We start from the raw sequence: 259,236 nt of genomic DNA on the forward strand, positions 1-259,236 counted from the left end.
ATAGTGATCAAACTTACATTTTCATCTGTAGGTATTAGCTCAAGGCTTCCAACACACCAACAGTATTAAGCTAAACAAAAAAATGGAACCTTAGCAACAAAAACTCACATTCCCATTTGCCTTTTTTTAATTTCCCCATCCTTTTTTACAGAGGGGCTATTTTAATACCTGGCCTTTTCTGGAATGCAGTCTGGGAGGTGATTTCATTTTGCTCTGTAAGGAGGAGCAACACAACCCCAGCAGTGACCGCATCCTGCCAGCTAGTGCTGCAACCAGAGCATCAGCAATCCCCATCAGCCTGAGGACTGGCAATTCCCTAACAGCTATAGATTGGAGAGAGCAAAGAAGCATCAGATGATCTGACCTACAGCATTTTAGGACATCTGCTCACTTCCCAGAACTCTGGGAGGCTCTGGATTCCTTGGCATCTGGTTGAGCCAGGGAGATAGATTAACTGAAGGACTGTTACTGTTTTGTCTTGGGTGAGGCCTTCTGGGCAGCCAGCTGTTTTGTTTTGTATGTTGCACAAATGGTTGCTTTAAAACTGTATGTTCTGGGGATGAGGGATTGGAAGCAAGAGGAGAAGCTGGGGAATATTTTTTGTCTTTACACAGCAGTCTTTGCAAGCTGAAATTGTTGGCAAAAGCAGAAGAAAGAAAGAAACTCCCCTTAGTGTAATAGTAATGCACATTGCCCTGTCATGCAAAGTTTAAGTCAGAGAGGTCCAGTTCAGTGTGGTGCTAAAGGCCTGATTTTGAAACGATTTAGCTGTTGGACTCTAGCTGCTACAGGTTACTCCTGAAGTACTTTAATAGCTTCTGAAAGTTAGGATCCAAAAGTGTAATGCTCTAGCTAGACTGCAATTACCACACTTCTGTGTACACAGTGAGTTCTACTGACATCAGTGGGTTTTCCATAGGCAAAAATGTTCACCTGGAAATAAATGTCTGTCTGTTCCCAGATATTAGATCATCAGTATCTTACACGCTATCCTGAAAGAGCCTGAGCAAAACCGGGAGAAACTGTAAGGTCAGCGACATTTGTGTAAACCACAAGACAGATACTTTCTCAGATCATCCTTTTTTAATGCAACGTGCAGCTCACTTCTTAGTCTTTCCCACATTTGAAAGGAGAAAAATTATTGTGTACTTCTGGCAGTATGTCCCTATCTGCTGAAGCTGACTCAGAACAGAAGAAAAGACAGCTTTATTTTTCCAGCTATAGCTTTTAAAAATATTTTTGTCTGGTTCTGTTTAGTTTTCAGAGAATGTCTCATGGGTATGTAGCACGTTATGTTACTACTTCAGTACATCTGTATTAAACCTTTTATCATTCCACAGCCCTATGAAATGGCTTACAAATGAGAAAACAGTAGCACTGACCTTAACCCATATAAGATATCTCTTAAGCCAAATTTCCACATTGGAGGAGACTGATGTTTTCTTTGTTCTTTCCTCAGACCGCTAATGTCAGTGATGATGAATGAACTTTGTGGGATCGGGTCCATCCTGAGGATGGGGGGGAAGGCTGTAACTCCCACTTCAACCCGAGCCATGAGCACACAGTGCTCTTGAAAGGCAAATCTGAAGTGATGGGCAGTAGACATCCTTAACAGCTTGGAAGAAAACTGCCAGCAGACATCTCAGTTAAGTTTCTTCCTGACTGGAAGATAGGGATTGTAGTACAATTACAGATACATCATCCAATTTGTGGAACCAGGGAAGGCATTTGTAAGTTATGACCTACCTTTGTTATCTTATGGAAACAGTAATGAACAAAAATATATTTGATAAACTTATTTAGAAATTAATGATTAGCTTCCTTAACAATGTTGGCCTTCAAATTACTGTTAGGAGGCATTTGAGCTGATGTGTGTCTCAGAATTCATATTCCATGTTCCTTGCAAACCTTCCTTTCTGCACTGATGCAGTTCATGAGGTTTTCCTCACAGCTGTTAAGAGCTGGAAACCTTATTTAGTAACACGTATGCATGTGTTGTGTGACCGGGTTAAAGTCCCTACTGCTAAAAGAAACATAGGTATCTCAGATTTCCAGGTTTCTGTATAGATTTTTCTGATGGAATAAAACGAAAAACACTCATAAAGCATTTGGACACAGTCCCAAATTGGAGGTGAAAACACTTTAAACCCCAAGATCATATAAACAGAAAAATGTTTGCTGTCCTAGATTTACCCAGACAGTTCCAAACTCGTTTTGTTTTTCCTGTTAAGTTTAAGGATTTAATTAAATTCACCTGCATCTCCTTTATCTGTAACATGAGATGCGTAATGTGAGAGAATCTCATCAATATGACTTCAGATGTGATGTCAGCTTAAGAAATAGCATTGTAATGATGACCATAAATCTGCAGCTCCTCCATTGCTTCACTCTTTGCTGAGGAGACTCAATCTAAAACTTGGTAAGCAGGTGTCTCTTTGCACCCAGGGAGCTTATGTTGCCTGCCTGTGGCTCAGACCTTGCAGCTCAGTGGTAAATCGTGACTTATGGGAGTCCCACAGGTTGTCTGCAGAAAGAATGCCAGAATTTTGCCATTTACCCACCAGTGATAGATTCATGAGACTGAAAGGACTGCTGTGTTTCACATCTGTCAGATGTGTAGAATCTGCTTTATCATGGGAGAAGTTTAAAGGGAAAACAATTCTTAAGAATGAAAGATTTTCAGTAATGGAGAGAAGGTACAAGATGTGTCACTAAGACACATTCATAGCTTCTCCAGTATCTCATGCAGTATGAGGATGAGTGACTGATCAGTGTGTGCCATTTATGTCAGATTTGATGCACCCAGAAAACATCAGAGCTGTATTTTTCATGTCCCTATTGATAAAGAGGGTTCCTAAAATCTTATGTAACAGCCAGTTAGGCCTAAAGCAGACTGTTATCACTTACCCCTGGTAACACTTTCATTTCTTTTCTCTTGTGGTTGGACACTCAGACTCACGCTAATGAAGGAAATGAGGTCACTTTTGTGCACTACTCTCCTTAAAGTGCTTAAACTGGCTTCTTTATTGTACACTTTGATTAGAACATTTGTGGATTCAGCTGTGAATTGTTTGGTTTTTTTTTTATGAGCCCCTTCAGACAGTTAGCTAAATTTTTCAATCACACCTTATACGTATGTAATATGCAATTCATAAATGATGTATTATTATAATCCCATTTCAAATTAGCTCAAATTAGCTCATGTTTAGCAATTTAGATTCAATTCTTAAGTTAAATGTATATTGGAATTGGGTGGTGCAGCGCTCCTGTAAGTTATAGAAGTTTTTATCCTCATACACTCCTCACACTGCCGTTTGGCAAAGAGATGAGTGAGCTTAGCCACTAGATCCATCGAATGCTCCAAAAAGCTCTTAACGTGTGCAGGAGTGTACAGTTCTCATACTTTTACAGCTCTGATTTAAGCTCGCTTAGGTGCTTTTTACCTCTGTAAGATTTTGAACTTGGGACAGAAGGAACGTGGTCTCAGCACAGTGTGATCACGTAGAATACAGTCCTTCTTGCATTAAAACTACCTCGTATCTGACACAACAGTACAAAGTTCAGGCAGTTTGTTGAAGGCTGAACTGGACTGTTGTGATTTGATTTTCCTTTATCTTATCAAAAGTCTCCCCAGAAGGCCAGGCATGTCCACACTGCTTGGGTTTTGATTCTTTGCCTCGGTGTCTGCCTGTTTTTGGTTGCTATTCTCTGGCTACCATTCTCTAATCTTCTATCCTGTTTTTCTCTGGCCATTTTCATCTTGAGCATGTGTTAGGAATGTTTTGGTTCAGGAATCTCTGATTTGCCCTAATCTATCTTGAAATAAAACACTTCTCTCTCACATTTCCTAGCTCTGCCCCTGAATGTAGCTACACAAATTTTGATTGCTGTGTTTACTTTGCCTGGCCGTTTTGGATTCCCTGCCATCTCATTTGTGATGTACAGAATGACATTAAACTTGCTTGCAGTTTCCCTCACTGTTATCATTTCTAAATCCAGAAAATGAGGATTGTATATTAAATAGCAACTGCATCTCCATGGGGATAGTCACAGCTGCAGTAGGCATCATAGCTGAAGAAATGGCCCACTGCATTTATGGCATCTCTGATCTGAGCAGTTCACCCAGTTTTAAGTGAGGCTGATGAGGCGTAGGTCAAATGCCTGTCTTGAACTGGTACAAAATAAAAGTCATGTTTCTCTCCTGTTCTGTTTTCCGTTATGTCTGTCTAGTGGCTTCTTTTCCTCAAAGGCCTTTCTTTGGTCAACTTATTTTCCAGCTGACCTTATAAGACTGCAATATACATCTGAAAAAATCAATTACAAAAGAACTGAAATACACTCCTATTATATATTAACATGTGTCCTTGTAAAGAAAGACTGTGATCTGGGTATGCAAAAGCTAATAATTGACCAACTTGTGCTGCCATAATATTTGATTTATTTATTCTCTTTGCAGAAAGCATGCAAAATGCTTTGAAGGAACACTAAAAACAAAAATAACCTGCAAAATACTCCTACCAGGTTTGAATAGGCACATTTCAAAACGTTGAATAATTATTATCAGTAGTTACCTCCAAGGGCTCCAAAACTCTTCTAACAAAAGAGCAAATGTAGATTTTATAGGTTAATGGTAATCCATGAGAAGTAGGTTTACTTTGGCTGTTTATAACAATATAGAAAGAGCTGAAGATCTAACGTGATAAGGGAACACGAAAAGGCTGGCTTGTGGTTTTCTGTTACTCACAAGAGACGAGTTCAGCATTTGATTTCAGGAAGTTTCTAAGGGCTTTGCAAGGTGCTCACCATTTGCACAAGTGTGTCAGCAAACCGCTGTAAAACTAAAACTTAACCATGACGTTTTACTTGGAGGTGAGACTCTTGGTGACTGGCGGTGTTTGAGGGTCAAAAGGGACAAAGAAGACAATGCATTCCTCTGTCAGTACTGATGGCAGAGAGCATGTAGCCTGTAACTCCCTGTCCAGCCCCTGAGAACTGATATGGCCTCCACTCTTGTTTGTCTTCCTTAATTTGTATGTTAATGTTTTTTCGTTATTCACTGATTATGCTCCTTTTTTTCTCCAGCCTGAACTTCCTTGTGCCATGCAAGTATTCCACTTCCACAGATTTCTTGCCACAGGATTGTTTGTTTTCTACAATGTTCTGAGCTATTGCAAAAAAAAGTTTACTTTCATTACAGTAGTTTCTACTAGAGTAAGTGATATTTGCTGTGCTATTGCTGTATAAAGCCAGGTGGTGAAGTCATTTGTGAGTTGCTGCACTAGTGGCAGTGCCATACCATCTTTGGCTTTGTCTTCTGGTGTGCATCTCATAATGTTCAGAATTATCTCACAGTATGCAGGACTATCATAAAATGAGTCACTGCTATCCTTACCCTGTGAATTTTGGAACAATTCAACTTTTCTTCTGAGCAGGCACATATATTCAGAGGACTGAAAAATAGCTTTTCTTCTACTTAAGGAAGTTATCTTTCACTCAAATGAGTCATTTCTTTTACACGTAGTTTATTGCCCAAGGTAAATTTGATAGATGCGATACTTTCAATATAAGCTTTCCAGCAGAGGAGCACCAAGGTTTTAAAGTCACATTTCCTTCTCTGAGTAAGAGGTAAGCTAGGTGCAATATCTGAACAATATATTGACAGGGAAGTCTCATTTGTGGCATCCAGCTGTGAACACAACACTCGCGTAACCATAATCAAACCTTGTTGGTCCCTGTTCTGAAATTAATGTTTATATCCTTTGTGGGAACATATTCCAATCATCTTTTATTACTCTATGATTCTATGATTGTTCACATTGGATTGTACAATCCTTTTAATGAATATATTGCACAGTTGGGGTTTTTTGGTCCCAGTTTCTCATTGAAAATCTCTTGCTGGTCTTCCTTGCTCTTATAGCTTAGAAAGCACTTCTAATTCCTCTGGTAAACATGTATAAATCAATTCACTTATATTTCTTCTTTCATCAGCTTTAGACTTCAGATTAATGAGTGGGAGCTGGGAACACTTTCAGAAGCTGATACTTTTTGAAAGCCCTTATAAATATATAATTCCAAAGCTCTTCAGTTTTCTTTGTAGAGAAATTGTGTTTCCTGCTGCCCAGCAACAGAAATGCTTTGACACCCACAAATTGTTTGAGGCGCTTCTTCAGTTTTAGCAGATTGTTGCAATTCATCTCTTGTGACTTGAAATACCTAGTTAGTATCTTGCAGAAGATATTAAAGAGGAAAATAATGGGGCAATAAATAATTAAATGGTTTACTGTGATTAGAATTACCGAGGCTTAGGTTTTTTATAGATAAGAAAACGGTATCCTTCATTCCACATAACCCTTGAAACAATAACTTTTTGTATGATTTTGTGCTAATTATTTCTTTGACCTTTGACATGTGTTTGCTTGGCTATTGGGGTTTCTTCGTTTTTTCTTTTACTGCTAACAGAAGGATATACTAAAATGTCTTTCCTAAAGTTGTCCTAATCACTGGCACATCTGAGTTCTGGTAGCACCAAGCCTTTTGCTAAGGGATTCCTGATAGAGTCTGAAGAGATGAATGAGAAAAGTTGTCCTTTCATCTTCAAACAGTTTTAAATGAAATGTCCAAGTTTCCACTCTTAGGAGTCAAGTCCTGAGGCTGAGTTGAATGGTAACAAACCTTAACAGTTTGAAGAACAGCATAATTGTTAGGCCACATACCAAGAAACTGAGTGCTAGATAGCAATTGCCTGAGTGGCTCTGAATAGCAAATGTGAATATTCCAGAAAATAAATGTAAATGTAAAGTACTTTACATTTTGTGCTGGCTGTGAGATAATAGTTGTTTAATATGAATTCTGAAGACTGGTTAAAAACAAAACTTCTGTAATGATAAGATTGCAGGGTTAGTCCCAGCTTTAGTAATCATGGCCTGCCTCCAGCATGAAACTATCTACATTTTCTCCCTTAGAAAACACAGTTACCTTGGGGCCAGTTTTGTATGGAATGCTTGAAATCAGTTTGAGGTACATTGGCTACATATGCACCTATGTTTATATCTGCATATTACAATTCTGTGTTATTACTTTGGCATTGCTTTTAGTACAAACTTACATTTCTTTCTGGAGATTTTACTATTTTATTATTATTTAATTACTCTTGTAGTGAATGCTCCTCAAAATTCTGCTGTGATAGGGATATGATGGCAGTTTCCAGGCACAAAACACTTGCCAGTATAATCTTCAAGATATTGATTATCAATTCAGGTAACAGAATAATGCTCAGCACAGACAACTACTGTGTAACAACAACAAAAAACCCTTATGCATAACATGTTTGCATCTCAACTGATATGGACTTCTAGTCTTACATAAATTTTCCTCTTTCTGTCTTCATTCTGATATTTATTCTCTTCCCATATACAGGTTCTTTTCCTCTCATACTGTTTCCTGATTTTAGTATTCTGTTATGTAGCAGGGCTTTTTCACATCTGTGCTCTGCCACAGGATTTTAGCAGTTTGTGGTATTAAGCATCACTAGATCTAGCTGCTTTGTGACTGGGGAAGGGGACAGGAAGAAGAGAAAACATGAGCCAGTGTCCTTTCAACCGCTGCACTTTCAGGTTATCAATCAGTTATCCTGCTAATTACACATCTGATGATCTTTGTCTCCAAATTCAGCTTGAACGCATCTCTCCCCTCAGGTTTGCTGTTGGACTGCCAGTGGGTACTTCAGCAGCACTTTTTAGGACTTCTGTAGTTGCTCTTTCCATGCTATTTGGCAAGACTTTGACCAAGAGCTGCCTTTCTTTGAGTCCTGGTTGGCAGCTGTCTGTCATGTATTTCAGGTGAGAGATCTTCATTGCTTATTGGCCAGCATTCTCCCTGTCTGAGTCTCTCACCTTGACATCTGTTCATTCTAAGCAAATCATTCATATCCCCTCGCTCCATGGTTCCTGCAGGCAATTGCACTTTATTGATTGCACACTTCCTATTGTTTTCCACCCTTCTGCAGCACTTTGTGTGAGTTTCTGACCATGTGCTCATTCACTAAAAGAAGAGGTGCTCCTGCTGCTCATGCTTCTATTTGTTTGATTCTGTAAGATGATTGCTGAATAGGAAGTAAACTAACTGCAAAAATGGGGAAGTCAATAGGACTTAAAATACCATAACAACGAGACTTTGCTGTGCTCTCCCTTCAGTGCTGAGTACCCAGAGGAAGACTGTTTTCTGCTGAAAGCACTCAGACTGGCCCAAAATAGGGGCCGAAATGGTTACCAGTTACAAAGGTAAGAAATGATTTTTTCTTGCTAGTCTTCATTTTGTGGGAGGGCATTCACTAGAAAATACTCTGAGATCTGTGCCAGTGAGCCTCTGAAGATTGGTATTTGCTGTGCTTTGTGCTTTCTGTGTGATATTTTGTACCCTTCCTAGTGACATCACAACTATAGACTCTTCATCATTGATAGGACATAATCAATTACTGATTCTTTTGGGTTTCATTTTTATCTTGAAGGGCTAGGCTTTCTCCTTGAGCCATTTACTTAACTCCCTTTTCATACTACGTTATCCACTGACTTATGCACACCTCTACAGTGTTATCTCTTCAATTTCAATTTTAGATTCTGAAGTCCAGGTCATTTGCACAATTAGACATAATCTGAAGTTCTACAGAGAAAAAGTTAATAATCTCAATGAAGCTACACTGAGTCAGAATAACTAAATTACCTGCTTGGAGTTGGTTGGAGACAGTGTAGGGAGCACCTTTATTGTCTAGGGCCATCTTTAGACATTTGTTACTTCTAAAAGTCTTCTGATAAGCTTTTAGACCATCAACTTAAGAACCTGATACAGTTATTTGTAGCTATTTCTAAACTAAAGCTCTTTCTGGCATGAAATTATGTAACTATACATCTTCCCTTGCTGTCATTTTTTGCCATTTTCTAACACTGAGGGACCTAAAGCAATTCTCCCTGCTTTAGAATCTCTGAAGTGAAAAATGAAATGCGTTAAATCTACATTATAAGTATATACTTTTGGAATTACATCGTTGCTATGGCAATACACAATCTTCAGTCTGTAACTGGATGTATCCAAGGCCATTCACGTGACAGAATGATTTGCTTGTAATTATGACTCTTGGTACCTCCAGCATTATACACCTCAGTGCGATGTGAGGAACGTAATAGGACATCATGTTTGTCTCTTCTGTGGACGTGGTCTACTAACAGACCTGAAAAAGGCTGAGAGCAACTTGATTGCATGGAATCTACACGTGCAGGAGAGCAGGTGTGTAACACTGCCAGCCTTCAGTGCTGGTCCAAGGTGCAGATCTCAGATGTGATTTTCACATCCCAAGGCCACCTGGTGCAGCAAGGCTTGGAGAGAACTTCTATCTGAAAAAGAGCAGCTCTGTCCAAACTTCCTAGTAGGAATGATCCCAGACCAGTGTTAATTCCTGTGACTTGACAGCATCTTGGAGAGTTGTAGTTGGCCTGCTCCAAAAGTGCGTGGAGACGGCATAAATAATTAGACAGTATGGGCAGTCACAGGGCCACTTTGGTTGTTTGCTAGTGCAGATGGAAGAACTGCATCTGAGCAACTTTCCCAACATGTCACCTTTTGTTTTGATCAGGTGGGATCTTGGATCTGCATCAATGCACACTTTGCCCCTCCTCTGCTTGCCTGTGCTCATCATGCATGGAGAAGCATGAAAATAATTTCTGCAGCGCCTTAGGTTTAAATGGAATAGGTTTAAATGCCAGTCCAGAGAGAAGCACAAACACCTGACCACACAACCTTTCCTTCAGCATAAAGATTTGTCAGTCTTTGTTGTTATATTGTCCCACCAGGCACAGACATTTCTCTCATTAACCTCATTATCTCACTTTTGTCCAACCTGCTCTCGTGGAGAGTTTGTAGTTTTCCCTTCAGATTTCCCTACAGAAGGCCATTCTAATTGCAGTTTTGCTGCAAACAGTGCAATTTGTGTGTCTGCAAATATTTCCTCATGTTGACTGTATGTTAGAAAACCCTTCCCTGCAATGTGATGAGGTTCTGCATGTAGAAGGTAAGAGTGAGTACAGGGGGACAGGTGTAGATGTGTAATAGCATTTTAATTATGGCAACTACAGTTGATACAAGCAAGGTTTTAAAAAAAAAAAAAAAAGTTTGATGGTTATTTCATAAACTTAGGAATGTACTGTGATGATTTATAATGGAAAAATGGATTCAACCAGTATTTAAGGAATATCTAGGGCAAGTGCTGTGATGGGGTGTAGTCCAAAGTATGTGCTGTTTGTGCTGGGCTGTAGGTAGGGCTTGTTAATGAGGAGCACTTGCATTGTGCTACGGAAAGACGTGGCTGATGTGTTTGTGATCCTCTTCTGCTGTCTGCCTCTGAGGATGCCCAAAACCTTTAAGTATTTAGGGTCATATTTTCAAAGGTATTTAGGTGCCCATTAGTCTGTGAAATCAGTAATTTAAATGCCTGCATCTCTAAAAACGTGGCTGTTGGCAGCTGAACAGACAGGACTGAACACGGGAAAAATAATGTGAACTCTCACGGCAATCACAATATTGCTTGTCCACGAGATGTCTGCATTGGCATTGTTTAGAACAACATGAAGAGCAAAACCATGATGCCTTACTGGAGATCTGGTGGCACTGTTACCCAGCAGTTTCATTTCTGGGGTTACTTCCTTCCATGGCATCCTGAGGGGATGTATGGGACACTTACATGTCTCAGAACCATAGAATGGTTTGGGTTGGAAGGGACCTTATCCACTTATCCACCTTATGACACTTATCCAGTCCCAACCTCCTGCTGTGGGCAGAGCTGCCCCCCACCAGCTCAGGCTGCCCAGGGCCCCATCCAGCCCAGCCTTGAGCCCTCCAGGGATGGGGCACCCACTGTTTCTCCAAGCATTAAAGAAGTGTCTTCATATCTTTACCTGTGTGATTTTAGAACGATGACTGCAGATCGTTCACCTGAATTTGTATCTGTATAATTCCTGAGACTTCCATGAGAACCAAAATAAATCTGAGCTTTATGTTTCTCCAGGATAGCCATCACATTTCAACTTTTCTCAGAGGATAAGGATAATTCTATGGAAAACACTGCTCCCTTATCCCCACTACTTATAAATCATGTTTTTTTAGGGTCTCCTGGGGGTTTGTTTGCAGTGATTACAGCATACGCTCTGTGAACACATGGATGCATGGATTTGAACCCAGCAAAAATCTGCATTTAAATGATGCGAGCAAAGAAGAGGGGCAGCTGCGGGACAGGCTGGATGTGATTGCCAACTACGGACACCTGTATGTGGGAAAGAGATTGCTAAGGGAAGAAGAGCCACTTCTATACCCAAAACTTGTGTTCTGATCCAGAATGATCGTTTCTAAACAGATGAAAGCCGAGGGCTGTTTAAGGCAGAGCCCTCGCGCTTGGATTTGCTGCCCGGAGTTCAGCCCTCAGCATCTCCACGGCGTAGCGCCTTTGGAACCCCTTTCGTTTCTCGATACTCTGTAACACGAAAATCGTTTGCCTGAAGGGTGCGATCTGCCCCCATCCCTCGGCTCCTCTCACGTTGGCAGGCTTCTGGGGCGGGCAGGAGTGGAAAAATGCCGTCCGGGAGAGGAGCGGGGCTCTGCCCGGGAAGCCGTGCCAGGAGGGTCCCGCTCCTCGTACACGCGGAGGGGCTGCCGGAGGAAAGTTAGGCTCTTCGCTCTGTCTGCACTTCCTGTGGAGCCGCCCGAGGCTTTCGGCAGCGCCCGGGCACCTCCTCCCGCCCCACGGGGCTCCCGCCCGCCTCAGCCCGGCGCGGGGCTCCGCGGAGCTCCGTGTGGAGCGGCCCGGGCCCGGCAGCTCGCCTTACGCACTCCTCCGACCTCGGCCCTTTGGATTTGTATGTAATGATTATTAATAATAATAATTGAGGAGTTAATTTCTTTTAAGGAGAGCGCGAGAGAAGGGGAGGAAACTTTCTTACCTTTCCCCCCCCCCCCACAAGGACACTCCGGATACTTTTGAAAGGGCGGAAGGGTGAGAAGCAAAGCGAGCAGCGCTGCTGAGGACATCTCCCGCTCCGCAGAAGGGACCCCTGACACCTCGCTGCTGGATTAAAGGCTGGAGCTGCAGAAACTCCTCCCCTTCCCCCCTGCTTCTTCCCCCCCTTATTTCCTAAGACCATTAGAAAAAAAATAATAATTAAGGAGCACGAGAGCACGGAGTGACTGCTGCCGATGGGATAAGTGGAAGAGAGCCCACCTCTCCGGGCCGGGATGGGCAGCACTGCCATGGACACCAAGAAGAAGGACTCGTCCGGCGGCGGCAGGAGAGGCTCCAGCCAGAAGAAGCTCGTGCTGCGAGTGCACATCCCCGTAAGTGGTTCTCTGCTCTCCCTCCTCTTGGCAGCCAGCGGCGTTGTTTTTCCCTGACACGGGGCTGGAGGCACGGGACGGTGTTTCTGCTGCGGGTACCGCGGTCTGGAGGTGGGGGTGTTGGTCCCAGCATCCTCACTTGTGGATCTGGAAACTGTCCGTGCTTTGTGGTTGACGGAGTGCATTTTATCCGACGGTTTCGTGTCTCAGATCCAACTCACATCTGAATCTCCCCCGGCACGGGGACCCAGAGCTCCCTTTGATTTTGTCCCACACGTCTGTTTGTTGCTGAAGAGTCAGGAGCAGTTGTATGACCACGCTGGAACAGAAAAGCGAGCCATGCACTCGTGCCCCAACTCAGTTTTGAGTCGTATGTTCACACAGTAAGGAAACATGCAAGAATCTGTACTATATATGTACCAAATAATCTCAGACCAGAAGTTTCTCTCTGTTCCAATGAGTACTCAGAAGCTGCCTCATTATGTGAGCCTGCAGTGTTTACATCCCTTTTGATTATTGCTTTCTTGTTGTTTGCTTGCTTTTGTTATTATTTTGCTATCAGGGCCTTCTTGTTATCTATTTAGTTGTTTTATTCTTAGTACATGGTTTTGCTTCCAGTGCTTCTTGCAGGAAATGTCTGATATCTTTTTCTGTGCACTCTGTTTCTTTGTTGAATATATTTTTTAATTTAATCTCATCATATAAAAGTGGGAAACAGTCCTGCACATGTGTCTGCCAGGACACTAAGGAGCAAAAACATATTTGTAAGTTTTTCCTTTCTTTTAGAGAGAAATAAGAAGTCAAAAGAAGTGCATTAGGTCTTAAGCATGTGGAATAAGATGGAGGAGCAACTCATGGCTCTTCTGCAGATTTCATTTTTCTCTGGAGATGACTGCAAACCCAGGAGCCTAAGCCAAATTTCTGCTGTTCTGTGTGAGTGCACTCAGTGCTGGGAGAAATGGGTCTAACGTGGTGCTGCTGTGTGTTTGTGATGGGAGTTTTTGAGCATTAATCTTTATCACGTAGTACTTTGCAGCTGAGGTTCCTTAAGCTTATAGGCATATTTCTTCACAAGTGTTACTTCAGCTCTGTCCTGGATGGAGCACTGTGAGTCCTGGACCTTAATTTTCCATGTTACTTTATAGTTTTGTTTCTTTGCTCTTTAGTTTGTCCTTTAGCTAGTGGTGGTTGCTCAGACACAAGCCTGATGTTGCACCGAAGCCCATGTGAGTTTTATTGTTCACCCAGTTGGGAGCAGTTCAAGACTTGGCAACACGCCTTCCATCCCTCCTTCCTATCCTCCAAATGTGATCCCTCTGTTCCATACTGCATTATTTTATCATTCCCAAAGTGAGCTATTGGGCCCAGATCTTTACAGGTAGTACCCTCCTTTTTGGTGGTTTTCTGTTATCTGGCAGTTTAAGTGTGACTGTGCTGTAAGGAAGAACATTTTTGTCATTCTCCTCATTTGACAGTGGAATCTGCATTTGAAAAGATCCATTTAGACTGTTTTTTTTCTCTTTCATAACGTTTTCTTGGCTGTTGTTTTGAAGCATCATTCCTGTTATTTCAGCGGCGCCTGTCAGTGTAGCTGTAGTTGTCAAGGGAGCTTTCACCAGACAGTCATTTTTATTTTGTTCATCCTCTTCTTTGTTTTATTGTGAGATCGTGTTTATTGCTGAGACATGTAATTCCTGCTCTTTGAGATCTTCAAGTTAGAAACGGGAAAGGTCTGAACAGGAAGAGAGAGAGGAGTCAGTTGCAGCAAGAGAGAAAGGTGCTGTTGTGATGCAGGCTGTCCTAAAGCATCTTTATTAACCGTGTAGAAATTCTGACTTTGAAAACAATGACAAATACTGTGAAAAAGAAAGGTGAATAATGCAAACTGCCCTCCGTTTGGGTTAGAAAACTGTGGAACAGTAAGCATGTCGAAATAAAAACTTGTATGTTTTCCATCCCTCTCCCACGCAGTCTTATTTTTTTTGGTTGGCCTCTGACTATGGGAAAAAAAAACCCATTTAAGAAAGCTGGTTTGTGTCTCGCAGCACCCCAGGACATTTCTCAGGTACATCTTTCTTGAGCAAGAGCATCAGGATATTATTAAAAAAATATATAAAACAGTCTATTTTTGCTTTCTTTCTGTGTTGAATCTCCTTTGGGACAAGTTGGTGGTGCCCAGGCTTTGCTTCTGGGAATAGCAGTAGACCTCTAAGTTTCTGCTAGTTGAGTCTTCTAGACTTGTCATTCGGTAACCAAGAGTGAAGTGGGGGACTCAGTGTTCTGGTGGCATGGCAGGGAAGTATTTGCTGAAGTGCTGGACTGATTGACCAACTTTTTAGTTCCTTTGTTGTTTTCTTTGCAAATGCACAACTACCAACTACTGATTTGGATGGACCACAGTACGACCACAGGAGCCTTTGTGAGGTAGTGGTCGTGTCAACCTCTGCCTTTCCCAGCAGCGTATTTTAAAGCCTTGAATTTAGAAATGCCCAAGTGGAAATTTCTGATCCGTTGCCATTGGAATCCACTACAGATTTGGATACAACTTGCTCTCTAGATGTATCACATCTTTCAGATGAAGACATTAGCATTATAGAACTCCTTTTTAAGCTATTAGAAGATAATGCTTCCACATTGCTTTGAACGTTTTAAGACCTCTAAGATGGGATGCAATTGTCTACTGAGTAGGAAGGAGCTCACCATAGTGAGATCAGCATGTTCTTTTGTCATCTTGCAAAATCAGTCTGTTCTAATGTTAATATTATCATTCTGTCCCATGTTGCTATAAAAAGGAGAGATTCTGCTCTTGCTTGCTTTCTATTACAGCTGGGATAGTTCAGTCAGTGCCAACAAAGTTCTGTTGTGTTTACACTATTGTGGCTGAGAGCAGAACATGTCTCAAGAGCCTCACCATGGCAAGCTCCAAGCACCTGCTGTTCCTGGCAGGTGAGAATTGCAGAGCTTTGGCACTTCCTTGGTTTGTACCCAAATATGTCACAAGGTGACATTTTATGCAAAGAAACAAAGAGGTTTTTTTTTCATAATAAGGACAAAGATTACATCTGCACATAAATGTGAAAGCATCTTCTTTCAGTCCAGTGATGTGGCCACTGTCTCAGATACTTCAGCCCTGACAACAAAGCAACAAGGAGGCTCTGGAAGACCTTTATTATCAATATCACACAAACGTTTCTGTACACTCTTGCATATTTCTCTGTCATCTGCTGTATTTCTGAGCAGATTCCTCAATTTGCAAACTGATTACTGTTTCCAGGCCTGTTATTATGTTGGAATGCCAGGCTGAAACATCAGATGGCTTAATATTTTCTGACATGAGAAGTTACAGTGATGTTCTGACAGCTAGTGTTGGCTCAGGCTTTGCCCCTCCATCTTCCTTGCCACGCTTGCAAAGTCATTACTGACTGTGTGCCTAATAAGTCACTGTGAAATGATTTTGTTCAGTGACAGTTTTTGCAGGGTGAGTCTTGTCTCCTGGTGATTGTTGGTTGGGCTGGTGAGAATTGCACGTAAGTCTAAGGAATGCTTTAGAAAGCTGCAGATGAGAAGTAAGGTTGTCGGCTCTTTCAAAGAAGTTGGAGAAATCAGCTTTCGATGGGATCAAAGAATGAAAAAAGGTGTTTCTTTTCTTGTGAAGAGGAGATGGAGGGAGATGGAGACAAAGAGGAGAGAGAAATGTTTCCCTAAAATTAAATCTGCAGCTGTCCTCCCTCTTGCTCTCACAGGCAGACTCTGAGTTGTCCTGAGCTTCTGTGGCCTTGAAGTTTACGTTTGGACTCCTGCCTAAAGGGCTGATATCTTAAACATCTGAAGAAGGCAACAGGTATTTGCTAAGGAGCTTTGAGTCTGTACTTTGAGTCTATCTGAAGAGTAAAGGATTCCTGTTTGCAATCAATAGTTGCTACTGTGATTAAAGAAGCTGTTAGTGTTTTTAGTTTTAAAGCATAACACAAAGTGGTCATCGTTTAGTTGAAAAGTACTGCTTCTTTAATACATCCCATTTCTGATAGAAGATTCTATTCCTAAATTATCTCATCCTCCTTCCATTATTTATCCCTGAGAGCCCTGTGAGGTCTGTGAGCTCAGAGGAAAGATGTGAATTTCATAGTTGGAATAAGTCGTGAATGTAGAAGAAAACTTACAGAAACGTGGATATTGAAACTTGGTTCCTGGGAATGTTGTTCACACCATGCTTGTATTGGGAATTACTGAAATAGAAGGAGGTGTCACCCTCCTGGAGAGATCAGGACTAAGCAAAGTTCTTCTGAAGATTCATGATTTTGTAGCCCTTTGAAGGACTACATGATTTTGTAGTCTTCTGAAGGTGAGTTCATGATTTTGTTGTCCTTTGCCAAAGAGAATTCATGTTGTTAAGAGTTAGTTCAGTTTTAATATGTAAACTGTAAGGTCAGTCATGCTACTTTTTAGAGCCCAGATGACACGGCACCATGTTATGTCTGCCTCAGTGAGTCTGTTCCCAAAAGCTGTTCCTTCCTTTTCTCATATGCCAGTCTAAGAATATCAGGAAACCAGATACATTCTTTCCTTGAGTCATTTCCAGTAGCATCTTGTGGTTACCTTGTGCCCATATTAACACAGGATGAGAGGTTCCACTATTTGCTCACAGATCTGCAAGGTCCATATTACACCCAGTTTCACATGGGTACCACACTGCTTTCAAGGGAGCTGTTCAGAGGTGACTTGAAGAATTTAGCCTTGAAGACAGGGTTAAACAGTTGTGTTAATGATGTAAACAGTTGTGTTAATGATGTATGTGGACTCACAAAAGTTGGTTGATGTGCCCCTGTGCTGGCTTAGCATGGCTAGTGGGAAAGGAAAGGAGTAAGTAGTAGGAATTCAAAACAGCATTGGCATGGTTGTTGGTAGACCGTTATGGGCATACATGTTGATTGAGTGCATCTTAAATTGTCAGCTTTTTGAAGAAAAGCTGAATTTATATCAAAAGGTGCTCCTTTTTCCATAGGGAAAAGTGAAAGAGCAGGGTCGGTTACGAGAAGAGTGAAGAGCATGTCTGTCTGGCATAAAAACAGACCTTTTGTGGACTACACTACCCTGGGCTGCTCATCAGGCTTCGACAATTAGCCTGTTTCAGAGCCTGATCTGCTTGCAGATGTCTGCTGTCTCAATTTTCTACCATTGTTTGCACTGCAGATATACTGAGAAAGCCTTGGAGCCTGACAAGTCGGGAGAGTTGTGTATGACCTCAAAGGCAAAAAGGGAAAGTAGCTTGAGTATGTTTTGCATGTAGTTGGAATGATCTTATGTGTAAGTGAATATAAGATGTCACTGGTAACAATACAATGTTATTCGTGGTTTGGTGACTCAGGACTTTGCTTCCACTGGAATACCTCCAGTATTAGCAGTGAGTTGAAATGGTGCAAAAGACTGTTTCTGCTGCAGACTGATTTTTGTGTGTATTCTTTAGGCGGTTTAGGGTTTGTAATGTAATGCATCAATTCAGTGCTTGCTTCTGTAATGCTGTCTCTGAAATTGCTAGCATAAAACTACACACGAAATCTTTATAGCAGTAAATTACATTATGTAAGCATGACTTACTGGGATGCATAGCAATTGCATAGCAGTCTGTGCTTCATTGTTGTCATTTATATGACATACTGTGATTGTTCAGACCTTTTGGTCATTATTATACAGGGAACTGATGATCTTCTGTTCCAAAAACAGAACCTATGTCATAAGCTGAAGACTTAATCTATTTTTGAAGGCAGGGTGATTGAGCTATATACCCATTTTAAGCTGCTGGAGAGCATATTCATAGACCTAGAGTTTCATTAGAAGGAAATGTGTGCATTATAAACATTATCAGCCACTCTATGAAACCTTTATCATCATTTATTTACAACAGGTGTCAGGCAATTTGCAGTCAAATTTTCATGTTGGTAATCATGCTGGAATAATGACACTAAAATACCCTGTTTCTGAGAGCAGAAGAAAGATAAGCTACCACAGTGGTTGGAGTGCTGGAGTAGAGCACTACAAAACACAGGATTTTCCTGCCTGGTTCTAGATTTCATATTAGTCTTCAATGAATCACTGTTGCACAGGTCTGATTTTCAGAAGCTACACGCCTGTCAATTCCTTTAGAAAAATTTGGGAACCCATTTTTTATGGCATCAGAGAAATCAATACCTGCTGAGGTGGATTAGGATTGAAGTGATTGCAATATAGAAGTGATTGCAGTTCTTTTTGGATTTGGATCCAAGCATGTGGAAATATTTCAATGAAGACAAGCTCTGCTTAGAAAAAGTATAAATATGAGATTGACTGAACAGATGCCATTAATATTTCCTATAACATATATGCTGGGAAAAATGAATTGTTACCTGCATGACACTGATTTTGAATGGAGTCTGTACAGTGTATCATGATGTCTCTAGTTTTGCCACCTAGGCATAACCTTTGCCAAATTTCTTTAGATTCAGGACTTTATATTCCTTTAAATAATCGAGTTTTCAGTAAGCACCTCTATGTTGCCTTGCTTTTTCATGATGTTGCCTTTATGAGGTGCATCTACCAACAAGTGTTTTTTACAGAATCATGAAGAGTTGAAGTCGGAAGAGACCTCTGGATATTTCTGGTCCATGGCTGCTGAGAGCAGTGTTGGATGAAGTACGTTGCTGAGGACCTTGTTTCCTCACATTTTGCGTAATCTCCAAGAATGGAGATTGCACAGCTTCATGTTTCTGAAATCTCACATTTGGGCATGCGAAAGGTGATTGAGACTAAATATCGTTTAGACACTACCCAAACAAACGAGTGATACACTCCACAGTTGGTTGGATCTGATCCCGAAAGTGTAATGTTCATTTGGGAAGTGAAACTGGATTTGGTCATGTTGTGTAGACTTCTGACAAAAGCATACAGTCAGACGGGAATGAAACGGGAGGCACAGAGGTCCCAGGAAGGCTTATGGAAAATAGGGAGAGTAAGGAAGAGATTAGGAAAGATGCTTAGTCAATGTTATCACAATATTTATGGGAGCTTGCCAGCTTCTCAGTAGAGCGTTGTGTCCTCTGGATTGTAGTTTTCATCATGCGTTGTCATTCCTTCTGCATAAATTAATTAGAGGGGGATTTGCTGGTACTGAATATTAATCAGGGCTTCTGTGTTGGAAGTATGATCTAAATCAAGAAGCATGAGGAAAGGCAGTTCAAGGATAAGAGCATGAAATCATCACCTAGCTATCTGAATCTCTATCTGCTGTATTGCCTCAGGTTGGACAAAGCAGAGTGCTATATGTAAGCTTTGCACTGGTGAACGTGAACCTTGAGACCCACAAATAATATTCCATGCATAGAGTGCAAAACAGTAATACTTTTTTTGTATCACCTTTCCGTCATTTTGACGTGGTGGCTGGTAAACTATGAACTGCTTTTAACTTATCAGTATGCCACATTGAAAGACCACATGGCTAAATGTTGAGCTAGACATTCATGCTCACATGGGATCTAGAAGTTGGTAGAGAAGAGCTCTCTGAAGACTTTGAAGATTTGAAAGATGTTATAGAATGCAGGTGTGAGAGGAAATGTAATCCCTGCAGTACTGATATTCAGGAAGATGGTTCGGGTTAAACAATTTGCCCCATGTTGTACAGGAGCGGGTAGTTGCACTCATGAGATCTTGAAACCTGGTTAGTTCATCTTAATAATAACCCTATCCTGTTTCCTATGGTGTTTCTCACATAAGGATCCCTGTACAGGACTGAGGTAGCAATTACTTTCATTAATTGCTTTTTTAAAATATGTGTGAAGTTCAAGGATTCCCCTTTCATTTCTACAGACAGTCATTCTGTGTTCTAAAATAACACTGTTTGGGCTCTTTTGACCACCTGATCAGGAAGACCATAGAGGAGATTAGATAAGTGAGGGAAGACTACATGACATTCGACATCCAAAGTGAAACATCAATGAGATTCCCTCCATGTGGTTCGTGTGGATGTGGAAAAATCAGGTTTGGTTTTTTTTTTTTTTTTTTTTTCTGAATAGGTGGTGGTACATCAGCTGTAGAGATCCCTTAACAAATGATCTTCAGCTGTTTATTGCATAATCATCCATAAATGCAACAGGGTTTGAAGCATTATAAACAACACTGTACTGATCGTGTTCAACTAAGAGCACCTTCCAAAGAGTTTGCGGGCAACCGGCCTCCATTCCCACAGTCCATTGACTTGTTCTTCCAGTTGCCCCATTTGGGTATTCCTCTCTTCTTCTGCCAGCTTATTGTAAGACAGGGAATACCAGCATGGGCTCAAACTATTCTTGGATACTCCCATTAACATCCTACATCTGCTCAATGCTCAATACCAGCTCTATATTTTCAGTGGGAAAATGGAGAGTTTCTGCCATTTGGAGAGTTGAGCCAACACTGTTCATGGACGTAAGATTTATAATCCGAGATGAATGGGAGGTAAGAAACATTACTCAGCTGTTCTCTTTGTCCTTTTATTTTAGCTAGTTGATGTTAAAGGTAAACACTACTTTAGTAGGTTTCTTTTAGTCGGATGATGATTAATTATACATTTTCCTTATTTTTCTATCTTCCTGAGAATGACTGTACACAGCTCTAAGCTATACAGAGGCAGGAGGGTACTTGCCAACATTTTTCTTTATAAAATAATACCAGTAATTAAAAAACTGCAATTACTTCAATTCTTTTTTCTTTGTTATGAATTTAAAGAGTTCTGGCTCCTTTTGCTGAAACAGACCTGTGGAGGCATCATCAGCAGGCATGCAGAAGTTGCTGTTAAATGAACAAGTCTGATTTTCATTAAAAGAGAGCACATGCCTTGCTTAACCACGCACAGAAGCAGACCAGTCGCTGTTACTTAGGAAGGCAAAAATGTGTCTCACCTTTGGGTAATGCTCCATTCATCAGCTGTCCTGTTGTACTTCTACCAAGGCAAAGCAAGCTGCTGTTTGCCAGTTTGACTTCATTAGCAGACATGAATCCTCCTGTCCCATTGAGATAGTGAGTAAAACATGTCCTAAAATGCTTTCTTCAATATCTGATGTGATTCATTTTCATAGTGGGCACTGTCAGCTAAAACAGATGAGCAGTGAAGCAGTAAGCCACAGTAACTCATTCACTTTTGATGCCCTTCTGACTACAGTCTGAGATCCCCCAAACCCAAGAATAACAGATTACTCAGGTTCACTTGAAATGCTGTTCAAGCATTAATCCTAGAGAAAAAGCATTAGGTGCTAAGAATGCTGGAGTTCAGAGACTAGGTTTTCATAAGATGTTAGGCACATCAGTTCCCCTTGCAGTATTTGAAGATCAGGAAATCCTGAAGTACCTACATTTGAACATCTAGCCTCATGTCTTTCAGGCTTTCAAAACACCGTTCTTCCCATTCCGTTTTATGCATATGTGTTACAAAACAAAAGCTGATTTTCTACTTTTTCCACTCCCTGTGTGTTTTCAGCTTAGAATGGGGAAAGCATTCTCTTGCACCTGATAGCTAAAATAAAATTTAAAAAAATCTCGACAAAAAATAACAAGAAAACGAGTCGTTAGCTTGGTTTGTAATGGAACAGAGATGGAAAGTAATACCAGGAAGTAATTTGGGGAGAGATAAATAGCAGCTGTTCTCTTGATGATAAAGACTGACACCAATACCAATACTTACACTGTGTGCCATGGTGGACTGCACTACATATGAAGTTACATTTGATGGAGTGACCAATTACAGCAGATGATGAAGACTTAAAAAAAAAATTCCTTTTCTACTCTCTTTAATTTTAAATTTAACTTGAGAAAAAGCTGCACTCATTTCAAGTGCAGCAAAATTCTCAAGGGAGAGTTTTTTCTTTATGTATTTCTACCTGTGCAGCTTTTAAAATCTGTCATCTACTGCAGGCATTTAGTGCGTTCAGACTCACTGTGGATAGTTGTTTTGGTTGTATATTGCATACAAGAAATATACAATCATTGATTGCATATTTAAAAGTTTTTAAGAGGAAAAATACCTTTCATTGCCACAGTCTGCATATGCATTCTTTTCAAATAGTCTAGGGCTGAATGTGGAGGTTGGTGGCCCTGCATGTGGCAGCGAGGTTGGAGATTCACGATCCTTGAGGTCCCTTCCAACCCTGGGGCCATTCTGTGATTCTGTGAAATGTTTATGAAACAGATATATTTGGATTTAGATGTATTTGGAGATGCTGGAGCTTTGTGGTGTGCTGCTGGTTGTGGGCACTGGGAAGAGAAGAGCAGACACCTCAAGTTGTCAGAAGATGATGGGGAAACCAGCTTTGTCTTTGAAAGCTGGTTTCTTTGAAAAGAGACAAGGGAAAATGTTTTCAAACCAAAAAAAGGACTTAAGGAAGAAGTTTTTTGTAATAAAAGAGTTGCAGAACTCTGGCACAGATTGCCCAGAAAATGTGGTGGATGCTCTGTCTCTGGAGACATTCAATGGACTCAGAGCACCAGATGGAGCTGTAGGTGTCCCTGTCCACTGCAGGGGGGTTGGACCAGATGGCCTTATCAACTCTTTGATAAGGGTAGATAACAGCAGGACAAGGGAAATGGTTTTAAGTTGAGGGAGGGAAGATATAGGTTGGATGTCAGAGGAATTTCTTTTCTGTGATTCTGTGGTCTTTAAGAGTCCCTTCCAACTCAAATGCTTCTATCATTCTATGAAATTTCCATGTGCATGTCTGCTGTATGACAGCTTATTGCCTTGAATGTGTAACAGTTAAAGTAACTGAGGCTAACACTGCTAATCTAATTAGCAGTGTACATGGATGTTGATGGATGAGAGCTGGAACGCACGAGCTGAGCATCTGTGGACATTCATGTGGAGATCACCTTCTTTCACAGGAATGGTGAAATCTTATTTCTGTGCATTTCAGCTACAAAACAACAGGAAATATTAAGTGTATGCTTTAAGGGAACATCCCTTTTTGGATAAGAAAGTTCTAAGGGTTCGTTCCCAGGGAGCAATAGTCTACCGTTATGTTTTATGGTCTTGAGTGTTCCATGCACTTGGCTGGGTTGATTTAAAAAAACATGGAAGGACACAAGTGCAGAGCCTGTGTGTGTATGGACGAAAGGAAACTGCCCTGCGTGCAGCTGTTTACTATAAGCTGAATACTTTCAGTGTGCATGTACAAGCTGGCAAAGTGCTCATGTTCCAGAAAAATGAACTGTGATGCAAAATGCAATAGATATTTAACGATCTCAGAAAAAAAAAACAACAACCAACCAACCACCCACAACACACCACATTATGAATTTGCTTTTGCCTGATGTTAAAACATCTGGACTTAGTTTCCAGCTGTATGGAGATTATTTTCAATTTCATATCCTGTTTTAACGTCACAAAACAAATGGAACAGTGAGCTGACTTTGTGTCCTGACCTTTACGCTGTCTTTCCTTCTTTCTTTTTCTCTTTCTTTTTTTGCAAGATGAAGTGAATTAAAGCCCAGTCCTGTGGGGCAGCATGGTCAGGCAATCGGGTATATTAATTTGAGTCCTGCTGTCTGAGATGGTTGTAGTCTCACCTAACTTTCTTTCTCGTCTCTGCTTCCCTGCGTGCAGCTGTTGCTGTAGAAGTACTCTGAGTCATGTCATGTCAAATAATGCATGGTCTTCAGAGCTCACCGAGGGGGGGAGAAAACCCTGGGAACAACGTGAGCAGGCGCAGCCAGCCGCTTCCACTAATTGTTGGTGTGGACGATGGAATACAAAAGCAGAAGGAGGGAGGGGGGGAATGGAAATGTGTCTTAGTGTGGAAACGGCTGTGTGAAAACAAATATGCCTGGACTTGCTCTTTGGGAATGTACGTGGAGCACAGGAGAACTCCCACAGCAGGAATCCTGCGCTCTAGTCTGCTCCTGCCAGATGAGTTTAGAAGCTTTCTTTTTCACTTGTATACCTGTAGAGGCTTTTTGGGTATTTGGGGATGTGGATTTTAGGAGCCATGAATCGTGAGAGGTAGCGGCAATTTCCTGCTGGGCTGGCTTGAAAACATGCTAATTTTTTGGTTCTAGTTATCAAGCGCTGCTACATATTGGGAATGTGAAATTTAAATGGATTAGCTACTGATATAACATGCTAGTGGCATTTTGAAATGTATCATGCCAAAGCAGGTTCAATGTCTAAGTGAATCTTGTTCTTACTGTGTCCTCAAAGTCAAAGCAGCCCAAAGTGCTTTGCAGATCAATTTTATAATGCATAAAATAGAATAAAATCGTATATTTGTGATTTTTTAATTTGTAATGAAACAAAAGCAGAATTTGCTCTCAAGAATTGCTGCAGTAAAATGTCTAACCTGTGTTTTCCTTAAGCTCTGACAATAGTTAGGTAAAGATAACTATTTGCTAGGACAAGCTGCAAAAAGAAATATTTATCCTATACGATGGTTGCAATAGCAAATAATGGACAGCTGAAAAGTTAGTGAAGTTACTGAGATTCAGACAGTGAAATGAGTGAATTTGTACTTTGCTACACTTCAGCTGCACAGGGGAAGCCACCAGCTCTGTGCTTTGTCTTCACTTTGCGTCAAGGAAACACAGAGCTCAGGTGATGCACGGGGAAATTGCATGTTCACCTGTGCCTGCCATCATTATCCTTACGCTGAACAGTCGGTGTTTTTGCAGTGAAATGTAACGACTGCAATTAGTAACTGACACTGTTGGTAAAAATCCAAAGGCTTACTTTATCCATTTGCTAAATGAATTGCTGATGTCAAACTGAACTAAGAACTATTAAGGAAGAGAGAGAAAAGGGAATAGCCAGCAGAAACACCAATTTGTTGATTATATAATGGACCTATCGTTAGTAATGTGATTATGCCAGTGCCATTTCTTTTCCTCCAAGACAGATACTTGTTCCTGCTGGGGCTGATTGATGCTGAAGAGCAGCCTGATTATGCCATAGTGCATTTTAAATGGAAAATGGTAACAGAGTTAAGGAAGATGGAAAACTATTTAGCAGTAGAAATATGATTGCTAAAAAGCGAGAACATAGAAGGATATGATGGTTTATCCAAAGAGTTAAATTTATCCCTTTTCAGTGGAAATTATTTAAATTACAGTTATCATCAGGACAGCCTTGAAGACTGGTCGTGGCTCAGAGCACAAACCAATTCCATCAGAGAGAATTCCTCACAACAATTCATTGTGACACTTCTGTTTTGACAGGCAGGATTGGCCCGCAAGCCATTATCGCTGCAGATATTTATTGTTGCAGTGAGGAAATCTGACTTCCTGGCACTGGATTGGGAACTTCATTTCACAGTGATCTCCTAAATGTTTTTGCTGACTAAGACTGATTTTGAACCTGTTGCCAAAAGATTTCTCAGTCTTTTTGCCAAGCATTCCAGTTTTCACATCAGATTGTTCTTTAAAAAAGATCCCATTTTTGTAATCCGTTTACTTCTGAAGGCCACTGTACCCTCTGCAAAAAAATAATAATAAACCAATTTCTTAGTATCTTCCCAACCAAAAGCAGTGGATGCTTTTGAAACAGTTTCTAAAAAAGCCACCACACATGAAATACATGCACCATAAAAGTCATTCTCATGGAATTATATCTCCTGCCTTTAGTGAAAGGATTTTTTTTGGTTTCATTTGTGTGCCAGAACCATATGTGGACAGTGGGGATGAATGGCAGCTTTTCCAAAACTCTGACAACCTTGGGTGCTTAAATTTGGGCAGAGTATTCCTATTTCATGGAGGATACCCACAAGCAGGGTTTTAGGAGATGTAAAGAGTATCTTTTAGCCTGAGTTCCTGCTGATTGCTGAGCAGGGACTTCCAGTTGTATGAGCTGTTTACCACTTGGTGTGTGCTGGCTCTGATTCTGGTTCCTTGCCCTCATTTCCTGTCACCTTCCAGAACTGCTGCAGTCAGCAGTCAGTGCTGAGGACCTTATTTCTGCATAAGGTTAAACTATTCAGGTTTCATTAGGGGTCTCTCTCAGATGAGGAAGATGGCAGAGGGAACCACCTCAACTTGTGAATGCTCCGATAGCCAGCATAGATGCCAAAAGTGACAAACACCTTGCTAAGAAATACTAAAATCTGAGGGTGCCATTTAGGAGGACTGTGCAAAATGGACAGTGTGAGAGATGTGTGATGGAGATGGGTGAGTGGTAATGCATGAGTCACTCTCTCTGCTGCTTGTGTTACGATGGTAATTCTGTAGCTGTGATTTCTTCCAGTGGTCTCAATGGGAAAGTAGGTAAGTGGCTGAACTCAGTGTCAGCCAGAAACCTGAAATATCTCTGTGTGCAATTTGCAGAGAGCAGAACAGATGCATTCAGCCTTTCTCTTTCACATCCATGTTATGGAGACGAAGTACAAAAAGGCCAGTCAGAACTCTGACAGCTCAGATTTTGTTTAAATAGAGACCTGGAAATAGTGTGCATCATGAGACAGTTACAAGGCTAAATCCTGTGCTTTTAATGGACTTAGAAGTCATTTAAATTAAGTATGCCTCAATGCATGGGCTGAAAATAGGTAAATTCCAACTGTTTCCTTAATACATGCTTTTGTATGTGCAGTACACATGCTTGGTGAGGTGTTTTATGTTGGAATTGTTATGGTGAGTTAGTTAATATTTTCTTTTCTGAGCATCACATTGGAGTTTATCATGATCTATTGAGTACGAAAAAAATATTTTATTAGTCCCAGTTTGAACACAAGGCTGGTTCTGAGGAAAGCTTGACTTTTCTGAGAAGCTTCTAGAAGTTCTGAGGAAAAATGGTTTGTTTCTTTCTGGCAATTGATTAAAATTAGGCCTTAAGAAGTTAGATATTTTTTTTCCTACAACACTCTGCTATTTAGGCCTTTCAGCACAGCTGTCCATGGGTCTGACTGTGTCACTTTAGGGAACTGCTCAGAGGAGGATCCAGAATACCAGTGGAGACGTGGAACTTAGTCCTGGAGCTGGAGCTCTCTCTGACACATTGGTTGGGCTCTGCAGAATGCTGTAACTTTGGGAAAGAAATGTATGATGTGGTTCTGGCAATGGCCTTAATGTTTTCTTGCTCTTAAATTTTTATTTTTGGAAAATTGTATGTAGAACAACTGCAACTGGTGCAATGTGTTTGTATATTGTATGTATATTGACAGAGCAGGTATGAATGTGCATCTTGTTTAGATCCAAGTATATGCATTCCTTAAGCTGACCACAGAAATTCAGTCAAATATAAACTCAGCTATAGCTGGTAATTCATTAACAGAATCATCTGAAACTTTGTCCAAAGCTTGGCCATGAATGTCTAATTTCCTCAACAACTCCAAAATACACAGTTGATTTAGTGGTTAAAGCAAGTCTAGCTAGACTGCTAACGAGAGCAACCTCCTAACCACAAGCTTGCTTTATCTTGGATGCAGCTGTGCTTCTCCTTCCATGTGTCAGGAGTAAAGATGAAAAGGATTTCCTCTTGGTAGTCTTGACCATAACACCCTGATGATTTTGTTCTGATCCTTAGAGGAACATGTACTCAAACTGGGCACTGGCTCCACAGACCTGTTGGCACTGGCTGGGTACAGCAGACATGGAACTCTGAATCTGTTGCAAGGCTTCAAATAGGAAGCTACAAATACGGATCTGCAAACCTTCCAACTATGAAGCTACAAAAGCCTTTAGAAGTATTTTGTAGAATCATAGATCACAGAATGGCTTGGTCTGGGAGAGTCTTTGAAGCCCATTCAGTTTCAACCCCACTGCCATGCTGGCTGCTATCCACTGGATCAAGTTGCCCAGGGCTCCATTCAACCTGAGCTTGAATTCAGCATCACAGAACTGTAGAATCACAGAATCCAAGGGGCTGGAAGGGACCTCTGGATATCATCGAGTCCAATTCTCTGCTAAAGCAGTTCCTTACAGTAGATTGTACAGGAAAGTGTCTCAGTGGGTTTTGAAAAGGAGATGCACCCCAGGATACCAATGGTCTTCTTGGCTACAAAAGCACACTGCTGGCTCGTGGACAACCTGTTCTCCACCCAAACACCTACATCCTTGTCTGCAGGTCTGCCCCTAACCTGTACTGACACATGCAGTTGTTCCACTCCACGTGTAGAACTCTACACTTGCCCTTGTTGAACATCATGAGGTTCTTCTACACCAAACTCTCCAGCCTTGCTAAATGGCAGCACAGCCTTCTTGTGTGTCAGCTACTTCCCCCAGATTTGTATCATCAACAAACTTGCTGGGGGTGCAGTCTACCCCTTAGTCCAGGTTATCAGTGAAGATGTTAAACAAGACTTGACTCAGTACCAACCCTTGGGGAACACTGCTAGCTACAGGGATAGGGCAGCCACAGCTTCTCTGGGCAGCTTGTAGCAGTGCCTCACTGCCCTCCGAGTAAAAAATTTCCTTCTAACATCAAATCTAAATCTTTCCACTTTTAGTTTAAAGCCATTTTTTCTAAAGGAAAGCTTCATGAGATTTTGAATGGACGCAAGCAATTTATTTCTCTGTATCTAGAGAAAAATATATTTTTATTCATTGCATTTAAACTCAAGTGCCTCTGCAGCACACTGGCTGCCAGCACTGTCTTGGGAACTGCCTATCCTGGTTTGGAGGGCAGAGTAATTCCTAGTGAACCATTAATGCTATCAATGCTTTAATTGCAGTGAACATGAAATGGAAAATATCACCAATCTGACCTGAGCATTCTCAGATACCTGCAGCGTCCTAATAGTTGCCAGTATCATCTTGAACGCTATTCAGTTTGTCCTCTGTAGATCACAGCTCTTATCAGTCAGCTGGACCCTCTAACATCAACCTTCTGTGCACTCCAGATTTTATTTATACCTTAAACACAGCCAGACCAGCTTTATTTGAACTTGCCAAAGAAGTGGACTCCTGGAAGGTGTCCAAGTTTATATTGATTGGGGGATTTGATTCAAATATTTGTTTTAAAACTCTTCTGAAAAGAATATCTGGTGTCAGAGCCAACATAATGTAATAGCCCTAATGCATTGCCCTCTTCTGTCTCCCTCCTTCTGCAAATTTCAAAATGTTCAGCAGAAATGTATGAGTGTCTGTAAGTACAAAAGCAAAAATATAAAAGGTAATTTGCCCAAATCTATAGCAAGATGGAAAATAGAGCTGAAAGGCTCCCTAATCCTGGATGTCAGCTAAAACATTGTGCCTAAAGCCAGACAGTTCCAGGTAAATCAATGCTGGCAGTGCTGATTCTGCGTTGATTCTGTATAGAGCGTTCTGTGTGTAAGATCAACAGTAATAAGGCTCCTTTTGGCTTCAGGGATTTACCTGTGATGAGGTTCACTGCTCTGTAAATAGATTTACAGCCTTCCATTGTGGATGATATGAGTTTGACCCAGCTGAGGCAAAATCAGATAGCACCATCAGCTTGTGGCTCCCCATAAAGCATCCATTCCTTGCCATTAGTTGTGAAGAAATAAGCCAGTGTTTAATAAGGGCTGAGAAAGTAGAGCCTTGACTTAAACTGAGCACAGCTGCTTGTTTGTTCCTTGGTTGAGCGCGAGGGCAAGCAGTGTTCTGGCATGCTCTTGGTTCCCTAAAAGCACTGCTGCAGGAGCTCACTATTTTAACAGGCAGGTCACCACGCTCCCAAAGTGACTGCAGCTGATGCCTCTGGAGAGCTGGCTGTTCCCCAGGCCTTGGGGAGAGCAGATGCTGGGAAGGATGCCCTCACCGTGGGAACCACAGTCTGAACCTGGAAGTGTGGTGACAAATCAGTTCAGCTGTCTGCAGGGGAGGGGCTGGGCTTTATTTACCTGGTAAAAGTGTCTGCCAGGAGGCTGAGGTGGGTGAAAGCAGGGACTGTGGTGGCGGCTGGTCAGAGCTCCCAACTGACAAAACCAATGTTGGTATGTTTCATTTCTAACCCATTTTCAGGAAGATTTTTTTTTTTCTCCCCTTTTCTCTCTCCGTCTTGTTTTAGTTGTAATTTCACTTTTAGAGCTTTCCCTTCCTCTTTTTGTGCTCGTCTTTTAAATCTAGCTACAAATACATACTTTCAGATTTGCAGAGCCATCAATGGTTTGCTTATTTGCTTTTCTAGGCTATTCAGTAAGTTACAGAGATTATTACTGCTTCTTGGTTAGTTTAGGTAAGTAGAATCATCTTGATAACACTTCAGAGCCATTATACAGCTCCTCGAATCTGGGGGTACTTCAGACCCTTGTCTGAGCAGATGAAATGTTTTTATGAGCAGTATCCCAGTTTTGTGACATGTACCTGAATGTGGGTGTGCCTGCATATACCCATATTTCCATAGGCACTCTTGTGTGTAATGCGTGCGGCACATCTGATGTGAGGTTTCTGAAATGCATACAGCAAGGACTTCTTACAACAGGCTTACCATGTTTTGCTGCAGGCCTTGCTAGGAGCTATGGTTGGCATGCTCTGAGCACTGGAACAGTTGTTCTCAGAGACACAGACACATGTTGCATACCGGTCTCTTTGCAAATTTGGGAAGTGGTCCAGAATTAACCTTCTTAATCATCCTATATTTTTGTGTTGACCCTCACGTTATACATAGAATGACTTTTTTTCCAGATGTCAGTAGCTTTTTCTGGTCTTCCAGACCAGTCATCAGACTTCTGGGCTGTTTTTGTCTGCAGACCTGTCAGCTGTGGGGCCTCCACAACAGAAGCAGAGCTTCTTAAGGCTGGAAAAACTGCAAGTAATAATGATCCATTACTTTCCTGCTTGTTGTAGAAAATGCATAAAGCAAGAAGCAGCCTTCTTTTAACTTCCCATTTAGTTCCATTTCCTAATTCTGTAGGAAAATCTTGTAGGCAGATTCATTATGTCTTTCCTGTAAGAAATTTCATCAGTCTGAAGAGCCTTTATGGATTTTGTCCCCATTTCTATTGCTAGAATTTTGCTCCAGAATGTCGTTTCCCCCCCTCCTAACATCTAATTGGAATTTATTCATGACCTATTTCCATTCTCCAATGGCACCCAAAAGTGTCCTTTATCTTCCTTCTCTCTTAGTGGTGTTTGTCCATCTAATGTAGTTTTGAAGTGCAGTCACATGCACTCTCAGCTGTCAACTGCAAAGCAAAGCAAGCAAAGCTCTTTTAGTCACGTCCCATAAGAGAAACTGTTCCTCTCATCATCAGAATAGTCTTTTGGTGCACTTGTTCCCAGATGAATTAACCTTTCCTGAGCACAGATGACCAGAACTGTACACATTATTCCAGATGAGTCTTCACAGTGCTAATATATATATGATATTAAGGTTTTTTTTATCTGCTCTCAAGGCTTCCTGATGCATTCTGTAAGCACACATGCTTAATCCATAGCAAAAGTGTGATGACAGCTCCTCATTAACCTTTAGAGACATGGACATTTTGGTTAGTCTCTATCCAGCTGTTAAATTCTCAAGTTTTAGACAAAATTATAGTCCATAATTATGTGAATACAGGGGTTAAACTAAATTCATTAAATTGATTAAAATTAGCCTAAGTTCTTTTCCCTCACTCAGCAATGTAATTCATTGAGATCTGCTGCTGTTAGCAAATGAGCCTGGTAGCTTTGTATCATTACCAAGTTGTCTGCCTCAGTTTAGAGTATCTGGAGGGGACTCGAGCTAAGATTAAAAACAGTAGCTGGGGGAAGAAGAAAGAAAAAACCATGTTGTTCATCTGTGTTGTAATAAATCGTTTCTTTGCATTAGTGACTTGCTGGGGTGCCAGCAGGAGGGAGTGGGGCAGAAGAATAACAAAGGGATATCTGCCATCTACCAATTAAATCTTGGAAGAAAAAATAAGAAATTGAGGAGATCGAAATTAACTGGCTTGGCACTGGGGCAGAGCTGGGGAGAGTCGCACAGATGGCCAAAGACAAATTCATGTACCCTGTGAGACCCTCCCAGACCTCATGTCTTATTGCAAATGATAGCTCTCTTCAGATTAATGTTGTATTGGCTTTTTAATTTGGCAAAATGTTTATTTTTCTAACTTTGCCTTTAGCTAAAGCTTAGTTTGAAAATGTGCATTTGAGGTGAGCATCTGACAGTTTGTTGAATTGTAGGCCACTAGGACAGGATTTACATTTGCAAGGTATTCATGTAGCACTTGCTGTATTTTGTATGACTTACAGACCCCTTGCTGCAGATGTACAAGTGAAAATAGAACAATTCAATGCAGGAAGGCAAATTAACTGCCTAACCAAGTAGCTAAAGATGAAACAGAATTAAACGTTTAGTTAGAAATAGTTCTGATGTCTGTGCAGCAGTAATAGCAATATAGAACTTTACTTTTATGGTAGAGTCATCAGGGCAAGCTTATAAGCTTGGTGGTTTGGCTAAAACAGCATGATCCTTGGAACTAAGCCTGCTTATGCTTTGGTCTCCCTCTATTTAGGATGACCTGATTCACAGATTTGATGGGATATAGAGTTGCTGGGAGAAACAGAGCTCATTTGAAGTAGAAATTGCTCAGATTCTGGTTCGAGGTCTTCATAGCTGACTTGAGAGGCTGTTCTCTTTTTGCTGCCTTTTTCCACTGGTCTGTTTGAAAGGTATGAACTGTACTTTTTCAGTGGTGATGTTCATGGAAAAGAAAAGGTTAATATGAGATCTGGACAAATAATGATTTGTTTCCAGCAGTGCTACCAGCTGAATTTGCTTTCAGCTGCACGGTGTGCTGAAAACTGATGACTTTGAATTGGCTAAAACTGTCAGTGGGGTTGGAGCAGCTGTTGTGTTGCAGAACAGCAGAAACTGTTTTGCAGAAACAAAACCAACACTTTTCCTTAAAGCTGAAACAGAATGTTGTTTTCCCCACCCGCTCCTCGCCTTCCCATGTAAGGTTTTCTTGTGATGTTAGATACCCGCTGAGAAAGTAGCGAGATTTCAAGAACAAAGCTGTTTGCACTTGTGTGTACTAATGCAGTTACCATTTGGTAACACTTATGTTTTAGTAAGGATCTTTTCTTCCTGTGGATTTAGTGTTTTCAGAACATTTGCTGGATTTACAGTCCTGTAAAGAGAACAAGTGCTGCCTAGAGCCTAATTGGGCATTGCCTTTAGCTCAGCTGCCAATCTGAGAGGATGCTGAGCTTCCTCCACTGACCATTTCAGTGCCTCTTTAGCCCCCAATCAGCCTGCAGAGGCTTCTGAAGTTATGCTTTGCTGAAAGCTCTGCGAGTTCCATGTTGCAGACTTTGGGCCATTTGAAGCTCAGCTGGGTACTTTCTCACCTGGTGGCTGTGAAGGTGATTGCTGAGGGCACTCTCTGGGAGGGCTGCGTGGCCTTTGTCATGCCAAGGAAATTGTGTCTGTATGGTTGGTGACAAGAGAAACCATCTCCTGCTCTGGTGACCATAATTCCTATCAGCTCCTCTCCGTGCTGTGCCACTGCTATGGCAACGTGGTTCCACCACAGAGGACATCTTCTGGGTAAAGGTACTGGGTACAGTCACCTAGTGGCTCTTCACCTGTGCTATCAGTGTTACTGCAGCTTCCCCTGGGGCTGCAGCGTGTGCCCTGAAATGCGTCACTGTGTGTTCAGCACTGCCATAAACGCTGAGCACTGTGTTGTTTCCTTAATCCATGCTGACTCCATCATTTGTGGGCATTAGCAGAAAAGCACTCACCTCGATAGCAACTGTGCACAGCCCACTTGGCATTTTGCTCTGGCCTGCGTCATCACGTGAAGGCTGGCCAGCTCTTCCCTCTGAAGAGAGGGGCAAACAAAGGGGAAGGAATAGCGTAAGTGACTCTTCTTATCAGCACCAAAGAGGATTTGTTTTCTTGCAGCCTAAGCTGCTAATGCTGAATGACATAAAGAAAGAGATAAAGAGAGCTGCTAAGTCTATGAGGAGGGTTGTGGGGACAAGGTATGATCTCCAAGAGGATACAAAAGGCAAAACAAAGCAAAACCAGCACGGCTATGGAAATTAAAAATAAGGCCCTCCAAGAGAAGGCTTAGTGGAGGAAATGAGCAGCAGGCAGCAAAATGGTGACGTCTGCACCAGGGAACCCAGGGCCAATAGAGGCTGATGAAGATCATCCTCCAAGTAACAGAGATAAGATCTGTAAGTAACAGAAAAGGAATTTAAAAAGGGTTAGAGGCCTAATTTTCCCTCCTTTCCTCCAAAAGAATTTGTTACATCTGCGCCGCTTAAAAGAGATTCTGTGTCAGAATCCTATATTTTTTCCTATATAAACTTTTCTGGCTTCCATTAGTTGGTAACAAATAAGCTTCTGCATAGATAGGTGAAAAATGTTTTCCTGCTTACTTCCTGAAATAGGTAGATATGAAATACCAGTGAGATACAGAAGAAAGAGTGTCTTTCTTGAAGAAAAGTACCAGAGAACTCAGAAGTGGGTCTGAGTGGTTAGCGAGGAAGGCTGAATCACCCTTCCAGAACTCTGAAAGCAAAAATAAAGTAAAATGTTACAAAAATCACAATATTAAGTGAATAGACTGAAAAAGAAGTGGTAGAAACTGTAACCATTGCTGATGGCTCAGATCCCAAGGAATTGCCAGTGGAAAGAGGGACTCCTACCGAAAGTTGTGCTATTCCTGACAAATCCAAGAACTTCGTAATGGTCAGAAAAGGTGTTCTGAGTCATGGCAGGTCTTTGACACAGTGAAATTGATGGGTGGAAAAAGCCAGGCCAGCAAGACTGTTTTGCTTTAGGCATGTACCAGGCCTCTGGAGTTGCATTTATCTGTTAATAAGTCATTTTACCATTTCCCAACTTCTAGCAACAGTGTGAATGGAAATATGAGACAGCACAGCCAAACGCAGCCAAACGCAGCCTTGCATATCTTGGTATTTCTCCTAAATTAAGCTTCTTTAATTGAAGTGAAATGTCAGTGCTTTAGAGAACCAGAAGTGCTGCTGATTATTGGCATGTTCTTAGTTTTTGCCACGGGTTTTGCTGTATTGACCATCTGAGCTTCTTGTGTGCTGGACAACACAAAGCAGAGCTGCTTTAAAACAGAACACTTGTTATTAGTAGCTTGTTTGTTTGTCTTTAGGCCTATTTATAAAAACAGCAGGGAATTCTGCCAGCAGCCCAACCACTGAACAATTACAGAGCTTTTCTTGGAGCTGTGTGCGCAGATCCACGCTATAATCCAGCAGCAAACCTCAGCCCTATGCACACATATAGGGGAGTTGTGATTTTGTGTGCAGCACAATTCTTTACTCAAAACATAATCTCAAAATGTATTCATGTTAATGCATGTAAAAATCCAAAATTTGTCTGAACGGGGATCGCTGCCAGTTCAGTGAAGCCGGGCCCACAAGTCAGATATGCAGAGCTCAAAAGGAAGTCAAAATGGTCAAATAAATATTAACCAAATACTATACATAGGCTGCAAACTCAGACAAGGCATTCAAGAGTCTGGTGCTCACAAAGAGCTCAGCTGTCCAGCTCCCTCCACTTACCTAAGTTTACATGAAAAATAAAAGGAAACCCTGCTGCAAGAGAGGAGGCTCATCCTATTTGGAAAGGACACTTGTATTGGTGGTATGGTATTTCATGCATTTCTGTTCATGATTGTGGTAGAGGGTTGGTGTTTTTTTCACTGCTAGTGCTGTAATTCAGTTAAAATGTATTCATTAGTGAATGTAGAACTGAAAGGACTGAACAATTGTCCCTTGATGGCAAAAATACACGGGTACTGGAAGGAGCCTTAAGCATTTGGATCTGGCTTTTGTTTTTGTTCCGACTGCTGTAACAGCATAGCAAGAGGATTTTGTGAGTATCTTGTTAAACAGGAGACAGTAAACAAGGCTCTAGTGAGCCTTATGAAAGGTGGGGATGTTCAAGTGAAACTCTGGGGGAAAAGGAGAGTGCTAGCTGAACAAATCTATTTAATGCAGATAGCAAATTTTGCACAAGGCTGCCTCAGCTGGGTCGCTTCTCAGTACAAAGTTCAGGAGCCACGAACTGGAACATCTCTGCTTGAGGAACACGCATTTGTTAACCAGGCTGGTTGTGTGTCAGGGGGCTGAAATGCTTTTTATGCACTCCAAAAATCTGTCTGCATTTGATAGATGTGATGCAAGGTTTTGACAGTTTGGCATTTCATTTATAACTTGAGCCTTAAGGAGGAGCTAGAATTTGGGATTAAATCCCAAGTCATTGTGAAGTTCGTTAGATCTTTGTTTTTTCTGTTTTTGTTTTTAATTGTTATATTCTATTATTCCTTGGGCAGAAAAGAAAGCAAACCTGCCTGGCTGCTGCATGGAGAGGTGTGGCACGGGCAATCTATCCCAGGGATACCTTAGGCTCAGATTATATAAATGCTCCCTTGAAACATTTAATGCCTCCATTCATGTCTGAAGATGCCTGCAAAAATCCAAGAGGCAAGAAGTTGAGGCTGATCCTGAAGTAGCTTCAAAATCAATTGCTGTGCATAGGACTGGAGCTGGAATCCCAGAAACCTCATCTCCTTTTCTTCTGTGCATTTATTTCGGGGAAACATCCTCTGTTAAAGGTATGACAGAGGCAGAGTCATTTCCAGCACGTACAGCAGATTGAGGGGATGCAGGGCATGGATGGTGGAAGTCCACAGCATCGTTTGCTTCTCCCTTGCAGCAGCCTGGTAATGTCAATGGGAAAGACTGTGTTCTTAGGAAGTGTGTTCCATCCCTGTTTGCTGTTCAGGTTGATGGAAAAAAATCTCAAGGTATCAAATTTTGGATGCTCAAAAGTGAAGTCATTCAGTAGTGGGAAGTGTGTATATTTTGCTCTTGAACTAGGAGGTGAGGGAATTGGAAGGAATCCTGTAGTATTTGTGTAAGCTTTTTTCTTGCAACCTGTTTACTTTGCTGTATGTGAGGTAATCTGCAATCTTGTGCTAAGGAGCAGATAAAAATGTTAAGGTGTGAAGTTCTGTTAAGTTAGTGACCTTCTGATTCTTTTCTGTCTTTTTGTTTTTCTTCATCAAGTTTAAAAATGGGGAGCTGAGCAGGCATGCAGTCTCAGTTCCTTCTTTCTGTTTTCTTTCAGCAGAGCCCTTGGTGAATTGCCCTGCTCTCCCTTCCCTACACACAGACTTTTCAGCCGCTGTTCATTATACAAAGGGTTAAGGTCCAATGATGTTGAAACTACTCTCCTGTTTACAATCATTGCAGAATTGTGGTATGGAAATTTCCATCTCAGCAAGATTAGGGAGAAAAAAAAAAAAAATCCCCACTGATTCTGTGAAGCTTTAGTTCCAAATAAAGAAATAGAGGCTGAATCAAGCAAATTAATTCTGATTAGCACATACAGTGTGTTTGGCCAAAGAAGTCTCAGGCAACTGTCCCCCATCCTCTGCAGAAATCTGCTTGTTTTGCTCCTGCAGCCAGCAGAAGGTTTTCAGTATCAACATAGGAATCAGTTTCACTTGCAGAGGTACCCAAACTGCTAACCTCTGGTGATCTTTTAATGAGGTCTTCTCAAGTGCAGTGCTTCCTTCTTTGGGGAGATCAAGGTGAAAAGTTACTGACTTTGCAACTATTGCTGGCAGTGGGTTAATTTTTTCTTGTCACACTGACATAGATTGCTCTGCAGCTCTTCCATCTGTCTGGGCAATGACGAGTACAAGGATGTCAATGCTTCTAGAGTGCTGAGCTCATCGTGCAAGATGTCTGTGACCGATTATGATCTGATTCTTTTGAGAAGGGAAAAAAGATCTGTGGGTCCTGTTGGCCTTTTGAAGAAACTAAACAGATGCTTAACTTCTCTGAAAGTAAGAGCAGTGCTGTCTTGGTTTCACATGCTGCATCTTGCATGTTACTAGTATTACTAGGGGTGTCATTTCTTGTAGAAGTCACGTGCTCTGTACCACTCCTGAGCACACATCAAGAAAGCACCCATCTGCCTGCAGCCACCACTGCCTCTCCTGCTCCAGCACTGTAACTGTCTGTAGTGTTTTCATGGGGCACAGAACAGTGCTTTTGTTTAAAACCCTGGAAACCTTAAAACTTGCATTGAGATTTCTGGTAGTGATCTTTTATTTTAACCTCAGAATTTAAATTAATGTTTCTGTGTTGAGTTCCTGACAGTAGCATGACAAAGCATGACGAAATTTGCAGTTGTGGTTTCGGGAAGAGGATCTTTCCAAGTTGTCACTTGTAAGTTGTGTACATGGCAAAGTTTCTCACTGGGACAGTTTGAGAGACAGCATTTTGTGCCTGTGAAGCCGTACTGCCAGTCTGTGTGCTGTCAAGAGGCAGGAACCAACTGATGCCTGTTTAAGGGCTGGGTGCTTAGTGCTCCATTGGACACTTGTGTCCACACTGCTGAGCTTGGCAGCCTCAGCCAAACGCTGCTCCCAGGTTAGCTGCAGGCTGCTGTAAGCAACTGCCTTCATGAGAGCAAAATTGAGTTTTTCATGAGAGCAAAATTGAGGGTGTTCCACTTCCTCCTATTTTGCATTTAGGACAAGTTATAATTAATCTTCTGTTGCCTTTCTAAGCTCCAACCCAAAGTTCTGCATCCGCAATAATAATGAAGGTTAGTAATTCAGTGCTCGGGTGATTTATATTTTCAGAGGCTTTACAAGAATTGCATAGTTAACTGTCACAATGTTATTGTTATAAATGAGCATGATGCTCATTTTATAGCTGGAGAAACCTCTTGCTGAAATACAGCTGTGTTGGAAGACAAGTCAAATGAACAGTGGCAGTGGGACAGGCTTCAGAAATGCCTTTTGCAAGAATAAGGCAGGATCACAGAGCCATGGAACACCCTTAATTGGTTGTCACGCAAACATGGATCATTGAGTCCAACCCCTGGCTCCACACACAAATCCAAGCCCAATGTCTGAGAGCGCTGCCCCTCTGCTCCCTGTGAGCAGCTGTATGGCCTTGAGGATCCCTCAGCATCCTCTGCTCTGCACCCAACAACTGCTCACCCTTAGCTGCTCCTCATCTTCCCCTCCAGACCCGTCCCCATCTTTGCCCTCCTTAGGACACTCTGCAATATCTTTATATCCTTCTTATACTGTGGCACCTAAACCTGAACACAGTGATTGAGTTCAGGCCAGAACTTGCTTTTATGTGACCACTTCTGAGCTGGTCTCGATATCTCCACAGGAAATATTATCTGTGGACAAGGAGTAATTAATGGCCCTGCAATGATTGCTTTTAGCCTGGTTTATCTGGCCATGGAGCTGTTGCTGTGGTAGCATCCTGATGGAAAAGGCAAGTGGGCAGTAAGAAGGAAAATGTGAGTTTCAGAAATATGGATTGTCTTTGCTCGCAGACACAGTCTTCCTAATCTGTACATAAATAATCTACAGTGGAAGAGAGACAAACTGCACAGCTCCGAGGGAGATCACAGAAGGATTTTTAGGCTTTAATGTTGTATAGAGATGCCCTTGTAAGATCTGTCTGGGTTGGCATGTGTGGGTCTGTGTGGCCACGTTAGTAAAACACGTTCGCTTCGGCTTAGAGGTGAAATCCTGGCAGTGGTCAAGTCAGTGGGACTTCTGCCAATGATTTTAATCAGAGCCAGAATTTCACCCTTGGTCTATAATCTTGTGTAATCTCCCTTTGAAGTCACATGGATTTTTAACCAACGTCTTATATAACACCAAAACAATTCATTATCCACACAATATTGTCTGCTTTCCCACATAACCAAAACTGAATGTTGAAAATGTCTTCTAGAAAAAAAAAAAAAAACAAAAATCTGTTGATGATGGCGTTGAATTAAATCTGTTTTTTGTTGTTGTTGTTGTTGTTGCTTTGCTTTTTATAATTTTTGAAATATTCTTTTTGAGTCATCAACCTGAATCGTGTAGTTATGTTTCTGCAAATCCCCCATTTGACCACATAGGTAACTGTGCTTTAAGCCAGAAGTTGGAATAGAAACTTGCACCTATCACTTCCAACCTCAATTATTCTCTGATCTTGTGATCCTGTTTTGGATCTTAGAAATGCATTTTAGATCTATCTGCTGAGTAAGGAATTGATTTGTTACTGAACGTGAAGATTGTCTCCTTCTGTGATATAATTATCAACCAGTTTCAGGTAGGAAATCCTGGGTTTAAATTTACATCTGTGTGTGTTTGGGAGCCTGTATCCAAGGACTGGCTCTACTGAAAGCTGGGAAACTCCATCTCCATCTTACACGGAGTCTCAGTTTGACTGTGACATCGATACCACATCTGGGAGTTTTAGCACTGCAGAGAGAAGTTGAGGTGGAAACCCCTTCAATGCAATAGCCCAGTGTTTCTGTTTCACGGTGAATTAGGTGGGTAGAACAACTTTATTTTGGGGGAGAACTCTCTGGGTTGTTTTGGAAGGGGCTGCTTCTTTCAAATCTTAAGATAACTTTGAATCCTTGGAGATTTTAAAAACGAGACCAGCCAGAACCCTTCACTACCTGGTCTGAGTTCAGTGTTTACCCTGCTTCAAGCAAGAGGTAGAACTAGAGATCCCAAAGTCCCTTCCACACTGAATTATTCTGTGATTTTGAACAATGCACAATTCCCCTCAAATAAGTCCTTAGTAGGTCCTTACCAAACACAGGTGATTGGTTATGCAGTGATAATACATGAGGTGATCATTCCAGTGCAGGTTGTTTTTAACTTCTTTGCTCACAAGGGATGCACAGCTGGATGTTCTACCTGGAATCAGTGTATTTGAAACTTTGGTGCCTGTTGCATTCAGGTCTGCAGGTCACTGGCAGAAGGGGTACAGCAATTCAAACACAAGTGCTTGGGATGAACGGAGAAATTATGGTACAGCATTCCTTGGCCTCTGCAGAAATCAAACTGTGAGAAGAATGGCCTTTCAGGGATTATGAATCTTTGTTGCTGCCTGCATTAAAGTAAAATCCTGTTCCATTAGATGCTAAGCCCTTTGTAGACATACAGTGAAAATATTTTACTCTGGGGAGTTTGTATTATTTATGGTAAAAGCTGAGGAAGAGCTTCAACAACAACAAACAACAGAGACATTTTGTACTAAAAGTCGAAACGTCAGCAATGGAAGGGACAGTTGAGCATCCTGTTCACTTGATCGTCTGATCATTCAGAATTTAGGAATTCTGTTGCAGTGAATATCTGGGAAGATGTTATAATCTCTGATAAATATTGTGATTCAAGGAGTAAGACTGCCGTTGTCCTCAACATACAAATATTACATGTTTATAACATATAATATTAAAAACATTTAAGGAAAAATTTCTGGCTCTATTAATTCATCTGTACCTCAGTTTAATAATGCACCTTTTTCAACCTTATCTCTAGCTATTTGTGGTTTTTAATAAGAGGACTTGGCTGGCAGCTCCTGTTTCTTTGCAACTTCTTCATTCCTGTAAGTTTTTATTTAACTTCTTTATTTTTAACATTGACTTTCAGTTTTTCCCCTCTTAAAAGAAAAACCTCTGTCTTTACCAATCAGCCAGATCTGAACGAACATGCACACACTTCATGCTAACTCTGGAGCACATCTTTTTGGGGCTATGAGTTTTCTTTGGTGAGGGTTAACTTCACAATACTTGGAGGTGACTGTTCCAGCCTGGGAATTGTTTCAAGTGGCACATTAAGAGGTTTATGGAGAGGTTTGTCTAAAGCACTTAGGAATGCAGGCTTTGCAATAGAAGGTGAAATAATTTGTCATTGAAGTCTGGTAACCTGCCTCCAGCAGCTGTCAGTCTCTCATACCATGGTGAAAATCTGTTCTCTTTTCTCAGCCTCCCTTGTGCAACTGGGCTGGTTCCTCATGCAGTGCATCGTAGTATGACTGTGGGAAAACAGGCTGTGTTCTACAAGAATAATTAAGCTCCTTATGCTGCAAATATGACCCACATTTTTAAAATATAGAATTCGGTACAAAAACTTTTGGACTGTAAGTAATCTGGTTTTTGTTCTGCAAATACATAGGACAGAAAGCTTTGTTCTCCAATTTCTCAGAAGTATTGTGTTTTCCTACAGAAGCAAATACAATCTGAAGCAAAAGAATGACTTAGGCTTGGTGATGCCCCAAAAACTACTTTAAGAAAACAGATGGTAAATGGGAAGTCCAGAACAAGAAATCAGTGGGCCAAAGCTTGTTAAAGTGGAATTAAAGCCCCATTTCTAAATATGAGCAATGAGAAGAGGAGCATGCTGCTCAGTACTGCTTTCTGATTTCCATCATTGGTGATGAGAGGCAAAAGCTCCATCTGGTATTTGGGGAGTGCCTTATATGGGGGAATACTGGGGGCTAACGAAAGTTTGTTCTGCTATTTTGGCTGCTGAGTTGCTGTCTCTCTATCACAACACTGGGCCTTTCTTGTCACCATCCCAAGGAATGGCTTCAGAGGTCTGGGATGGAAACAATGTGAGAGTACCATCTCTTTGTCTCGCTCTTGAACTCCACCTGAGCAGGAAGACTTTCTCCTTTTGATTTATTTTTCCCCATCCCTCTTTTGTTCTGTGTCTTCAGAGAGCATGTGCTGTGGTTAGCCACGTGGCTTTTCTTTTACCTTAAGACTCAGCACCTGAAGGAAAACCTTAAACAGGCAAATTTTGCTCTAAATTGAATGTTTTACAGTGTGGCTGGTTAAGCATGGTACCATGCCTGTGTTTCTCCAGGTAAAAACTACAGGAATAAAGTTGTTGAAGTTTCCATAGCTCTGTTGCCTGTTGTTTCAACAGTTGCCTGTGTTGAAATGAAAGCATGACAGCTTGGGATGCTTTACATTCTCTTTCCTCATTTCTGCACCTGTAATAAAACTTTTTTAAAATAGCATATGTTGCTTTGACACTAATCAGGCCCATGTTTCTCTATGTTGGAAGTTCAAAATTTGCTTAATTATTAAGTGCTATACTGTGACAGAGCTCACGTTTGCACTCTCAGCACCTATTTATTATAGGAATATTATCTGAGCAAGCCCATGATTGTGGAGCAGGGCTTTCATTTTTGCTTCTGCTCTGTGTTACCCACCCACCTGTGTCATACACGCCTCTGTCCCATCAAGGAAAGTCCAGAAGCAGCAAAGCAACCAAGCTCAGTAGCGTGACAGCGCAATAGCAAGCAGTTCACTTCTTCCAGTTTTCACCTTCTCATGGGTTATGGAGTGGTTGCAAAGGGTGTGTTGATGGAAGAGCATTGAAGAATTAGGACAATTTTTGCTCTTGAATCTGTAGTTGACTTTGTGGGAATGTTTTGTACTGCATTCTCACCACAAGTGAAATGGAACGTGCTTAAGTACTTTGCAAGAATGCTGAGATGAAGCTAGAGTGTTTGGTGAACAGCTTTGGTAGGATTTTAGCCTGGTTTGGGAATTTTACAATGCAAATACAGAATTAAAAAAAAAAAAAAAAAAGACCTGATCAGAAAATCTACTCAATGTGCCTGTTAGTTAAACTGTGCTTTTTTTGGAGTGCTCTTCCACAAAAGCGATCCCTTGTTCTTGATGAAAGGGAGTCATGCAGATTCTGCCAAAATAGAGGTGTTTTGGGGACCAAAGAGCAGAGGGGGCTGGGTGGATGATGAGCTGGGAGACAAATGTGTTAACACTGAAGGAGCCATACCATTCACCATGGGAGTGGAGGACTGGCTACATCCCACTCCACTGTATGCCCATCTTGGTTAAAGCTCTGGATGCACAGGGAAGAATTCCTCTTATGGATCATCAGATGGCTGTGAATTATATTGGAGGGAATGGATTCAGCCTTTATGAATTCAAAGGCAAGTAGTTTCTTAAACTTTGTCACCATTAGACAGAATGTTATCCAACCAACCTTTCCTACAAGTAAAGTTGATTTATTTTTATTCTTGGATCAGTGGCCATGGAGACCTGTTCGCATTCTTAGGACAGCCACAAACGTGTCCTTTCTTGTCTTCTCTTTCCTAGTCAACACCAGATCACAGTTGATACATTTCTTTTTGTTCTCTGGACTGTTGGGTTTTGGGGCACTGTATTTTGAAAAACCTCTGGACAGGGGTCTTGCGGGAGTCTTACAAAGGCAGTAAATAAAGACACTCCCTCCAACCAGGCCAACACTACTGCTATGCAAAAGCCTTCCAGCCTTAGTGGCAGGCCATCTCTAATTACTGTCTTTTATTTTAGGGGCATTTTTTTTTTTTTTATCACAGTGATTTCATCTGTGCCTTGTTTCCCCAATTTGGTTATGAGAACATCCTGTGGGATAAAGTAAGAAGCTTTACAGAATTTAAGATGTATCTGTTGTTTCTTCTTTACTCAAAGGCTGTTTACTACTTCGGGTTAAATTAGATTAGTGTGTGATTTATTCTTGACATACTCATGTAAGATACTTATTTCATTCTTACTTAAGTAGCTGCAGTAACCCATGGATCCCCCAAAAGAACCTTAAATTATAGAATAGGGCTCTGCTTCCTGCTCTGTAATTCCCTCATCCTAATGATGTAAAGTACCAGTCAGAGAAAGAAATTACAATTTGTTATATACATACATATAAGTATAAAAATATGTATTTTGGGGTGCATTTGAGTATAGATTGGGGAAAAAAAAGAGATTCCCTCTGCAGATCCTGTTGTTCATACTGGTGATAGTATGGTGATTGCTTGGGAAGAGTGCAAAGTGCTTTTTGTGCTGGCAGATTTGAGAGCAAATTTGCCATTGCCTATAGGCATGTTTAAGAAGCATCTTTACACCAATTCTCTCCTCTCTCTGTGCTTTAATATGACTGAGCTTTGTGTTATTGTAAACTTAAAGACTGTTTTATCATGTTTATATGCCTTTACACCTTTCTAATTTGTACCTTCTCTGGCACCTGGGAGTTGAAACTAGAAGATCTTGAAGGTCTTTCCAGCCCAGACCATTCTTGCAGCTGTGTTTTCTTCACTAGATTTGTTTATTTTTCTTCTAGTGCAGTACGCATGTGTCATTGATAAACTTCCGCTGGCTCCAGGTACACAGAGTAAGGGTCTTGAGAAGACATCCTTCTCTGCTTGTTTGTGAGGTTCTGGAATGTGAATATAGAACTGGAGAGTGTGGGCCTGGTGGGGCTTTGGTGGGGGTGGGGAGGAGAGCAGTGGTGTGACCAGCAGAGAGGTGGGTTTTGCAGACCCAAAGTGTCACAGTAAGTCCTGCCTTGGGCTGATCCTAGGTGTGTTTGGGAATAAGACAAGCAGAAGGAAGGTGCCATTTGCCAAAATCTGGTGCATTTTGCCACGTTGAAAAAGAAAATAAAGATGTGTTCACGGAGTACACCTTCATCCCTCTGGGCAGTTCTTTGCTGCATTATGAGCTTTGCATATTGTTTTGATTAAAGTCCTTCATTCTGTAACAACACCCAGTGCTCACATTCCCAATAATCCAGGTGTTACCATTTCTAAAGCCACCCATCCTCCCGACAGAGGCAGCTCTGTCAGCAGTGCTGAATACAGAAGATCTGTATTTGTCTGAGAACAATCACTGCAAACAAGAAAGCAAGTAGGAACAAACGTCTTTGGACGGCATCGGTGTGGGCAGGGAGGAAGTTGTTGAAGTGGAACGATTCAGTAATCCTGATGTTGACTGGTTTAAGGCTCTAATCGCTTTCCATTGCACACGAGTCTCATATCTGTTGTTAATTTTAATGAGCCTTCTGTGCCAAGCCTGCAAGAAGAAAGGGTCCTAATTTGTCCCACTGCCGAACTGTTCCATTGGAAAGTATCCTTGTGTCTTTCTGTTGACATGTTGGCTGACAGCTCTGACACAGGAACAGACCTTGCAAGAAGGAATTCGCCACAGATCCAATAGCTGCGGTGAGAAAAGGAAGCACAGAATCACAGAATATCCTGAGCTGGAAGGGACCCACAAGGAACAGTGAGTCCAACTCCTGGCTCCACCAGGACCACCCAAAATCAAACTGTGTTTCTGAGAGACATAAGCAGGCTGGTGCATGACTAGAGATCAAAACCCATTGGTTTCTGTTTGCTCCCTCAGTGGATCTCAGTAAATCCCTGACAAGCTCCACTTTCTTTTCTTGATTTCTACAAAGGAGGAAAACCTGTCCTTATCTCCTTAATAGAATTATTGTAAAGATGAGCTGGATCATGCTTGTAAAACTCTTTAGGCATGAGAATTTTTACTTGCATGTTATTATTACTGTGAGCTGCCCTCCTTGTTAACCTGGTGAGCCTTTCTTGACATTAAGCATTAGCCTACAACCATCTTACATAAAAATGAATAGCAGGTGAACAGATTCACCAAATATTTGCGATGACCTAATGAATATATTTATAGTAACTACCTTATAAACACAGAATAATTGAAGAACAACCCACAAACCAGTTGCAGCCTGGAAAATCCTAATTTATGACTACTTTCTGCCTTCATCTTCATAGCATTTTTAATTTGTTGCACTTCTTTTTTCATGCAAATTTGCACTGCGGGCTGCAAAAGCCATTTGCGCCTGTTGGCAGCGGAGGAATAGGAGCCAACCTGTCACTTCAGCAAGGAGAGAATGCCTTGCCCCTTGCAGAGTCATGCACTCTTGTGTTTCCCTGGCAGCTGGCAGTTCAGCCAGACCACTTTGCTGCACAGCTTTTCTGGTGAAAATTCCTTACTTAGTTTCAAACTTCTGAATAGCATTTTGGCTTTGGAATTTCTTTCTGCTCCCAGCACCTGGGAGCTGCCCGCTGGGCTGCCTTGCCTCCCAGATTTAGACATTTTGTCTTGAAGGTGGCATTACTTTGGAACTGCTCAAAGGGATTGCAACTATGTGGGGCAGGCAACAAGAGCTGAATTCTCTATTACGGTGTTGAGGTACTTGAATAAGGTAGGATAGTTTTTTTCCTGGAGTCGCTCTTGGTTGCTATAATTATCTAAATATTTCTTTATGTAATAAGATGTTGCTCGTAGTCAAAAGTACTCATGGATCCCAGCAGGGAAACATGGCCTGTGGAGATTGCTGTTGCTGCTACAGAGTGCAGGTTCTTGACTATTATTAGTGTTAGTATCTGATATTTGTTAACAAACACTACTTGAGAGCCATCAGGCTCTAGGAGGCCTGTGATCATTTTGGGTCATTAGCAAAGCTTAAGAGCTTTGTTGTTTGGGATAACAAAAATTTGTGTACTCTAAACTAACCCAGTGCTTCTTCAGCTGAAATTACAGTTACCATGAGCAGAGCTGGTGATAGTTCTACAGCAAATATATGTTTTTTTTTCACTAACTGAGATCTCTTCAGTGAAAAACACTGAATTATACGTGGACTATCAGTCGTGGTTTCCTTTTCCTGCTCTCTTGCTACATTCCCACTTCCCACTTTGCTAAGCAGTTGCCTCCTTTGGCCCTTACTCTTCGACTCCTGTGACATCTCTGTGCCTCTTTTTCACTCCTGTGCTTTCCAGAGAGACTTCACCTCCCTTGTCTTTGTTTGGCATCGGTGAGTGAAGCACAAAGATCTTTTTACCTCAATTTGTGTGTTGGAGACTCCCCTGATCACAAGAGATGCCAAGAACAATTTTGGGGTCAGCCCTGGCTGTGCACCGTATCTCTGCGGCAGCATATGCAGAATAACCCAAAACTTAGAATATTTTTCTCTTGCAGTTGTGTGAATACAAATAAACTATGGTTCTTTCTTACTGATGGTGTTTAGCTACTTTTATCTGAAATGCATGATTTGTTTTAGCTTTGGGTAGATCACCAACACTAAACATCTCAAGTATTTTCCGCCATTAATGCCAAAGATGGCAAAAAAAACCCAACAAACCAAAAAAGTTGGGTACAACATTTCACCTGCCCCTGCTGCTTTGCTGAAGGGCTTCTTCAGTGTAGATGGATGTGTGAGATCACCTGAGAGTTGAGGAGTCACCTATGGTTACCCAGAGGGACTGGGGAGCTTGATCACTGGTGGCTCTATGAAGGACCAGGTAGCCCATCCCTGCTGAAGAGGATATGCTGTCAGTTTTCAGGGGTAGGACTGAAGCTTTTGTTGCCTTTCATAATTTAGTCTCATAGGATTTTTTTTCCCCAAAGTAAACTGGTGAGCAATAAATCATCTGCTTTTTTTTTTTTCTTTTTTAGGTTGACAGCTGATTTCCTTCCTCTTCCTCTTTGAAGATCTCAGCTCTTCTTTTGTAGTTGTTAGTTAAACTGTTGGCCCAGGGTCTGGTAGAGTTCTCAAACCTTTGCAGCTCGGTGGATGCATAAAATATTATAAGATCTCAGGAACTGCAAACTCTTGCCAGAAAGTAAACAGCTAGGACAGAAGTACAAAGGGCAGCATTTGCTTTATTCTTTTGCGCACAGATAGCTGATTGCCAAATATCCACATCGGGCTTGGGGCATGAAGTGCTTGATCTTATGTTTGAGATTTCAAACAGGAAGTACTCATAGCCAACACGGTGTGAAACGCATATGTGTGTTTTGTTGTTGTTCTGTGTTTCTGGTTGTTCTCCTCCATAACCTTTTTATAGTACTTCCAGGTTCCTCTTTGCTCTTCACAAGTTACATGCAGTTTGCACTGTGTTTGAGTTCCCCAAGCACGTAAGGGCAGGAGGCAGTGAAGTAGACCAGGCTGGGCTTTCTCTCAGTGGGAGAGCTTGCCTTGCTATTGACTTTCAAAAATAATTTTTTTGATCGTGTTTGTCTTTGGTGGTTGGGAAAATCAGCACTGGGGTTGCTTTAATTGGCAGAGGTACTCAACAGCAAAGAACATGCTGTTTATTATGTATGCAGAGTGCTGTTTTAATGGCTATTATGAATCAAAGAGGATTTGTATTTATTTCATTAGGTGTTTTTGACTATTCCAGACCAAATTAATGTATACAGATTTTATATAAGCTTACTCACCCATGAAGTGTTGAAAGAATATTGGTAAGGTTACAAAGTGTGGGCCAAAGTTAGGAAACGTTTGGATGTAAGTAGTCTATCCAGCTTACATTCCTTTCTACAGATGCATTAAAATACAGCTTTGATATGCAAGCCTGTAATATAGCATTTGAGTTGTGCTGAGGTAACCTACCAGGCCTTCAGCCTCCTTGCACCCATACAGACACTGGGCAGTGCTACCAGCTTCAGTCCTCTCTTTGCAGAAATTGTATCAATCACAGAGAAGGACAACAAAATTCCTGCCAAGGGATGCCAGGCATATTGGTGAAGCATTCTCCTGTGGAGCACAGATCATGGGAAGATGCTGTGGCAGATCTGTCAGCCTGTGTCTTTTCTTCTGTTCTCGGGTGGCAATAGGGATGTCTGCTCGGGCAGCTGAATGCCACTTTTAGTATCCATTTGCTATCCCATGAGTTTAAACACTGGATCACATGCAGACACATATGCTGAGACACCTAAACTTGAGTTGGGTGGACTCCTGCTGATAATGTCAGATTATCCAATCTCATACCTTTATTTCTGCAAGAGGATTCCAGCTTTTTTCTTTTTTTTTTTTTCTTTTTTTTTTTTTCCTGCTTTTTTTTTTTTTTTTTTTTGGAGGTAGTCAATAGTGAGCGTCAATCTGCCCATTGACTGCAAAGTTGCCTCATTCCCATCCTGTGAGAGGACAGGGTCCCTCTCTGCACTGACTCTACCTCATGGCTGTTTCTTAATCCCAGTTTCCATTTTAGGGGTGTCTGAGCTCAGTTTCAATCCCCTTGCCCAGGCCAAGATTCTTTTCTCTACCTCTGCCTCCCCTTGCTCCAGTGGTGATATTTCCAGATGCGTGGCTGCTTGTTAGCTAGTTTTGTCAAACTCTTCCATCCTCCTTCTCCTTTTTTTCCTCTTGATGATGCCAATTGTTCAGCTCCCAGTGCCAGTACCAGTGCTGCCAGTGCCTGCCCAGTGTTTGTGTCGGCATCCCCATGTAAAGCAGCTGCATTTAGGTGTTTTTTTGTAAGAACAGAAATGTTTGTGTGGTGCAGAATTTGCCCTGCTGAATTGAAGCTCTCCGATTAAAACCAAGAACAAGCTAGAAATTTCCCACTTGAAGTCACCATCAAATTGTTTTTGCTACTAAAAAAAAAAAAAAAAAAAAAAAAAAAAAAAAAAAAAAGAAGACATTTTCCTGCAGTGTTTTTGAGAAATGGCTGAAATATTTTGGCTGAAGTTTCCCCAGTCAGTTCCTGTTTAGGGCAGATGCAGCTTTGAAAAACTTCTGCTCTTTCTCATTACTATTTGGCAAGGCTTAAAGGCAACTTAAAACAGGTTGTTAAAATAGAAATTGCCAAATAGTTGATTCAGATGCAATTCCAGTTTTGAATATGTGTCTGTAGCTGAAGCCATATATCAAGTTTATGACCTTCAAACTAGTTTTGTAAGGTATGAGAGCTGCTGACTTGCACTGCAGCATTCTGGGCAGCTGACACAGGAACTGCTCTTTATGACTTTTATAAACCAAAGAACTTCAGTAGTGGGGAAGGCTCGCTGTGGACTGCTCTGTATTGTCCTGCTACCTCATTTCCTCTATGAAAAAAGAAACAAATTTGGCTTGAAAGCATCATTTAAGCAGCTGAATATTTGTGGTTACATCTGGAGGAACGAGCTGAGCTTGGTGGTTGCTTGCAACAACAAATTAAGTTTCTTAAAATTGTGTGCAATGACACTTGTTGCCAGTGAGCATATTGTTTATGTGTGCATTGAGAGAGAGAGACATTGAGATATAGCCCCACAGTGCTGCGCTTGTGTTTTTGGATAGAAATGTCTCCAGTTCTTTCTTTCTTTGAGGTGTTCACCTGCCAGCATTGGTGCTAGCAGCCTTCAAAGGCTTCACACTACAAGGATCAGGAGAACACTTATGACACCCTGTACACCGAGCCACAAGCACACAGTGGTCCACATATTTCACAGCATCTAATGACAAAGCCTAGACCTGTCACAAAAACCAAAAGCTGCAACCATGATCTGCCACAGGAAAGGGGCTGGAGTCATCAAGTATGCTACCAGTTTTTTATTTTGAACTACACTTTCCTGGCAGGAAGAATTAGTTAGATAAATTTCCCAGGTGGCCCTGGAAAAGGGACCACACATCAAAAGATGAAAAGCAGACAACCAAACAAAGCACTTTCACACTGGAGCTGGAGGGAAGGCAGAAGAGGAAATTCTTCCTGTCCCAAAGCTCTCCGTTTGTTTTGACCAAATTTCTCCATCTGCTTTAACCTTGAGCATGTGAATCACCTCTTCTTCTCCCAGTGATCCTCCATACAGCCCATGCAAGAGCATTACTTTTATCCTTTCAGTACAAGAGCTTCAAACTCTAGCACTAACCAAGATAAACCTATTTATTTTTGCAAAACTAAAGCGAGTAATATGTTCAAGAGGAAGGTTAGCCACGTAATAACAGATGATGCTGGTGTCCTGTTTCTCCTGATGGCTCTGTGTGAGCCAGCTTTGTCTTGGAAGACCACAGCTAGCATTATCAAAGGCAGGTGGGTAAAGGCTATTGCCTTGGGTGTTAAGCTCCATGTTAACTTTAAATGTAGTCAATGGTCACTTTCATCCTTGACTTTGAAATCTGTCATTTGAAATAGCATACTGCAGGCAGTTCTATGGCTTCTGTTTTAATCTCCTGGTTTCTTTTTGCATCCCTTCCTTCCGCTCTAGGGAAAATAGAGCAAAATAGCTCAGTATCTACCACAGATTGAGGTGCTGTCACCACACTACACAAAAATCTGACTCCCAAAAGCATTGAAACATTATGCTGCAAAGTTTAAGATGTTTCCATATCCTTTTCCTTGAAATTGTGCCTGCCAATAAAACTTCAGTGGAAGTCTGTTCTGAGGCTCTGATGAGAAGCAATTGGGCTCTGACACCGAAGAGAACATTCTGCAGAGAAAATTCTGCACGAAAGCCATGGCTGGGGTGGAAGGCAGCTTATTACACGAGCCAACATGCTGGCAGCACCACAGCTGGAGGTCCCCACGGACCCCGCAGTCTGTTAAATGTTGGTATTTCAGGTGTGTGGGACTGGAAGGCCAAGGGACTGGGGAATTTGCTTTTCACATTTCTTTGCAATCAAGATGAGAATCAGTGGTCCTGGAGAAACAAATACCTCAAGCCCTGTGCGGTTGAGAATGTTTATTTTGTTTCAGGACTTTATAACTGGTGTATTATGCCACATTAGCAGTGTTTTAACTCTGAGGGCTATGAGAGGGCAATCCAAGAGTATTTTGGAGCTGCAGTTACTCCTTCTTTTCCAAAACAGCTGCCACCTCGTGCGTTCTCTAAAAGAGCGTTGCCAACAGTAAGTGCACATAGCAATTAATGTATTCTAAAATACAGTTCTCAGAGTATTTTAATGAACTGTAGGGGCGGATTGTCTTTGGCAGGAAGCACTGCAGAGGTATCCAACAGAAAGGGCAAGGTTGAAAGGCTTGGAGAGGTTTGCACAGCCCTCAGCCAGTGGCTGTTTGTTGATCCAGCGGCGCTGTTTGTCACACTCAGCGCTGGTGTCCCACCAAATGCCACCCCAGGGTTCCTAATGCTGCCTGTTTAATGCTGTGCTATCATCGCTGCATCCAAATCACACCAACTGGTGCATGCTGATACATGCTGTTCTGTAAGAAAGCACTGTGACTGAATAGCACATAGTCTAAAGAAGCAGAAAACGATGCATTCAATTACAGAATGCTCCCCAAAAAAACAAGATTTAATTCTTCAACCTTCCAAACAGGTGATGCTGCTGTTCTAGGGCTTCATTCCTGCTCAGAAGCTCGCCTGGCACTGGTAGCTGCAGGGTGCCTCATGGGAGTTTGGGTTTAATTCTGGTTAAGCAAAATATCTCTCCAATTTTAAAGACAGAGTTGAGTATTCTGGTCACCGCTGTATTTTTTCAGCATAATTATGTTTTTGGTTAGAAGTGATGACTGAAATGAAATCGGGGCATCCCTGCTGACTTCTGGTTTTCTCCAGGGCTGTTTCTTCAGCTGTGCTGCTTGGTTTTAGCAAAGTGGGGTGCAGCTGGGAACGAATCTCAGGTGTCCATGACTAAGAAAGCCAATGAAAACTTTCTCGATGGGATTTTAATATCAGCAGACCTTGTAATTACAAATACTGTCCTGGGAACATTAAAACAAGTGCCAGGAAGATGCCCATAAAGCAATCAGATTGGCTGATTGGATTTCATCTGTAGATAATGAGCAGTAGCTGTTGTGTAGAAAATTGAAAGCTTGAAAGACAGAAGAGCTGGTGAGGATTGGGCAGCTTGGTAATGGCCAGAGGTCGCTTGCTGCTTCAGGCAAACGGGTAAAGTTGTTCATTATTTATTTACTGTTTATTGTTTGCTCTGCCAAATTTGGGACAAGCATGCTAAAAGGGAATTTCAAAGGGACGGTTCACAGCTAGGCTGTGAAACCAATTGGCTGGAAGCGCTGCTGCCACTCTGCTCCTGCAACCACTGGGAGAGGTTGTAGTGTCAGCCTTCTTTTTCTCACACAGCTTAGCCTTCCAGGAAGACACTGATGGGACATTTGTTATTATGGATGCACCTTTCACTCCTTTATTGAGCACATATAACAGAGAGTATGGACTAGGAAAGATGGGATGGCTTGAAAGCATTCATGAGCAGCACTAACTTTTATATATGTATCCATAGCTTTACGTGGGTATGTGTTACTAGGGAGGTATATATCTTCATACACATTATTACTCTTATTACTCAGGCTCTGATTATGAGTAAGGTGAATTCAGTTATATCCTCTTATTTGCTGTGTGTGTAGGTTTCTCCCTCCATAAGGCTGTACCTTTTCCTTTATTTCATGAATCTCTCAAGTGAAAATCCCTTTTGATGGCCTTAGTGACTGTTTTGTGTGCAATGCCCCATCGCTTCTTTAACAAAGCATAAAAAAGAATGCTAAAGAAATGCTGTAAGCATTTTCTTCTGCAACGATCCTTTGTGGTTGTATTTGTGCTTATAAATTATTCTCATTATTTTGTCGGCTGGCTATTTGTTGAGTTCTTTAAAACCAAATTACATTCACTTTTCTTTAGGCAAATCGTACTTCTAAGATGTGTTTAAAAAGCTGTTGCCCGTGGTCAGAGACTGGGAGAACATGTTTTTCTTTCTGATAGGGGTAGATTGCTTTAAATTATTATTGACACGGTAAAAATAGGAAGTAAAGCTTGCACTCTGAGTACTTCATTTGTTAGTTTTTTTAATTGTTATTTTGATATTTTTTTTTTAATAATTCCCTGCAGTGGAAATCAAACATTTCTTCTTAAAATAACTGCTCTCTCACCGGATGCTTCCTATATCCAAACTGTTCTTTGCAAACTTAAATAAACACTGGGCTCTTATCACAAATGGCATCTATTTCAGAGCTCCTTACCACAGGGTTCTGCTGTGCCAGTGGATGCTGCAATGAAAAAGCAGGGCTTTGCCTCCAGGCTTTCTGCTGCCCTCTGGGGAGGGAACGTGGCTCTGTGTGAGGCCCCCACACCTGGCATTGCCCGGCCACTCATCAGCATCTGTAGAGCATTCTTCTCCAAGAGCTCATGGAGTCATGGAAGGTTGGAAAAGACCACCCAGGTCATCAAGTCCAACTGTCAACCCATCCCATCGTGCCCACTGACCACGTCCTCAGTGCCACATCTCTGTGGATCTGGAGCACCTCCAGGGACAGTGACCCCACTGCCTCCCTGGGCAGCCTGTGCTGCTGCATCACTGCTCTTAGAACTGGGCAACTCGCAGGTATTGCACTGGCGATGAAGCAGCCTTGCTCTTAGGCAGGTAATCCCTCTCTTTACAGTGTAAAATGTCTGACTGCTTTTTCTGATATGAACTGCTATGGTATTAGGGTTAAGACTATTCCTCAAGCATTCCTGCCAGTCTGCAAATGTTCATGTTGCTTGTACCCATGGTATTCAGCCTCCCACTAAACTGTGCCTCTGCAAATGAAAATGAGCAGATAAACTGGTTTACTTTACTTTCATTAAGATGACAAATATGTGTACCACATTCTTTGTGATGAGTTTTTGACTCTTTGCCAGCTGTCTGCATCAGAATACGTTTATTTAAAAGCATTTATTTTCTGACTGTGCTTTCTTTAAGTGCTGCAGGGCAGTGTTACCTCCATTTTTTTTTTTTCAGCAGCCAGTTGATACCAGTGGAGATCTTTGTACTTCACCTTCTAAGCCTTTGATGCCATTTTAACTGCTCATTATGATATGTAAGCTTTATCCTTTTCTAGGTGGGCTCTTGCTTCAATTCAAAGTTAATGGTTACTATTTATTGCATACTTCCAACTAGCATGCAGCAAAGTTGGTATGTGCACGTAGTGCCTTAGAAAACCCAGAATCCCTAATATGAAGAACATTCTGTCCCTAGGCAGGCTGTGCAAACATGGGAGTACATGAGCAATTTACCTGTGCCCTGGAGTCATGGGGACAACTTAGGTGAAATAGTTCGGTGCCCAGCATGGCTGAGCCCACAGATGAGTAATGAAGAGTCATAAAGCTCAAAGAAAAGAAAACAGGCTGTGCAACCTGCAGGAACATCTTAATTCCTGGGTGGTGCTGCCATGATGTTACTGCAGTGGGATATTTTCTTTTAGTGCTCTTCAGAGAGCTGCAGGTGTGCTATAACTTCTTATGTTCTCAGCCTCAGACTCTAAACCAAAGGCTTAAAATACTACAGAGAGTTCTGGTGGGGCAGGTTTTAGGTGGAGCTGATGACCATCATCTTTGTCCCAAAGCATTCCCTGGCTTCTTGGGCACTGATTCCCCCATCCTTGTGGGGAGAGGTACCTGAAGCACCTGGAACAGAGGGAACAGCAGAGCTGAGGCATCTCCCCTGGATGCATCCACGCTATGTCCTCATGGAGCACTCATCCTTGGAGGTCCCACTTTAGGACCGTTGAAGCCAGAAAGTGACACTGCAGGATACAGGTTTCCATACATTCCAGTTAAAAGCCTTAGTGTGCATACAGAAGCACAGGGCTTTGTGCTGAAGCCCACAGTTTGAGCTTTTTGTTGATCCACCAGTTCCTACTCCCATGTGGTTTTCTCCCATTTCCAGATGCCACAGTGTCGTCCTTCATCTATTCTCTTGTGGGACTATTTCTGTTCTTTTCTACATGGTGTAATTCAGGACGTACTGATTCAGCGATAGCTTCTGTCGAGTGCTGCACAATTCTGACTTAAAATCTCTCAGTACATCTATTTCAGGCAAGGAACCACTGAGGGACCACTGAGTCTCCTACACTAATTTTGCTCTCTGATTTATTTTTCCATGGAGATCAGGATATTTCTGAAGGACTTCACCCCTGTAACAGAAGATTAGAGTCCAAAATGTCAGTCCTTCATGAGTTATTGGGCACCACAACCCAGCCCAACCCTCATAATTCTCCTCTATCACTCAGAAACCGTCACTGACCCCACAGCCCTACTCTGACACACCTCCTGCAGTGCCTCCTGCCACAGCCACGTAGGAAGCAGGCTGCGTCTGTCTCCAGACATGAGGATGAGGTGTGAAAGGCAGGGGGAAAGGTCAGTACAACATAGGGCACAGGGCTGCAATTTCTCAGCCTCCAAAGCTGTTTCTGTATGAGCACTCAGTCATTTCAATATGGCTGTGGTTTGGATATGCATGTAAATACAGAGAAGATAAACAGACAGTGAAGAATTAGGCATATTAACCCGAGGAGGTATCAGCTGTATGCATCTGTCCTGTTTTTGGTTCAGGGCATCCCTGGCACAGGGCCTTGGCTGCAGAGGTGTGTGGGGAGCCGACTCCAAGAGATGGGCGCTCACTCACCAGGTTTTGGTGGCTCTCACATGGATGCTCTGCTTCTGGCTTGTCAACAGTGAGTCACGAATTCCAACTGTTTGTTTCATTGCTTGGTAGATCATGCTGAAAAATTGCAAAGAAAAAACTGACTGTTTGAGATGAATAAAAGAAGAACTGTGGATTTTGTTTTGCATGGAATGTTTCTCTCTTCTCTTTCCTTTTCATATCATCCCCATCACCTTTATTTTCCAATTTTTATTATTTTTGGTGATGAACTCCACAGTTCATTGCTCCCTCTTACTGTTGGGGTGTCCTGCTTTTTTCCTTGTATTCCCTTTTCGAGCCCTTGCAGATCACAGCTGCCCTTTGCTGAGAATCTATTCCTGAGAAATCTCATCCTACTAAGAACTGGTGTCATTTATGGTGCATATTGGCAGTATTCAGTCCCCGGTTCATTTTCCACTTGGGCTCTCCTTGCCTTCCAACCACTGCTGTGGTTTTTCATGCTCTTCAAGGAGCTTCTCCCAGCTGTGCTGCCTCCTTGGCTGCAGGCTGTGGTGCACATCTGTGCTGCATGCTGCTTTTGGTTGCTGCTCCCTGCAGCATTTTGCAGGAATAAGGCAGCCATAAATATGATGACTGTATTCCGCGTAAATAGGTGTCTGAAAAAGGACCCACAATGAACAAATGCTCTGCCCTACCTTGCAGGCCTCCAGCTCAACGGTATGTTTCCATTTTCTAAGGAGCTTCTCCATAGATTTACTCACTAAGACTTGCTTAGTAAGTCAGGACAAGAAAATTTTAATGGAATCAGGCCCTATAAACTCATGTATGTGGTACTTACAAAACCACTGTATCTTTGTGGAAATTATAGCATATAAAGAGCACCAACCAATGGCAAAGCCTTTCAGTCTCCTCTGGGACATGGTGGAAGGTTGCTGTACTGCCAGTTGGAAATTCGTGATATTTTAGGCTTGTTCTTGGCCCAAAAAGAAGAAATAGGATCAGTGTTCTGGAACAGTGTGAGCAAATTGTGCAGGAATTGTGTACAACAGAATCTGAAGCTGATTGAAAGCCTGGCTCTGAAATTTTTTGTTAAATTCTTTGAATGGAAAAACAAGATACAGCTGGTACAACAGTGACTGTTCCAGTTAGGCAGCCAGCTTTGTATCTCTAGGCTGGTGAGAACGAGGTGCTCGTGCATTTCCTCTTGTTTTGATCTATGGACTGCAGGTGAGAGATTGACTCACCCTAGAAAGCACAAGTAGGTTCAGAGAAAAAGAAATCACACTGAAAAATCTACTTGCATGGAAAGTTGATTATATAATACATTTTCTGGAGACTTATAGGATTGTCCCTAGTGTATAAGGAAAAAGCTAGTGCACTAGCATAGGGAATTTTGGATCTGTATCCTTACAGACTCCCAGAATTTGTTAGAAAAGGATATTTGCAAACATGCGTTGGTGGCCTTCTCACATTGTACAACCTCATGTGAGATGATGTGCATTAACTCAGCCCTACTCTTTGTCACTCAGGCTGCTGGATTTCACTTCTGAGCAAACACAGCCTCACCATCTTACACCAGAGCACAGACATGGGCAGTCACAACTGACACCTCAGGCCTGTGGGTTTAGGAATACCTTGGGGCTCTTGGGCAGGATGCGTGCCACATGAATGCAAGCAGTCATTTAGTAACTTTAAAATAATAATGATAAAAATTCTTGCCTATTTTTCATCCCAGAAGGGTGAAAGAAAAATGGCAAATTACTAAATGTTTTTTTGTGGATGTCAGAAGCTGGATGGAATCCAACAACTATTTCAGCAAATATTTATGAAATTGTTTCTAAACCATTAACTGTTCTGCTTATCTCAGTTGTGGTTGTGCAATGTGTTTCTCTTGCTTCTATTCCTTGTCCAAAGGTGGGGGAGGAAAGGGGATATTTTCAAGGAGGAATTTGTGCCATTTCAGACTATGAGAATTGATTTTGAAGATTGAATTAATAGAAAAACCCTTTAATAGGTCTTGGTGTTCCTTTAAATTGGCTGTATCAAACTGAGCACTGCGAGTGATTTGAAAGGAATGATTTAGGGATATGAGACAGTTTCCTGGCTTTAATACCTATTTTATTTGATGTGATCTTTAATCAGAATAATCCCTTTAAGCTGCCTATGCACGGAAGTGTTTGAGCTGATCCTTGCCTTGTGGCTTCGTTGGTAGGAGAGCCTCTTTTACTCCAAGACTGCGACTGCACCAATCTTCCTTTTTGCCCTTTCTAAGAACAGTCACAGATGGGTCCTTTCTCCTACAGCTGCGGTGGGACAGGCACAAATGTGTTTTTCTTGCCCCAGCTGGTAGACTGATTTCTCTGGTAACACAGAAACAGAATTATAAGAGGAAGCTTGTTTATTTTCCCAAACTATTTGTATGTTCTGCATGCATAAAATATTCATTAAGCTGGGGAAAAGCCTCCTAAACACTAAATATTTGTTCATTTCTGTATTGAAAGAGGCAGATGCTGAGCTTGTCTCCAAGTGCTCCAAGCAATAGCTGCCATTTGTGAGCAAACACCACGTCTGCGTTTTATCAGATGGACGCACACCCAGCGTGCCTCTGGTGCTGCTGAACAAAAGTTCCTTCCTGGCTTTGGTAATGTTTGTTATTTGGTTTGGGCAGAATAAAGGACAGCACTGGTTGCACCTGAGTGCAAAGGGGAGCAGGCTCCTGTGATGTGTTGTTCTGAGTTCTGAATAGTGTGAGAGTGGTATCTGAGCCACGCTGCTCACACTATAATGATGTAGGAACCAGTAGCCATTAATTAAAAGCAAGCCCCCTATGTTAAAAACTGTTTCAGTCCATGCTGGCAAATGTTATTCTGAAATGGGCCAAGAAAGGGTTGGCAAAGCCTCACGGCTCAGGATTTGGCCACCTGTTTCTCCAGAGAGGTGTCAGTTCATTGCATGAATGTTTTGATGCCTTTTGTTAAAACACTGGATGCTGCAATAGGATCTTTCTGCTTTTTGCCCTAATGTTGGTGTTGTTCTCCCAGGGGTGACCTGATCCATGGCAGACTTCACCAGTGTCTCAGCCAAGGACAGGGCCGCATGGCTTGGAGGTGCTTTGCCAGTAAAGGACACTTTATGAGATTGCTTGGTGGATTGATCATAGAACCACAGAATGCTTTGGTTCAAAGCCTATCCAGTTCCAACCCCCCGCTGTGGGCTGGATGCCCTCCACCAGTTTAGGCTGCCCAGGGCCCCATCCAACTGGCCTTGAGCACCTGCAGGGATGGAGCACCCACAGCTCTCTGTGCAGCAGTGCTGGGGCCTCAATGCCCTCTGAGTAAAGAATTTCTTCCCAGCATCTAACCTGGATGTTCCCTCTTTTAGTTTAAAGCTATCACTAACTGCCTACACAAAATGTCGGTCTTCCTCCTGTTTATCAGCCCCCTTTTTATCAGAGCTGGATGTGATTACAAAGAAAGATTTTTCAAAGACCTGTTGCTGAAAAAGAAAATTCAAGTCCCCCATCGCTCAGCTCACAGTCGGAGGGTTTGCACTGCTGTTTGCACATAATTCACATGATATAATTCCAAAAGCTGCGTTGTTCTCTTCATTTCTAATGCCAATGTCATACTCTGCAGTCAGACAACTTGTTTTCCCAGCGAGGTCCTTACAGCAAATTACAAAGCAAATTAAATCTTCCTCTGTTCACGTTGCGGAAGGGAGAAGTGGAGCCCAGGGGCACCTTTGGTACCGGCACAGAGCGGGCCCACGGCTCCAGCGCAGCACCCAGCCCTGCTCTGCGCTGCCTTCCCCGGTGCACCGATGCAGATGCAGCCTCAGTTACGTGAAGCTCCAGCTCCCAAAAATAGGCTCCCTTCTCTCCCGATCACGCTAAAAACCTCTGCGGTTATTTGAACTCGCAAACTTCCCCGCTGGACCCGCAGCGTTCAGCTAACGCAGCCGGTGCGGCTCTTAATGACCCTCCTGCGCAGGCGGTGCTGCTGGAGCCACCGTGGCGGGTCTCCGCAGCCGGGTAATGGAATCCTGCGATGGTCGGAGCATCCCTGGCACGGAACCCGCGTCGCCTGCCTTCTCCTCAGTTACCTCCGCTCCCGCTGTCCCCGCGCAGCGCTGCGATGGGAAGGAGGAACACACCCAGCCCCGCTCCCCATCTGTTGCAGCATCGGCTTCAGTAGCAGAGCCTGAGATGTTTAAATGTGCTTGCCTTTAGGGAAAAGCCTTGCATGCAGTTCTTCAATGGACGTTTCCAGCCAGACTGCGGGATTTTTCAGAGCTGTAAGTCAGAATGTGGCTTGCCCATCTGTGGGTTTCTTCAGGTTCGATTTTCTTTTCGTTTATTTGTTCTGACGGACTCGAAAAGGGAATAGCTTTTGCATTCATTTAAGTGGAGAAGCCTGAGTGCGCTGCAGGACTCAGCTGAGAGACATTCTTCAGGCTGTGTAAGAGATGCGTGGTTCTCGGGTATTTTGTTTTTTTTTTTTCATCTTGTTTTGTCTCTTTTGTATGCATGGCTGGCACAGGGCTGCTGTCCTGTTTTTACAGCATTTAGTTACAATAGATATTTCAAGGCTGAACAAAATGTTCTTTTATGCAGTTAAAGAATGCAGTCGGGGTTTTTTCCTTGCATAACTTTTCCTTAATGTTTTGGAAAGACAGATTATCTTTTTGGGGTGTTTATTTAATTTCAGTCTGAAACCATCTGCTCTCTGCATCCTGCAATGCCTGTTTTCTCATCCTGATCATCACAGAGCAGCCTGAACTGCTGTGCAACCCCTTGCTGTGGCTAGGCATTGCAAACCCCAAATTGCAGCTTTTTGGTAGGCTCGTCGATTAGAGCTTCTATTTGCTGTTTGCCTGTCTTTTCATGTGATATTTGACTCGATGTCAGGGTAGAGATACGTACTGCAGCCTTCACATGTTCCTTTTGCATTTTTCCCTTTCTGCTGCTAGACTTAATGCTGAGCTCACTGCAATTCATGGGCCTGTGAATGAATGAATGTCCAATAATGATGATGGCTCTTCTTTGGGATCAGATGCAAAGCTTTGGGTGCCCTGTTAGCAAGGTGATGGGGGGGTTTCAGCGAAGGGTAATTGGAATTTATGCTGGTATAAGATATAGGGGATTTTGCCAGCTCTTCTCTGCTGTGCTTGTTGGTCCCTGTGTTGTAGCTGTTCTTACGGACCACATTCCAGCTGCACAGAGTGGGATGGATTAGGGTGTCTGCTCTGGGGGAGAGATTTCAGCTCGATCCCTGTATGGGAAGGAGTCAGGAGTCCAGGAGAGGTGGGGCAGCAGAGGCTGCTCTGAATCTGGAAGAGAAATCTGAAGTTGGGAGTTGGGGCCTGGAGCATCAGTGGAAAGAGAGAGTGATTGGCAGGAGGATTAAATGGATCCTGCTGACACAGGGCCAGCCCACTGTGTTTCAAGTGCCGATGGATTGAAAGGAAGGCAGCAGGAAAGCCAGCCCACAGGGCTGTGCTGCTCCTCTTTTCTGTGTGGGGTTACTGAGGGTGGAATGAAAGGGTATTCATCCTGAAAAATGACACAATTTGAAATACAGGCTAAAACCACAGAAAAAAAAACAAACAAGCAACCATTAATCTGTACCAGGATGTCTTACAGCCATCAGGAAGAAATTAGGAGAATACAAAGCAATACTGTTGTAAACCTTTAAAGGTAAATCACAGAGCTGGTGGAAGCCACCTGCAAGCACAATTTGCTGCTGGCTGTATGCAGAGCAGGGCTTTCCATTGGGAAGAGCAGACCCCTGTGCCATTTGGGCACGTTCCATCGCCCAAGTCGCTCCAGCAGTGAGCTGATTTAAAAGGCAAGAAATAATAAATCATCTGAATTTAAGAGAGCCAGCAGTTAGTGAGCTTGTTATGCATATGCACACACAGAAAATGACTATACACGTGTTTACCATACATATTCTCACATATGAGAGCATGCACTACATGTGAGTAAAACAAGAAGAGATGCCCTATGAGGTGAGCTCTGCCACTTCCAGTCCCTGGAGGCCACAGTCAGCAGTGACAGTCTGCTCCTGTTTCTCACTGTAGGAACTAATGCTTTTGCTTGTAGAACTGATATGTTTTGGTAAACGTATCCTCTCGCTCCTATGTAAGAGATGCTTTTCTAATTGGTATTTAACTGCTTATAATGACTGTGGGCAGTAAAATTTCCATCCTAATGAAACTCAAAAGAGGTGTAACTGCAGCATGCATTTGAATGCTTACTGATAGCAGTGCAACCACTTAATATGTACAGACAGAAATTATTGTTTTTAATGAGAAAAATAACCAATATACTTTCAGGACCATATTGCTCACATTAACTTAATTTTTGCTAGTATTGTCTCTCTATAAAAATAGAAAGCCAACCAAAAATAATATATGTTATTCTGAGTCAAGGTTTTCTGCTTGTGGTTTTAATTCACCTTGAGAAGCAAATGGTGTACTTCTCTTTGCTTAGTTTTGTTTCCTGCTCCACTGCTTATCTCTTCTATGGGAGGATTTTGGTGAAGCCCCGTGGCACAGTGAGTAGCTGAGATGGGCTGAGCTGCAGGCAGAAGCTCTCCCAGTGCCCCTGGCAGAGCCTGGATCGCTGATCCCAGGAGGAGGTTTATTTTGTTGTGAAAACTGCTTTGGGACTGTCTGTCACACATCTTGAAGCAACAGCCGCGTATCAAACAGCCCCAGCCATGCCAGGCTGGCACTCTGTCCGTCTGTCGCCATGGTCAGGGAGCCCTCCTAACATGGAAACGTATCCTGCACTCTCTAGGCAGGAGCAGATGCTTTCTGAAACATGGTCATGTACCAACTGCCAGCCAAACCAAATGCAAATTTGCCTGTTTTGGCTGGCCAGTGTCTGCTGGGTTTAGAAAACAGTACATTGGGCAGAAACAACTTTCTGGGAACACAGGTGTGTAAATATCATGCTTAAGTTTTGGATTGATTCACCGGCATATAAGAGTGTTTCCTGGTCGTTTCTCCACAGCGTATTCAGACAGGTCCATTGCAACCATCGTGCTTAATGGGTGCATGAGGATTGAGATGGCTGAAATTGGAAGACTTCTTAAAGGAGCCGAAAATGAATATAGCTCACTTCTAAGAGGTCTGTCCTGCACTGGGAAGCCATAGACCTTGAAAGAAGCCCGCAGTTTATTTGGGGAGACATCCAGTTTAAAATGTTAGCATTGCATGTAGAGTATTAGAAATACACTTTTGAGTAACGTTTAGAAATACCAACAGAGAGTAGGACCTCATCGTGCTACCTGTTGTATATGGATGCCTACAGTGTGTCTAGACTGCGGGAAGAGACGTGATCGAAGCTTGCCTTAAATTAGCCCGGCTGAGTCCTGACAGCCATACAGCAGCAGGAGCGAGGAGCTCCAAGTGAGCTAAATTGTGGAGTATTTACTCAGCCTCACACGGGGATTTTACAGCCTACGCTCACTGGGTGTTGTCATGGCTACCCTTGTGTCGGAGCGGGGTGAAAGCGAGCTGGCTGATGCCACGCTTGTGATTGCTGTGTAGACATGCCTGTAGTACGACGGGGCTCCTGTGGTGAGGCTTCTCATCGGAAGGTGGTGGGCATGGAGCTGGCTGCCCAGGGCAGCGGGCATGGCCCCAATGCCAGAGCTCGTGGGACACCACTCTGAGACACAGGGTTGGGTTTGGGTGCCGCTGTGTGGAGCTGGGGGTTGGACTTGGTGATCCTTATGGTTCCTTCTTGCTCAGGTTCCATCCAGCTCAGGATGTTGTGTAAGTCTGGAACTGGATATGCAGGCCGTAATGAAGTTTGGATTCTCACAGAATGAATGATTTAATGTCATTTGTTGCTATTGAATGGCACCGCTAACCAGAAAAAATAAGAGAGGTACCAGTTCTATGTCTGCAGCTCTCAGCTCAAAGCATACAGTGGGACTGAAGGACACACAAGCTGATTTTAAGGCAGAGTATCACACTGTGACTGTGACAATCTTTTCTGTATTGTCTCTGAGAACTTGATCTTCCTTCTGTCCTTGAGGGCTTTTTATGTTGCCAGCTTCAGCAAACTGTACAAGGAGCTATAAAGTCATCCATTCTTTTGGGAAAAGGAAAACAAATAGTCTATCCTATGAAATTAAGCATCCTGTATATAATGGTCTCTTTATACGTGTGGTGCTAAAACTAAAACAAAAGCTGTAGCAAAGCGACTGTATATTTTGTAGATTGGAATGTTTTTTTCTGCTGCAGAATTACAAAGGAGAATAGAGCAGGAGAACAAACAGGGAATCTTCCCTCGCCATAGGTTCCAGGTACTGTCCCCTCTGAGCTCCCATTCTGGTCTCCAGTACACCAGACACGGAGCCATTCTGTTCTTCCTTTCTTTTCCTCATTTTCTGCTTCTACCTTTTTTCTTTTTTACTTTTTTTTATTTTTTGGCTGAGGCCTGCTTGCTCAGAGTACATCCCTCCCTCACCTGACTTTCCTGCTAAAAGCTTTCTTCTTCTTGTTAAGAGTATCCACAATTATTAACTGAAAACAAAAGGAAGCAGTAGGCACCTGTCTTCCTAAATGCACTGCAAAAAATAGTTGCAGTTCAAGTACTTAAGGCAGGGATTTTCTGTCTGCCGTGAATGTCACTTCTTAAAGTCATATACATGCAAGAGAGAACCCAGCAAGCCCTGCTCAGACAAGGCCATCAGCTGGAGGGTTTTATTTCTGATTTTGTTTTGTTTCCCTCTTCCTTCCATGGTTTTCTAAGAGATCTGGCCTACAGAAATTGGGAAAAACATTCAACTGCAGTGACTTTTTGTATAGTGCAGAGATGATTTACTGGCTCCTGATGGTCCTTGCACTGAATCCATTCAGATTGCCCCTGTGCTACAGTGTGTCTCAAGTGTTTTCATTGCATTACGGCAAAATCATCCTTTGTTTGCTGTGGTTCTGCTATTTTAATGTGGCTGATGTTCTGTTTTATAGAAAATGTGTGCTTTTCTCTGCAATACCTTGGAATCCTTTGTTGTGTTTATGTAAGTATTGGAAAGGAACTCTGTTGGCACGGAGTACATGCCATCTGAAGGGTAACATTTGCAGTCTCTTGCTGCCTCTCCCCATCGCGGTGTCTCATTTTGTTGTTTTTTAATTCCCTCATCACTCATCTGATCACGTTCACCAGGTCTGAGGTACCTTATCTTCTGCTTTCACTTTATCTGTCTTAACTTGTTCTTCTTGGAGGAAATGTCTCGACAGAGAAAGTTGCCTGAGCACCCAGGAAGGGGCTTAACAAAGAGCCTGTACCCAGCAGGGACTGCAGAGCTCTGTGGTGATGGTCAATCCACTCCCCACTTGGTACACAGCTCCATACATGTAAATCAGGCTGCAGTATTTAAAGGCAGCCACTTTCTCCCACAGGCTGGGAATACTTGGGAGCTTACTGCTGCAGGCATTGTATGTGGATTGTGGTGTCACAGAGAACATTGAGAATTTCTTTTTCCCCGTTGACTTGCTTTCTCTGCTCTTCTCTCAGCCTTTCTCTGTCTCTTTATGGGCTGTGATTTACTGCTCAGGGGACAGCAGTGTACCCTCCCAGCTCTGTGCATGCTGTGCACAGGATGGGGCACCAGGCAGAAGTGGCTGCATCCCACCCCAGGTCCACATACTGCAGGCTACACTCGGCTGCTTTGCAAAGGCTGAATCCTGGCAGGAGAGCACAGGCTTGAAAGAAAATTTAATTTTTTTCCATGAACAGCACAGTAATGTGCTCTTGCAATTGAAGCTGACACTGAGAGACAAACAAAAAACCATCCATGGGTTCTTGACAGTGTTTTTAGATGAATCTTGTCTACAGCCTTAGAAGAAAAGGTGCATTTGCTGTAGGCTGCTGGAGCTTAATGACCATTGAGAGCTTTAGAAGGGTGTGCTGCAGACTGCCAGTTTGCCACCCAGCTTGGACAGCTTTTTTGAGGGAACTATGACAGAATTATTGGTTTCATTGGTCTTTTTATTCCCATACCTGGGAAATTCTCAGTGTCAGCAGCTCTTTCAGATCAAATAGCGACAATTTGAACCATCAACTCACGAGTGAGAAATGGAGAAAAGTAGCTCCAGTAGCTCTTCAGTTCTTGGCGTGTCTGTTGTCGCCCATGAAACTGCCAAGTTTTTTAATGTAGGACATTGAATAATTACCAGATGGATGGCGATTTTCACTTATTGGGTTCTGTGCTGGAGTTCAGCCAGCAATAAATCCTTAACTTTTTAGATCGTGTCTCTTTGGGACTGAATATTTCCATTTCACCCAGGCAGGTCACTTATTTATCTTGATTAATTTAAAAAAGGTAGGGTGATTTATGCTTTGTTATTTCAAGCCTGGTGCTCTATCCACTTTGGTGCACGTGCAACTCCTCCTGCACAATCACCCAGCTGACTCCTGGACCACGCTGCCTCTGGCACCGTCATGCTGCACACAAACTCAAGTCTCTGTGTTTCATTTCTACCATCTCAAACCGTCCAGGTCCGCTTGATTGTTCTTTTTAAATATGAACAGCCTTAAAACGAATAGCACACAAATAAATTACAATTGCCCTGTGAAGTACAAAGCTGGCTTGCACAAATCTAACCAGCTTTGTACATCTGTTACTGCCCACTCCCATTGAGTCATACTGAGACTTAGTCACCAGCATCCTATGCCTCACAGTGCGATTTATGTCTCTTTCTCCAAAACACATGCTGCAGTCTTGATGGCATGGGGGAGGGAGAAAAGCAAAGCAATGAACAACCTACTCTTAAAGGAATAAAGCCATGTAGCAAGCCTTATTATATGCTACTGTGCCTATTACATCAAAACAACAAAATCAAAAGGACAGAAATTCCTGTATATGTCAGTTTTGAATAATTCTTTGTGCAATAATTGAGTCATCTGATATAAATCCTCAAAGGCTTCTGCACAGGATTGTTCTGAAAAAGGTAATTTTTAATTCAGTCAGTGCTGCCAAGCTACATACCCTATTCCATAGAGTTCAAGCTTTGGATTCTATTCACAGCCTATTAGCATATGCAGTATATTTACTATTCAGAGTTCTACATCGGCTTGTAATAAGTACAAACCAAGGTTGATCTAAAAAAATCCGCTGGTGCGCAGATTGAGCTGAAAGAAGCAGTTCACAACTGACATTAATAAATATTGTGACTTTCTTTGTCCTTGGTAGGACAGCTGACGGGCTCGTGGCTCAGTAACATTAGCAGAGGGGGAGATCCTGAGAGCACTGTGAACACGTGGTGCTGAGGAGTGAAATTTCTAGCCGTACTCTGTGGGATCAGGGATCTCGCCAGCACTCTTTGCTTAATTTCTCAATATCTTGTTTTATTTACTTTATCAAAGGAGCTGCCTCCCCATATTAGAAAGCTTAGTAAAGTGCCACCTTCTGCTTGATTTACATTGCACAAAATGACTGTAATGTCTGGCAGGCGTGTCGCATCCTTAAATTCAGTGCAGCACCAGCACATACACAGCAGTTATTGAAACAGAAGAACGATGTCTCACAGCCGACACCATCAGTGATCAGAACTGCGTGCTGCTGACACCTACACCAGGATTCTGGAGCTGCTCAGCAGAGGTGCTCAGCCTTCCAGCAGGAATAGCCAATGGTGTTGCCGTGAATCCATCCCAACCTGAGGCACCTCTGAACCACGCCAAAGACTTGGCCATGGCCTTGGGGCAGGGACCCACCACCACAGATGTGAGCGGACATGTTGCGTGGCCGTGCCTGTTGTTTGGAAGGCCTGGCAGCAGGGAGCTGTGTGTGAAATACTCTTTTAATACCCACCCCTGAAATTCCAGACGACTGCTGGTTGGGGCCATAAAAATGTCTTACTCCCACCCAAAACACCTCGGAAATGGGTCTGTGACTTGTAAATCCCCGCACACCCCGGAGTGCCTGGCTGGCTCCTTGGCTTCAGCTATTACAGAGGAGCTTTAGTAGCCTGGCTCCCAAAATAGCCTTGAAACAAAACCATAATAAAAAGGAATCCTTTTTTATTCTATGTTGTTTACTGGATTCGAGGCTTTAGTGGTCTGTTACTTAAGCTTCCTGCCTCTGCAGCAGAACTGCTGGAAACTCTTCTGACACCGAGGTCCCCAGCTGCAGCAGCAGCCAGAGCAGCGTGTTTGGGCAGGCTTTGTTGGCAGGAATTCTCTCCGGTAAGGAAAGAAACAGGGAAACTGACTGGAAAAGGTGAAAAATAGCTTAGCCAACCAGATCTTGCTCCTGTTGCTGTTTGGCTACGTTTTGCCAGCCAACGTATTTGCTTTCCATATCCTAAAGTGTGGTTTTCTTCCTTGTTCTGCAGAGCACTTCTGAGAAAAAGATTTTGTTTTGGTTTGTTTTCCCAAGATACCAATTAACGAAACTTTTATTCTTCTTTTCGCATCATTCCAAGTATTGTGATATGAGGGCTGTCCCAGGAAAAAGGGGACTCAGGAAGGAATGATGCAGCACTGTGTGTGTCTGAATATTAACCTGGAGCAGCCTTGTGGATGTAAAGTCAATCTAAACTGCTCAAGAGTTCATCTTTTCTAAGGGGGTGGCAGGATTGATGTCTGACAGTCAGACTGCACTGGGCAGTGTGAAGGATCTGAGCAACATGAGCACGACAGGAAAGCCAACAGAATTGTACAAAACAAGCTTTGCATTGCCTTTATTACAGGTTAGCATCACTAGGAGCTGCAGCTGCTGGTGGCCTTCCTTCCTTACAAAGATAGCCATAGACTTTGATCCCAACAGAAGTTTTCTATCCAAGGACGTGGTGCAGAACTGATGGATACAGGGAGTGATGCAACTCGTTCTTCAGACAGTGTTTTGCAGTTTCAAATGAGAAGGTCTCTTCCCCTACCAACACATCAAAGGATTTCTTTGGCAAAAGATTTTTAATATCTGCCCAGAACCATGTAATTTCCAAGGGCACTTATATAAAGCAAAGCACAGAGAGCCCCTGGAGAGGGCTATTGGAGAATATCCGCACCAGCTTTTCCTAAGACTGAGAAAGCTGTCCAATAATGGTTTAAATTCCGGGTTAATGGCAGAGCAAGTGTAATAGGTGCATCAGCTGGAAGCAGATCAGAGCACACAGATAAGCACTAAAGCTAGGGCCACACCACTGACCTGTAAAGAACCACAGGTGTTTTGCAACACTTTGAAAGTTTTCAGTACTTTCAACTCTTTGAAAGGGTAGGTAATAGCAGGACAAGGGGAAATGGTTTGAAGTTGTAGGAGGGAAGATATAGGTTGGATATCAGAGGGAAGTTCTTTACAGAATGAGTGATGAGGTGCTGGCACAGGCTGCCCAGAGAGGTTGTGGATGCCCCATCCCTGGACATGTTCAAGGCCAGGTTGGATGGGGCCCTGGGCAGCCTGGTCTAGCATTAGATATGGAGGTTGGTGGCCCTGCATGTGGCAGGGGGTTGGAGATTCATGATCCTTGAGGTCCCTTCCAACCCAAGTCATTCTGTGAGTCTGTGAACACATTTGAAACTGTTCCTATCTTTTTCTTTTTTTTTTTTTTCTTTTTCTTTTTTCTTTTTTTTTTTTTTTTAAGAGATGTTGGATCATCAACCTTGTAGCTGCATACTTTTCTGAATGAAGAGCAATAAAAGAAAGAAATAGATGTCTGGTCTGTCTTCTACAGAGAGTCACGTAAAGAACAAACAAGCACGCGGTTATTTCCTTGTTTAACCAAGTGGTTGGAACTGAGAGAGCAGTGTTTGTAGCTCGGCTTTTCGTCTACCCATTCTTTCCTTCAGTAACTGCAGTCCCATGAGGAAGTAGAAGACGAAGAAACTGTTAGTAGCAGCTGCAATTACAGGCTTTATCAGAGCACTCAAAATTATCACGCTGTTTAAAATGTTCTCCAGCAGACTAAGAGGGGTCTTGTGCTGCCCCACTGGGCTCTGGTATAGCTCCAGTAATTTCTGCTTAGAAGTAGAGATCTCCTATGTCAGAAATCTCCTGCATTTGAAAACGGATGAAGAAAGCACACCTCCGTGGTATCTAACAGTTACAAATTAGAATAAAGTCATCAGGTGGGTTTCATGATACGTTTAGGCTCTAGAACATAGCATGCATCCATTTTTAAGCTTGGAATTGTAACTGGCAGCTGAAATTTAGCTCACTGGAAAATAATTCTGCCTGCCTACCTCTTCCTGTTTTTGAAAGCTTCTGCTCAGAAGTGAAGTTCTGGTTTCATTCCCAGCTGTTCCAGGTTTCTTGGGCAGCTTTATCTACTGTAATTGCTAGCTATATGTCCCTTCAAAACCCACTTTCTTCTCCCAGGCTTCAGCCTTCCCAAGCTGCAGGTTTCCTCTCTGCAAATTAAAAAAGGTAGTAATACAGGGACAATAACATGTGGAGCTCAGAGATTATTTGCTTGATTTATTGCATGGAAAATTACTTAGCACACATCAAATTCCAGCTTCTTCACTACCAAAGATGGATAGAGGAAAATGTTGGTAAATCCTTTGGCTAAATTAAAGTAAACACAAAGGGATGTGTTTTTGTGTAACTTTCCATTTGGCTCTTAAACTTCTTCACAGAGATGTATTATTTAAGTCTGGCAGTAATATATTAAGTATGAATATACTAATTCATGTATTGGCAATGTTTATAAACACTGCTTATGGCTGATTAATTTTATTGGAGCATGTAGGTCATTTTGCTCTTAATTAATGGTAGGAATTAGCAGATTAATACAGAAGTACTTAAGATCCTCTGGTGCCAGGGCTAGCCTCTGTCAAATCTTGACAACAGTGAAAACAAAAGCTGAAATTGATCAACTCTTCTTTTGGTTTTGAGATATTTGCTTTCATTTCCATTTCCACTGAACATGACCTGAAACACATGTCGAAGTGTGGCGATGAGGGTGACACTATATAGCTCAGTTGGTGCTTTGAATTTGCATGAGTAGAGCTCAGAGCACACTGATATGTCGTGGATGCTTTGGTTTGTGGCCTAGGGACTCAAGGCCAGTTTGGCCAAGTGGGGTTGCTTTTCTTTTTCCCTTTCCAGCTTGGCATGACTTACTCCCACATGCTTCGCTTCCAGTAATTCAATATTTTGTTCCTTATTTTTGTTGTTTGTTATGTAACTAGAATATTTTCAAACATTTGCAAGGATTACGCCTGAATTATACACATTTTTGAGCAGTTTGGATTTAGTATGATTATACAATGTGATGTGATTACACTTGTGGTTGTTCTGAATTCTGCAGGCCTTTGGCAAGCAAACCTTGCAGACATCCCAGCCTGTGCTAATTCTTAATTAAGCTCTATTTAATCTCAAATTAGGTTTACGTGAAATTGCTATTTATTTTTGTTTTGAACAGTTTTAAATGAGATGCAGATGTGGTGGTAGAGAAGCACTGAATCATTACATTTAAAGGGTGATGCTTTGCACCAGGCAGGTTCTGCGCTGGGCATGTTTTCCTGACATTGAGATCAAGGTTTGGGATCCAAGCCTCAGTTCTTCAGCATACAGTGCTGCCAACCCGTGCTTGTGCTCATACAGTTACTCATTATCTACTTTTCTGATCAAACAGATGCTAAACTTGACACTAACACAGAAAACTTCATTAGGAGCCCTAAAAATCCCAAGACTAGGACATGAGGTAGCATAAACAGAACAGACGGCAGGAGGTAGAACATAATTGCATCTTGTTTTTGTTAGTTAAAGATGAGCATGTGTGCCTCTTTTATGGCTTTGTTTTTGTTAGTAGCACAGAACAGGGGGCTCCTCTCTGCCTTGTGAAAATGAGTTGGTTATTGCATCCTCAGACACCACGTCTGCATTTGAGAACATCGACATATTCTCATTCAGGTTCTGTTTATTGCCATAAATACTCCTTGAAGGAAAACTGCAGTCCCCACTAAAGGCCACATTGGTCTTTAGCTGAGCAAGGGGCTCCAGTTAGACTGTAATTTCCTGCTGTATTTTTCTGTGGGATTTGGGTTCCTCCCTTTGGAAGTTTCAGCACAGGACCTTCCACTGTGGCTGTGCAGATACTGAGTGCTTTTTGATAGTGATGTACTAGGAGTGCTTCTAAGGGCTCTCTAGTCACAAGTTACTTAAATCTGTTCTCCTTGCCATGCAAGCAGAAATGTCAGATCCCGTGTTATCCTTTCCAGCAGTAGCTATGGGTAAGGCAGCAGGCACTTTGGAGGTAGAACTGTGGGCTACAGACATGGGATGCTCTGATATAAGGAAGGAGACATTGCTACAGGACGTCATTTTTTCTTCTCTCTCCCATCAGGATCTCAGCTCTTTTGCCATGCCATTCTTGGACGGTGATGTGGAGAACGCAGACAAAAATGCTTCTCGCAAGGTAGGGTATTTCCAAGCCTTCACCTTCATGTAGTTGCTGAGTCCATCGGTGATAACCACAATTCCTTAGACTTGGAGAAGTCTCAGGCTTTTAACCTTTCCTGCCATTTACCCATTGAAAGCGATACTCTCAGGCAAACACTGTGACTTCTGTAGGCCTTATCATGACAGTGCTTAATGCTGTCACCTGTAAAGAACAGTAACCTCGGTTCCTTTAGATACTGCAGATGTGTTGTATAACACTGTAATTTGATGGAGTGATACTGGATTACTGTATTCTCAGGAAAACAGCTGCCAAAATATGTGGTGTTGCTACAGAAGTGCAGTGCCTCGTCTTCCTGGCCTCATAATTTTCACAGAGCTTTGACATATGAGTTGATCTGCTAAACGTAGACCTCCTGCCAACCAAGTTACAGACTTGGTGACGAGTCCCTTCTGAACAACAGTAGATATCTCAAAAGCTGATCTGTAGCTACACAGCAGATTTGTGGCAATATTTACAAGGATATGGACCTTTCTGTAGGGAGGCCGTTTGTCAGTGAGTCTGCAGTTATAGTTCAAGGCAGGTGAAACGATAAATATCTCCTTAGTGAAGCTAATCTGCATCTAGAATGATAATAATTTAACTTTGCTGACAGCATGCATCTCTATGCCTTTGCACCTCATGGCAAAGGACAGTTGTTTAAAAAAAACTTCTGCAATCCATCAGTAACTGAATATGTTTATAACATTGGCCTTGTCCTTTTCTGCGCTGGACCTTTTAGGACTGTGATGTAGGAGTCACTGACAAACACAGAGCAATTCTTGTAGATGCCAGGGAAGCTAAAATACAGTGTTACCAAAATGCTCTTGTTTGATGGGTCTGAATAAAGTGGCCAATATGATGACATGCTGAAAGAGTGCTGGTGTTCCTAACTGGAGCTTGATTTTTCCCAAGGAAAGGCGAAGAGGCTGTATGAATCTTGATCCTAGAGAAGAAGATATATCAAAGCCGATGTTGCTCATGTGTAATATTTTGTGATATTGTTAAACAAGTTCAGTTTTACCATTTATGAACTCCTTGTTTTTTCTCTTACCAGTCTTGGAACAGTTTTTTCATGAGCGGTTTTCTTGGGAAAAACTGGAAGAGCATTAGATTAGTCACCCCCTTTTGCAGTTTCATAGAATCATAGAATCATAGAATCATAGAATCATAGAATCATAGAATCATAGAATCATAGAATCATAGAATCATAGAATCATAGAATCATAGAATCATAGAATGGCTTGGGTTGGAAGGGACCTCAAGGATCATCAAGCTCCAATCCCTTGCCATATGCAGGGCTACCAACCTCCATATCCAGTGCTAGACCAGGCTGCCCAGGGCCCCATCCAACCTGGCCTTGAACATCTCCAAGGATGGGGCACCCACAACCTCTCTGGGCAACCTGTGCCAGCACCTTTCCACTCACTTTGTGAGGAACTTCCCCTTGACATTGAATCTAAACCTTCCCATCTTGAGATTAAAACCATTCCCTCAGTGTTTTTTATGAATACTGTTTTTTTTTCCCCAAAACTTGGGTCAAGTTCTGCATGTGGGAGTGTGGATTTTGGAATAACAGTGCAGCCAGGCTCTATATCCAAAATGGTTTATTTACCTGACATGTAAGGCCTTTCACCATTTTGTTGCATGTGTTGAATAGAACTCACTGTCAGACCAGCTGACAGTGCCCAACTTCCAATCAGAAACAAATCATCAAATAAAATGTATTGCAGCTCATCCTAAATAGCATTTTTCTCCTTAATGTGAAGGATGGGATCTTTGTAGTTAGTAATTGATGGCCACCATCAGATTGCAGTATCTTATTTAATTTAAACTCAAAGTTTTCCAGGTCCTGCTGGTGCAATATAAAGAAGTTCCCAATTTTTACTGTTCTCCTTCATGTAAAATGGGTTTCCTTTGTCCAAGTCTGAAATCACAAAGTGTTGTGTACCTTTTGTACACCGTAAGTCAGTATTTCATCAGCAGCATGGCTTTTCCATTCACCAGTAGTGTTGGAGACTGGCAATTAATCAGGGACATCTCTCTTCCTTCGCTGAACTCTTCTGTCAGCTGTGCTGTATGTCAAGTCAGAGAAGAGTAGCTCACAGCCTGCCTTTCTGATCTGCCATTAATTTAGTACCACTGATCTTTGTGAAAACCTTTTAGAAATTATATTAACATTTTTCACAAGGATTCTCAGCACTTCAGTGTGTGAGTGCCTCTCAATCATTATCCTGTGACAGTAATCCTCACTTTGCAGCCAGGAAACTTAAGTGCGGAATTACTTGTTCAGATTCACATAGGAATTTTTTGACAGAGGTGGGAATGTGTCACATATTTCCTGAAGCTCAGCCTTAATCACTTCTCACTGGCATGGTTATTATTATAACCGATGTATTTTTCTTTCCTTTATGACCTGAAGGAAGGAGGGGGGCAGTGGTGGTTTTGACCTTCCTCTGTTGAAGGCAAGGTGTAATACTCTGCAGGCTCTCGCACGGAATGTTTGGCACAATGTGATGCAGCACAGTAGCTCTTGTGTCAGCTGCAGGTACTCTGACGCTTCTCGTTGCCTCACAAAGAGCTTTAATACTTGTGGTGGCTTTGTCTAGAATAACTGGTATTGCTGATTGCCCCGTATTCAAACTGAGACTCTCCAGAAATGGCATGAATCATTGAAGGAGGAATGGCCTCACGGGATCATTATAAGATGTTTGTCATAAGCTATAGATGGAAGCTTGAAAAAGAAATATGCATTGACTGTTCTCTGCATGTGAAGAAGTGGGTGAGGTGTTTATCTTATGTGATAATGGCAGCTCTATCTCATGAAATGACTTAAGTGTGTGTAAGATGGAACATGCTACAGCTAAACCCAAATAACTCTGATAAAACAGCTCTGAAGGGATTGGCAGAGCTTTCTGTGACCAACCAGTGCTAATTTTGAATAAACTTTGGAGCAGAGATGAGGTTGCAAAAGACTGGAAAAAAGCAATTATTTTGTTAATATTTACAATATCTGCAATTAGGATAATTTGCAGATTTGTCAGCGTGACATTACTCCTGGGTATAACAGTGAGATATCTAATGTTGAATAGTTAATGATGCTATTATAGTAGACTCATTTTGATTGGAATTAATGGCAAACAGTTCTTAGTGAGCAAATTTGGGTTTTCAAGGAGATTATAAATTTGGTTGGAAAATGTAATGATGTTGGTGTCATGTATATAAAAAAGAAGCACAGACATTTAGATTTAAGAAAGTGGAATGATGCTGAACAGACCTGGGAGCCTATGAATTGAGTAAAGCCTGGATGATTAAATGAGTTGGGATTCATCAGTGGAAAATCTTGTTTCTAAACAGGGAAAACATACTGTTATTATACTGTATAATACTTTATCAGTGACTTGAAAGAAATACAGGCTCATTACTGATACAGTGTGCAGTTCTTACAAAAACGAGGGGGGAGTAAGTAATAAATTCTGAGCAGGAAACTCTTGAGTGCAAAATGCCCTGAGTCACTAAAACACATTTTGCAAGTGGTTCAAACGGAGCAGTTGCACCTGGGAGCAGACCTGGTTGTTTGGAAAGTCTGCCACAAAGCTTGGTTAGATTTTGAGAATAGCTGTCGATAATCAGCTGTACATGGATTCTGGATGTGACACAGTGGCTGAAGGATTACTTTGGTTTTTGGATGTGCAAACAAAGGAATAGGGCAAAACATAGGCTTTGTTATGACTGCATTTGTCATCATCCCACAGTTCTGGGGTAATGCAGGACGATGCTGATGGGCTCAGGCGAGCACTTTGTCCTGGTTCTGCTCCCAGCATTGTTTTTGTTTTGTGTAGTGACTCATAAACGGTGGAACAGGGAGAAGAAGCAAAAAATACCCCATTTTTACCCCCTTTCTCCTTCGCTGGATAACAAGTCTCCTTTTGATCTCTTTTTTCTCAGCCTTTAATTATCCGTTTCTTTGTGATCAGTGAGATGGCCTCAGCAGGAAGGACAGGCAGCGTGTCCCAGGCGGACATGGGGCACCGGCAGTGGATGCAGTGAGGCTCAGAATGAGGACATAAGTGACAACTGCTGCACGGCCCTTCACTGCTTTGCCACAAACACTTTGTGTTAGGAAATGGAGCCTGGAGCCATCCTGCTCTCACCTGGAGCCAGACCTGCTCTTCCCTCCCTGCCCTGCTCCTACCTTTGAGCAGGCCTGCTTGCTGTGGGAAACCTAATCCCAACCCTACAGCCATGCCAGGCACTCTGAGCCTGCCAGATCAGCCAGCCGCATCCCATTGTATTTTAATTTGGGAAGTGTCACTGGGCTTTAATTTTGGGAAGTGACATCTCTGATCCTGTAAAACACGTTGTCATATCAATTGTTTTTGCTCATGCAGATCCGAGGGAACTAATGGGGGTGAATGTAACCACATGGTGCCCAAGAGAGTAAGTCCTTCATTACCTTTTGGTCTAACGAAGTCAGCTCTTGTGATTCTGTGAGCTCTTTTATTCCACCGTAATAAGGGAATCATCCAATTAAGTTTATTAAAGGGCTTCTTTGTTGAGATTCAGCACAAGGGCAAGAAATAAGTGCAGACATCTATCTCGTGTGTCGTCCTTAATTGTGCTTACTGTCCCTGACAAGGGAGGTGGGAGGCGATTTTTGCTTTCTGGATTTTTCTAAGCAAAGAAGCAAAATTAATGTGAAATAAATCACTGCTGTAAAAGCATAAAAAACTCAAATGCTTCATAAGTGTCCTAACTACTTAGAGCTGGAGAAAAAGGAGCAGAGCTCAGTAGCATTTAATAACTTTCATATAAATTCAGAAACAGTTTGAAGCTTTCAGACAGTTTAGCTTGAGCCCATTCACATTCCAGACAGGTTTTAATTTGGTCTGTTCTGAAAGTGCATCTAAATTCCCCAGCAACTGAATCAGAGATGGAGATTTTTCAGGGATCCTGAGCTGCGTAAGTCCCATGGCAGACAGGAAGGGATCACTGCAGGAGTTGGTCAGCACAAACAGGAAAGATGGCACATCCAAGGAGAGGAGAATTTGTCCAAATTTGGAAGAAAAGTGGAAATCCAAGGAAGTGCCTTATCTTCGTGTTGCCTGAAGCAGGTAATGAAGGAATCCTCTGAAGAAGGCTGTGTGTCTATGGAAAGGCCTGGGGAGCTGGCTGCAGTGAGGTGCTGCAAGGGACAAGGACAGAAGCAGGGTTCCCTGGCTCTGGCCCAGTCCACCTATTTGTGGTTGGTCTTCTCAGCACAGCTCATTTATTTTTCTGTCCATGTCTCTTTGGCAGGACTCTTCTCTTCCTTGTAGTTAAGAAGTCCTTAAATTTTAAGTTGTCAGCACAGATGCCTTCTTATAGAAGGCTACACTTTGCAAAACAGAAAAGGGATTGGATTTTCCATACAAAGCATGGGAAAGAAAAGGGCAGTGTGGAGAAGATTTGTGTGCTTGAGTGAGAAGAGGCAGGACTGAGATGGATTTTGTGTGGGTGACGAGAGAATGGTTTGCAGTGAAGTGTAAATAGTTTGGTCTCAGTTCACTGCAGTGGGGATTATCATATGGTTGTGATTAAACGTGATGCAACTTGCAATTCTTCATCTTGCAAGCAAGTTAGGTGAGAAAACAGTTGAAGTTTTCTCACAGTTTGAAGGGAAAGATGCCAGGCTGTTGTCAAAAAGAAGACTGTTGGGTGGAGGGACAGGAAAATCTGGATGATCTTCAGGACAGGTAATTCTTAACAGCACAAGATACGTGGTTGTTCACCTGGAATACATCTAGAGTAGCAGCATGTAGGAGAGGTTAAGGGTTGTGGTCCAGGATGGGCTTAGGCACAGTCCTGCTGTAGAGTCAGATTCTCATACCCACTGAAGCAGAGTGGCCATGTGCAGTCTGCCTTATGCTGGGATTTTGTCATTGAGGAGTACATTGAAAAAAGACAATGAGAAATGAAGATGCAGATCTGCCGGTCCATCAGTGGAAGGCTCTGAGCCATTGATGTGCATTGCTGTGAGAAATGAAGAGGAGGTTAGGGAGAGAGCCGTGCACCCAGGTGAGATGACCAAGAAGCTATGAAGATGCTGCTTCCTGAGATGGAATCTTCCAGAGCTGTCCAGCTCAGCCAGGTGCCAAGCTATCACTTTACATTTTACTCAGGAAATTGAAAGCAGGTCTTCTAGATATAAAGGAGTCTAAGGCACCTCTCATTTTATTGCTTTATTTTCAACAGCAGCCAGTTCTAGATACATTTTAGGAGCCTGACGAAGATCATTCAGTTTGTAAAACAGAGCAGTTTCTCCCTGGTCCGCAGCTGAGGATCCTTTTGTGCTCCAGAGATGGCAGCCTTGCAGCATTTTTGTCTATATTTACTCAGCGCTATGTAAGGTAACTGGGTTAACCTTGAACAACCAAAGCAGCTCATATAATGTACTGTGGGTGTCTGCTTGGCTGCCCAGCCTCCCTGGGGAACGGATTGACATAGGTAGGGTTGCACTTGCACTCATGTGTTCTTTTATTACACTCCTGCTGATGTAGCTTTATTCCAGCATCTCCATTCCCTGCAGACCTGTGCTCAGAAGTTGACTTTTCCTTGTGCTCATTCCCTGTGATAGCTTCAGGGAATGAACCCAAAACACGTGAAGAACAGGCTGATGATCCATCCAGCTGTGCAGCCTTCCTCCAGCACTCCTGCAGGAGTCATCGTGCAGATGCTGCATGGGTTGCTACAGTTTATTCCACGGCAGAGATTCTTCTGCATTCCCAGCTGATGCATGGACATCAATCATCTTTTAAAACTCACAACCATTGGCTTCAATTAAGATTCCAAGAAAGAAATACTGATATAATTCCCAAAGCAAAATCATAGGTATTTATCCTCTTTGTCGGCGGGTGTAACCTGTGTGTAATTAATGTGTGGAACAGCTGGAGAAGAATTTGTTGTAGTAATTTCCTTTAATTTAGTAGCATGCACATGTGTATTCAGTAGCGTGCCCCTGGTGCTCTAGCAATTAACTAATTCATCTGCCTGGCACGATAGAGAGAAAGTAGCGGGTTGTGATTGCAGTAAAAGAAAACATCCTGCTGCTTCTGCTCAGAATTGGAGAACGATTTGCTCCATATCTGGCTTGTGCGTGCAGGAGAACACTGATGTTATTTGGCAGATTGTTTCTTGAGGATGTGAGGATAGCATGGAACTTTTGAAGGGTCTCCTACTGGTGTTTTGTAATTACCAAGTAAGCATGCAAAAAAAGATGCATGAGATATTAAAGGTGGCACCAGAAGGACGTCCTTCTCTTAGCTTTACAACTTCCATGGCGTGTCAGTTTAGGAAAAAATGATAATGAAATTACATTCCTGGAAACAGTCTGAAATTACAGAGGTAGCACCGGATTTACATTGCAATTAAAATGAACTTGAAAACATACTTCTTGCTCCCAACTTTCAGGCAGTAGATTTGGCAGTAGACCTGGTTGCATTGCAGTGAGTGGAGATGCTGCTGCACTGCATGGTTGTTTCCTGGACTACATAGCTGGGCAGAGAACACTGTGTAGGTAGGTCTCAGGTGATCTACAGATGCTGTTTTAATAAAGTTAATGAGCTTTCATGAAGAAGTTATCTTTTGGGGGCTATTTACCCATAACAAAAGTGGAGTTTATTAATTTATTTATAGTCTGTTAATTATTCCAGGTCTCACTTGAGGGACTGTGCTCAATTCTTCTTGACTCACTGTGAGATGGTGTCTGTGCCAGAGGACGTGGAGTGGCACTGAAGGAGATTTGCAAGCCAAAGTGACCTGTGTTTCATTATATTGATCCCAACCCCTGCAAATTAAGACTCAGAATGGAGTCAAGGCATTGACTGAGCAAGAGGGTGTCTTTATTTATTAAAAGACAGGAGAGTGAGAGTGGAAAAAGAAAAGAGAAGAAAAGGAGACACTGTATTTTTTTCTCTGATGACTACTGTCAAGAGTCTGTTGTTGTTTCTGGTACCCAGTGCTTTAGTTAGAATTGATTTATCCTTTCCAAAAGGGCGACTAGTCCTATAGTTCTTCTGCAAAGGCAAAGGTAAATAAAGAAAGAAAGAAATAAATGTGCAGAGATGAAAAGCAGTTGAGTGTCTTGCCAGACATCTCCACGCTCCAGCTGCTGTCCCTGGCTGCTGGTGTCCATCTCTCGGACCAAATGCCACCAGCCTTTCAGGTTGGAAATTTTCCCAAGTGAGGAACCACTGCAGGCCCTTCTGTGGTTTCCACAGAGCAAGACCCAGCCCAGCTTTCATCTTTTCTTTCATCTTTGGGCCACGAATATGATCAAGAGGCTGAAGCACCTCTCCTACAAGGAAAGGCTGAGGGAACTGGGCTTGTTTAGCTTGCAGAAAAGAAGGCTCTAGGGAGACCTCATTGCAGCCTTCCTGTGCTTGAGGGGAGCTTACAGACAGGAGGAGGTGACTTTTTACATGGGACAAAGGGGAGTGGCATTAAACTAACAGAGGAAACATTTTGGTTAGATGTAAGGAAGAAATATTTTACTCAGAGAGTGGTGAAGCACTGGCACAGGCTGCTGAGAGAGCTGTGGATGTCCCATCCCTGGAGGTGCTCAAGGCCAGGTTAAATGGGGCACTGGGCAGCCTGGTCCCATGGAGGGCAGCCAACCCACCGCATGGAGTTTGGAATTTGATGATCTTTGAGGTGTCTTCCAACCTAAGGCATTCTATGATTCTGTGATTCTAATATATTATTTTCCCTACCATTCTTCCTATGGCAGCAACACACCCAGCTTCACTGACATATAATGTGCACCTTGCAGACAGCAGTTGTTTAATGCTCCATACATACATGCATCCCTTTTGCTTTGCATATTGGGAGCGAGGAGCAAGCATGCAAAAGACTCAAACCCCATCAACCTCATGCAGAAGGCAGCGTGCTGTGCCCATGGCTTTTGATTCCACTTTCACTAAGACCTGAAACCCACTGATCCCCAGGAACAGGACCCTTAATTAATGACCCCAGCTAAAAAAAAAAAGCTTTGTGCCCATAGAAGTATTCTGTGCATCCAGGAGGAAATAAACTCTGCATATAGCTCAGGCCTGGGCACACAGCAGTTTGTGTAGGCTTCTGTTAATTGTATATGGGAAGAAATTCATCTTTGCTTCTTTTATTGGTTTGTTTTTCTGGGCTTTTCCCCTTCACCTCTCTAGATGAGCCTGCACGGTGCAGTGCTGTGTTGTGTGTAGATATTCATGCTAGCTGGAAAACCAGCACAGGTCACTGAAGAGACAGAGCTGTTAGAAAGGTCGTGCCCAAGCTGGAGGCTGGGCTAATTATCTGTAACATTGCCACTCTAGAATGATTGCTCTATTTTGGGACTAGAGTTAAACCCCCATGGCAGTGTCTGGCGCTGAGAACTCATGCTCTCTGCTGAGCCTCATTGTGCAGTAGAGATTTCTACAGAGTACTACAGATGGGTGCTTAAATGCAGAATGGAGGCTTCAGGGCGCTGTGTTAGCTTAAAGGAGCTCATTCATTGCTCTTAATAAATTTATTGCCACCCACCTTTCAGTTTTCTAGGGAAGGTAAGGGAATGTGCAGCAAATAAATCTGGTAAAAAATATCCCGCAGTGTATGTGTGATAATAAAGTTCATGCACATAGGTTAAAATTTTTGTGAAATTCAAGACATCTTTAACAGCAATGAGCCCAGTGAGGTGGCACAAAACACACATCTACATAGCAGTGCAGGCTGAGGGTGGGAAGGTCTGGCTAACCCACAGCTGGAATAAACAGGAGTGACCATGTTGAGACAAGCTCTGCGATCTTAATGGCACAAACTGAACTGAATTAATGGTGATTTCTCTTTCTCTTCTTTTTTCTCTCCTCCTTAGGTGGACGAAAGCTACTCTGCAGGCAGTCCTTCAAAAGGCATTTTCTCAAAAGGGCTCCAGAACCGACCTTCCAGCCCTGTTTCTGCCCCTGTGAGATCCAAACACAGCCCTGGCTCACCCAAAACTGTCTTCCCCTTCCCCTACCAGGAGTCTCCCCCACGCTCCCCACGTCGAATGAGCTTCAGTGGGATCTTCAGGTCCTCCTCCAAAGAGTCCTCCCCCAATTCTAACCCGTCTACCTCTCCTGGGGGCATCAAGTTTTTCTCCAGATCAAGAAAAAGTAAGAAATTGCTCATGTTATTTCAGGAAGATACACAGTACCTCTGGGCTTGGCCCATTCTTTACCTGCGGTAGTGAAGTAAGTGCAGAAGAGGCATGTGCTAATTGTTCGTTATCGCTTTCACTGTGTTTGGGGGTTTTGTCTGGCAAGTAGGGAATGACTTTTCCAGGACACCCATAACGGCTGAGGAGGGAAATCATGCATCAGAGTGTTGCTTAGAAATCCTGCTGCTGTGGCACAGGCAGTGTCCACGCAGTTTCATCGAGGCTGGTTGGACATCAGCTCCCAGGCTCAAGAGGAGCAGGAGCAGTCATGGGGCTTGGGGTGGAGATGGGCACGGACAGGATGTTGCCTTGGGAGCTCAGGGAGGTTTGCTTGGGTAGACTCCATAGAGAATTGTCTCGTTTTTGGGTGAAAAAGAGGCCTTGACTCGATGGTTATAAATGATACGTTTACAATCAAATGACCACTAAGAGAGTGTTCGGGCTGCTCTGCTAGAATGTGAAATCATATGAAAACTGCTCTGACCTCCTTGGTTCAGAGCATTTGCCTGCTTCCTGCTTTGTATTAGGAACAAATTTGGCTTCTTCAACAGCTCGTGTGCTAATACAACATTTCTACAACTCAGAAATGAGGAGAGCTGAGAAAAGGCTTCGATTTCAATACTTTCTTGTTGAATGAAGATTCCCAGCGCCAATCTACAAAGGGTTGTGGTTGCTCTGCCTTGGGGACAGTAGCTGTAGGAGGAGGATTTGGTTATAGGGGTAAGAGAGGAATGACTCTGTGCCACTGAGGTTGTTGGTTTGTCAGAACACAGTGTGTTTTCCTTCCTGGGAACAGAAGAAATAGCTTAAAGGTAATTTTTTGGCAAACCTTCTGAAACAACATAGATACAGAGTTAATGATGCACATACCCAAGTTTGACTGTTTACTGCAATGTATTGATAGCTTTCTGTGACTTACAAACTGTGAAGAGGCACTTCCTTTTTCTTCAGCAAAATTCCTCTTTAAAATGTAGGTTTTAATCAGAACAAATCATTTTTTCATTACTTTTGTGTGCACTGACACAGCTATACAAACCTGTAGTGGATTTTTCTTTTAGTTGACCAGAAGTTCTGCTGCAGCTTAGTTGAGATTGCATCTGTCCCAGTCTTTGCCTCTCTCTGGAGCACCATTAGCAGACTGAAAGAGCCAGTGTTTCTGGAGGACTCCGAGTGGACTGCAGGCATCATTTCTGCTCAAGGACATTTTTTCTCCTCTATTAAAAGTTCAAACCTGCTTTTATGCACCTCTCTGTTTCAAGCCTCATAGTAATTAAAGTCCATTTGAGCTCTTTTTGCTAGTCTAGATAGGCTTAAATGCTGCACAGGCAATAAGCTGCTGATGCAATGCACCAAGAAGAGCTCTGTGCTGCACGAATAGCAGTGAGACACAGCGCACAGCAAAGCCATCTTGTGACATCTTAAAAAAGTAATCCCATCAAATAGCACCATTTTAATTTTTCCTAGCTAGGTACATCGGAATGTTAAATAAAGGAATCTTTTCAGTAGTCAGCAAAATCCTTTTGATAAGGTCACATCACAGGAACAGGCTTGGAATGGGGCCATGCTATTTTTGAGCTGGTGGAAGATCCCCATGACCCTGCTGCTCCAGGGAGGGTCGCAGGAGCTGTGCTGGGTTTGGCTGGGTTTTGTTGTTAAGGCAGAAGGAACTGCCTCCTGTGAGGGTGTGATGGTTGAACTGTGTATAAAAACAATAACTTGCCCCATTCTGCAGCTTTTTGAAGATCAGCGTTTCATACCAGGTGCTTTCACATAGTTCAGCTCGCTAATGGCAAGGCTCGTGCAGACACATGTGCCTCACTGTCACATTAAAGCAGGTTTTTTTCACACTGTGCTTAACACTGGTTAGTGATGAATTGCACTCTTAGGATTTACATATTTGATTGATTTGTCTTTAATTGTATTTAACAAAACCTTTTCAGGACTTCACAAAATGTATGAAAGTTAACATTTCTGTTGCATTGCTTAGTTTTTCACAGACCAAACTTTTACATCCTGCTACTTTGCAAAGACAGAATAACCCTATGTATTATGAAGCACTAGCTTAATTGGTTAAGTCCCACTCAAAACAGAGTCTCTGTATCCTTCCCACCATTTTCTGAGTGACAGGAGTTCTCAGTGACTCCTCAGCTCAGAGACCTCAGATCTGTGCAGATGCTGTGCTGCAGAGCTCTAAGAGCTAACGCAACACATGGCTACATGTTTCCCAAGGTATTTGAATGCTTCTGTGATCAAAATTGTCACATCCTTTGTGATTAAAATCCCATTTTCTCAAGCAGCTTGGGATAGCTGTGTTAAAAGTGAATGGGGCTTAGGCTGCTTTATTTCTTTGGAAAATGACAGCGTGCTGAAATCACATGGGCTTGCTGTTCTTGCCTGCCCTTGCAGCCGATCAGCTCTTGGCACTGTGTTAGCACTATTAAAATGAAAATTACTTGCATGCTGGGCTGCATTAGCAGGAGCATTGTCAGCTGGCTGATGGAGGTGATTCCCTTTTGCTTAATGCTGCAGTGCTGGCTCCAGCACTTGGCTCCACTGTATGAGAGACAGGGATGTACTGGAGTGAGCCCAGTGAAGGACACTGGGTTGGTTGGGGGCTGGAGCACAGGGCTAAGGAGAAAAAGAAGACATTTTCTTTTCATTAGTTAACTAATGAGAGGCTATGGAGATGGCAGAGCTGGGCATCTCAGGAGCTCACAATGAAGGGACAGGAGGCAGCTGCAGGCAGACATTAAGAAAAATGTTCTGGGGGGGGGTGGGTGACATAGCATCAAAGCAGGGGACCATAGAGATGCCTTACAGCAAATCTGCACTTTATCCAGGCAATCCACAATTGAAAAAAGCACCGGGCTGAAGTCCACAAGGTTAGTAAGGATTTTTTCCCCAGCTTTACCTGAGTTGTATCCATTCTGCACCCCTTTTGCCTGTCATCTTGGAGCAGTATGTGTGGGAAGTGTATGCCATCTCTGCTGTAAATAACATCCCCCATCTTTCCTCTGCCTTGTTCAAAACACACACTAACCTGTTACTCTGCGTATTCCTTGTTTTTCTTGGAAGCAACCTCTTCCTAGCTTGTTTTCATTTCAAAGACTGTGTGTAGCATTTGCAGTGTTTTCTTTCCCGTGTAGCTGTTCTTTTCCCAGTGAAGGTATTTTGCCATTCGAAGATACACAGTTTACATGAACTGTTTGGGTAGGGCAAAGTTAAACCAAAAAGTGATCTGCAGACATGAGTTAAAACATTTTCCAGTTTGATGTAAGGGGTTTAATGCAGTTTTTAATATTTTATTTTGTGTTTTGTTGATAGCCTAAAGCTCACCTTTTGGGTCTTTTCCTTTTGATTTACCCCAGTTCAGCATCCAGCCATAACCCCTTGCCCTGACCTCAAAATCTATTTGCCTCGAAAGGAAAGATGCCTTCCAGCAAAATGGATGCGAGGACGCTGCATTATTGGCTCACAGGACAAGGAATGGTTTTAAGCTCAAGGAGGGGAGATCTAGATTGGATGTCAGAGGGAAGTTCTTTACAGAGAGAATGGTGAGGTGCTGGAACAGCTGCCCAGAGAGGCTGTGGATGCCCCGTCCCTGGAGGTGTTCAAGGCCAGGTTGGATGGGGCGCTGGGCAGCCTGATCTAGCATTAAATATGGAGGTTGGTGGCCCTGCATGTGGTGGGGGGTTGGAACTTGGTGATCCTTGGTGTCCCTTCCAACCCAAGCCGTTCTATGACAAACAGGGCCCCGTGCTCCAAAGCATTACTGAGTCTTGGCTGTTTAAGCTCTGCTAGCTGTGAGTGCACACCCTGAAAGAGAATGCATCTGGTCTCTGGGTGAGTTTGCACGAGTAGGTATAAAGCTCAGAGAAACAAGAAATGGCACACGTTTTCTCTCAGTAGTGCAAACTATGGTGATCTGAAGAAAATGTGGGAGGATGATCTGCACTGCAAGGAAACACAATTCAAATTTCATTTTTCTGTGGTTTTGCATGAGTTTTTGCTTCGGAAACAGTATGTTCTCACATCAGAAACAAGACATACAAATAAAAGAGGAGAGCATTCTTTCACTGAGTGAAAACTAGGCAGCTATCCCTGTAGACATATTAACGTCAAGTACAGTGAACATTTTATTAAAAGCACATGGTTGTAGGAAATTTAAGTTATTAGAAATCGAACTTTCTACCAAGGGCTGAACGCTGTCTCTGAAAGGCAGCAGGGCATTTTCCAGACCTGTTTCCCCTTCCAAAAATACCAAGGTGATAGCAGTAATCACAACACATCAGTGGTGCTGCCAATTTTGCCAGCAAAGGAAATCAATTAAAAGGTTTCCGTTGACCTAAAGCTTTGGGCTGTGATGGACAGAATCAAAACATAAATTAGCTCAGGATTAAAGGTTGTTTAACGAATGCTGTATCTAAAATTACACAGCTTTCCAACACCTTGAAGCTGGTGGTCAGATTTGCGTAAAGGTGAACTTGTACTGTATTTGAGGAAGGAAGTATTTTTCAACATAAAACGCTCATTTTCTGCTTTCTCATCGTAAATAATTTTTCTGCTTTGGACATTCAGTGCTATTAACTGTGGTGCCCCACAAAATCCATAAGGTGGAGTCCTGGTGCTCCAGTAATAAAGGGCCAGATAGGTGGTGGTGGTGATTTTTTTTTTTTTTCAGAAGAATGCGAGAAGCAAAAAGGAAAGGCTGCCAGATATTGTATTTGTCCTATTAATTTATATTTTCAGAGAACATTTTGTGGTAAGAATATGCTCGCTGTAAGAAAAGGTTATAACTATACTGGTTTCTACCCATAGATGGAGCCAGCAGCTTTCATTTCCCATAGGCCATCCAGCTGGGCAACCTTGTAGGCCTCCTCACAGTAGCAGATCTGTACTGAATCTTTTCTTCAAACTTCCAATTGCAATTCATGTCTGCCAGATTGTGCTCCGTATTCCTGATGTTTAGGTAATAATTTCCAGTGAAGCAGCAGTTTTTCAGTTTGACACAGGCATGGGATGCCAGGCACAGGCATCTTGTGTACTATTGGATCAAGCTGTTTGCCTACTGCTGCTCTTAACCTTCCCATGCTGTACAGGTTGGTCTGTCCTCCCTCATACCAGCTTCTGGAATCTACATCTGGATTTCTAATCAACAAATTCATCCCATAGTCTCCCACTCTTCAGAGCAGAGCAGGACAACCCCTCCACTTGGTGGCAGCGCTGGGCTGATGCACGCAGGGCATGGTTGGCCCTGCTGGCAGCTGATTCAGATCCAACTGTTGTCAACCAGAACTCTGATTTCTGGTTGTGACTCTGCCCTTAAATCTGACTAGATGGTGCAAGGGATGGGGTGTGGAAGGATGGGGCTGCTTGGCTGCAGTTCACCTTGGGATGCTGGCAAAGGCTTTTCCTACTTCATCCCATAAAACCTAGGGAAGGTACAGAGCCATTTCTGTCTTCCTCCACTTCCCAGTACTGCTGTGCAAGTACATCTAACTGTGATTGCTCTAGCTTGCTTTGCCCACCAAGTCAGACAGAAGGCTTAACACTATTCATTTCAATCTTATCTACACTGGAAAAATGACTTTCTGCAGACAACATGTGTCAGCAGCATGGCTGCATTTGAACTGCTGCCACATGGAGCTTTGCATGGCCACGGACCAGCCATGTTCAGCCCTGGTTCCTCTGCCAGTTACTGACATCAGCTGTCAGCAGCAGCTGATTTTTCTGGTTAGAATGTGCCCGTGGTGATTGGCTTTACTTAATTTGGAGGGATCTCTCAATGCATTTCCCATTTCACCTTTGTTTCCCATGGTCAATGTTATTTGTAGTTTGCATATATGGAGTACAGCCAGCGTACTTTTGTATACTTTACCAATCTTTCTAGGAAATAAGAGTTTCTCAGGCTATCTTCAAACTGCTAGTGATTCAGATGCAATGATGCAAAAAAGGGGGTAAGTTTTCAGTCTCTGACATTCATCAGTGTTATGGGATGGACGTGGGATCAGAGTCATTCTCACTTTCAGTCTTTCCTGGGATTTGGACTATGGAACGTGCTATAAATGATTGCTTTTGCTAACTAACCAAGGTATTATTTCTTGTAATGTATAGATGAGAAGACAGTGACCTTAGTTCTATATTGACTCTTGTGGAGACTCTTACTGGCATGCAGGGGAAAGAGAAATCCTCACTCGGTAAAATGATGCTCTCCCTATTTATTTGTATATCAAATGTACAAATAGAAAATACACACTTTGAACACCCGAGAGGTTGATGAACCCTGGTGCTCTTTCCCTGCCAGTCTCTTTCAAGTCCTTGTGAAAGAGAGGTCTGCAGGGCAGTGCTCACATGCAAGCGACTTTGTTTCCCCATTGGCAGTAAAGCTAATGAGAGAGTTTCAAAGTCTCAAAGTATCTAATGACAGCAAAGTATTTGGAAATAAAGTGCGACTTGGTTTGGTTTGGGTTTTTTCTTTTTGAAAATATTTGCAGTTTGAAAATCCAGGAAAACAAGTATGGGGAGCTTTTCAAACATATGGGGATTTAATTTACATAGAGATCAACCATTTCAGAATTTGGTTCCTAGGCAAATACTTGGTTTTAAGTAATAAAGAAGGCGTGTTTATTTTAGTAGCTTTGTTCACATCCTTAGTATTAAGTGCACTGCTTCACCTGAAGCTTAGTGAATGCTAGTCATGATCTCATGGAAGCTGCATTGTGTGTTCAATCTCTTTTGAAATGCGGTCTGAGTCTGAGTGTTATCATTCTCTTAAAGTATTAGAGCCAAACTTGATGTATATCATAGGTTCACAGAGTCCTTTCTTCTTAGATAAAAGCCATGGAAAATGCCTCAAAAAATGATGAATAAAGATGATGTTTTGTTGTGGAATACTGAAACCCCAAAAAACAAAAAGCATAAAACCGTGACATAAATGTTGAATCAGTCAGTTTTCTGATCTGGAAAAATATGGAATGAAAGAACCCAATCGCAGGGCAGAAAAAATACATTGTTTGGGGAATATAATGTGTGTTGTATAGGAAGCATAGAGAAACCCCAGACTCAGTCCAGCAACCTGCAGTTTATCACCACATCTGGTTCTGGATGAATAACCTGGGAAGATGAGGTAGGACTTTTGATTGTGCAATGCCTTTAAGGACCTTCTTAATCTTGCATAGTAGCCCAGTGGCATGAGAATGACCTCTGACATTTGGTGTTGGCTGGCAACCATCAGTCATTTTCTAATGTGCCCTTGGTGAAGGTGGTGAAGGAGACTTTAATACAGCAAGATGCACGACTTCACAGGCTGAGAGCTGTGGACACTCAGTTTGACTGCTGGTACAATGAATGTCAGTTATACATTTTCTATGGACTTTCAGGGAAGATGTTTCTCCGATTTCTAGTAGGCTGCTTGCATGAGAAGTAGGCATGGGCAGACACTACAGACTGGCAGCTGAGCTGGTACAAACCACCATGTCAGCTCCCAGCACTCGCTTCAGCAGAAGTGAATTGGGCAAGGTGAGGCTGTAGCACCCATTTTAACTTGGTCAGGAGTTGGAGCACTGTAGAGCAGCTTGTGTAGTTGTTCTGCAGCTATGGAGTTGTTGGCCCATTTCGTGTAGACAGAAAAATGAAATGCATGTTGGTTGTCGCTGGGACGAGAGGATGTGGAGAAGCACAGAAGTTTTCTTTCAGTATAAAGCTCTGAATTTTTTTTCCCTATCACCACACTAAGTCAAATGTCAGAATGGATTAGGAGACCTAGAGTAAAGTCGTGTTGTACTTGCAAGTTTACAGAGGTGAAAACGCCGCAGAAATTGTCTAGTACCAAAGTTAAGTTAATGCCACTGATCTAATTCATTTCTCTGTGTGTCTGTGTAATGGAGGTAAGTCCTCCCATGCTGCTTATTATTTGACTAAAGTAAGCTTACATATTTGCTTTTGTCAAAGCAGAGAGCAATGGTGCCACTTATAAAAATTAATTAATAGCCTAAATTGATTTAACCAATTTGGATTTTATTATTCTTAAAATAATCAACATGTCAGCTGGAGGAGGCTAGAAGACTTGTTCTTAAAATAAAAAGAGGACAGGCAAGGTCTAGCCATGTCAGAATATGAGCTTGGGTCTTCTCATTGAATCTATGAATGGGTCCCAGCTGTCAGGACCTTTGAAGAAGTTTGTTTGACTCATGTATTCTCTAAGCAGGATAATGTCTGTACTGGAGCCAGTAACCATTGCTGTGGGTGCTCTGATAACCCAGCACAACTTCTGGCAGTTTTCCCTGGCACAGTGTGGGACAGACATAGTGAATTAAGGGCACCACTGTGCAGAGGACCCAGGACCTCCTTTCAGGTCCAGAAAAGTGTTTTAATAGTCATAGGGGTGCATGTGCACATCAGTTGGAGCTGCGTGCACCATCTGAGGGTTGTCAGGATGGAGTTTATCCATCACTCAGAAGCTCTATCAGTGGATTTCCAGCCAGGATATGCAAAGTGAGTGTCTGTGGGTGTTCTACAAAGTGCACAGGATGGGACAACAAGATGAGAATTAATTATAGCCTCATTTATAACTGTGATAAGCAAAAAACTATCTTGTTGTAATTTAGAGAGCAGTGTCCTGCAGAGTGACCTTTCTGAAGGGAAGTATTGAGTCTGTAGTTACCTGCACACTATGAGCAACAATCCGTAATTCATATTCTCTGCTGGTTACTTTTGCTTTGGTCCACTTTCAGTATGCTGGAATGCCCAGCAAACAGCACCCCTACAGAGCACTGCTGGAAAGGTTCACATGTCAAAAACTGTCTTATGGCAATCATAGAAACACAGAGCCAGCAGGGTGCTCTGGGATGGGCCAGCAGGCTGGCGGCCCTCCCCTCCCAACAGAGAACAGAGTGTTTGCTGAAATCTAAATAGGATCTTTCTGAGACTGAATGTAAGTGCAGCTCTGAGAGCCCCATGGAGGCGTGTGGTACAGCACTGTGGTGACAAGTGTGTGTGTCAGCATCAGCTGTATCTCCCTGGAGCTCATACCCAACCATGAAACGTAGGTGCCCTTCTGTGGGCATCCTGCTGCTCCTCTGCTGTACTGAGAGCCGGGATTGCTTCGCATACCTGTGGGTGCTTTGCTTTAGGTGTAGCTAAGGGCCCTTTTTTATGCTTATTTTTGCTTTGCTTCTAACCCCATTCAAAGAGTGAGGGATAAAAGCAGCCCTCCATCCAAGATGTGTAGCAGTAGTAATTTCTGGAGTTGTTCAGGGAACCAAGTTTTCATAGTCTCAGGAGGGTTTGTCATTGCCAACAGTGGGGTCAGAACGTAGCTCTCAGTATGAAGGACATTTCATGGTGCTGACATTGTGGCACAATTAATTGCTTCTTGGGAAGCCATATGAAGGTAAGCCATTCATTCATCACATGTTGTTTAACGACTGGCATTATTTGGGAAGCCTGAGCATCTCATTTCAGGGTGACTGAATATTTCTGCTTAACCACCTGCATGTGTTGGGCAGAAGGTTTGGTGTCAGATTTGTTTGCTTACTCTCGGTATAAGGTTTCCATAGCTCATAATGTTCACGGTCTTACTGCAGATTGGCTTATTGAGGAGTGGATTGCACATAGCAGCCTGACTCATGACTCCAGCAGGACATTGCTGGTTGCAGCTATTTGGTCTTGTTTGCAGAGCCTCCATCTCCAACCCATGGAGGTTTCTGTCTCCAATTCCACCTAGCTGCCTCCATATCAGAGGCCAAATCTGTGTTTAATCCACGTTTTAACCCATGCCCAAAATTCACATCTAAATGCTGCAAGGGCAGGACTTTTGGATCATACAATTGTAGAAGGGACCTCTGAAGGCCATTTAGTCCAACTCCCCTGCAATGAGCAGGGACCCTATGGCTAGATCAAGCTGCCTGGGGCTTGATTCAGCCTCACTTTGAAAGTCTCCAGGGACAGGGCATCAACCACAACACTAGGTAATCTGTTCCAGTGCCTCACCACCTTCACTGGGAAAGATTTTTTCCTTATATCTAACTTAAATCTACCCCCCTTCAGCTTGAATCTACCCTCCCTGAGCTTGAATGATGGATGATGGGGAAAGAATCACACATGAATATGTAGTACTGAAATGAGAGCATCTACACGTGGCAAATAATACCCATGCAAAGCACCTGCTGCCTTGAGTTTGCTGCAGAAAGGGTGCACAGGGCTGCATTAGGCACATAGGTGCAAAGAGGAACAGTTTGAAACTGAAAGAGGGAAAATTTAGGTTAGATGCTAGGAAGAAATTCTTTATTCAGAGGGTGGTGAGGCACTGGCACAGCTGCTCAGAGAGCAGGCACAGCTGTGGATGCCCCATCCCTGCAGGTGCTCAATGCTGAGTTGGATGGGGCGCTGGGCAGCCTGAGCTGCTGGGAGGTATGGGGTGCCATCGGATGGGCCTTGAGGTCCAATGCAAACCATTCTGTTATTCTATGGTAGCAGCTGCCTTACTGCAAAGGATTTTTCAAAGGCAAAAATCACAAAGAGCACGTAGCAAGGTAATAGCAATGGTGTTTTGGCTCAGCAGTGCATGGGGCCTTCTTTCAGCTGCACATGGTGCCAGTGCAGCTCTGGCCTAAACTTGTTTGGGAAAATGAACTTCAAAAAGGGTTCAACATAAGCGCTTAGATGAGCAGTTAGCTGATTTTTTTTCATCTTTTACAAGAAAGCATTTCTCCTTCCTTGAAGCTGTGTAAAATGTGGTTTCTATCCCCGTGCATGTTGAATTCTGCTATATTGTGCGTTTGACAATCTCCAGACTTGGCTGTCTGAAGTTAACAGTGTAATTCTTTGCTGAGGCACCCATGCTAGGAAGTTGATTCACTTGAAAGAAAGAAAGAAAGAGAGAGAGAGAGAGAAAGAAAGAGAGAGGGAAAGAGAGAAAGAGAGAAAGGAGGGAGGGAGGGAACAACAGAACTTTTTAAATTCAATAAAGCAAACATGGAGAGGAGATATTTTGCATAATTTCACTGTTATTTGCTCATCACTTGTATGAAGGTCATGAGCAGTAAGGAACAGTTTCCTGTGCAAGCACTTAAGCATTGGTCTAAATCCATCAGAGCCAAAGGAAAGCCCTACTTCCTTTACAGTCAAAGGCACTCTGACAAAAGCCTCGTTAACAACCATTCCCACCTTAAAAACATAAATAGTAATAATGAGGCTTAGCACCTACCTGGCATCTTCTATGTTCACTGGCAGAAAGCTTTCAAGCAAATGGTGGCAATTAGTGCAAACCAGTTTGTACAGCTGTCCAGATTGCGTTCAGTCAGAAGCTCAGTCTGCAGAAAAATACACGACTTATCAGCAGGTTCTTGCTAATGCTCAGCAATGACAGGCAGAGATCAGTGCTCTGAGTTCAGAGAAATGACCAAAGCCGGGGCTATGGGGTAACAGCTCAGGGCTCTGTTGCACTGGTTAGGAATATTTTTCTTTTTTCCCTGGTTTCTTTTGTGGTTGAAACAAAGACTAAGAAAGAAACTGAGGTTTAGCATTCTTAATTTCATCAACGTATGTGATTAATAGTCATCACAGAATCAGAATCACAGAAACACCAAGGTTGGAAAAGACCTTCAAGATCATCCAGTCCAACCATCCACCTATCACCAATAGTTCTCACTAAGCCATGTCCCGCAACACAACATCCAAATGTTCCTTGAGCATCCTATTCCTATTCCCTAGTGATGGGCCATAATTCCTACATGTTTGTTTAACCACAGTTATTTATGCTCCCCTATTATTATCTGGACCATAGGGATGAAGAATGTGTAAAAATCATCAAAGTATGAAAATGCAAAAAAAAAAAGTCAGGTTGTCACACTTTTGCAAGTTATGCCGAGCATCTCCATGTGCCACAGTAACATGTATCATCAATAAGATGATCTGGATGAGAGGATTGAGTACACTCTCAGTGGATTTGCAGATGACACCAAGCTGGGAGGAAGTGTTGGTCTGCCTGAGGGTGAGATGGCCCTACAGAGCCATCTGGGCAGGCTGATCAATGCACTGAGGCCAGCAGTGAGAGCTTAGCATGACCAAGTGTCAGGTCCTGCACTTTGGCCACAGCAATCCCATGCAGTGCTACAGGCTTGGGGCAGAGTGGCTGCAAGTCTGCGTGGAGGAGAAGGACCTGGGGGTATTAGTTAATAGCTGGCTGAACTGCTGTTAATTAATAGCGGTGTGCAAGAAGGCCAACAGCATCCTGGCAAGGATCAGAGATAGGGCAGCCAGCAGGAGCAGGAGGTGATCATCCCTCTGTACCGGCACTGGTGAGGCTGCACCTCGAGTGCTGTGTTCAGTGTTGGGCCCCTCACTACGAGAAGAAGACATTGTGGCCATTCTGGGAGTGCAGTTTAGGGTAAAGCACCTTGTTATGTATGGCTGTAGCAGGAGGTGCAGGCGGTCAGAGTGGTTGCAGGCACCTGGGAGATCCTGAAAAGCTTCTTCTGTGGCACCAGGGGCAGTACGTTAGAGCACGGGGTTGCGTAAATTCTTGGGAAAGTGGCCCTGGGTCAGCTCTTACTCCATCTGCAGTTTCTTGGCATGGGATTTATTATTAAGGCAAATTACTGCAATTAAATCGCTTTAAAGTCAAACATGAAATGCTTGTGAAGGCAGCACAAGAGACAGAGGCACCAAACAAGCCTGCTCCAGCAGCGATCATTCTTTCCGCTGTGTGTTGCTGTGGCTTTGTCCTTTCCAATTTTAAAGTTTGAAAATAAGCAAGGTGATATTTATAGGGACGTGTAGGCATCACTCAGAAGGAGTTAAACTATTGAGGCTGCATGTCTTGACTTAGAAAGCATGCTCTGGTATCATGGGTGCTGCCAGCTGCTTGCATATTTGAATCCAGAAAAGTTATTAAGTAAATAAAACAAACTGCACTATGGAAGTGCCCAAGCAGCATGTCATTTCCTTGGGAAAATAACCCCACAGGGTGCTGAGACCTGCTGCAGCAGAGCATGAGGATAACTCCATCATTCCTCACATAGGAAACATCAGGGACCAGACTGGAAAATGATCTGCAGAGGATTTTTTGATTCTCTGTCAGCTAGCTGCCAGGATGAGCGGCTTTGTGATTTTGTACTTGCATTTCGGTTCTGTTTCTGTTCTGCCCTAAGCCCTCTCTCAAATCCTTCCAAATTCTTTACCATAAAAGATTATAAAACACTGCAGCACTCCACTAAATGGCATCGAGACTTTTTGTGCACACTGTATATTTGGAGCAAGACAGCAGTAAAGAGAAAAAGTGAGAAAAATTTACTTCCCCTTGGGGTAGCTGGATTTTTGCCATCAGCGAAACCTGGAATCCACCCACTGTAATGAACAAATTAGCAGGTTCTTGGTAGTGCTCTTTCTCCCAAGGCTGTATGGGTACCCAACATAATGATCTACTGCAAGCACTCTGAAAAGCAATGTTAAACGTCGCTGCTCTGGAGGTCATGGAGAGATGGCTGTGGGAGCCTCGGCAATGACTGCAAAGCATACGGTGCTGTCACTGGGACACACTAAAGAAGGAGCCAAGTCTTAATCACATAAACAGATTCTCATATACTGTCCCCGTGCTATTTTGTAAAGTGCTTATATAACTGAAAAGATTAACCTTAGAGAAAGAAGGATAGAAAAATATTTTTATGACTTCTTATTTATGGCTTTACTACGGTTGAGGAATTAGTTCGTATTTTACAAAGCCAAGAACTGGAGGAGGAGAGAGGAGCAGAGCTCTGAATAAGGGCAGATATTTGCACGGCTATCAGAATATTAAAGAAAACCCCAAATCCTGAGGAGTTATTGCTGTCAAATGCAGACATGCAAGCAAATCCTAGAGTGGAGCAGAGCTCAGTATCCAAGCAACGTCAACAATTTTTTGCTAAACTCCTGCTGACGGCTCTTGCCACTTTATGGTCACATTAAAAAAGAAAATGCCTGACATCACTGAAATTCTTAGAAATTAATTTCTCATCCATCCAACAGATGCGAGGCTCGGCAGCACAGAGCACATGCGCGTCTTGCAAAAAGTCAGAGTCAGGCAGGGGAAGAAAAGCCTTTGGTGAATGTGAGGCTGGGAAGGAGTTGCTTTGTTTCTCTGTGCCTGAGGCACTTTGTTTCTCAATTCCTGGTCCTCTCCCTTGGAGACAAGGGATGACTCTGTCTCTGGTCATGCAGCAGCTCAGGAACAGAAAGGAGAATAAAACTGGAGTCTCTGAACTCATCTCTCAGTCCCATTTCAGTATTCCTTGCTCACCTCCTCTGCCCTCTCTGCCAGTATTTTATTATGACTGGAAACAGCCTACCTGGTTTACAGGAATATGTTGCTTGGAGCCATAATTTCTTTTCCTGTCTGTTAGCACAGAGGTTCTAATATAATTTTGCTCCAGTTGCATGCAAATAATATGACTATCAGACATGCCAGGCCTTATTGCTAGTTACAAAGACCATGGCAGGGAGTTGTGGTTTGGTTTTGCTTTTTTTTTTCCGCACCTGTATTAATTAATAATAACAACAAAAGCATTCAGTCTGGTAGGGTTTTCCAGGCTTTTTTAAGGTAAGCTGGACTCTGAGAGCCAGGACCAGAGCAGCCTGCACCATGCTGGACTATGGATGCGTGGTGCTTTCAGGGCAGAGCAGGAAATGCAACAACAGGGTTTTGTGTTGTTGTAGGTAACCAGATCTTTGTAACCATAACGTTGAGTCTCTCCTTTGATTCCCAACTTGGAATTTAACCCGATTAATTATGTTTGGGCTACTTTATAGAGTGCTTTCTGCTTTAAGCACTCAAGTCACTGCACAAAGTCGGTCCCTGGACAAGATTTGGGAATCTGATGGCACTATACAATGAGTTCTGGTCATCTGTGGTACTACTTTAGATCATTTTCAACAGAGCTTTACAAGGTAAAAAAAGGAGTATAATTGGCCTAAAGCACTGCTAAGCTAATTCACTATTTAATGAGATTTCACAGTTCCAGAAGTTTCTTTTCTAAAGCATTGGTCTGGGAACTGAGTCAAGCTGGGGTCAGCCCAAGCACTGGTACCTGCCCTCTGACTCACGAGGGCGTCTTAAAATCTAATACCCAAGGAAGAATTACACAAGGAGTTACTGTTGCTTCTTGCCGTTCCATCTCTGGGATGCTCTCCCAAGGACATGGTCCATGGCTTTTTCTTTCTCTCTATTGGGAATATTGGGAATGTTTGTTGAAAGGTTTCATACTTTCTTTTTCTCCTCCTGCCAGGTACTGCCTGTGCAGAGTGTCAGGCTTGGATTTTCCAGCAGTATTTACTTACTACCACATAGCTTCTAAGTTTCCAGCCCTCCTGTCATTTAGGCAAAAAGAAGAACTCAGAACTCCTTCTCTAGTTCGTGTCTGCATTGGTCCTGGCCAGCCCACTGAGATTTTTCACACAATCCTAAATATAGCATCTCTGAACTTGACACTGCTTGGTCTTTCCACTTGCAAAGTAAATAAATATGGAGCTTTTTACGATCCAAGACATCCCATGCTGTTCCTTCACTCACTTCCATCACAGGAGTGGCTCCAGCAGTCACAGCAGCTTATAAACTGGATGCCGTGGGTGCATTGGGTGCTTTTTCCAAGTTATGTCTCTGCAAATTGCACAGATCAGTAGAATTATCAAGAAATTTGGGTTTGGGTTGTTTCTTGCTCATTGCAGACATCAAATCCATGCCAGCTTTCCATTATACACACACTATCTCAGGCTTTTTTCCTTCTGTACCATGGCAGACTGCTGAGCTCCCTAGATTGCCATGTCAGTAAGCTGCAGGGTCTGTCTTTCTCACTGTGCTTTCATCTCTCTTGAATTCAGTGAAGTTTCTTTTGCCAACAAAGTTGCTGTGTTTTTCATGGGTGTAAAAATTAAAATTAAAAATAAAAATAATAAAAAAACCCACCATAAAACTGGAAAGAAAAAGCAGAAAGATGTTGAATGATTTATGTTCCAGGTCTCATGCATGTGATTATGAGCACTTCCTCTTCCATACTTCCATCTGCTTAGGCAGATCTTCAGTAATCTAGGCCACTAATTGCAATAATCTCTTTGGAACTTGGGGATGTGAGACATCTCACACTGCAGTTCCAGGCAATATGTTATGTTCTTGCACAGGAAGGGGCAGAGCCACCATACCCAGCACACCTCCATCACCTTCTATTCCTTTCCAGCCTGATGCCAGCCTGCTGTGGGACTTTGGGAAAGTTGCTCCCTGCTGTGCAAAGGTGCAAAATACGGTGCTCACCTCATCCTGCTGGGGATCCAAAGGTGCTTTGAGAGGTGGTCTTAGTAGTGGTGTTCCCTGGTGTAAGATCAATAAATATACAGATGTTGTAAAGTATTGGATGATCAGTAAGTATACAGAGAAGTTAGGCTAGTCAGATTATCATGTTGGAAAAGATAATCAGAGATAAATGGAAAGTGCTCACTGGTGTTGTAGGCTCACAAGACACTTCACAAGGAAAAATCTCCAGAGAGAGATCCTTCCTCAGTGGCAGTCAGCCCTTAAATGGGGTCTAGAAGAGGTGCAGCCACCCTTTCTGGTCACACAGCTGAATTGCTTTCGCCTGTGCTCCTATATCTCACTCAGTACTTGCTTCAGGTGATCAAGCAGTGATCCAACAGTTCCCCTACACCTAAGATGTAGTCTCAGGACGTTAACAGGGCCAGTTTGCCAGCTGTTCAGTTAGTCTTGATGTTGAAGCATGCAATGCGCTTGGTTTTATTCTCTTATTTACAAATAATGATGCTTTGGAATCATTAATTTGTAAAAAAATGTCGGGGTAGGAAAACTAGGGGTAGAAATGTGAAAATAGATCTTTGGATTTTGTGCAGTTGTTGGTTTTTTAAAGCCACTTGTATTATTTGTTAATCAGCAAATGAAGATCTGATCTATCTGTTTGGGATGGCTTAAACATGCAGACTGAGGGAGCTGGTGCCACGCAGGGGTGGACTTCAGTGCTGTCCCTGCCTGCACGTGGTGGATTCCTCTTTCTATTCTAATCCCCTGGCTGGAGCCCAAGCAATCCCTCTGCAATGACAATGCAGGGTTGGATGATCCGTTAGGAATTTCACCTCCTGGCGTTCTGCCTGCGTTTAGTTCACGAGACTGGGATTCATGCCAGCGTGATGTCCTTAGTGGTTCACTGAAGTACACACTTGGTAGCTATGCAGTAAGGAGATGAAACCCTTCCTGTAGGTACCCCAGCTGGTCACTGGGATTTTGTGAGCACTGAGTTTGAGTTTAGTGAGTAATTCAGATCGCCTCTGCTTTAAAGCTGTAAGACCCTCTTATTCTGTTGACAAAACTGGGTTGTCAGTAGTTCAGTGTCAACAGAAAATGTCCATTCTGCATGAATACCATAGTAGAGGAACCTGAGCATGGTCCTCAGGCTCTTGTGCACCAGGATAGCAGCTAAGAAAAACAGAAGAAGCAGGCTTTGGGAACTGCTTTGCTCCCCTCAGGCTGGAGGTTGGGAACTCTTCAGGAAGGTTTGTCCCACCAGGATTTGCTGCATTTTCCTTTTCAAGGTGTGGTCCAACTTTCTTTGTAGTCATCATTGTCCATGTTGTCTCATGTGTCTACTGGGATGCTGTTCACTGTCTCTATTTTTGCGTTTATCATTTATATAGTCTCTATTATATTTACTGTGACAGAGGAGTGGGTCATCTGTGGGATGACTGTCAGCCCAAAATTACACTGTCTGCATTTTTTATTGTTAGGGAACACTTAAAATTATTTTCAACTTAAAATAGTAGATAACAGTAATACCAAGCCAGTGAAAGAGTCTGTCTGTCATCTTATTTTATGTGTAAGTAAATTTCTTGGCTTTTGCTGTCAGATTTGTCTGCTTATTGTGGGGACCAGAGGGATACAGAATTTGAAATGTCTTGGAAATCTCATCTCCCTGTCTAGATTTTAGGATGAGGGTGTTGCTTCAAATGTGCGTGTTTGTTTCTGAGAGTTGTATTTTGTGACAACTGTGCCAGCACAAATGTTAAAACTGCAGTAAGATGTGTGTGAAGTTGTTCTCTCAGTGATGCTCTTACCAGCTTTTGAATTGCAAATGTTGGAGCTGTGGCTGTGCAGGGAAGGAGTGCCACCTGTGTCAGTGTAAGGCTGATGCTTGGAGATGTCTCCTAAGGTAAATTCAGTGCAGGGCTATGTTTCTGAGGAGCTGTGGTGCTCTGATTTTCAGCCTTTTGTATTTTGGGGCATTCATTTGAATATTGGTACACATTTCACTCTTGTGATGCTGGCCATCCCTAGTAAAGGTCCCTTCCAACCCAAACCATTCTATGATGCTGTGATTTATCCATTTGTTGTTCAATTTATGGCCTATTTAGTGCTGCCTGAAAGACCTTTTCTGTCATTTAAAGTGAAGGGAATATTTTGTTCAGCCCCACAATGCCCAGCACAACTTCAACGTCACTCATTCTGCTCCACTCCTGCATGAAGAGTGAGGAAGGGGGAAAGAAAAAGAGCAAGAAGAAGGCAAAGAAGAGATACGTCAAGTTCCAGTGAATCCCATCTCCTTCTCAAGGCTTTGTGGGTGGATGTGATTGATAGACTTAATGACAAGAAGAGACGAGAAAAGCACGAGTGGAAAAATACTTCTGTAGAACTTCATTGCCTCTACTGTTCTTATCTTGTACAAGTGAATGCTGAGATATTTTCCTTTTGTTGAGAACTTACTAAACTTTAGGATCTGCATTCATCGCACCAGACATCCTGTGCTTACTGGATCAAAGACTGTTTGGCTGTTTTGAGCATAGCCAGATAGTGGTGTGTAGTAAGAACAGCTTCATTTTTCACATCACAAACTGAAATCACCAGAAACGTGAGCACTGCAAACATAGCACCATGGTACATTAGAAGGATGGGGGAAATGGTAAAATTATCATTTGGATAGGATCACGTTCATCAGTCCCAAATTATTGCTCTTTTGGGGTAGGTGCTGAGCCTGAAATACAGTATTTGCATTTCTGGAATCAGCACTATGCCAACGCTCCCATCACCATTCCTCCTGCTCCTGCTGCTTTGTATTATAAGCTCTGGAAAGAAGGGTTAGAAAAGCACCACAAAGCTGCCAGCATGTAATTTATAAGTAATTTATCAGGCGATCTGGGGAATCCAGAATGCACCTTGAGGACTTTGAAAGAGAAGTAAAATTTCACTTTCAGATTTTTCAAAACCAATTTAGTTCCAGCCTGACAACTTCCGAGATTGAAATCTTTCTTAATGCACAGTGAAAACAACATGAAGTGTTGTAAAAAAAACAGGGATAAAGGCAAAAACTCATTACACTGAAACACTTGGTTATGATTATGGAAAGTAATTGAGCCCAGCTTGGAGTCATAAACTTGCAGTCCTTTTATGGGGTGTGAGCTGGACTTGGACCAGATGGAGAAAGTGCTAGTTTGTATTTCCCTTTGAAATGTGGCTGTATGGTCTGCTCAAATGGTGTGCAAATGTTCTTAGGCAAACATACATTTTATTATTGTGCATTGCATCACTTGCAGTCTTGAGCATCATTTTACATATGCATATACATAGCAGAAATATCTTTTACTCATTTCTCTATAAGTTGTTTTGAAATACTTTCCAAGATCACTATTCTGATGAAATACAGTTGCAGTTAAAACTATTCTGGTCTTCTGAGAATTGTGGCTGGGTACCAGTGGCAATAGCCAGTAATTACAGCTCTGCAAACATCTGCCTGTAGAACTGAGAAGAGAAATTCAGAAACATTCCCGTTTAGGGAAAATTTTAAGGAGAACAAGGCAGAGAAACTTGATGCACATAGAACTGCAAAATGTTGTGTTTTACTTTTCATAGAATCATAAAATCTCCTGGGTTGGAAGGGACCTCAAGGGTCGTCAAGTTCCAACCCCCTGCCACATGCAGGGCCGCCAACCTCCATATCTGATCCTACACCAGGCTGCCTAGACCCCCATCCAACCTGTCCTTGAACACCTCCAGGAATGGAGCATCCACAGCCTCTCTGGGCAGCCTGTGCCAGCACCTCACCACTCTCTTTTCTGAGGGTAGATCTGAACTTCCCTTGATTTCTATGAGCAAAGACAAAACCAGAGGGATTTTTGAACGTGGGAAGTTTCAGCAGCAAAGGGAAACGGCTGGGTTTGTTGACTTGCAGTTTGAAGCCTGCTGAAGCTTTAATTTCACTAAGGGGATACACTTTCTTTTTAGCCTTCTCATTTGGTAGCAGTGAAGATCTTTCATTTGGAGGCAGAAAATATTGCTTTTTTCTTCATTTTCACGCCGCAAAAACCCCTGATAAGACTCACTGGTTTCCACCACTTTCCCTATGCTCTGCTGCTGCATTTGTGCGTTGGGTCTCCATTAAAAAGGCAGGCAAGAAATGGTTCAGAATGTCAGCATTTAAAGTGTTTCTAGCACAGAATTTACATCTCTGGGAGAGGGCTGAATTAGTTTGTGTCTCAAGCCTCCAATGGGTGGTCAGACAGCACGTGCTGCTTGCTATGAGTTCATGCAGTGCCATCATGGAATACGGTTGGAAAACCATAAAACCATGACACCCCTGTTTCCTATCGGGGGGAGACCAAATCTTCAGAAATTCCAGTTGTACCTCATTGAACAAGTTTTCACGTTGTGTTTAGAGATAGAAAGGTTTTAGCTATGTTTGTGCCTGAAGAGTCTCATTAAATCATTTATCTGGCTGCTTTCCTCATGAGAGAAGGGAAACTGAAATGCAGGAAGCATCGAGCAGAGGGAGCATGGCCGTGGATGGGGCTTTGTTGGGTTGGATTGCAGATGACTCCTTTCCTTATGTGGCCTCATGCATTAGGGGAAAAATAGAAAAGGAGGTTTGTTTTTTCTACTTTATGTGCTCCAGCCTCTCTGTTAAAAAGGATACGTCTGGTTTAAGGGGGTGGAAGGCTGGGCTGAACAGTGGAGGACATTGCGTGGCAGGTTGCTGTGGCTGATGAGAGAAAGGTAAGAAGTGGTATAAGGGAGATCTGCAAGAGAAGTGGCTCTTTTTTTTTTAGCTCCAGAGCCTTTTTTTAAGGCTCTGTTGTAGACCTGACTGTGGGTGTCAAGGTAGACATGCCAGAGGAACTGATGATTTGTGGCAGAAGGGCAGCGGGTCAGCATGCAGATTGGTGAGGTCAACCCAGCTTAGTAGAAATGGGGAACTAGGAAGGGGCTGAGATATGGAGAGGGGAGAGGGGAAGCAGGAGGAATTAATGTGAGGGAAATCTGCTGTGAAAAGCTGATCCAGCATCTTGATCTGCAAGGACAGTCTGTTAGCACAGTGCTGCTTCAAGGCTGGATGTGGCTCTGGGCAGCCTGGTCTAATGGTTGGTGACCCTGCCCACAGCGTTGGAGTTGAAACTAGATGGTCTTTGAGATCCATTTCAACTCAGGTCATTCTATGATTGTGTGATTCACTTGGGTTGCTTGATGTTATAGAAGACCATTGGCAGTGGGAGACAAAATCATTATACTCAAAGCACTTTAGTGCATTTTTTTAACAAATTGCTCTTCAAGTTAAACACCGTTGTTTCATCTGCTGGTAACTGTGCAGAAGCATTAGGGTCTTGCTGCTTTCCTTAATAAGGGGGAATGAATCCTCCCAGTGCAATGGCCCTGTACAAAGAGGTCATCAGCTCCTCTTTAGCCTTGGCCTCTACTGAAAAGGAGGCTGTTTCTGCGCTGAAGCAATACCAATTTTTATCTCATTAAAAAGGGATTTAAATTTTTCGGTTTCCAATGACATTAAGTCCTTCTCAGCAGTCTTTTGGCTACTGAAGAGGAAGGAATGCTTTCTGAAGGAGGGGAAACTTGAGGTCCAGATTGTTTTGGTGTTGTGGGAGCATTACTTGTGTCTTTGGGCAAGGGAAAACTCAAAGAGAACTTGATAACTATCTTCAGACACGTAGATGGCTGTTCCAGAAGGGAACAATATGTTTTTCATGTGCACAGTGAACAACACAAGAAGCAGTGGGCTTGAACTGCAGCAAAGAAGATTCGGTTTTGCTGTAAGGGAGATGTTTTTCAAAGAGGAATGTCTGTGAAGGTCACAACTCTCATGGAAGGAGGTCGAGAACTGGCCCATGGCACATGTTTGGGGACAGCCAAAGCCTGCCCCGCTGGGTCTGCTTGCAGAGATAAATGTGGTGGCTTCACAAGGCCAGCAGAGTGCAAAGAGCTTGACACTTGCTGCAAGTATACAAATATATACATATTTAGGTAACAGTGAGTCATTCTTTCCCCAGTCCCTAAACACTTCTCATTGCTCCCCATGCTTCCCCTCTGCAGTGGGTGAACAGTGAGCCCCAGGGGAGGAGCTGCAGAAAGGGCTTCCTTAAAGCACTGAGGTGATGGGCTGTTTTATGCAAAGAACTGTTGAGAAGAATGGGGATCTTCACATGCAGAGCTGAAACACGTGGCCAGAGCCACAGAGATAGTGCTCAAATAGGAGGACAAGTCAGGAAGGGAAAGACTGGGAAAAGCCTTAAAATGATTTTTGTGATTCTTCACTTGGATATCAAAGAGAGCCTTACAAACAAGATGATTGACTTGTTGATAATTTCATCTGTTCTTTTGTTCGGTAGGTGGAAGGACAAAGGCGCCATCTGTACTGGCTTCTTCCATGTTCTCCACAGGGGAGATGGAGGGAATCCCTGGTGGCTGAGGGACCTGCTGGCATCTTTAGTGTCCCTCTGGGTCCCTGAAGTCCCGGGATGCCCCTGTGTGGATTCCTCAGTGGCAACAATATCCCTGAGAGACCACAGCTTGCAAGCAATCTGCATTGATGAAAGTCTTTTTCCCTGCTATTCCTGGCCACTTTATCTTCCTAAGGATATTAAGACCCATGAGCAATCATGGGCACAAAGAGAAAAGTATGTTTCTTCGTAGAAATAAAATGTGGTAAGGCCTTTAATTCTTCCTAGATATTAAAAAGATAAGACTCTATTAGTCTAGATTGGAAGTGTAGGATTTGATTTTTGAAAGATCTGAGCGTCAGGTTCCAGTGACGGCTGGAGGAAAGGCTGGCACTGAGACTTTGAGATAAAAGCTTTCTATTTAACACAACTTTTGCCATGATTATGATCTGATTTTTGGGTGGTGCTGTGTGGTGCCAGGTTTTGGACTCAGTGATCCTTATGGATCCCTTCCAACTCAAGATATTCTATGATTCTGTGATAACTGTTGCAAGGCTGGCTCCGGTAGTTGGATTATGACTTGGGTAATGCCTGCATCCCCTCCCACCTGCCCAAGCTCTAGCCCACACTGCTCATCCCTTCCCTAAAAACCAGCACAATACAAGCAGGCACAAAGCTTACCATAATACACATCTGCCTGTAGGGAAGAACAACAGCCCAAGGAGTGCTTGTCTCATTGGAAAGGCCACAAAGCAGATTTGTGCTGCACATTTGTGCCGGCTGTCTCGGGCGCTTTTTTGCTTTGCAAATTTGAATAGGGCAACCTATGCCAAGCATATAGACATGCATAGCACAAGGAGGGCTTGTCGCTGGAGAAAGTCCAGCCTGTAGCTTTGGAAACAGTTTCAGTTCTTGTTATGAATTGGCAGATGCTTGTTTCCATTCAGCCATTCGTCATTTGCTGCGGAGGGCTGGGCACGTCTGAGCTCATCAACAGGCAGCAGGGCCAGGCTGTCCCTGCGAAGACCTCGCGCTCATGAATCAAAATAGTTGGGTGATGTCATGGCACGGTGCGAGCGTGCCCGGGTCGCCTGGTGCCAGGAATTGTCTGTACAGGGGTGGTTTCCTTTTACAGCCTTTTAAAGAGTCATCATGCTGCGCTGCACATGACTATCCCCTTCAAGAGGGCTCGTGGTGCCTCTGCACGGTTAGTGGTTTTTAAACAGGGGAGCTTACCGGGCACTCACTGACCCTTTCTGCATGAGTGGATCTGCTGGGAAATGTTCCACTCCCTGAGGTTTCTGACAGCCGTGGGCTCACTTTGATCCCATCCCACTACTCACAGCTGCTTCCTGCACGCCGGAATTACAAACCTGCCAGGTTGGGCATCCTGCTGGGGACCCTCTCCCTACCAAGACCACTTCCAAGTGCCTGGGGGCTGGATTTCCAGCAAGCTGCCCTCTTTTCCTGACTGCACGGTCCTCCTGGAGTTTTATCTTCTTGCCCGTTCTGTGTGGGTGCAGGTGACACGTTTCTGCCCCTTGTGCCTCCTTTGGATTACAACTGTGATTTCTTTTTGCGACGGGGCATGACCGACAGCTGCTGCTGCACGGCTGTATGCTGCAGCTCATGAAGCGTTTCGGGAGCTTCAGGGGGAGCAAGAAGAGGAAGGAGCAGTACAAAAATGTGGAGAGACGCTGGTCTGACCCTCATGGCCTCTTAGGTAGGGATAAGCAATGCTTCCCATCAGGATGTGGGGATGTTGGTCCTTGTGTGTGGGGGTATCGGGTAATTGAGCAACAATTTTGTGGTTCCTAATTCCACTGACTGAACTGTGCAGCTGTTGCAGGGGGTTATATGCATGTTATTTTGCACCAGGGGTGGACGCCTGAGCTGACACTTCTAACACACAGAATTTACCTATAGGAAAAGACCAATACGACAGCTTTACAGCAAACCTTACAAAATCCATTCAAAAGAGACTGTGAATAATGTGCTTTTCACTGGAAAACAGTGACTAACTGCTGAGTTAGGGCCAACACTGTACATTCAAAGATGGATTTTAAGTAAAAAAGAAATGCATATCAATCTAAGTTACTTGTTTAAAATAAGTTTATCTTATTTTAAATAACTTATAAATAAGTTACTTGTTTAAAAACGTATCTTTCTGATATCACCGTCTGCTGTGTACTTGTGTTTGAGATGCACTTCCATGAATCAAAAACTTTTCCTGGGCACGGAGAGGTAACTGCAGTGCAGGGGCTGAGCTGGGGAACATCATACTTTTGCTGGGACACAACAGGATCTGGATTAGTAAAGGGCAGTGGAGAAATGGTGATGTTCAATGTATTTCCTATATTGATTAATGGTAGCTGATTCACGGCGCTGTGGTTCCCCGAAGACCATGAGTTCTGCTTGAAAGTTTCTGCCCTGTGAACAAGAGGTTTAAAAATGAGTTACAGTGTCAGCAGCACCAGGCAGAGATTAGAGAGACAGACTCATTCAGCAAGTCTGCAAGGCTCCTGAGTCACTCTGGAGTCACTACACTAAATCCAGCAACCAGTGCTGGACCGTATGGGTGGTGTAGAGAGGTGCATACAGATGTAGTGACTAGGAGATAGTATTGATGGTTGGAGTGGCTGCCCACCCAGAGAGCTGGTTTTTCTATCATTTGATGTTTTGTGATTTATCTAATGGCTAACCATGATGTATGTAAGATGTCCTACTAAATGCTTCTCTTTTTCTCCTGTTTTGAGCAACTAAATTTTTAAATCTAAGGTATACTGTGTCTTGTTCTGTGTTGACCTAAAGCAACTTGAGGGTTTCTGTTGGCACCTTGAGCTTCCCTTCTTCTCGTGTTTCACCACTGGGATAGGAATAGCCATCTGCAAAAGGATTCCCTGCAAGGAGCAATGGTCACAGCTGCAGGTCTGCTTCCTGCAGTCAAAACCTGTTGCTTCTCCTCCTCCATAGACAATAGTCCATCCTGTCCCAAGAACGCTGTCTGTGTGAAACTGCAATGTCTGTGACAGCTCTAAAAAAATAGGTGGAAGGCATAATGTTCACTGCACACCATTTGCACTACTCATCCTCACTGCTCTTGCACAGTGAGGCCTGGTCAGCTCTGCCCCCCGTGTTCGCAAATGGAAACCCCACAGGGTCTGGACTCCTTTTTGGGAACCAGGTTAACACTTACAAATGATTAATGTTTTTTACCCCAAATGGCCTTAATTATTTGCAGGAAAATGTCACAAAGAAAAGCTTTGTGTTATTTACTAGTTTTAATATGTAGCTTGCTGCTATTACACCTTGCAGAATGCTTTCTGAGCAGCTTTTCAGGGGACTGTAGCAGACCCAGCAGAATTTCCTCCTCCCCACTGTTGTCTGTAGGGCAGGATGGCTGTTGGCTGCTGCAGGGCGGTGTGCTGTAATGGATAGGCTCCCTGGCATTTCTGAAGGGGAGAGTTTTCTGACCCCAGTGAGGCTCATTGCTCTGCCCTTTAAAGGACACCATCCATTCCACAACAGATTGAATAACACATGCAAAAGGTGCAGTGTTGAAAGCATTTCTTCCTTGTGTCCATCACGGAAACCCCTTCGCCTCACAGGCAGCTGCAGTGACGCCAGAGCTGCTACATGCAATGGTGTTGTGCCTCAAACTCCCTTTGGATGCTTTTGGCCTCACTGAGCTGCCCAGGAGCTGCTCAGCCTGCGCCTTGCCTCTCTCAAGATGTGTAGATTTGCACTGTAGAAGATGGAGATGAGGCCCACTGAGCCTGTGCCAAGGCTTGAGGCACAGGGCTCCTTTCCTATCATGTGTGCTGGACAGGTATTTGGGTCCAAATTAGAGCTAAATTAAGTGTTAACTTGCTGAAATCAGTCTCAGGCCCCATACATACAAGTGCAAATGTGCATCCCTGCTACCCCGCTCTGTCTGTCTCAGTGAGAAGGGCTGGAGCGCATCCCCAAGTTGCTGTGGGTTAGAACAACTTTAAAGCAGCTCTGAGGCTCAGCCCATGTGGAAATGTCTTCTCCTCTAGGTCCGAAATCACAGAATCATTTAGGTTGGAAAAGGCCATCAAGATCACCAAGTCCAGTCATGAACCTGACCTATCTGATCCCATCACTAAACCGTGGTCCCTAGTGCCACATCCATGCATCTTTCAAATACCTCCACCGATGGAGACTCCACCACCTCCCTGGTACTGACTGTGAATGAGAGCAGATGCGACATTAACCCTTGCTGAATGCCTGCCCACCCTCTCCATGAAGAAATTCTTCCCAATATCCAATCCAAACCACCCTTGGTGCAGCTTGGGCCCATTTCCTCGGCCACTCAGCAGTGCTGTAAAAGAACTGGATAAAAACCTAAAATCGTGCTTCTCTTTAGAAGCAGCTAAAACCATCAGGCATGAGAAACTGAGACTGCTTTGCTTTGTTAATGATTTTCTCTCCTGGTTTTCATGCTCTGTTGAGCTGACAGGGATTTTAGATAATGTGCAGCCCTGGCTGATCAGTGCCGATTAATCTTGTACTGCAGAGAGCTCCAGGATGTGGAAGCTGTGAAATTTCTGTGGTTGATTGTCAGGAAGAAGAAAAGCAGTGACAAAGCGTGGTGAAATGCCTGAGACCTTATTTTTAATACCAGTTTCTGCCCCCCTACAGTCTCTGTGCTGCTGCTTTCTGTAAATACTCATTCTGAAGCATTTGTGTCTGCAAGACCAGCGGAGCCAAGCTCCCTTTGGGCAGCCTGGCTTAAAATCTGTAGCTGGTTTTGGCAGAGAGCTCCTGTTTTGGGAGTATCTGTGGCTGTGGTCCTTATTGGTGCAGGGCTTTGTCTCCCACACACAGATCCATACATACTTTGTTTCTTTCCTGTCTTAGGTATATTTTAATTCTGCTGCAATTCAAATGGCATCATTCTCTCTGAAGGAGAGAAATTAACAGCAAAGGTTGGGATTAATGCTGCGTAGAACTGCAGAATGCAAGTGTGAGAGGAAAGGAGATTCACTGAGGTGGAAGAGGAGAAATTGAGATAGAAGGCAGCCTGGTACTGACTGTGAGTGAGAGCAGATGCAACATTAACCCTTGCTGAAAGCAGATGATATCTATAGGTACATGAGTCTGGAAAACCATCTTAATTACTTTGCAATATAATAATTTATCTTATTTTTATGAGAAAAGAAAATAATGCAAATAGAACTTGCATGTATGATGTCACAGCTTAGCAAATGCAGCCTGAAGTGTCTGCATGCCAAATGGGGCAGGAGCTCTATTTACATCCCCAAATCACAGAATCACAGAATTGCAGGGCTTGGAGAGGACCTCAAGAGATCAAGTCCAGCCCCCACTGAAGCAGATTCCCTGCTGTAGTTTGCACAGGTAGGCGTCCAGACAGATCTTGAATATCTCCAGAGAAGGAGAATGCACAGCAGTTACTGATTTCCACACATGATCAAAATTGCACTCTCATCCTTTCTGCCTCCATTGGGAGAACTATGGTGCTCTTTTGCCTCTGCCTACTTTTACTTTGCTATTCATGGCTCTGACTCTCAGAAGAATAACTACACGAGAAGCTGTTATCCTAGACTGACTTCTGCTGCAATTACAGTTGCAGGAGTGCAATTTAAAAGATGCTGCTAAGGCAGTTTGTTTGCTGGGCTTATGGGATCAGCAGGTCCCTGGAATTGCTGGGATTTGGCTGTTCTCCACTTTCAACTTTATTCTTGTCCAACCTAAAAGCAGCTCAAGGACTCAGAGATGCCCTGAGAGGTGTGATTTAACACCACAAAATTGTTGGAGCTGTTTTATTGTCATTTCATGTCATGTCAGATTCATGCTGAAAGGTGAAGGCTTAGGTCTTGAGAGCAAGACACTGCTCCAGGAGCAATCTTTGTGCAGGTGGCAGGAATTGGCTGGGCTGGAAAGGTCACGCAGCCGTGCTTGGCTCAGGAACACAGCCCAGCACACTGGCACTGAGGAGTTCCCTTCTTAGCTTGTCCTTTCTCTGCTCCTCCTTGGATAAAGTTAGGGTGACTTAACTTGAAGAGAGATGATAGGATTAGCTGATATTAACTAACAACATCCTGTTGATTCTTCAGAGTTTGTTCCAGGCATCGGAAAACAGCTGTTTCCCCAGGCTGTGTTCTCAGCAGGGGAACAAGGGGCCTTTTGAAACGCTCAGAACTACAGTAGCTGGATTGTTCAACAGACGCTGCCCGTCTGGCCCTGTGGCTTTATTTCAGTCCATACAAGATCCATCATGAAGCATAAGGGACTCCCGGGACAAGTCCTGCCTCTCTGGTGATGTTGCTGGGAGGAGTGGAGGACATGTGAGGTCTCTGCTGCTTTCTGCTGGCATCACGCTGTTGTGGCTTGGAGCATCACAGGCAGTGGGAGGAAGATGTAATGAATCACAGAACCATAGAATATCCCAAGTTGGAAGGGAACAATAAGGACCACCAAGACCAGCTCCTGGCTCCAAGCAGGAGCACCCAAAACTCAAACCCTATGTCTGAGAGTGTTGTCCAAATGCTTCTTGAACTCCAGCAGCATTCAAACCTCAAGAGATGTCTGTCCTCTGGCATCCAGTTGGAGTAAGAGGACACATTTCAGAGCAGAGAGCAGCTGGAGTGGGTTTCCCTTCAGAGAACATCAGTGGACGTATATGCACAGACTGGTGAGGAGCTAAGAGACATCTGCAGTGAATGATGTCCATAGACTATAGTCTATAGGAGTAGAATCTAGTGGATTTCTGGTTAGTTGCATAGTTCAGTTCCATTTCAGTGCTTTTGTATAGTTTTATTTATCCTACACAAAATATAAACTCTCTTCAAAATTACTCCATAGTGTATTAGAGATGTTGAACAAGAAAGAATAGGACAAGAAACCAACTGAAGGATTTCATACAATGGAGAAATGAGCATGCAACAACTGGAGAAATGAAGCAGATGAAAGCTTTGCAGAGGAAAGATTCTTGCTGCAATAGTAGCATCAGCTCAAGGAAGCCATGGCTGACTCACTCCTAGTTGGTAACAGGCCTGCTTGGAGGGGGAGCTTGGAGGAGGGGCCCCATAGGTCTGTTCTACCCATGTGTCAGGGCTTCAGTGAGGAGTGAGATCTGTTCTTCACAGAGAGAGTGATGAGGTGCTGGAACAGGCTGCTCAGAGAGGTTGTGGATGCTCCATCCCTGGAGGTGTTCAAGGTCAGGTTGATGGGGCCCTGGGCAGCCTGCTCTAGTACCAGATCTGGAGGTTGGTGGCCCTGCCTGTGGCAGGGGGTTGGAACTTGATAACCCGTGAGGTCCCTTCCAACCCAAGCAATTCTGTGATGATTCTATGATTCTATGATTGCGTTTCAAGCAGATGGCACCTAGTATTAAAAGCTACCTTCTGGATGGTTGATACAAATGAAGCATGGCCTGTTGAGTCCAGGACATCCTTAAGGCAGTCCTGAGCTGAGCAGTGCCCCGTGGGGTGACATCCCCACTGATCAGTTGGAGGAACCACAACAGGACTGCATCTGTATTAGCAACCTGTCACTACAGCAGCTCCTCACATAACCTGCCATGACACTAAAAATAGATAGCTTTGGTCTCCAGTAGAGAAAACCAAAGGAAGTCAGAAGGGACAGTGATATCAGAAGCTGCACAGCCAACGATTAATGGAAGGATGGAGCATTTGAAACTACTTATAAATAATCTATTGTGTAAAGCAAATATCTGAGAGGAATCTATTTAATTCAGGCATTCCACAGCATCAGAGAATTTGAGGCGTTAGCAGAGGGCATGCATTGCATTTTTATCAGAGGGAAGTGTTTGCCATTGCCACTAAGCACACAGGGGTGCTGCTTAGGGGGATGAAAGATCTCTTCTTCCGAGTAACCAAAGTGGCTGCTGTTTCATGTTGAAGTTGGTGGGAGCTGAGTTTTGGGACCTGTTCCACACTCAAAGGGCCGCAGAACCAACTGAAAATGCCTTTGGTGGGAGAAGAACAGCATCTACTCAGCTCACAAATCCCACCCAGTGTGTGTGGCACTCAGCTGAGCTGTCAGAGGTGGCTGCAGCCAGCATGGTGTTCAGCACTGTCAGAGAGAGTTTGCTCCTGATAAGAGGCCAGATTGTTTTAATGACCCGTTTGGGCTGATGGTTTGTCAGCATGGCTGATATATGATATCTGTAGGCTGCCCCTACCCTCTGCTCTGTGAGCACTGTTTTTATTTCATATTTTTTTATTGCGTTTGTTATCATCTTCATCTTCACCTAGCACTGAGATAAGCAGTCTGCTATGGTAGCACAGAGCATCTCAAGGGAACACCTGTGCAAAGGGATGCTGGTGAGAGGGGGTACTAATCTCAGTCCTCAATTCTCTTCAATCTTGATGCATATTGCAAGGAAAAAGGTCAGATTATTTATTATGACATATTCTGGACATTCACTGCTTTTACACCATCTGGGGATTTCTACCCTATTCTACATCTCTTCACTGGGTGCTCTTCTTAATCAGTTTTGGGGCTATGAAGAAATGGCACTGTGAAGTGAGTAGAAACTCAGTGCATTCCCAAACAGAAGGCACAGAGGTGTGAAAATAGAAATGTAATTCTTTAGAACAGAGTAAAATTATTTATTGATTTTACTGGCAATGTGAAGCTCACAGGCTGCCCTGTGCCTGTTGTCACCACTGTCTGGGGACAGTGAGCATCCCCAGAGCATCCCCCTTGTCCGGCTGAAGGAGGTGAGAGCAAATGGATCCTGGTCAGTGCACACATTGCCTCAAGGACCTGTGCATCCCAAGCTGGCCAAGTCTCCAAGGAACATGAACTGAGGTTAGCTGTCAGATTTGGGCTTGTTTCCTTCCTTCCTAAAGGATACCAGATTTTCCCTTCTATCAGCCAGATCCTTCTTTAAAGCTTTATGGAGATCCTTCCTGGCAGCAGCAATGTGAAAACTAGTGCCTGGAGGCTGCATGGAATCCATGTGAACCCAAAACCAAAGGGTTGTAAAACAGGACCGCAGTGTAAATCATTACAGATTTTCCCCCAAATAAGCACTGGAAGCTTCTGTAAAAAGCACGAAGCAAAGCACCAAACTCCCTGCAAGAAATCCCAGCAGCAAGACTAAACTTGAGACATGGAGGCTAACGCAGAAACCCTGTCATGCTCAAGAATGACAAAACCATTCCTGATTGAGGAGACTGCAGAGAAATGCCTGGGCTACAGTTGTGAGCTGCCAGCTGAAATGAAAGCCTGCTGCAAAGAACACGAGTGAGCAGCTCATTAAAATTTAATTACTGCACTGCCTGGGAGCTCAAGGGATGCTGCCTCTCCATTGGAGGGAGCTGAGGATGGGTCTCGGCTGAAAGCTGAGACCTGTGAGGCTGTGTGCATGGAAGGGAAAGTCCCCCTGAGCAAGAGGAAAACTGGACACAAGAAATCACAGCATTGGAGGCTTATTCCCCATGCAGGGATGGAGAGTAGCTGGAGTCCCCTTGCTGCTGAAGATCTGCTGGGGTGGCTTTGCGGTGCTGTGACCTGGGAGGCAAAAGGGACATGAAAGCCTCTCTATGGCAGCCACTGCTGCGCAGGATAACTCTACAGGAGCAAACTTTAAGTCAGCTAGCATCTAATGCCAACAGCTCCAGCCTCCCAGCTGCCCTGTAATGGGGCTTCTGATTCTCCTTGCTTCCCAGGCATGTTCTGCAGAGAGGATACATCTGCACAGCACTGCAAGCAGTGCAATTCGAGCTTGTTTCTTCGCCTTCTTTCCTGGTAAGAGTCAGGCATCCAGCAGGTTAGATCCCATCTCTGGTGTTGCAATACCTTGCAATAAACAGGCCACGTAGGTTTGGACTTGACCCTTCGTGCTTCTGAAAACAGCATCCTGAGCCTCCTCCATTTTTGTGTTTACTATGGATTTGTGGGCAGGGGGGGGTCTCTTTTTGTAACACAAATACATGGAGGAGTATGAGAGCAGGACAGGAATATGAGGTGCTTTCTTGACACACTTTCCCAGCCTCCTGCACTTTGTGGCTCAAGTCCTGAGCTAGAGCTGGTGTTTTGCAGCCCTGATGAGTTTTTCTTCCATGACCATGTGCAATTGCTTTTCAAAACCAAACTTGTAGTACATATAATGTTCTGCAGGTGAAGAACGTGACACATCAGGAATATTCCCTTTCCTTTTTTATGAACCTCCCATATGCCATTTTCCTCCTATGTGCCCTTCCCTGTCTGCCATCTTTATTCCAATCCTGATTCCTCCACTCATCTTTCCTAATCTGAAAAGTAACCCCATACTTTCATATACCTTGTCAGCCTTTTCTGCATCTTTTGTAGTTCTGTGGATTCCACTTTGAGGCTGATCCTACAAAAACCCATGGTTACCCATTGCAGTGCATGGCCTGGAGTCTTTCTGGATCTCTGTGTTATGAAGGTTCCTTTGGGCAGAGCCCACAACTGAGCAGGACAAGGCCCATCCTATGTAGACTGTCCACTGTGGCACATAACCAGAAGACTTGTCTTGGCCACCCAGGTGGCTGCTCACTTGAAAAACTGTGTGCTTGGTCTTCACGGGGTAGTTTTTCCTGATCTGACTACAAAGAATGGGTACATGTGCAGGGTGAGATAAGCATATAAAGGCAAAAGCATTGCTCATCCACTGATAGGATTAGGAAGGCAGCTTTGTAAGGGCTGTAATAAAGATAGTGAGGAATAGTTGGCTATCTGGCAGATGGAAGAATGATAAACCTGGGAAGTACTGTGATGTGTTGTATCTATCTGGAAGATTTCACTCAGTAGCTGAAACATTTTTGCTCAGAAAGGGCAGAGATCAAGCTCTGAAGACAAGTTCAGCTGCGCACACAAGTGCCCCGGTAAAGTCAATCTCTAAAAAGCGGAGTTGTGTCCTTATTATTTCCTTGGCTTTTGTCTCACTATCTAATCAGCCTTTGCACATGTCAGCAGCACATCCATAATAAGAAAGTGCCATGTGGAGTGTGTGAACTGGAATTAGAGGTGTGATAATCAGCCAAACCGTGTGAGACAATGTAATGACTGCATAGCATTTGCATTCCTCTAGCTGAGGAAAAGAACTCTTGTATGTACAAATGAGTTGGGTTTTGTTTTTGTTATCAATCAATTCCACGTTGTCACGGAGTTGACCAGATCAATCTATGTCCGTGACAGGGGCGACAGGCCTCTGCCCTCCCCCCCCACCCCAGTCCCACAAAAAATGGGAAGGAAGGAAGGGAGGAAAAGAGCAGCGCCAACAATCTATGGAGGAAAACTTATTTTACTATAATATTGGAATACAAAATAACACAGTATAATACAATTTAATTGAAATTGAGATTAATTAATCAGACAAGATGAGAGAGAGAGTTCCCGGGACCGATTCAAACCTGAAAAGCTTGGAACGGCTAGGAAAGCACCCTCCAGCACCCACTGCCAGGCAGCAAGAGAGCGCCCCCCTCCACCCGGAAGGATCAGATCCCGTGACTGCTGTAATGTACAGGGATAGGTACCTGGGATTGGGGCAGTGACACTTTAATGCCCCGTACACTACATGATGTTTTGATGTGGAATACTGAAACCATAAAAAAACAAAGCAAAAACATAGAACCATGACATTCCACCCCTTATTCTACATCGTTACATCATGCTTAAAATATATACACATGTATATATACAAACAAACAAAAAATGATTAAAATGCATTACACACACATGGATATACATATATACATAGAATTACTAACTGCGCTCCCCCGGCATCAAGTTTCCTTGTGGTACACATTGGACATCCCCATTCTTCTGCATTACCCACCAAGTGGATCCTGGTCCCTGGGCAAAAACTGTACCACAGAGAGGTTTGCCCTTTCCAGAAGCTGGAAGAACCCAAACCGCTTTTCCTAACGTGTTCTTTACATGTACAACAGGGACTTTATCTCCCTCTATGGTATGTAGGGAACTGGATTGGTTAGGACCATCACGATTGACAGACCCTCTGGTATTGACTAACCAGGTAGCTTCTGCCAAATGCTTCTCCCAGTGCTTAAATGTTCCGCCACCCAGTGCTTTTAGCATCGTTTTTAACAACCCATTGTATCGTTCAATTTTGCCAGAGGCTGGTGCATGATAGGGAATATGGTAAATCCACTCAATGCCATGATCTTTGGCCCAAGTATTTACAAGAGAATTTTTGAAATGAGTCCCATTATCTGACTCAATCCTTTCCGGGGTGCCATGTCGCCACAGGACTTGTTTCTCGAGACCCAGTATGGTGTTTCGGGCGGTAGCATGGGGTACTGCATATGTTTCGAGCCACCCAGTGGTTGCCTCCACCATAGTAAGCACATAATGCTTACCATTGCGAGATCGTGGCAAGGTGATATAATCAACCTGCCATGCCTCCCCATATTTGTACTTTTGCCATCGCCCTTCCTCCCAGAGAGGTTTCATCCTCCTGGCTTGTTTGATGATGGCACATGTTTCACAGTTATGAATAACCTGTGCAATGGCATCCATAGTTAAGTCCACCCCTCGGTCTCTAGCCCATTTGTATGTTGCATCTCTCCCTTGATGACCTGAGGCCTCATGGGCCCATCGAGCTAGAAATAATTCACCCTTGTTCTGCCAGTCCAGGTCTATTTGAGCCACCTCAATTTTGGCAGCTCGGTCTACCTGATGGTTGTTTTGCTGTTCTTCAGTAGCCCGACTCTTGGGCACATGAGCATCTACATGGCGCACCTTCACAACCATATTCTTTGTTCGGGCAGCAATGTCTTTCCACAGTTCAGCAGCCCAAATAGGTTTACCCCTTCTTTGCCAGTTATTTTGCTCCCATTGCTGTAACCACCCCCATAAGGCATTTGCCACCATCCATGAGTCAGTGTAGAGATAGAGCATTGGCCACCTCTCCCGTTCAGCGACATCTAAGGCCAGCTGGACGGCCTTTACCTCTGCAAATTGGCTTGATTCGCCTTTCCCTTCAGTGGCCTCTGCAACTTGTCGTGTGGGGCTCCACACAGCAGATTTCCATCTGCGATGCTTCCCCACAATACGACACGATCCATCTGTGAACAGGGCATATTTCTTTTCATCCTCTGGTAGTTCATTGTATGGTGGGGCCTCTTTAGCACGAGCTACTTCTTCTCCTGGTGGTGTTCCAAACTTTTTACCTTCAGGCCAGTCCATGATGACCTCTAGGATTCCTGGACGGCTGAGGTTCCCCATCCGTGCTCGTTGTGTAATCAGTGCAATCCACTTACTCCAAGTGGCATCAGTGGCACGATGGGTGGAGGGAACCTTTCCTTTAAACATCCAGTTCAGCACTGGCAGTCGAGGTGCCAGAAGGAGCTGTGTTTCAGTACCGACTACTTCAGAAGCAGCCCGAACCCCCTCATACGCGGCTAAGATCTCCTTCTCAGTTGGAGTGTAGCCCTCTTCCGACCCCCTGTACGCCCGACTCCAGAATCCCAGGGGTCGGCCTCGGGTCTCTCCTGATGCTCTTTGCCACAAACTCCAAGTGGGACCGTTCTCTCCAGCAGCAGTGTAGAGGATGTTCTTTATACCCTGTCCCGTCCGTACTGGCCCCAGGGCCACAGCACGGGCTATCTCCTGTTTAATCTGTTCAAAAGCCTGCTGCTGCTCAGGGCCCCATGTAAACTCATTTCTCATTCGCGTCACATAATAAAGGGGGCTTACAATGAGGCTGTAGTTTGGAACATGCATTCTCCAAAAACCCACTGCACCCAGAAAAGATTGTGTCTCTCTTTTGCTAGTGGGTGGAGACATAGCAGTGATTTTGTCGATCACATCTGTCGGGATGTGACGACGGCCATCTTGCCACTTTATGCCTAGGAACTGAATCTCCTGGGCAGGTCCTTTCACTTTGCTTCGCTTAATAGCAAAACCAGCACTCAGAAGAATTTGGATTATTCGCTCTCCTTTTATGAAGGCTTCTTCTGCTGTATCGCCCCACACAATGATGTCATCAATGTACTGCAGGTGCTCAGGAGCACTGCCCTGTTCCAGTACAGTTTGGATCAACCCATGGCAAATGGTTGGGCTGTGTTTCCACCCCTGGGGCAAACGGTTCCAGGTATACTGAACGCCCCTCCAGGTAAAAGCAAACTGTGGCTTACATTCTTTGGCCAAAGGAATGGAAAAGAAGGCATTAGCAATGTCAATGGTGGCATACCATTTGGCCGCTTTTGACTTCAGTTCATATTGGAGTTCTAACATGTCCGGCACAGCAGCACTCAGTGGGGGTGTGACTTCATTCAGGCCACGGTAGTCCACCGTCAGCCTCCATTCTCCACTGGCTTTACGCACTGGCCATATGGGGCTGTTAAAAGGTGAGTGAGTTTCTGCCATATCTCAGGCGTTGTCCTCACTCTTTCAGGGTCGCGGTTTTGTTGTGGTAGGTTAGGAACAAAGTTAGGGTCATAGAACCATGACACACGTGACTTTGGGGAGCCTTGCTTTGTGATCCCCACCCTGCCTCAAATATCCTAAATTGTTATTAACTCCCTAATTGGCAACCTGTCTGCTGCCTAGTTATTCTTCTGTGAGAATGCACAGCCTCTGTGTCCTCTGTCAAAGCCCTCCTTCACTCTGATCTCCCCATATTCTGACTAGAGTTGTCAAGGTGCAAGGAGAGAAAGCAAGAGGCTGATGATGCAGAAGGGAGATGTGATGTGCAGATCAGATACAAGTGAGGTTGGAAGTGATGAGCAGGACAAGTTCTGCAACACCTGATCCTGAATTTACTCACAGCCATGGGTGGCACCCACATCTTCATGCCTGTGGGAAGAGAACACTTCTAAAATTCAGGCTGCTCACACAGCACAAACCTACCCCAGCTGAGCCCTGCATGCTCTGAGGTTCCGGAGTTCCTCTAGGCTGAGCTGGCAGCTGGAAGAGAGGGATCTAAGACACAAGAGCTTAACCCCCTGAGTGTTAGGGTCTGAGGAGCACACAGGGGGAGGCAAGAACAGGACACTGGCTGGCAGATAGGAAATGGGAACTCATGGAAATCCTGGATTTATTCCATTATGTACCAGCAAAGGGACAAGAAGATGCAGGGGAAGCTGATTATGTACTTTGCAGTAATATCCTTCTCAAAGACACCGAGGAAATGCCTTCTTGTTAACCAGAACGATGAGATGAGAAACGCAGCAACGCGCTGATGCAGGAACGGGTGCCAGCTCTGTGTGCGCTCTGGTGTTCTGAAGGATTTGAGAATGAAATAGCTGAATTATATTAAAATGTATTATTTGCAGGGAAACGATAGGATGATTCCCTGCTTCCCTTCATGCCCTCAGTCTCCAAAGACCTCTTTTGAACCTTCTGCATAGGCTTGACAAAAGAAATGTGACTGACGTGGTTTTAAAAGCTGCTGTGAGAGGCTGTGCGGGAAAATGAGTTGTTACAAGAAGAGGAGTTACTGTAGCAGATACAAATTGGGGCTGTCTTGGCTGCACTGCTGGATTGTGTTTCACCCCAGCTGACTCCTGTTCACATGAAGGAGTTTCTGGCAAGGCTCTGAGATGCCTTGAGGCTGCTCTGTGGCTGGGAGCAGCTCTGCTTGCACTGGGGCTGTAATGGGGGGGATGGCTGCTCAGCCCCTGCAGGGCTTCTGCTGAAGTCAGGAGGTTTGCTGCTTCTTATTTTCTTTCTGCACCCATTCACAGGGAAGAAATCAACTCTGGTGAATTTGGGCTCGCAGTGGTAGTGAAGTAAGCTGCTGCCAGCAAGGGCAAGTCTTATGGGGAGAGGCTGAGGGAACTGGGGTGGTTCAGCTTGGAGAAAAGGAGGCTCGGGGACACCTCACTGCTCTCTACAACTGCCTGAAAGGAGGTTGTGTTGAGGTGCAGGTCGGCCTCTGCTCCCAGGTATCAGTGATAGGACAAAAGGGAATGGCCTCAAGTTGCATCAGCGGAGGTTCAGAGCGGATATTAGGAAGAATTTCTTCTTCTGAAGTGTTAATGCAGTGGCACAGGCTGCCCAGGGAGGTGGTGCAGTCACCGTTCCTGGAGGTGTTCCAGATGTGGCACTGTGAGATGTGGTCAGTGCGCATGGTGAGGATGGGTTGGTTGCTGGTTGGACTTGGTGATCTTTGTGGTCTTTTCCAACCTTAATGATTCTATGATTCTGTGACTTTATTTTATGATTCTACCAGCAAGGACAAGGAGCACAAAACAGTCATTTTTTCCATGGAGTGAGAGGGTAACAAGGGGATGTTCTGGGACACTGTAGCAGGAGTTAAAAAAAAGCCCTGATTAAAGAAGACTAATTGGATGTGCCTGTAATGTTCTTAGCATTACTTACCCAGAACAACTTTTGCCTAAGTATTTCAATTTGGAGATTTTACTGTAGCATTCTAAAGAGTCAGTATTGAAGTAGAAGTGAAATTTGATTTCCTTGCCAAAAGCTCACCCCAAGACCTGCTATTGCAAACTGCACTTCTCTGCTGAAGTGGAGAGGATGGTAACTGCAGGCTGGCTCATGCTGGACAGTGTGGTTTATACGGAACAAATGCTTCTACTTACATCAGCATTGCTGATCTACTTTTGTTGTGCACATTTGCACTTGGTTCACCTGCCCTGCTAAGATGCACGAGGAACAAGCCACGGCTTCTGCTTGGTTTACAGACACGTAACACAGGGGCTGGTTTGCCCTAGGACACTCGCAGCCGTGTGTCAGTTTTCAGTTTGCATACCCACAGGCAGCATTTTGTGCTCAGTTATCCCCACCCACACGACTCCCATCAGCACACACTTCACGTGGCCACCTGCATTTGCAGAGGGTTTTGCATATTTTACTCCAATTTAAATAGTTTCATGACAGGTAGAGGGACAAAGGCTGACTTCCTGCTGAACAGTGGCTCAGTTACTTGCGGTGATACTTTGGTAATGAATTCCTTTTATTTTTTAATTTACTACTTGCTTCATAAGCATCTTCTTTTATAAGTAATCATCTTGGCTTTATCTGTTCTGAATAGGGCCGTGTTTCAAATGATGACTTCCACAGCATCAAACAGAATATCAGGAGATTCACGTATTTCATTCAGATTATTTTTGTCTGCCAACAAGGCTATTTGGGTTCAGCTTTGCAATACACCTCACACTGTGACCCATCTTGAGCTGTTCATCCTAGATTGTTTCAGAGGAGAGATATACCATCATTTTGAAATGACTGAAGCTGCTGGAATGGGCTCCCCAAGGAAGTGGCCATGACTCCAAGCCTGCCAGTTTCAGACTCAGTGTTCTTTGTGAGTCCTTTCCAACATGGGATATTCTATGTCCCTATGATCTGGATGTTCTAGTTGCTCACCCAGACATGTTGCGCTGTGGGCTTCATAGGGCTAACTTTAGGTAACACCTTGTCTGAGGCTATATGGAAGGACTGGAGAGCTCAATATTTTCCCAAGCAGTGAATAACCACATCCCACAGACTCTGTGAGGGATCTGAAGCCTTTGAGAAGCTGCTGGGGCACTCAGAGGCTGCTGCCCCCCACGAGGCCAGGAGGAGTACCTGGACCACCTCATGGAGGCCAGGCAGAACTTCAGCCAGCTCTCCTCCTTGCTCTTAAAAGCTCATTGGTAATAGCTATTAATATGGCATCTTTTTTATATCAAGAGGAGTTTTTGAGAAGCAGAGTGGAAGAATGCTGTCATTAGGGTTATTGAGAAAGATAAGGCAGAAAAACAACGAGGGTTCCCTTCAAATGGGAATGATTGCTAACACCATGATGAGCTCACACCCTTGTTTATCCTCTTTTGAATGCTAAGTCATAGAGACCATCCCTACTCATCTAGCCAACAAGGACATTTGTCTAGGAAGGAAATTTCAGCAAAAGCTCACCTACCCCTCGTGATTTCATGTCCAGCCCATCCTGGAGAGATGAGCCCACAGTTCTTTGAGTATTTCACAGTTAAAGGGGCAACTTGGAGTCCAAACACCAGGGCACAAAAGCTGGCTCTGGTTCTGCAGTGGTTTCTCCCACGTTAATTTTGTGGGGAGTTTTCCCACTTTAAAGCTCTTTCTTTTTCTGAGGCCACAGAAGCAAAGGGGAAAACCAGCAGGCTTGTGTTTGGGAAACAGGTAAACAGTCTTGCTTAATGCCGAGAAGAAGCAGACTGTGAAAGCCTGCTTCTCTGTACTGGTTTTCGTCGGTGTCAGCAGGGAAAGAAGTGAGCAAGAGCAGAGAAATTCAGGCAGTGGGATTCTTGTGGGAACTGCATCCCTTTGAATATGACATTGCGTTACATGTTTGGGAAAAGCAGCCAGACACGTGGAACAATCTCTAATTTCACTGTGAGGACAGATATTGCTGAACACAGAGAAGAGAGCAGCACATTTCAATTCACTTGGGTGGCCACGCAGAAAAAAAAACGGGTAGATTGTGTCAGTGTGCCTGCTTCCAACACTGTAATTGTACATAGCTGCCTAGCAGGTGTACAGAGTAGGCTTTAATTGAGTTAAATCAGGTACCACTGGGGCAGGGAGCCTTCAAACCTGCCTAACCGCCCCCAGGTGCTGGCAGGCTCAGTGGCTGTGGTCTCAACTCTCTTGGTTGTGCTACAGATGTGCTCTTGGTTTCAGACTGTTAGGATTCCCCTGTCTGGTCTGGGCCTTACTGTGTACTGCTTACAGGGAGAGAGGGGAAATGAAGACTGAAGATTTTGTTCTTTGACCAGAGCTTGCTGAGTGATCTTGATTAAATCAGATAAAAGCATTCACCTTCAGGTGTTTGCAGCCAATTTCCTAAAGTCCTGCAAAGATGCCACAACAATTTTCAGTGGTATGGGGAATCCTCAGTAAGGTTGATAGAGGTCAGCCTTGAGATATATCTATCAATTAATGGTATGGATTTGGGTGCAGGTGCTAACACGGTTCTTCCCTTAAGCTCTCTGTTCACCTAACTGGCAAAACTCATGGAATAAGAGCTCCCTGTTGCACAGGAGTCTAGCAGGGCTGTGTTGGGTGAGCACTAAATCTAGATGAAGAATCTCCTTTTTCAAGAACGTCACCATATTGGGCATTACCTCCAATCTTCCCAAATTTAATTTATCTAAACTGTCACTGTCTGATGTACATTAATAGAGGATGATGATTTAAAGATTCACTCATTTGAGACTGAATGTAACGTTTTGGTCGATGCACTGCGAGGTTTTCAGAAATCTGCTGTTTGCTCTTCCACATCATCTCAAGGGAGATCTGATTCTTTCTGGGATCGATTCTGTAAACATCATCTGCTGCAGGTATTTCATGGCAGGAGGAGCTGTGCAGGAGCTCATGGGCGTTATTTTACCGATGCAGATTCTGCAAAGCAAGAGGCAGAACACAGCTTAGAGCCCAAAATCAAAGGTGTGCTGACATTTCCAGGAAGGTGTTGGTAGCACGAGTAGTAATGCAATGTGAACAGCCTGATCCAGTGTTTGTTCTAGGGGTTGGAGCCCTGCCCATGGTGAGGGGCTGGAACTAGATGATCTTTGATCACTTCCAACCCAAGCCGTTCTGTGACTCTATGATTCCATCAAGTATTCAAGAAATGGTGCTTTCAGTGGTAACACAGTGCTGCTGAGTTTTGTGGTCTTGACTGCTCTGAACCAATGAGGCTGTACACACATCAGCAGTGATACACCAGATCTACACCACCTGGTGATGTGAGCCATTGTACTTATCAATGAGTGACCCTGCATCGTGTATTATTAAAGAAAACATGTTTTCACTATATTAAAACCACATTAGAATTTTTGTGTATGGCTTTTCAAATGCTGTGAACACTTCCTCACATGAATAACATGCTGACTATTTGTAGCAGTGAGCGCTTCCATCAGCTCTAAGCATTCATATTTTATTTTGCATAAACCCTTCCATAGGAACAAAACAGAGTATCTGTCCTACTGACACTACAGCCTTTTATTGAGATTAACACTGAAATCCAAGCGTGAGGAGCAAACGAGCCAGCTATGGAAGGTGGCAATCAGCAGAGAGACCCTGGGCAGAAGAGTGTGGCTATTTCTTACTGTAGCAGGAGCCTCAGTGCTGGATTTGGAGATGATGAAAGTGCCCATAAGGGAGCATGCACTGTATGTGCTGGCCTGTTGCCACATGAGCCTGACAGGGCTGGCAGGGGAAGGGGTCTGTAATGTCCTGTGAGGCACAAAGGGAGTTTTGCTGTCCTAGGATGGAGATAGAAAAGTCTCCATACTCACATTTGCCTGGGATTGCCATTGCATTTGTTTCCCATGTAGAATCCTACAGGAGCTGAATTTAATTCTCTTCTTGCAAAGCATCAAATGGTATTTTTCCTCTAACATTTCCCTTTCCCTTCTTCCCTTCCCAATAGCTGTGTAATTACAATATAATTTTGTTAACTTAATCCCAAATTTTCACCTGAGTTGCATCAATGAAAAAGCAAGCATTTAGAGCAGAACTTAGCTGTATACTCACTTTATTTTGACTCTACACTCATAGCTTTGGGCGTGCTGCTGCTGTTCTTCACTGTGCAGCACACAGGAAAGGGAGCAGAGCTCTGTGGGATGCCAGGGCATGAATTGCTGTTTAAGTTAAAATTGGATCAGAGTGTAAAACACCCTGAGAACACGGGGAGCCCAGGAGCAGCTCATGTAGGCCTCTCTGGCAGCCTTGGCTTGTTTACATATAGATGACCTCGTGTGCATCCCCAGGGGGAAATTTTAGAGAGCTGTTGGACAAAGGCAATGGCTCAGTTTGGAAATTACAGAAGTCCCCGTCTGCAAGTTCCAGACCCACACACGGAGGTGGGGACAGGCCCAGCGGCCACCAGCAGCACAGCTGGGGCTGCATGATGGCCAGCCATGAAAATCCCCTGGGGGTGGCTTGCAGGAAGGGGAAATAGAAACAGCTTGGGCCTCAGAAAAAAATGCTTCATTTCTGACATGGGGATGTCTTACAGATGCCAATATACGGAAGAAAGGTTTTGTGGCATTTCAACACAATTCAATCTATGTGCTGCAGAGCTGAGCAGGGCAGCTCTCTGCTCCTGCACGAGAACTGGAGGGCTGGGCTGCTATTGGGGAGCTGCAGTGATCCTGGAAAGAGCCTGCTTCACATCCGAGGGGAATGAAATTACAGTAGGTGGAGAGAGGCTCAGATTTGTGAGAAAGCTCTGAATCACAGAATGGTTTGGTTGGAAGGGACCCTTAAAGCTCATCCAGTTCCCCTCCTGCCCTGGGCAGGGACACCTCCACCAGCTCAGGCTGCCCAGGGCCCCATCCAGCCTGGCCCTGAGCACCTCCAGGACTGGGGCACCCACAGCTCTCTGGGCAGCAGTGCTGGGGCGTCACCTCCTTCATCACAAAGAATTTCTTCTTTATATTTACCTACATCTACCCCTTTTTAGTTTAAAGCAATTACTCTTTATCCTATAATTACATTCCCTGATAAAGAGTCCCTACACAGCTTTCCTTTTTTTCTCTTTGGGTGCTGGAAGGCCACCATCAGGTCTCCTCAGAGCCTTCTTTTCTTCAATCTGTACAACCACAGCTCTCTCAACCTGTATCCATAGGAGAGGTGTTCCAGCTCTCTGAGCATCCTCATGGCCTCCTCTGGACCTGCTTGCCTTTAAGAAAAAGCAGAACAAAGCCACCATTAGCCACATTACACACTAGAGACATACTGCTGGAACAGAGGCAGAAATAAGTCCATGCAGGAACAAATCAGAGCACGTTACAAACTATATTTTATACCCAGCCTCTGAGTCAGACTACATAAGGCACAGCTTGATAAGCCAGGATGGGTAGGCTGCTATTTTTGCCTACATCTTATTACAGGTTATGCTTTACATAATTGATGTTAATGCTGGTTGACTCCAAAGGACAATGTGTGGCTCAAAGGATAGATTGCACCTGGGTTCTCAGGGGAAGGAGCTGCTTTAGGTAAGTCTAATGGATGCTCATTTCTGCAGAGCCCCGTATACTGCCCTGCTGAGGTCTGTCCTCTGCTGGGCTTTGTTTTACATTATTAATTAAACATACTGTGCTTCCAAGCACTTCAGACCCTTCTTAAGTTGCAATTTGATCAATTGATACGCAGTGCACCACAGGTATAAATAACCCTATTGCATTAAAGTGACATTTTAAGTAGTTCTGTGGCCAGAGAATGCATCTAGGAAGAACTTCTCAGTGCCTAGTCATGACTCTGCGTTGCTTTAGAAATCCTCCACTACCAACTCCTTCAGTCTTGAAAAATGCCTGTTGTTCTGAGCAAATGGATTAGCACTTTTAAGAGGCAGAGCAGTATAAACATGCATTACTGGGTGCTTTAAGGTGGTTGTATTGGCAATAACTCTCCACAGAACAAGAAAACTGCCACTTGGAAGGGATCTGTACAGTGGTTAATCCCCATAGAACAGCAGCTGGCTCCCTGGAAGGAGCTCATTTCTGCTGCTGGTGTAAAAACATTTGTCTTCTGCAGTGCATTTGGGTGATTCTTTCCAGATTTAACCTTGAATTTGGTCTCTGATCATCAGGATGAGGGTTTGACAGATGACAAAGAGGGATCTTGGATTTTAAAAAGCTTTTGGATCCGCCTGAAAGTTTTACAGGAGAGTCCAGAGATGAATAAAGGAGGGTCCAAGTGGCTGCAACTGCCTGTAAATAAACATTCAAAGGTGTTTCCTGCACTCTTGGCTTCATATACCCTGCTGTCAGATAGCTCCCCTGCTTTCAATCTACATTTCTCCTGTCTAGGCTTTATTTAATTAAGAGAAACCCCCTGTGCCAATCAAACCACATGGCTCCAGGTGCTAGGGGGAAAGTTGACAGCTCAGAGGATAGGAAGGAGATCGAGGGAAAGGTTTTACTGGATCACATTCTGGCATGTGACCGGGAATCACAGGTCCCCAGCATGCGTCCCCCACCTCCAGCAGCCATCCGCATGCCTGTCACACTCTGACACTGGATCTGCAGCAACTGTTGCTGCTGGCATGTATTTATCTTCAGCGGGATTGAAAACAGAGCCAGAGCAAAATGTCATCGAAACTCCAGCAAGACATAGAAAAGAATATACTGATGTGAACGAAAACAGCATGATTTTTGTTGCTTTGAGCAGAGGAATTGGGGTGTCACCTTTGGGATTTTTTACATGCTGGATCAATTGTTCTAAAATACAGTTGGTAGTACACTGTTGCTCCTGCACAGACTGATTTCTGTCCTTGTGTTGCTCACTCTGCAGGATGGAGCTTGGTGGCCGGGAGCCTAGCAGCAGGGGAGGACACAGGGCATGGGGAAGCAAAGTCAGAGCTCAGCGCAGTGACACAGTGACTCAACGCTGTCTGTCAGGGACCTATTTCCTAACTGCACAACCGTGAGGGCCTCCACAGCCTGCACGTTTATCTTGGCTGTTTAGTGGCTGACCTCATTCTGGTTCCGACCCTTTTAGTTTCTGCAGCACTCAGCTGTGCCCCAGCCCTCTGCTCAGCTCTGGTTATTTTCCGTCGCACTCAATAGCTTTGTCAGAGCCCTATAATTTCACTACAGTTTTGTTTATCCCTGATGAAGCAATGCACTCAGTGCAAGACAAATAATTCTCTTTTTGATGAAGCTCCCAACCTCTCATTCCTTCTGCTCTGCCCCCTGGCCAGTGCTGGCACATCCACTCCCCTCTCTCTTCATGCTGCTGCCACAGTTACATGGACAGCAGAGCTCCTCTAACAGCTACATTTGCTTCTGTTAGCTCTGTAATATTTGAAGGCTGTGCTAGGAAATTGCTCACACCCAAGCTCCAGGGTTCCATGGGGTGAGCAAACCTGGCACAGCCCACACCGCGCCGTCAGGCTGAGTCCTTTTGCATCATCATGATGGTCAGTGAAAGGCAAATGCTGTCAGACATCCTACACTTGGCTCCACACACGGTGTGAATACCTCAGGCACCAGCAGGGCCAGTGCCAGCCACGTGGTGCTCTGGGCATCAGCTGCCTGGGCTAGAGCTCAGCTTGTGCCCCACATCCAGCTCAGCTCAGCTGTTCCTACCTGCGTCATGTTCAGGTCCAGCAGAACTCCAGGATGGGGCTTTATGTTCTTTTGCATCAAGAAGAATGCTTAATACCAGCTATCTTCCACCACAGTGTGATGGTATGAGTGATGCAAGTAAACTGCTGTGGCTCCCTGTTGTGATGAGAGCCTGCAGATCTCAAGGGAACACCTGGAGGGTCACAAGTACCGTTCTGTGCTCTCTGTCCTCCCTTGGGGTGTTGAAAGGAGAATGGTGCAGAACTTCCTGAAGCGTGTCAGCTAACATGTAAAGTCCTGGTCTGGTAGGAGTAAAGGATCAGATGTTCGCACCATCTCTGCAGTGTCATCTTTGATTTTTCCGGAGGTGTCAGGATCATAATCAGCTGTCAGTAAAAGCAGAGGTGCAGGAAAGCAAAGGCTGTGGTTCTCTTGGCAAGGACAGTGTCTCCTAGTCTAATGTCCCCTGATTCTGGGCTGGAAGCACTCGGCAGCAGTTCTCCTTCTGAACTGGTTTTGGTAAAGCTGGAATCTGGGAGACTTCATTGTGGCTTTCCAGTACTTGAGAAGAGCTTATAAATGGGAGGAAAATCAACTTTTTACTTGTGTAGAAAATGTTAGGACAAGGGAGAACAGTTTTAAACTAAAAGAGGGGAGATTGGATATCAGGGGGAATTTTGCACTGAGAGGGTGGTGAGGCATTGGCACTGCTGCCCAGAGACTTTGGGTGCCCCATCCTTGGAGGTGCTCAAGGCCAGGCTGGATGGGGCCCTGGGCCTTGAGCTGGTGCCTCAGGTAGTAGTTGGCAGCCTTGCCTGTAGCAGGGGGTTTGAACTGGATGATCTTTGAGTTCCCTTCCAATCAAACCATGACTGGTTTTGCACTGGGTACCAGCAGCTGGATCTCAGCATCAAACACCATGTCACCAGTGCTTGGGAAACTGGAGTAATACAGAGCAGCTTGCTTCTTGCAGACATGCCTGAAAACTTGTCACAGTTCACTTTCAGATGCATATTCAATATGAGTGACTTTCTGAGAGAGAGTCCTGGCTACATGGGGTATATGCAGAGATCAGGATAGAACTGGTCTTGTCCTGAGCTGCCTGTGCTTCGAGGAGCAGCCTGCAGCATTGTCTGGCTGTAACAACCAAAAACAACCCAGTTTCCAGCACAACAATGACTTGTTAAGAGGAGAGAATAGCTCATGGTGTATTTTCAGAAACGAGGTCAAAATAGTGCAGCCGGGGAGGGAAGTGACTGCTGCGGTGGGTTGGTAATCAGATACAAAGCTTTTCCCTTCTAGCTTAAAACCAGCCTCGGTCAGCAGTGTCTGAATCTTTTATCATCTGACAGTTGCTCACCGTGGCCTTTGCAGTGATGGCTTTGCTCTGTGACATCTGAGTCAGTGCTTGCATACCCAGCACCCAGGGCTGTCTGTGCATCCCCTGAGCCCTATGGTGCCGGCTGGGGGGGGGCAGCAGGGATGCACACAACTTCTTTCTTCCCTGAAGGAAAACTTTCTGTTTTCTCTAGGAGGTCTGGTTCTGCCCTCAGGATCACAGAATCACAGAACTGTAAGGGTTGGAGGAGACCTCTGTGAATCATTGAGTCCAATCTCCTAAAGCTGTTCCCTGCAGTGGGTCATATAGGAGAGCATTCAGGAGGGTTCTGAATATCTGCAGAGAAGGACACAACTTCACAGGGCTCTGTCACCCTCACAACGGAGGCTTTTCCTCATGTTCATACATAACTTCCTATTTTGAGTTTGTGGCTGCTGCCCCTTGTCTGTCACTGGGCATCATTGAAAAGAGCCCGGCCCCATCCATGTGACTCTCACCCTTTAGATATTTATAAGCATTGATAAGATCCCCTCAGCCTTCTCTTCTCCGGGCTGAACAGCCCGAGGTCTCCCAGCCTTTCCTTGTAAGGGAGATGCTCACAGCCCCCATTATCTTTGTATCCCCATGCTGGACTCTCTCCAGCAGTTCTCTGTCTTTCTTGAACTAGGAAGCCCAGAACTGGACACAGTGCTCCAGATGTGGCCTCACCAGGGCAGAGCAGAGGGGAGGATCACCCTCCTATCCAGGAGGTACCCTACTGGCCATGCTCTTTGGAATGCAGCCCAGAATAGCAAGAAGGCCAATGGTTCCCTCCTCTTCATGTCTGCCTGTGTGCAGGTGGGTTTAAGGCCTTAAGTAAAAGGTTGTAGGTGTCTTCTATACACCCACTTTCCTTAACCGTTAAATTAAAGAAAACCACGGAGCAGGCCATCACTGCCCATAAGCTGTTCTCTTCTTTTAGTAAAGGATGTAGCTTTTATCCCCAGTAGAAAGATATAATGAAATCAGGTATTGAAGACCTGTCTACGATTTTCTTGTCTGGCACAGCAGCCAGTTGGAGCTGTTCTGCTTTCTCCCCCTGAAATCTATTGACAATATTGACATTCATATTGTAGCCTTCATATGCATCCTTGATTCCTGAGCCTTCAGTCCTGAAGTCACAGCGGCAGCAAACTTCAGGGAAGGGCCTCTGCAGGTTTACTCACTGAGTTTTGACCTGATACAATCAAAGCACCAAACACGGTGTTTGCTTTGTGAGATTTGCATGGCTGCCAGATTTGCCTATGTTCTGCAGTGTAAAATGTGCTGGTCCTCTGGGTTTCTCACTTCTCTGTCTGTGAAGAACCAGGTTTGGGCCTCCTGGGAAAGGAGAATCTGTGAAATCCCTGCCCTGGGGTAGAGCATTAACCCCAACACAAACAGAAGCCGGCTGAAGTGGCAACAGGGGCTGCCCATGCAGAGCTGATGCTGGTGGGGCAGGAATGGGACTGATGAGTCTGGAGATTTGTTAGAAAGAGGGAAATGCAGTGGGAGAAGGGAAGGAGACACCTGCAAGGGGACGAGGACACTTGTGATGGGAGGAAAGGCAGAGGGAAAGAGCAATGGTTGATATCAAATAGATCGCATTGCCCCACTGTGTGGGGGAGATCTTCTATGGTGTCCCCTGCTCTGTAGAGTTTGCTGCTTATGTACTCACTCTCTGGACACGCTGAGTGCTTTTGGCTGCTGGTGTTTTCGGATGCTTTGCAGCATGGTGACAGCTCTGAGCAGTAAAACAAGACAGGAATGTGACTACTGTCATATGCTGGAGCCACGCTGTAGTAGTGAACTGAGGTGAAGCTGGGGTTGGGTGACACAGGAGGGGAAGGATTTCCTGGAGAGGAAAATCACCTGGCCAGTCCTCTGGAAACTGTGAGCGTGCGCTGCTGGAACTCTCCAGGCTGTGCTGTGTTCTGCACCGAAACTCAGCTGCAGTACCAATGAAGGCAATGGCAACTGTGCTGCCAAGTGGCATAAGGCAGAGAAGCAGGCCAGTAGCAATCTATTTTCAAGCAGACAAGTGCCACAAAGTCATTTGTCATTTCTCCAGAAGGCTCGGGTAGGTGTGCTTGAGAGCACCGTGCTGTCTCCTATGCACCATATGTGCAGAAAGAGATTAATTCCCAGGTTAGCAAGATGAGAGCTGTGATGAGACAGAAGCCTGAGTCAGGCGCAGTGGGGAGAGGCGAACGTCACAGGCTGCAGCCGTCCTCAGGTTCCTGTTGAGTTCTGAATGGAGCTGGAGTGAGGGAGACTTTTGTTGTTCTTTTAATTAGAGAAGAACAGAGGTTTTGAAAAACATGAACTTCAGAAGCAAAGAAATGGCACTTTTTGGCTTTATTCTTAGCGATGGCTGTCCTGAGGATCTGCAGCACTCTCATCCCTGCTCCCCTGTAAGCACTGCAGAAAACAAATACCAGCAAAGTGTGCTGTGAGGCTGCAACCCAGTAGTAACTCCGATGCCTTCAGTACAGCTCTGGAGTCTCACACACATTGTGAGAGCAGACAACTGAAGGTAATCCAAATGGAGCCATTCAGTGGAGCACAAATCCGAGGACCTGAGTCCTGAAGAGTGTGCTCTGCTGCTGCAGACCTCCCCACATGGCACATTCTGAGCATCTTCCTTCATGCTGAGCACCACTGCAGTGTATTCCCCCAGCACGGCGCTGGGGCTGCAGTGTGCAGTGGTGTGTGCAGATATCCCTGTGTCCTCATGTGCACTGCTCCTCTGTCTCTTGGTTACACAGAGCTGCTGTACTGTGCACCCAGTGGGATTTCAGCAGGGCTCTGCAGGCCAGGATCTGTTCTTTCCATTTCCCAGAAGCAACAACACGCACCGTTCTGTGCTTCCCCAAGCAACTGCTCTTGGAAAGCTGACATGTAGTGGAGTGACTGCGTATGAAACCTGTAGTATGAAATGAAGTATCAGAATAAGCAAGCTGTTACTTCCCGACTTGTGTTCACATGTTGTACGTTCAGCATTCCCCTTCTCTTCTCTCCTCCCTTAATTTCCGTTCACCTGCCCAAACATAAATCCTCCAGGCCAAGGCCTGTGCTACCTGTTGTGCTGCACACAATGCGTGCCACCAACAACAAAACAAGCACAGTGATGGTAACCCCGCAGTCTGGGACCTCTGCCATGCAAAGCAGCTACGTGGAGAGGGCTGGGGCAAAGCTGGGATGATTGTGGCAGTGCTGGGGCAGAACTGGGATGGCTGTAGCTGTGCTGGGGCAGAGCTGGAATGGCAATAGCCTCTCCTTCCACGTGATGGAGGAGACAGTGCTGGCCACTGAAATAGCACCCAGGAATTGTAGGTTACAGCTTTCTACAATAGCTTAACTGGAAACAAAACAGCAAGGAAAGGCTGGGATGAGATACCCAAGTTTAATGTGGAAAGAGCTGCTGGATGTTTGCTGTAGCAGCTGGGCCCGACGTCCTAAAATAAAACCCGAAGTTATTTAATTAAAGCCCGTGATGCTGAACACAGGGTACTCTGTGAGAGTGTAAATGCCAGGTGGTGCATTAAGTAAATAAAGCAGCCCTGCAGTGGGCATCGTTTCCCCAGCAGCCAGCCGTGACCAGCACACAGGACAAGTGCCCATGTGAATCCCTGCCATGTGATGCTCTGACACCGGCTGGGAGGGCAGTGCAGGCTTTCCTCCGGTGTTATCACGGTGCTGATAAGGGTCAGCTGTTGCACGTGGCTTATTTGCATGGGTTGGCAGCCACCCATAAGTCATCTGGTTTGGATCAAGAAAAGAAACTGAAAAGCTTCCTGGGCGCTATCAGTTATGTTTCAGGATACATTAACTATTAAGAGCACTTTTATTTTGCTATTAACTAGCATGCTGTACAACATTTGGAGTCAATATCACCAGCACCACATGAATGAGAACAGCCAGTACCTTACTTACCTGCTTCGAGCTTCCTAGTTTTACTGTCACTAAGTGGCATTAAACTTCATTTCACATAATTTGCATCAATTTGCTTATGTGTCAGAATTAACGTGCTATTGTGTCTGAAGAGTGAATCAGCCTAACGAGCAGCAGGCTCAGCGCAGATCCACTGCAGCTTCTGGCTAGTTAAAATTCAGCAGCCAGAGTCTGCCTGCTTCTCTGTGGTGCTGCCAGCTGGGAAATGCAAATGGAAGGCCAGTGCTGTCCTGGGAAAGAACCAGACAGAAAGTGTCACTTGGAGCTGCTGCAAATGGAAACTCCCCTGGTTTTTTCCTTTTCCTTTTCCTTTTTCTTTCTTTTTCTTTTTTTTTTTTCTTGAGAAGTTTCAGTCTAAGTGATACATGAATATACCCTACATATAAACCTGGAAAGCTATTGTAGCAGCAATGTTATCTGCTTTATCTGCTTGCTCAGGTACAGGACACGAGAAAACTGAAGTGCGATCCCTAGGATTTAAATCACAGAATCACAGAATGGCCAGAGTTGGAAGGGACCTCAAGGATGATGAATCTCCAACCCCCTGCCACATGCAGGGCCACCAACCTCCACATTTAATGCTAAACCAGGCTGCCCAGGGCCCCATCCAATCTGCCCTTGAACACTTCCAGGGATGGGGCATCCACAGCCTCTCTGGGCAGCTGTTCCAGCACCTCACCACTCTCTCTGTAAAGAATTTCCTCCTGACATCCAACCTAAATCTTCCCTCCTTTAACTTAAAACCATTTCCCCTTGTCCTGCTGTTATCTACCCTTTCCAAGAGTTGATTCCCCTCCCATCTGTAGGCTCCCTTTAGGTACTGAAAGGCTGCCATGAGGTCACCCCGCAGCCTTCTTTTCTCCATGCTGAACAAGCCCAGCTCCCTCAGCCTGTCCTCATAGGGGAGGTGCTCCAGTCCCCTGATCATCGTCGTGGCCTCCTCTGGACCCTCTCCAACAGCTCCCTGTCTTTCTTGTACTGGGAGCTCCAGATCTGGACACAGCACTGCAGATGGGGCCTCACAAGAGCAGAGTGGAGGGGGACAATCACCTCCCTGTCCCTGCTGACCCCTCTTCTGATGAAGCCCAGGATACCATTTGCTTTCCGAGCTGCAAGAGCACACTGCTGGCTCATGTTCAGTTTTTCATCCATCAGGATGATTACACTGCCAGAGTGTTTTGTTTGACACTGCCCATAACTTTCAGCAGCTTTAACAATTTCACCTTAAACACATCAATGCAAATGGGATGTTTGACAGCTGGTTTCTAGCTGTTTTCTTTGGCCACTGGACAGGGGAGAGCAGCTCTGCAGGACTTCCAGCCCACTTTTTTCAGTGCAGTGTGTGGGCAGATGGCTCTGCAGCCCCATGGGCAGTGTTACTTTCTGGAGAGGGGTGGATCAGAGCTCTGGGCAGATCGAAGCATAGCACAGCTGATAAATGAAAGGGAGGCTTTGGCAGAGCTCCTGGGCTGTGAGCGTCCTGTCTGGAGCCATCAACTGCATCCTGCCAGGTCAGGCATGGTGTGCAGGTGACAGTGCTAACTGTGGGCCTCACTCAGGGACACAGGAGGATGGCCACCCTTCTCTTAGGAGTCCACAAACGGCCATTCAGCATTTATCCTTTGCTGTTATACCTTGCTGGAAGGCTGGTTTGCATCAGAATGCACCCAGTAGGTGGGTGGAGATTTTAACACCATGCAAAATAAGGGCTTTATTTAAAGGAAATAGTTGCACATATCTAACGAAACAAGTGGTAGCAGTGTTATTTTTGTATGTGTGTGACTAACAAATGCTATCTTGGGCCAAAGCTGTGGGCTCTGCTGTTACAGTGGTGTTTTCGGGAGGCTCTTCTATGCAACATGTGACGTGGGTGAGATCCAAGCTGGAGCTGTGCAAATGCAGGCATAGAACTCAATGTTGGACCATTGCTGCAGGCAACCCTGTGGTAGGGAAAGGACAACTGGAAATTGCCCCATTTTGATCAAACATAAAACTGGTGCTATTTAGAGTTGTTACGGTCTCACAAATAGATGTTGAACATGAGTAAAGATACTCAGTGATCCTTATGGGTTCCTTCCAGCTGGGAATACTCTGTGATTCTTTGATAAAACTGTACTAGGGCAATCAACAGAAAATACAGGACAAAGCCTTCTGTTGGCCAGTGATACAATAACTAATCCAGAATTTTCCCTTCTTCTTTATTTTCCTGTCTAGAACTCTTTTATTAATCTAATGGAAAAAAAAAGAAGAGCTATTTAGTTTGCCAACATGAAAATACCACACTTGATTACGCATTTCATTGTCTGATGAAAGCAACATTAGCATTAGAGATAATTACGTGCCATAACAGTTCATCTCATTATCAGCAGCAGCTGAGTTTGCAGGCAGCTTCAAAGACTCTTTTTTCTCAGAAATCCTCATCTGTACTGAATTTTTCAGCCTTGTTACAGAGAAGTCTAGAAACGGTGGCTGCTTTTTAATGCTATATTGTCTAACATGGGATATAAGCTGTGTCTTGTCTCCTTGATCCCTTTCTTCTGTAGTAGACCAGCACAGTGACTGCATGCACACATACCCGTATATTTACATCTATTCCATCTGTTTAGATGGCAGTTCAATAGGATTCTGTTAACACAGAGTTCTGTTACTCCTGAAGTGATTTTCTCCTGGGGGTGTGTTGGAGATTTTCCATCTTTAATGTCACAGACTTTTATAAAATTCTTTATAGGGTTTTGGATCAGGCTGGATGTGGCTCTGGGCAGCCTGGGCTGGTGGTTGGTGACCCTGCACATAGCAGGGGGTTGAAACTAGATGAGCATTGTGGTCCTTTTCAACCCAGGCCATTCTGTGATTCCATGATTCTTTGATTCTATGATTCAGACATTGAGCTTTTGTTTTAATTACCATAAAATTACAGTTGTTTCCTTCAACCTCAGCAGTACAGAAACATGAATAACGTAGGTACCACAATAATGCTACGAGGTGAGCTTTTAAATAGCAAACATTGAAAAGGCTAACACAGAATTTAATCCAATACCTTCCAAAACAATGATGATTTTCTCTCCACCTCCATGGGAAATAGTCACAGAAAAAGTGAAGATGAAGTGTGTCAGGGTGTGCCTTGCCTTGAGTTCTTCTGTGTTAAGAGCCCAGGAGGCAGAGACTGTTCTAGGGATCAAAGTGCTCCCAGTGAAGTTTCTGGACAGACACTCATCATCTATAAAAACTCATGCCACGTTTCCCAAGAGGAGGCTCCCCATCACAGGCTGTTCTTATAAAATGGAAGGCATGCTGTCTGCAAGGAACTTTACTGCCTGTGCCGTCACACATTTACAGTAGTGTTCATGGGATGTGAGTGATGTTACTTCCGTGGTCTCCTTTCATCCACATCTTCCTGTGTCCTCTGGCTGTCCTCTCCACTTGTATGGCAGCCCTGTCAGCTTCCCTTATGCCTGGTAATAACACTTTTGGCAAAGATTGTTAATCCTGGAAATTGTTTGTAGACTTGCTGATACATTAGCACACAGTGAACACTTTCCAGCAGTAAGAATTTAAGATCTAATGGTGTTTTTCTCCCCTTTAGTGGTTTTATATTTGCATCAATTACAGCTACCATCCACCACAAACACCAGTCTGAGTGCTCAGGAAACATTTGTACACCCATAAAAACACAGAAGATCAGAGCATCTTCCCCAAACAATTCATCTCTATCTGCAAGCAAAAACAATCCTTTTAGTCCTTCAGCAAATGGCACATGCTCCAATCTCACTAAAATCAGCAGTGCTGAGGGCATCCCAAACACTGGGGCCACTCTCCTTGCCCCTCCCTGTGGAAACACCCATCTCCATTGCATTTGTGATGGTTGGCAGAGCTCTAACGAAACGCATATCCTCGGTGGGCAACTGCAATTCCAAAAGACAGCTCTGTGACCAGCAGTTACTGCCCAGCTTTATCATTTACATTCCTAAAATACAAAGTATTCTCTATAAATGCTGTTTGTGAGGCAGAATGGGGACACCGAGAGGTAATGAATACCCTTTGAGGTCAATGCAAGACAGGATATAAACCTTCCCAAGGGTTCATTCAACCAGTGCTCGTGGTTCTGCAGACATTTGATTGCAGAAGTGCTGGAGTACCAAGGGAGTTGTACTAATACCCTTTGGCCTGGGTTGTGAGTGAGGACCAGTGGAGGCTGTGTTTGCACCAGTGCAAAGCCTTGGAACAGAGGTGTGCAGAAATCTCTGGTAGAACCATGAAAGCTCACACTGAGAAGGCAAACTGAATTTGCCTTGGAGATGCCTTATCATGTTTTGAAGTTTTGTTTGGATGGCTTGGAGTTTCCTGCTTATTAGAAGCTACCCGTCTGCTCCTTTTTGATGGACTTGAGTCCCCTGTGGATTCACTGGTTATCCATACAGACCTCTGGGAGCACAAAAAGTGAACCCAACTTAGAGGCCACATAGGTGCCCAGAGCCCACTTCAAAATCTGAAGCTCTGTCCGGCTTCAGTTTTTACGCCTTTAAATCTGCTCTGATTTATGCTGGTATAAAAGAACCTTCCTTTGTTTGCTGACAAACACATAGATGTCATAGGAAACACAGATGTTGTAATGAATTTTCTAATTGGATGTGGATGCTTGTTCTTAAATGGATAATAAATACGGCTTAAATGATCTGTTTGATCACAGCTCAGAACTGCCCTAAGAACACAGCCTAAAATACAGCTGGGGTAGACATGTGTGTCAAACAGAAGCAGGATGCTCACAAGACAAATGATCTGCTGCTGATACCGATTCTCAGCACAAGAGAAAAATAATCTTTCCCCTCCAAGGTTGCTGAAAACAAATCTAGATTGTAGGAAAGCATTGCTGGGAGCCCTACAGAACGTGGGCTGAAGCTCACAGGATATACCCCCTGTTTCTTTTTGCCTCTCCTCCTAATTTTGTTCTAGCTGCTGGCTGAGACAGAATCATCAAAATGAAGCAAAAGTATGCGTTCAAGCTCTTGAGCCATTTGCCATGAGATAGAGGTAATCCTGAGATTCACAGAAGCATTAAAATAGCAACAAGAAAGTGACACCAGTGCTGAGGATTGCTTTAGAAGTAAGGAAGCAGATGGGAGGCCAATAGAACAGAAACGTAGAGCTGTCTCATCTTGCAAATACACCTCCCTGGACAATGGCTCAGACAGTTCAAGCAGCCAAACAATTCACAGAGTTTTAATCCCCTATTATAAATAAGGGTGAGATATATTCTTTTAGCCTGGGAAAGGTGATAAAAATATATATAGGTTTACTGTAAAGATGAGATTTCTGCCTGCTTCTTTTCTGATCGTTAGTAATTATTCTTTTTTACAGCCTCTGGCCTCTCCTCTTCTCCATCTACCCCAACACAAGTGACCAAGCAGTCCACGTTTCCTCTTGAATCCTATAAGCATGAGCCTGAGAGACTAGAAACACGGATTCACTGTTCTTCTCCTCCGGACACAGGGCAGAGATTTTCTTTGCCTCCATCCCAAAGTGCAGCCAAGCCTCCTATAATGACACCATCTCTCTGTGCTACCTCAAAACCAGTAAGTAGAGCTTGTGTCCACTTCTCCACCGGGAAATGTACAGTGGTGTGTGTAAAATTGTTTCTCGTACTACGAGCTAGGACTGGTGCGTCCATCCTGTGGAATGGAATGAGAACAATTTCATGTGCCTTACACCCCAGGCTTGTGTCAGCTCTCAGCATTCAGCTGGCAAGGCATTAGGAATCCAGAGGTGGGAGCTCTTCTTGTGAGTTAACCAAATAGCAATCAGTTCTTGCATTGAGCTCAACTGAGCTTTGCAGTGGCTGCACAGTTCTGCACGCATTGCTGAGATGCCGCTTTAGAGAAGGATACAATTTTATTTAGGATTGTCTTTTATATCCCTTGAAAGGAGCAGATGAGAAGGCTAGCAGCCAAGGAGAGCAGATCAAAAAGAAATTCACAGCGTGAGCTGCAGGGTTTTGAGTTCCTGCTGCCTCAGAAGTCTGAGATCACTGGGACAACTGCAGTCTAATGGCACTGGTTGCTGTGACTCTGTCTGCCCCAGCTCACAGTACAGAAGGGTGGAACTACCCCGGTATTTAAGCAGACCCCAGGTAGTAGCAGCGTCTTTGTAGGAGTGGTTTCTTTAGCTCCTGGGAACGCAGGAACTCAGCAGTTCCAGGAAAACGTGAATTCTAACCTCTGATATTCTCCTCTGCAACATCTGCACTGCATGTCTTTGTCCTGGACTTGAGCAAGGCCTTTGACATGGTCCCCCGCCACATCCTTATCTCCAAATTGGAGGGATGTGGATTTGATGAGTGGACCACTCGATGGATAAGAAACTGGTTGAAAGGCCGCATTCAGAGGGTGGTCATCAATGGCTCTGTGTCCAGGTGGAGGCCAGAGAGAGGCATCCCCCAGGGGTCTGTCTTGGGACCGGTGCTCTTTAACATCTTTATCAATGACATCGATGACAGAATCGAGTGAACCCTCAGCATATTTGCTGATGACACCAAGCTGAGTGGTGCGGTCGACACGGTGGAAGGAAGGGATGCCATTCAGAAGGACCTCGAGAGGCTAGAAAGGTGGGCCTGGGTGAACTTGGAGATTCATGATCCTTGAGGTCCTTTCCAGCCCTGGCCATTCTGTGATTCTGTGATTCTGTCTTCCCCCCCTCCTCTGGCTAGCCTCAGCCTCACAGTAACCACTGTTCTCTTCTGTGCTCTTCTGCCTTCTGGATATGCTAAGCCAGCAGTCCCACATTTCCTCCTTTGAGTCCTGCACCTCCACAGGAATGGCTGCAGCCATTACACTGTGTGTGTCTGGGTGCTGTGACCATTTGGTCTTATAAATAATAGACATTTTCACTCATTGCTCATTATGGCTTGTTGTATCCAAAGCCAGCTTTGTTGTTCTAGACTAAGGAAGCCAGACTCCTTTCAAAATAAACACCTTCCTATTCTGCCACTAGGCGAAAGTAAAGAATTAAAAATACTGAATAATACCAATCTTACACTCATAGTTAGGAACTCCAGCAGTAACCTTCCTCCAGACCATTCGCTGCCTTTCCATGTAAGGAGCAGGCTTGGATGCACAAGTTACGAAATTCAGGGGCTTGCAGGACACAGGAATGTTTGTGGTAGGCTTCAGTCTGTTGGTCATATCCTTGGCGTGTGAATGTGGTTTCTATTCAGCTGCTACCCAGGGGTCTGTTGTATCTGCTAGAACAGCGGCTGAAACACAGATCTAATTTTTTATTTGTTTTTAATGATTTGCTGCTTGGGACAATAAAGAAACAGAATTCTTGGCAAGTATTTATCAGCTGTAGTGGTTCTGTGTCTGCACAAGATAGTCTGGATGGAAACTCAATATATTGTACTCAATTATCTCCTATTCAACAGATGCAGAAAAACATATATAAGACACATAGGATGTACAACACCTGACTTTCTTTGTTCTGTATACTTTGCTTTTGTTCTCTTTGTTTTATATTTATCTCATTTATAAGAGTGAGTGCACAGGGTGGCAGTGAATCATTAGGTTTTCATTTCACTAAGTTATTTCCCTTACAAATGTGACAACACCCTGAATACTGCATTTTAGACATTTCAGTTATTCTGAGTCATGGGTTAAATATTTGTTTTCCCAGTGAAGATGTCATAAACAGATCGAGGTCCATTTCTTGCTTACTTAGATAGCTCTTTCTTGGCATAATGATTCCAAAAATCTTAAAAGCATTATAAATTATAGGATGAGTGGTTTCACAGTGGACACTGTGAGATGTTCACTTTAATGACAGAGCAGCTCTTACGTTGACAATTGAAAGGAGAGGTTGACTCTTATCTACAAGGGCTCTGTCAATTCAAATCTCATTACATTGTTTAATTAGTGATGATAATGTGTGTGATCCTAAAACTATTATCAATGATTCATGACTGTGGAATACACTGCAACAGCAAAGAGGAACTCTTGGAGCCAGAGCTGGAAGCACTGCTGAAAAAACCCCAACAAATGAGCCAATGGATGAGTATAGGAATGTGTAGCACCAGGGCTTGGAACTCAGCCCATTTTTACATCCACCTGCATTTGAAGCTGATTGTGTACTTGCTTTTTATACGCTTGAGGCTGTGGCACAGAACGGTAGAATCTGCTAAAAAACAGAGAAGAATAAAGATATTTGTTTCCCAGCAGATGTAACCATCACTTTTGTGTTTTGGTAGCACTCAGTGTGTATCTTGCTGTGATTTTTAACCCTTTTATTCAGATAAGGGGAATAAAAAGCAGGAGACAGGCCCTGGCAGAGGGAGACACTGCTTCCACAAGGAGCATCTCAATGCAGTGTGTACCTCAGCAGATAACACCATGCTAATGGGTGCCTGCAGTAATCACTCAGGCCTGGATTTATCCTGCCTAACTTTAGAAACCTATCTGAGCTGCTTACGTTGGTTGCCTCTGTATCTCAGAGAGGATAAATGGGTTCTTCAGAGGGTTGGTCAGCACTCTGCCTCGCTCACAACTGAGGGACTCCGGGTGCTGCATTTCTGACCACGGTGTTTCTGTTGGGTGCCCAAAGCAGATGTGTGAGGCTGGGTCAGGCCATGGCAGCAGCTCTCGTGGGCGTCCAATGGCTGTGGAGGTGTTCCTGGTGGTTGAGTTAGGAGCTCAGAATGAGAAATCAGCTGATAAGAGATCAAAGCTACTCCAGAAGATTAGTGTGCCCCACATGAAATAGGGAAGGAGCGACTCGATTTTTTGCTGCACAGTTCATGACTTTGTACTTCGGCCTTGTGTTGTTTGGACTGTGTAACCTTCAGGCTGTTAAGTGGTGAATGATAACTCCCCTCTAAAGCAACATTACTAACCATGAAAGGAATGCAGAGGGGTTGCAAATTCAGTAACCAACATGTTTCCCTGTTTCCGCTTTGCCCTGTTTTGAAGAGGAATGCAGTGCGTTGAGCTCAGTGTGCTTGCATCCTTCTCACTTTGTCCTTTCTTCTTCCACTGACGCGTAAGGCACCATGAAAATAGCAGTATTCTGCCTCCTGCAAACACGTGCATTTTTGTGGTACATCATTTCCTGGCCTTCATGAGTTTCCTCTTTCTCTGCATGAGGAGTCATACTTACAGAAGCAGAACATACTTACAAACAACCTCTTCTACCTGGTGAACCACTGCTCTCTAACAGGAGCCTAATAATTTCCCAGCAATTTCTTACAAAGAGAGCATCTCATGCAGAAGACAGTCTGACATATACACTGAGCTTGTGTCAGCACATCCTCCTCAAGCCACACGTGTAGGACACAGGAGAAACTGGAAGAATCAGTTGGCATCCATTTTACACAGTCAGTGTTACTCAGCTCCTGGAACAGAAGTACAGTCTGCAGCCAGGCCTCTCCCTTCCAGTGGCAGAAACACAGAGGTAAAGAGAAAATGGTTTCTGCAGCTACCTGCTTGTTCAGCAGCAGCATTTCCCTGTGAGGCTATTCGTGCTGTTTCTCAGCCAGAATGTAGTAAACTCAAAAACAGGGCTGTTAACTTGTTTGGCGTGAAAGACTCTTACATCACACCCTGCTGCTGGCAGGCAGCCTGGGAACCAGGATATGTGCAGCAGGTCCTCCCATCTGGCTCTCTCCAAAAAGCCATGGCACCTATCAGAGTGCCGTGATCAGCCTGGCTGATAAAAGAGATTTAAATATGATAAAGAGAACTGAAAATGCTCTTTGATTCTGATGTTGTCTTAAAAAAAAAAAACAACAACAAAACAAAACAAACAAAAGAAAACCAACAAAAACCACAGGCTGGGAGAAATGGAATCCAGTCTGCAAATGTGCAAGAACTCTTTATTTCAGCATTCGTGTGGTTTAAGGAAGTAAATGAGTGCCAAGGCATTACTCTGATTCAGCTTTGATTTATACCGCAGTAAACTGATCACGGAACCCAGAGCCAGCAAGGCTGTCATTTACCAGTGAGAAAGCTCTGGCAGTGTTGCTGTGTCCTGACTAGTTCTAAGTGCTTTAATACCAGCACTCCTTCTGGGAGATGTTCTCTAATAGATCCTCTGGGCTCCAACAAGCCAGCTGGGTTGCAACATTCTCCCTAATGCAGCTGCTGCTGTCCGTGTAAAAGTGCATTTAATGTAAAAATGGAACATACTTGTCCAACAGTTGGTATGTGATTAGTTGCAAACCTAGTAAATCAACAGCTTTGTGATTATGTATCATTCAATCACTTAACAATTACACACCATATTAATAGAAAAAATGTCCTGAGCCCACCTGATTTGTTTTATCTGCTTTGACAGAGTGTCAGGATGGCTCCACTGAACAGACTTCACATCATTGAAAGTCCATAGTAAGATTCAGTGGGAAGTAAAACCTAAATGAGCCAGTAAACTTGCTTGGAAATGAAGAGACCCATTCTACTAATATTCTGTTCTGTTCCTTTACCTCCTCCCTATTAGTCTTGTTCTTTTACCACATTTGGCATTTTTATCCCTATTTAAAATACGCAACAGGCATCTTGCTAATAATTTTATATTGGTTAATTTGCCTTTTCTAGAATTACTTACTTATTTTAGGAGGAAAAAAATAGAGTTACAACCTGCTGTAATGCCAGTTTCCGGATGTAATTGTAATTGCATTCTGGTCGCAGAATTCGGATTCTTGGCAATCAATCATAGGATGTAGAGAATTTATATTGCGTAATTTCTTTGCCCTGAGGAAATGCATGTCTGTCTGCTTGTGGCTTTTTCGGCAGAGCGATTTATGCAGCTACCTATGGGTGCACCTTGTGCTGAATTTATCCTAACAGCATAAACTCCTCCGATTCCTGTTCCTGCCAGTCCTAGAGCCCAAGGAGAAAGACCGGGATGAAAGGATGAGCAGTCAAAATGCTGAGTCCCATCAATTCCCAGCTGCTCTGGCAGTGCTTGTATGACTAAGTAGCTAAGACAATTAAAACCAGAGCACTGTGTGTTTCTTCTATGGTACACCCTGGTACCAAACTCATGACCCCAGAATCCTGAATGGGGAGTTTCTGGTTAGAAGTTGAAAGCAAAGTTACCTTTATCACCCCATGTCCTGCACTATGCATGGTAGTACTACTCTTCTATTAAAAATGAGCTCTGTTTGTGATCACAGCCTGAAACCTAATTTCTGATTTAAGGCACAGGTTCAGTGTAATAGAGCATTGCTGCCAGTTTCTTACCAAGTATTTCTCAGGAAAACAATGATGTACCACGTGTGCTTGTGCACAAAGCAGCAGAAAATATAAACCAAAGTCTTTTAGAAGAGAGCTCTGCATGCACTCTTCTGAAACTTCTCTGTTGCACCATTCCTTCTCATGTATTCAGGTGGGTGGAAAATACAGCTATAGGAAGGAAGAAATGCTACACAGGCCGGGATCCTTAAGAGGGAACTCTATGAATTCCTCATCTACCTCCATCTCTCTCAGCTCGGTTTCGTCCATATTGTATTGTTAGATACACAATCTTTAACAGCCAGCAGAGCTTTACAGAATGTAAATCCCCAGCCAGTACCCAAAGGTCACAGATTACACAAAGCAGCGATATCCTTTTCTCTTCTCCCCACAGCCTTACCTCTTCCTCTGTTTGGATGAAACAAAATGCTGAAGTTAGGAGATAAAAGGGGGACATCTTGAGTAACCCTGCCTTCCATTTGTACGGTAGTGTCGCTGTCAGCCTGTACATAAGGAGAGCAACACGGCTCTGCAGAAACACAGCTCGTGTCTGTGGTTCTTTTTCTTTTAAGATAACAATCAACCAAGTTTGGCCATTTGAAAGTCAGCTGCATGGGCTGCTGACTCAGAGGAGGACCAGATACCATCTTGGCAGCAGCTTGGAAAAATGTTTCCATTGTGCTCCCGAAATGAATGCAAAATATTTATTCCTTGAGCTCGTTCCCAACAGCATTCTTAGCGGGCACTGAGGGCAGGGCCGTGTGGATGACATTTTTAGGAAGACAGTAATGATTTGTGCAGTGCCCGAGGTATGAATAATCGTGTTTTATGATTAACAAAGAACAGAAGTCCTACAGCACGGGGCGAGTAAGCTGAAGTGTAGAAAGGTGAAGTAATGGAGTGTAGGATGACAGAATTACTGCGTCTCCTGCTGTGGAAGGGATCCATGAGGATCACAGAGCCTAACTCCTGAACAGACCATAGAAAAGGTGAGAGGCACAAGGCCAGCAGGGTGAGGAGGCAGCAGAGGTACAGAGTGGAGACACTTGGTTGGCCTTCTCGCATGTGTGAGGTTGTGGACAATTGGCAGTGCCGAGGTCAGCACCTCTGGTGTTTGAGCTTATTCTCTAGCACAATTTTTGCCCATAGCTGCACAACGCGTCTGTCTGTGGCACACAGAAATCCTTCTTCCTTGTACCTCTGAACAGAAAGTTACTAATTGCTGTTTCGTGGAATGTGAGCACAGATGATTTCAGCAGAGAAATAAACATGACTCTTGCCCCGAGGACTTCATTGTCCGAGAGCCTGATCTAGCAAACAGGCTGGGCAAATTCTAAAACCATAAGCATTGACTCAAACAGGATGGTTCCTAAGCACTACATCCAGTATGTACTTGCAGAATGGGTTTAAGTGTAGCCATAACATAGCTAGTGATGACAGAAGGCATTGAAGAAAGGTAATCTGAAGGTTACAGCGCTGAGTTTGGTTGAGGTTGCTGTGTATTTATGTTGCTGAATCTCAGGTGCTATTCTGTTTTGGTTGAAGTCAATGCAATGATGGCCTCGATCCAGGAAAGCACTTAAAAGTGCGGTCAATTTTAAGTACATTGGTGGTCTGGCTGGAGTCAGCAGTACCAGAGCACTTAAAGCAATATACACGTTGGCCACTTTGCTCAGTCAAGGTCTTTGTACAGTTTTCATTGTCTATTAAAACACTTACAAACGACTAGCACAAGTGAAGATGAAAGCTGATGGACAGGCAGGGGATGGAAAAGGAATTGGGGAAAAACCTGAGAGATTAAATAAAGAGTAAATAATGGAAAGAGCATGAGGATCAGGACAGAAGAAAGGTCGTGGTGACAACAGGAAATAGCTGATCGCCAAGTGGCAAGGAGAGCAGCAGCTGTGAGATCGCTATCTGCCTGCTGGTGTATGTTTGGCCTCTCCAGCTGTGGGCATTTGGACCATGTTTACATGGAAATATTCATGGTGTGCACCACCTCTGCACCCAGCTCCTGACGCAGGCAGAAGCAGCTAGTGATGTCTTCAGAAAGGGATGGCAAGATGCACTGAGCACCACTGCAGTACAGAAGCACATCATACAAGCTGGGCACCAAATAGATTCCTCCATTACCCAAGATTTCACCGATATAGAGGTCACGTTCTGAAGAAAAGAGTTGTTTCCTCACTCCTGCTTTTCTTCCTGAAGGCCCAAAACATGGCTGTTGCTGATTTAGTTCTTTGAATTCGAGATTTCTTCTCTTTTCAGTTACATGGTTGTAACAGAAAACAAAGAGTTTGAAGAAGAGAAAAACACAGCATCAGTAATAGAGCTCAGGGAGGTGGGTGCACATATTCACCCCATCAGAGATCTCTTACATGATTATCACTGCGTCCCTTTTTCCCCTGGTGCCTCAGTTTCCCATTTATAAAAGCTGCAGTGCAACACCTCCTTAAGTCAAACAGTACATTAAGAAGTTCTTCAGAAAGCAGATATTCTTAGAACCGTAGACGTAAGTGGCTTAAGATAACTATAGATAGCACATTGTATTTAAAGATTTTAGCAGCAGCCTTTTCCATTGCAGACGATAATAACGTATTACAATGTACAAAAAGCTATCAGGTTTTCAGAGCACATCAAAATTTATGCAAAAAATCATTAAAGCATAAAGCAGGCTGGTTTTCCGACTTCTATGTTTATTTTAGAGCTTAGTTTAGGATGGGTCAGACATCCCCATAGGACATAACGTCCTGCAGACTGTATACAGACTAGTATTCATACACATATGCTCCAAATTTGATGTTGTGCACTGGATTTGCTTATTTTTACTGTTTTTTAATCACAGTTACCCATAGAATTATTTTAAAAATGTGAATCACTGAAATGCCTGAGTCGATGAACAACCTTAAATAAATAATTACTGTTCTAGAGATCTATAGCCAAGCTTCTGTTCTGAACTTGGCGTGCTTTTCCCAAGAGCTCAAAATATCATCCAAACAAACTGTAAAAGAATATAACAACCACTGAAATGTCAAAGCCAAATCAGCTCCCCTTCTTTCAGGAATGTCCCGTGCTGTCTCTCACCCACAGAGCCTTACTTGGACATCTTCTCAGAAGAACCCAGCTGAAACTCCAACGCTTCATTCAAATGGCCAGGGTCAGTGTGTTCTTGGCACAACCCAGCAGCAGTTTCCCTTGTGAAGCGCCATCACTCCTCCAGGAGCACTTTCTGGTTGGACATCCAGCACCAACAGAGTTGTGTGCCTCATGCAAAGGTCCAAAGCTCTCAGAAAACTCCATCTCCAAAGATGATGCTTTTGGTTCCTACAGCTGATTGACTTTGAAATATGACCACTCTGGCAGAAACAACCACTTTCATCTCAAACTACTTGACTGCATTATTTAATTTAGTATTCAACTTCATTTTTTTCCATTTAATTGAAACTGACACTAAATTTCCAGTCTGCTATTTAACTGTGCTTCTGAAATTAAGAAGCACCTCTGGTGAGCTTATGCACAATTTAGTGTGTATATATATATATACATATTAAATTCTCTAATTTTAATTCTGACTGTACTAAAGTTAGTGACAGTTGTTCTACTGTCCTCAGAGAGGCTAGATTTGCTCATAGCCCAACTGTTTCCTTACCTGTAATGACAATTTAAATGGTCCTTTTTCATGATATTGATAGCTGGGAGATACCACACTATGTTAATACATAAATCTCCTCACACAGACTGCTGAATACTGAATCTGCATCTAAACTTATGTACATGTACACCCAGTGCTTACCATACCCACACTGTGAGCATCTCCTGACCATCAGCACACTTTTGTATCCATGTTTGCATAAACTCTGCAGTAATGTAAGCATGGTGTTGAGCTTGAGGTGTATCTCAGGTCCTTAACATTGAACTAATTTAATTTTTTTTTCAGTTCTGGTTCATGGAATGCAGGGAAAAGCCTTATTGGTATTTCCACATCTCTTTATGGTATTGTTTGTAGTCATAAAACATTTAGCTGAAGCACCTGATATGCTTCTTGCTCAACACAGTCCTTACTTCAGCCCCTTCCAGATGGTATCAAACCACAGAAGCAGTACATGCAAGATCTGTTTTCACTTGTAGTGTACCTGAAGTGACGGAACGATATAGTTAATAGGCTGCCAAAAGGGAAAGCATGCATGAGAGAAGGCATGCTGTCATGGCAGATTTCTTTTAAGCAGAACAAAAAAAGAGAAGCAATACACAACAATTTTGCCCGGAGTGATCAGCAGTAGATCTGAGAATAATTCAGAGGAAGGCCAGGTTCCTCAAGCTATGCAGATTGAGCACCATCTGAAGAATAGCTTTTTGTCACAGAAATGATCTATTTGAAGATTACAAGGCAACTATGGGCTTTGTGTTGAAGGAAGTTTACAAACTGCGCTGAAATGTACTTTATTATCCTTGCCTGCCTCTCTGAGATAGCTTCTGAATACTCAGAGGATTGAGATCCTCAGTTAAGATAAGCTCTTAGAAAGCGAGTGCCTAGTGCACAGCTCATTTGTTTAGCCAGCAGTTATCCACTTCGTAGTGCAGCCCATGCCGCAGAGCCAATTCTTTGTCAGCCCAGCTGCATGTCAGTAGCTAAAAGTTTTGTCAAGACTGTGGGTGAGTCAGCTCTGAGCTGAAATCTGCCTCTGTCTTTCAGTTACCCATCGCAGCAGCTCTCACCTGCATCTCTTCACCATCTGGACTCACTGCTTCCAGTCTTTGAGACCTGCTGATGATCACAGAAATGCCATTTTAACAGTAGGCCAGTGACTAAAGGTCTACTAGAATTCTGTGGGTCTTACTCAAGCTCGAAGTACGGCATCAGTTCTCTTCAGGCTTGATTAGGGAAAAACTATTTAATTCTAGGTTTAAAAAACACCATGCCTGAAAGCTGGTGCAGTAAGTGTTTGCAGAGTAGAGCCACCACCCATGAGCAAGGCTTTGAAACACCACACTAAGATGAAGAAATGGTGTATAGTAAATGTTCATACAAATCAGATTTACCTCTTAGTATTTTTTTAAAAATCTGTTATCCTCAGCAGCCTGTGCTCTGTGGAACATCATGCAGGACTCTGGCCTCCATCCAACAACAGTACTTACCTAAATGCTTCACTTTAACTAACGCAACTAATCCTGTGTAAGAAGCGTCAGGTAAACGCAGGCTCACACTTATTCCTCCATCCAGTTCATATCAGTCAATGCTTACCTGCTTTATTCATCAAACAAAAAAAACCAAACCAGTACATTTGTCACAACCAGATATTTCTACTTTAATCATGCTTATTACCTGATTACTACTGCAATAATTTCTCGTTTCCCTCAGCCAGTGAGGTAAGAGAGAGGTCCTATTTCAAAGAGAAGTATTTCTTTTCAAGCATGTATGATAGCAAACATTTGAGACAAAATACTTCAGAATACTTCAAGCTGCTAAGTGGCATCTTTGTGTTTGCAGAAATAGCACTATTTGGGACATCAGTATTCTAACCAAGCTCTAGTCAGCCCCTCCCAAGCACGGGACGTTCTTTGCTTTTCATTTTGTGTTAAAAAGGGCAGAATGTTAATTGTCGTGCTGTTTGATCACTAACACCTCATGCTAGTAATACTGAGTCAGTCTCCATCTATATTCTACAGAAATGAGCTAAGGAATTAATGGTGCCTGCAAAGCCTTGGTTGGAGAAGGCTTCTTTGATATCCCAGACTCAAGACTCTACCAGAGCTGCAGAGTGAGACAGAAATACCCCCAGAGATCAGAGGTTGAGCAAAGAGGGGCCGCCTCTTCTCCACTTGCATTTCTCGTTGAGAGGTTAACTGGCGATCTGGATTTTCACTTTGCTTGTTTACTTCCTTTGAAGTTTATGCTTTCAGAATCACTTAACTCTTGTGCCACTGGAACACAATTTTTCTTCTCAAACAAAACAACAGTGTTGTAGGGCAGCGTTCTCACATGGGACAGGTTCTTCGTTTCTGGTGTTAGATCAAAAGAGGTTTCGTAAACCCGTCCTGTTTCTCAACCCGGTCGGTGACAGAACTCACTGGGATCATCCCATACAGAAATATTTAGGTAGGGCTTTCCACCAGAAATGCAAAATCACTCTCCACGTTCAGTTTGTATGCCTTTGGGGTAATAGCATTTCAACACTCCGTGCTGTAATTGCAGTGAAGATTTGCTATAAATGCACAGGGTTTATTTCAACATCTTTCCTGGTGCTGAATGTGCTTCTGTGCTCCTTTCTTTTTTTAAGACTAAATTTCATTGTTGCTCCAATTATGTTATCCGTTCAACCCGCTAAAGATCCCCAACAGGGACTGCAGATCAGTAATAATTAACTCTGTGAAGTAATTAATGTTATAGCTTCTGGTACGTGTGAGGACACAGATTCAGTTCAAAGGCTAGGAATTACCTATGAAATGTAAAAGCAATACATCATTAATCTGTATTCCATGCCAACAGACTCCTCGTTAGGACTACTGATTGATTCCTATTCTGATGGCATTGGGATGAAGGAAAAAACCTTTCTGGCTTGAGTGGCAAAGTCTGTTAGGGCTGCTGTAAAAAGAAGCCACTAGAGTCATCTTTAATGTCACTATACAATAACAGAAAGACATAGAGAACAGACACAACTTGCCCCATACTTTCAAACGTGCTGCAGGATTGCTGCATCTCAATTCATTTAGGGCCCTGTAGATTAGGGACAGAGTACTGAGCTGCCACAAGTCAGGATTCAATTGGGGAGGATAAAAGTCAGAATGCTGAGTGCATTTTTAGTGCCAGGCATTGTAGGTATTTTATTACTGTGATCTAAACATGTTGTAATTTCTGCGTTGTCACTATCTTCATTTATACATACTACACTGGAATGACTACAGCACCTAATATCTCAAAAGCCTTCTGAGACTAGAGCAAATCTTATTGCATTTCTTCCAGGTACAGGAAGAAAAAAGTTGAATCCAGCATTTTGTATGAGACATCCCCCTCCTTACTAGTTTGTTTGGTGTTGGAACACAGATTCCTTAGAATAAATGGTAGAAACTACACTACCTGCACAGCTGCCCTGTTTACTCCAAGGTCTTTGAGGTAAGGAGGACTCTACATCAGAACCAGGACCAGAACTCTACACTGGGACTGACTCTGTTCTCTCATCACACCATGGGCACTCAGACATCCTACAGTCATGCTTTCCACCATGCAGTTCGCAGATCCAGGATGGGATCCGAACCTCAGCCCCCATGATCCCAGCCTTTCCAGTATTGTAGACCACTGGTATCAGTTATCACACTTGAGCAGAAAACAAGTGGGAACTTAACTTACAGCAAGCAGCAGATGAAACCCTTTTTTTTTTCTGATATTTTTTTGTCTCTTTCCACTTCATAAACCAGACTAAATTAAACCAAAAATAAGCAGTAAGTTTTTAAAATTAACTTTGCACAGACTGCTACAGAATAAGTATATCTATGACATACATTTAGAAAAAAAATCTAAATTGCTCATTGACAGCTCATCAGGAAAAGAGATGTTTGACTACTTGAGTTGGATACAACTGTAATTGTAAGCAGCACTAGGAACGGTGGGAAAATTACCATTTGTAGTTTACTCTTGCATTCAAAATGGGTTTGTCTTGATTTGCATTTAGATGGGAATTCCTTCTTGTTGCTCTTCAATCCATTAGGTTTTATAAGGTAAGTCATTTTTTTTTTCCTTTTGAAGTACTTCGAAGGGCATTCTGTTTTACTGCTGAACCATGAGCTGAACAGGTGGCACCCAGGCATAGATCAGTCTCAGCAGTGCTGCTGCCTTCAGTGATCAGAACAGAATGATGGAGAACGGTCAGGCAGAGCTTGGAGATGGGCAGCCTTGAATTTAACTGAAAACACCTATTTCTTACTGGAGAACAGATATGTTTGTGGCAGTGCTAAAGCCCATTCCCAGCACAATCAAATAACGGTCCTTTACTGTCATATTCAGAAAGTTCTCCCAAAGTCCAAGCAAAGACTTCCTTGCTAAAGGCTCAGTAGAGAATTTTTTATTCCATAACCAGTGGATCCAGATAATAGTTTATCACTTTCCTTCTTGCAGGAACGTATTACATTTTGGAACCTGTGATTGTTTTTCCCTTTGGTCCTCTTCTTTTGAGGAGATTTTCAACTCTTTCTTTACACATCATTATTTCTCAACTCCTATGTCACTGTTGTTGCTTTTCTTTGGATTCTCTACGTTTATTCTTGAGTTCAATGCCCAAAGCTGAATCCAATTCTCTAGCTGATCAACAAATGTGTAGAACAGACTTCCATGCCTTACCCATCAAACTTTAAGAGATAGTGTGATTTTTTCCCCATGAATTTGACATTGCTGTCTGACATGTTTCATTCTTTAGTCATTTCTTTGCATGACTGTTGAAAGCCAGTCCTTTCTCATTTTATTTTTGGTTATTCTCACTTACATATAGCTCTGAACTTACCCATACCAACGTGCATCCTGCTTTTCAAAGCATTTCAGGAATTCTCTAGATTATCTAAGTTGTAAGGCTAGCCATAAAGGCACAGCTTCTTTTAGTACTGGATCACGTGAAAATGTGGTTATTCATTATTCCTGCATTGAGTCACCAGTGAAAACATTGAACAATAATAGAGAGAACACAGCCTTCCATGCAATCCTCTGTTAAACGCTCCCAGTTAGATAAAGAAATGTTACTGCCTTCCTTGTGAGTATGGCTCTGACCTTTAGCAGCAGTTTCATCTGGACTCTCTGCTTTGCTTAGGAGAGTGTCATGCGAGATATTGTCAATAGTCTCACTAACTCACACTGCATCTGCCTACCGCAAGGCTTCTAACTCGTTATTAAGGTGAGTGAGATTGACTTGGTGTTGTTCATACATGCTGGCTGTAACCGGTGATCTTCCCTCCCTCTAATAACTTAAAATCAGTGTGTTTTTTTCTCCCATCCATTTTGGAATCGAAGTTCTAGTGACTAGTTTACAGTTTATTGGCTCCCTCCACCCACCTTCCCTTAGAGGCAGATACTCCAAGCAGAATGAACCTGACTAACTGGAGATATGGAGATCTAGTCAGTGCAGCAATTGGAGCCCAACACACAAATCATGTGTACTGAGCTCTTGTCTAAAAGAGGTCGTATGAATGATGGCCTACAAAGGACCGTTTCTCCACTGGTTGCAGTAGCAGCAGCCTAGGGTCACTCATCCACTAGGAAAAGCTACTCTGTGTGTGTCCAAGCTCAGGTGAGAGGAAACAGGCTCAACCAGCCACTCTGATCTGATGACTGCCACTGGTAGATCCCTATCCCGGTGGATGCATTCCTACCAAGAACTCCAAACCTCTTCTGTCACATCAGCCTTTCTGTAGCTTTTTCCACTGTATTAACCTTGCCTTTCTTTGCCTCCACAAAGATTGCTGGCACTTCTTAATTAAGCTTCTCTACCAGTGTTATGTCACATGTCCTCGCTTTTTGGGCCTACAAAATCTGAAACATGGCAAAGAAAAAATGCTTTCAGGCAATTTTGACTTTGCATAAATTTTTCTTCTAGATTGATACGAAGTTTATTTTCCTTAGTGATATTTAGCATACAAAGTAGATACTCACTGCAATGCAAACAGTTCAAATGGGTTACCTGACACACTCTGGTACCAAACATTCAAATACTAATGTAGACAAATCCCTGGGATATAGTTAATAGAAACCTCCTGTGGCAGCAGAGCAGCCATAACAAACAGATACTGAAATGTTACAGCATGAAGTATCATCTTGGTGGGAATTACAGCTGCTTTCAAAGACAGACTTTCCCTACCTTCACTTGGTAATCCTTTTGTAAAACAGCAGGTAGAGTTTGTAGAGAGAGGTATTACTCAGGATTGCCAAAAACATCTGCCGGTTTGTATACTGCTGTAGCAATTCACAGTCAACAACACTGTTCTCACCGTTGATCTGAGTGAATATTAAAGCAGGCTGTTTCCAGAGGCATGGTCCCACTGCCACTGCTGCCCTTGGCATTTCTTGTGCCAGCGCTGCCGCACGCAGAGCTGGATCAGGAACTGATCTGGATAAAGCCCAGTCTTTTCTCTTGGTCTGTTTGCTTTTCAGCTGCATCAGTTTCCTGTTCTGACTCATTGTGTTGCCTACAAGTACAAAAAGAACTAGAATGCAAAGCAATGAGCAGAATGAACACCATTAACAGCAGCTTGTTTTAGGATTGGTTCAAATAAATTGTAAAATTGAGGCAGAATAGGGGATGGAATTTCAGCCTTTATTTCTCAATTTACTTCGCAATTAGTTTTTTGTTTTTTTTTTTTTTGAGCAATATGGACGTAACAGCATGAAGTTTACATTGCAAATCCCTGTTCTATATTTAATGACCACCTTTAAGTCATCTTGAGTTTCTCATAAAACTCATCATCTGGATGTAGTTTCAGCCACTGTAAACCCCTGATCTTGCATTAAGCTCTGAGGTTCCCAGTGCAGTGGGACTCATTGTATCACATGAGCTTACCTGGCTTACTATAAACATATCCCTGTTTCACAGCAGTGAAATGCACCGCGTACCTTTCAAGACTCAGTTCACTTCCACCTACAAATAACCTTGGAATTGTATTTCCTCGTGTCTGGTGCTTGGGAGATGATAATGTGGAGGAAATACCTGTCATTTTAAACAAGAAACAAAACTAGAACAGTGATTTCCAAACAGGCATCATCTTATTCCTCTCTTGTGTTCAGCAAAACTCATCAATGTCAAGGCAAATGGCATGGAATATAATTATTTAGAGCCTCTAAAAATAGCTCCCAGAGATCATTAAAAGCTTCCAAAACACTCAAAACAGACTAAAAATGCTACAGATTAATAGGAAGTGCCTTCAGACCTTCTGTGAGCGGTCAGATAGGATACGGATTGAAATTCTGGATGTCTTTTAAAAGCATAACTACAAGGGCTGCTCCGAAAGTAATGCCTCCTATTTTATGATACTGGCCTATGATCTCAGAGGTGAACATTGGTGGGATGGCAGTAGAGATTGAACCTTTCTGCCAATATTCCATTTTGTTGCTGTGGGACAGACGGCAGTAGAGGGGCAGCCTGACAGAATGGTGCTTGATACGGGAGTGCCTGCGAAGCGAAGGGATGTCATTGAATTCCTCCATGCAGAAAAAAATGGCAGCCATTGGCATTCATTGATGGGTATGGAGACCAAGCAGGGGATGTGAGCACAGTGAGGTGCTGGGTGATGTGAATACAAGCCGTGTTCTGGATGGCCATGCAGATTTGTATGAGTGCAGCATGCAGGCTCTTGCTCATCACTGGCAAAAAAAGCATAGCTAATGGTGCTGCCTATGTTTAAAAATAGTTTTTTTTCAGCTGAGAATTTGCCCTATCAAACAGTGTTACTGTGCTCTTTGTATCGGCTGCCGTTTGCCACGGAAATAAATAGGAGGAATTACTTTCAGAGTGACCTGAGTAGAAGCGAAATGCTTTAGGATTTTATTTCCAAAGGGTCTCTATGGCAAAGAGTGGGATATTGCCACTTTCCCAGCCTGTCCACTGAATATCCTTAGAGAGAAGCAGACCAGGTCGGCACTATAGTTAAAATTCTATCTGACGAAATACCCCCAAACGTTCGGTTCGGTTTTAACGCATGACCTTTAGCACAATAACGCTCCTTACACAGTCCCTGCCGGCCTCCCGCCCCTCGCACACTGACGGCCGGGCTGGGCGCCGCCTCCTTCTCATAGCTGCGAACAGAGGGCGGCGCGCGGGACGGCGGCTGCCCCCGCTCGGGGAGCGCCCGCCGGGGGAACCCCCTGCCCCCCCCCCCCCAGTGGCGCGGTGGTGCCGCCCGCCTGCCCGCAGGTGAGCGCGCGGGGCCGTACCACCGCCGCCCCGCGGGGGGAACCGAGGGCTGTCCTCCCCCCCCGCCCGCTCTCGCACCGCCCTCAGCCGGCGCAGCCGGCCGCGCGTCCCAGCCGCGGGATGGGCTGCGGGATGCGGCTGGCCAAGAGGAGCGCTCAGATCGGTGTTGCGGCCAAACCTCCCTCTCGTCCGCCTCGCCCTCCCCGCCGCGCTCCGCAGTGGTAGTTCCCTTCCCCTCTCGCCGCTGCCCGGCGGCTCCGACTGCAGCAAAACGGAACGTACCATTCCCCCACGGGAGGGGAAGCGGGGTGCGGGGGAGACGCGGCCGAGAGCCGCGGCTGGCAGCGCGGCCCTACGGGCAGCCCCCGCTTCCCTCGCGCGTCCGACCGCCGCTGCTTGCGCGCGGGGCCGCGCCGGCGCCTCCGGACAGCTCTGCCGGTGGGAGGCCGGCGGTCGCGGGGTTAATGGGCCGCCGAGGGGAGAGGGGAGGGAGGTGGGGGAAGGAAGGGCGAGTCCCGGTTCCTCCCCCTGGGTGTGTGTGTAAGAGCGGCGCGCAGCGAGCCGGGCGTGTGCGGGAGGCCGAGGGGCAGCTGTGCCCCGCTCGCTCTCGCCGCCGCCGCTCCCCGATGCCGCCGCGGGGCCGCTGAGTCGGCGCCTGGATGCTCATCACGTCCCCTTCTCCTCTCTTCCCTCCCGCAGGCGGCGGCAGCGGCTCCGGCTCCCTCTCAGCTCCCGGCCGCCTCCGAAGGGATGCTGGAGAAACTCGAGCTCGAAGATGAAGGTAAAAAAAAAAAAGAAAAAAAAAAAAAAAACCGCGAGCGGCGGACGGCCGGGGTGGTGGGGGAGGAGGGAAGGGGCGAACGCCGCCGAACGGTCCGCGGGGCCGCAGCCTTTTGTCCCCGGGGCGGCACGCGTGCGGCGGGGCCGGGCCGGGGCGGCGGGGCTGTTCCAGCCCGGAGAGCTCCGTAGCGACGGGCCGGCCGCCTTCACCTGCGGCCCCGGCGCCGCTTTAGGGGGTGCAGCCTCCCCGCCGTGCCCCATCTCCGCGATACCAAATATAGGCGCTGCCAGCCGTGGCCCAGCTCGGTGAAGCTGCGCGCCGGCTCTTCCTGCTGCTCCTGGCTGCGGATCCCGGCCGGAGCGCTGCCCGCCTTCCCCTTCTTATCGCATCCAGCGAAGCGTCGAGTGTCCCCAGCTTTTCGTCTTTCGGCGAGCTCGGAGCCCGTCTGAACGCTCAGAGCTGCGAGGCGGCCCGAACTTGATAGGAATGCGTTCTCCTCTAGCTGCTGACTGCCGTTACGGAATGTAGGACGAATATTTAAGGAAAACTTTGAAAATAGTAGGCTGAGTCACGCTGTAGAGGTAAATAGCCGGGCTGCTATGCTAATAAGCCGCCTTGGTGGTTAGCAGCGTTGTGGAGAGGTAACACCTCGATCCTGGACTTCCTGTGCATGGAGGAAGGAAACTCCTGGCAGTTGAATTCTATGAGAGTTTGGGGATTTTTCCTCCTTGTTCTTTTCTTTAGGAGTCGTTGCAAAGTTGGATCTGTAACGAAATACTGAGTCCTGAGTGTGATTCAGTGTGAGCATTTGTTGCTAACCTGTAGCTCCCTTGTGGCACTGATTGCATACTTGCAGCTGGACTTTCCTTTTGTGCTTAGAAAGAACTCAAGTTACTGATTTTATTTTTCAATGTGTATTTTTAACCTGGTTACCGTAAATAGTGGCTCTTAAAAGCTGCTGACTCACTAACAGTTAAACCATTGTAAGCCCTTCAGATGTCTGCGTGTCTGCAAAACATGTCAGGCAGGAAGAAATAACCGAAAAAACAAAGTTTTGAAACACTTTCACCTCTTCAATGTAAGCGTGTGTTACTGTGAGGGATGGGGTCAGGGTGGGTGTCCGTACATCTCTGAGAACAGTGAGGTAACGTGAGGGAGTTTGGTGGCTGCTGCTGACTTGCTTTGGGAATTCAGTTGGCTTCCAAAGGAGGGCTTTGTCTGGGGGCATTTGAGGTGGGGGAGCGAGAGATGTTGGGGATCTGTGAAGAGGCAGTGCCTGATGGCACCCTGTGTCCACTTCAGATAGTGTGGGAACTTGGAAAGGTAGCTGTCAGCTGGCGTCAGTACAGACCTCATTCTGTGCCTGAAGAGGGAATGGAAGGCAAGATGTATGTGGAACTGAACTGTGCAGGATGGCTCTACACGAGGAGGCCTGAAGAAGAAGAGTCGCAGCGCATTGAGATGCAGGCGGAAATGCAGCGGCTTACTTGCAGTGCGTGTGTTATGACCTAAATTTTTGCACTAGTTGCTGCAGCTTGTGCTAATATTGGGGGTGGGGGAGTACAGTGGCATCTGATAGTGATAATTTCTTCTTGCTGGATGACAAGTAGTGCTCAGAAGTTGAGAAACAGCTTTGAAATCTTGATAAGATTTAATTAAGTGTATGCAACCACAGTTTGATCTTTTGTCCAACTCCTAGTGAACTTTCTCCAGCAATACCTACATTGAAAGGTGAACTAGAAACATGGAACTTGTTTTGCCTTTGCTTTTGAGTATTTCCTCTTTCCAGTTTGTGTCAGTTGATCATTATCTCGTGTATCAAATTATGCTACAGCTCTCTTGAAACATGGAGGTTAATTAAAAAAAAAAAAAAAGCTGCAAAGTGAGGCTCAATCTGTTCACTGAATGCCATCCAGTATGCTGGGAATGGATTCCTGCTTGTCATTCCCCTTGGAGGTTACACAAATGAGGATGTGAAAGCACAGAAGGCATTCATTTAATTTGGATTCTAATTAAGAGAGTTACATTGGAAAAAGTGATACAGGGAAGATTTATAGCATAAGTTGTAATGTAAGGAAATGTGGAGTCCAGCGTGATGAGATGGCTTCTAAATAAAGGGGGATTTTTTCTCTCCTCCACATTTCATACCTAATTAATGTGGGCAGTGCTACACATGATGCTTTTGTCCCTGAAATCAGTGCTGATCGTTGTCTTTTTCTTTGTGTGTAAAGCATGTTTGGTTAATGTATGTGACAGGACTCCATGGGATCACTGTGACTTACTGGCTGAACACTACCTTGCTTATTATCAGTATTGGCTAAATAATAATACTTCTCTTATGGGATGTAGAAGAGCAAATTCCCATCTCTGAGATGGTGGTTAACAGAGCAGCTGCATTACAGCTGAGATGGGACAGGTGCTGAGGAGAAGGACAAGATAGGCTAGTGAATATTTGACTTATTTGGAACTCCATAAAGGGCTTTTTCCCCAAAATAACTTGTGTAAGAAGCCCAGAGTACCTTTGAACTGGAAAATCTTTCTGTTCAAATATAAAACTTCACTAATGCATGAGATGCTCTGAACTCATTCTGCTCAGTGTTCCTTGGGTGGGGGTGACCTACCTGTGTTTCTCAAGAGGTATTGAAGTTATCTGTGGGAGGCAGTGGAGTTCCTTGTTGTAGCCTGGAATAGGTTAGTGCTGCGAGACCTTTCATGAGTCTGTTACCCATGCTGTGGGTTTGCTTGTTCTGGGCCAGTGCTTAGTTGCTAAAATAAGCAGCTCTTGATGTTCAAAGGGAACCTCCTGTTTTGCAGTTCACGTTCATTGCCTCCTGTCCTGGCACCAAGCTTAGCTCCATCTTCTTCAGATCTTCCTTTCAGGTTCTGCTGAGCCTCCTTGTCTCTGGGCTGAGCAGTCCCTGCTCTCTTGGCTCTCCTCAGTGAAGCTCCAGTTCCTCCATCACCTCTGTGGCCCTTCTTCTGACTCTCCAGTATGTCCACGTCTCTTGTATTTGAGGGGCCCAGAACACCTTACTCCAGGTGTATCCTTCTCTCTGCTCAGGGTTGGTAAGGACACACCTCCTTGTGCTGCTGCTGTTACTTTGCCTAATGCAGCCCAGGATGATGTTGGCTTTCCTGGTGGCAAGGGCGCATGGCTGGCTCGTGTTCTGCTGATGTCTGCCAGAACCTCAGGCCCTTTGCTGTCCAGCAGCTTTCCAGCTGGGTATCTCCCAGCTTGTCCTCATACCTGGGGTTGTTTCTCCCTAGGTGCAACGCTTCGCACATCTCCATGTTCTCGTTTTTCTTCTCCAGCAGCTGCTGATAAAGCAGAACTTAGCAGATGCCAGAAAAATGCATGATTAACTCAGTGAGTCTTTGCAAAGGCAGAAGTTTATTGCGTGGCTCTCTTGTACGTGTGCTTAATTCCTAGTCTGGAAAAAAGAATTCTGCAAACTGCAGGCAGCAGTCCTAGCTTCAGTGTCGTGGAACTGTGTGCTCATTCTTGAATGCTCTCTCCCTTGCACAAAGTAGCACTTAGTTGTTTGATGAGCAGTTTGTGTTAGAGTGAGAGGAATTGCTCATAGTGATGCCCTGGTGTTCATCTCACTTTCTTCATCTCTTGTGTCATGTGCTTGTTATTGGCTATCTCATGAAGTAAACTTTCACCACTAATTGCATCCCCTCTCAACTAATTGTTGTGTCTGGAGTCGTTTCTTCCCCGCTCTGCACATTTTCTGGGAATTGGTTCCTTGCTGAGCCCTTCCTATCTGCCAGCCTCCCACTGGCAAGCGTGTATCTGAACCAAGGTATGACAGTATGTCACTGTGTGCCAAAAATAGTTGCAAGAAGTTGGTAAGAAAATGCACGAGTGTGCATGCTAGATTTTGTTTGAGAATCAGAATCTGGTTAGCAAATCAGTTTAGGAAATACTAAAGATAATTACTCCACAGCTTTATGGTATTTAGTATTACTATTTCATATTACTAGCAAAATATCAGAGATGCTGTGTTCTTTTGCAGCTGTGATTTGCTTCTAATAAATGATAATCATGTGGTTGTTAGAGCTGTTGTTGCTGAGAGCTGAGAAATGGTATTTTGCTTGTGAGCTGTGCCATACAATACTGGGGTACGTAGTGATAATGTTAGGGGGTGTTGTGCATCGCATCCTTCACAGCCTGTTACACCAATGGGTGGGCATAACAAGAAATTATTATGTAGAGAGGATAATTGGGATTAATGGACTCTATATGGTCCTAAATGAGAATTATTTTCTACTTCTGCGTTAGAATTCATTTGTGTTATAATATCTAAGGCATAACAGCAAGTGAGGAGGGAGAAAAATTGTGTTATTTGGTGCCTTTTTTCCTCTGGATGTCTGATTTGATGTAATACTGAATACTTGCATCTGTTCCTACTGAATTTACTCAGCTTTTTTTTTTTTTTTGTCACTTTGCAGCAAAGAATTGGAGAGGATTTTGAGCTTTCCTGTGACAAAACTGTCAAGAGGGGTTACAGAATGAACTTTTGAATATTCCAGAGAAGTTAGCTTCAGTAGTTCATGCAGGAAGTTACGATCAAGTGCTGTGCTGTGCTAGGCAACCTCGTGTCCTTTGTCTGCCACTTTGCTGTGTAGTGACAGCATAGAAGTATTCCCAAAGAAATATTCATCTTCAGAGTTCAAGGATAGAAATTCTACTTCTTTTTTTTTACCTATAATTTTATGCAGGAAGCCTCACTTGGAAAAGCATAAAATAAACTTTTGGGAGTTTTGTTGTCTTAGAGGAGGATCTTTCACCTTGTGCAAGTACTGTATGTGGCTCTTTCTATCAGCCCAGTGCTCGCCAGCTCATCTAGACAGAATTCTTTCTGCTCCTATAAAAGATGCAGCTCTGATTGTACTGGTTAGTTTCACAGTGAGGAAAGCCCCACTTAGAGGTGAGTAGGAAATAACCAATTCATAGCAGCATGTGAAGTCGTAACCAGTCTTTGTCAGGAAACAAACATGTCAAGTGCTATTACCTTTGCAAAAGATGTTTGAGTACAGCAGAAGATGCAGCCTTGTTATACAGAAGATGCTTTTAAAACCTCTGCTTCTGGCCTTGAGAGTAGAGGAGAAAAAGCTTGCATAAAAATTAAGCCTGCCAAAACACTTATTTTTTTCCCCTCATCCATTCCTGGAAACAGTGGAACTGTTCTGTCTGGGACTTCCTAGAAACAGTGGTAGAAAAAAGGCCTATCGTGGCAGCAGTGAGTCCTTATAATTGTTTAGCCAAGATGCAAGCAGCTGAGAACAGAACTTTATAGGAAGTGTTGGAGCTTATTTGTCTTGGTATTATTGCACCTGCACGATGTGCAGGGATAATCTTCCTAGGGAATGCCACGATTAGCTGCCAGCAGGTTGGTAAACTGCTGCTATGTGTAAGGTCCAAGACTTTGAACAGCATAATCTCCGCTTCCTTCCAGGTGCCCTGAGAACACCCTAGCATGTTGATTTGCAGATGCTGAGTTGGCAGTTGGCTAATTCAGTAAGTAATGGTAGAAATAGCAGATATGACATATCAGTGTTGCCTTAGAGATGACTACAAGATGGTGTCTCTTGCTTGAGTCTGCTTGGGCATGCAGCAGTGTGGTGGAGCAAGGTGACTGTTGCCTTTTCCTTCATAAACATCTCAGGAGGTGGTCTGAAATACCTGAATCTGTGAAGGGATGACAGCATAGGTGAAATCATGTTGTTGTGTTGATAGTCCAGTAACCTCAGCTGCTAAATTTGATTTTCGTGGTCAGGTCAGTGCCCTTGGAAAACTTAGTGCCTTTGGGCAGAGCTGGGTATTGAATGAATGGGACTTGATTTAAACTGAAATAATGCCAGTGTGGTAGGAGGGACAGTGGAATATCTGCATGAATTGGCTCAGTGTAATTATTGCTGAATAATCCTGAGATGCTTCTGCTTTCGAATCACCTGCAGCAGGTATGACTGCCTATTTAAGATAGGATTGGCTATAAAGCACACTGTGTTTTGGGTACCTTGAGGCTGTATGTTCACGAGTATTTGTTTGTTTGTGGGGCTTGACTTTAAGTGAGGTCGCTCAAAGCAGCAGAAGTTGTGTTAGGACCTTGCTGCAAGCTATTTACATCTACTGCACTGATCTGAATGCTTCCAGAACTTAGCAGGGTGTTGGGAAGTAGGAAAGTCCAAAATATGCACTATTTGCAGAGGAAATACAGCACTTGAGGTACTGTTTTTCTTAACAGCTCTTGCTCCTTCAAACAAAGCATGCCTGTCTGTACTGAGGCTGTTGGGCTATAGATGCATGCAGTGGTGGGCTTTAGTGGGGCCCTGCTTGAAGTATGAAGACTAACAAAGGACAGGCAGGGAGGTTAGGAGAAAATCTGCCCATGGAGGAGTTACCCCAGTGTGTGATATTAATGTATCGTCCAGTCAATGGAGTACAAACAGAACTATGTTAGGGCAGAGCTGGATTTGGCATTTGGCATCTAGTCTAGTTTGGCATCAAGACAGAGCTTTAGGAAGCCTAAATAACTCCATCCTTTTAGGAGTCGCTCACGTCTGACGTGTTTCTGACCGTGGTGTGGTTATTCTCATGGTAGTTCTGACTGCTGTTCAGATCAGCCTGACTTGTTTTTTAGATGCTGAACTTCACGTGGTTTTTGCTGTTTAACGTAAAGCAATTTGGTGAAGAATTCTACTGGGAGTCAGAATTCACAGAAGTTTAGCTGTAGCAGAGATTAGATGGCAATCCTCAATTTTGCCTTAAGGCAGCTTTCCGACACTTATTACAGTTTTTTTCAGAGGCGTGTTTGCTTTTATTTGTTTTTGGACAAGATTACTGTGCTTTTCTCTGTGATTTAGTTCAGATACTGGGTATTTTTAATGATAATAAACAACCAATTGAACAAAAAGCTTTGCAACGTATGGCCGTCACTTGAGTTCAGAGAAAGATCAGCTTTGGGTCTCTTTGCAGTAATATGTGATGAAGAGAACAATCAGTACAATGTCTGAATCAGGTTCCAGAAAGCTTCCTTGAGTGTGCCATATTGATGTGTGTTGGATCTTCAGTTCTCTGCATAGCTCCAGTCTGTATGTGCTGTTAGGTGAGTCTCTGAAGTGATGTGCTGAAGCCAGAAGACTTCATAAACTATTGAAGTGTGCATGCAGATTGTTAAATCAGAAGATATAGCAATAATAGCTATTTAGAAAAGGTAGAAAAGAATTCAGAAAAGGTTGTTGTGCATAGGGAGGGAATGAGAAGAAATGTGTAAGGAGAAACTACAGAGAAATGAGAATCTTAGTGCTGAATGACTCAAAGCTTCAAGCTAGGGTCTTGCCAGTAGTGGGTCTTGTCAGTAGTCATTCTAGATTTGGGACCAGAAGTCAAAAAGCTAAGGGGGGAAATACCTGAAGTGCTTCCTTTCAACACATTCTATTAGACCTGACAAAGCTGTTTCTATAGCAGATATGGCCTGAAGTCCTTAGGCTTTGCACATGGAAGTTTTTTTTCTTCCTTTAAAGCATTTTATGCTTTCAGTTTACATGGTTAGTCTTCAGTGAAAGGTCTCCTGCAGATTAGATCGTAGCTGTACTCAGTAAGAATATATAGTTGTCTCTTGTGAGGGTGATGGATGCATTTTGAAGATGTTTATCTTGTGGACAATGCTTTGGTTAGGTTGTGACCTTTAACTCTTAACAGTAAATGGGTGTCTGTTCTAAAGTGCCTGCAGACTGTGTGTAGTAGGATTAGTGCTTGCTTTAAAGAAACTGCCATGAAGTCAAGGTTGTTTTTTTGTTGGTTTTTTTTTTTTAACCAGTCTTCCTGTATAGATAGCATTTCTCAGGATACAGGCTGCTTTATTCCTTCATCTGTCATCTGTCCATGCCTTGAACCTGGCTTGAATTCTGCTCTCCAGCGTTATGTTTCCTGATGTTAACATTCAGAGGCTTAATACCATCTTTGGTTTCTTGGGTTGTAGCTGGCATCTCTCAATCACAAGGAGCGTGTTTGCATTCCAAACTGGCAATGCTTAAAATTAGATCCTTGTTTGGGATGCTCAGGGAAAAACCATACTACCTGTTGTCAAGGAAAGAAATGAATTATGAGGCTGTAGGCTGATGTTGCTGCCTCTGTTCACAGAAGCGCAGTGATTTGGCTGTAATTGAGGTACAAACCTGGCCTTGGCCTAAGTGATGCTGGGCTATTCCAGAGATGCACAGTTAAACTTCAGGGGGCTCACAAACAATGCAGCTTTTGCTTGTAAACGAGTAAGTTTCTCTGCCTGCCTGGACAAGAAGCTTCAGAGCTGCTATGATTAGCTCCGGAATGTGGAGTGTCTTAAGCTGCTTGTTGCTTTCTGTCTGCCTCAGATCTCACATTATTTGCTTATGCAGCCTGCCAGCAGAGAGCAGCGGGATAAAGGAAGTGTTGACTGCTTACTTGGACATCCTTCACTCCAAAGCTCAGAAACAGAACTCAGTGCAGGGTTTTGAAGTGAGTGATAACAGCAAGGTAGGCTGAAACCAAGCTCTGAATCTTGCATTTTTTTCAGGCAGTTATTTGCATGACTTTTCTCTTAGATGTCTTAGCTCTTACTAGGTTTGGAGAAGCAGAGATACTTAAGCCTCAGAACCAGAAAAGCGAAGCTGTCTCAGGGACTGATAACCCTTCTGTTCTGCACTAAGGCAGCTGCTGATATTTGTCTCATTCTATGTTTAGGATCTTAGGAAGAGGGGACTATACAAAATCCCAGGGTTGCTTTGTTCTGTTTAACCTGCTTCTGGAGTTAATGGTTCTGTGACAGCTGCAGTGAGTTTCTGTTTGTTTTTGTTTGGTTTGTTCTGGTTAAGCACACGGTGCCTTTTCCCTACTTACAGTTTCATATATGAAACGAATAGCAGTAGGATAGTTCTTTCTGAGTGGATCTGTTATTTGGTCACTTACCTGATTTGTGCTCATCTGACCGAGCATTTTTTTTTTTTCAGTTCTGGTATTCTTTGAAAGATACCATTAACTCTAAGCCATTTGTGAATTCATTTTGAAGATAAACTTTAAATTCTGGTCACCATTTCTAAATCTTCTTGCAAACTCCTGGAAGCATCTCCTAGTTCTGTTTCCGAGATTGCTAATTAGAACCTTGAATTAAAGGAAACCTTGATTCTCTGAGTCTTTTTGCAATGTTTTCCCTGTGAAGCATCAAACTACTGGTAAAAGCCCTTTGTTACTAACTTAGAGACTAAAGCAGTATAGCAACTAGCTCTGTAGTTAGGGTTTCTCCTGTCTACATATGTGATAACCTTGCCTCTGCATTGAGCAGCCCCTTGTGACAAGGGGAGACAGCATCAGAATTACCTTAGTGATCTGGAGTGATGCAGGAGTTGCGCAAACTAGAGTTGGGAATGGTTTTAAACTGAGACAGGGGAGGTTTAGGTGAGATATTAGGAGGAAGTTTTTCCCCCAGAGGGTGGTGATGCACTGGCACAGGTTGCCCAAGGAGGCTGTGGATGCCCCATCCCTGCAGGCATTCAAGGCCAGGCTGGATGTGGCTCTGGGCAGCCTGGTCTGCTGGTTGGTGACCCTGCACACAGCAGGGGGTTGAAACTGGATGAGCATCGTGGTCCTTTTCAACCCAGGCCATTCTGGAATTTAAAAGGCAGGCTGATGTGCCAAAAGGAGTAGATGCAGGAAATCCTAATTCTTTTTCAAGTGCCATAAGAGAAGTCTTTGTCTCAAGATGTGGAAAGCTTGCTATTCTACATGTAGTTCTTAACCTGTCCGTGTACCTATTCTTTTCCTCTTGTTTCATGTATTTCCAGAACCTCCATTTGTGGGATGACCTATGCTAAGAGGGCACAGTTTAGGCTTTCTAATAGTGCCTGTGTGTGCTCCTGCTTTCTCAAATCCTCCTCCTGTCAGAAGTTCTGTATTCTCATTGCAATAAAGAATTCATCTTGAATCACTGAAACTGCTGATACTGATCTGTAGATGCACTTCCTATCGCGTTGTATCTGGGTGTCTTACATCTGTGAACTTAATGTGATCTTTCCTTAGCTGCCAGCTCATGCATTCTTTTACACTGGGATGGGAAGCATCCAATCTGCAGCTTGTGTGTCGTGTAGCCTGTGGCTGCATGAATAATGCTGCTCTGGAAGTTTGCTGTGTGGTCTGCCAGGGTATCTTCAGTTTCTCTGCAGCTTTCAAAAAGAAAACACTTCTTGTTTCTTTCTTTGCATCCTCTTCTTCTGTTTCTTTGTGTATGAAATCCTTTTGGCTTATCATAGAACAATCCATTGCTTTCTGCATATCAGACTAAATCACTTCTACAGTCACAGCTAGTCCTTTGCTAGCCTTTCTTGCTCTGTTAGCAGCAAAGCAGTTCCAAGCCTGTTCTAAAAATGTAGTGATTTATCTCCTGCCACTTACAATAGGCATCTTTGTAATCATCTCTTTCCACCTTTTCCATTCTTTGTTACCACTAGGTTTTAACACCCACGTCCTCAGTCAGATGATCTTTTGGCAGTGTTTGGTTGTTGTGGGTTTTGTTTTGGTTTTATTCTGAGAATAGCTTCCTCATGAACGAGCATAAATCAAATGATGCAGTCCAACACCACTTCTTGTTCTGTGCTCCTCATTCTTATGCGAAGTCAGTATTCTTTTCCTGCTGAGTCTGACATTGATTCTGCTTCTGGTGTCTTGTTTCTTGTCTGCTGTTTTCGGGGCTCCTGGCTCTGGAGCAGTCAGCTCAGCAGACTGAAGCCATGCCCTCTTACTGCTTTGTTCTGTTACAAAATCCATTTGTTGTACACGAACCAGTTGCTGTTTTCACTGTGAGACATATTGTTCTTATACAGATTACTGTAAACGTCTGTTAACCAAGTATCTAATTACCTTAGCTGGTTAAGGAATAGGAGGATGACTTTGTTAACACCTTTTAGTAAAGCTTATCAGCTTAATTGTATCGATAAACTTCACCTGATGGTGAGGAGCAGGGCTGCTCCAGGGAGTGCTCCTCCAGCTGTAGAGATGTGGTTGAAAGATGAAAGGAAACAGTTTGCATGGGACACATGCCCTCCTTTCAGATGCTCCCTGAAACCACATGTTAAACTTGGTGTGACTGGATACCAATGCAGAAATAAAGAGCATAATATATCTATAACGTAGGTGTTTGGTTTTGTTTTAAGATGTTATGTTGTATTGTTGAAGCTGGAAGACACGTGTGGCCTAGGATCTCATTGTTGGGCAAATCAGACGTGATGGACCACAGGAAAAGGCACCCTATGGTTTGCAGTAAACACCTCCGAGAAACTTCCTGTAGGTTTCTATGTGACAGCATTTGGAGGCTTTTCAGTATGTGCTGACCATATGTGTTACTGCACGTTCCTGTTCTCCATCTGCAGGCACTTCTTCTCCAAGGCATTCCAAAGAGAAGAATTCTGAGGGGGAAGCTGCAGGAGGAAAGTGTGGTGATAAAGGTGTGAGTAGATTTGAAGGTATCTGTACAGAAGACCTGAAGAATGGCTTTAGGAATGCTGTGGAAGTTTCCCTTTCATATATGGGTGTTCAGGTGCTAGCTCTACGTTCTCCTTCTAAATAGAGGGTTAAACTTAGCACCAGGTTCCACTGCAATCTCTGAGTCAGTGTTGCTCAATAGTTTATCCGTGTTTTTCTAAATAACAGCCTTTAAAAAACAAACAAACACGTCTGATGTTGTAGTGGAGTGGGAGAGAAGAAGGGAGTAAAAATTACTTGCGCTTAAGTACCTGTGGTTGGGGAGTATGTTTGGGAAAAATACATGGATGGATCATTTATGCTTTAAAGGGTCTTTACCTGTAAGAATAGCTGAAACGATGATACGGAGATACTTGAACTTAAAAGAAGCTTTATGGCAGGGCTCAATCAGTTGACCTCAGGTGCTTTAATTTTCAAAAGTCTGTCTCCTTTCAGGTGGTTTCTACTTCTGCTCTGCTTATCAGGAGTTGTAGAAGGGAGGGTTGGGGATTTGGGCTCTTCTGCCTTTGCCTGTGACTTCTGGGGAAGGAGTGCACATGGACAGTGTCCACCTGAAGATTTATGAGAAAGTTATCTTGCAAGAAATAGGCTTTCATGTGGAAGCACCAAGATGGAAATGCGTGATCAATCATAGTGCACTCTTTTCCCAATCCCTGCTCTAGTTTGAGATGGCTCCTGCTGGGAATCTGCTGTCTGTGAGCAAGGAACGTTCAGATAATGAACTGTAGGAAGCTGCTGTTTGGCTGGAGGCAGCATCCCGACTGGTGCTATAAGCATAAGCTGAGTTCCAACAGATGTATTTCCCCAAGGCTTCTCTCCAAGTGCCTTTGCTGTGCCAGGGTAACTGTAATTGTCTGGTGCCATTCCATCTTCACACTTAATGCAGGAGTTGTTACAGAATCAGCATGAGAGGCATACGTCGGCCATCTGACCAAGGAAGGAGGAGGAAAATTGAAAGGGACGGCAAAGACAGTGTGTGCTTGGCACTGCTACAGTTTAGTTCAGCTTCCAAGGAGAAGCGCTTAAGATCTTGTTCTCAAAATTACTGTAGCACGTAGTCCTTCTGTGGTGTGGTGCAACTTGGGGCATCCATTACTGTAACGGTGCTTCTGCTAACGAGGCTCCTTGTGCAAATCTAATTCTGGATACCTCAGTCACATCAGGCAGGAGCAGAGATTCTGTATGGCCTCTTGTACATGTAGTATGCATCACTGTGCTATCTACTTCTGAGCACAGCACTGATTTGTGGTGAAAGGGAAGAATAGCCAGCATATGCAGCTAGCGCTGCTTGTTGGGCAGATGGTCTTCCATGCAGAGAAGATGTGATGTTTTAAGTCTAAGTAGGAAAGCATTTGTTCTCGTCTGTCTGAAGGGAGTACTGCTTTGCAGATACGGGGTAAGGCTGCAGTAGCTTAACAGCTGCAAAGAATGAGCATTTAACAAAAAGCAAATTAAGCCAGACCTAGAAGATAAACAGGTAATAGATTAGAAATATCTTAATGGAGATTAGGGTATCTGTATTTGATTATTTGCATTTGCAGCATGATGGTGGTTGTATATAAACAAACTGTAAGTCTGTCCTCTTGAAGGTTAGAGGAACTGTGAGAAGGCTGTGCCTGGGCTGCCTGTGCTGTGCAGGAAGGATGGGTGTGGAAGTGAGCTCACAAGGTGTACCAGGTCTTCAGCTTGAGACCGTCTCTCCTTTGAGCAGCTGCACAGGCTGATAGCTCACATCCAGTGTGTGTAAAAAGAATTGACCTAAGGCAGCTGTAAGTAATCCCAGCTAGCTGAAGTGTTTGGAAGGTCTTGGAATATATTTTCCAGTAGACACTTGATGGACCAATTTAGAACATATGAGGTGGATCTGTGCTGCTTATGTTCTGTGTGTTGGTAGCTAACACAGCAGGGCATTATACTCTACTATAGTATAAGGGTCTTCTGTAGAAGTAAACCTCAGTTCTAGCTGGACAATTGGATCCTTGTTGAGATTCTGGTTCCCTAGCTATTTTTGAGTCTTAAACACAACACTCACACATAGCTGCTGTGTGTGTCTCAAGACTTCTGACTAACCATCCCTCCTCAGTGAGGGAACTGATTTCTTTGTGGTGCCTGAAGTGATTTGCCTAATGCAGATGTCTGAACTGGAAGGCAAAACGGGAAGGCAGGGTGCGTGGCACTGGGCAGGTGCTGCTAAGTGGGTGATGGTGATGTGAGGTCTGGTAGACAGCATGTATTTGGAGAGTAGGAGTGTGTGCTATATGAGAGGAGTTTTTATAGGCAGATCCTTACAGTGCTGCTCCATGCAGAGTTCTTAATGTTGCTGCCGTTAGCAGCCTCAACTGTTTGAGCCTGGCAGCGTGTCACTACAAATCTAAGCGCAATTACTGCACTTGCTATAGGAATATATTACATTTGCATAACTGTTGGTTTAATTGTATTGAGCAAAGATGTGCTCTGCTTAAGATTTTCTTCAACTAAAAATAGCTGATCGCTTTGCAGTTCATCAATTTTCTGATGTCTTCCTATGCTTGTTACTACCTGCACTGTGCTTATTTGCCTAGAAAGTAATGTTGTTAAGACAACAGGATCTGTAGGAAGTCGAGCTTCAGAATGAGAACAGAATTTCCCTGGGCACCTGTGCCTATGGCCATTTCTGGGTACGCAGTGAAAGTTGTGGAGAGCCTCTGTTTCAATCAGCATGGAAAGGACTTGGTCTGCAGTGGGTTTCACAACTGCTGGAGCCTTGCTTGCCACAGCTGTTAGAAGGTATATAATGAAAGAAGCAGGAGACTAGAAGTTGCAGAAGGGAGTTTGCTGCTATGTAGAACTGCTGACTGTTGCAGCTCTTGTGGTGCTATGGAAAGGCATGGTAGTGGACTGTCTATCTGATGGTTACTGATCATGTTAGTACCCAGTCTTACTTGCTTACCACTCCAAGCCTGGTTCTCATTGTGTACAATCCCGTGGGAAAAGACCTGAAAGTAAATAAGGACTGTAAGAGTTGCGTTTGTGACTGTAGGGCAAACCTTGTCAAACTCAGCCTTGTTCAACGTCATTTGCTGAATCCAACAAACGAGTTTCTTCTGCTTCCTCACAGTTAAATTCTTCTGTATTCCTCTGGAAGTGCTTTTTCGTACTGTTTGGGTTTCAGCTGGGAATGGACTCTTTCCCCACCCCTGCCAAGAGTAGTGGAAGCTGGAGATGAAGAGCTTGGTTAGTATGTAGAAGAGACCATCTGTGTATTAGAGGAGCTGCTTAAGGGGGAGGTTCAGCTTTGATTCTATAGAACTGGATTCAAGAAACTGTGCTGAGCTACTCTGGCAGTATTTTCTCTAACAGTAGATAATTATGTTTGAGCAAATACATCAAACAAGGAGTTTTGGAGCTGATTGCTTCCTAATGCAAAGTTCCTTGGTTAGTAGTTATTTCCAGTTTGTGGGGTTTTTTCACTCTGAAAAAGCATAGTGTATGCCCAAGTTCTTCCTGCACATTTATTACAGGGCTTAAAGGCTGTCTGGTAGAGATGTTAACTTTGTCTGAGTTCTGGGTACCTGCTGTGAATAACGGAGGGCTGAATTGCTTTGAGAGCATAATTAATAATAATAATACAGTTAACAACATACTGCAGCAAGTGTAGAGATTGCATGTGTATACATCTAAACTCAGACAAAGGCAAAGCTGATTTAAGTTTATGTAGGCTGGATGCTGACTCCTGGCTACAGACATACACGTTTAACAGGGGAAAAAAGCAATCAGACCAAATGGATCCTGACTTCATGACTGATGGTGTGATGTTTGTGATGTGGTTTGTAAGGTAGTTTGGGTAGAGCGATGTGATTGTGTAACCTGCCTGCTGCCTCTTCAGGAGATGGAGGGCTCCAAAAAGTAGGCTGGACAGAAATGAAATCAGAGCCTTTCTAATATAAGGAGCTTGAATTAGTTAAGCCTGACACTATTTTAATTTCAAACTGGCTTTGTCTGTACGTAATTGCAATTCAAGTACTCAGTATGCATATTCAGTATTTATTAAAAACCAAATGCCTGAATTGTAACTGCTCTATACTGAAATCCCTTCTCAGCAAGGGAGAAAAATGCACTTTGTGCTGTTTAATTTGCAAGGAAAGATGAACAAAATGCAAAGTGCAGAACTATGAACTGTCTGTCTAGATTGGAAAGTGTGAATTTGAGTTTTGCTTGAGGGATGTCCTTCTGCAACGGTGTTGAGTTGATTTGGCATGCTTTTAACTTCTTTTTTTTAAGGTTCTTTAAATAAAACAAAATGTTTTTACTTACAGCACTTGAAGAATCGGAAAGTGACATTTATGTGCGATTCATGAGGTCACACAAGTGTTATGACATTGTTCCAACGAGCTCTAAGCTTGTTGTTTTCGACACTACGCTACAAGTGAGTATTCTTCTTTCGGTCTGCCCTTCCTTGCAGTTCACTTTTTGAAATGGGGTGTGTTTCCTGAGTGTTAAATGAAGTATTGTCTCCTATAATGCTGTACTTTGAATATGAGAACCCCATGTTGTTTCAGCCATGTCTTTCACATTGTGGTGGTGGAGGATCTTGGAGGGTGGAGGGGAGGGGGAATTCTAGCTGAACAGAGTGAGAAGATATAATTGGCAATTGTGATCACTGATGAGATTCTGAAAACCCCAAATTTATATAATTCATATCTGTCAATTTGTGGAAAGATATCTTACATAGAGCTCCACGTCCAAGAATTAAATTTCCAGGTGCTCTGAGCCTGTTCCTGCTATATTGTTGAGATAAGTTAGGACTAAAAATGGGTGGCTTAATGATGCAAATTACTGCATTCTCCAGAAAATTTTTGTTTTCAGCTTTTCTTTTTGGTTTTAATCAGTAAATCATCATCTGCTAGGCTCTTGGCTCTGTGGGAAGAGCTTATTTGCCAAAAGATGGCAATAGCTGCCTGCTGTAGAGATGGGTAATCTGTTTTGCACTGTGGTGGGATGCTGTGGCTTTCTTTATTTCCTTGATTTTTGCAATCAGTGTTTTTTGAGGTGGATTTTTTTTGCTCTCCTTTTAATGATGTTCCAGTTCTGGCTTAAATAAGCACATGAAGTATTCTTGGGCATGGAATGTACCGCTCAGACTACAGCCTTCCACTGTCAGTAAGAACATTTAATAGATCCTTGATCTCAAAATGTTCCCAGAACCATCTTGTGTATCAGATAATAACGTAGTGCAAGATCCTTAGTATTGTGGGCTAAAAGATGGAAAGCCTACTTGCACAACAACAGAAAATAATGTGATACTTGAGAACATTGCACACATTGACTTCTCAGCTGTCAGTGGTCACCTGGGCCAAAGGCTTGAGCTGCATCATCGTTGCAGTTAGAAAGATGAACTTTTCCTCTTTATTATGAAAACCAGTTGGTGCTGGAGCCAGTGGGGTGAGTCACTCATTCCTTTTGGGTTCCCCGAATCTCCTGGTGAATTGCAGGAAGTGTTTTTAGATACCAACCATTCTCAGTGGAGCTGTGTTGAGTAATGCTATTAATGTAAAGAAGTGGTTTAATCTCCATTTAGTGAGCCAGTGTAAGGTAACGCTTAGAGAAATAGTTCTAGTGAAGAAAGTAGTGAATCTTAATCCTATAGGAAAATAGGTGACTCAATGAGAAACATTTTATCTACTCTCTACCAAACCCCTGTCTTTGGGTTGCCTAATAGTGACTGTGGATTGCAGCTGGCAAAGAACAAAGGACATGCCTTGGCCTATGATTATGGGGTCATTCTCGGTAATAGAAAATCAGTTTCTCTTTTAGTAGCTTACAGCAGTCCTCTGAAACAACAGTGTCCGTGAGTCTTGACAAAGGGAGGTGATCTTGTAGATGTGTCTTCCCTGGATGTTTCACTCCTACCCACGTGAGTGTTTCTCCTAATTTAAGATCAAACAAAAAAAAGCCTGGTGCCTTAAAGTTCCCAGGTCTCTCGAAATTTTAATTTCTAACAGTGAGAATGCTTAAACAGTACATGGGATTACACTAAATGAGGCAGAAAGATAAGCTACCAGCAATTGATGGAAGAATGAAACAGTGGAGCTGCATCGTTTTCTCATGCTATCCTTTGGAAGACTGTCATTGGGTTTATATCTGGCTGCAGTACCCTGTCTCCCTCTACTGGGCAGAAATCACAGCATTTACCCTGCAGATTTGTACATGAGATATTATACAAAGTATTTCAAAACTGTTGTTAACTGTAGGGAAAACTGGAGCTGTTTTATCACGTGACATAAGCAATACCAGTGAAGCAACATCAAGAAGTGTTAAGTCTCGGTATTTTTGGAGGGGTTTAACGTGAAGATTTGTAAGGAATCTTCCTTTATCCCTGAATAAAAGGACGTGGTAAGGAGCAAAGCTGACAGGAGGCCTTAAATAGCAGTATTAGTAGCTAATTGGGAATGGGCTGACAATCTCTTCAGTCCTGGTATTGGGCAGAATGCTTGGGGGCCTCTTGATTCCAGCAGCTACCAAACATCTCACTTCTCCTAGCACAGCACTCCGTCTTGTCAGGAGTGAGCCTGTGCCGCTGGCACCTTTGTTGCACTGTTGTGAAAGCAGCAATAGCTTGTACACTTCAGTTAGGCGTGCTTCACCAGGAGAACGTGCTGTGTGCTGCAAAGTTGAAGAGTAGATATGTTAAATAAGTAGTAGACAGAACTGTGGTCTGCTGACCAGCCTGAGGCCAACTGGCACAGCTCCGTTTGCCCCAGTATAGCAGCTTATATTTCTTCCTAAACTTCACTGCCTACCTGAAATGACCCATAGCCTGTACTAACCTTGAGAAATGGTGACTGTAGCTGGGAAGGTGCTAACAGGTGATCTGTTCTTTTACTGTTTTCTACCACAGTGCAATTGTAGCCTGTAAGCAGTTGCTCCTCAAATGTATTGAGCTATGCCTCCTTGCTACAGCTCTCCCCTGCCTGACACCCCTGACTACTCAAGAGAAATCCCTGCCTTTGCTTTTCCCAGAGAAAAGAAACTTTTAAAAGTCTGATCTGAGCATGAAGAGCTGGAGTTGAGAGACCATGAGATGCTACGTGCTACCCCGTGAAGTTTGCCAGTTCAGCTTTGTGAACTGAGAGGAAACGAGGCAAGCTGCAGCAGTATGCAGCTCTCTGTGATAAACTGCCCTTTGAAATTCTTGCACATCTCCCAGGATGCAAACAATAGAACAAAATCTTCCCAGCCCCTTTGGGAGGGGCAGGAGGGCTGTCCCTTGAAGGGCTACTCTGCTGTCAGTGAAGGACCTTGCTGTTCCTTTTTACTTCAGTAAATGAAAAGTGATCCACATCTCAGAGAACACTGAGCTGGATGCAGTCTGGCTGGTTACCTGCATGTGTTTTCAGCACAGTATCTGGGTACTCTGTGTGTTAATGCATTTAATGTGGCAATATTCTGGGGAAGTAGCATCATCCAGATCTGCATGTGCTTTTTATTTGATGGTTTTAACTGACAATGGGTGCATATACTGATGCTTAAAGCAATTTGACTTCTTTGAAACTCACAAAAGTGCTCTGAAAGGAAAATACCTGTTTCAGTAATTCCTGTATTGTAGTTAAGTGTCAACAAAATGTAGCACTTCTTCACATTCTGTCAGTCAGATGAGTTTTTCTCTGTTGGTACTACCATCATATACTGATGTGATTTCATTTTTCAGTGTTATTGCCTAAGCTTGACTTTGTTATACCTTCTTTCCAACAGAAAAATTTATTTCTTCATCCTACTGTGAGCTCTATTTCCATTTTGAAAGGAAATGACTCTCAGCATAGCATATAGCAGTCTCTGCAGCTTAGCTCTCTAATCTTATTTAAGGCCAGATTTTTGCTCGGCCTTCAAACAAATTCATTATTTAAACGTTTTTTGTCTTTGAGAAGGATTAGCTTGTTTTGTAACACAGACTAATTGACCGTCTATAAGAAGGGTAAAAACTAAGTTGCAAGGCAGGCATTTTCAGGCTGGATGTGGCTCTGGGCAGCCTGGGCTGGTGGTTGGTGACCCTGCCCATGGCAGGGGGTTGAAACCAGATGGTCTTTGAGGTCCTTTTCAACCCAGGCCATTCTAGGATTCCGTGGCTTCCTTGCTATGTGTCAAGCAGTAATTCACAGTTCCAGGAGTGGCATAATAGCACGCTTGCTGGCTGTGTCTCGGCTTTTGTTGGTAACTATCACATACTTTGAAGAACTCAAGTACTTATTTTTCTTCTGCATAACTAGAAAAGTATTTGGAATAATCTTCTGGAAACTTATTTGTTTTAACAAGCTGAAAGTAAGTATAACTTCTGCAGAGCAAGGGATTCCACACTAGAACAGCACAAGGGGCTTTGTATTTCTCTTTCTTGTGCTGACTTGAAGTAAATGGGGTTCATTATTCTTGTTCCCTCCAGGTCATTCTTGACTGGGGTGTTCCCTCTCTCCAAGGTGATGAGACAGCAGGCTTCCAGAAGGAATGCTCTAGAATCTTTTGCTTCCAGAAGCATGCAGCAGTCTCAGGGTCTGCTGTCATAACAAGAGTTCTCACAGCTTTACAAGGGGACTGTCTGTGCCTTAATCGGCTTCCAGGTTTTTTTCCCTTTGAGTTTCCTAAGTTTAAACTGTCTGCATTTTTGCATCCCTCCTTGCTTACTCATTCCACAGAGCTGTAAAAAGAGCAATGCATTAGTTTCTCGCTGGCATGTGGGCTGAGACAGGCCACAAAAAAGCACCCTTGAGATCAGGCCAGAATCAGTAGCATAATACTGGGAGGCTGTTTTTCTATAGAGTTGCTCCTGTACAGAACAAGCATCAGAGGTCGATGCCTGCAGCTCTCAGGACCAATAGGAAGTATTCACTCTTTGATCTTGGGGAAAGATATTGCAAGTTCTTCTGTACCAATTAAATGGAAATGTCTTAGTCAAGACAGGGTGTAGCTGGAACACTTGTGCTTGGCTCAGTGAAAGTCATGCATTGTTCTTGCTCTCCCTGCACCACTCCTGCCAGGAGTGGCAGGTTCTTAATCTGTGAAAGAATTTCTGTGCCCTTTCCAATGCAGCTGGCCCAGTGGCTCTGCCTGTGAGGCTTACTTTCTTTCTGACTCCTAGCCCACTAGTGTGGCATATAGTAACAAAAATTCTAGCTTGAAGTGATTGCTTTCTTAGAAAGCAAACTGATGGCTTTCAGTTATTGAGTACTGTATAGATAGGTGATACAGATACAGCTGCTTTAAACCAGTTTTGGATCACCCAAGAAAGGGAGAGATCACAATCCGGTAATAAAGAAGGAATCTCTTCCCCTTTCCCAAGGAACAGGGCTCACCAAACACTCCAAAGGAGGTGATCTCTGAGTGGAGATGTTCCCCTTGTGGCTGCTAGCCCTTGAATGAGGTTAGGGAGGGGTGGACCCAGGGTTGGCCCCTTCTGGTCACACAGGTGTATTCCTTCCACTGGTTCAAGCCATGACCTAATGGTTCCCATACCTGTACTACAGACTAGAAGGCTCAGTCTCCCCTCAAATAGCATGGAAATAAGTATCTGCAAAGTACTTCACTAAGGTGGAATAGTGGAGTTGACTAATCATGCACCATTGGCTGTCTCAGAGAAGTCTTGATGGAGCTGTATGTAGTGTTAGAGCGAAGATAGTGTAACCAGCTATTAAAGGCTGTGGGCATACTGATATTCAGTGTCAGTTAGGGCTTTGGTTTGGTGTCTGTAGTTGGATTAGACCTTCTTGGTGCATATGTGAGATAGGGGAGGATATCTATGTTGGCAGACTAATTGGGTAAAAATGTAGAACGTGTACCTGCATCCTGTAACTGAGAATGAAACCCTACCTGTCTTTCCCATGACTTTAAGCTTGAATCATCTAATGAAGCTCTTACATTTTAGTAAGCTCTCGATGACCCTCAGTACATCCCCTAAGAGTGTTTCTATTCCATGCCCTGTGAGTGGAGAAGATAACTGATTTGTATTTGTGTAACCTTTCCAAACTTCGATGAACTGGAGAAGCTGCTTACAAATGTTTGTTGGTTGGGGATTTTCAGGTGTGGGAGCAAACATAGCCTTTAAGTTAGTAACAGGTCTGTATAATTCTTCATTACTTTAGCAGAAGGTGTGATAAAGGTAGAAGAAGAAACTTGCTTCAAGACCTTCTTGGCCTTTGCCCTAGGCGTAATTTGCTATTAACTCCTTAATTAGGCTCCTTTTTTTTAAAGGCTTAGTACATCTAATGAGGAAATGTTTCTACTAAATACATTGAGTGAAGAAGAAAGTAACTAGAAAGTAAAGATGAATGCAGCAGTCATCATGCTGAGATTAATGGTTGTAGTCTTGCATACAAACCCCAGTAAGCCAGTTAATAAGTACTGGACTGTATCTGTATTATGAAAAAGGGATCTGGCTTTTGAAAACAGCTCCTTTACAGGACTGTATTTCTATATTACTTAAAAATAATTAAAAATAAAGTGAGTTGGACAACTAAAACTTAATTTGAAGAAAAATTGGAATTTTACGTTGTTTAGTGTCCTCCACAATGTTTTGCTTGACACTTCTTGAGAAACATTCAGACAAAGCAATTAGAGAAACCCTAAAAATATATGTATTTCTGTGGAAAATTAACTGTTTACTGTAGTGGGTGTCATTCCTAGATTATAAATTAAGATATGCTTTTCTCAGTTTCCTTCTGACTGCTTGGAGAGCTAATGGTGAGATTCCCAGGATTCACCTCCCTGAAATGTCTTTGCTTCAGATTGATTTTGGGGAGAATTACTTCATCCTCAAAGGTGTTTTAAATGTCGTTGCCATCTTGGTGTGAATTACGAGATATTTACTGTCTTATGTTGCTCTTGGATTCTCAAGGTGATGGATGTTTGTGGGCACTGGAGATGAATTCTAAAGTCCTTTTTTCCAGTTTAGTTTATCACAGAATCACAGAATGGCCAGGGTTGGAAGGGACCTCAAGGATCAGGAATCTCCAGCCCCCTGCCACATGCAGGGCCACCAACCTCCACATTCAATACCAGACCAGGCTGCCCAGGGCCCCATCCATCCTGACCTTGAACACCTCCAGGGACGGGGCATCCACAGCCTCTCTGGGCAACCTCACCACTCAAAAATGTTCATGCTTTAGAAATAAATCACTTGGAGATTATAACTGTGGAAGAGGGGGATTCCTATATAGTCTTCTGTGGGAAAGTTACACTGTTTTCAAACTTAAAATCGTGTAATGGTGTGAGTTGAAAGGGACCTTGAGGACCATCTTGTTCCAGCCCCAGCTGCAGGCAGGGACATCTCTTGCTAGATCAGCTTGCCCAAAGGCTCATCCAGCTTGGTCTTGAAGATCTCTGGAATGGGGCATCCACAGCTTCTCTGGGCAGCCTGCACTAGAGCCTCACTACCCTAACTGTGAAGAATTTGTTCCAAATATCTCATGTAAATCTACTCCTTTCTAGTTTAAAGCTGTTACCCTTTGTCCTGTCATTATACACCATGATAAAGAGTCCCTCCCCAGCTGTTTTGTAGGCCATGTAGGTACTGGAAGGTTGCTGTAAAGTCTTGTTGAAGCCTTCTCTAAATCACATCCTGTCTCCATAGCTCAGGTGCTCTAGGCCTCTGAGCATCCCTGTGGCCTCCTCTGGACCTTCTCCAGCAGCTCCATGTCCTTGGGAGGCAGTCCCTAGAGCTGAACACAGTGCACATGTGGGCCCTCAAGAGAGCAGAGCAGAGAGGGGCAGTTCCCTCTGCTGGGAAGATGTTCTTGCAGTTAGACAGCACCAGGCTTGCATCTCATACATCGGTTCTGAGTGTTTTGGTGTTTTTTGGGTTTTGTTGTGTTTTTCCTGTTCCCCAGGTGTGCCAAGACGTGGGCATCCATAGGACTAGCTGTGCTGCTTTGAGAAATATAGTTCAGATTATGTTGGGTGAAAAGATCTTGCTCCATTCTTTGGATATTTGCATCAAAAGAAGTTGAAAGGCAATCAGCTCATAAACACACCTAAACCAAAGGAATGGAGTGTAGGCTGCTGAGGTTTTGGGGTTCTTTTGCAGTACAGGGATCACAGCAGAGGCCTGCTGTTTTCCTAGTACAGCGAAGACTGACTGTTCTACTTCTGATGTGCTTAGCAAGTAGGAAGTGTTGAAGTATAAATGTGTTTTGGCCCCTGAAAGGAAAGAAATATGGAAAGCTTTTATGCCTTCACTCTACAGCGACTGTGCAAAATGTAAAAAACTAGGACAGTCATAAAATCATCATAGAATCACTATACAGCTTGGGTTGGAAGGGACTTAATGATAATCTCATTCTACACTGCTGTAACAGGTGTGACACCCACCAGGCCAGGTTACTAAGGGCTCCATCCAGCCTGTCCTTGAGCTGTTCCCCTTTGTCCTATCACTATCAGATAGGTTGGTCTCTGTCCTGTTTATAAGTCTCCTATAAACAGTGAGAGGCTGCAATGAGAGGGCAGAGCAGAGGCTGTCAATCACTCTGCACTTCTCATTGTAAATATACAAATGCTTTTTATCACTCAAACGTGGAATTTATTTTCCTTTTTGTGAGGAACTGTGGAGGCCTAATGCTAATAGACAGCTCAGCACTACTGTGCTGCTCTCTCGCTCTTCCTCCTCAAGAGCATGGGGGAGAAAATACACTGGAGAAAAGCTTGTGGGTTGAGATAAGGACAGGGAGATTGCTCGTCAGTTGCTGTCACAGGCAAAACAGACTGCATGAGGGAGATTAGTGTAATTTATTACCTATTGATAACGGGCCAGAGCAGTGAGAACTAGAAGCAAACTAGGGGAATGAGAGCTGTAGTCAGTCCTTAATGCTTCGTCTTATTTGTTCCTTTGTGGTCGCTCTCTGCTCCTGTTCCATGTGGGATCCCTCCCATGGGATGCTGTCCTTCCCAAACTGACCCTCTGTGGGCTTCCCACAGGCTGCTGCTCTTCAAGCACTGCTCCAACATGGCTCTGTAGCACGGATCCCATCCTTCAGTCACTGCTCCAGCACAGAGCCCCAGGGGGGGTTGTTTCCCCAGACCTTCTGCTCCACTATGGGCTGCACATGTAGCTGTGCTCCTCATGGTGTCCACAGGCTGCAGAGGTCAGTGTTTTCATTCGTGGGCCTCTCCTGGGCTTTACCTTCTTTCTTCAGCCTGCCCTTCCGGAGCACAACCAGCGTTAATCACTTTGGCCTTGGATAACAGCCATACCACAGGGTCCTGGAAGATCTCTTAATGCTGCTCGTGCTGCTAATCTTTCCTGTCATTCCTATGCTTCACAGTGGCAGATTTGGAGTTGCTGTGTTTCTTACTTCTCTTATCTTCCACCTTTTTCAAGTTAACATTGGCACTGAGACCACAGTGCTGAGATGTCTCCTTCAGCACGGCTTTGTGCTCTGCTGTGCTCTGCGTTATCCTTCACCTCCAGGTTCCCATTACAACCTTTCTCCAGGATGAGAATCTTTCTGCTGGGTGAATGAAACAAATGATTGCAGTGTTAGCAGTCACCCTTATGATGGGGCAGGCTTGGTGGGTGAGTTTGAAATCCATTGGTCGCTTATGAGAGCAGTTAGATAAAACAACATGTAAACGTGTATGTGTGAGGCAGGTTGGTGTCTGTGGGATGCAGCTTGTCTCAGTCTAAGGCTGGTGAGTCGTGCCCCAGAAATAACTGCTTCCCCTGTTGATTATGAAGAAATGAGGTACATAAGGTCAGCATGCATCAAGTCCATCTTGAAATCTGAGCAGACAAGGACCATCTTAGAACGGTTCACTGTGCTTCTCAGAACCACTGCATGGTTAACAAGGAAGAAAGTGCTTTTGTTCTGAAACGTTTGTACATGGCATTGAACAGCAGTGCTCTTTGGGACCTGGCTACAGAACAATGGCTTTGGGAAGGTCGGGCCATTCCAGCATTCTACTTGAGATCAGGGGACCACAGCACAAAGCTGGCTCAAGCGAGCAGTGCTGGTGGAGCTGGGAATTACCAGTACTGCTGGAGGTCCAATGATGGCATGTGCTGGAAACGTTCAAAGGCTGCAGACTGTACGTAATCTGAAGTAAAGGTGCTTGTGGATATTTTCTGCACCAACATCACTGAAATGTCTGCGTGTGTTGGATCGAAGCCCAGCTGCACAGCCCAGTGCCTTGGCTGCCCACCCAGCAGTGCTTTGGGCAGCTGAAATTGGGAAATCGCAGAAAGTGTGAGTGGGGGACTGGATGCTTGCGCTTGCAAGCGGTTTTAGCAAATAAGAATGAAGTTGGTGTTTGCTTCATTACGACCTTATTTAAAGAAGAGACAAGTATTAATGTAACTTTAATTGTTGGCATTATTTGAAAGGTAACTGTATAACACTTTCATGTGTAAAACTGGAGAGAACAGTAGGGCCATTGCTTAAGCTGTGGTTTAGGAGGAAAATATAATATAATATAATATAATACAATATAATATAATATAGGCATCTCCTACTAAGTTTTCATTGAATTGTAGAATCATAGAATGGCCTGGGTTGAAAAGGACCTGAAAGATCATCTGGTTTCAACCCTCCTGCCATGGGCAGGGTCACCAACCCCAGACCAGGCTGCCCAGAGCCGCATCCAGCCTGGCTTTTAATGCCTCCAGGGATGGGGCATTTTGGTGATACCTTATTTTAATAGTTTAATACAGCTGGTCCCAATCTGAACTCACTGGCTTTTAAAGTTTTGACTCCACTATCTTAGTAGTTGTATCATTGCAGCAGGTCTCAGTTTTTCCAAAAATCATCTTGTAAACTCGTTGGGATGGCATCTAACAGAAGATTTGGGTTTCTTTGGCACAAATCACTTGCTAATAAATCAAAGAACCAGGGCAAGAATTAATCTTGCATTTTTAATGCAAGAGCCAAGTCTTAAGAGACTTGTTCTCTTAAGAGAGCAGAGTCTTAAAGCCAGACGCTTTTCTAGATGGTGTACTTTGGTGCTGTTTTGTCTGAGAAAGAGTAGTAATAGCATGAATTTGGAGATTGCCTGAAGCATCTTAATCTTAGTGTTGTGCTAGAGCTTGACCATCTGAATCTTGCGGAAGGCTTGGGATGTGAGTTGACAGTGACCTCTTAAAATGTGTGATAGTGTTATGCAAAGATACAGAAGCTGAAGGTTCCCAGCTTTGGGCACTCTGAGTGTTCTTTTTTTTTCTTTCTTTTTAATGAAGGTTCATTAGAACTGACTTAATTTGCCCCAAGGTGGAGTCAGTCTGTGTGACCTCACTTCTGTCTCCTATGTGCTCTCCAAATATTGCTGTTAGCTTTTGCTGTGCTAACAGCAGGCGTAATGTTGCTGTGTGGGAGCACTTGGTGCATCTGCCTGCAGGGTTTCATTGTGGTTTCAGTATTCCTGTTGAGTTAGCGTGCTCCTGTGGTGCATTTCCTAATGCTTGTTTTACTCAGTACCTCCCTGTGTCAGTAGGGTGCCTTAATACCTCTGGCACCTTTCTATTTAACCACTTTCTAGAAAATTAGTGCATGCTGTGTGCGCTACAGTCTTATTTGTGGTGCTTGGTATTTTTTTCCATACGGTTTCTTCAGTTTCAGTGCAGATTAGGGGTGGGTGTGGATCATCATTCCTGCTCATGGATGGTGTGGCAGAACGATCGGTGAGTTCTGAAGGCAGCTTTGAGAGCTGAGCTGAATCAGGGGAGCAGGTGAGCTTCTTGTGAGCAGGGCAAAGGCAGACTGGCTGTTGAGAGATTGCAAGAAATACGGGTTGCTTTCAGAAGTCCCACCTCAAAGGCTGGGGTTTGCATGCAAGTAGGGCAGCGCCAGGTAGCAAAATACTGAGTGTGAATTACAGAGCTGCAGGAAGAGGTGTTGCTTTCTGTTGCAGACTGAGAGGCTTATTCAGTTCTAGAAATTGAAGCTGATAAATTATAACTAAGTGAAGTCTAAATAGGCGTTACGCTGAATGTGGTATTACACTGGCTTTCACCTGGAGGGCTTTGCAAACTTCCTCCGGGTAGATTGCACTGAACAGTAGCAAAGTATCTTTGCCTACCTGTATTTTTGTTTGTTGCTGCTTTTTTGGGTACAAATTCCATTGACGTGAAGCCCTTTTATTCCTGGCTGTTGTGGAGAGGAGCCTCTGAGCACAGAGCTGTCAGTGGGTGTTGAGGTGTCAGTGTGTAAATGCTGTCTGTTCAGCTCGCGATCGTCAGGCGATTGCAGCTGGTACTTCTGTGCTCTTTGGACCAAAGAGCAATGCCATGGATGTAGAGATACTCGTTCATCAGAGGTTCTCACGTGGCACATTCACATAACAGAACGAAACAGGTCTGGTTTTGCTGAGTTTTTTAAGCCTTCTATGTAAGTAAAAGGCTTTAAGGTTTTTGTTTGGCAGCACGTGTGGTTTTTGTTCTGTTTTGAATATCAGCTACCTCTTCATAACCATGTTTTTTCCTAGTAACTGTGGAAATCCTTCTGCTGCTGTCTGGTGTGCTAAGTTAAGAGCAAAGATTTATGTCGCTGTTCACTCTCTTTGCAGGTAAAGAAGGCCTTTTTCGCCTTGGTGGCAAATGGTGTGAGAGCAGCTCCACTGTGGGAGAGTAAAAAACAGAGTTTTGTAGGTAAGTTGTTCTAACATAATTGAGCTGTATTTGAATTTTCAGCGTGCTGCACTCTGCACTGTTGTGGGAGGTGCTCTGGGTTTAGCCATGGTCTGACATCCTAAGCGATGCTGCTGGGTTTCTTTGTTTTCTCTTGTGAGGCACGAAATGTTGTTAGCTTGCATAGTTCTGCTGTTCTTTGACAATCACAGTGACTCTTCGAGGTCCTGAGCTTCTGAAATTTGTTATCCAGTGTTATGCTTTTCCCTGTGCACTTAAAAATAACCGTAATGGTCACAAAAAAAGAACTGTGAAAATAAGAACTATGGAAAGAAAAATACAACACCGATGTGCTTGTGGTTCTCTGTGTGTTCTCAGTAAGGTGCACTGTGAAATCACTGAGTGCCAGAACTAACTTGGAATGCCATGGATATTATATCCCACAGTGGAAGAAATAGATTTTCTTTTGTGAGACTGAAAGAAGAGGAGAAGCACATAGGTTGTGGCTTTGAATATTAATTCACAGTTGTATATTTTTATTGTGAAGTTTTGTATCAATGGGAACATTTACATACGTAGCAAATAGGCAGTGTGTTGCACAGATTTATTGTTAATTACATTATAGAGCGTGACTGTAAATTGAGAAAATAACTGAAGTTCTGTGTTTGAAGTGTATGTCTGAAGAACTTTCTTTCTGTGTCACTTTTTGTAGGAATGTTAACAATTACAGATTTCATTAACATACTGCATAGATACTATAAATCTCCAATGGTGAGTATGATGTTAAGCCTCTATCGGTTGTCATACAGTACAGAAAGTGAAATATCAAACTGCTTGAAGGATGGACTGTAGTTATTTTAAGTGTCTGGAAGCTTAGACGTGTCATGAGTACACTCAGAATTTTTTTGAGAGAAAATGCTTTGCTCAAGGAAGTAGAATGGTGTATGGATACATCTATTCAATTCCTGGCTATAACCATTTAACCATTAAGGTCCTATGAGCTTGGGCAGGTAAAATAATTTTCTGCTTCTGTTAGACATGTGTAAACATGAGGAATTTCCTTAATGAGCACTGCCATGTATTGTGTTTTGTGTGGTGCTTCACCATGAGAGCCTTGGGGTTGGGTACAAGCTCCATTTGGAATTGCAGCTATTGTCTAGCGCTCTTGGAATGAAGGACCTGCAATAACCTATTTATTAAAAACTAGGCAGAGTATAAATGTATGAAGGTGAAATACTTGATTATTGATCACTGTATGTGTTTTTGTCCAGATTGTTTCAAAACACATGAATTAACATTAATCAGAACTCCATGTAAATGGACAGTATCAAACAATATTCAATATTCAATCAAACAATATTCAATCAAACAATATTCAATGGCTCTATGTCCAGGTGGAGGCCGGTAACAAGTGGTGTCCCCCAAGGGTCTGTCTTGGGACCGGTGCTCTTTAACATCTTTATCAATGACATCGATGAGGGAATTGAGTGCACCCTCAGCAAGTTTGCTGACGACACCAAGCTGAGTGGTGCGGTTGATACGGTGGAAGGAAGGGATGCCATTCAGAGGGACCTCGACAGGCTGGAAAGCTGGGCTCGGGTGAACCTAATGAGGTTCAACACGGCAAAGTGCAAGGTTTTGCATTTGGGCCGGAAGAACCCCAGGCACCCGTACAAGCTGGGAGGAGTGGTCCTTGAGAGCAGCTCGGCAGAGAAGGACCTGGGGGTCCTGATGGACGAGAGACTCAACATGAGCCAGCAGTGCGCTCTGGCAGCTCGAAAGGCAAATGGGATCCTGGGCTCCATCAGGAGAGGGGTGGTCAGCAGGGACAGGGAAGTGATTGTCCCTCTCTACTCGGCTCTTGTGAGGCCCCATCTGGAGTACTGTGTCCAGGTGTGGAGCCCTCAGTACAAGAAAGACATGGAGATTTTGGAAAGGGTCCAGAGGAGGGCGACTAAGATGATCAGGGGGCTGGAGCACCTCCCCTATGAGGACAGGCTGAGGGAGTTGGGCTTGTTCAGCCTGGAGAAGAGAAGGCTGCGGGGCGACCTCATTGCAGCCTATCAATACCTGAAGGGAACCTACACCCAGGAGGGGAGTAAACTCTTCATAAGGGCTGACAATAGCAGGACTAGGGGAAATGGATCCAAGTTGAAGGAGGGAAGATTTAGGTTGGATGTTAGGGGGAAGTTCTTTACGAGGAGAGTGGTTAAGCCCTGGAACGGGCTGCCCAGGGAGGTTGTGGATGCCCCGTCCTTGGACGTGTTCAAGGCCAGGTTGGACGGGGTCCTGGGCAACCTGATCTAAATGTGTATGTTTGGTGGCCCTGCTAGGCAGGGGGGTTGGAACTACATGATCCTTGAGGTCCCTTCCAACCCGGGTGATTCTGTGATTCTGTGATTCTGTGATTCTGTAATATTGTATTCAGGGCTGGAGAGTGCTTGAAATTGTAAGAACAAGTTAGTTGTATTTGAAAATCAAATATGTGGCTGCACAGTGGCTGGTGTGTTTTTATTAATTTATACCTTTATAAATAAATCAGCGTTGTCTCATAACTGATAGAGAGTTATTCTGAGAGGAGTATGTGGAGCTGAGCACAAAGCTGGCTTGTGGAGCCGTGGGGGAATTAAGAGGTAACTCAAATCTTGAAGTGGTGCTTTAGAAAGAATGAGTTAAACCAGTTGAACAAACGCAGAGGTTTTAGTTGCGTGGCTGAGTTACACAATCAGTTGAAGATCTCTTGACTTCAATTAACTGTAATTTAAAAAATTCCCATTGGCAGTCAGTTGATGAGGTTCTCTTGCTTACATGTTCATACAAACATTTACATCCCTTTCTTGTTCCTGTCAATGCCAATTCCCCACTGAATTAAAATATACATACTGTGTTTTAGTAGCTAAAGAATTGGCAGTTGGATGGAACAGGCTTCTGATATATGTGGATGTGGCTGGATGTGACTCTGGGCAGCCTGATCTACTGGGTGGCAACCCTGCACATAGCAGCGGGGTTAAAACTAGGTGATCATAAAATGGTCCTTTTCAACCCAGGCCATTCTGTGATATCAGGCTTCTCAAAGTTAGGTGATCATGTCTGTTCTTGATATTTACAGTGATATATCTTGTCACATAACCAGTGTTCCTGTGCAGTTTCACTTATGTTTGTGCCATTCCTGTTTGTGCTATCTAACATGCTGTTGTGCAGAAGTCCATAGAAGAGGTGGTGCTAAACACAGCCTCTGGGCTGGGGAAGGGTGAATAACTGAGAAGTGGCAACATCTGACCAAAGGGTGACTGATGCAGGGTCTCCTGTAGAAGAAGAAAAAGAAATAATAAATGTTCTGTTGGGGGATGCTCTAGTTCTACTAAGTGCAATTGTGCTGAAAATTCAGTTTTTAAGTATTTTAATCACTCCTAAACACACCACATCCCTCACAGTGTGAAGCATATTACTCTTCATGAGCTAGATAATATTCTTGAATGATTGATCAGGAAAGTTCAGGTACGTTCATCCATATGGTGTCATCACAGAGCTGAACTTGGCCTCATCTTCTCAGCAGCTGAGGAGTTCTCCTGTTCTTCTCATCACTTTGGTAAACTGAACTGTGCTCCACAAGCTTAGCTGGCTTCTTTTTTAATCTTTTTTTTTTTGTTGTTTTTTAAATACCCTGAAAGAAGTCTTTACTACTCATCTGGACATCTTTTATACCACCCAGAAAGAGTACATTGAGTAGCCCAATTATAGTGTGGTAATTTAACATTCTCTTACACTCTTTGAAGGGTGCCAGTTCCAGTGTGATCCAAAAATGGTCTCCATTGGCTCACAGAAGAGTGGAGTAGGTTTTGTGGAGGCTCCTACCCTTCACCTGCTCACTCTTCAGCTCCATCAGGGCTTACAGAGGTACAGGCAGAGAGGAGCAGTGTAGAAGGCAGCAGGCTGCTTTGGCCTATGCTATGGCAGGCACAACTCTTACCTGTTGGGAGTGGCTGGCTTGCAGCTTGGTACCTGAAGAGAAAAGCAGCTTCTGCATCTTAAGCCCTTTCAGAGAACCATGAGCAGTGTGGAAGGAGCTAAACTAACTGCATTTTTGTTTGTAGTTCAACAAATGTAAAATTAATCACTTTTTAGCATTAAGAGGTGATCAGGATAAGCTCTTGTTCAGGTGTGTGAGGGATTATCAGAGACTTTCCTCTGGGTGATTATTTCAAGGTGAGTCTAGAAGAGATCTGGGCTATAGCTTGGGCAAGTGAAATATCTCTCCTGTCCCCTGAGATGTGGTCCTGTGTGGTATTCTGCACCGAGCAGGATTGCACGCTTTTGTCTCAGTATTGCCATGAAATATTATTCTGGTCTGGGCAATTAGTTGGATTCTTGTTAAATTGCCTGCAATGAAAAATAAGGGAATAATTCAGAGATAAATAATATTGTTAATTATTTTAGGTTTAAAATTAATACGTTCCATCTGTTGTAGGTTCAGATCTATGAATTGGAGGAGCACAAAATAGAAACCTGGAGGGGTAAGTTCATTTACTGCTCAGTTGTTAGTTAAAAGTCTATCATTAATGTTAAGTACAGTGGATTTTTAATTAATCATAACATATTTTTCTCCACATACTTTTTAATAGAAGCAGGAATAATAAAAGCTTGTCTGCTTCTTCCTGGGGCTCATTTTTTTTTTTCTACCTGAAACAGCACATGAACTAGAAGGATTATGCTATATATTGCTTCACTACTTTTCCCTGTTCAGTACCATCTCGATATTTTCTTAAAAAGAAATGGAATCACACCAGGGGGTGTACTGGCCTCAGAGTGATGTCTGTACCTGGAATGGGAATGTAACTGAACCGGGGTGCAGAGTGAATAGATGGCTGTAGGTATTGAGTGAAGTGAGAGTTGAGCAGCAAGCCATGCCTGAGAGAGCTGCACAGTATGGTTACAACGCTCATAGCATGTGGGGGATGTGAGCAGAAATGCTGAATGCAGCCAGGAATCTTTGTGAGGAGACGGACTGCATGCTGTGTTGTAACATAGATCAGCCCTCTGCACAAACCAGTCTGCTCAGAAGAGATCAGCAAATGGTCTGCTGTGGTTGCAGTGACCCCTGGTGGTAATCAGCTTAATCCTGTCGGAATTTCAGCCTCTCTTTGTTGTTGGCATAGATGAACATGCACAGGTGGTAGGGTATCTATAGTCATTGTCTCCTCTGCTCGTTTAATTTTGTGCTAAGGAATTCATGAAGTGCTTTTATAAAACTGCTGCTGCTTTCCCACAGAAATGGTAATGGTTTGCTTTTCTATGCACAGAACTTTATTTACAAGAGACGTTTAAACCTTTAGTGAACATCTCCCCAGATGCAAGGTAGGATCTTCCTTTCCATTTTGCTTAACTTGAAAGAAACGAACTCCATTTCAACACTGAATTTGAGTCGTCTTTCACACAGAGAACCAGCTTCTATTGTAAACTAGAGCAGGAGAGTGAACTTCTGATTCTTGCTTTTAGTTTCTGGAATAGGATTGCTTATACCATTTAAAGTAAGCTGTAGTGATTATCTCCAAGTAATTGCATGTAATATCCTCAGTGGTATTGTTACTGTTAAGCCATGAACAGGTTATTCAGTTTTGTCATAAGGATTGTGTCTGAATGGAGCTGCTTGCATGGAATATCCTAGAAAACATAATTTGAAAGGCATTAACTTCTGTAACATTTAAAGGTAATGCCGTTAACTGTGTCCTTTCTATGGGTTTGTAAACCTGTACGTGCATCACTTGATGTTACTCTTTCTTGGCAACCATTTATTTTAAAATATGCTTTTCTCCTCAGCCTTTTTGATGCTGTATATTCATTGATCAAAAACAAAATCCACAGATTGCCAGTTATAGATCCCGTCAGTGGAAATGCACTTTATATACTTACCCATAAAAGAATCCTCAAGTTCCTCCAGCTTTTTGTAAGTACTTCTGTTTTGCTTTAACTGATATTTTCCCTCTACCCATTCACCTCCAGCCCAGGTAGACCTCTCCAATGTTAAGCAACGTGTTCAGAAACTTCATGGTAATCTTCCATGTTTGGGCACTCTGTTGTTTCTTTGTGCATCTTTTCTGCTAACAGAGAAGCTCAGGTGATACACTGTAGCCTAGACATTACCTTTATTTGGTTTTAATCAACTGAAGGCAAAGAAGCAAACACCAAACAAAAAGCACCAGGGATATGTCTTGGCTTTTTGAGTATCTTGGTATCGTCTTCTGGGTGATCTCAGCTGCAAGAGCTGTTTTGATTACATGAGTAGAATAATGACTTATCTCCTAGAGCCAAGCTTAACACAAGTTACTGTACTGTATGTTGGTCACAGGAATGGACAGGAGGCAAAGCAATCAAAAGAATGTCAAAATAAGCATGCAGCATCTCACGTCTTTGCCTTCTCTTTTCAGATCAATGGGGATGACGTAGTTTAGGATCCAAAGATTTTAGTGATGGGCCGTTACAAAAACTGACAAGCAAAACAGCTTAGATGTGTAGTCTCGATTTAAATCTTGTTGGAACAGTACTAATGCTTCTAGATCTAAGCTTGTTTTGGCTTTATCTAAATCTAGTAACAGATTATCGTAATGATCTGTACAATTGTTTGGAGTCTCAGGATGGATGAGTGAATATGTTTCCTAATTATGTATTGAAAACTCGGTAACTGTGGTGTGTCATGCAGAAAACTGCATTGTGTAAATACATTCATCTGCCCTTCCTAGATGTCAGAAATGCCAAAGCCTGCCTTTATGAAGAAGAATCTGGATGAACTTGGAATAGGAACTTACCACAACATTGCCTTCATACATCCAGACACTCCTATCATTAAAGCCTTGAATATATTTGTAGAGAGAAGGATATCGGCTTTACCTGTTGTGGATGAGTCAGGTGTGTGTTGATTCTGCTGTACACAAGTGTGGTAAGATAAGTGCTGTTGAAGCCTGGATTGATTTTGTATATATATAACATTGTGTGTATATATGTAATTTATATATATATATATATGATTAGAATATGTAGAATGATTATGCAAGATAGAGGCTGACAGACGTGGAAGATTCATCATGGGTGGCCAGTTTTGATTTGGTTTTTTTGTTTGGTTTCCTATCTTTCCTTCTTGATCTCTCTGTATCATTACAAAATAACAAATGAAAACAGGACACAAGAAAACTTTCTTTCTATTGCAAGCACTTTATTAATACATGTTTTTCTTTCTAGGAAAAGTTGTAGATATTTATTCCAAATTTGATGTAATAGTAAGTATGCCTTTTAAATTCTATTGTGTTTTTTATGTAGTGAGCAATTGGAAATTAATGTGCTAATATATAAGTTTTTATTGTACTTAATAAAATAGATGCAATGTATGTCGAGTGGTAGTTCCAGCACAGTCCAGGAGAGGGAGTTCGAGCCTGCAGATAGAAAGGTTGAAGAAGACTTACCGTTTGTTTTCCACTTGGATCTCTGTAGTAGGATCTACTTAATGGGTAGAGTTCAGACTAGCCAAAATATTGTCCTCACCTGGCCTTTGAAAATCAAAACAAATGGTTTGTTCTTCTAGTATATTCTGAAATCTATAGAACATCATCTTTCCTTTTTTCCTTGTGGCAGAAGCAGGATGAGTGACATCAAGCCAGATATTAGATAACGAAGTAAGGAGACTTTCATGGGCCTAATGCATAACCACAAAACATTATTATCAATTAATCCAGTCTTTCTATGATGTGTAATTTAGTTGCACCTTTAACTGTTCCTAAAAACTGCAACTGAAGAGCATCCGCTTTGTTTAATATGTGACTTGGAACAGACTCAGTGTACCCCCAAAATGTGTGTCTACTTGGTGCCAAGATATTTGCTTTGTTGAGTACTTTATCACTAAGTAGTGAGCAGTGTGCCTTGTTTTTCAGAACCTTGCTGCTGAAAAAACCTATAATAACCTAGATATCACGGTGACACAAGCCCTACAGCACCGTTCTCAGTATTTTGAAGGTGTTGTAAAGTGTAGTATGCTGGAAACACTGGAGACCATTGTTGATAGGATAGTGAAGGCTGAGGTGAGTTTGCCACTGTTTTTTTTTATTTCCCCTCCCTGTAAAAGTTGTGTGACCAAACTATAATAAATAGGACAAATTTATCCTTCTGGAATTATTTTGGTTACTTGAAGAAAATATGTTTTGTTCATGTTTACATATGTAGGGATCAGTTTGATTTCTTGACTTACATATACTTAAAAGAATACAAACTGTGAAACAAAGCCAGGGAATAAAGTCTTACAAAGAACTTGTTCACCAATTGTCTTGTAAATGACTCAGTGCTTTTTTCCTGTGCTTCTTGTGTGGTTTATCCTCTGATTTTAGTTCTGGGAACCTTCTTACACACAGATATGAATGACTTCTTCAATTTTACAACATTTTTTTCATCTTTGGGGCCATAACTGTACATTTGCTTAATATGAGCAGAATTCCCATGTTGTAAAAAAACCCCTCAGAATGTCCATTAGGCGATTTTGACACAGTTTCCTGCATCAGCTTGAGCTTCTTCCTGAAACTCAGTGATTTTAGCATTGCTGATGCACAGATTCCAAATGTGGCTGATCTAATTAATGTCTTCAGAAGCTTTAGACATTTGGGTTTTCAGAACAACTCCTACCCTTTGGCTCAGTCTAAACATAGTGAGGCTATGCAAAAGTGAGTCAGTCAAAGCCACAAGGGAGGCACTAATTGATGCTATTTTTAGCTGCCAGACAAAATGTTTGATCTCACTGGATGTGAAACAACTACACTGTCCATTCTTCTTGAATTCATTACACTGAGAGAAGAAAGAGTGTGTGTGTGTGTGTGTGTGTGCACTGAAAATATCACCAACACAGATTTGTCAGAAAGAAAATGCAAAACATATTCTCCCACTTTCCCCCTCTCGCAGTGTTTCCTCACAGTGTCAGCTGAGTGTGACTCTGCAAATGCATCTGAGATCCTCTTTTTTTCTTTTTGCTTTATCTGACTGGCGGCGAAGTTGTTGACCTCCACAATAAACTCACATCTGTATGAAGTCAAGACACTGCAGCTTTCTTGCTGTCTCTTCTGTGAAAAGATGAGAAATATTTTTCACTTTCTTCACAATTGCATTTGATTAGTTAGACTTGAAGCCCAAATTCATTCTGGGTAAGAAGTAAAGCAGTACCAAGGTCTCTACTTGTAACAGACATCCTTCCGAGGATGACTTCTTTATGAGGTGGCTCAGCTATGACCCTTTGGTTGCACAGCTCCCAGCTTGAGCTGGGTTGCAGTGCTGAGATGAGGGCACTCTCCCATTCTGCAGTATTTTCAAGGCATAGATCTTGGCTTGTCTGCCATTTCAGGTATGATTTTATTGCCGTCAGGCAGCTGTGTGCCTTTAGCTCTTACTTCGCATCAGGAAAATCTCTCAAAATGTTTTCCCTGCTTGCAGGTTCATCGTTTGGTGGTAGTGAATGAAGCAGATAGCATTGTGGGTATCATCTCCCTTTCTGACATTCTACAGGCTTTGGTACTCACGCCAGCAGGTATGGATGTTGCATTCTGATGTTTGCCGTAAGTCATTCAGTAGTGCATACAGCTTGCTGGTCTTAGCTGGTATGATGACAAATACGTTGCTGATTTAAAAGTTGTGTAAGTTTGATTATACTCTTCAAATAAGTGTTTCACTTCTCTGCAAGTAATAGCTAACAAAGTGCTTAATTGTCAGTATTTGTCACTTTTTGCTGTGTTAGAGATGTCACACCAGAGTGAATTATTCCAGTAGAACTCTGATGTATCACTAAACTTGATCAGGTTCCCTTTAACCTATCAGCACATTTAATTTTTTCTGCTACTTTTAGTTGGATTGTTTTGTTGCTTTTTAGTTTTGCCCAAGTCACTGATCTGCTCTGTGTTCTTAACTGGAACTTCACTTTGGTTGTGTAAATGACTTCAGTGTCACAACGACTAAAGCGAAGTCCTCCTCTGGCTTTGTGAGAAAGACAGACAGAAAATGTCTGAAGGTCACAGTTTTGCCTTCAAAATACCAGGTTGAGGAAACAGAGCTGAGCATATCCTTGAGGGAGTTACAAGGGGGTTTCCCACTCCCATACTCCAGGTCATGTGCTTCTGGTGCTTAGCATGTGGCAGCTTCTCATGAGATCCCTCTGTGAGCTGCTGTATCCCATTGATCTGATGGGAAACTTGGCCAGCAAAAAAGCTGTGGATTCATCAGGCGTCACAAAAGAGCCTAGCCCTAGAGAGCAGGAGGTAGCACAACACACAGGCAGGGCTGTGCTGCCAGCAATGTGGGGTGACAAAGTAAAGATGTCTGCAACGTAGGTCTAGTTTGTGGAGTTCAGAATGTGATTCACCTCTTACAGTGGATGTGTGAGGACAACCAGGTAAGTCATGCCCTGTAAATGCCCTTTTCCTGTTACTGACCAGAAAGAAAAATGTGTTGACTGACAGGTGTGCAGGAAGGGGGGGGGGGGGAGGAGAAATCAGTTGTGACGTGAAAAGTGGGTGAATGTAATGGATTTTTCAGTGTTTGTGATGACGTATTACAAACAGTTGTTGGCAAGAGCTTCTGCTCACTGGAGCTGGGTGTCGAAGCCAGCTCACCTTAGGGGTCACTCATTGCCCAGTGTGTAGGCAGTGCTCGGAGAGGAGGCACAGCACTACGTGGTTCTGCTGAACAGCTCTGTTGGATTCTTACTGTAAGCAGAATCTGCCCCTGAGCCAGAAAAATCACTCAGTGCAGTGTAGTTAAACTGAATTCCTACCTTGTGGTTTTTTTTCCCCAAGTATGACCTCACTTTTTAAGAGCACTGTGATGATTAAACTTGGCTCCCTGGGCAGATGGACAGGCTTGCAGCATGGCGTTTTTGGGGAGCGGTACTTCAAAGGCAGTTGTGACTTGGAGAATTACCCTGCCAATGAAGTTAGAGGCAGGCCTCCAGGCCTTCTTCAACCTGTGTCAGCATTCAGCAGTCCTGAAGCGTGCTCCTTATGGATGGAGTCCAGTCCTACGGTTCTGGTAACGTGGTCAGACAGTACTTGCAGCGTTCAGAACGAGCGGTGCCGTTCCGTGAGGCAGCTGCTGTATGCATTGGGAAATCACACGTGCTTTCCTCTTCTGTTAACAGGTGCCAAACAAAAGGAGAATGAAAGTGAATGACTGCTGTGAATGTATAAACGTTTGTAGGAGAACTTGAACAAAGTTTCTGGGTCAAGTTTGTCTGGAGAACAGTGACTGCAATAGAACAGAGCAGGATGGTTGAGAATGTGTTTTGGGACTTAGTGATGGATGATGAGTCTATTCCCCCCCAGTGATGTCGCAAAAAAACAAAGCAGCATGACAAAAGCTTATGTTACAATGTAGGCTTGTATTTCAAAACGTCTTCAGAACATTTGCTGGAAGACTTCACACGATGTCCTTCATTAAAATGCACTGTATTCTGAAACTTTTTCATTTTGTATTTGACAGAAGTCACTGGTCAGCAATGGATATATGTGACATAAGGCAAGTGTATGGCATATTCATATCATAGTGCCTTATGTCAAAATACAGCAATATGTCATCACTGTTGCCCATCACTGTCAAAGGAAGTATTGTGTTAAATGAGACACTGTATTTGAATGTGAAAGTCTTTAAACCTAAACCAAATCAGTTTCAGTTCTCATTAGACTTGTCATAAAAGCTGTAATTTGAATATCAGTAGACTTCTTTAAAACTTTAATGACAGTTTTGTGTTAAATGTCGCATTCTGAACCGAGTTGTAAAACGAGACTGATTTTAAAAACAGCTTTATTTATTTTTACTTTCATGACAATTTTTTACACATCTTTGGTGGATAGCTAAAATTTCACCATATCCATTAATAAACTGTTGATTGTTATACAAACCAGTGGCAGATTTTCTCATTATTTACAACGTTGGAGTTGTAGGGCTGTTGGTCAGTCCACGTGAGTGGAGTTGGAGATCCCAGCAGTGCTCCGTGCTGTGCTGTGCAGGCACCGTGTGGGAAGGGACGTGCCAGAGAACCAGACTTTCCACTGTGTTGAAGATGTAAAATGATGTCTGTACGACTAAAATGCAACTCTGTATTGTATGTGATTTGTACAGAAGCCGAGGAACGAGGAAGGCCGTGGGGTTTTGCTGATGTAAATGTACTGTAACATTTGATGATGAGATTTTTATAATTGTAGATGGAAGAAATTAAACCCTCCAACATCCGTTTGGTGTTAGCGGCTCTCGCCACGTTTTTCTGCACGTATGATGTATGTGTGTTTTGGGTGATGTAAGCTCCACACCGATGTTCCCATTTTCCTTCAGCTTATGAGGCAGCTTGTGCTGATGGCACGGTGCAGGTAGTGCTGCTTCTGGCAGTGCTGTGTTTCCAGTGGGAATGTGGCCCCAGAATAATGGCACTAGGCTGACCCTTTATTTTTCCATGTATAAACACTGAAGCAAAAAGTGAACAATTTGCAGTTTGCTGACATGTGTGAGGTTTTTAAGAGCAATGGAAAGCCCTTTCTTCAGACCTCACTTCCTGCAGGAGATTTTGGAACAAAATGTGTGAAAGTTTTCTTCCTACTGATGTTTTTCATGTGTAAAAACATTCTTGTACACAGGGACAAACTATTCTCTCACACTCTCATTGCAAACCGTTGTCTTGTCCAGCATCTTTTCTGACTAATGACCTGCCAGCTGTGCTCCCTGTGCTTCTGAGAGGCACAAAACTGAGAAAGCAGCCACCTGGTGGGGCCAGCTGCACACTGCTGCTGTTACAGACCAGCAGCTCAGCTCGCTTGTCTTTGCTGGGGAAAGGAGTGACAGAAACCAGAAATAGCAGCTCTTGTGCTTTGTGAGCTGTGTGGAAAGGGATCATTGGTGGTAGATTGAAATTTCATGTGGTCATCACTACCTGTAAATGCCATCCAAGCTGCACAGGTGTGACTTCTTGAAAGCCTGCTTGCTGTTCCAGCACCAGAATTACAAACAGCTTTAGAAGGTATGGGATGGAATTGCCTAAGTGCAGCACTCTATCTCACTCTGCCTAGCACGAGTCTGCAGGAACAACATTTTCAGTCCTACATTAGGGTAGTTCTGGAAAAAATGAAGGGTTGAGCCACTGATAGATGCTTTTTTCTTACATTATATTTAGCACAAAGTCTTTTGGCCATATTCCATCCAGACAGCTTTGTGCCTGTCTGCATAAATTAGCATGCAGAATGAATTTGCAGTTTTCAAACAGCCATGCACAGAGTCCCTGTTTTAACATTATTACAAGTGCCATGCACGTGTTATGGACACTGAGCTAGCAGAATCATGGAAAGCTGGTTTCCTCAGTGATGCAAAACTGTATTCAGAGGATTTCTACCCTTGCTTTCTGAAATTCAGTTCTGAATATTAATTTAAGCGTGACAAAAGTGTCATCAAAAAGGCATTTTCCCTTACCATGCTCCTTGTCCTGGCACAAGTACCTGTTACACAAACTAAACCAACCATGTCATTTTAATGCAGATCGGTTTACTACAGAGCTGGGAAACTGCTTGTATCAGCTTAACGAAGGCATAGAAGTTAATGGGGGTAGAGAAAGGAGGGATGATTTGGCAGCAGTGCAGCATGTACCACGCTGTGTTGCCAGAGCACCTAAAGCTTTCATGTAGGACACTTCCCTTTCACGTAGCTCGCTAGGGAAAACCAGACAGCAGTTGGTACCTATGGAGCTGAGACCACAGAATTCCCTTTCTTTACACAGATGTGGTGATGCTGCAGGTGGAGATCTCAGGGAGTTCCTCTTACAGCTCTGATAGACTATTCCATAGCATAGATTGTCATTCCCAGGTATGGTGAGGTGCTGAAGAAGTGGATTCCATTCAGCCAGCCGGATGGGAAAGCCTATGTGATTGATTCCTGTGCTGCCCCATGTGTTTCCTTGCCAGCAAGAGATGTCTGCAAAAGATAATTATTCTAAAGTACTTCTTGGTCTTGCGAGGGATCAGACGATGTTTGCTACTGACCTGCTGTGGATGTGTTTAAGTATAAGGAAATGTCTTTGTAGAACTATGTTTGCCATTATTTTTTCAATTAAGCTCAGCCCCTCAGTATTTTGCACTATCTAGAGATGCTGTGAGCTCATTACTTCAGAAAATTGTCCTTTGCTGACATTGATCATTTGGCTGATAAAAACACTTTCATGTTGTTTTACTTCTGGACTCCTTTCAGTTAAAAGGTCTGAGGTCTGTAAGCCTTGCAGACTGTATTTGCTGTTTACTAGCAACTGAATTGCAACTGTTGAGTCTGAGGCCTATTCATCTCCAGTCCTACAGAATACTGCTCTGCTGGGAATGTTTGGGTAACGCAGAAACAACCAACATTGCTTTCCAAGGCTCGAGTTCTTGTCCTCCCAGCAGGCGAGGAATCTGACTGAAGCAGTTCCAAAACTGCTTTGAGAACACACTTTGCCATCTTTCAGTTGAGCTCAGGGTAAGCTGGAGTCATTCAGTTTCGGTCCAAGCAGAGGTGAAACCATGCGTGCCTAATCCTGCTGAACAGCAGGCTCTCCATGCTCAGCTCTCAGGAGCAGCCAGTTTGCTTCAAAATCTTCATACCTTATGTGCTCCCACATTAAATGTTTACTAGGGGTAATCTCCAGGAGAAAACGTCATTCTGAATAGTTTTATAGTACCCTTGTATCCACATCACGTGCATTATGCAAAAAAAAAAATGTTCTGCAGACAGTGCTTTTTGCTCTTAACTCCAGGTCCAAATTTAAAGGCAGTTTTGAGTGTTACTTTATTGGCACTCATGATGATTGCATTGATTCCCACTGAGGTGCATGCAGAGAGGTGACAGGTACACATACAGCAAGCTGATCCCTGGGGTGTCCCTGCCAGCAGTGAATGGCAGAAGCCCATAACATCAATAGTCTCAGTGATGGGAGTTGCGGGTACCATTTAATGCAGAATTATTTCTTTTTAATGTTTTTTCTACTATTATTCTGTCAGCATTTCTATACAAATGTTGGAGAATTTGATCTCTATCAAAATCCATGAGGGGCCAGGAACAAGTGCAGGATGGAACTGCGTGTACTTCCTAACTTCAGTGGGCAGCAAAGCATATGCCGTACATGTAGGAGCACACCCAGTGCTAACATTGGGTGCAGTTCCAATAACTCCTCGGGAAGCTGCTGATTTGCCAGAGGATTGAGCAGGTAATTAAATTGGTAATTGCTGTTATAGGAACTGAATGTACAAGTCAGATGTGTTTTGCATTTGGAACCTGAGTAGCACTGTGTTCGTGGGTTTGTATGTGCTGGATTGCCATAAAAACACTTAACTGCTGGGTTATGTTTCCTAGAGGAAATTCATCGCAGCTTTTTCTCCATCGCAGCAAAGCAGACACAGGCAACAAAAGACAGACGCTTTCCAGTTTCTCAGCCTCAACATCTGTTCCTGATCTCGCTGCATATACATGCTCTATTTGTGCCGGCACTTTTTGTTTTGGAACCTAGACCATGCCTGATGTGTTGCATTTGTTGACCATGTCTGTTGGTAACATGTTTACAATAAAATGAATATAACTTATCAATGATTGTATTCTTTGTATAACCAGTACAACCATTTGATTTGAAGGAGCATCTGGTACAGAACTGGCTTGGAACACACCCTGAGCATAGGTGCCTGGTGTGAGTAACTCATTCCAGTGTTCTGTGAACTCCTTTGTAGTTCACAGGACAACCTGCAAACACTCTAGGAACGAAGATGCTGGAGTAGTGCTAGGGAAGGGCAAAGGAAAAGCCCTACTGCTAATGCTGCTGCTCCAGCCTGCTGCAGGGAAGACACAACCTGAGCAGTACAGGAAGCATTTCAGCTCATCTCCCAATAGGAGAAATGCAACAATACCTCCTCAGATCCAGAACATCTCTGCTTAAGCTACTGATTGAGCAGCAGCATCCCAGATTGCTCCCAAAGGCCAGTTGGTGATAGCACCAAGTCTCGGTGCATGGAGAAAGGACAAAGCCGGTCTGAGAGTTTCTCATTTGCCCATTTCAAGTGGCCCAGACAAGACAAAGTTTTTCCTGATGGCACAGGGAATAGCCACTTCCTTCCAAAGAACCAGTGGAAGAAAAGAAAGTTGTAGGTTTTTCCTAATTTTAAAACACGCCAGAAGGGATGAGCCGTGGGTTCCTGCCCCACTTGCTGAGCAAGCATGGACACTATCCTAGGATGGAACATCTCCATTGCAGTTAGAAGCAATAAGTACATCAGCTGGTTGGGAGCAGAAAATCTGCAGTAGTGAGCTCTCCTTATAGGCAGTGAACAAGTGGAAGTTAACAGGAATGAGACGAATACACGAAGGTCCAAAAAGTGAGAGAACAGAATAAGGGGAAAGGCCTAATCAACAGAAGTAGGGTATCAAGGAAGAAGCAAAAACAATCAGAGAAATAAAAAAAATAAAAATTGGTGCTTGCCAGAATACCTGAATACTACAGACAAGTAATAGGAAAGGATAATGAAGTTGAAAGTGCAGCTACCATGAACTTCATGTACGTTTCCAGACCCATTTATGTTGTTGCAGCTCCTCCCTCAGCCTTTCCAGTCCGCTGGCTTGGTAGATGGCACAAACATTAGGCAGTGCCACGGTTTAGAGGGCGAAGATGCAAAGATGACAGCAAAGCTGCAGAGAGGTTCAGTGGATGCTACTGCACCACAACATATCACACCATGCAGAGGGAATGCTGTGACCTGCCCTGGGCAGAACTGTCCCTCCACACCTCCCATAGAGCTCAGAACAACCTGTCTGCATGCAAAGATAGGATTTCTACATGCTGTTTTCCTTCCTCAGCCTGACCATTCTCCCTAAAGGGAATACTCTAGGGTGATGAAAAAGCAAGCGGTAACCTATTCCGTGATGCGTGGAAATGGAACAGGTTGGCTGTATAATCGGGGAACGACATCCAACCCCACAGCTCAAAGCACCCTGACCAACTACCATTCTCTCCAATGCTTATGTGACGTTTCCCAGGTCACCAGTACTTAGCCATGGAGATCCTGTAAACCATAGGATTACAGGCCAGGTTGGATGGGGCTGTGGGCAGCCTGATCTAATAGCTGAATTAGCATTTGGCAACACCGCCCACAGCAGGGCATCGCAGCTGGGTGATCTCACAGGTCCCTTCCAACCCAAGGGATTCTATGAGAAGGGCTCAAGTTGCACCTGGAGAGATTCAGGTTGAACGTTAGGAAAAACTTCTTCACGGGGAGGGCAGTCAAGCAGTGGTACAGGCTCCCCAGAGAGCTGAAATCCTCACCCCACCGCCCCGAGAGGCGCACCGAGTCCCTCAGGGACCCGCGAAGCACTCCACACCCCGCGCCGCTCCCAACCGCCCTCTGAAAGAGCGCTGCTACGCACGCGCGGTTTTCAAGCCCCGTCTAGCCAATCCCCTCCCGCGCAGCTCCCTAGCCCCGCCCCCTCCCTTTGAACGCCGATCTCAGCCAACCCCCGCCGCTTAACCGCGCGGAGCGGCCCAATCGGCGGCCGGCGCCGCGGAGGGACGGGGCGGAGGGGGCAGGCATGACGCAGCGAGTTTTTCCTCGCGGCGCTTGGCGCCGGCTCTCGGCGCGGCGGCGGCGAGGTCGCCGCTCTGGCCTGTGACGCGTGACGCACAGGTACGTGAGGGGCCGGCGAGCCCGGCGGTCACGTGGGGCGGGCGCTGCCGCCGCTGTTGCCGCCAGGCGCCGCGGGTCCCGCGCGCTCGGCCCGTCGCCGCCGCCGCCCTTCCCCCTCGCCGCATGAGGCTGACGGCGCTCCCACAGCCGCCCGCCCGCCGCCTCCTCCTCATCCGCCGCCGCCGCCCTTGATGTGGTTCGGGGCCGGGCGGGGGACAAGATGCCGCCGTCCAAGTCCCGCAAGATCGCGATCCTGGGCTACCGGAGCGTAGGTGAGCGCGGGGCTCCGAGGGGAGCGGGCGGCGGCGGCGGCGGCAGGTGCGGGGCCGGGGCGGTCCGGGCTGCGGGCGGGAGGCGGCCGGGAGGCGCCATGGCGGCGCCGCAGAGCGCTGCGGGCCCGGGGCCGCGCCGCCGTGCGCCTCTGCCCTTAATTGGCCAGGGGGCGGCACGGGCCGGGGGGAGCGGGGTGCGAGGGGCTGCGGGCGGTGGGACGGGGGCGGGGAGCTGGCTCGGTGCTGCCGGGCGTCCTCGGGGCTCCGGGCTGCGGGTGAAGTTCCGCGTCCCCTCAGTCACGGCCCGGCCCAGGGCGCACCGCGTGCCCTTCGCTCCGATTTCTGCCCTTTTCCGCTCTCTGTAGACGTACGGTGATGGAGGATGAGCGTACGGCTCTCCTCAGAGAAGGAGAGAACTTCCCGGTGCCGTCCGAAGCCGGGAGCGTTGCGGCATCCCGCAGCGGCCGGCCTTCCTCCTGTAGTCTGCGCTGCCGAACGGCCCCGCCGGCTGCAGCTTCGTGGGGCAGAAGCGGAGCGGCCGCGTAGTGCGGCTCTCGGCATCGATCGGGCTTAAAAGCGTAGGTCGATGTTAAGGATAATGCGCGGCTGGAAAAGAAGCCGCTGTAGGGAGATGCTGCTCAGCTGCAGGAGGGTTTTGGCTGTAAGTGAGTGATTTGTCTGCGGTCACGCACTCGGCACGAAGGACCTGTAACGACGCCGTTTTCTTTTCCCGAGATCAAAAAAAGTTACGTGAGCGCCGGCGTTTCTTAGATGCCGTGTGCATAGCGGCAGCCTGGCTTCAGGGTGAGGTGGTGGAAAAACGGTGCTGTGTCTGTATGGTGCTGGAAGGGAGCAGCCAGCAGGAGGTTTGTAGTTTGCACGGTGCGGCTGACATGTCACAGTCAGCCTCAGAGTTTGTCTTGTTACGTTTTCCTCTTTTCTTCTTTGATCACTGATGAAAAGCGATGGGCAGTGTGAGTCGGTGGGAGGAATGCTGTAAATTTGGCGCTTTGGGCTTTCAGCTGTCAGAAGATTGGATGGTCCTGGGGCGGATAAACCACTGAGACTGACAGCACAGCATATAGACACTGTTAATGCCGTTGTTGGTGTGACCCAGAATGCTTTATGTGATGGTGCTCATGTGGATGGAGGTGGGCAGAAAGTTACCTCTTGCCCGTTAGGATGTACTGCTGTGCTCTTTCACCTGCAGCTTCCCGAGACTGGTGCGGTTTGGGGTCTTGTGGGACGTGGTCTGTTCTATTAGGACAGCTGGTCGTTGTAGACACATGGAAGAAAAGAGAAGCAGTAGTTTGCCTTTTATTAACCTTGACAAGTCTGTTGCCTTGCTTGTTCTTAGGTACAAATCTTACACGTTAAAGCCGCAGAGTTACTCCTCTTAAGTATGGGAGCATTACATTTCTAGGCAAATATTTACGTAAATGTTCCAGCAGTAGACACGAGCTGTTGGTTGTACCATCATGTAGGGCTGGCAGAAAAACAAGAAACATAGACTGTGAGATGAAGGTTGGGTCCTTTGTCCACCCGAGAATGCCTTGTAAAGTCCAGGAGAGTAAAGGTATGGTTTGGCTTCAGATAGACTTTCAAGTAAGTCTTGACCTGGTATGGCAGGAATACCACTTGAGTTCTGCATAAAAGAGAGGATCCCATTTCTTTTTAAGAGAAGAGGAAATGAGGGCCATTACTTGTGGGGAAAAATCACCCTTTGAACAGAGCTAGTTTTCATCAGGATGAGGAATAATTCCAAGATCCGAAGGGCTGCTGAAGGCTTCTGAGCTTCCTTTTATAAATAGGGAACTGCCATTAACCTTAACCTTAGCTTTGACCCTGCTGCTCTGTTACGCTGTGCAACCTTTCCAGCTCTATGGCTCGAGTGAAGCTGAGGTGAGCTGTGCTGTGGGGTTGGGTGATCTCGTAATTTGCATATAGAGCACGAGATGAGAACGATTAGAAAATGGCGACCTTTTCTCCCTGTTCAGTTCTGTGCTGAAATAACCGAGCTGACACGTTTCAGGCCGTGAGCTGTTCCCTGCAGCTGATGATTCGACAGCTTTGCGGCTCTCTCAGGCTCTGAGCAGCACACATGGCATCAGGCAGGCACGTGCCCCACGAGGCTTTGTGAGACACGACTCTGAGTGTTCGCTGGCTTCATGCTCAGCCCTTGGTTTTCCCTTGTATGAAACCATCCTCTTATCCCAGCAATGCCAGACAGCGCAGGTTGGGACTGCTGTTCTGATGGCTGTTGGTATGGAAGGTTCAGGAGCCTGCTTGTTCCAATCCACTCCCTTATCTTTCAACACTGCCATCAGCCTTTCCTGTGTGAAAGCAGCGTGTTCTGCTGTGGGAGTGATCCCAGCAGCCTACATCCTGGGGCAGGGAGATGCAGAGGAGCATTGCCAGGAACTTCAGGACCTGTTGGTGGGGAAGGCCAATTGTTTGCACACAGCATACTGGTTGTGGCATGAAGCTAGACAGAAATCTCACAGGAACATTAACTTTGGGTGCTTGAATGGATCTAAAAAGAAAGTTACATTGCATTATGTAAGCATGCTTGTCCTGTATAAGGTTCTGATAGAAGTCAGATGGATTTTTAGCTTAAAATTCGATTGTTTGCTAATAGGAAGAGTTTGCCTTTGAATGCTGCTGTCAGTGAAGTGACCAGAGTGGACCAGAGCGGACCAGCTACTGGAGATCTGATTCCAGAAGAAGGCTGTCCTGTGTGTGATGGAGCATATGATTTCATAAAGTTATAAAACAAAGCCTTCACTAAAAGGAATCGTCATGTTGCCCTCATTGTGTCCTGCTCGTAATTCGTTATTTCTATTTATGTTTGGGGTCTGTGGAAATGATTCAGCCAAGACTGAGGTACTGATGTCAGGATGGTCACTGTTTCTTTAGAGCATTGTCCACTCTGAAAAGCAGTACGGAGTTGTCCAAAATGCTTTGTAGTCACACTGGTTTTTTTGCTCATAGAAAAAGATGCATTCTGTCTGTGTCAGTGAGGTTTCCTGGGTCATTTTGTACTAGAGCTTATTGCTGGAATTCTCTGTGTTGTGCTGAAGTGTGGATGCCACATCCTTGAGGGCTTAGAACCTGGATGGGGTCCTGGACAGCCTGAGCTGGTGGGGGCAGCTCTGCCCATGGTGGGCATTAAGACTGGATGGGCTTTGAGGTCCCTTCCAACCCAACCGTTCTGTGATGTAAGGTGAGCAGGGAGGCGCTGCTTGGATCGTCTGCTTCAGTGCCAGGCTGCTATCATTTGTGTTTTTGCAGCTGATAGGACTATTGCTGCTGGTGTCTGGGAGCCTGCATTGTATAGGTGCAGACAGGTGAGCTGGGAGTGCTCCCTGCTCAGTTTGGAGTCAGGTTCCTGGTGGCTGCTGCGTACCTTTCATCTTTTCTGCAGTGAAGCAGCGCTTTGTGACTTTCAGCTTCCTCTGTTGTGTAGGTGAAAAGCGGTCCGTGCTGCACTTCTCAGACAGAAATAGTCGTGGTCTGTGTTTGCTGTAGGCAGGTAGCAGAAAAACTGGAGCTGAACCGAATCACCTGCCATATCTCTAATACAGACGTGTAATCACTGACAGTGATTCCTGGCTTTGAGAGCAAGAGTTACTTGAATATTGGGCTTGTATTGTCAAATGGGGCTGAAGCTTTGCTGTCTCCTGTGGAAGATGGCCTCTTAGCATGGCGCCCTGTGAGGGTCCCTCTGTTCCTGGGCAGAGGGAGGAGGTGATCTGGGAGGCAGCACACGGCTGTTAGGTGAGAAGGAACGAAGAAATGGGCACTGTGGCTCAGTGCAGTTGAGTTTACAGGATCAGCAATGTCTGCGATGTGGGGAATCGTTGAGGCTGAGCAGGAAAATGGAGCGGGTTGGGATGCAGCCGGCGGTGGCAGTTTGTGCTGAGCCGTAGGCAGCAAGCAGCCAGAAGACCTTCCCAGTGCTTCCCTCCTTACAGCTGCACAGCATTGCTGGCTGAAGCAGGCACGGCAGCTCTCATTGCATTCCAGGGCGCTGCTGCACTCTGCGGTGATCTGATGGCAGCGGCGGTAACGGCAGCAGCGGGGTTATGTGAGGACGCTGCTCTGGCCTTAACTCTTTGCTTGCCTGCTCTGCTTTCTTGTAATGGCAACGCTCACAGGCTTTGCTGGGCAATTGGAGCGTTCTGTCACTTGATTACTCAACTGAGACTTACAGTTGGCAGGGGAAACCAAACAAAACGTAGATCCTGCCATTTCTAAGCTATGAAAAGCCGAAGCCCTGCCTTTAGATCCATTACACTGCCCTAAGCACAGGCTCTGGGGAGACACGCACCTCCGCGGTATGTGCTGCCTGATGTGACCGTACACCCAGAATGAGGAGAGCAGCCTAAAGCGGGGTGACCCAATGGCTGTGGTCAACCTCCTGCTGCTCCTGAAGGTGACATTCAGGGATTTATTACAGAACCTGTTCGATTTAACTCTGTGTTTGGTCCAAAATCTCAACAGCTTCTCTGTGGGATCTTCATCCAATGTTGTGAATGCTGCATGAGTCCCAGTGAACCCGTCCAGCTGTCAGCCTAAATTACTATAAATCAGAAGCTGCAAGCTTGCAGTGCGGTATGTAGGAACACGGAGCTGCCCTTGTTGGCCGTAAATCTGTCTGCTTGAGGACTTTGGGTTTTCTGGGGCCTGTAATTGAAGTGAGCAGCAAGTTTGTTGTGAGTGTGCTAGCATGAGAAACTGAAAGGTCTCTCCTGAGCTGGAGGCGGGGAGGAGGAAGGGTGGCTGCTCTTCCAATCCTGATCAGGAAATGGGCTTTTGGTTACGGTGCTCTCAGAGATAGAGCAGGTCCTGCACGTGGGAGGAATGTGGAGGATGTCCACATTGTGTCACCTAACAGATCTCTGCATGGGGCCTCAGGTTATTAATCTTACTGGATTGTAAGACCCCCACTGGAATGCGGGATGTTTGAATTCTCGTTTTCAGACCTCTGAAGTACAGTGGAAGCTGAATTGTTGTTTGAACAAAGGATGCTTTATATAGGACTTAAACAAGGTAAAGCATGGGGACAGGCTTTCTGGACAGGCTGGCTTGCTGGGCTGAGGCCAGTGGGATGAAGTTCATCATGTCCAAGTTCTGGGTCCTGCACTTTGGCCACAACAACCCCAAGCAACATTGGGGGCAGAGTGGCTGGATTGTGTGGAAGAAATGGACCTGGAGGTGTTGGCTGATGCTTGACCAAGTATGAGCCAGCAGTGTGCCCGGGTGGCCAAGAAGACCAATGGCATCCTGGCTTGTGTCAGAGACAGTGCAGCCAGCAGGAGCAGAAAGTGAGCATCCTCTGTACTCAGCCCTGGTGAGGCCACACCTCAAGTGCTGCCTTCAGTTAAAATAACATTCATAGTTGTGTTCAGTCTGGAAGCATCTCCTGCATTTGAGGATTACAAGTGATATACAGTCTGCTTGGAAGTTGTGGAAATGCTCAGTGGATCAAGGGTGAAAGTGCAGACTGTGCCAGGGAGTCAGGATCACCGCTTCCCTCTCTGATTTGAAAACCTGCAGAAACTAATCAACAGGCTCTGTTGCTTTGCAGAGAAACCTTTGGGTATTTTACAGAATATCCATTGCCTGCAAATGTCCGTTGACTCCTCATTTAGGTGTAGGTGTTGCTCAGCACTCCGGCAGCATAGGAGTGACTCAGAAGTCCTTAACCTGTTTGGATGCACAGGTTCTTCCTCAGCTCGCCATATGGAATTCCATCAGTGTACACGCAAATGGTAGATGCCGCATGGAGGATGTGGCATGAGGGTGGTGAAAAAGGGTAGATAAATGGATGTGGTGAGTTCCTCAGAGCAGGTGGTGGATTATTAAGCATAAAATGCCAGTCAAGACCAGGAGAGGACAAGCGAAGAGCAGCTTGTGGGTGCTGGGAGGTCCTGCAGCAGGGAAAGCTGGGACTTCTGGGAATTCCTACGTGAATTAGAACATGATGAGGAAATTTATTGTTGTTTAATTTGAATGAAATCCTTAACAATTTGTGGCTAAAGGCCAAAGATGAATCTTTTTTTAAGGCATAGGACTAGATAAATGATTTCTGAAGGCCTTTTAAAGAGCAGAACACCCTATCGTGTGATGCTCAAAAGCCTCGTCCAGAAGAGCTGCAGTGCTCATATCTTAAATAGATGATAACTGAAGAAATGCTTCATCCCCGTTATGGAATGCTTTAAACAGTGAGATCTTTATAATCTAACATTGATGCATGAGGGGTTAATATTCCTGGAATGGTTATATCACTGTCCTTAAGTTAATTTGGAAAAAGCGGGAACGCATGAGTGGTCTGCAGTGTGTGGGTGCCTACATGTGCCAGTGCAAAACGAAATGATGCTATTAATGTGTCCCTTGACAACATTGTCTCCTGAGTTAGTGGGATACATCTGTCTGGCTTCAACAGCTTGTCAGATTGCATTGCCAGAACTTCCTTCAAGATGTCCGACCTCCTCTAAAGGTACTCCTGCTACATGAAGGAGAGCTGGGATGCACAGTATGTAGGAGAATGCCAGGAAATCTGTCCTGCAAACTGACAGAGCAGTCCAGCTCTTGATGTGAATGCAGTGGGGTATGTTTTGCTTTAAGTCTACCGTCAGTAACAAATGTTTTGGTGTTCTAAATAGTGTTTCAGAATTATCGTTTTGAATTAGGTCTGGAAGTTTCTGCTTGGAAGCTTGAATGTCAGCTGACACTGCTGCTTCATTTTTGGCACTACTGTTCTCTGCACGGCTTCCTTGGGGGATGAGTGTTTGTGATGGTGCTTTGCTTCGTCCACGTGGCTTAGCATGGTGAAGGAATCCTAAAGAGAGGTGTTGTGTTTGGAGGAAGGAGTTAGTCAATCTGTTGTTGGTTGGTAAACTTGAATCTAGAAATGGCTTAAATGCAAGACAAGCAAGTTTGTTTCTCTGAGCAGAGAGGCTGAGCTCCCTGACCATCTCAGAACCACGTTCTTTATACAGCTTGTCTCACACATGAAGTGTTTTCCTGCTCGCCCTCCCTCAGCTGCAGTTGTGTGGTGGTGGGGCAGTCCCAGTGCAGCTGGCTGCTGGTGCTCCTGCATGTCGTGCTAGCTTGACTTCGGTCAACGCAAACCACTTTGAACAAGTGCAACTTAATGTTCCTATAGAAAACTTAGATGATGCCTTCTCTCTTAGGATTTCCGGGCAAAAAGACTGTGATCTGAAAAAGCCATTATCTCATTTATAATTTATAGACAGTGATGGTACTGTTGGATATACCTCTGTTTAATCTGAAGATGATCATGTGAGCATCCCGCTATGGCATTCAGCTGCTTACTGGGGCGTGGGCTGTACGAGCTGGAGGGTGGTGAATAGAGAAAAGCACAGGATGAGTGTTTGTGGAGCTGGCTTTTAAGGGCAGCCTGCCGTGGGAGAACTTGGAGCTTCTTTCAGCATGTGGAAACCAACAGTGAAGACGGGTTGTTTTCCAAATACGCAGGCTGAGGGTGTAAGCTGCTTCTGAGAGGCTTTGCTGTACCTACAGGAAATCTCAGCCCTTGACCCGTTGGCCTGCAGCAGTTCAGATTTTACCCGTTTCTGCCAAGTGGATGTCATGTACTTAGCTCCTTAGATACTGTTTAGACTAGACTTGAATTTATGATTAACTGGATTAACTTAAGATTTAACTGGCTAATAGCGGAGTAATAGCCAGCACCATGCTTTGAGAACGTTATTTGTGTAGGGATGCAAGACTTGACAAGGTGGACATGTGTGCTCCTCTGCTCTGAAGGTGGCCTTGGTGCTGGAGTGCTGCAGGGTGACCCCACTGGCCTGTGGGGCTGTGCTGGACATCAACATCTAATATTACTTAGACCATTCCTTGCTGTTAACAGGTTTTCCTTTGCTTATAGAGGCTGCTCTGTTATGTCGACCTTCTAGACAAAGTCCTTTCTCATTCAACTTTGTATATTTTATGGGGTAGGGTATATTGTATAGGTGTGAAGGATGGAACTTAGCACATTGCTGCTCCATCTGAATTCACAGAATCACAGAATGACCTGGGTTGGAAGGGACCTCAAGGGTCAGGAATCTCCATCTCCCTGCCACATGCAGGGCCACCAACCTCCACATTTAATGCTAAACCAGGCTGCCCAGGGCCCCATCCAACCTGGCCTTGAACCCCTCCAGGGACGGGGCATCCACAGCCTCTCTGGGCAGCTGTTCCAGCACCTCACCACTCTCACGGTAAAGAACTTCCCCCTGACATCCAACCTAAATCTCCCCTCCCTCAACTTAAAACCATTTCCCCTTGTCCTGCTGTTATCTACCCTTTCCAAGAGTTGATTCCCCTCCCATTTGTAGGCTCCCTTTAGGTACTGAAAGGCTGCCATGAGGTCACCCCACAGCCTTCTTTTCTCCATGCTGAACAAGCCCAGCTCCGTCAGCCTGTCCTCATAGGAGGGGTGCTCCAGTCCCCTGATCATCGTCGTGGCTCTCCTCTGGACCCTCTCCAACAGCTCCCTGTCTTTCTTGTACTGGGGGCTCCAGACCTGGACACAGCACTGCAGATGGGGCCTCACAAGAGCAGAGTAGAGGGGGACAATCACCTCCCTGTCCCTGTTGGCCACCCCTCTTCTGATGGGATTCAGCTGTGTTACAGGTGCTGTCATTGCCTCTGCGGTGCCTGTGCAGTGGATGGAGGGCTGGTGCTGTGACTTAGAGCTCCACTTCTTTAATAAGTGCTAAGCCTGATGGTTCTGATGTATGGAAAGGTAATTGAAGTAGTATACTGACCTCGAGCTTCAAGGAAGAGCTGGCTGGGAGCTGAGAGTTGCTTCGTGTTGAAGCTGCAACTTTGAAGCTGGGAAAAAAAGGAATGCAGAGAATGCATTACAGCAAGATACACACGTCTTCATTTCTAATGACAGAATTTTAAAGCTGATTCAATGATGAAGCAATGACAGGTACTGGAAGTGTCTTTGAAAGACATTTCATATTACACGTACCCTGCGATCCAAGGAAAGGTCAGCTTCATTCAGCTACCCAATTACCTGTCTGAGCTGCGTGTGCAGGGGGAGGGCTTGGCTTCTGCCCAGCACTGTGAGTTGAGCTTTATTTTGTGGGGGAAGAAAAAAAAAAAAAAATCAGTATGAAGTTGAGTCTTCTCTAAGTGTGTCATAAACTGAAACAGTTGGGCCTGATTTGTCACTCAGCTTTTCTGCCTGCAAAGGCAAGGAGCAGAGGTAACCAGACTGCACTAAAATACCCAAACTGTATCTTGTGACACATGTTTCCTGAGGTTTCTGACTTCCGTGGAGACGTGTGCCAGCAGGATCCTTCTCTGCAAGCATCTGAGGGTCATTTTAAAATCCCATTGTAATGTTGGTGTCACAAGGAAATAATGATGAAGTGAATGAAACTATGTCTCAAAGCAGATGTATATGCTATGTTTAAGTGATAATCCTTTGTGATTAAAGGTAGTAATAGTAGAATTAAGTTGTGTCTCAGTAAAACACAGCTCGTGGTATCATCTCCAGAAGTTTAGAAACTTCTTCACTGGCCCAGGTGTATCATTCCTGTAGTCATTAGGATGATTCACTGAGCTGCGTGGACGTGGTCAGCAAAATAGCAGCTATGCATAATTAGTACCTGGGGGGATAAAATGTTAATTAACATAGAAAGCTGCTAATGATGGAGTCTGAGATGAGTGATGAGCTAGTGATGAATTCTGCAATCCTTCCTATCTTGTGAAAAGACTTCTGTCCAAGAGCAGTGCTGCTGTGCCTGTTGCTGCCTGGTTGCACCTCACTGTGCTCTGAGAAGTCTGTGAGCTGAGCTGGGAAGTGCTGCTGTCTCCATTTTGTGCACTGGTGTTCCAAATTCGAAAAAAGACGAAGATCCCAATTCTCACAGTTAAATTGAACACCTCCCTGTGCTTCACAAAGACTTTCTCATGCTCAGAAAGTTGAGTGTAAATGTGCAGGAGATGCTACAGTTCTTGTATGTAGTGGGGTTTATCTAATCTGATAGGGCTGACAGCATTTTATTCTGAAATTCACTGAACCTTTTTTTGATCAAACCTCAAGTGGTTGCTCTGTGGGTAGGAGCAGTTCTGCGCAGAGACAAACTTGCATAAATTGCTGGGTTTGTGGCATGGATGCATTAGGTGCTGCCAGCTGCTGGGTCTTTCAGAATGAAGCAAAGTAAGTAGGCTCTTCTGTGAAAAAAGATGGGTTAAAGACACCATCTGCATCTGTAAACATCTGAAAACCCACCAGAACAGGGAAGTACAACTGCTAGTTGGCAGCTCTTAACCCTAGCAGCTGTTTTCTGACTGCTTGTGCAGCCCATGCCTTGCATTGAGAAACCCTGCTGAGATAGGAGTGCGCCATGGCCATCATCGCAGAGATGCTGAGTTTGGGACAGCTGCAGCTTGCACAATGCCCTGCTTGTGGAGCTGCTGCGTGCCTTGCTGGTGGGCCGCTTGCGTCATCTGTCTCCTGGGGGAAGCTGGCACTTGGGAGGATTTCAGCTGGGCTTTCCTTCTGTCTTACAGAGGAGGATGTGGGGAGGGGAGGGCAGGCACCCCAGAGGTGGTGCGTCCCCTTTTGAGTGCCCACATGTACTCAGTTGTTCACGTTGTGGGCGAATTGCATGGTGTTAGAAAGCTCAGATTTTATGGGTGGGCCCAACAGCCCGGTTCTTGTCCAAGGAGTAAAAGGATGAGTGAAAAACTCTGGCAATCGTTTTGCCTTGACAATTACAATGGTTACAGCTTTTTATGAGGGTGGATAGTGATAGGACAAGGGGGAATGGCTTTAAACTGAGACAGGGGAGGTTTAGAGTAGATATTAGGAGGAAGTTTTTCCCCCAGAGGGTGGTGAGGCACTGGAACAGGTTGTCCAAGGAGGCTGTGGATGCCCCATCCCTGCAGGCATTCAAGGCCAGGCTGGATGTGGCTCTGGGCAGCCTGGTCTGCTGGTTGGTAACCCTGCATGCATCAGGGGGTTGGAACTGGATGAGCACTGTGGTCCTTTTCAACCCAGGCCATTCTGTGATTCCATTCCATGGTGTTTGTAGCTGTTTGCTCTGATAGCACTGATCAGAGTGTCCATGGTGTGCTTCACTTTATTCAGCCAGTGGTCTGCTGTGTGAACAGAAGTAGGACAGGTTGTTCTCTGAAATGGTGTTCTGTCTGGAAACTGCTGCTTTTCTGTTTTGACAGTAGAAAATGCCTTTCTTTACCACTCTAACATAAAATCATAAATAATGAATCATCTATGTAGATAGCCCTTCCCATACTTCTGGATGAGCTATGAGTCCCCTGGGACTTGTATTCCAGGTAACGTAAGTCCATTAGTTCAAACTCTTCTCTTTTGTCCTGTTTCTTCAGGGATGGGAGAAGTGGGAAGTGTGGAGGGTTTTGCTTACACTTGTTTGCCACAGACTAGCCAGTGCTTTGAGTTACAGTAAGCAAGTGTGGCTGGAAGAGTCACCCTGTGTTGCCTTTGCTTCATGCAGTGCAGAGTTAGAGGTAATGGTCTTTAGTTGCACCAATGTAGATTCAGGTTGGATATTAGAAAAAAAATTTCTTCTTGGAAAGAGTGGTGCTGCAGTGGCACAGGCTGCCCATGGAGGTGGTGGGGTCACCATCCCTGGAGGTGCTCCAGAACCATGGAGATGTGGCACTGAGGTCCGTGGGCATGGTGGGTGGGCTGACTGTTGGATTAGTGGTCTTAGTGGTCTTTTCCAACCTTAACGTCTCTGTCATTTATTTCTTCATAGTAAGCTTAAACTCTCTTGTGTTGAACAGAGATTCAAAAGATTAAACCACAACCTTCTTCCAGTAAGATTTTAGCAAGTGCTTTTTCACCTGGAAATCACAGCTCTGTCAGTTTGAGCTGCTCCCAGGGGACTTTGCCTTGCTCCTGCTCAATGCACTTCTTTTGGTTTCAGCGGATGTTTATTTCCCTAAAACCTGAAGACAGGAAAGGTACTATTGTGGAGGATAATATGAGGAAAAGCTTAGCAAACTGAAAAGTATTTGCTGTCTATTCCAAATGAGGGCATATTTGAGTGGAGGTTTTTCTGAGACATGCACCTGTGAGCGATGGAGCCATTGCTGCTGGTGTGAGCAGCCTGACATCGGAAGCCCATCCTATGCTGGAGTATGCTTACGGTGTTGGTGCAGTGGGATTGCAGCATCTGCCCGTGCCCTCCTCCCTGCACGGCAGCTCGGGGATGCAGTCAGCCCTTCTGTAAGAACACGGCTGCGTGCAGTTCCTTGGCCCATGCCTGGCAGACCGTGTATTTATGTTGTAATTCTCTGAAAATGTTGCCTGATCTTTCTGGGGAAAGAGGAGATAAGAGTTCAGTGGTGACCTTAATTCTCCTCTCTTTCTGTAGTTCAAAGGCTTGGAATAAAACCTGTGGGACAAAGTTCAAGCCAAGCTGTTGTTGACATTGGCCTGTGTGTTTCTTGGACATGGGCTGAGACATGGCACCGACACTGAGCTGGGTTTCATGTTTCTGGTGCCCACTTAGGGAGCCCTGGCTTAGCAGGACACTGCTGCTGCTCTTACCCATGTGGTTTGACTGACTCCAAGTCTGGGGAGCTCCCCTGTGGCTCCTGCAGGACAGCAGGCATCGTCCTGGGGTACACGTGGATGGGTTACGAGGAGCCTTGGTACAAAGCTTGGGGATGTAGGAAGAGAGCGGTGGAATATTGCTGTAGTCTTGTTTGTTTGTTTGCTTCCTTCTTTTTCACTGCTAGGAGGAAAGCAGTAATTAATACAGCTGGATGTTAAATGCAGCACTGTCTGTTGGCTCTGACTCTTTCCCAGGGCTCTGTTTCCAAACTTAGCACACGCAGCAGCAGACGACGGCTTTCAGTTCAGGATCTCTCTTAGGGGGAGAAGTGTTGGGCAGTCAGCTTGTGTTTTCTGTTCTATATATCTAAGGTATCTAGATATCCAGGTATCTAGGAACTCGATTTTAAATAAAGCAACTTTCAGAATGTTGTGTGCTGGTTTTTTGAATGAACTTTTTCCACTGCAGTGTATTAACGGAGCACTGTCAGAGCACTGCCAGTGGACAACGGTATCGAAAGCAGTTAAATATGGGAAAGCAGTTTTACCATAAACCAGTTTGTCCCAAATATCTGTTCTTCATGATGTCATTGAAGTACTCCTTCTGAGCAGGATGGTCACGATTCTGAATTCTAACTTGAGGTCATACTTTGTTTATGTTTCTTGCTGATGGGAGTATGAAGGAGTACAGAGCATGTACACATCCAAAAGCAGCTAACACACTCGGCAATCTTTATAAGGGTATATTTATCCAGTAAACAGCATGTAATAGGATCTGGTAGGTTCCCGAATGTGGAAGATGTGCTGTAATGGAAATCGTGTTAAGGTTATGGTAAAGCTTTGAAAAGTCTTTTCTTTCCAGAGCTTTAAAGTTGCTTCTTACGGTCAATGTATGTGACTCACTTTCATTTACCATCTTGTAAAATCTTTCAAGACTGATTTGGTTCTGTCTGAAGGCCTTGTTTTCTGTGCAGTGACTGAAAATGATGTCTGGTTTTCCTTGCTTCTGGGTGGACAAACCTTCCGAGCAGAACAACTCACTGAATTTAGTTCTGTGAGGGTTTGGCTCTACAGCTTTTAATTAGTTTTAAACTGGAGGAGGCATTTAAATAGTGCTATTGGATCAGCATTAGAACCGAAGCAGAACGCACTCTGAGTAGCTTTTGCACTATTTCTGATAAAAGTTTAGGAGACCCAGTTGCTAAATTTAGGGATGTAATTCTAAAATAGGTCACTTGTCATCTGCAGTTTACATGTACCACACTGCTCATATTGCCTCATCTAAAAGTGTTGTTCTGCCTGCTACCAGGTATAAGGGGGTGACAGCTTGAAGGCTTATTTTAGTACCAATTGTCTTCTCCTTGCTTTGCAGGAAAATCTTCACTGACGATTCAGTTTGTGGAAGGACAGTTTGTTGATTCCTATGATCCAACCATAGAGAACAGTAAGTACATAACTGATAAGCTGCTCTTCTGTAACTAAGTGTATCAGAAGTCTTTGTTGTAATGTTACTATGTCAGTGATAATACCAGCTCATTACTTGAACAGGTAAATGCACTGGATGTTGAGCCCCTGTCTGGAAGTTGGAATAAAGTAATCAGCAGAACGAGGTTTTTGATTTATATCATAGTAATTAGCAGTCAGTGGCCATCAGCACATTTTACTCAGGATTATTTTACTGGATAGAACTGAACCTCAGATACTACTTTTTGAAGAATCTCTTGCTTTGCTTTAGCAAATCAAACTGGTTAATGTGTTCCTTTGACCTAAATGATCTGATAGTCTATGTATGAGTGTTCAAACACTATTATGATGAGGTGTTTTATTAGAATTGTAAACAAGGCTTGTTTTGAGATGCATCAAACAAGGTGTCTCATGCATTAGATTTCATTATTTTAAATCTTACCATAGAATCATAGAATGGCTTGGGTTGGAAGGGACCTCAAGGGCCATCAAGCTCCAGCCCCCCTGCCACATGCAGGGCCACCATTTTAACATCTCTTGGGTCAGGTAACTTTTTATTGTCTGCACTTTACAAATGCAAAGTATTTAAAGTAAACTTGCAGATGTCTGTAGATGTATGGGAGTGACTTAAGAGACAGGGGGTCAGAGGCTGTCTCTAAAGTGTGGAGAGTGCCTGCATGTCTTGGTTTAGGATTTTGGCACATTGCTACAAGACTGACTCCTTACAAACTCTTATCCACAGACATATATTGGTTGTAATTGGTGCTCTCCAGCTGTGCGTCTGTCACTGGCAGCATTTAACTACGTGTACTCATGTTAAAATGCCTCATACAGATTTACTTTCTACCTGGTTTTGGTTAGAGTCTATGTTTTTCCACTGGATTTCATTATGTATGGATGGATGATTCATTTGTAGGTGAATTCTGCACGTATTTGGCTCTTACTTGGCACTGCTCACTTAATATGAAGTGTATTGTGGCCATGAAAACTGAGCAGGGGGCATCTTGAAAATGTCATCATTTTGTGTGACTCCTTTGTATGGAAAACAAGCAGCATTATTATTTTGCTGGAAGCCTTGTGATCTGTGGCATAGCTGGAGAAAGTTGCTTTCTGAAAGGTAGAACTGAAGGGCCCTTCTTCTATCAGGAGATTTGTTGCTGGGGAGTAGGGGTGAGACCTAGAAGATATGCCCTGGGGATCAAAATAGCAGCAAGCCTAGTATAAAACCATTCTTCTGAATGGTCTTTCTTCATTTCTTTTATGTGCTTTTTATGAATGCAGACTCTTGATGGGTCAAGTCTTTTGACATCTCCAGCTGTATGCTTCTGAGCCTGTCCAGAGTTGTGAGACACAATCAGTGTAACCAACGTTTAGTGTTTTACTCACTTGTGATTTTGAATCTGGTTAATGATGCCAAAGGGGGTTCAAGAATCCAGGTTCCTGTAGAAGAGTCTGTTGAGAATGCTGCATTTTTCATAGAATGATAGAATGGCCTGGGTTGAAAGGGACCTCAAAGATCATCTGGTTTCAGCCCCCTGTGTGCAGGGTCGCCAACCACCAGACCAGAGCCACATCCTGGGCATCCAGGACTTTTTGCAGTGGTTTAAAGTGGGCTGTCATACTTTGAACTTTGATATAGGGATTGGGTGTGCTCTAGTGGTACAGCACTTATTTTTTAAGTGTAGGCTAAAGGATGGTCTGGCCTGTGTAAGCTCTGTTTTATCTCCAGAAAATTGCAACTGACAAATCATCAAAATATTATCAGCACTGATAAATGGCTAGAAAACTGTAGTACCAATGGTAACTTAGTCTGCAGTTTTTGTCTTCAAATATTGTAACTTGCATGAAAAATGGAGTTTAAAATTAAATTTAAATTGCATAGGAAGGAAACTATAGCTAAGCTTTTTCTTAGGAACAAGTGTAAAATGTAAGTCTTGAACTAAAAGGATGTGACTGAGTATTCTAGTGGCTTTGTTTTCCAGTGGAAAAAAACCTCTACCTTTGGAAGGGGCACAGGGAAAATGAGCTGCATCAAGTTTCACTCAATGTACAGAAAAGTCAGCACTTCTTCAGTGCTGCATTTTCCTTTGCTTCTATTACATTAGAACCAGAAAAGTTAGTTTATCTAAGCTAATAAGCACGTTGAATTCAGTTGCTTCCAGTAAACTTGTGCATCAGGAAGGGTAACTCATAGCATTTTGTGGCAGCAGTGATGGTGAGTTAATTGCTTAACAAAGTAGAATTTCCTCTTCCTAATGTCCTAACGAGTGACGCTGTGATGGGTGGCTGTTAGTGAGGCAGCAGGGTGGAGAAACCAGTGGGACAATCACATGGGAGATGGTGGCAAGAGAAGCAAAGCCATTGCAGAGCAGGAGCACATGGAAGGAGCCTGTATGGACACTGAGCTGGATGGACACAGACTTTCTCAGCTCTTTGTGGAAAAACAGAGGAATTTGGAACTCTTAAAGTGGGATAAGCCAAGAATCTTAATTTGGAACTCAAGACAGAAGGAATAGAAAACGAGAATGTGCACACAGCTCCAGTATTTTTTGGTACAGTTGTCATTAAAAGGGTGTTAGAAAAGGAAGGGGGCTGAAGGCACGCCAGTGGTTGTGAAGGCAATGCATAGGTTCACATGGTTGGCTAAAGGCATCCTTAAGGCTCAGCTGCCATGTGCATGAAGCCTTGCAAGGGTGACAGCATTGTGCTTGGAAGCTGCTGCTGAGCAGTGTTCTCCAGGGCTGGGCATGGGGCTGTAGCTCTGCTGTGTTACACACCTGCTGCAAAAGCTGTCCTGGTGATAGGCATTGACTTGGACTGAAGGCAGTCAGAAAGGGTTGTGGAAGGTGGTAACTGATGTGCCCTCATGAGGAGGTTATATTTACCATTCAGTAGCTCTGGGAAAGGTTTTATACTGCTCCCCTATCTCTGCTCAACAGCACTGCTGATCTGAAGGTCTGTGTTTGTGTGCCTGGCTCTGAATCCTTAGCGCAGTGGCTTGTTTTCACAACAGCTGCCATTTGAGCAGCATTTGCAAATCTTCTCATTCATGTTTGTGTCAGTGAAATAACTGATCTTAGGCAAGCAGTAGTCAGCAGCCCATGGAGTTGCTGTGCAAGTCACACTGCTTCTTGGCTGTAGCAGCTGCTGGGGCTGTGCTGTGCAATTACATCTGCATCAGAGTGGGTTTGTGCCAATGGAGGAGGCTTTCGTGGCGCTGGGAGTCCCTGCTCTGAGCTGGCAGCTCCTTGCCCAGCCTGCAGTAACTGCCCCACGGCTTCCCTTCCCTGCTCTGCCACCCATTGCTTGGTACCAATGGTGATGGTGTTTCTGCTTGGTCTATTCTGGGCTTCTAGAAGAGCTGCCATCTGTCCCTGTCCCTTTTTAAATATTAACTTAATGATGCTCTTGTACCTACTTTGATTGCAGAGTGCTTTGATGTGGATGGGAGTTGTTGGGAGTCTGGAGGGTGCTGTGCCCTGGCACCTGTAATGCACTGTATCTCCTTCATGTTTGAAGCACTGATGCTGCATACAGCAGCCCTGCATGTTAACATCTGTTCAAACAACAATTTGTATCAGCCAAAAAGCTATTATACATTGTTGCTTCATAACCTTGCAACCTTGTGCCGTGGTTCCAGCAGCTCGCTGACTGCAGTGTGCAGGCACAGGTGCTAACACAGCTGTAGTGCTGGGACAGGTGGGGTATGGTTGGTAGGAGCTCTCTGTGAAGCTTCATTCGCACTGCTTGTGTTGATACTGTAATGGAAGCTGCGTGGCTGCTCTGTGCTGTGCATGTAGACACTTGCCTTACAGAATCATTAAAATCACTAAGGTTGGAAAAGACAAGCTAAGATCACCATGTTCAACTGCTGGCCCGTACCCACAGTGCCACATCTCCATGGTTTTGGAACACCTTCAAGGACAGCAACTCCCCCACCTCCCTGGGCAGCCTGTTCCAAACAGCAAAATGTGGCTTTGTTGTGTTTCAGTTGCTCCTTTTCATGAGCATGCTTTGAGTGACTTAGGCAGGCTGAATCCAAGAGGTTTGGCTGTCTTCAATGTGGAGCTAGCCCGGTGACTTGAGGTAACATGTTGTGTGTGACAGAGCAGCAAGCACTGGGGGCAGGAGGAAAGCTGGTGGAGCTCAGCTTCAAGGAGACGCTGTGCAAGAGTCAGGAGGTGTGAGCAGAAGCTAGCTGGCACAGCTGGATGGAGGAGGACTGCACAGCTGGATGGAGAGGAGTCAGCTCTCCTGCAGCTTGAGGATGAACGTTCTGTGGTCAGCACAGCACTGCACTGCTGGCTATTTCCCCAGTAATCATTGTGAGGAACGAAATGACTTCCTCTGACCATTAGCAGCTGGGAAAACTGCCTTCACCTGTATACAACGCACACGTAACCAATATGTGTGTGCTGCCCCATGATCTCAGGCTGAGGGCGACATGAAGCCCTGGAGCTCAGCTTGCGTGCTCTGGTTGGTATGCGTGGTACTCAGCAGCACGTTGTGCTCCACGAGCTCTGACACGGTTTGCTTTTGCAGTTGCATAATGCAGACACTGAGAAAGGTTCCTCAGCTTGCAGTGTGTTGGCATTTCATAAACCCTGGGAAGAGCAGCAGTTCTCGTCTCGTAGGAACCGAATGTACTTCCTGACTAAGGACTGAACAGACTGGTAGCTGCGGCGAATGTGCAAGTACTGTGGGGAGCTTCAGCTAAATTCTCATTATTTAGGTTTAGCATGTTCTTCAGTTAGCCTGTGTGTGTATCTTAGCCCCAAAGAGGTTTTTGTAAATCCAGATCATTCACCTCGTGGTATTGGTATCCAGGAAATCGATCTCGCTAAACTGCTTGGAAACTGGGGGAAATAACCTGTGTGCAGTTCAGAGTTAGCTTTAACGTTAATTGCATTTGTGTCTCGTGTTAACCACAAATTACAGATGCCTGCAAGTCTCTTTGAAATGATATGTAGCAGTAGAGCCTTTCTACTCTTTGTTTCTAAGCAGCTCTAAAGGAAAAAAACGAAAACATTTTGTAAGAATCTTCTGAAATTTGAGGTTTTAAAGTCAATTTCTAAGTTTCAATACCTACAGCAACCGAGTTAAAAGCACAGCAGCCTGATGCAGCCTTCTAGTTTAAAGCCTGTAACTGATGTGTTCTTAACCCGTCAGCTAGCAGTGGCAGAGATGAGTGACTTCTGGTCTTTTCTTTGTTCATCATTCTGAAATGTGTACCTGCTGTTTTTTATTCTAGCTTTTACAAAACTGATCACTGTAAATGGCCAAGAATATCACCTTCAACTGGTGGACACTGCTGGCCAGGTAAGTACCTTTCTCCCTTTGCATCTTTGGAGTTAACACAACAGACGTTGGTGCTTGGGAAGAGCTACCCTGATTGTGACCATGTCTTCAAAGCTGAAGCTCAATTTCAATGATTCCACTTTATTTTGTTCCCCCAAAACAGTGTTTGTGTAGTGTTTATGTAACTTTTTCTATTGAAATTGAAACAGTAGCTAGTGCTTAAAGTACACATGCCTAAAAAAGCAAAGAAAGAGCTCCCTTAACTTCAGTGTATCAAAGTTCTTAAGTAAACTGCATGATACTTATGGTCTGGTAGTCTTCATTAATTGGAACATGCCAATTCAGTAAGCCACGCAGAAGTTTTTCTTGACTTTTTTTAGTTTCTGTGCTCCAGCACCTTGGTTTGTGTTCATGCAATAGTCAGGCAGAGTAGACAGCAACACGCATGGGCAGTGCTCACCAGGCTGCAAAGAAACTCCTGCAGTTTGTTTACATTGCTAAGTAAGTGAAGGTTCATGCATGCTTCTGAGTGTAATGAGGGGGAATGCAGAAGGAGATGGTAAACAAATGTCTGTGGCATGATCAGTGGCTTCATAAAATAGAGGTGCTAATTACACAGGGATGCTTGGCAGGACCTGCAGGTGAGTGTGTGCTCCATACACAGGAGTGCTCTGTCTCTTGAAGGGCTGTGCTTAAAAAAGGGACTGCTAAGTCCCTTACCATCTTCCTGTTTGCATGCTCTTACTTTCTGAGTGAGTTCTGATATCGTGCCTTTGGGTTTTCCCAAACTGTTAGCGTTAAGCAGCCAGTATAGTACACAGGCAATGCTTTAGGCATGAAAGCTGCAGGACATTTGCTCATAGCTGGAAGAGTATTCAGGGCTGTGACCTTCTAGGACTATTTGATCACTTTCAAAGAGAGCTACATGATGTAAGAATAACTGTGTGCCATAATTACATGCTGTCAGCTTGTGGTGCTAATCAGCAGCACTAGATCCACAAGTGATCAGTCAGAGAGTTTAGTAACAGCATTGACCACACATACTGGGGTCATAAATACGTTGCTTGGGAAATTGAAATTAGATAGAATTGCACAGCTAGTATTTTTCCCAGTCTGGTCATTTCCAGCCTTGATTCTTCTGTGAATGACTTGAACTTTGAGTTGTGGCTCACAAGGGTTAGAGGGAGAGATAATGTTGGGTTATGGAAGGTGTGGTTTGAACAAATTTCTCAGTTCAGTCTTGCTTAATGATTCATAGAGCATCCTTACGTATGCAGTATAGCAAAGATTATATTGCAGATTTATGTCATGCACTTGAAAACTTGGCTGTAGTGTGAAAAGTTACAGCTCTGCTCGTTTTGTCACTTAGCAAAGCTCTCAATTTGATCCCTGAGTTCCAGGAAGCTTAATGGTCTTTTTTTTTCCTTTCCTGACAAGCTAAAAAATAGTTTTCTTGGTACTTATTTTCTGTCTTGTGCCTCTGCCTCTCACAGTTACATGTTCAGGTTTACATGGTGGAGTTAAGAGGAGGCTCCCTGTGGGACCTCAGGACAGGATGCAACAACAAATCTTATCTGAACCTGAATTCAAACTGTGGCAATCCTCAGTAATTGCAGATAAAGGCAAATAACTGCAGAGCTGCACTTTCACCTGTTTTACTTGCAGGCCAGCTCACATCTCTCTGTGTTGACACTGGGATTACACAGCCAGCAGAGAGGGCAGCTTGGCATTTAAGCAGAGGTGGGGGAGGGCTGCCCTCAGTGTGTAGCATTAAAGGCAAATAAGGGCATCGTGTGCAAGTGTCGTTCTTTCAAACTTTTTTGGCAGAATCTGGGAAGTTGATTTATGAAAGGTTGTGGGGTTTTTTTGGCATTTGCCTATTAAGGAAGTTTGCTTTCTGTTAGCTGTCTAGATTTAAGCTGCATGATTGCACCGCTCCATCTGTTCAGTCATGACAATATACAGGGAGGTTATGAATCTTCAGCTAAAATTAACATCCTAAGAAACACAAGCTTGAAAAATGGAGAGCTCATACAGTAAGAGGTATGGCTCTTGTCAAAATGCAAATGTTACCTGGGAACTTCTATTAGAATGTTTCTATTTCAGTGTTTAATGTGAAATTCTTAGTATTAGCGTTGCGTTTTCTGCATTCTGTCAATCTGCTTCAGTTACTGAGTTGTTCATTTGCATTTTTACAGGCATTGTAAATTTAGACATTTATTGCCTGGGTTTGTTTTTCACGTTGCTCAGTGCTGCTGGTGGTATTGCTTTGGTGCTTTTTTATTTTTTATTAAACAACTGCCATACAATGCAAACTTCTGGTAGCCATAAAGCAACTAATGCCTACAGTTCTTGCATCTGTGATGAGCATTAGTTAGTTTGGTGTGCCACAGCTGCCTTACAGACCCCATAGGTAAGTTAGTTGTGGTCAGTGCCCTTTGAAATGTGGAACTGCTAGATCCTGTCTCAGCTGCTGAAATTTGGGATTTGATGGAAGTGTATCACTAGCAAGGTGAGAGGTGTAACTGCTGATTAGTGGTAGGACAGAGTGGATGCTTTGTGCTAGGGTAAACTGATAACTGAGCAGTGTAAGAGGATTGGGGATAGCTTTAGCTGATCCGTAGTCTTAGAGGGAATAAAGAGAAAAAGCTGTAGATTAAGTTGTAGAGTATACAGACTAACAGGCTAACTAAGCTGGTGCCCCAAGCTTGCTTTGCTTTCTCTTAATTGGGTAAAGATTCCACACCAGGCATTATGATGAACCTAATTCTTAGAATTACACAAAAATATTCTACAGATGTAACCAATGGCTGCTGCTGATGTGCTAGCATCCAGCGCTCAGCATTGGCAATAAATAATGCAATTGCAATATTCCTTCTACAGGATGAATACTCCATATTTCCTCAGACATACTCCATAGACATCAATGGCTACATTCTTGTTTATTCAGTCACGTCAATAAAAAGGTAACAAAGTCTGTTGTGTTCTCCTGCTTCACGTGTTAGCCATATACATATCAGCTCAGCTCCTGCCTCTGCTTTATTTTTCTTTACGTATGTGTAATCCCTTCAGTCTCTTTGCTTTAGAAATGTAATTGAAATACAAAAGAATGGCTTTTTTAGAATTTTCCCCTCAGATCCAAATGTCCCTAGCACTTTGTACCAAAGCAGGAGGTACTTGTGTGAGAAATGGGGCAGTGCTGAGCTCCAGTGATTGAGTGTGAGTGAAAGCACACAGACTGGTCCCAGGAACAAGCAGGCTTTGTGCTGTAGCATAAGAGGCAAAGATGGAGTCCAGCACAAACCACAAGGGCACTGCATGTTTGTGTGAAGAGCCAAGCTAGGTGTTCATCTTCCCTCAGCCTAGCAGCTTGTTGCAGTACTGAGACTCCTTTGGTTTCCCATCCTGACTCACTCTGGTTAATCATCAAAAACTTTGACATAAGCAGCAATATGAGACTTGTGGCCTGTAGGCTCAGTCTTGCTATGCTACAGCAAATCTCTTCTTTGAGATTTTTCCAGGGTTTCTATCTGGTCCTCACTGCTAACTGTAGTCAGTTCTCACATGAGGACAGGCTCCATCATAGCTGGAGAAGCACTTAGAAGTGTCTCAACCTTTTTTAAGGTATTGTCGACTTCTGTTACTTTATCCTTTCACTTCAGTCTACTTGATTTAAGTGCAGGTTAACCTTGAATCACTCTTAGTTTCCTAATACTGCACAGCATCTTCAGCCAAAATAATCCTCTTTTATTTTCTCATTTGTTGAAAATGATGTTAAGACCTGAAGCCTTCCACTTCAGATAGAAGAAAAGCACTGCTTCACTTGTAAGCTGACCAGCTTTTGGCAAGTGCTGAGGCGTTCTATGTCTTTTCCTTTAAAGCAGGAAAAAGTCATCTTGAGTGTCTTTCAGTAAACTTCATAAACTGCAGGTGAAACAGCTTTCTTGTTGGCTCTTCTGTACTTCTCAGAAAATGGATGTGGTCTGGTTGTCAACTTTAGCTGCTTCTGAGCTCTTTAATGTTGAGCAGATTTTCAGTTCTTCATTCTTGGAGTTCTTCATTCTTGGTTTTCATCAGTAGTTTTGAAGTAGTGAACAGAAAGCACGTTGTGTTTTGGGGGAACTGCAGCAGATGTGAGGCTTTCATGTGTGTCTTAAGAAACTACTTTTTTTTTCCTTCTTTTTTTCTCCCTCCCTTAATCAGAGATCTGTTGTTGGTGCTGAGTGACCTGTATAAAGTTGGAGTAGTATAAGAAGAAATCCATGTTGTTCAATATTTGAATCTTGATCAACTTAATCCCAATTCTTGCTTTTTTTTGTTCCAAATTTCAAAGTATTGATGATCCTTTCTTGTTCAGTTTCTTATCTAAGTTCAGTATCAAGATGGTGTTAAGGCAGCAGTAAAGATCTTCCACTGTGCTCTGGTAACTCGGATGTCTTTCTCAGGAAGCACATGTGTCAGTTTCTGTTGAAGCGTGGTATCGATCGGAGTGCTGATCCAACTGAGTGGGAGCTTTGACATCAAACTAAATAGAAATGTCCTCTTAAAATTATTTTCTTCCCTGCTGATCTCCACTGGGAAGTTTATAATGGGGCTCGAGTGAAAGCTGATGCCCTACATTTGTAATATTCCCAGACTCTCAGCTGCAAGGTTACTGGAAGGCTTTTGCTCTAGTTCAGCTTAATTAAATTCCAAATATGTATCATGCTATGTTCCATGATCTTGTATAGCACAGCTGGTAATCCTTCAGGTTGTGTTTCACACTGGTTTCCTGTAACCCTGTTTGCTTAACAGAACTGGAAGGGACCTCTTGTGGTCTGCAGACCTCTTGGTGTTTCATGACTCGGTGTGATGTTGGTTTGGTGTTTTGTTTTCCTTTTTGGAGGGGGGTGGGATTTGTTGATAAGGGTTCTGATTTGTGCCTTTGCTCCTTCCAGTTTGAGAAAGCTTTCCAAATTAATTAAATTGATCCAATCAGTCCAGTTTCATTCTGGATAGTTCTTGCCAACTTGTTTCTGTGCCAGAATCGTGGGAATTTAAATAGCCTTCCCTTTGGTTTTCACCTTGATCTATTAATAAAGATCAGCTGTTAATCTTTGGTCTATTTTGCTAAAAATTGAGCTCTAGATGAGCAGAAACTGAGAACTGAGCAGCACAAGGTGGAACCACAGGTGAGGGCATGCACTGTGCTGTGCAGTAGTGCAGTGTTTTTCTGGCTACACTGGCAGCAGCTTACCTAGTAGTAGAAAGAAAGTGATTGTGTTACATTGGTGACTCAGTCATCCTGTGGCTAGTGTGCTACATCTCTCCTCTTGCTTCAGGCTGAGAAACAGTTCTGTGGTCTGTATCAGAATTACTTTGAATGATTTCTCCTTCAGTTTTCAGGGTCATCTGATTATCTCTGTAGTGTTGCCTCTGCACTTGGTCACAGCTCAACACCATTTGACTCTTACTTCTGAGATACTCTGCTGAAAGCCCAAGACCAGTTCTCAAGCCCAGAATTTCTCTTACACCTTTTCAGCATAAGTTTTTCATGGCCTTTAATTCCTTCCATTGATTCCACATTTACTGTATTCTGTACTATTGTATTTGAATCAGTAACAGCAAGATGTGCTGGACTGAGTTACTTCTTTTTGTACACAATTAATTTCTGGATATACTATACAGGATATACTAAATCTGTTAGCTCAGCATGGAAGTTGAGTTTTGTTCAGTCTGTAAAACTGTTGCTGAAGTAATGCAAACAGACCTCCTTGACACAAAATCCTTCTGAACCACAGTACTGTTTGTTGCTCAGAAGTGAGAAGCTCTAAGGAGTCCCAACAGCCTGAGTAGTGCTTTCAGACACCAGTTCTTTGAGAACCAGAGCTTGGATGTACATTGGAGTGCTGCCCCATTTGTGAGAGCTTCAATTCTAATTTAAGCACAGAAGTGAGGACCCCTTTCTTGTGTAGCCGTGTGTTGGGTCTGTGAACCTTCACCTCTCCTAAAGCTCAGGTGTGCACTTCATGCACCTGCATCTTTTTTCCAGTGTAATCAGAAGAGCACAGCATCTGCTCTTTCACTCTGTTGATAGCTTGTTCTCTAGTGGTAAGTGTCAGACGTGGGGTTTCAGGCCTCACAGTGTTGTGCAGTGCTTTTCCTTATCTCCAGTCATGCAGACATCACATGGGCAGCAGGTGAGCTGTCAGGTGCCTCAACAACCACTGCTTTGCTGCTGTCTTGCACATCGGGTTCCTCACTATCCTAAAGAAATTAGAACTCAGCCTTCTCTTGGTTTTCACAGAATGCCAAAACAAAATTCAAAGAATTCTGTATGAGTCAAGATCTATTAGAAGTTATGTATTCCTTCTTGTTGGATTGTGCTTAATTGAATGCTATTCCTTTGAAACTCTGCTTCAATTTGACATGTCCATCCAGGTGTGTCGGACTCTAGTAGCTGAATTTCTTACTGTGAATGCAAACCAGATTTGGGGGGGGGGGGGGGGGGGGGGCATGGGGGCTTTTTGTGTGTTAGCTGCACCTGTCCTGGGTAACATTGTTTATTTCTGAAAGCATCAGAACTGGGTGGGCTGGAAGGATGTGCAAAGTCCTGTTTGCTGCTGCCTCTGGGACCGTTTTGTCTGTTGTACACAAACCAGTAACACTTCAGCATCTTTGTAGTTCTATCACTATACGTAATTTTTAACACAGCAATCTACATATGCATTTAATTGCTTGTGTATTGATTGGGTATTAAGGATAAGCATTGGAGTGCACGTGTGACTTCATCCCTTTATTTTGCAGTTTTGAAGTGATAAAAGTTATCCATGGCAAGTTATTGGATATGGTGGGAAAAGTCCAGTAAGTAGTGACACTTTCATCTCATTTCACTGCAGGCATGTTGCTAATACTTTGTTCAGTATACTATAACTATTCTGAAGTTCTGAACTTTCTTTCACAGAATACCCATTATGCTGGTTGGAAATAAAAAAGACCTGCATATGGAACGGTATGTGAACTCCAGTATGTGGGAAATGCAGGGCAGCAGCCAGCATTCCTGTGGCTGCCATGGCCAGTTTTGTTCTTGGCTTTCCATCACTAAAATCAAAATATAGGTTACAACAAAGGTACCAGCAAGGAATTTTGTCCAGAATGTGTGCTAGCAGCTTCTGTTGTAGTGTTGATTCTTGCTAAAAGCTTCCAAAAAAAGTAGCTGAACATTTCTTTCAAGACAAGTAAGGAAGTGTCTTTTCTACCACTTTAAGACGTGAGATGATGCTGCAGCTTAGGCAGACAAGTCAGTGTTTGGGACAGTTGCTTTCTTCTGGCTCACACAGGAGTTCTGCCTGGCCCAGCAGTGAGTTTGACAGCAAGGAATAGCAATTGTGTGGCCTTTCAAAATGTTATAACTGCCTTCAGTGCTTCAGTACTGTGGGGACGTTCCTGAAGCTTCAGTCCTTCTGTGAGTTACAGAGAAACATGCTTTCCTCTCTTTTGCCAGGGTGATCAGCTATGAAGAAGGGAAAGCTTTAGCAGAATCCTGGAATGCAGCTTTCTTGGAATCTTCTGCTAAAGAAAATCAGGTAACAGATTTAAGATTCACTTATTTGAATAGCAGTGCTGTGGAATGTCTCGTAGTTTCACTTAATAAAGGAAGCTAAATATCTGCACGTCGTGTACAGATAGCTTGTGTAGATGGCTGGAAACAAACTGGGTGTCTGCATTCAGGTTTACATGTATGTGCTTTTTGATGCAACCGTAAGTTAACGGGAATGGAGAACTGAAAGTTGAGCTTTGCTGAACAAAACAAAACAGTTGGTGGCAAACTCAAACTTGCATCTCTGCTGTGTGTGGAGCAGGGCCTGTGATCTTGAATAGGGAGCTCCTTGCTGCTTCTTGAGGTTCATTCCCTCATGTTTTAGGCAGGAGCTGGTCTGTCTGGTGGGGGGAATGATAGTTGTATGGGCACAGAACTAAGGAGAAAAATGTTTGATCAGAGCAGAGGCAGGCGGATACTGATGTGTTACAGCTGTATTGAAGTTGCTTTAACTTCCTTCAAAACACCTTCTCAACATATTCTGGCATTTGAACTTGTCCTTGTGACTTATCATAACGCTTTGTCACTGATTTGATGCCCTACACTTGAGTATTTAAGCTACAAGAACCTACTGGTTTGAGCTTGAAATAATTAAAAGCTACTATAGGTTGAAGGTGTCAGCCTCTCTAACTTATTTTGTGTTGCTTTTTTGTTGTTGTTGGTCTTGCCAAAGTCAGCACTGTTGCTTCTTGCAGATGTGGATGTATGGTGGGGTCACAGGGGCACTGGCAGGCTGTGTTTAAGAAATCTGTCCTTATGCACAAGTGCTTACACTGCTTACGTTGCCTCCTATTTAACCTAATACATCCTTAGGTGTTCTCAGCAGCAGTCAGAAGGGCAGTCCCATAGCTAGGGCAGCACCTGCATGAGCAGCCTTTCTTTTCCCACTTTTCAGCTGCGAAACAAGCAGCTGCTGACTGATAACTTGTGGCTCTGCTGGTAGCAGACACTTGGGTAAGGTTGGATTTTCCCTGGAGGGAAACTGGCAGTTTTTTTTCTCCACGTATGGAATTAGTTTCTAAGTACTTCTGTGTCTGGCTAAGAGTTGCACTAACCGTGTCAGAACGGGCTGTGATGAAAGCATGCAGTTTCTTTGTATCTTTACTTCTGGAGAGCCTCAGATGCATACCTGCAGAAACTAAATTGCCAGCCTGAGGAATAAAGCAGTTAAAAGAATGAGATTATTTATTTGCAAACAACTCAGTACTTCTGGAATAGGCAGAGCCACTGTTTGTCCTTTTTTTGGACGTGGTTCACAGTGTGTAACAGTGTAGTAATTCATATCTTAGAGAATATCTTACTAATAACTCTTGTGAAGTTTGTATTGTGTATTGTCTTGGTTCAAAGAAAAAAAAGAAAGCTGTGTATATTTATGCAAAGAAGCTACAAGCTTTATATGATGCTTGGCATGCCTTGCATATTAAATTGCTGTGTTAACAAAGTCCCATTGACTGCCATGTATTTGTGCCTGTCCCTTGGTCTCAGAGTATCTGCATTAAGTTAGCTGCTAGCTGAAATTCGTATGGGCAACTGGTGCTGGGGTAGAACTCCTCCTTGCTGTGGACATTACAGTACAGCAGTAAGGTCATGTCTTGTGTTTAATGCACCTAGAAACTGGCTGACCTGAGATGTTCAGGAGGTGGTGTGTTGCTCTGTGGGCATCTGATGGGCTCCATGGATGTGTGGGATGTATGTGAGAAAGCATAATGGAGCCCAGAGGGGGGCAGCTCTCTTCATGTTCCTGCAGACAGTTGCTGAAGGAGGTGGATGATTGAGCTTGTATAAAGTAAAAGGCCTGAAGCTGTGAGGTTCTAGGGATAAAAGAAGTCTCTTCTCTGAAATCTATCTGCTTTTGGTGGATGTGGAGCTGGAGTATGACAGTCTGTGGTGTGCTGGTCTGAAATTGGTTTGGTACGTGGGGCAGCCTACAGAGAGACTGTAGGCTGATTCCAGTTTGACCTACATGGTCTGTCCTTCATAGCAGCTCTTAGCAAGGAATTCAATTAAACTCTAAAAGGAGAGGAGGCATTCCCTGTTAGAAGTTCTAGCAGAGGCTTCTCTCTCTCTCTGTGAAAGGAGGTGGGAAAGCATTGACTCATCTCCCTTCCTGCTTTGCCCAAAAAAAACCCGAAAACTATTTGGAGCATCTGTGGGAGTCCTAGGAACAAATCCCTGCTGCAGCAGGCAACTCAAATGGTTGTGCAGATGAACTTAATCCAACCAGGCCTGTTCTGCTGGGAGTTGTCAGAAGACACCATACTGATGAAATGGCATGGCTTTGGCTCTCCTACTTCCCATCTATTTGGAGATCTAAGCTGACATGAGGGTAAGTGGTAGGGGCTGGTAAGGGTACCTCGTGTCTGATCTCCTTTAGGCTTTGTGTCCTCTCTTCTAGATTTTGGTGGCCTGCTAAGGCTTTGGAGCTTGTGCATCATACTGGGCACCTGGGGAGATCCCTGGACTTTGAGAGGGCAATCCTGGGCCCAGGAAAAGATGCAGGTTAAATTAAGTCTTGGTTGGAGATCATCGGCCAGATTGGGTGAATGCTTCCTACAAGAAGAATTTGGGGTATTTTGGGGCGTTTTTGGTTCATTCTAAAAGTCGACTTCAAGCTGGAAGTGTTTAAGGACATCGTGTATCTTGTAAGCAAAATGCGAGGCACACAGGATCGCATCTTTCTGAGCTCTGACCTGGAGCTGAGTTCAGGTATTAAATCCCTTCTCTGGGCCCTAGATGTGCTTGTTGTGTTTTCTCAAGCTGCTTGATTTCTGGATGTGTTGAAGTGCTGTGTATCTATGGGGCTAACTTCAAGAGCTTCATTCAGGCTTTTCTTGGGGAATTTGTTGCTTCGTTCCCCTAAGCCACAGCGCAGTGCTTTGTCTTTAATCCCAGCACAGTAAATTGCTAATGGTGTGAAATACAGCCAGAACCCAGATTGGTCCCTAAACCTGCTTGAAGGCAGAGAGTAATGAGCATTCATGTGCCCATCCACTTACACAGAATTCATTAGAAGGGTTTATTTTAGAAGGGGGAAGGAAGTAGTAAAAATAAAAACAATTTAAAAAATCCACTGCTCACCAAAACAACTCTCCTGAAAATGAGTTCTGGGACGTTGCTGCTTTTTCAAGAGTAGTTTCATATCCAAGCCTGAAAGGTGCAGTGTGTGAGGATGCTGAGAGGGGCTCGGAGTCTTCCCCCGCCTCTCCTCCCTTAGGGATTTGGGAGTGCTTTCCCTGGGAGAGCATTTGGGGGGAGGGGAAATGCTCTTCCTTACCTGACTATTGTTTGAGTTCCTTTGCCCAGTGTGTGCCAAGAACAACCAGTAGCAGCAGCAGAGAATTTCCTCTCCAAAATCACCAAAAGCAGCACGGAGCTGAGCAGCAGCTGTGGGCTGGGTTTAGGGCTTCAGACCTTCCCATTTGTGCACCTCCTGGGCTCTGTTCCTTTGGCATCCACGGGTGTGTGTGCAGGAGCACTGAGCCTCCTGGTGCCTCGCACACAGCAGCACCCATTGCCATGCCTGGCATCTCTTTCACTTCCTCAAGGGAAGGAGGTAGAAGGGAGGCAGATGGCTTTCTGTAGGCTAGATGTGACCCACATCCTGTAACTGCACCATATGCAGACAGATGCATACAAAGTCTGGCTGCGTTCTTTATTCCTTGTTGCAAAACAGTTTCCTGCATCGCTTAAAATCTCATTCTAAAATCCTTCAGCATATTTGGGCTGAATTACAAGTTCCTACGGGTTAACTGCAGGGCACTGATTAAAGCTTCTCACTGAATGTATGTTCCCTGTGAAATGAATTAGCAGCCCTGTGAACTCCTACATCTCAGTGTTCCCAGCAGCGTGGCTTTGACAGTGAATATATAGCTGCTTGGTTGTTGGAATAAAGCGTGGGTTTTTATAGTAGGTGCTTTCAAGCAGGAATAGAAAGACTTGGTGCATTCAAATGTCAGCTGTAAGCAATGAAATATCAGTACAGCGTACTTGTAAATCAGTGCATCACCTATTTGTCAATCAGTATACCACCCATTTGTGACTAAGGGTGACTCTTCATTAGTGGAAGCAGTTTGCTGGCAGCTGTGGTCCTGCCCATGCTTTGCCTTCCATCTCATTTGCCCATTTGCGTTGTGCTGCACAGGGCAGATGAGCCTCGTCCTCCAGGTCCTGTTTGGATTGTGGAGGGCCGTCGTCAGCAGGCGACTCCCAGCCTGACAGCGTCTGCTGCTTCCCTGTGCAGGGGTGCATTCTGTGTTGGTGCAGGGGGTGAAAGTGCTGAGCACTGCTGCCTGTTGGCTGGCCCTGCCTGCTGCTCACCGTGTGCTCTCTCTTTGCAGACCGCCGTTGACGTTTTTAAGAGGATAATTTTGGAGGCAGAAAAAATCGATGGGGCAGCTTCACAAGGGAAGTCTTCATGCTCAGTAATGTAATTCCACTGCAAAGCCTGAAAACAATGGGAATACATTCTACCTGAAGAAGCAAAACTGCCCTTTATCTTCAAGGATAAACTATGCTTCTTTTTTTTTTTTTTTTTTTTTTTTTTTAATTTTTTAATTTTGTGGGGTTTTTTTTTCTTCTGTTAACCTGAGAGATACACAGTTGGTTTGGAGCCTTTCCCTTCAGATTATGTTAAACTCTGACTCCTGTGCAAATGGCTTCACTTCCATTTTCAAATTTTAAGCAATCATATTTTCAATTTATATATTGTATTTCTTAATATTATGACCAAGAATTTTACTGGCATTAATTTTTCAGTGTAGTTTGTTGGTTAGAATAATCATCAAAATGATGCATATTGTTACACTACTATTAACTAGGCTTGGATATCAGTGTTTCTTTGTGTTAAATGTATACTTGTAAATAAAATAGCTGCAAACCTTCATGTTCTCCTTAACTTTGTGGTGGTTGCCCCATGGCAGTTTCTGTGTGAGGTGTTCACCTGTTGGCCTTAAGAGGAGCGTGCAGTGGCTTAGGAGGAAATCCCAACCACTTCTACTGCTGGTAGTACAAGTACACTGCAAGGTGCCTGGATAACTCAGCTGGATTTTGTGCTGGTTATAGAAAGGAGATGCAAGGGACACCTTTGTAAGGGTGTCAGGGCAAGGTGTGGAAGGAGCAGCTGGATTTTGTCAAACAGCACTGCTTGTTCCTCTGTGTGACCGTGAGAGCTGCAGGCTGGAGGGCACGCATCTGTTCCAAGGAACAGGCTGATATGCAGCTGTGCACTCGGGTTGGAATGGATTTGGCCAAGTTAAACTTGCTAAGAAAACAAAACTGTTGTTTAAAATAAATTGCACGTCGAACAAATAGATGTGAGTTGCTTATCATGCATTTCTGTACTCGTGCATCCAGCGAATGTGGGCTCCCAGCACCTGGCCTTTCACCAAGGCCTGTTCCCAGTGCTGTCTTGGGCAGCTTCTTCAGTCTGGAGGCAAGCTACTTGAACTTGGTATTTGAGGAAAAACAAGTGCAGTTGGCCTACTTTGTGTAGAAGATGCTGATTTAGGGAGAGGTTTATTAAATTGTTTTTTATTTATATTATATTTTATTTTATTAATTGTTTATTAAACATTTTCTCATACATTTGAGTCCATTGAAAAGTTTTAATTCTTGGCAGGAATAAAATGGAAGGGATACTTGCAGCGGTTCTGCAGCTAGACTTGGCTTTTGGTTTTCAGTCTGTGCTAAATGCTGCAGATGTGACAAGTCTCATCTCTGTGGGTTGTCCTCAGGCTGTTAATTGTCTGAACAATTAGCATTTGTAGAAAAACTTTACTTTCGGGATTCAGAACCTGACCTTCAGTGGAACCCAAGGACAATAAGTGTGTGGAAGGCACCTTCCAGCAGTGAGGATCCTGGGTAGCCTCACTCCTTTGTGCTTACTGAGGTGTTCCGTGGGTTTGGCTCTTCAGCATGAGAGCCCTAAATGGGTTGGTGCTCTTGGTAGCCCAATGTTATGTATATAGAAGCAAGAACTCTGTCTAGCTTGCCTGGAATTCAGGGAGCACTGTGTGGCAGCTGCCTTGATCCCACCAGGGGTTCCCAAGAGCTGTGCTAAGTGATGCACAGCTTGTAAGGGAAATCAGGAAGGAAAGTTCTCTGGGTTGGCTGAGATCCCACCTGTGTCACTGTGCCCCGTGCAGGTGCTGCAGGCACTGATCCACGAGGACCTGCTGGGCTCATGCTGCTAATTAATGCCACTGGGCTCTGGCTTTGCAAGGAGAAATCAGCAGGGTCTAATTAGTCCTTATGCAATCAGCACTGCTCATCCTCTGAGCGTGCTGCTAATGCTGGGTAAACCTCACAACCTCTTCTTAATGAGGTCAGCATCTCTCTCTCTCTCTCACAGCTGGGGAGAGGCAGAGACCCTTGCAGAGGTGTCTTCAATCCATGAGAATGGAATGGAACACACGACTGAGCATCAGCAATGCTGGCATTGCTGCCCAGAGAGCTGTGGGTGCCCCATCCCTGGAGGTGCTCAGGGCCAGGTTGGATGGGGCCCTGGGCAGCCTGAGGTGGTGATGGGCAGGCAGCCCACGGCAGGGATGGTAACTGGGTGGGCTTTGAGGCTGCCAGTCTGCCTTCTTATTGCTGTCTGTTCCAAATAGTGATGTTAAAAAGAAATCCTTCCAAAAGAAGCAGCAAATGTGCACCACTAATCATCCAAAACCCTGCCAAGCAAATCTATTGTTTCACTGCCTGTCCCCAGTCAAAACCCTGTGCTCAGCAGCCCTGGGCTCCATTCTGCCAACTAAGCACAGCTGTGCAAAGCCCCAGCTCCCACTGCTTTGTCCCAAAAGCCCCGTGGCAGCAGCCCCACTGCCTGGCCCATATATAGCGGGGCAGCCTCGCGTGCTGTGGGGTTGGGTCAGCTTCTGATTTACAGTCCTGGAGAGCAGCCATCAGGAAATGTCTCAGTACTCAGGAAAAGTAAGTATGGCCTCACGCTGGGACGGGCTGCAGAGGGGTGAGGGTTGGGTGATGTTCCACTCAGGTGCAGATTCAGTACAGCAGGGATGGGGAGGGTGTGGGGATGGGAGTGCATTTGGGAGCAGGGCTTTGTGTTTGAATCTTCGTGTTGGAAACGATAGAATGATTTGAGTTGGATGGGACTCTTAAAGGCCATCTGGTCAAACCCCCCTGTAGTGAACACGGACACCCACAGCTCCATCAGGTGTTCAGAGCCCCGTCCAGCCTGACCTCGGGTGTCTCCAAGGATGGGGCACCCACTGCCTCTCTGTGCAACCTGTGCCAATGCCGCACCAGAACGCTTGTGAGGGGATGGTTGCATGCTAGGAAAGAGACCGAAAACCAAGCTGACCCCAAAATGAAGCAGTGGTGAGAGGTTCCCATTGGCTTGCAACTGAGATCCTCACCTCCATCCCCCTCTCCTCCCCACCCCAGATCACTTTCTACGAAGGGAAATGCTTCTCAGGCAGGAAGCTGGAGGTGTGCAGCACCTGCAGCAGCTTCCAGCAGCGAGGTTTCCCCAACCGTGTCAACTCCATCCGCGTGCAGAGCGGGGCCTGGGTCTGCTTTGACCACCCTGAGCTGCACGGGCAGCAGTTCGTGCTGGAGCACGGCGAGTACCCGCACTGGCAGCGCTGGAACGGCCGCGGCGACCGCATGGGCTCCTGCAGACCTGTGGGCATGGTGAGCAGCTCTGATTGCCCCAGGGGGTGGAGATACGAATCCGGGCGTAAAACACAATGGCACTGATGGGAACGGGGTTATTGCAGTGGTTTTCAAGAGGCAGGGGATGCTCGTGGGGGGACGGGAGCATGCATCCCAGGGGGTGCCAGGGTTGGACTGAGGGCTCTTCAGCTGGGTTGCAGCACACTGGTCTCCTGGTGCTGATCCCTCTGCTATGGGATGCTTCCCGAGTGCTCAGCCCGCAGCTCCTCACGCCTTCTCACTTCCCCAGGGGATATCAGCGAGTGCTCTGGGGGATGTAATTCTCTGTGGCTTTTGTTTTTGGTGTTGTTACTGACTCGGCCCCGTTGTCCCCAGCACGGGCAGCACTACCGCATCCAGCTGTTCGAAGGGAGCTGCTTTGGAGGCCGCAGCATGGAGCTCACTGAGGACTGCTCTTGTCTGCAGGGCCGGGGCTGGGAGCAGCCCCACGTCAACGCCGTCAGGGTGTACGGTGATGGCGCGTGAGTACCCACAGTGTGCTACAGCTAATGGGAACTGGGGAGCCTACAAGCCTGGCCAAGGCTGTGGCCAGAAGCACCGGGGATTTTGGTGCTTCTGATACTGAGGGCGGAATGAGAGCAGCTCTAGTATGGGTATGAAATCATAGGGTATGATTTCAGGAGGGTAGAAGCTAAGCACAAGCTGCACGAACTTGGAGATGCATCCAAGGGGCGTGCAACCCAACACTTGGCCCATCCCTTCCCTTTTTCTCTTTTCCTTTCACATTTCCTTGTGTTTTCCAAACACCTCTTTAAAACCCACGGGAAACCTGCTGGGCACTGCAGTCAGGGCTTTCGCCTTCTAAGTGGCTTCCCCAGGGCTTCCCACGACACCAGAAACCTCCTCCTTGGACAGCAAACGTGAGGCAGCAACACCTCGCCTTCACGTTAAATCCTTTTTCTTAAAGACAACAGCAGCTGCTGTGGTGAGGAGGTGGGATGCTGGGATCCCCCTGTGGAGACTTTAGTGCCTTGTGAAGCTGCTTTGTGGATGTATTGCCCCATCCTTCTGCCCCATGGAATTCCCAAACACTTCTGCAGGGCAGCAGCTCTGCCTTCTTCCATCTGTTGGGTGGCACAGTGCCCCAGTGCCGTTACATTTCGCCTGTCTTGCTGTATATATTCGCACATCTCATGAGATGCTGGGCATTGCAGAACAGGAAGAACTGTGCTGCACTCCAAGACTGCAACATCCCGACACTGGGTGTGCTGTGGAGCTTGTTTTGATTCAACAGAAGACCTTCCCATTTCATAAAAAGAAGAAAAAGAAAAAAACCAACCAACCAGGCTTAGAATCATAGAATCACAGAATTGTTATGGCTGGAAAAGACCCTGAGATCACCGACTCCCACTCCATCCCACCATGCCCGATAACCACGTCCACAGTTCCATGGTTCTGGAACAGCAGATGTCTTCATTGCCCACTCACAGCGTTGGTTTGTTACCATCAGGAACTCTGGAGGGAAGAGCAGCCAGAGCCCAGCAGGGGCCCTCCACCATGGGGAGGACCGGTGCCATAAAGCCAAGAGCCCATGAGAGCTTTGGGACCAATGATTCACCATACGTGTCCCTGTAGCAGAGACCGGAGTCGGAGAAATTGGGATGCGGCCCAGAAACTTTCAAGCACTTGAATTTTTCAGATTGATTTCCCCCTTCTTCCAATAAGGGCCACAAAGCTTTCTTTCCCTCACATGTGAGTGTAGGTGTTTGCCTGCTTATGTTCACGTGATGGGACTTTTTGAAGGCTTTCTATGCCTTTGGCATTGCACGTCATAGGGCTTTTCTTTTGGGATTGAGGACAAGCAGACAGAAATGGTGCTGATGAAGCCGTGGAAGCAGTTCTCAAGTGGAAGTGCTGTTGTGGGGCAGTTCTGAGGTGTCCCTGTCCCTTTAGCTGCACCTGCTCAATGGGAACTGTCTTTGGCCATCCAGCTTTCCTCAGGATCCGTCACCAGATGAACCAACACAGCACATCCCACCATGATGATGGCCCTTCTGCAGCAGAAGGGCTGGTGCTGTCCTTGTTCATTGCAGGGGATTTGGAGCAGATGACCTTGAAAAATCCCTTCCAACTCAAATGATTCTGCGATGCTATGAAATAAAGGAAGGGCTAAGTAAGCACACAAGTCCTCACTCGTCACCTTGTGTGGCCAATATGCCTCAGTCCCATCTTTCTGGTGTTCTTTGTGCTCCCTTTTCTTCACAGCCTTCCCCTAGGTGGAGGAACAAGCGATCCTGACGGGTCCCTTCCAACTTGGCCTATGATTCCATTCCATACGCAGAGAAATAAGTTGATGGGATGGGGTAGAAAAGGAAGAAATCCATGTGTGCATTATGCACAAGGCTGGGGTGTGTTCAGAGGAGGATAATGATGTTATACATCGCTCTTAATTAACGTGAAGAGCTCAGCAACCTCTCCAAGAGTGCACATTGGGATACACGACGAGGGCACGGAGATCTGGGGCACCCTGCCCTACATCTGTGTGAGCAGCGCCGTGAAGCGAGCCTGGAGGAAAGCCTGTGCATGGCTTTGTCATCTCCTTTTGGATAGAAACTGGCTGCAAAAAGTACTGGAGGACGAGCTTGTTCATTTGTAGCAAACACCCCAGAGCCAGCTGTTTGGCCAAGCACTCTTTGGCAATGCTGCATGCTTGCAGACCGCAGCTGTGCCAGCAGTGCAGTGGGACCAGGCAGGCAGCCGGTGCTGTGCGGACAGATGGAGCTGAGACCCACCTGGAGGCATCCCAATAGTGCACATCAGCCCAAACACACCCAGCAGTCCTTGGGGTGGCTCAGCTGAATGCTCCCAGCTTTTGTATTACAGTGCTCACGGGTGGTTGGCTTTACAAATGAATGTTTTTCCTACAGACGCAGCTTTTTGCTCTGGGTCAGGCTGCTCTGAACTCGCCAGCTGTTGGCTGACCCTGCAGCAGTCACTGCCCCGTGCTGTGCTTAAAGGAATTCCTCCCACAAGCAGTAGGTCCTAACCAAATTGTCACTGCTGGATGTCTGTTGAGAGATGGGCCACAAAAACCAACTGATTTGGGATGATTTGCGAGATTAAAGTCATGCTCTGCTGTCATTGCTGAGCCCATAGGTGGGGCAAGTAACTGTGACCTCTGATTTGAGGAGAGAAGAACGAGGCAGAGATGAAAAGTTCAGCAGTGAAACCTGAATGTGAAAGTGTCAGAGCAATGGCAAAGCCTGGTGAGATGTGAACAGAGGACAGAGCTGGTGGCTGTTGCTGCACTGAGACCATGGCACAGTGCATATTAAGGTGAAGAGAAAGAAGAGCAACAACATGAGCTGCTGAGATAAGAGATAAGGGGAATAAAACAGAACCCAAATCTGTGCCTGCTAGGAAATGTCAGAAGGGTTGCTGAGAATTGCTGGGAAAAAGAGGATGTATTAAGTGCAGATAAAGGTATGGTTCCCCTCATGACTAAATTCTCACTTCTAGGAGGTAAAATGCATTTCATGTGTTGCAACGAGGACATTTCTGCTTTTAGTCCAGAATGGGGCTGAGGGGACTCAGATCCCTCTGTAGCGCTACCAAATCATAGAATCACAGAACCACAGAATCATAGGGGTTGGAAGGGACCTCTGGAGATCATCCTGTCCAACTCCTCACTAAAGCAGGTTTCCTACAGTAGGTTACACAGGAAAGCATCTCAGGCAGGTCTTGAATATCTCCAGAGATGGAGACTCCACAGCTTTCCTGGGCAGTCTGTTCCACTGCTCTGCCACCAGTGCTGTGGATTTGTTTTGTTGCGTGCTGTGAAGATCAGCAAGGTCACGTCCCACCATAAACACACCATCCTTACAGCGACATGAAGGGGGAAGCCTCTGCTCTGGGCTTTGGGGCTGGCATCACCCAGCCGTGGGAACACCATTAATCTTTCCTTCTTGCTCAGGTGGGTGCTTTACGAGGAGCCCAACTATCGCGGCCGCATGTATGTGGTGGAGCGGGGCGAGTTCAGCAACTTCCGAGCATGGCAGGGCTTCAGTGCAAACGTCCAGTCCGTCCGGAGGGTCATCAACTACTTCTAGCTGAGACCAGCCCATCGGAGCTGGGCTGCTGGGCTGCTGGGCTGCTGGGCTGCTGGGCTGGGCGTCACTCCTTCACCTCACTGACCCGTGGAATAAACTGTTCAACGTCAAATTTTGGCTCTAAGTAAATTTGTTTCCGTCGATTGCATGAGTTCAGGAGGGAATAGATATGCTCAGTGTTTCTAAGGTTATGTGCTGTGATTTTGCTTTTCTATGGTGCAATGATTCATAGGGAGTGATGGGACACATCTTCTCCCGTAGCTGGTGGTGAGAAAAAGACCTGGGAAAGCTCCCAACAGCCCTCCCAGTCTGAGATGGGCATTAGGAAGGAGTTCTTCTCATTGCAGGTAGGGATGCACTGGCACTGCTGCCCAGAGAGCTGTAGGTGCCCCATCCCTGGAGGTGCTCAGGGCCAGGTTGGATCCCTGGGAAGACTGAGCTGGTGGGGGGCAGCCAGCCCATGGCAGGGGGATGGAACTGGATGACCTTTAAAGTCCCTTCCAACCAAACCATGCTGTGATTCTACGGAGATCCTATGATTCAAAAGCCCTTTGGCTGACTCTGAAGCACTGTGGGCTGCAATGGCCATGCCCTGGGTAGTTCCTGGTGATACGTGGTCTGCTGGAGTTGTAACAATATTTAAGCATCCTTAATGGATTGCAAAGCATTTCTGGGTCAGGAAAGAAGGTAGGGAAATTATTCATTCATTGAGTGGGATGCACAAATGTACAATTCATGCATCAACTCTTGCGTAGTTCATTTTCTTTTAATTAAATGCAGCTTATGAAAGATTTTAAGAGTTCTTCCAGGATTAGCATTGCTTTTGCTTCACGAAGACTCTGACCTGCTCCTGAATTCAATGCACTCTATAAAGTTAATATTCAGCCACATGCACTGCTCTCTGCTGTGACCTTCTGGACAGTAATCTGTTAAAAATAAGCACAAATGTAGTCCCAAAGAAAGGCAGGCATTGAGCTGTGAGTAGCTTTAAAGGAGGAGTTTCATTCATTTAAAGCACATTCAATGTCAGTACAGTATGAAGGATGAAGGAACAAAGGGCTCAAAATAAACCCTAACTGGAATCCCAGATGGAGGGGAAGGGAAGGGAAGGGAAGGGAAGGGAAGGGAAGGGAAGGGAAGGGAAGGGAAGGGAAGGGAAGGGAAGGGAAGGGAAGGGAAGGGAAGGGAAGGGAAGGGAAGGGAAGGGAAGGGAAGGGAAGGGAAGGGAAGGGAAGGGAAGGGAAGGGAAGGGAAGGGAAGGGAAGGGAAGGGAAGGGAAGGGAAGGGAAGGGAAGGGAAGGGAAGGGAAGGGAAGGGAAGGGAAGGGAAGGGAAGGGAAGGGAAGGGAAGGGAAGGGAAGGGAAGGGAAGGGAAGGGAAGGGAGCCATGCACCCTGAGTCCCCCAGGAGCAGCAGTGTAAGACCAGAAATCCCACACCTGGGTTCCCCACGCTCAGCAGCCACAGCCTGGTGAGCAGTGTGGTTGCATGGGAGCCTGTCTGCAAGCAGGCAGCACTTGGCTACCTACAGCACATCTTACACATGCCTGTCTCAGACTCCCAGACCACAAACCCACCGTTTATTCATACATGCTGTCCCATTTACAAGCACACTCCCAAGACAAGCAGCTGATCTCATGAACGCTTTCTTTAAAGAAACCCTCTGGATACTGAAGTCTGATATCACTACAAACTGAGGGTGGGGAATGAAATCCCATCTCTTCGTTTTCTTGATCTGAGCCTAAATGGCTCAGAACTCCTAAATGGAGTTTGCAGTGTAGAAAATATAAATGACAAAAATGCCAGCTTGGTGGGAAGTGAATGTGAGATGGTGCAGCAGAGATCTGCACTGCACCATGTTATGGCTGAACGAGCTCTGCTCTGTGCACCAAATTGGAAACTGCTCTACAAAATGCTGGAAATAAAACAAAGATTCAAAAAGTTGTTGTAGTTATATGTAGTTATTAATTACAGGAGAGAGAACTAAATGAAATCAGCTCCATCTGGAAAGCCAGGAAAGCCCTAATAATCAGCATTACTGGGCTTGGCCAGGCTGCTGCAGTGTAATATTCAGAATAACTTTGAATTACCTCTGGCCCCAAAGCAAATAGCTCCTGCCAGAATGGCTGCATACATAAATGTCCTTTCTCTCTGGCTGGATAATATGGGAATTTGATGGAATATGTCTTGCAAACGAATCCTTGGAAAACATCTGCACAGCTACAGTACTTTTGCTGTGCTCCATTACCCAGTACACACAGAAACCCTCCTGTGCTTTCTTCTTTCTTTCTCCAGAGCAGCCCCATCTGGACCAGGTAACAGTGAATTCACTCCCCCATGCTGGCTGGAGCTGTTTTATTGGGTCTTTGAATGGGGTTTTTGAGCTGCTTGTCCAACTCCAATGGAAGAATCAGAGAATCATTAAGGTCAGAAAAAACTTCAGATCACCAGGTCCAACCTCAGCCATCCCACCATGTCCACTGACCACGGCCCCGAGTGCCACATCTCCACAGTTCTGGAACACCCCCGTGGATGGTGACAGATGAGCTGTGAAGTCCTTGAATCAGAGGACATCCATCTGCCTGGTGTGCTCAGCATCCTCAGCATCACAAATGGCACTTTGCCTTGATTTTTCATTTTCAGCCATCCAGTCTGTTGGAGAGGTTAAATCAAGTGATTCCTATCCAGTGATAGGGGCTCACGTAGGGTTTGTTGTCTGATGGCCTCCTGTTCCAAAAGTACCCACTCAATCAGCAAAGGAGGTGCAATAACAAACGTATCACCTGTTTCGAACTGTTCTCATACTTACATTGGTGACAATGAAGGAAATCAAAGATGCTTGCATGGAAGAAAGTGGGAAAGGACAGAATTGTTTTAATTTTCCATGGAGCAACAGAAACATCAGAGGAGCAAATGGATACGTGGTGCTTTCTGGGGACACCTGACCATCTTTATGTGGTTTTTATAGCCCTGTTTGTAATCAAATCAGGCTGTCCCAGCTTCAGCACAGAGGAATGTAGCAGTGTTTGCAGTCAAATTGTGCAGGAAGCAAACGCAAAATCGTATTGTAATTGTTAGTGTAAATTCCTTCTCTCCATACGATGGTCTCCAGTGGGTTGCAGTAAGCCTGCACTTTGTGTAGGCACTCACACCTGTGCTCACACAGTCCAAAATGCACGGAGAGCTTCTTCCCAGGCACAAGGAAGAGCTTTATGCACTCCTGCTAGGGGAGCGCAGGGGCTGGCTTAGTGGAGGATCAGCCTCTGCTGTTTCATGGGAATACTGCATTTTTTTTCCATGTAGTTTAACTCCTTGCAGCTGCTGTGCAATGCTGCTAGTCGCTTTGTTTAGCCCGATGACAGACACTGAGATAACTGCTTTCTCATGCGAGCAGCTCTTAGTGTTGCTCATGGGCTGGGATGGGGCATGAGAGCCACACAAGCTGCACAGCTCCTTCCCCACAAGCCGACCCAGGCAAGGCAATCACCTGCGGTCAGCACAGGTTTGTTCATGTCTGGGGAGAGGTGCTCCCAAGCTTTGATGCTGCTGCCCCATGGTCAGGGTGTTGGGAAGGCTGGTGAATGATCCTGACTCATAGATGGGCAAGACTCGGTGGTTTTAGCTGGCTGTCCATCGCTTTCTTTGTTCTGATGAAAAGCAACGGCTTAGAGAGAGCAGCTGGTGGAGCCACCACCAAAACGAGTCTTTTCTCTTCACAAGAACCAGTGCTACGTGCTATATGTGCCATAAAGTGCTAGCACACAGCTGAGCCCTTCCGACACCATAGCAAGTCTAATGTCCAAGGAGGCTGTGGATGCCCCATCCCTGCAGGCATTCAGGACCAGGCTGGATGTGGCTCTGGGCAGCCTGGTCTGCTGGTTGGCGACCCTGCACACAGCAGGGGGGTTGAAATTAGATGATCACTGTGGTCCTTTTCAACCCAGGCCATTCTATGATTCTATGATTCTATAATTCTATTATACAATTCTGTAGGCTTAGCTCTGCTTTGCAGGGTAGGAGCTCATGAATCCCGTTCGTAAATCACGCTCAGGCTTTATGGTGAGAAAGCACCGTGTGGTCCGGTCTGCACGCAGGGCTGACCTGCTCAACTCTGTGAGAGCAACAGCTGTTCCAGCAATGTAAGTGGGAACCAAAACTGCTGAGATTTGCAGAGCTTTATGCGGTTGTCATTGGTTTTCTTGGCTGGTAATGCGAGCAGAGAATAATAACACTTGAGTCATCTGAAGCTACAATAGTAATAATAATAATAACAGGATTCCAAAGGTTTTATTTTGTGTGTACCCTGCTATTATTGACTTGCCCTTTGAAATTATTTTTCTGGGAATAATAGAGCTTCTTTTTTGGACTGGGGGCTGGGGTCAGCTTCATTTATCTTCCACCTATTTAAAAGAGAGAGAGGAAATAAAAGCAGGCAAACACCATTCCGACTTCTGGAGTTTATCATTTCAGTTCGGATCTTCTTACAGAGCTGACAATCTGCATTTCAAAAGCTTCAGACCTCTTTCTCTATCGTTTATTAGTAAATGATACTAACAGTCAGATCCTTTGACAACAAAGGATCACACTCCCCAGCAGAAATAGAGTTCCATGATGCTGGAAAGCCTCCTGCCTGCATGGAATGATTCTTCTTTTCAGCTGCACTCAGGCAACTTAGGTTTGGAAACAAAACATTCTGGTAGGAATCCAAAACCTCTGTAACAGACCCCCAGGCCTGGGATTTGTCTAATAGTTTGCTATTAAAGAGCTCTTTGGTTGGAATGAAGTACCAGACAGTGTTTTCCTCGTTCAGCTCTTGGACTATTATTTTCCTCCTTTTCTTTTTTTTCTTTTAAATCGGCATTTGAACCTTCAAGACAAACTTGCTGTCAAGATGATGGAAGATCAAGGGGAAGGGTGCAGGTTACCAGATTCCTGAAGCCTGACTTCTGCTGGGTGTAGGGATGGTGGGGAAGCCCTCCTTTCCCAGTCACCAAGTGTGATCACCCAACGCTGAAGGCCAGCAGTGCCAATGAACATGAGTTAGGGCTGCCTTGGAGCTGTGTGCTGCTCCCAGAGACACAGGCTGCCATAGGGTTCTGGTGCAGAGCAGCTCATCAAGCAAGCCAAGTACCTCAGCTGAGTTTGCTTTGCTCAACTGCACTGATCTATTGCTGCCAAATAGCTGGCCTGCGCTCTGTATCTCTTCCTATATGGTTAAAGATCATTCTTCACATTTCCATTCCTGTCAAGAGCTCCAAGGCTGCATAGCTCTGCAGTGCCACTGAAAAGTACTTATTGTTTCTTTTATTTCAGTGGTTTGCTTGTGAAATCTATGCTTGAGGAGGGGGGAGGAAAGTCCCGGAGCAGCCAAAGTAACCATGCCATGCCAACCAGCATCTCCTCCATCTTCATCCTGTCCTCCTGCCAATCCTATGTCACTGCAAGTCCCTGGGAAACCAGCTCCATGCTGCAAACATTCATTTACACCCATGCAGAGTTCTGATTTGATGAAAATGCTACATCAGAATGAAGGTTGAATGTGAATCAAGGACAGTGGTTTGTTCAGTTTCTTCTTTCCTTCACCACCATGGAAATCCAGAGAATGAGCACCTCCCCCATTAGCAAAAGGTCATGGAAACCACAGCCAAATTCAGAGAGGAGAGAAGCAGGGTATGTTCCCTAGGGTTAATACCCTTAGCTAATGTAACTGGCTTGGTTTTATCCAAGGTCGAACTGGGCTCTCACTCTTCAGCTTCCTCGTTGTACATCCAGGACTAACAGGGATCCGAAGGGTTAACAGCACGACTGCTGTTCTCCTTTGTATTTATCCTTATGGCCATAAGCAATGCATATTTTGAGCAATTGCATCCAAAATGAACAGATCTGTGAAAGGAGATGGATCACTTACAGAGCAGAACAGGAAGAGCCTGCAGCTGTCTTCCAAAAGCGTGCAGCAGTTGTTTGCTGGGTCCTAGCGCCGTTCCAGCATATCCTGAGGCTCAAACACTTAATCAGCATGATTATCAACACACAAACACTGCCAGAGAGCTTGATTTGCACATTTGCTTCTTTGCTAAATGAATAACCTTTCCAGAGCCCCGTGATGCTTGAGCCTCTGTCATAATTCTTCTGAATCTTGGAAGGCTTTCCTGCCTGTTTGGGGTTTGGCGCCTGAGCTGAGAGGTGTCATAGGAAAAGTTATTCACAGGAGAGATTCAGCTAGAGCAGGCAGCTCTGATTTAACTAAGGCCTCACCCTCCTGGGGCCGGAGCCTGGCCATGGTGTGAGCAGATGCAGCAGCTCCTATTGCTTGCAGGGGGAGCGGAATCTGCTAAGAATAAGGGAGGGATTTTGTTTCAGACAAGCAGATGTTGCATCAATGTGGTGCAAGCTGCAGGGAGACTTTGCTGAGCCCGTTGTTTCTTTGGACTGTAGTGGGTGCATATCTGCTGCCTTGCGACAGCAATCCTTGCGATGCCCAAGGCTGGGTTCTCCAGCTGCCCTCCTTGCCTTGATTCCTGCTGGGCTGACAGTGCCATGGGACGAGAGCTATGAGAATGTAACAGCAGCACTCTCCAAAGCAGCTTTTTTGGGCACAGTGATGAGGGGCAACCTGCCAATGACCTGGTTGTCCTTGCGTCCTGTGGACCAGGATGAATGAGGCCCTGTGCAACCTGACTTAGTGGCTGCCAACCCTGCCTGGAGCCTAGGATTGGAACTGGATGATCTTTGAGGTCCATTTCAAGCCCAGCCGTTCTATGACTGTATGACTGTGTGATGAGGAGAACCAGCACCCAGCCCTTGGGCAACCCACGTTCTTGGGATCACCCCTTCCAAGAGCTCCACCTTCAGTCCATGCAGAGTTCCCGTAGGGACTCCTCAAGGCATCTATAAGGGCTGTGCTTTTCTCCTTTTGCCTCAGCTTTCCATTTGTGCTTGAATGGCACCAGAACATAGCACAGAGCCTCCTAAGGAGCCTGGGGTCCTCTCCCTCCCTTTACAGCCTTGGTTCTTGGCTTCTTCTCTAAATCACAAAATGTCCCTCGCCCTGCAGCCAACTCACTGCTCTTTCCCCTGTTTCTTCTCCACTTTTCTCCCTCTTTCTCTTGAGTAGTTGGCAGAAGGCCTTTTCTTTCATAACTTTCAGTCACTTTTGCCAGGTGACCCTGTGAGTAATCTCCCCCAACAAATAAGCAAAAGCCTGGTTAAAAGACCGCTTCTGACAGAAAGGACATTCTCCTCTTGAACCCCTTGATTATTCCCTCCGTGGGACCTGGCAGGCAGACAACATGAAGCCCTGATCACCCCATACCCACTTGTGCACATGGACTCGGTTTTAATCTCCCACCTCAGTGTATGGCTCAGGGAAGATGTTACCCTCACGAGGCCAGGAAGGAGGCAGCAGAAAACTTAACGGCTTCAATGAGCCATGCGCAATGTTCCATGAAGCAGCACAGAGATTGCCTTAATTCCACAGCTCTGCATGCAATGGTTTCATTTATTTATTTATCTGTTGGTCGAGTTTCACCCAACCGGCGTTTTAAATGCCACGGTTTATATCCGAGATGAATTGCACTTGCAAGTGCTGTTGCTAAGACAGACCATATTGTGGCATCAATTTTTAATCAGGCTGCTCCCTCAAACTCAACAGGGAGCTCTGCCTGGGATCTGCTGGCGGTATAAATCAAGAAGTTGTGCTGTTAGCATTTTTGATCACGCACTTTGTGCCTCTCCATGCGAAAGAGGGATGATAAAATGAGAGAGAGGGAATTCAGCAGAAATAAACAGCTGAATACGACATCCTTTCTGATGCAGTCTGTCTCCCTTACCTCTTTGAAAGTGCGAGCAACACCAACCACCCTTGAAATTCAGTTTATTTTTCCTCCCAGCCCTTAGATGCTCAAGTTTGGGACTGCTGACATTTGCCTGGGAAGATGCTGGCTGTGTTACCCGGGTTGTGGGCCATGTGGGCTGCAGCTCCGCCATCTCTTTCCGACCACGTCGTGCCCCTGTCCGCTCTGTTTTACAGGACAAAGAACGCTCCCCAAATCTCCCAGCCCCACCTCGCCCTTTGTGCTGGATGTGGTTCAAGTCCACACAGAGTGTATCAGTGCATTGTTTTCGTGGGCAGCTGGAAAACCTCAGGAATGAATGGAAACAGACGGCTGCAGACCAGCTAAATTACACTCTCTCCTGCTGACAGAAGTGGACTCCAGCGGGGTGCCTTCTTAAAAGAGGGCTGGGATGAACCCCTGTGCAGACTTGGTGGGGGAGGGAAAAAGGAGAACAGTGATGAGGAAAGATTTGTTCACCAAACAAGCCACGGAGTACGTGCAGGAAGTGAAGGCAGACTGATGTCCCACTGCCCTGTCTGTCACGCTGCTATCAGTGCATGGCATCGAGCTTCCTTGCACTGCACTACAGCTGCCATTTTGTGTCTCCCCAGCAGAACACCAGTCACCATCCAGTCCTCCACTGACAAGATCCCCTCTCAGTCTTCCCGTCTCCCGGCTGAACAGCCCCAGGACTCTCAGCCTTTCCTCATCAGGGAGATTCTCTACACAACCAACCCGAGATGCTGAATCCAAGCTTCTCACGCTTCATTTATGCTAGTAATTCTTATGGTAGGATTACCAGCATTACCCTGGTATCCTTCTCTCTACCAAGGATTGCTGGGTTATTTGGTGAGGAGAAACAGTGAAAAGCAGTGTTGGCTCTAAACAAGCACAGGCAGAGAGACAGAACAGAGCTCTGGCACAGGCCCAGAGGGGCTGTGGAGTCTCCTCCTTGGAGATCTAAATCCACATGGACATGGGCCTGGGCACCCACCCTGCCCTGGGTGGCCCTGCTGGAGCAAGGGTGGGATCAGAGGGACCAGAGGTCCTTCCAACCTCACACATTCTGTGATTCAGTGATGCTTTGGCATCCCCTGGGATGGTACTGTTTTCATCCACCAACAGCAACATGCAGCTAAGCCATTTCCTGCCCCTCTTAAACCTCCTTTTTGTATCAGCTGTTAGTACAGATCTTCACAGCAACGAGGTATGTGAGATGTCCTTACCTAAGGTAGCACAGCAATTTGGCTCAGGCAGAAAAAAACACTGAGCAATCTCTCAGAGTCCAGATGAGAATGCAATTGCTGTAATTCTGTCACTACTTGTAACTTCTGCGTTTTTTAAATCTCGTTTCTGCACCCATGTCAGGGGCACTGGGTCTCTGCCTGCATGAGTACAACTCTGGATTAGTGCAGTCAAAGCCAGCAGAGCTATTTCGGAGCAAAATCAGTTAAAATGGCTTCGGAATAAGGCTCAGAAAGTTAACTCTCGTGTCACTTAGTAAGATATATTTCTTTTGGCTTCCATTGAGATGTGGTCCTTAAGGAGCCTGTCAGAAGAGATATACGGTCTAGGCAAGAGGCCAGCTTACTGTCTGGAAGGAACAGCAGGGCTCCCATCAAAGTAGGGAGCAGGGGAAAATGAGCTTTTTGCTATTATTTTGTAATTCTGTAAATATTTGTAACGTTCCCACTACACAGTGACGTGATGGAAGGTCTTTGCCATCTATAGACTATGTGGGGGGAAAGCTGCTTACAGTAAGGCTGTTTACAGTAAAGATCTTGCATCCCCTGGCATGCAGCATCTTAAAAACATCTAGGAAATGACTTCTGCTTTCCTAGCCAGAGAGATAAGATTCCTTCACAGCAGCAGTTTTTAAGCTATCAGTTCATCACAGCAAAAAGTTAATTCAACCCCCTTCAGAGTTCATGGCTAACCTCCCATTGCTGACAGGGGTGAGCTACCAAGAACCCACTTGTATCAGGCAGCAATATTACCATCACCATTTCTGAATACCTCTTCATTTTCCAGCTCTCAGGTTTTCAACATTGATAAGGGGTAATGCACCCACCTGGGTAAAGTAGCAGGGGACAGCAGAGCTGCATCGAGTTTAGCAGGCAGGCATTTATGAGACAGCAGTAACAGAAAACCTAGAAAACCAAGCATTTTTTGAAAGAACCGTTTTGAAACCATTGCTTCAGATCTGATTAAAAAGCGAAAGAACTTTGTAGATGTTTACAGGAAATCCTGGGCTACGTGACAGTTTGAAACCATCTTTTATTCTGTAGGGACAACTTGCTAAGTCTTTACACCCATGCAAAACTTCTGAGCACTGTGGGACACAACTGCAAGGGACCTGCACTTACATGGGGAAAGGGAGGACTTTCAAAGGCATGTACAGCATTGCCTGTCACAGAGGCCAATTGCAGAGGGTTCAGAAGGAAGCAAACACTGAGTCTGAAAGAATAGATTCAGACTGTGTGCAGAACTGCACATACAAGTTCTGTGCCCAGAGCCTCCAAAGGCCTTTGGATGACCCTGGGAAAATGCAAGGAATTCCAGAGCAGGAGAATGGGGAGGGTCAATGTACTTTCCAAAATGTTTTTTGGTGTTTCTTAATACAGTTTGCCAATACTGTACTTATCTGTGTACCTCCACATGAGTTTCTTCACTCCTTTTCCCAAACCATACCTCACACACCACTGGTGCTTTGCAGGGTAAAGCCTGGCTCTGCGCTCCACCTACACACCGTTAGGTGAGAGCTGCAGGCACGCAGCATCCCTCCTATGCTCCCTGCATGGGAAGAGAGCCCACTCCAACAGCTCTTCCAATCTGAGTGGTAAGAGGAGTGCTCCAAAGAGTCCCACATGTAGACATCACCATGGCAAGAAGGCTGCAGATGGTCTGGGGATCAAACCAACCCTTGCTTTCCAAGAGGCCCTGAGCAATATCACACACGGCCCAGATGTAATGCATGATCACAGCCTTCCCTGTGCTATGACCCGGGCACAAGGCCTCCCGTGGATCGAGAGCTACGTGGTGGTCTAGGATAAATCCTGAGGCCTGGCAGGGTCCTACTGCTATGAACTGTTCGGGAATTTCTTTTCTCTCTTGGCCATAACAGCGTCCTGTGGCAATGAGTTCCGCAGACTGATTGCATGTTGCCTAAAAGGCATTTCCTTTCAGAATTGTGAACTGTCCAGCTTCCATTGACTTGCCCCCATACTTGTGGCATCGGGCTGGGAAATGAAGACATTTTATCCGACGGTGCTATGCTGCTGCATTCTAACACTGAGCTCTGTGCCCGTCTTTAAGCTGCAGAGTAGCTCTGCCAGGAAAAGTTGAAAGTTGCTGTTATTGGACCTTCTAAAGGATGAAGGGCAGAGAAGGAGAGCGTAGCTCACCCTTCCCTTGCAACAGTAGCACTGGATGGGGCTGTGGAGCAATATGTGGCCTTGGACTAATGAAGAAGCCATGCTGACCTACTCCCCCATCCTCACTTCAGAGTAAAGCTACATCTGCACAAGCTCTGATAATTAAATCCATGTAAAAATCAATCTGCCTTCACCAACGCCAGCTCTTCATGAAAGCAAAGCTGTTCAGACATTGAGAACATTTTGAATTAAATCAAATCAGTAGAAGCTACATTGGAATCTACTTAAGGTTGAATTTTATTTACACTGTACTTGTGTAACTAGATCAATTTTAAATCAAATTGAACCCTAGTAGAGAAATATTCTTAGCACAGATTAGGTTTCCTCTGTGGGGAACTGTGCTACTGGAGATACCACACAGCCCTTTGAGGTCAACAGTTCTCATTCATTCTAATGATGTGGTTGATGTTAAAATGAAAAAGCAGTGCAGGATATGCCAGTATCAATTTTCCAGACCCTGACAGTAGTTCCAGGAGAGTTAGTTGGCTTTTGTGATTTTCTGAGGTAAAGAAAGAGGAAGCAATACTTAATTATCAGCAAATCTGATGGTGATTGGGGTTGATAGCCTGAAGCAAAGCCATATAGCCGTGAAACAGGCTAGCAGCCATGGCAGTCCTTCTGTGGGAATGTGGAGGGGTTTGGATGCTGGGAGGAGTGAATTCTCTAAGGGAGATTGCATTGTTGTACACTTCATTCTTTTGTTTTCGGAGTGAGTGGAGCTCTGGTGCTGACTTCTTTGGGGCATTATGGGCCCCACTTCTTTGACACAACAAAGTGCCTCTGTAGTCTTCTGAACACCATTGCAATTCCATCCACATCACCAAAGCCTGGGCATGGGGAGCTGGAAGAGCTGCCTGCGCTTCCTCTGCCACAAATGACATCCATAACATTTTGAAATCATTTGCATCGTTACTCAAATCTTACCCAGGGTCAGGATCTTCAGCATTCTCATTGTGCAGCCACACATAAAATGCAGCCAGCGCAATATGTCTGAAGGGGACCCTGGGGACTTCCCTGAGGGGGACCCTGAACACCAATAATTTGGATGAAGTTGCCTGATAGAGACTTTTCCACCTGACCGTGTCTTGGAGTGATTTGAGGAGTCTCCCCATACTGTCTTGTTAGTGGATCAGAGCTGTGAGAACAAGCTATGGTGCAAAGAAAGTGTGTTTTAAAGACAAAGGTCCCACTTCACTCACTTCATAGAACCATAGAACCACAGAATGGCTTGGGTTGGAAGGGACCTCAGGGATTCTTAAGCTCCAACCCCCCTACCGCATGCAGGGCTGCCAATCTCCACATTTAATACTAGACCAGGCTGCCCAGGGCCCCATCCAACCTGGCCTTGAACACCTCTAGGGATGGAGCATCCACAGCCTCTCTCTCAGTGGAAAAGAACCTGCAAATGTCAGACCCCAGGTGAAGGACGGAGGTAACCCTCCCCTTCCAAAAGACAATACAAACTATCTGAACTCCAAATCCTTTATTTGGGTGGCATTTGCCTCACCTTTCTAACTAGAATAGAAGATGAAATCCAAATTTCCCCTGTGTTCACTTCACTGCAGTGCAGGAAAAATAAGGAGTGCTTATCTATCCTCCAGTTTCCCTCACTCTGTGCAGTGGTTTGTGAGTGGATTTGATAGATGTACAGGAAGATGGTGAAGGACACTCCCTGAGCACAGCTGATTCCCAGGCCAACACGTTCAAAAGAATGTCTTCCAAGGATAACGTGATTTTCAGAGGAAAGAAATCCAGTGCTCGTGTCTCACATTGAAAGTCATGGAGCACGCAGTGTCAAGGCTGGGGATGGTGCAGAAATGCAGATATGCTTCCCTTCAGAAAAGAGCTGGCTGGAGACAACGTGCCATGCAGGACGTGTGCTTACAGCGGGCAGCAGAACCAGGACCATCTCGTGGTGGTGGTGTTGGCCGGGATGTAGCAGCTCAGTTCCACGTCTGCCAGAATGCGCGGTGCAAAATAAAGTATCCCATTAAGCATACATTTAAAGGCTGCGTTTCTGTACAACCCACACACTGAAATACATCATCCAGGAACGAGCCTGCTGCCTTGTTCAGTGTTTACTAAACCTCAGGGCTGAATGTGACAGCCTGAAATGGAGCCAGCAGGCCCAAGGAGACTTGATGCAAAAAGGCGCTTCTCTGATTAAATTGAGTGGGGAATAGGGAAAGTGGGCTTTGCCATGTACCCTACTCAGCAGGTGTGTTTTTAGCAGTACAGGTGCTGCCCATTTGTTAGTTGTCAACTTAGGGCAATGGGATCTGCATCAGACCCTGCCATGGGCTTGCTGTGGATTCTCTGTCTGCCAGGTTATCTTTTGTATGATGAATTACACGTGCTGGGACAGGATTCATCCCACTTGTGTTTCATTCTGCTCCTAGAACAGCAGAGCCTCATTTTGGAGAAGCAGCATGCCATCACCCCATAGCCCAGGGCTTGCATGACTACAGCCAAAGTGTGGATTTGTGGCCTGACTAAGTGTAGCTGGCAGGAGTAGGGAGGTATCATCCCTCAATACTTGGCCCTGGTGAGGATGCATCCTGAATACAGTGTTCAATGTTGGACCCCTCACTATAAGAAGACATGAGGATGTGCAGACAAGGGCAACTGAGCTGTGAGAGGTCTGGAGAACAAGCATGATGGGGAGCAGCTGAGGGAGCTGGGGTTGTTCAGTGTGGAGAGGAGAAGGCTCAGGGGAGATCTTAGTGCTCTCTGTAAATGCCTGAGAGGGGATTGTGGTGAGGTGGGGGTTGGCTTTTGCTTCCACATAATAGCAACAGGATGAGAGAGAATGGCCTGAGAGAGCTGTGCCAGGGAAGGTTCAGGGTGGAAAAGCTTCTTCTCAGAAGGAGTGGTGCTGCACCGGCACAGGCTGCCCAGGGAGGTGGTGCAGTCACCGTCCCTGGAGGTGTTTCAGACCTGCAGAGATGTGGCACACGGTCAGTGGGCGCTGTGGGATGGGTCGGACCTGATGATCTTAGCGGTCTTTTTCAACATTGATCATTCTGTGATGTTATGGAAGGAGGGGCTCTGCTGCCAGTCTGGCTTGCCCACGGGAGCGAGGGACCGCACTAACGAGCAACAGCCCTCAACGTTTTGGCAGCGAGCAGAATTTTTGGCGTCCTCCTGAGGAGAAGCTCAGCCGCAGCTCATCCTCAGGGATGAGGGCGAGAGGAGGAACAAAAGGCGATGGCTTCCCTCAAAGCCAGCCCCCAGCTCGCCCCCTCCCTCCTCTCCCGGGGAGCACGGGGCTGAGAGCTGAGGGCTGGAGCCTCCCCGAGGAAGGAAAGCCGGGGAACTGAACGGCGGTAAGGGAGGCAGGCGGGCTGGGGGCGCCTCTTCCCTGAAAAGAAAAAAAAAAAAAAAAAAAGGAGAGGCGAGGGGGCACAAAGGGAGGGAGCGGCACGGGTTGGGGAGAGGGGAGGCCGCGGCGTCCCGCCCCGGGGAAGCGGCTCTAACATGGAGGGAGGAGAGCCGGCGTCGGGGACCCACCCCGGGGTGGCCCGAGGGGAGCGCGGCGTCCGCCTCGGCCCTCCCCGCGCAGCCCCGGCTGGGGGCGGCTCCTCCGTCCCGCCGCAGCCCGGAGCCGCGTCCGGGGCGGTGAGCGAGCGGCGAGGGCGGGGATGCCGCGGGCCGGGCGGGAGGACGAGGGATGGCGGCGGGGCCGGGGGGCTGCGGGGCGCTGCGGGGCGCTGCGGGCTGACCGCGGGGGGCGCGGGCGGGAGCCGGGGGTGCCTGAGCTGCTCGGAGTGGAGGAGCTGAAGGAGAAGGAGCGTGCCCGAGT

General features: G+C 44.5%; 3 protein-coding genes across 4 annotated transcripts; all 3 read left to right on the top strand.

The window, feature by feature from the left end:
• Positions 1-12,273: 12,273 nt before the first annotated feature.
• Positions 12,274-198,718, top strand: PRKAG2 (protein kinase AMP-activated non-catalytic subunit gamma 2; the record flags this gene model as incomplete). 2 transcript variants are annotated; one of them, XM_079538075.1, is made up of 16 exons in its annotated part: positions 12,274-12,372; positions 73,272-73,343; positions 83,248-83,527; positions 140,920-141,134; positions 159,359-159,440; positions 175,254-175,363; positions 187,471-187,552; positions 188,244-188,302; positions 192,000-192,045; positions 192,832-192,886; positions 193,349-193,475; positions 194,269-194,434; positions 194,765-194,802; positions 195,451-195,597; positions 196,991-197,084; positions 198,687-198,718. In XM_079538075.1, 16 exons carry the CDS (start codon positions 12,274-12,276, stop codon positions 198,716-198,718), a joined length of 1,704 nt encoding a protein of 567 aa, XP_079394201.1. The 2 variants fall into 2 exon arrangements, with proteins under 2 accessions (XP_079394201.1, XP_079394202.1); XM_079538076.1 differs by lacking the exons at positions 12,274-12,372; positions 73,272-73,343; positions 83,248-83,527 and adding an exon at positions 107,875-107,980.
• A 6,720-nt stretch (positions 198,719-205,438) lies between these two features.
• RHEB (Ras homolog, mTORC1 binding) lies at positions 205,439-236,853 on the top strand (the record flags this gene model as incomplete). The annotated part of the gene is made up of 8 exons (XM_079538391.1): positions 205,439-205,490; positions 219,455-219,526; positions 224,798-224,865; positions 227,728-227,810; positions 231,631-231,687; positions 231,788-231,835; positions 232,328-232,409; positions 236,761-236,853. The coding sequence occupies 8 exons, from the start codon at positions 205,439-205,441 to the stop codon at positions 236,851-236,853; spliced, it is 555 nt and encodes a 184-aa protein (XP_079394517.1).
• Positions 236,854-239,332: 2,479 nt separating this feature from the next.
• Positions 239,333-244,167, top strand: CRYGN (crystallin gamma N; the record flags this gene model as incomplete). Its single annotated transcript, XM_079538677.1, has 4 exons — positions 239,333-239,353; positions 239,828-240,076; positions 240,434-240,579; positions 244,032-244,167. 4 exons carry the CDS (start codon positions 239,333-239,335, stop codon positions 244,165-244,167), a joined length of 552 nt encoding a protein of 183 aa, XP_079394803.1.
• Positions 244,168-259,236: the final 15,069 nt, after the last annotated feature.

Source organism: Tetrao urogallus (genome assembly GCF_951394365.1).
Source record: "Tetrao urogallus genome assembly, chromosome: 7".
Lineage (NCBI taxonomy): Eukaryota > Metazoa > Chordata > Aves > Galliformes > Phasianidae > Tetrao > Tetrao urogallus.